This window comes from Neoarius graeffei, chromosome 3 (assembly GCF_027579695.1).
Source record: "Neoarius graeffei isolate fNeoGra1 chromosome 3, fNeoGra1.pri, whole genome shotgun sequence".
Taxonomy (NCBI): Eukaryota; Metazoa; Chordata; class Actinopteri; order Siluriformes; family Ariidae; genus Neoarius; species Neoarius graeffei.
The window spans coordinates 7,508,367-7,786,490 of record NC_083571.1 but is presented as its reverse complement, the minus strand read 5'-3'; the positions used below and the strand labels follow the sequence as shown (position 1 = coordinate 7,786,490).

At 42.7% G+C, this 278,124-nt stretch overlaps 6 protein-coding genes across 12 annotated transcripts; 3 read left to right on the top strand and 3 right to left on the bottom strand.

Annotated features, from left to right (window-relative positions):
- Positions 1–18,667: 18,667 nt before the first annotated feature.
- On the bottom strand, positions 18,668–26,281 carry acot20 (acyl-CoA thioesterase 20). The gene is made up of 3 exons (XM_060916341.1): positions 25,774–26,281; positions 20,589–20,791; positions 18,668–20,508 (listed from the first exon to the last, which is right to left on the bottom strand). Exons 1-3 carry the CDS (start codon positions 26,267–26,269, stop codon positions 19,927–19,929), a joined length of 1,281 nt encoding a protein of 426 aa, XP_060772324.1. The 5' UTR covers positions 26,270–26,281; the 3' UTR covers positions 18,668–19,926.
- A 13,252-nt stretch (positions 26,282–39,533) lies between these two features.
- Positions 39,534–127,840, top strand: susd6 (sushi domain containing 6). Of its 3 annotated transcripts, XM_060916338.1 has the most exons (8): positions 39,534–39,776; positions 53,031–53,169; positions 77,699–77,841; positions 104,417–104,608; positions 115,097–115,288; positions 118,500–118,638; positions 120,478–120,893; positions 124,562–127,840. In XM_060916338.1, the coding sequence occupies exons 3-8, from the start codon at positions 77,814–77,816 to the stop codon at positions 124,585–124,587; spliced, it is 993 nt and encodes a 330-aa protein (XP_060772321.1). In that variant the 5' UTR covers positions 39,534–39,776; positions 53,031–53,169; positions 77,699–77,813; the 3' UTR covers positions 124,588–127,840. The 3 variants fall into 3 exon arrangements, with proteins under 3 accessions (XP_060772321.1, XP_060772319.1, XP_060772320.1); XM_060916336.1 differs by lacking the exon at positions 77,699–77,841; XM_060916337.1 differs by lacking the exons at positions 39,534–39,776; positions 77,699–77,841 and adding an exon at positions 46,333–46,476.
- slc10a1 (solute carrier family 10 member 1) lies at positions 127,207–137,607 on the bottom strand. 2 transcript variants are annotated; one of them, XM_060916340.1, is made up of 6 exons: positions 137,510–137,607; positions 137,195–137,335; positions 136,926–137,029; positions 132,916–133,117; positions 131,620–131,801; positions 127,207–128,543 (listed from the first exon to the last, which is right to left on the bottom strand). In XM_060916340.1, exons 2-6 carry the CDS (start codon positions 137,324–137,326, stop codon positions 128,318–128,320), a joined length of 846 nt encoding a protein of 281 aa, XP_060772323.1. In that variant the 5' UTR covers positions 137,327–137,335; positions 137,510–137,607; the 3' UTR covers positions 127,207–128,317. The 2 variants fall into 2 exon arrangements, with proteins under 2 accessions (XP_060772323.1, XP_060772322.1); XM_060916339.1 differs by having other exon boundaries at positions 136,926–137,335.
- Positions 137,608–154,085: 16,478 nt separating this feature from the next.
- On the top strand, positions 154,086–185,638 carry max (myc associated factor X). 2 transcript variants are annotated; one of them, XM_060915785.1, is made up of 5 exons: positions 154,086–154,259; positions 154,620–154,646; positions 179,703–179,810; positions 182,321–182,444; positions 184,410–185,638. In XM_060915785.1, exons 1-5 carry the CDS (start codon positions 154,224–154,226, stop codon positions 184,595–184,597), a joined length of 483 nt encoding a protein of 160 aa, XP_060771768.1. In that variant the 5' UTR covers positions 154,086–154,223; the 3' UTR covers positions 184,598–185,638. The 2 variants fall into 2 exon arrangements, with proteins under 2 accessions (XP_060771768.1, XP_060771769.1); XM_060915786.1 differs by lacking the exon at positions 154,620–154,646 and having other exon boundaries at positions 154,089–154,259.
- A 233-nt stretch (positions 185,639–185,871) lies between these two features.
- fntb (farnesyltransferase, CAAX box, beta) lies at positions 185,872–216,758 on the bottom strand. Its single transcript, XM_060916332.1, has 12 exons — positions 216,542–216,758; positions 216,188–216,252; positions 212,162–212,234; positions 209,523–209,614; positions 203,523–203,669; positions 203,356–203,439; positions 200,818–200,904; positions 198,596–198,725; positions 197,933–198,065; positions 194,722–194,833; positions 186,611–186,725; positions 185,872–186,211 (listed from the first exon to the last, which is right to left on the bottom strand). The coding sequence occupies exons 1-12, from the start codon at positions 216,626–216,628 to the stop codon at positions 186,089–186,091; spliced, it is 1,248 nt and encodes a 415-aa protein (XP_060772315.1). The 5' UTR covers positions 216,629–216,758; the 3' UTR covers positions 185,872–186,088.
- Positions 194,754–244,107, top strand: rab15 (RAB15, member RAS oncogene family). 3 transcript variants are annotated; one of them, XM_060916335.1, is made up of 7 exons: positions 194,754–194,870; positions 234,749–234,809; positions 234,897–234,957; positions 240,777–240,854; positions 242,819–242,908; positions 242,993–243,058; positions 243,515–244,107. In XM_060916335.1, the coding sequence occupies exons 2-7, from the start codon at positions 234,763–234,765 to the stop codon at positions 243,671–243,673; spliced, it is 501 nt and encodes a 166-aa protein (XP_060772318.1). In that variant the 5' UTR covers positions 194,754–194,870; positions 234,749–234,762; the 3' UTR covers positions 243,674–244,107. The 3 variants fall into 3 exon arrangements, with proteins under 3 accessions (XP_060772318.1, XP_060772317.1, XP_060772316.1); XM_060916334.1 differs by lacking the exon at positions 194,754–194,870 and adding an exon at positions 194,896–194,960; XM_060916333.1 differs by lacking the exon at positions 194,754–194,870 and adding an exon at positions 219,085–219,326.
- Positions 244,108–278,124: the final 34,017 nt, after the last annotated feature.

Genomic DNA, 278,124 nt, shown 5'->3' with positions numbered 1-278,124 from the left:
ACCATGATGCACTTCCACAAACAGGCCTGGAATTTCGTCATTTTAGGAGCGAGGCCAGTTGGCCTTTTGTGCTGTCAATTTTTTGAGGGCACAAAGGCCAAAAGCCAGGGCACCAAGGCCATAAAATAAAACATAAAATGAATTTAATTTAAGGACTAATTACTCTTCTGAGGAAGATTGGAGTCTCAGTCGGAACTATCAAGCAGGTAAAGAAACATCTCCTACACTATTATGTCTGAAGATAAGAAAATATTGAACACATCTAAACTTATCAATCCATCACTCACTTCAAAAATTGTAAAACTTATTAAACCTATATCCTCCCATACTTTTTGTTCAATTGACACCGAATGTGCAAGAGCATCTTCAGACTACGCAGATTTTTGATGAATCAAAATTGAGCCATCAAAATGTTTGACTGTAAATGGAACATATACTAGCATGTATATGAAAATGAATAAAAATAAATGTTAATGTTGTAATGACGCCAAAAACGATGAGATAAAATCTCTCGTGATGGCGATCTCGTCAAGATGGCAGCAGTTACACTTCGGTTAAACAGCAAAAAGAAACATACAATACTAGTAACAAAACAATGCTAACTGGATAGATTAAAAAAGTGGCTATGAACAGACAACAGCACATATCACGCATCATATCACGGCAGGAACATGCAGTAATACCATCCATGACCTTACGCTTAAAGCTCGACAGAGGAAAAACTTGACAGCAAGCTAATTAGCATTTGTTAGCGGCTACAGTCGGTACTCGGCACGTGAAAAGTGGGTCAACGTTGTAACGACATAACGTTACTGTTCAAGCAATGCTTATTTAACGGTAACAAACTTAAGCCCTATATGTTGAAATTCCTATCTTATTCGTTCGTTAATTTATCACACACGTTAATTTACCTCAGTCAACTTCTTCCCTCCTTCTGAGAAAATTCAACGTCTCAGACGCGGACACAAGTGGGCGGGGGATGTGTTTTGATTAAGTCTCCTGGTTGGCTGGTGATAGATTGGTGCCATTATAGCACGTCGGAGCGGTTCATGCCAGGCTTGAGTCCGATCCACCACTGATGAGTTGCCCAATAAGAATCCAGAATGTCATCAAAAGACGTATTTTTCTCTCAGTAGACGCAGGTGATGTTAAAGCCTATTGGCAGTCACGAGGCAGACTACAAAACCGCAAAACCGCAGGGCATCAAGGCCACTGTGGGCTTACGGCAGATATTTTTTTCCAAGGGCACAAGGCCAAATTGAGAGGGCACGAGGGCCATGGCCATCGTGAAATTCCTGCCCTGGTTGTGAAGATCAGACTTTGATAGATCCCTGTTCTTTAAATAAAACAGGGTGCCCACTCACACCAGATTGCCATCCCATTGATTGAAAACACCTGACTCTGATTTCACCTTCAAATTAACTGCTAATCCTCGAGGTTCACATACTTTTGCCACTCACAGATATGTAATATTGGATCATTTTCCTCGATAAATAAATGATCAAGTATAATATTTTTGTCTCATTTGTTTAACTGGGTTCTCTTTATCTACTTTTAGGACTTGTGTGAAAATCTGATGATGTTTTAGGTCATATTTATGCAGAAATATAGAAAATTCTAAAGGGTTCACAAACGTTCAAGCACCACTGTACATAACAAAATTACTTGAAAAAAATAACATACCATTAGATTATGTGAAGTGTCCATTAATGAACACCATTTAACCAATCAGAATCCAGAATTCAACAGAACTAATGTTAAACATCTTGACGTATTGAATTATGCTTAATTGCTGCTGTTTTCATAAACTGATTCAAATGCTGTGATATTTGTGATTTATTGTAGCAGTTAGCTAACACTGGATCAGCGTATCTGACTTGGATTTGGAATTATTTTACAGGTTTTCAATATTTTTGATTTTATTTTTTTTCTGAGAAGTTAAATTTGGGGGCGGCACAGTGGTGTAGTGGTTAGCGCTGTCGCCTCACAGCAAGAAGGTTCGGGTTCGAGCCCAGTGGCTGACAGGGGGCCTTTCTGTGTGGAGTTTGCATGTTCTCCCCGTGTCCGCGTGGGTTTCCTCCGGGTGCTCCGGTTTCCCCCACAGTCCAAAGACATGCAGGTTAGGTTAACTGGTGACTCTAAATTGACCGTAGGTGTGAACGTGAGTGTGAATGGTTGTCTGTGTCTATGTGTCAGCCCTGTGATGACCTGGCGACTTGTCCAGGGTGTACCCCGCCTTTCGCCCGTAGTCAGCTGGGATAGGCTCCCGCTTGCCCGTGACCCTGCATAGGATAAGCGGTTACGGATAATGGATGAATAGAGTTAAATTTGGCCGTTGCGGTTCTTCCAATGGCAACTACAACAAACCTTTACCTTACAGAGCAGTGCCGAGTTTCCCAAACGCATCGCAGCACAGAGATCATTGTTAAATGGTCGAGCGAGCAGCACAATGAGTGCTCTATCGCCGAGTTAAGAGGCTTTTGGGAAGCCCAAAGCAGACCAGTAACATTTGTGTTTTACAATTCTTTGTAATCTTTGTAATCATGTACTGTACATGTATTGAAGCATTTTAATGGCTGTGTATTGAAAGGAATGTTTGGTGGACCAGGGGGTGGATCAGGGGGTAAATATCATAAATGAAAGCTGAAATTCTGATCAGTCATCTCAGATTCATCTTTTGATCTCAAATCCAAATGTCTTCACTGTATAGCAAAAACAAACCCCAAAAAAAAAAAGAGCACAAGAATTGGCCGTGCTGTTCCAATACTTTTGGAGGGGACTGAGAATACCCAGTATATCGCACAAGCACTGGAAGATAAACATAATCAACCAGTAGACTTACATAACAGATACACAAAAAAGCAACTGAGCACATTTCAACCAAAGGGAAACATTATAAAATCCAAAATAGTGGTTTTTTTTTTTTTAATTCTTTGCTTAATATTTCAAACGTACTGACTTGTTGACAAGTTCTTCATGATGTTACATGAGGAGATTTACAAAACACTGCATTAAAAGAAATTCTGAGTTCTGCCACGCCCTCATTTGGGTTCCTCTGACACGAGGTGAACACAGGAGCCAATATTCACCACATCTACAGTATACTGACAAATCAGGAGTTCTGCATTAAAGCACATTAAAATTACTTCACAGTGCTTCCTGTGTGTGCGATGTGGCGTGGTGTGTTGGCGAACAAATGAGCTGTTCCACAATTACGAGAACACACGGATCAATCCTGATGTAGTCCGATGTGCTGATCATGTCACAGGCTTCAGAAATTCCTCAGCGGTTCCCGACATTTCTCACGTGGAAACACACACAGCCTTGGTTCGACCCTCGTGTTCACATCAGGAATCAGTTTGGTGAGAATTGAACATTTTCTTTTCGCAGTGTCGTGTTTTCCAGACGACAGATTCCTGGAAAAGCTGTTTGAGTATGCGCTCTGTAGGATATAATAATAATAAGAAGAAGAAGAATCACAACATACAGTAATAAGCACAGAGCCTTTCCACCTTTGCTGCAAGTGAAATTATTTTGAAATTGAGCAAATTTCTTGATATATTATTATGAGATTATGATAAATCAAATATTTAATAATGCACCCTGTTTTTAGATGCTGTTCCTCATTTTGTAAATAAATTGTTTCATTCTATTTGCCTACTTTTTGCTTAAAATTAATATGTGCCACTAGAACAAGGCTACTTCAAGCAAGAAAAAAATCAGTTAAATTATAATAAAAGAGTAAATACTAGACAGCTTTGGCTATATTCGTTTGTTCATCATTTTTGGCAGTGTTTGAATGGAACGCTCTGTACATGGTGTAATGAAAATGGAGGAGTGAGACATACGTACAGTATAGAAGATGTGGTGTAGGGACAAAAAGTGGCCATTAGCGGGTGAGAAAAGCACCGCAGCTCACATGAAAGGCATGTGGTCCATTAAAAAATGAGGACAACAAGGACAAGGGCTTGAAGGAGGTCACTATGCACTGTCTTATCAAAAAAAAAAAAAAAAGGTAGCAGGGCCAACTGAAAGCAATAAGCCACACGAGGGTGTGTGTTACGTAAGGCATGACATACAATGGACCATGCTGGACCAATAACACACACCAGGGTGGATTATTTTTGCATAACAGCATGGACTGCCCTGTGATGACCTGGCGACTTGTCCAGGGTGTACCCCGCCTTTCGCCCGTAGTCAGCTGGGATAGGCTCCAGCTTGCCTTTCCCCACCTTTAATGTGACCTATAACCTGTACAATTCAATTGAAAAAAACAAACAAATCTGTTAGGGGGAAAAAGTATAAAAAATAAAAATAAAAAACACGTACAATAAGCTGGTTGTGTAAGTGTGCACACCCTTAAACTAATACTTTGTTGAAGCACCTTTTGATTTAATTACAGCATTCAGTCTTTTTGGGTCGGAGTCTATCAGCCTGCCACATCTAGACTTGGCAATATTTGCCCACTCTTCTTTGCAAAAGCGCTTCAAATCTGTCAGATTGCGAGGGCGTGTCTTGTGCACAGCCCTCTTCAGGTCACCCCGCAGATTTTCAATTGGATTTAGGTCTGGGCTCCGGCTGGGCCGTTCCAAAACTGTCTTGGGGTCGTTGTCACGCTGAAAGATGAAATTCCTCTTCACTTTCATCTTTCTAGCAGACACCTGATGGTTTTGGGCCAAAATTGACTGGTATTTAGAACTGTTCGTAATTCCCTCCACCTTGACTAAAGCCCCTGTTCCAGCTGAAGAAAAACAACCCCAAAACATGATGCTGCCACCACCATGCTTCACCGTGGGTATGAGGTTCTTTTGGTGATGCGTAGTGTTGTTTTTGCGCCAAACATACCTTTTGGAATTGTGTCCAAAAAGTTCGCCCTGGGTTTCATCAGATCATAACACATTTTCCCGCATGCTTTTGGGAGAGTCGATGTATTTTTTTGCAAAAAAAATACAGAACTGAACTGAAGAAGCCTTTCGGATGAGAGGTGAAACGTCTTCAAGAATCTTCAAGCAAGTCCAGTTGCTCTCTTTTACCACCCACAACCCTTAGTATCCCTACCAACTTTGATGTCATTTCTGAAAAGATTTGGTCAATTGTCAGGATATAAACTAAATGCCCAAAAAACCCAAATTCTGACTTTCAATTATCTCATCTCATTATCTCTAGCCGCTTTATCCTGTTCTACAGGGTCGTAGGCAAGCTGGAGCCTATCCCAGCTGATTACGGGCGAAAGGCGGGGTACACCCTGGACAAGTCGCCAGGTCATCACAGGGCTGACACATAGACACAGACAACCATTCACACTCACATTCACACCTACGCTCAATTTAGAGTCACCAGTTAACCTAACCTGCATGTCTTTGGACTGTGGGGGAAACCGGAGCACCCGGAGGAAACCCATGCGGACACGGGGAGAACATGCAAACTCCGCACATAAAGGCCCTCGCCAGCCACGGGGCTCGAACCTGGACCTTCTTGCTGTGAGGCGACAGCGCTAACCACTACACCACCGTGCCGCCCGACTTTCAATTATGATCCACCAAATTACCTCCTAGAAAAGTATGATTTGAGGTGTGATAAGAAGTCAATGAAGTATCTAGGGGTTAATCTTACACAGGATATTACAAAATTATTTGAAGCCAATTACATCCCTATAAACTCCAAAATTAAATCAGATATTTTTAGGTGGAATCACCTACCATTCCTTAGTCTATCCTCCAGGATTGAGTCAATCAGGATGGTTGTTTTACCTCGTCTGCTATACCTCTTCCAATCCCTGCCAATTAAAATACCTGAACAGCAATTCATTGAATGGGACAAGTTAATTTCCCAGTATATCTTGATGGGTAAGAAACCAAGAATAAAATATAAAGTTATGCAATTATCAAAAGAGAGTGGAGGTCTAGCGTTGCCAGATTTGAAAAACTACTATTATGCAGCTCAATTAAGGCCCTTGGTGTGCCTTTGTAATTCACAGTTCATGGCAAGGTGGAAGGAAATAGAAACTGGGGAATCTATTGGACCATCAATACAAGTTATGATTGCAGACAGTAAATTGTTGGACACCTTCACAGATTAAAAACAACCCTTGGATAAAAGTAGCTCTTAACGCCTGGCAGAAGGTAGTTAAAAAATATAACCTGAAGGGAGCCGAGAAACTGTTAAGATGGTGTGCATACGGTATGATACTGATTTCATCCCAAACGAAACAGATAGCAGATTTAAAACATGGATGGGTAGAGGACTGACAGCATATTGCTGCTGTATTCATAACAGAACATTAAAAAGCTTCGAGACACTTAAAAAAGACTATGGATTAGAGAATCAAGATTTTTTCAGATATTTACAAATGAGACACCGGGTAAATGAAATTATGGCTGAGGAGTTGGAGAGGGCAGACAATGGTATACTGAATATCTTTGTGTCAATTTACAAATCAGGAAATGGAGGTAAAATAATATCCAGATTATACGAAAGCTTTCAGGACTCCCTTGAGACATGTTAAAAATAAATGGGAAAGAGAGGGAGGAATGGCCATGTCTAAAGTTGAGTGGGGGGATAACTACGGCCCCGTCCACACGAGTACGCGGCCTCACCCAATACGCTGTCGTTTTGAAAAAAATCTCCGTAAACACGGCGTCGTTTCGATTCACTGGAAACGACCCAAAATGCTGTCGTACATATGCCAGGCCTGTATGTGGTGCTGCGACGCCGCCACACCAATACACTAAAACCGGAAGAGAAGCCATGGAGCATGCGTATAAAGGTCATGCGCTGTTTACAAAACAAGCTCATAACACGAGAAGTTTTGTTGCTCCTCGCAGTAATATAAAAGCAGAGGGTTTTGTTGTAGCAGCCGTAATAGACTGAGTTGTTTCTGCAGTACGAGCACAAGCCTGTAGTCCGCCGTTGTTGTTGTTATGACGCGTCTAGCGGCGGCGGCTGAGGTTAAAGGTTAGAGAGGCGGGGCTTATACGTCATCATTTCTGAAAAAATCCGCTTCGCCGTCCAGACGACTCCGGGCTATCCAGCGTTTTAGGATTTTCCCACTCTGGGACCCGTTTTCAAAAAATATCGGTTTCACACTTCGAAAAAGCTAGCCTGGCAAGCCAGACTAAATGTGAATATTTAGTCTGGCCTCGATCCGTAGACATTTCTGAAGCGGGTAGGAGGAACAAACCGCTGTCTTTCAAACTGTCTCTGTGCGTATAGGCCAACGCTCTGACCAATCAGCGCAACAGTGACTGTGACGTAGTCAGAGCGACAGAAAGCAGTGGGGGAGACCTTGAAATAAATAATTTTTCAAAATGCATATTAATTAATAAACAGGTTCTAGATATTAAGAAGTTTGGAGATAATGACCACAAGTTTGGAGTCTGTACCACATACACATTTTTTTCCCCCAAGTGTTTTTCAAGGGTTTGCTTAAACTGTTTTTGAGAGTTTTTATTTAGTGGTGTTTGGTGAAATAATTTCCCTTAAATTTAAAATAACGGGAAAATAAGAAACAAATCAAAAAGTAATGTTTCAAAGCTGTTTATTAATTCTTCGTACTGCACAAACTAGCCCCATCCTTTTGGCTAAGAGCGGAGCCAGCTGGTAGATCAGACTTTTGCCATAGCCGGTCGGCAAAACAGCGAAAACGTCCTTCTTGAAAAGGAATGAGCGGAGAGCCTCTTCCTGCTCATGTTTCAATGAAAACTCCAAGTCTAATTCTTCTAAAACTGATTCCAAAGCGGAGTCAAACGAGCGCTGTTCACTAGCCGTAGCCATCTTTCCTGTTGTGCTTTCTCCAGCGTCGCGCAGCTTTGTCGTCACTCCTGCAAAAGCCCGCCCAAAGAATCCAAACAAAAACCTTGCGTTGTGATTGGCGGGCACGATTTGATGCCCGGGGTGTTTTTGTTTATATGGTGCGAGGCTAGACCCATTCGCTAGGCAAAAAATATGTTTGGCCGCTAGGCGGGTGGGTCTAGTTTACTAGGCTACGAAAAAGCCAGCTCCGTCTGGACGCGAGGCCGAAACAATAAAGTATTTATGCGGATTCGACAAACACGTACTCGTGTGGACGGGGCCTACATCCTCGCACTGTTGGAGGGAATTTGGATGGGAAAATGTCATGAGATTTTTCATTACCCCTGTCCAGAAGAGATATCAAGGTGTTAGAATGAATTGTTGGAGGTTATGTGGAACAGATGTAGGCAATCATTATCATTTATTTCGGGATTGCCCCAAAATTACATCCTACTGGCGGGAAATTCATAAATGTTTGGAAACAGTATTTCAAATCACTATTCCATTTGATGCTCTGACAATGTATATAGGTACTATAGCACTGAATCTTCAGACTAAAGCAGACAAATATCTAATGAGAATATTACTTACTGAAGGGAAAAAAGCTGTGACGAGGAAGTGGTTACAACCAGATGCTCCAATATTTGAAGATTGGATAAAAATTGTTTATGAAATTTACACAATGGAGAGACTAACCTTTTCTGTAAGAATGCAAATATAAAAATTTAGGGGAATGTGGTCAAAGTGGATTGGGTACATCATTTCACAGAGACCTGACCTGCTTTAAGGGAAATTGCCATTTTCAAAGGACTATGAGGAGCAGACTTTTATAGATAAATGAGTATGTGTGACATTGTTTGTTCAATTGTTCACAGTTACGAACAGTAAAATGGAAGGGAGAAAAATAGAAGGGAGACACGCATTATTTTGACTAAGTTTAATGCCATTATTAGGGTTATACCTGTATTATTATGTATTTTTTGTACAACCCCGATTCCAAAAAAGTTGGGACAAAGTACAAATTGTAAATAAAAACGGAATGCAATAATTTACAAATCTCAAAAACTGATATTGTATTCACAATAGAACATAGACAACATATCAAATGTCGAAAGTGAGACATTTTGAAATTTCATGCCAAATATTGGCTCATTTGAAATTTCATGACAGCAACACATCTCAAAAAAGTTGGGACAGGGGCAATAAGAGGCTGGAAAAGTTAAAAGTACAAAAAAGGAACAGCTGGAGGACCAAATTGCAGCTCATTAGGTCAATTGGCAATAGGTCATTAACATGACTGGGTATAAAAGGAGCATCTTGGAGTGGCAGCGGCTCTCAGAAGTAAAGATGGGAAGAGGATCACCAATCCCCCTAATTCTGCGCCAACAAATAGTGGAGCAATATCAGAAAGGAGTTCGACAGTGTAAAATTGCAAAGAGTTTGAACACATCATCATCTACAGTGCATAATATCATCAAAAGATTCAGAGAATCTGGAAGAATCTCTGTGCGTAAGGGTCAAGGCCGGAAAACCATACTGAGTGCCCGTGATCTTCAGGCCCTTAGACGGCACTGCATCACATACAGGCATGCTTCTGTATTGGAAATCACAAAATGGGCTCAGGAATATTTCCAGAGAACATTATCTGTGAACACAATTCACCGTGCCATCCGCCGTTGCCAGCTAAAACTCTATAGTTCAAAGAAGAAGCCGTATCTAAACACGATCCAGAAGCGCAGACGTCTTCTCTGGGCCAAGGCTCATTTAAAATGGACTGTGGCAAAGTGGAAAACTGTTCTGTGGTCAGACGAATCAAAATTTGAAGTTCTTTATGGAAATCAGGGACGCCGTGTCATTCGGACTAAAGAGGAGAAGGACGACCCAAGTTGTTATCGGCGCTCAGTTCAGAAGCCTGCATCTCTGATGGTATGGGGTTGCATTAGTGCGTGTGGCATGGGCAGCTTACACATCTGGAAAGACACCATCAATGCTGAAAGGTATATCCAGGTTCTAGAGCAACATATGCTCCCATCCAGACGACGTCTCTTTCAGGGAAGACCTTGCATTTTCCAACATGACAATGCCAAACCACATACCGCATCAATTACAGCATCATGGCTGCATAGAAGAAGGGTCCGGGTACTGAACTGGCCAGCCTGCAGTCCAGATCTTTCACCCATAGAAAACATTTGGCGCGTCATAAAACGGAAGATACGACAAAAAAGACCTAAGACAGTTGAGCAACTAGAATCCTACATTAGACAAGAATGGGTTAACATTCCTATCCCTAAACTTGAGCAACTTGTCTCCTCAGTCCCCAGACGTTTACAGACTGTTGTAAAGAGAAAAGGGGATGTCTCACAGTGGTAAACATGGCCTTGTCCCAACTTTTTTGAGATGTGGTGTTGTCATGAAATTTAAAATCACCTAATTTTTCTCTTTAAATGATACATTTTCTCAGTTTAAACATTTGATATGCCATCTATGTTCTATTCTGAATAAAATATGGAATCTTGAAACTTCCACATCATTGCATTCCGTTTTATTTACAATTTGTACTTTGTCCCAACTTTTTTGGAATCGGGGTTGTAAATGTGATATGTATTTTTACAAACTTAGACTGTGAATGACCTCCCGAATAAAAATAGAATTACCAAAAAAACCCGACGTTATGTTCTATATGAAGGAAAGGAAACGCAGACCCAAACTAATAAATAAATATTGGCGCTCAGCGAGCACCTCGGTGTGATCAGCTGTTCGTTTAGCGACAGAATGACGGAACTGTCAGTGCACGCTCAAAGGTAAACCTGTAGATGGCAGTAATGCAACACTGTGGATGCCAGCTGCCGGAAAACCCAAAAGAAGAAGGTAAACCTGCGCATGCGCACACAGACTTCCTCTGTCTGCCTGACTGTGCGAAGCGAGAGAATTCATGTGCTTTAATCTCCTCAAGTTAAATAACTTTCCAGCCACAGAATGGCCTGATATTTTATGAGATATTACAAAAATAAACATATATTACAATGACCAAATTTCAAAGGGATCTAAATTTCACCGACTTTGTGAAATCGAAACGCCGTCTCACTTTAAACCTGCTCTGATTTTAGCAACAAATGCATTACTTTATCATCGTATCACTTTGTTTGTTTTGTTCATAAAGTTTTGACTTTCCTTTCATTTCTGCTTGTCCTTAATACCTATGTTTAACCCGATAACTCATTAACTGTCCAGATATTTCAATGAATGCTAAGTAACATAATATTAATAAAAGATCATTTATTATTATTGAAATGAGTAAAATATGAGTTAATCTGTGTTTGGTATTTGTCTTTTCTTTTTGAAGCCTTTTTGTAAAATAGTACATCAATAATCCATGAATAATATTGGATGGTGCACTGAAGACTGCAACTCACACACAGTGCCATTAGACCTAACTACCATGCACCTGTTCCAGATTAGAGTGCAATAACAACATGTGCTTATAAGGACAGATAGATAGATAGATTACATTTTTATTGAGAGATCGCACTTGATATCCTATAGATAATATACACGTAGCTCTCAGTTAACGAAAGAGAAATAAATGACACTAGTGAGAGGAAGAAAAAATCTGTAGTATTGACAAATTGTCCTGACGGCGCTTGTGAATGCCGCAAGAGATTTGCATTGTTTTATTTCCAGAGGAAGTGAGTTTCACAGTTTTGCAGCACTGAACATGAAACTGTTTTATCACCGGAAGAGCTATAGAAATGTGGCAGGATAACGTTCATGTTCGCATGTCGAGTGTTCCTTCCATGGACCTCCGTAAAGTTGGCAAACCTTTTCCTGAGGTATTCCGGAGCGAGACCATTAAAAGCCTTGAACACTAAGGTGCATTTCATGCATTTTACTCGAATATGGAATGGCAAGATATCAAGTGCCTTAAAAAGACTTTTGGATGGATGATCCCATGCCACGTCGATGATGATTCTAGCAGCACGCTTCTGGATCATAAGCATAGCATCTGCATGTTTCTTGAAGGTCTCTCCATAGACGGTTGAACCATAGTCCATGATGGGCTGGATTAGGGTTAGGTTAGAAAAGGTTTTCCTGGCTCTTAACTAGTGCTGTCAAAAATGTCGCGTTATTAACGCGTTAACTTGACTCAATTTTAACGGCGATAATTTTTTTATCACGAGATTAACGCTCTGTGACATGATGTAGGTTTTTCATAAGCTTTTGAAACTGCCAGGAACTTGGAACAGAGACTTTGCTTAGAAAAACGATAGCAGCGAGACTGTAATGCCATGCCCCGCACAGCCAGAGTCCTCTGCCCTCCTTTCCCCCCCACCCCAAGAATCAGCGCGGGCAGGGCGCGCTAGTAGAGATGGGATTTTAGGCTCTTTGATGGGATCCGCATCTTTGTGATCCGTTCTTTGAAAAGAGCCGTTCAAAAGACTGGCTCATTTGGCTCTTTTTAAATATTTATTCAGTTTTAAGAAGACAGCGTCTAAAGAAGCCAGATCCCTCTGAACTGTAAACTCAATGCTATCCCAGAAATCCTTCCTGTAATATGCAAATTTGGCCGCCTCTGATTGGACAGCGCGACGCATCAACAGGCAGAAAGTGTGAAAGTACAAAATGTGTTAAGTGAGCTGAAACAGTAAAGATCAGACTCAATGCAATATTTATCAACGAACAACTTAAAGTTAATATAATAGTGTACTTTATATTATAATCAAGCATGTCAAGCCTACCGTCACTGTGTAACCTGTCTCTCTGATTAGAGTTGTAGACTAACTCAAGCAGTAGATCACTTCACTCATAGTTCTTTTGCTAGCCCCGGTGCTCGGCTTAGGTTTCATTTTGCAGTGGCTGTGTCAAGACGTGTTATGCTTTGCAATTAAAAAAAACATTGGTACAAAACAAGCCCATTCACATTTTTATGCTGATAAGAGAATTACAATGTTTTTTTATGTGACAAAAATGTGCGATTAAATTGCGATTAATCGCAAGTTAACTATGACAGTCGCAACATTAATCGCGATTAAATATTTTAATCGCTTGACAGCACTACTCTTAACGAAATAAATTTCTTGGAATACTTCAAAAGACCTAGCCTTTTTGGACTCTCTACGCACACAGACTTTGCGAAATACCTGTGCTGTACCTTGTGTCTCACTTTACCAAGCCTTTGTTCTTTGTATTGCTTTACTGGTTTTGACTCGCTTTTGACGACGATTTGGATCTGTTTGCCAGCTTGTTTTTAAATCAAACTCTTCCATCGATTACATCCATCTTCCACCTTATACATGACAAGTTCCCACATTTCCTGAAATTAAAAGTAAAGGTTAATGTGTAATATACAGTCAGGATGTAATTAGGAACTGCCTAAAGTCTCCGATGTGGTATACGTTTGATGGCGATGGTGTGATAGAGGTATAACGCTGCTAGTTTTAGTTTCTGCTGGTCTCTGTGGGTTTTGATGTTCATTTGTACTTCATAATTCTTTAATACTTCAACATTGCCAGTGCTGGGATCAGCTGTACATCATGGCTTATTAACTATGTATCAAACTATTAATTTTTAAACAGGAGCTGTTTTATTTATGCCTCTGCTTGATTTGTGTTGGTTTACAGCCTTATTGGGACATACACAATGTGCACTGATGCTTTGGTCGAAAACAAAAAGACCATATATTAAACTACAACAAAGAATGTACGGTATATACAATATAAACACAAATGTCAGTGTTACTCTTGGCAAAGGTTTGTTTTTAAATTAGAATTTTCCTTAATGTAACAAGGTTTATTATCCAAAAATGATCAAATACCTAAAACTTTATGAAAAGATTGATACACCAAGCCTAATTAAAGGTAGACCGTCTTTCAGATTTTTCAAGTTTCGGTCATAAAAAGAATTTTCCCTGAGATCCAGTTATTTTGTTTAGTGGCCCGAAAGCTCCTGAATTCGAATCACAGACTTCCAATTTTATTATTTTTTTAAAAATAGAAAAATTAATGAATTTAAGGCCACATGGCCCTAAATTCTCTGCTATTTTTTCCTGCTTCACCATGACCCAATACAAGATACTACATCATGCATGACATCACATGATGGGCTTTCCACGTTCGCGCAAGGCATTGTGGGATACAAATTTGAAACAGGAGAGAAAAATGGAGGACGTGAGTGTGCGGACGAAACGTGAAAGAGCGAAACAGTAACAGAAAGAAAGCAAGAAGAAAAGGCGTCATGTTATATACGAAGGAAAGGAAATGCAGGACCAAACTAATAAATATCGGCGGTCAGCGAGCACCTCGGTGTGATCAGCTGCTCGTTTAGCGACAGAATGATGGAACCGTCAGTGAACGGTCAAAGGGAAACCTGCGCATGCGCACACACATGGACTTCCTCTGTCTGCTTGACTGCACGAAGCGAGCGAGTTCATGCACATTATTTGCTTTAATCCCATCAAATTAAACAACTTCCCAGCCACAGAACAGAACAGCCTGATATTTTCTGAGATATTACAGAAATAAACATACATCACAATGACCACATTTCAGACGGAACTAAATTTCAGCAATTTTATGAACTCGAAAGGCCGTCTAGCTTTAATACATCCAAGACAGTGCATTTTTACTGGGAGATTTCATTGCAGGTCTGACTGTTGCATTTTTTATTTTAATTTTTTAATAATAATGCGTATTCTAATAGGGCTTAGCAATTATAGAGATGCTAACTACTGTACTTTTCCAGAAGATCTGAACTACACCAAGTGAGCTAGAATAGGAGCAACTCAGAGTGTAGACATACAGTACGAGTCAAAACTTCTAATTCAGTGTTTTTCTTTATTTTTATGAATTAAAAGTCACTTCATGTCTTAAAGTAATTATAGATGTCATTTCTCTTTACTTAGTCAAGCGGTTCTTGATGTAATACTGTATGGATTACTACAGTTGTAGATGGAATACGGCTATTTATTCACTGTATTAGTATTATTATTTACTGTTTGATGATCTCAAACTCATTAAGAAAGAAATAAACTCATCCACTAATTAACTTTTGACGAGGCACACCTGTTCGTTGAAAAGCATTCCAGGTGACGACCTCATGAAGCAGGCTAAGATAATGCCAATAGTGTGCAAAGCGTCATCAAGGTAAATGCTGCAGAATCTAAAATATCAAATATATTTTGTTTTTTAACACTTTTTTTTGTTTTCCATCTATGTCCCAGATGTTATTTAATAGTTTTGATGACTTCAGTCTTGTTCTACAACGTAGAAAATACAAAATACAGAAAAACCTATGAATGAGCAAAGTATGGGTGTACAAACTTTTGTCTGGTACGGTTTATAAAATGGTGTCATCTATAAAACTACACCTGAATTTCCACTTTCAGCTGTCTGAACTGCTCAAAGTGAGGATTTTAAGTGGTCAATACTGTTTAAGTGTTTTTTAAAAAACTCCTGTACTCTCCTCCAAGCATCAACCTGTGCATCTGTGTGATTCTTTCGGTTCTCCTCCAAAAGTGACCACTTGATTCACAGCAGCATGGAACCCAGACGGGTGATGGGGCATGTAGGGGACTTCCAAAAAGTGCCCTGCTGTCGGATAACACACCATGTCGTAGTTTGCTTTTCCGTGTGCTTGGAGTCTGCTGCAAGCTTGCTCTGCAAAAAAGGTGCTGTTCCAGTTCCTGTCATCTCCTGACACTAGGAACAGGAAGTTGCATTTGGCACGCTTGATAGGGATCACGGTGGCACGGTTCTCCTCTGCTGTCACATCTGGAAAGATGTTTAAGGCACTGGCAATGCATGATGGTGTTATCGTAATGTTCTGTTTGTTGAGAATAAGAGGTGGGATCGCCATGTCTTTATAATGGAGAGGGAACATGACATTGGCGTTGCAGGTGTAGTGCTAACCACTACACCACCGTGCCACCCCAAATATACACCATCATATAAAAAATAAAAATATAAACCATCTCATCTCATTATCTGTAGCCGCTTTATCCTGTTCTACAGGGTCGCAGGCAAGCTGGAGCCTATCCCAGCTGACTACGGGCGAAAGGCGGGGTACACCCTGGACAAGTCGCCAGGTCATCACAGGGCTGACACATAGACAACCATTCACACTCACATTCACACCTACGGTCAATTTAGAGTCACCAGTTAACCTAACCTGCATGTCTTTGGACTGTGGGGGAAACCGGAGCACCTGGAGGAAACCCACACGGACAACATGCAAACTCCACACAGAAAGGCCCTCGCCGGCCACGGGGCTCGAACCTGGACCTTCTTGCTGTGAGGCGACAGCGCTACCCACTACACCACCGTGCCGCCCGCATTTTATAATGAATTCAGTCATTTTCTTTAAAAGACTAAAAACCAAAAAAAAAAAACATTTTTTTAAACTAAAAATATTTTTTCACTTCATGGCTTACATTTCCCACTTATTCCACTAGAGGGCGTAAGGCGCACATATACTGTAATACTGTACTGTAATATGAAGGCAGGTATCCTAAATGTAAACACTGGCCACACTGCACTGGCCAGGCTATCAGTTCTACTTCAAAAATACAGCAGAAATTCACAAAACACAAAGTTTTACAAACAAATAAAAGATTCCTAATATCAATAAATGTGATTAGTGCGAAATAAACACTCTGGACTCTCCGTACAAGTTCTATTTCTCTGTTCAAGTGATCGACGACATGCTACGTGTTAGTAGGTCAGGAAAACACTCCAGATCTTACACTACACAGTCGCAGGTTTTCCGTTTCCTGTTGAGAGTACGCTGTTTGCTCTTTGTTTGAATGTTTTGTCCGCCGGTTGTGGTGTAGCTCCGGATCCAGATTGTCTACTCTACTACCAGGATATCAGCTCATATACCATGAGTAGAGAAAAACAAAATGGCGGAGCGTGTTGCTGAACGAAACGAAGATGCAATAAAAACTTTACTCAAAAACAAAACCCAACCCCGAAAAATACAAAAATAAAAGCAATAAAATATGGAATGAAAGTATCTGATGGTAAGAACGTCTCTTTTTTTTATTTTTCAAGAATTATTATTATAGCATTTTTCACAAATTGCTCCTGCCATTTCACCAGTTTGTTAACATTCTAAGCGGAAATGGTTTCGTCGGACGTTTTGTGTAAAGTTTTTTATTGAATTTGCAAAAAATAAAAATGCAGTTTCTCAAAATCCAGTGAATGTGGATAGAATAAAACAGTTATTCCACTCAATCTCGTCGCACATGGATTACAGCCGCGATCAGCTCATGTACGACTCGATTTCGTGGAATAACTGTTAAATATCAGTTACAGTGGTGCTTGAAAGTTTGTGAACCCTTTAGAATTTTCTATATTTCTGCATAAATATGACTTAAAACATTGTCAGATTTTCACACAAGTCCTAAAAGTAGATAAAGAGAACCCAGTTAAACAAATGAGACAAAAATATTATACTTGGTCATTTATTTATTGAGAAAAATGATCCAATATTACATATCTGTGAGTGGCAAAAGTATGTGAACCTCTAGGATTAGCAGTTAATTTGAAGGTGAAATTAGAGTCAGGTGTTTTCAATCAATGGGACGACAATCAGGTGTGAGTGGGCACCCTGTTTTATTTAAAGAACAGGGATCTATCAAAGTCTGATCTTCACAACACATGTTTGTGGAAGTGTATCATGGCACGAACAAAGGAGATTTCTGAGGACCTCAGAAAAAGTGTTGTTGATGCTCGTCAGGCTGGAAAAGGTTACAAAACCATCTCTAAAGAGTTTGGACTCCACCAATCTACAGTCAGACAGATTGTGTACAAATGGAGGAAATTCAAGACCATTGTTACCCTCCCCAGGAGTGGTCGACCAACAAAGATCACTCCAAGAGCAAGGCGTGTAATAGTCGGTGAGGTCACAAAGGACCCCAGGGTAACTTCTAAACAACTGAAGGCCTCTCTCACATTGGCTAATGTTAATGTTCATGAGTCCACCATGAGGAGAACACTGAACAACAATGGTGTGCATAGCAGGGTTGCAAAGGGAAAGCCACTGCTCTCCAAAAAGAACATTGCTGCTCATCTGCAGTTTGCTAAAGCTCACAAGGAAAAGCCAGAAGGCTATTGAAAAAATATTTTGTGGACAGATGAGACTGAAATAGAACTTTTTGGTTTAAATGAGGAGCGTTATGTTTGGAGAAAGGAAAACACTGCATTCCAGCATAAGAACCTTATCCCATCTGTGAAACATGGTGGTGGTAGTATCATGGTTTGGGCCTGTTTTGCTGCATCTGGGCCAGGACGGCTTGCCATCATTGATGGAACAATGAATTCTGAATTATACCAGTGAATTCTAAAGGAAAATGTCAGGACATCTGTCCATGAACTGAATCTCAAGAGAAGGTGGGTCATGCAGCAAGACAATGACCCTAAGCACACAAGTCGTTCTACCAAAGAATGGTTAAAGAAGAATAAAGTTAATGTTTTGGAATGGCCAAGTCAAAGTCCTGACCTTAATCCAATGGAAATGTTGTGGAAGGACCTGAAGCGAGCAGTTCATGTGAGGAAACCCACCAACATCCCAGAGTTGAAGCTGTTCTGTACGGAGGAACGGGCTAAAATTCCTCCAAGCCGGTGTGCAGGACTGATCAACAGTTACCGCAAACGTTTAGTTGCAGTTATTGCTGCACAAGGGGGTCACACCAGATACTGAAAGCAAAGGTTCACATACTTTTGCCACTCACAGATACGTCATATTTGGATCATTTTCCTCAATAAATAAATGACCAAGTATAATATTTTTGTCTCATTTGTTTAACTGGGTTCTCTTTATCTACTTTTAGGACTTGTGTGAAAATCTGATGATGTTTTAGGTCATATTTATGCAGAAATATAGAAAATTCTAAAGGGTTCACAAACTTTCAAGCTCCACTGTATAAATGGAACAAATTTATAACAAAGTTCTAAATTGTTTTGTCTGGCAAAACAAACCTCGCCCGGTAGCACTTAGGATGAATATGAAGGAAGATATCGCGAAAAAACAATTTGGACCTTTTTGATGACCTTGACCTTGTGTGTGAACATACTTGGCCAATAAACATGGTTGTGATTCTGATTTGCACACCGTATTGCTCTCAGCCAACCAGAACACACCATACTGCTCTCAGCCAACCAGAACACACCATACTGCTCTCAGCCAATCAGAACACATCTGAATGAATATGAAGAAAGGTATCGTGAAAAAACGATTTTGACCTTTTTGGTGACCTTGACTGGATGACCCTCAAAATGTTGGAAGTTCTATTTGCCCATCCATCCTGAAAGTTTCATGAAGATTGGTCCAGCCATTTTCCCATAACATCGTTTATACAAAAACAAACAAACAAACAAACAAACCCAATTGAAAACAATACCTCGCCCCCTGGTGGACTCCGTCCCGGGCGAAGTAATAAATGTTAAACTGATTTGTTTTCTTTAACGAAACAAAACACTCAGAAATCCATTTGCTGCACTCAAAGCAAATCAAAATCATTCCTTCTGCATGGTGTCGATGAGATGTTAATGCAGCACTAGATATCCCATAGCCATGAAATCAGTCTTTTAATTGGCTTCAAGTTTGAGATTTATTAGTAGGTATTTTTTCCACAACCTTCGTGGCTGAATTCTCCATTCTGATTGGTCAGAAGGTGTCGATTCATTTTCTAGGATTCTCTAACAGAAGCTCTGACAGTAGTGCAGCTACAAATCACATTATCATTTCTAGAGTAATTAACAAAATAAAGTAATCCTTGACAAACTATTGTTGTATAAGAGGAATAACTGAACATCACTTCAGGACACGTTGTTACTTGGCAAATAATCAACTTCAGGGTGGTTACAGTTGCTTCACTTCATCACACTGATTATTTTTCTATACATACTGAGCTCTTTTTGTTGTAGAGTGTTGGTATTTTTAGCAGCATTTTTCGTGATATCGCTTGAAATTCTCTTTACGTCAAGGTAAAGACGACAATGACTCAAATCAAAATCAAGTCAGGCGGTGCGCGTTCATGCATTTTGGAACAGTGGATACTTTCAAACTCTAACTATAATTCTTGCTGGTTTCTCCAAAGTGACCTCCCCTGCCTTTAAAATGACATTTCAAAAAGTGTTTTCACTTCCACAAGTGTTTTTTAAAAAACTCCTGCACTCTCTGCCAAGCATCAACCTGTGCAGCTGCATGAGCTTTCGGTTCTCCTCCAAAAGTGACCACTTGATTCACAGCAGCATGGAACCCATATGGGTGATGGGGCATGTAGGGGACTTCCAAAAAGTGCCCTGCTGTCGGATAACACACCATGTCGTAGTTTGCTTTTCCGTGTGCTTGGAGTCTGCTGCAAGCTTGCTCTGCAAAAAAGGTGCTGTTCCAGTTCCTGTCATCTCCTGACACTAGGAACAGGAAGTTGCATTTGGCACGCTCGATAGGGATCACGGTGGCACGGTTCTCCTCCTCCTCCATTGGGTCATTCAGGATATCTCGGATATCCAAGATGCCAGATTTTGTTACTCTTATTCTCTCGGAATTGCCGATGAAACCCGGGATCACCATGTCTTTATAATGGAGAGGGAATATGACATTGGCGTTGCAGGTGTTGATGCAGACGGTGGCTGAGATATTGGGAAGGAAGGAGGCCATCGACAAAGCCAGGTCTCCACTTTTTGAAATCGACACTATTCCTATTCCAGTTTTTTTCACCTGCAGAAAAAATAAATCTAACAATCACAAGCTGTACATCACTTAACCAATTCAGTGTTCAGTCTAAAACGTTTACTAACCTTGGGCTGCATCTGCAGAAACGTTACACCTTCCTCAAAGTACTCCAGATCGAGTTTATCCACCATTTTGGGCATGTCCTGGTATCCGTAGAAAGCCAAAGCAAACACCACAAATCCTTTGTTTGCCAGTAGAGCTGCTCGCGGCTCACACACTGTGCCTCCTAAAGTGTACAGGTCTATAATTCCAGGGAACGGACCTTCACCTGGAAAACACATCATCAAGTCTATCATCACATTTCTTGCTTATAAACAAAGGTGTCTGTTGGGGAACTATCACGGATCCTATAATATACAGTATTTGTCGATGATATCATTTTTCTCTAATCTTTTCGACGCATCTGTACCAAGGGTGCCAATAATTCTGGAACTGACTATGATTGGAAAGCTTATTAATCTTTCACAGTTTGGGTCAGACACCTTAGAGACAGAGGTTTTGACGGGGGTACTTTAAATAATTGTTATGGGTCAATTATTAGTGCATAGTTTAGTTTTAGTTGCAAGTGTCTAGCGTCATTGGATCCAAAATGTTATGTATTATTATTTGTATAATTACAGAAAAGCTCTATACTTAAGAGAACATTTCTGGTTTTTGCGACCGTACATATGAACGGCGTCCGTGTATCCACAGGGAACCTGATCATAAGTGCAAGGCACTACATCTCAAACACCTGACCACCGGGACAACAAAATTTGCATAAAATCTTTATTTCCATAAGATAGACGGGTTTTTATCCAGTGCTTATTTTTCATTTGCTTTTTAAAAAAATAACGTGGGATTATTTACTAACACATTTTATGGAAAATATTCACAACAGTTTCATAGAAAATAACACGAGTTAAAACAGTTTTATTAGTCCGCTCGCTTGTTGGACAGTTGACAGTTTGTGCTGTGTAACGATGATAGACGGATGTAATCGCAGGTAGTTTTACTGAAAACATGCAAACCAGAGACAAATGGAGGCACAGTCGAAAACCAGACAGTGGTGGAGTGAGGCACGGACAGGATATCAGAGGAAATACAATACTCACAGTCCAAAAACACAAAACAGGGTCAAAACCAGAAAAGTGACACAAAATACAAGGCTTTTGCAAAGTCTGTGGGTTACGTTACTCAAAATGTCTGCGCTGTGATTGAACTCTAATCAGGAACAGGTCCAAGGCAATGAGTCCTAATGGTGCTGTGTGTGCATGGACGTGAGAGATGAAACCAGACGACTGTTTGACGTATCGAGTGCAATGATTCTGGATGGTAACTCTACAGTACTGATGTAAAGTGAAAGCGCGGGTTCACTGCTGTCCACCAGGCACCCAGCAGAGTCACACCATAAAAAATATCATGGTGTTGTTTCCGTCGCATGGTATGCAGCGTCTAAGAAAGGCATAAATATGTATCGTAACTGCGATGTGCATCTCATTATTGGTCTCACTGGTCACAAGACAACGCAGCGAGTGTCTTATTGAGGTGAAAAACACGACTTCGTTCATGGTGCTGCAAGATGATTATTCTATTCAGGGTGATTTTGTGCCCTTGGGAATATTTTGTTCACAAAGTCATCAAGAGCTCTGATTTTAGACAGTGAATAAATGTCTATTTTTTTCGCGGTCCAAATCCTGTGCTCTGATTGGCTGGCGAGCGGGTCCGTATCCTACGGTACGGACCCTGGTTACGGACCTCTGGCAACTCGCTCGTTCACAACAACAACAAACATAGTAGCATTTTTTGTCAACATTTATCTTTTTTTAATAAGATTTATTTATAAGATTATCAAAAGTCTTATACATTTTTGCCAGCATTTCTCAGGAGAATAGCATTAATTTTACAGCATGGATAGCGATAATGACAGTGTTCACAGCGAAAGTGAGTTTTACTACCCTGAGGAAGAAGAAATAATAGAAGACATTTCAGGAGAAAGCTAAAAACCTGTAACTTGCTAACACCGAGCAAAAACATGGCTGAATCCTGAATGACTCGATTTTGTATAAATAGGGGACGACATAGGCGGCAAAATGTAGTTTTTTTCCTGCCATGGAAGTGCACTTGTATACCGAGGAGGAAGCCATTTGCATTACAGCCGTGAATGAGGATTCAAAATGGCGGCTCGGCTCGGTTTTCCCTTTCGGGCGCTCTCGTTTTCTGTTAGAATTTGGTAAAGAAAAAAAATAAATATATTATTTACCAGCTTAAGGTCGGTCCGTATGATGAAATACCGTGACCTCGGCCTTAAATACTGACCTCGGCCCAGAGGGCCTCGCTCAGTACTTTCAAGACCTCGGTCACGGTATTTCACCATACGGACCTCCCAGCTGGGAAATAACACACTAAAATTTATGCTTTTTTTGGCAACTGCCTATTTTTTATGTGTATTCAGGGGCGCAGATAGGATTTTTGAACTGGGGGGGACTGAGCTGTCAGCAAATGATTCCATTTTGTGTGTGTGTGTGTATATATATATATATATATATATATATATATATATATATATATATATACACACACATACACACACACACACACACACCCCCGTTCAAAAGTTTGGGGTCATTTTGAAATGTCCTTATTTTTGAAAGAAAAGCACTGTTCTTTTCAATGAAGATCACTTTAAACTAATCAGAAATCCACTCTATACATTGCTAATGTGCTAAATGACTATTCTAGCTGCAAATGTCTGGTTTTTGGTGCAATATCTCCATAGGTGTATAGAGGCCCATTTCCAGCAACTCTCACTCCAGTGTTCTAATGGTACAATGTGTTTGCTCATTGCCTCAGAAGGCTAATGGATGATTAGAAAACCCTTGTACAATCATGTTAGCACAGCTGAAAACAGTTGAGCTCTTTAGAGAAGCTATAAAACTGACCTTCCTTTGAGCAGATTGAGTTTCTGGAGCATCACATTTGTGGGGTCGATTAAATGCTCAAAATGGCCAGAAAAATGTCTTGACTATATTTTCTATTCATTTTACAACTTATGGTGGTAAATAAGTGTGTGACTTTTCATGGAAAGTACAAAATTGTCTGGGTGACCCCAAACTTTTGAACGGTAGTGTGTATACATGTTATTTCACCTCCCTCACTGCCATCACCAGGAACTACCTGCAGGCCAGGACAATGATAACATTTTAACGTAGCCTATGGAAATCCAAAGTTTACACATTATCATCATGCACAGAAATTGCAAAACTAGTTTTAAAACCGCTAAGTTCCAACTGTTAAACATAGCGAGAGGCTGGGCTACGCGTGTGTGTGTAAAGTGTAAACCAGTGCATCCTGACTTTCTAACTATGCCTGTGTGTTGCGTGAGCGGCAGTCAGTCAACAACTGTTCGCAAAGTTTCCTTATGAAACAATATGCTCGCTGAAATTATGGCAGGGAACGCCAGATTAAACATTAAAACTGCTTTCTGAGCACTGTATCTACAGGCTACCACCGAAAGAAGGAGGCTACCAGAAAGGCATCTCTACTCCGTACGATTTTACTTTCACTACGACATTACTTTGAACAGACTATCAAAAAATTGCAAGGTGATATGATAAAGTAAGGCACAGTTTACTTACAGTGGTTTTTTTTTTTTTTTGAAAAAACGATGCAATCGTTTTCTGCCTTTTGGCACCCTTCATCATGCTGTGTTGGGGTCCTGAACTAGGAGGAGCTGTCCCCGATATGCCTGTCAAACTTGTTGTGGGTAACCATAGCAACCAAGCTCGAGCTTGCAACCCGTGCAGTCTGCGCAGTTGCAACTATGTATGTACTGCTGTGCACCTCAATAAACCAAATGGTAATTAGTCTTTTGATTTTTCCGTGAGGTTTGCCTTATGCAAAGAAAGACAGCATAGACGTTTTTTCCTTCCTACAAGTGGGGGGGACCGAACGAGGTGAATTTAAATCTGGGTGGGACGAATCCCCCCCCCGTCCCCCCCTCTATCTGCGCCCGTGTGTGTATTCCTATGTATACTACATTTACCACTTGGTAGAATGATGAAGAACAGGTTAAAAAACAAAACAAAAAACAGGTGAGCTGGAGCCAATCACAGCTGGCATTGTATGAGAGGTGGGGTTCACCTTGGGAAGATCGCCAATCAATCATGGGGATAACACAGAGAGACAGACAGACAGACAGACAGACAGACTCACACTTATGGGCAATTTAGAGTAGCCAGTTGGCCTAGGTGGGGTTTACATTAGACCGTATCAGTGGATCATCAGATTAACGTTTTTAAAAACGATTAGCGTGCACACAGCAACGCCAATACACGATTCACGTGCACACAGCAACACCAATACACGGATACGCTAATCACATGACTAATTCGGCACGCAAGTTGAGAAATGTGTCAGTGCGGCTCATCGCTTCCTCCTCAGCGGCTGCGCTCCAAATCACTCCGCCCTGAACAGCGAGTGCCCTCTGGAGGGTGCGCACTCCGGCCCTGCGCAGCTCACAGAGCGCGCGAGTGAAGCGCACGAGCAGTGATTCGGGACTGAGCCGCTGTGCGCAAGTCACTTACCACTTGCAAGTGGAAGGATGGCAAGCCTAAAGACAATCATAACTACACAATGGGCAGTATTTGCATCAGTATTTTCATACTTTTATACTCTTTAATGAAAGGTGATACAAGGCGGAAGTCCGCGCCGTTTTTCAGCAGTCGCGTCACATGACCAACGCCAGCGAATCAGGAAGGTGGATGTCACAGTGACGTTGTCCAATGACGACGCCAGCTAGAGCTCAGCACAGCGTATCCGCGTATTCTCAATGTTTACACAGCACCGGACCAGACACGATCTGGATTGAATACGTGGACCCTGGCGGATTCCCGTTTCCCGGCGTTTTAATGTAAACAGACAGTGCATCCGCGAAGAAAACGAGACAGATACGGTCTAATGTAAACTTGGCCTTGGAGTAGCCAGTTGGCCTAGTCTACATGTTTTTGGACTGTTGGAGAAAACCCCTACAGGCACAAGGAGAACATGTTACTCCATACAGAAAGACCCCTGTCAGCTATGAGGTTCAAACCCAGAACCTTCTGGCTGTGAGGTGATTGTGCTGACCACTACACTGCCTTATTATTATTATTATTGAGAAGAATTAGTTTCTTGCACAAAAAAAAAAGGTGACCCCATATTGCTGAACTTCTGAGGCCTCAGGGACTGAGCTGGCGCTCCTGAGATGCTGGAGATGGACCATGAACTGACCAGGTGGTATGAAGAGAGTTCCCCGTAACCTGCCGTCTCTTACAGGGACTCTCTGAACTCCATCAGCCAGAAAGCGCCTCTCGTTGGTGTCTCCACTGAGGATCTGTCCGTCTCTGAGAGCCTCGATGTGGATGAGGACAGGGCTGGACGCGTCTCTCTTCAGCAGCTTCTTGTGAGGACTTTCTGGCATCATGGACCAGAACAATCCCATGGGCTCTACCCCCGTGTAGGAGCCACCCGTGGACGGCTGGCGGCTCACATCCACGTGTCCTCGCTTGTCTGCCTGGTATGTAGCAGTGGCCTTGAAAACAACCCCTTTGTCATCCTGGTGTTTGGATCGCAGCTCCACGTGTTGTCCAGGAGGCAAACCGTTCAATTTAATCTGCACTGCTTCATCGAAGAAACAGCTGCTGCTCGGCAGGATGTGAAGCTGAACTCCAGAAGCAGCAGAGCTCAGATACCGTGTAAATCCTCTCGCCCTCAAGTACAGCGCCATGTCTAGGGTTTGTAATCGGGTTGCCAGATCCTTCTAAATAAATCCTCCAGCTGCAGGAACAGGTGGGAGGGTTTTACTTCTGATCATGCCATGGACTCATTTGCATATCTTTGCAAACCAGAACAAATTTACATACACAAGGAGGATTTCATTTAAAAACAGAATCAGAATCGAGTTTTATTGCCCAAGTACGTTCTCACATACAAGGAATTTGCTTTGGTGATTGGTGCTTGAACAGCTAAGGCTGCTGGGCCATAGAAGGTTCACGCTGCACACTGCACGCTACACGCGTGTAAAGAAAAGTGGACAAACGTAGCATGACTTGCTCTGGGCAATAGAACGGCGTTCACGTTGCACGCTGCACGCTGCACACTTCACGCGTGAAGCGAGAAATGAACATGCACACTTTTTTCTAGGCGTGAAGATGGAAATTCCAGTCAATGCATGCGGTCACCGCCGCGCCAGCCAATCAGAACGGGTCTAGGGAGATAACTCTATGCTTTCAGGGGAAAACTTCAGAAAAAATATAATTGAATGGTATAATTGAAAAATAGTTCTTCATCGGGATTGTCAAGCAGATTCTAGAATGTTCGGTGAAATTCACCACGGGTTTCTCTCAGAAGGAAGTGTTCTCGGCTCCAAATTCTGTTCCTTTTTCTCTTCCTCTGTCTCAGTAAAAGCAGAATGAGGCAATCGTCGTCATCCGAAGAGTCCATATTGTTGGTTACTCGGTCAAAGTAGAACAGACGCAACACGTGAACATCCAAGCATGAAGTTTAATGGCCCAGGGTCCGGTTCTTCACGTGACCGTGTAGCGTGCAGCATGCAGCGTGAACCTTCTATGGCCCAGCTGCCTAAGATAGAAGAATTTAGCAAAGACAAAAATAGGTACCTTATGGGTACATGTGGCTACTGCTTATAAATAAAATTGTTTTCTGATACCATGTCCATACAGCATATATATATATATATATATATATATATATATATATATATATATATATATTAGTGCTATCAAAAATGCCACGTTATTAACGCGTTAACTTGACTCAATTTTAACGGCAATAATTTTTTTATCGCGAGATTAACGCTCTGTGACATGATGCCACGCCCCGCACAGCCAGAGTCCTCTGCCCTCCCCCGAAGAGCCACGGCGCTCGGCTTAGGTTTCGTTTTCCCATCTGCGGCTCCAGCCCCACTTTGCAGTGGCTGTGACAAGACGTGTTATGCTCTGCAATTAAAAAAAAAAAAACATTGGTACAACCAGTGTTCGAACTATGCCGATATTTTCGGGGGGTTCCTTTTTTTCCCTTGGGGGGGTGCTTGCGCTTGTCTCAGAGCTCGGATCTCCATCGCGCGCTCACTTCGGATATGCAAATGCTTCCCGTTACACACGATTGCTATGTCAATAAACATCATTTTGCCAGTATTTTAGAGACCCCCCAACATTTCCCAAATCATGTTTTCAAGGGATCTCATGTCTGTTTCAGGGGATCTCGGATCCCCCGAGTACCCCCGTAGTTCGAACGGTGAGCAAGCCCATTCACTTTTTTATGCTGATAAGAGAATTACAATGGTTTTTCATGTGACAAAAATGTGCGATTAAATTGCGATTAATCGCGAGTTAACTATGACAGTCGAGACATTAATCGCGATTAAATATTTTAATCGCTTGACAGCACTAATATATATATATATATATATATCCATTATATCCATTATCTCTAGCCGCTTTATCCTGTCCTACAGGGTCACAGGCAGGCTGGAGCCTATCCCAGCTGACTACGGGCGAAAGGCAGGGTACACCCTGGACAAGCCGCCAGGTCATCACAGGGCTGACACAGAGACAAACAACTATTCACACTCACATTCACACCTATGGCGGCACGGTGGTGTAGTGGTTAGCGCTGTCGCCTCACAGCAAGAAGGTCCGGGTTCGAGCCCCGTGGCCGGCGAGGGCCTTTCTGTGCGGAGTTTGCATGTTCTCCCCGTGGGTTTCCTCCGGGTGCTCCGGTTTCCCCCACAATCCAAAGACATGCAGGTTAGGTTAACTGGTGACTCTAAATTGACTGTAGGTGTGAATGGCTGTCTGTGTCTATGTGTCAGCCCTCCAGCTTGCCTGCGGAACAGGATAAAGTGGCTAGAGATAATGAGATGAGATTCACACCTATGGTCAATTTAGAGCCACCTAACCTGCATGTCTTTGGACTGAAACCCATGCAGAGGACATGCAAATCCATACAGAAAGGCCCCTGTTGACTAATGGGCTCGAACACACTCTGTGAGGCAATAGCCACAAAAATGAACAACTTAAAATCGTACTGAAGTCATTTTTAAACTTGCTTTATTTCTTAATTAACGTGTTATTCAATTGCATTTTCGGTTTTAGTAACCTTATATCGTGACTCGTATTGGCAACGATCTCATTATCTCATTATCTCTCTAGCCGCTTTATCTTTCTACAGGGTCGCAGGCAAGCTGGAGCCTATCCCAGCTGACTACGGGCGAAAGGCGGGGTACACCCTGGACAAGTCGCCAGGTCATCACAAGGCTGACACATAGACACAGACAACCATTTACACTCACATTCACACCTACGGTCAATTTAGAGTCACCAGTTAACCTAACCTGCATGTCTTTGGACTGTGGGGGAAACCGGAGCACCCGGAGGAAACCCACGCGGACACGGGGAGAACATGCAAACTCCGCACAGAAAGACCCTCGCCGGCCACGGGGCTCGAACCCGGACCTTCTTGCTGTGAGGCGACAGCGCTAACCACTACACCACCGTGCCGCCGTATTGGCAACTAATTGCAATTAAATATTATACTTATCGGCCTATTCGGTGTTTAGCCGTGTTGAATGTAATTCGTTTGGTCCACGGCAGGCGTCGCTTATCCGCGTGATCTTCACGAGACTTGTGCGAGACTTCGAAACGTGACGTGTCAGCCAGGTGTCAGTGCCGCCATTTTGAAAACTTTTTTTCCGAATGAAATATTGCACAAAAACGAGTTTAAATGACGATTACTGCCGACTTTTTTCAAACTTTCCTGATCGCTATCAAAACAAACAAAACTTCCGACTTGATTACGTCAGCGTTCGAAAGAGGGCGCGCGTGTCTTTTGACAACGCTGGCAGATGTTGGTTGCTTTGATTTGCGCTGTACGTTTTACTTCCGTCCTACGATGTCTCGCACAGGTCTCGACGAATCTCGTTTACGGCCGTTGCTTTGACATACCGTACGGACTGATATACTACAGAGCATATTTCAAACACTCATAACTTGCTATAGCAGCGACAAAATAGCGATCAAAAATGCATTCCGATATTTAATAAAATGAGATAAATAGAATTTTAATAATGAAAAATTTGCCTTCAGTTCTCCTTTAAAAATCACAGAAGTAAACAAGTGTTGCCAGGCAAAACAAACCTTGCCCGGTAGCACTTATGATGAATATGAAGGAAGATATCGCTGAAAAAAATCGGTCCCCTATGGGTCCATGTGGCTACTGCTTATAAATAAAATAGTTTTCTGATCCCATGTCCATACAGTAAATATCGCATATATATTTATTCTATGAGGCAGTAGCCACAAAAATGAAGCGTAATCCAAAAATGAACAATTTAAAAATCACAGAAGTAAAATATACCAAGTGTCTGTACTTTATATTATTCTACTCTTACCTCTTACAGTTTTCGAAACTGAAACCTCCAAACCAAGGCTGACATACACACGCTGTCGCCATGACCCAAACTCTTATTTCCCGGAAATGGCCCGGCGCTAGAGCTCAGTGGAACGCACTTTCCGTCTGTAATAAGCATAAACATGTCTGAAAGTGATTTCTTCAGTCTAGTCCATTTATTTCGAATGGTGAACCGAATTGTATACACTCACTGGCCATTTTAATAGGAACACCTGTGTGCGTATGCGTGATTGTTACACTCATTCTTACATTCTTACAACACGATGACACAGTAGGCATATCAGGTGAAAATTCAAATTCAGTCCAAATTGCTTGAAACTGGTCTCGTTGAATTCAGAATTGAATGCAGAACAGACTTTTTACAGAATTAAAATATGTGTATCCGTTCTTCAGATATTACAAATCGAAGACTGAAGAAACGGCTTACTTTTTAGAAAACTGCCGTAATATTCTGTATAAGGGTCACATGGTCCAAAATGGGCCTCATTAACCAATGAGATCAAATGTTTTTTCTTAATAACTTTTTTCTATTTTTCGAGATATTTACATAGAAATTGGCAGCGCATAGATGGTTGTATACTGAATACAAAATTTGAAAAATTAGTAAAAACCAAGTATGCAAATTAGTATTGTATTAATTATGCTAATTAGGTAAAACCGTTAAATCGGTACACTCTCCTTTAAAGTTTCACCAAATGGCTTTATTTGTGCAATATAAAGTTGATCTTAACTCTCATTTATACATCACAAAGAAGGAGAAATCAATATTAATTATAAAATATACATAAATAAGCACTGAATATGATTCACGTCTATCAAAATAAAATAGGAATAAAAGATTATTTCTAATCCCCTCTTCGTGCTCTGTAGACCTTTTGTATTTTTAAGTAGGGCCTACTAGAGTTTATAAATATGAAAGAATATAAATGATTATTTCGAATAATATTCACAGCTTTCAAGGATAAGGCTTGATTTAAAAAAAAATAAGTAGGTAAAGCTATGAAAACTCACTTCAAAGTCTCTCGTGAATCATAACATCAAAACTAGCAGACGGAAAATTTTACTGAATCCTTCATCAGAAACAGTGAGAGCGAGAGAGCATCCCGATAAAAGTGATCTGATTGATATTGACGAGTAATGCAGTGGGAAAACGATCAGAAAAGAGAGAGAGAGAGAGAGAGAGAGAGCGCTTTCCTGTGACTCAAAAAGAAAAGCACCGGCAGTTTCCTGATGTCCCGTGAGCAGAGTTTTTACTCTGTTGTACCGACTTCAACCTGCCGTTCCTCCCAAAGTACCGAACAGATCTTAACCAGATACATTTCTTCAGAAAGCAGAGATTATAAGCTTTTTAATGATAGTAGTCTGTCCACAATAGAAAATATTCAAGGGTTAAGCAATGACAGGTTTGGAAACTTAGATGAACATCTGCATGGACAATTTTCACAGCATGGCCAGCGAGCGTCTGATACGCCTAGCCGTATACATAGAATAAGAAATAGAACAATCTGAAATATACACATTTGAAAGTATTATGGCTTACTGTATTTTTTAATGTTGAAACATTTCATTTCATTATTTTTAAGCCATTTTTAGTCGACAGCGTTCCTTTACACGTACCGAAGACTTTTGCACGGAACTGTAGGTCTTTTGTCTTTGTTTGAAGACAGACAGTGACTCATTCCACCACCGATTTGCCAGAACAGGGACAGAATCTTAATGTCGTCCTTGTAACTTAGGGGACGGTGGGTTCAGTTGAGCCATTCCGATGCCAGTAAGTCTGAGATGAGTTCAGTACAGGACATGTCTCGAGACCAGACCCAAGTCCAACATGCCTTATGGACAAATACTCCTACAAATACCACATGTTCTGAAAATGATATAAAACGCCACGCATATCTTTGAACAGCAGGTAAATTTGCAGAATATACATTTGAAAACCTCCTTCAGGCCTTTTTTTTAATATTTCATATAAAAGAAAATGAATTGTCCATGTGTAGGAATACCATGAGTAAAGGAAAAGATTAAAGAAAATCACAGCACTGTGATAATTATTTATTTTTAAATTACAGTAACATACATGGGCGGCACGGTGGTGTAGTGGTTAGCGCTGTCGCCTCACAGCAAGAAGGTCCGGGTTCGAGCCCCGTGGCCGACGAGGGCCTTTCTGTGCAGAGTTTGTATGTTGTCCGCGTGGGTTTCCTCCGGGTGCTCCGGTTAGACATGCAGGTTAGGTTAACTGGTGACTCTAAATTGAGCGTAGGTGTGATTGTGAGTGTGAATGGTTGTCTGTGTCTATGTGTCAGCCCTGTGATGACCTGGCGACTTGTCCAGGACTTGTCCTGCCTTTCGCCCGTAGTCAGCTGGGATAGGCTCCAGCTTGCCTGCGACCCTGTAGAACAGGATAAAGCGGCTACAGATAATGAAATGAGATGAGTAACATACATATACTTTCCCGAAAACATCCCTACCCGACTTGTAGTACTCAAGTCTGACTCGTGCCCTAATTTTAAGGACTCGTGACTCGACTTGGACTTGAGCACTGATGACTCGGACTCGTGCATTACACATCTTACACTAATTTCGTGTAAGAGTGCCACACCTGCGCGCCTTGGTGCGTACATCAGATAGACTCTCGGGCGCGCTCTGGACAGCGCATGCACCAAGCGGACTCTCGCGCGCACCGTAAACGATTCATACCTGCACAGGATTGAGACGCAATCATCGCACCGAAATAAAAGCTGTGAAAACACACTTACTTTGTGAAGTATTGAGTTGTGTTGCTGACACATTACCGAGCCTTATTTCCTTGTTTGGTTTCCTGATCCCTGAGTTCCTGTTTCTCGTCTTTGATTCTGCCGAGTCTACGATAGCCTGTTTGTGTCTCGCTCAACCTATCGCCTGTTTCACTGTTTTACGATTTTGCCTGCCGTTCTGGATTGTTTACCGTCTTCAGTTGTATTAATAAACACACCCTCTGCACTTCCATCCGTCTCCCAACCATCTCTGACAGAATACTTCACACTCCCTGATAAAGAGAAGCGCATTCACCTGTTCAGGAACAAACTGATGTTAATGGCACTGAAACAAACAGCCACTGTCAAATGGTGCGGGTGGAGACTTGGACTCGGACTCGATTCGGATCAATAGTGGACTCGACTCGAAATTTTTTTAATGATTTGGACTTGATTCGGACTTGAAGACTGGGGACTCGAGACTGGACTCGGACTTGAGGTTTAGTGACTCGACTATGGCACAACACTCTACAATGACTGTCCATAATTATGGACACTGTGCATGAAAGGGTTAAACGATAATCAAAAGAAAGAAAGAAAGAAAGAAAGAAAGAAAGAAAGAAAGAAAGAAAGAAAGAAAGAAAAAGTTGACCATTGCAATAAAGGTGCACTTGTCTTTTTTCTTCTTTCAAAATTAGGTTTCTAATAAAAGCTTGCAATATTTTCACAAAGCTTAGCTGTTTATGTTGGAGCTTTGACAAAATCTATAAAATGACTGACAGGAGGTGCAGTCAAGGTGACATGGTTGCGTAGTAGTTAACGCTGTCGCTTCACAGCAAGAAGTTTCTGGGTTTGAGCCCAGTGACCGATGGGGTCTTTCTGTGTGGAGTTTGCATGTTCTCCCCATGTCTGCGTGGGTTTCCTCCGGATGCTCCAGTTTCCTCCGACAGTCCAAGAGCATGCAGGTTAGGTTAATTGGCTACTCTAATACCCCTTTTCCACCAAATCAGTTCCAGGGCTGGTTCGGGGCCAGTGCTGGTGCTGGTTCACAACTCGTTCAACTTGCGAGCCAGCTGAGAACCAGTTTGCTTTTCCATAGCTCGCGGTGCTAAGCGGAGCCATGTCATTATGTCGCTGTATACGTCATTACGTCGCTGTATACGTCAGTTATGTCACTGTATACGTCAGTTATGGCGCTACGTTTACATAAACCTTGGCGCGAATATCAAAGCAAAAACAACACGGAAGAAGCAGCAGCAGCAACAACAACAACAACAATAATAATAATAATAATAATGGATGACTTCGCGTTTGTACAGCTGCTGCTTCTCGTCGCTTAAAAATTGCGATCTTTCGCGGTCTTGTTATTGTTGTCGGTCTTAACAACTCCCCCCCCCCCCCCCCCCCCCCCCCGACGTAAGCGGTTCTTTCCTCTGGCCCAGCAGAGAGTTGGTGCTAGCCTGGAACCGGTTTTTCTGGCCCCAGAGCCAGTTCTTTGTCAGTGGAAACAGAAAACCCGGTTCCAAACTAAGCACTGGCCCCGAACCAGCGCTGGAACTGCTTTGGTGGAAAAGGGGCATAAGTTGCCCATAGGTGTGAATGTGTGTGTGAATGGTTGTTTCCTCAGCCCAGAAATGGGAGGGTTGCGGCAGGAAGGGCATCTGGCGTAAAACTATGCTCCAATTAGTATGACGTGGATCAGTAAGGTTCACATGGACCCCAACCTGGCAATAGTGCTGGTCAAGGAAGAAGAAGAAGAAGAGGAAGAAGAAGGAAGCCCAGCCAATTTTGGGGAAGCCATGGCCTAAAGGTTAGAGAAGCAGCTTTGGCACCAAATGTTGCCGATTCGATTCCTTGGACCAGCAGGAAAATGTGTGGGAGAGGGGCGTGAATGAACAGCATGTGAACTCCCTCTACGTCCATGGATGAAGTGTCCTTGAGCAAGGCACTTAACCTCCAACTGCTCCCTGGATGCTGTAGCTCACATCCCCAGATGGGTTAAATACAGTGAAAGAATTTCATTGTGCTCTCATGTACATGTGACAAATAAAGGCTTAAAATTCCGAAACACGAGCAAGTATTCCAGACCAGAAGTCCATTTTCAAAATGTCTGTACATGTCAGTATGAGAGGCTCTCGGATACCCGTCCGACATAATGTTCCACAGGATGATTTTAGTTTAAACTCCCATGCTGCAGGAGGTTTTTTTTTTTAATTTTATACTTTATCTTAGTTTTGTAGAAGTTTTTAATGATGTTCAGTTGTGTCACTGATGTACAGTATTGTCCAAAAGTCTTAGGCGCATGCAAAGAAATGCTGTTGCCCAAAACCAGCTTAAAAAATAATGAAATGAAATGTTTCAACATTAAAAAAATACTATAAACAGTAATCAGTAAGCCATAATAAATTAAACAAAGTCAATATTTGGTGAAAGATGAAATTCCCTTTGCTTTAAAAAAAAAGTCATCTCAGATCCAGTGGTCAGTTTTATCAGGAAATGACCTGTAGGTTTTACTGAGCATCTTCCAGAACCAGCCACAGTTCTTCTGCACACTTTGACTGTCACACTTGCTTCCCACACCAAAATTTTTCCAGTAGCCTTCATTATGTTTTCTTCTTTAATCTGAAAACTAGCAACATTTCCGCTATATCCATTCAAGTACACCTGAAAGAGATTGAAAGAGTGGAGGAATTCAAGTACCTTGGTGTGCTCTTTTCAAGCAACATGTCTTGGTCTGCTCACATTGAAAAATAGATTACCAAAATCAGTAAACGCTAGAGCTCCGGTTTCCCCCACAGTCCAAAGACATGCAGGTTAGGTTAACTGGTGACTCTAAATTGACCGTAGGTGTGAATGTGAGTGTGAATGGTTGTCTATGTGTCAGCCCTGTGATGACCTGGCGACTTGTCCAGGGTGTACCCCGCCTTTCGCCCGTAGTCAGCTGGGATAGGCTCCAGCTTGCCTGCGACCCTGTAGAAGGATAAAGCGGCTAGAGATAATGAATGAATGAATGAGTAAACGCTAGATCGTTGTACTTCGATAGGTTAGTTCTACCTCTCTTTGATTATGGTGATAATGTGCGGGGAGATAAAGACAACATCACGCTGATGCAATCACTTCAAATTCTCCACAACAAAGCTGCCAAGATTATCTTGGATGGTCATCTACAGTCCTCAGCAACTGATGCATGAATCTAAGTGACTCAACTGGAAAGAACTCCCTCAGCGCAGACTCTATCACCGGCGTCTGCACATCTTCAAATGTAAGAACAACTTGTTATCATCAAACCTAAAGTTGACGAAGTTAAATGAGCATGGTTATGACACAAGACATGGAAGTGAGTTTTGTCTACCAACTGCAAAACAAAGGACATCGGATCAAGCCATCAAGAACGGAACAATCTAAGTGACGATATTAAACAGTGCTTGAAGATTTTCAGTCCCTGCCTGAACTGATAATCGCATCATCAGTTTTTCTTTGGCTAATCAAACACAAAGTACGCCACCACACTTGCCAGAGCAGTTGGGGGTTAGGCGCCTTGCTCAAGGGTATTTCAGCCAGTCCTGCTGGTCCAAAGCTGTTTCTTTAACAATTAGGCCATGTCAAAGTCAAGTCAAAGTCCCTCTCACATGGGAATCTGGTCTTCCCAAGCAGTCCCACTACTAACCAACTCTTTGAGGCGCATAGGTGTGGCGCCGATCTCCGTTTCCATAGCCCTCAGTGTCTCACCTATACAGCTAGGGTTACAGTGGGGGGCAGGTCCTCTGGTAACCATGAGAGTTTGATTTCCCCACTCGCATCTGTATTACAGCGTGCCTCGCCAGATGGTAGTAGGTACCATTTTTATGATGGTCTTTGGTATGACCCAACTGCGAGTAGAACTCGCGATCTCCTGGTTGAGAGGTGGACATGCTAATCACTAGGCCAACTCATTCTCATCTCATCTCATTATCTCTAGCCGCTTTATCCTTCTACAGGGTCGCAGGCAAGCTGGAGCCTATCCCAGCTGACTACGGGCGAAAGGCGGGGTACACCCTGGACAAGTCGCCAGGTCATCACAGGGCTGACACATAGACACAGACAACCATTCACACTCACATTCACACCTACGCTCAATTTAGAGTCACCAGTTAACCTAACCTGCATGTCTTTGGACTGTGGGGGAAACTGGAGCACCCGGAGGAAACCCACGCGGACACGGGGAGAACATGCAAACTCCACACAGAAAGGCCCTCGCCGGCCCCGGGGCTCGAACCCAGGACCTTCTTGCTGTGAGGCGACAGCGCTAACCACTACACCACCGTGCCGCCCACTAGGCCAACTCACGGTCCAAATTCTTTTAAAGTCTTTCAATACATACGATTCAAATTTTTAACATTCTTACATTATCTCATCTCATCTCATCTCATTATCTCTAGCCGCTTTATCCTGTTCTACAGGGTCGCAGGCAAGTTGGAGCCTATCCCAGCTGACTACGGGCGAAAGGCGGGGTACACCCTGGACAAGTCGCCAGGTCATCACAGGGCTTCTTACATTATTATAATGTTAATTTTTTTTAATTAATTTGTTTCAATTAGTTTAAATATTTTGTTTTTAAACTTTCTCAATCTTGTAACATGTAGATCAGCGGCTACAATTATCGACAGTCCATAATTATCAACACCTTTTCAGATTTACCAATAAAAACAATTTCCAAAGGTGAATTTCAGTTCCAACAGTGATTATTGGTTAATTAATCAACTGGAAGACCCTCTTCGCCGTTTGATCTTGTCATCTGATGACAGCTCGTTACCTGAGATGGAATTTTTTTCCTCACGATCAGCAATTTTTCGGAAAACCTGGACGTGATCATCGCAGGTAAGCATGGTGGAAAGATCACGGACATGTTTTTACTGATCAAATTCACCGATATTTCATGATCTCCTCGTCCAAACCTACTTTGTTTCTCACTCTTTCATTCGACAGCCGCCATTTTGTATCTAAACGCGCGTTTGAGAAGTCACTCACGTGAGGTGTCGATAATAGTGATCACTTTCCACTAACGGTGTCCACCATTATCGACACCCTGTGGGATTAAGGGACATTTACAAGTGTTATGGATCGATCTTTGTGTAACATTGCTGAAGTAGAACAATGAAGTACTTTAAAAAAATAAAAGTGCTGTGATTTATTATAATTAATTTTTCCTGATTCATAACAGAATGGAATGTTTATAGAGTATTTGGAATCCGATTGCAATAAATAGAATTAGAGCAGAATTAAATTCCAAGCATTTAAAAAATTATATGCTTGAAATATTCAGATTTTTCGATTCCATTCAGAAATGTTTTGTTTGCAGTTTGGTGTAAATCTCTACCACATATTACAATATCAGGAGACATTTTATATTTTGGTTCGAGGAATGACATGCGACCTTTGACCTGGATGTTCATGTAGTTATAATGTCAATTCCCTGTTGACATTTATTGGTAAACGACAAAACTAGAAATTAATACAAACAACAATGAATGATGAGCAAAATGTGATCTACGAAAATACTGAGAAAGTGGAACAAAAAGATTTGATGGAGGTCAAACATTAGAATTACTCCCTCATTTACATAAACACTGACATCCATATATTTATATAAAAGATATTTTGGACTCAATATAAGTCTATGGAAAACAAATTTTAAATAAAAACTATGTTTTGTTAACTTAATACCACATACCGATTATTTTTTAAAATAAATAATCATCTGGATGTTGATAATTGTGGAACGGTGTCGATAACTGTGGACAAAGGTGTCGATAATTGTGGAACGGTGTCACGTGATCTGATACACTAAATAATCGGGAATCGAGTCTATTTTTTTTCCCAGAAGAAGTTTGAGTAATTATTCATGCACAATTTATGTATTGAAAGTCTTTTATACATAACAGCCTAAAGATCGTTAAGGTGTCGATAATTGTAGCCACTGCTCTATTTACTTTTTACAGGACCTTCTTGAAAATCACTTTGGCGAAGAAGCATCCTGTTAAAATATCTCATCTCATTATCTCTAGCCGCTTTATCCTGTTCTACAGGGTCGCAGGCAAGCTGGAGCCTATCCCAGCTGACTACGGGTGAAAGGCGGGGTACACCCTGGACAAGTCGCCAGGTCATCACAGGGCTGACACATAGACACAGACAACCATTCACACTCACATTCACACCTACGCTCAATTTAGAGTCACCAGTTAACCTAACCTGCATGTCTTTGGACTGTGGGGGAAACCGGAGCACCCGGAGGAAACCCACGCGGACACGGGGAGAACATGCAAACTCCGCACAGAAAGGCCCTCGCCAGCCCCGGGGCTCGAACCCAGGACCTTCTTGCTCTGAGGCGACAGCGCTAACCACTACACCACCGTGCCACCCCATAAATAAGTTATCAGACAAAAAAAGTACTGTAATATGCTGCTCATATCCAAACATTTTCTTTTTATTCTGTAACATTTAATTTTGTGCTGGAAAACAACAAACGTTTGGAACTCTAAAATGTTTTTGTACTGACTTGAAGTCATAAAATAGAAATCTATAACAAAGTTTGTATGAAAAAAAAATTAAGGGGACTAAGACTTTTGCACAGCACTGTGCATGCGAGTAAGAAGAAATAAAAGTAAGAAATAATAATTTAAAAAAATAAATAAAACAATTACAGCTTTTGGTTTGCACAGTGAGGTGTTTAAAATCCCAATCTGGCAACTCCGATGTATCAGTCCAGCTGATCGAAACAGAACTGCGACCCGACGCACGGACGTGCTGTGACCCCGCCTACTGTTTCCATGGAGACGGGAAGGGGGTGGGGTTTGAGAGCCGAGCAGTAGGTAGGTAGGCTCTCGCGCTCCTGGTTAGCTCTAGCGCTCGCGCAGTGAGAAGGCTGGCAGGGTGGATATTTATCTGTAAATAACAAACAAAACAAAAAGCAGGATTTACAAGGAGTTTTTTTCTGTGTATCTTTCTTTAACTTATATTTACTGACATTTCGGCTGAATTAATAAAGCTCCATGTCCCGGAAGTGAGCTCGAAGAGGACGGCTTTCACTGACTGGTGAGACTGTGCTTCACAGCCCTGCGCGTGAGACAGTGAGCTAGCCGCTAAGGCTAACAATTGTTATGGTTAGCTAGCGAGCTTAGCTTTAGCTTCGCTTTGAGGTAGTGTGTTTATTTGGAGAACCAAAAGAGAAATAACCTAACACGTTATAAAAGTGCGGTTTTTGTCAGATTCCTGAGTGAAAAATAGTTTGAGGTTGTATTTGCCGTCTTTTGATTTAACTGTCAGATTTAAATTATTGATTTTTTTTAATTATTATTTTAGTCGCGAGCGCTTGGGTGCCTTTCTTACAGCTGACTAGCCTTCATTATTATTATTATTATTATTATTATTATTATTATTAATAAACAGATTCCAGATGCAGCAAATTCACCCTGCAGGGTTTATCTAATCGAAAGTGTGAATGTCGATATAAAACACGGGTCAGGTTTGTAAATAAACTCAGAAAGCTAGTTAGCCACATTTAGTCTCCAGTAATCATTAGTTTGCCTTAAAATAAAAACACACACAAGTTGACTTGGTTAAATATGACGAATAAGGTGCTTCTGTGATTTAAATGTGGTAAGCCATAACGCTTTATAGCGCTGAAGTGAGCTGTGTCCCCATAAGGATAGGAATATCTGTCAGGTCCTCATATACCATGTTATTAGCTGCCTTAATAATAATAATGTAATTAATGTAGATGAAAGGTTCTTATAAAGATAGTCAGACGTGTGTGTGTGTTTAGATCTTGGTAAGAACCAAAGGTCTCCACAGGGATAAGTCACCATGAAGAAAGATCTATCTATCTATCTATCTATCTATCTATCTATCTATCTATCTATCTATTTAATTTTGGTTCCTGAGGTAAGGGTTTGGTTTAGTTGTAACATGTCGTTAATTATCTGCATTAATAATTATGCCAGTATGGCGGATAGAAAGTAAGTGTGTCCCCACAAGGATAGGAATATCTGTCAGGTCCCCATATACCATGTTATTATCTGCCTTAATAATAATAATGTAATTAATGTAGATGAAAGGTTCTTATAAAGATAGTCAGACATGTGTGTGTTTAGATCTTGGTAAGAACCAAAGGTCTCCATAAGGATAAGTCACCATGAAGAAAGATCTATCTATCTATCTATCTATCTATCTATCTATCTATCTATCTATCTATCTATCTATCTATCTATCTAATTTTGGTTCCTGAGGTAAGGGTTTGGTTTAATTGTAACATGTCGTTAATTATCTGCATTAATAATTGTGCCAGTATGGCGGATAGAAAGTAAGTGTGTCCCCACAAGGATAGGAATATCTGTCAGGTCCCCATATACCATGTTATTATCTGCCTTAATAATAATAATGTAATTAATGTAGATGAAAGGTTCTTATAAAGATAGTCAGACATGTGTGTGTGTTTAGATCTTGGTAAGAACCAAAGGTCTCCACAGGGATAAGTCACCATGAAGAAAGATCAATCGATCTATCGATTTTGTATTTGCCGTCTTTTGATTTAACTGTCAGATTTAAATTATTGATTTTTTATATCTATCTATCTATCTATCTATCTATCTATCTATCTATCTATCTATCTTTCTTTCTTTGGTTCCTGAGGTAAGAGTTTGGTTTAGTTGTAACATGTCGTTAATTATCTGCATTAATAATTATGCCAGTATGGCGGATAGAAAGTAAGTGTGTCCCCACAAGGATAGGAATATCTGTCAGGTCCCCATATACCATGTTATTATCTGCCTTAATAATAATAATAATAATAATAAGAAGAAGAAGAAGACGAAGAATGTAATTAATGTAGATGGAAGGTCCTTACAAGGATAGTCAGACGTGTGTTTGTGTGTGTGTGTTTAGAGCTTGCTAAGCACCAAAGGTCTCCACAGGGATAAGTCACCATGAAGAAAGCTGCCTTATTGATTGATTGATTGATTGATTGATTGATTGATTGATTGATTGATTGAATTGTCGTTTTGGTTCCTGAGGTAAGGGTTTGGTTTAGTTGTAACATGTCGTTAATTATCTGCATTAATAATTGTGCCAGTATGACGGATAGAAAGTAAGTGTGTCCCCACAAGGATAGGAATATCTGTCAGGTCCCCATATACCATGTTATTATCTGCCTTAATAACAATAATGTAGACGGAACGTCCTTACAAGGATAGTCAGACGTGTGTGTGTGTGTCTTTAGAGCTTGGTAAAGCCCAGCGCACACCTTCCCGTTTTCATCGGGGCTTCGTGTGTCGGGCGATCGGTTACGAGCATACGGGCCCAATTTGATCAGTTCAAAATTCCCCGCGCACATTTGCGAGACATCGTACATGTTCAGCCCGAATAGATGGTCACGTGTTCATACATACATACATACATACATACATACATACATAGAAGTATTAAATTTTGAATATTAGAATCAAAATGGGATAATAATCCCAACTAGACAAATCAATAATAAGAAATGATTCTAATTTGTTCAGTTGTTCTTAAAATTCAACTTGTTCTGGCATTCCGGACAAGCGATTTCTGTACCACTGACAATGCTATAATACTTTACCAGGCATTTTCAAAGCTGACATGATTACAGCCATAGCCTCGTTCCTCTTTTCCTGTTTGCTGTAATCAGGTGAACTAATGTCATAAAGACAGGTGGACGTTTCCCAAAGCGACACAAGTTGTGCTTCCCAGTCTGCAGTCCACGTGTGATCAATCCTGGCACTCCAATTGGCTGTTTAAAATTATCGTAACCGATGAGATCGTACAACCCCGATTCCAAAAAAGTTGGGACAAAGTACAAATTGTAAATAAAAACGGAATGCAATGATGTGGAAGTTTCAAAATTCCATATTTTATTCAGAATAGAACATAGATGACATATCAAATGTTTAAACTGAGAAAATGTATCATTTAAAGAGAAAAATTAGGTGATTTTAAATTTCATGACAACAACACATCTCAAAAAAGTTGGGACAAGGCCATGTTTCCCACTGTGAGACATCCCCTTTTCTCTTTACAACAGTCTGTAAACGTCTGGGGACTGAGGAGACAAGTTGCTCAAGTTTAGGGATAGGAATGTTAACCCATTCTTGTCTAATGTAGGATTCTAGTTGCTCAACTGTCTTAGGTCTTTTTTGTCGTATCTTCCGTTTTATGATGCGCCAAATGTTTTCTATGGGTGAAAGATCTGGACTGCAGGCTGGCCAGTTCAGTACCCGGACCCTTCTTCTACGCAGCCATGATGCTGTAATTGATGCAGTATGTGGTTTGGCATTGTCATGTTGGAAAATGCAAGGTCTTCCCTGAAAGAGACGTCGTCTGGATGGGAGCATATGTTGCTCTAGAACCTGGATATACCTTTCAGCATTGATGGTGTCTTTCCAGATGTGTAAGCTGCCCATGCCACACGTACTAATGCAACCCCATACCATCAGAGATGCAGGCTTCTGAACTGAGCGCTGATAACAACTCGGGTCGTCCTTCTCCTCTTTAGTCCGAATGACACGGCGTCCCTGATTTCCATAAAGAACTTCAAATTTTGATTCGTCTGACCACAGAACAGTTTTCCACTTTGCCACAGTCCATTTTAAATGAGCCTTGGCCCAGAGAAGACGTCTGCGCTTCTGGATCGTGTTTAGATACGGCTTCTCCTTTGAACTATAGAGTTTTAGCTGGCAACGGCGGATGGCACGGTGAATTGTGTTCACAGATAATGTTCTCTGGAAATATTCCTGAGCCCATTTTGTGATTTCCAATACAGAAGCATGCCTGTATGTGATGCAGTGCCGTCTAAGGGCCCGAAGATCACGGGCACCCAGTATGGTTTTCCGGCCTTGACCCTTACGCACAGAGATTCTTCCAGATTCTCTGAATCTTTTGACGATATTATGCACTGTAGATGATGATGATATGTTCAAACTCTTTGCAATTTTACACTGTCGAACTCCTTTCTGATATGTTGTCTATGTTCTATTGTGAATACAATATCAGTTTTTGAGATTTGTAAATTATTGCATTCCGTTTTTATTTACAATTTGTACTTTGTCCCAACTTTTTTGGAATCAGGGTTGTAGTAACAATGTACACACTACCGATTGTGTTGCATACGGGGAGATCGCGTTCGAAAATATCAAGACAAGTTTGATCTGAACTGAGAACCTACCGGTATGAAATCGGCTACGAGGTGCCCCCGCACACATTTACGATTCGCAAGCGATTTAATCGGCCCGACAAAATCGTAACCGAATCAGGAAGGTGTGCGGTGGGCTTAAGGACCAAAGGTCTCCACAGGGATAAGTCACCATGAAGAAAGATGATCTATCTATCTATCTATCTATCTATCTATCTATCTATCTATCTATCTATCTATCTATCTATCTATCTATCTATCTATCTATGTATCTAATTTTGGTTCCTGAGGTAAGGGTTTGGTTTAGTTGTAACATGTCGTTAATTATCTTCATTAATAATTATGCCATTATGGTGGATAGAAAGTAAGTGTGTCCCCACAAGGATAGGAATATCTGTCAGGTCCTCATATACCATGTTATTATCTGCCTTAATAATAATAATAATAATAATAATAATAATAATGTAATTAATGTAGATGAAAGGTTCTTATAAGGATAGTCAGACGTTTGTGTGTGTTTGGATCTTGGTAAGGACCAAAGGTCTCCACAGGGATAAGTCACCATGAAGAACGATCTATCTATCGATCTATTGATCGATCGTTCCTGAGGTAAGGGTTTGGTTTGGTTGTAACATGTCGTTAATTATCTACATTAATAATTATGCCAGTATGGCGGATAGAAAGAGAGAGATTAAAGTTTTATCTAATCTAATCTAGAAAGTAAGTGTGTCCCCACAAGGATAGGAATATCTGTCAGGTCCCCATATACCATGTTATTATCTGCCTTAATAATAATAATGTAATTAATGTAGATGGAAGGGCCTTACAAGGATAGTCAGACGTGTGTGGGGGGGGGCTTAAAAACAACCCCAGCAAATGATCTAAAGCTCTCTTACGTGACCAAAATTAATTGAATCTACCAGTTTGTCTCAGTCCAGATTAGTTTTAAGGCACTGCAGGGAGAGCAGGGCGATACTCCCAATCAGTATCGATATCGTGATAAATTACGTCACAGTACACTTTTCCGAGATATCTATTTCAAGGTTTTGTAAAGCTGTAATTATTTATTAGAAATTTTGTTGTCATTGTAGATGAAGTTTCGTCCTGCTGTTTTGCTGGCAGCTGCTTATCCAACCGATATAGAGTCGGATATTGTGATGCACATCAAGTATCATAGAAACGTCTTTAAGTATTGCGATAAGCAATTTTTGTAAAAAAACAAACAAACAAAAAAACACCAGACAACCCAACTCTAAGTCGAAGGTTTGTCGGACAAAATGTTTCTTTTCAGTTTTATGCTGCCGTTACAAGGCTAACATTTATTTAAGCAAGTCTGAGTTTAAGCTAATGCTTAAAATGCAAATTTATGCTAATTAAAATAAAAATCAGTTCACGAATGTAGAAAAAAAATCTGCTTGATAAATCCCAACGACTTCTACATCTCACAGAACGTGAACTGTTCGTAGAGCGCTGCTGAATTCTGGATTCTGATTGGTTAGAATAAGAGACACTGATTGGATTCTGCAGGTGTAGAAAGCTAATCATTATGTTTATGTTAATAGTGATATTAATATTAACGAGCTTGTTGTAGTATGTCATCCTTTCAACAGTAACGATTTGACCAGTTTTTTTTTTTTTTAAGTGTCTTATCACTGACATAGTGAAGTTTTCTGTGAGCAGATGTTTATTTGCGATTTATGGAACGAGCCTCGAGTGTCAGCGCTTTGTAGCAGTCTTCAGGACGGAGAAGAACACTAAACGGATAAAAAGTACGGCGTATCGAATAAAGAATGGTACTGGTCGGCAGGTCTCTGTGGTGTAAACACTAACGGAAACAAATTCAGGTTTTCAGGTAGCCGTGATCTATGTGCTTCGTATCGCTTCATATCGCTCACGTTTCATGTAAGAGTTGATACAGTGAGGATCAGGTTTCATGAAGTGGTCTATCCGTTAGAACAGCTTTTCAGAGATCATAGACAGCAGCTTTAACGTGATCTACATGCGCTGCACGCATGAGTGAGTGCGTGATGCAAATATCCGGCGTAAATGGAGCCATCAGGGACGTCACTGCTCTACTTAAACACATCTTTACTTTCGCTTTCCAATTCACAAAAGCGTGACTGATCTGCTCGGGTGATGGCAAGAGTGTGAGGATGTATACGTGTGGTGTGGATCACTGTGAGCCTTAACACCAGGAAATGTGCTACAACGAAAGAGCCTTTCTTCTTCAAGTTATTACTTTTCAGATAACTGATAACACGAATCGTCAAGGAAATATGTAAATTAATGAGAGCTCCAGTATAGTGACAAAGTTGGACTCGAATTCCTAGAATGTAATGCAGCCAAACGTGTTAGAACAACGCCTTGTCCTCGGGTGGTTAGCGATGTACGAGGCGACAAGCGTGATGATGTCGGTGGTTGGTATTAGTGTACAAAATTTCCACTTCAGAAGTTTGAGCAGAGTGCACAGATGAGGAGCGGAAAGGACTAAAGCGCCGCCGCATCGTGCTCTTTAGGTAGAGATGAAGCGAGGGCTGAATACCACTGTCTACTAGCACCACTGTCACGAAGGATTCAAACGGCATTGTGGGTAACGTAGGAACGTGACAACGGAAATTTAATTACAGAGTAAACTTTACATTACACGCATTTAGCAGACAATCAGGTGGGGGTTAGGTGCCTTGCTCAAGGGCATTTCAGCCATTCTTGCTGGTCCAGGGACTCGAACCTGTGACCATTTGGTCCCAAAGCTCCTCTGATCTTTAGGCCATGGCTTCCCCCATATTGTTCCTTTATTATACCTGACGCTGGATTGATCTTCGTTGGTTTTTCCTGTTTCTATACTTCGTATTTATTTCTGAGCTGAAAGGAGAACTCGGTGTTTATCTTTTTCGCTGGCGTAACTGACACGTTCTGTTCTGGCTCTTTTTTTTTTTCCATGAAATGTGGTGAGTCATTGCTAAGCTCTGTCACTCAGATGGAGCTGTTTAACACATGGACAGGATTAAAGTCGTGGGTTTTTTCTTTCTTTCTTTCTTTCTTTCTTTCTTTGCGAATACGAAGAAAGATGTACATAGCCGGCCAGAGTACGCGTGTTGGTGACTTAGTGATGCGCTCGCTATGTGACTTCATTACCTTCGACAAACACTAACGAACAGCTGATTAACTCCTTGTTGTAGCGTCATCTGATCTGAACAAAAGCTATCCGTGTAGGCTCTTCATGACTCATTTGCTTAACTTTTTTTTGGGGGGGGGACAGGGGGATCGTTCCACTCTCTCTCTCAACCGTTTTCACGAGAGTGAATTCTATTGCTTGCAATCTGTTCTATTCCTGTGTGTGTGTGTGTGAGAACGTGACAGCATGCAGTCCTGATAGCGCCAGCGAAATCTGCGTCACGCTTGTCGTGTTTTCTGCGGGCATCCTGCGGCGAGGTGGAGAGCACAGTGGGAGCACCAGACGGGTCTCTTTGCGGGCGATGTTCCCTCATCCTGCCACCTGGGCCTGTACCAACTAGCACAGCACAGCCCAGAAATCACATTTCCACATCCTCAGCAGGTGTACGAAGGTGGAACAACACGCATCCATAAAGAAATGCGTGCACCATGCTGGATAAACCCCGCCCACCAATGATACGCGAAAGAAAAAAATGATGGACGCAGTTCGAACGGATCATAACCGTCTAAGATAAGAGGAGTAGTCATGAGGACTCAAAAATAGCATGCTGTATAAATTTGACCACATTATTTGTTTGTTTGTGGTTTAAAGCTGCAGACATGCTAGAAATATACATATTTCTATGTGCAGAATAATGTAGATGTATAGAATGTCTTTGTATGCTGGAGTGCAGCGTTACAGTTTCCCTTGACTCAACCTAAGAGGACTTTTGACAACAAGTCCAAATGCACAAGGTTGAAAAGATGCAATTGAGAAATGCATGAAATGAAAAGAATTTCTGGTCGATCAGGAAGCGTTATATAAAATTCTCGCACCTGGTTGCACACTACGAAAAAGAATGCTTCCTGCACTGCGATATGAAGCACCACCTCCTTGTCCTCCTGAGGTCCAGGTGTGGTATCGGTTAATGAAGCAAATTCCCTTGTCAAAGTCGACTGACACAAAAAGCCAGCAGGTCTGACGCTTAACATGAAACGAACTGTGTGATTGCACACTGTCATTTGTATAGTATGTTTATCGTTTACAAACCTTATATAGACAAAATGTGTCCTGCTGTACAGCGGATAAGTGTTTCTTCTCTGAAATGTACCACGTAGTCACTTATTTTTGCGACAGGGTCACATATCAAAAGGGGTGTTCACACGGCACATATTTGCATCGATGCTGCACCGATGTATTTTGTTGCGATATATCTTACACCGGGGTAAATTTTGTGGAGCGTTCACACGTCACAAACCTGCTTACTAGAGAGAAGCGTGTTAGCACCGGTGCAGCCCCACTTGCGTTCACATGGCAGTTTTTGCGACCGTGCTATACGATAGTAATAAGGCGGAAATTAAATATGCGCATACGTGAAAATGTACTTCCTTTTCCCGGTTGTCATGGCATCACCAAGCGCCGGGAAAACAACGTGGACGAAGACACCAGTGTTGCCAGATACTGCTGACGTTTTCCAGCCCAAAATATGTTCAAATCCGCCAAAATGCACTTAAAACCGTCCAATCTGGCAACACTGGCAGACACGCAGTTCTGTTGTTGTTGATATTCGCCATTTTGGAAGCGCAAAATACCAGGATGCAAATTATGCAATGCCCGTATGTAATCAACTCTCCTCACGCGTAGCGAGTCTACCCTGTAGCGTTCAGACGGCCCATTTTATATCGGTGCTGCCCCGCAAACTAGCATTTACTCCGGAGTAAATTTCTTAAACCACCTCCCGAGCAGGGTTAGATTTGCACCGGTATAACTTTGTACCATGTGAACGCTCTACCAGGGCAGCCCCGGTGCTACACCGGAGTAAAAGTTGCTGTGTGAACACCCCTAAATGCACTTTCTCATCTTTTTTCTCATGCATCCGAGAGCGAGAAATGAAGAGGAAATGATGGAAAGATAAAGGAGGAAATGAACTGATTGGGTATGACGTGCAGGGGGTTTTTTTGGATAAGGTTTGAGATGTGATAGAGATATCGTATTGAGAAAGACGTTTCTGCGATACGCAGAATACAGGTCTGCGAACAAGCTGCCAGTATAATTGTCGTGCCACATTTAGAGAAAAAAAAAATTATGTAATGTTGAGTAAAATAAATATCAATCACTTTTTTACTGTCATTGTCATAAATAACAGCGAAATTCCGTTGGAGCAACCCAGCCATACATAGTAGGTGTAAAAGTGCATAATGTAAAAAGTGCAAAGTCCCATTATGCCCATTATAAATAGAGTCCAGTGCAGGCACGAAATGTAAACGGTCATAGTCGTAGCAGCAAGAGGTATATCAGAAAACAGATCAAGAACAGGGGGACCAAAAACAGAGAGCATGGCCAGATGTGGAGTTAATGTAATGTTGCAGCAATGCAGAGTCCACGTCACATATACACTACTGTTCAAAAGTTTGGGGTCACCCAGACAATTTTGTGTTTTCCATGAAAAGTCACACTTTTATTTCCCACCATAAGTTGTAAAATGAATAGAAAATCTAGTCGAGACATTTTTCTGGCCATTTTGAGCATTTAATCGACCCCACAAATGTGATGCTCCAGAAACTCAATCTGCTCAAAGGAAGGTCAGTTTTATAGCTTCTCTAAAGAGCTCAACTGTTTTCAGCTGTGCTAACATGATTGTACAAGGGTTTTCTAATCATCCATTAGCCTTCTGAGGCAACGAGCAAACACATTGAGTGCGTTTACATGCACATAGAGAAAATCGAATTTCTGCCGTTGCTCGACTGAAATCGAAGTTCTAAATGCCATGGAAACACCTTAGCTAGGCTGAAATTGAACTGAACTTGATTTCTCGTAATCGAGCTACACGACCTAGATTATGCGATTTTTGCCGAGCTACTTAGTGCATGTAAACCCTATCGAGCTACGTAGTCGAGCTCCTTACTTCAGCACTGCCCCTTCTGGGAGTGACGAGACCACAAGCGGGAAACACGACAGCCTCGGTCGGCATGACAACAGTAGTAGCGAGCAGCAGAAGAGGTCAGGAGGAACAAACGAAGAAGAGAAAATGGCGAGCAGAAACGTGCACTTCTGAAGCAATGAGGAGACAGAGTTCATGCTCATTCAGCTTAAGGAGTTGAATATATTAAAATTCATGGACGGGAGAAAAACGCGCAATGGAGAACACGGAACTGATAACTTTGTTTACACTCTTGAATAGCTCTTCTTCATGACGACAACCGGAAGTGTACCAACACGATGGGGCGTGTAGCGCCACCTGTGGCTCGGGTGCACAATGTACCTCACACAATAGCTCGATTTCCTTGTGTGCATGTAGGACTGGATTTCTCTGGCACCCCTGCTGGGACCCTTTGCTCGATTACCGACAGCAGCTCGATTTGGATGTGCATGTAAACGTACTGAGTGTACCATTAGAACACTGGAGTGAGAGTTGCTGGAAATGGGCCTCTATACACCTATGGAGATATTGCACCAAAAACCAGACATTTGCAGCTAGAATAGTCATTTACCACATTAGCAATGTATAGAGTGGATTTCTGATTAGTTTAAAGTGATCTTCATTGAAAAGAACAGTGCTTTTCTTTCAAAAATAAGGACATTTCAAAATGACCCCAAACTTTTGAACGGTAGTGTATTTACAACTGAGGGTGTTTTCACACTTGGTCCCTTTCAGCCATCTAACCGAACTCAGATCGATGACTCAGCATTTTTTGTGCATATGTGAACACTCCAACCGTACCCAGACCCCTTTAAAGCGAACCGAACTGAGACCACCTCAGGAGGTGGTCTCAGTACGGTTCGCTAAAAATCAACGGTACGGTTCGCCTAATCTGCACATTGTGAACAAAAAGCGCACCGGGTTCACTTCGCCTTTTTCACTGTAGTTTAACCACCTTCGTTTGCTGTAGTTGGTCACGTGACTGTAGCAGGGAAACTCAACTTCCTTTTGGAACTTGCCACAGCCGCTTTACAGTTCTCTGAACTTACTGACCGACGAGTCGGCCACAATAATATAACTATATTTATTTATTTATATATATATATATATATATATATATATATATATATATATATATATATATATATATATATATAAATATAAACATATATATAAATATATTAATATTATATATATATGTGTGTGTGTGTTTATGTTTATATTTATATATATATAAATATAAACACATATATAAATATATATATGTATATATGTTTATATTTATATATATATATTTTATATATATATATAATTTTATATATATATATATATATATATATATATATATATATATATGTTTATATTTATATATATATATATATATATATATATATATATATATAATATAATACATTTATTTTCCTTAATCCGCACTATTTTGATCAAAGAATACAGCAGGGCAAGCATGGCAGCAGACATTTTGATTCAAGAGAAAATTACCCAGAATTCCGTGCACTGGGGGTCTGAGGGCTCTAGAGGACCTGGTGTGAACAGAAAGAGGACTGAAGGCCTCTGCATGCTCTTGCGACAAGACTTTCGCAGATAGCTTTTCGCAGACAGTTGTAATTTATTGTTGAGCAGGGAGTAATAGGCGTGCGCGATGTTATTCACCGGCACAACGCAAGGGGGCACGAAGTCGCTAGGAGTAGTTGGTGGGTGTGGTTAGTGGAGTGTTTATCCTCCGGTTACTTATAATGACTAGAACTTTTTTTTTTTTTTATAATGACTAGAACTGGAGTCGTATAGATGTACGTACTTCCTCGATCAACCGCTCTTCGTGCTGCTCCATCTTCGCTCGTGTTTTTAAAAATGCCGGTCGTGAAAACAAACCAAACCGGGAAAGTAGGGAAGCGGAAGTGCGTGTACAGCGGATGTAGAGTGGACCAATCAGAGCCCTCTTGTCTGCGACGCTGTCTGTGAGGCTTCTGCGGTGGTCACAATTTTGGGGAGGTGCGCGCAGAGCATCTGCGAAGGTGGGGGGGCTACGCAGACACTGTCTGCGACGCTATCTGCGAGGACTGGGTTGTCAGCATAAATTGGCCTTGAGGCCCCATCAAAGCTTAACTGGACCTGAAAGAGAACCCAGTCCTCTTTGTAATAAATTCACAGTGTGAACACAAAAAGAACGGAGTTCTTTTTCTGTTGGTCCACTTTTTGGTCCACTTAAAGAGGACTGAGTCTGGTTCCTTTAAAGGGGACCAGGTGTGAAAACACCCTGAAAAGGCAAAAATTTTTTCAGCTGAATGTTCCATGAACATTGTTTAAGCGTACTAATCCGTACGCTTGCTGTCTCGTAGCGCGCGCATCAGTGCCCCTTTTTCAGATACCAAACACTTCCCAGATCGTCAGACGTGTATTTTATGATCATATGACCACATGACGCAAATATTTGGATTAGTCGAAAAGACAACCCGCTGAAAACTCGCAGTCGGGTTATCTTCTTGAACGTCGTTTGATAAACGCATCGAATCCGAACAGGGTTTTTAATCAAGCGTATGAACAAACATCACAAATACTGAATATTATAAAAGTATAAATTATGAGTTTCCGGTCTCTTTATACAGGATGTCAACATTTCCAGTTACAAAAAATAATCTTTTCCGTATCCACTTGCAATCTTTTCAATTTGCTGTTACAGAATTGGATCAAGTTCATTCTTTCTTTCATTCTTTCACTCAGCTATCCGATCCTTTTTTTTTTTTTTTGTGGCTCAGTATCAGTCCTGAGTATCAGACTCGCTGTCTGGAGGGGGAGTTTTGCGTTTTTGATACCTATCTCACAGGTTTAGTGACGTTTCTGTGCCCATCTCCTTTTGCGATTGCACTTCTATCGATAAATGATTCATCGAGAGCTCGAAATACGGCTGTCGCTTGAATTGTTGATGCCACACACACTTCTGTCGACTAGCCCTGGATAAAACCTCTAGAACCTTCTGCTTTGTGTCTGGCTGCCTGCCAGTTGAGCTTCACATTTAATCTGTGTGTGTGTGTGTGTGTGTGGGGTCAGGTTCAGCCGGAGCGGACTCTAGGCGTGCAGCAGGGCTGAAAGATGTGCGATGGGATGGCCACACGTTCACACGCTCTGGTGATTGTGGTACTGCAGCTGCTCCTCTTCCTCACCGCGCTCCCCGCAGGCCAGGCCTCAGGTAAGAGCACCTCCTCTTCCTCCTTCACGTCTCCAGGCTTTGTTCAAAAAAATTAGGCTAGTTGTCATCAAATGATTTGGAAGCGCACGCATTAGTACGCCAGCATGGTGATCGTAAGACATCTTAAGAACAACGCCAAAGGCATGCGTATGAAGCGAAATGATCCAGTAAGGAATAATACAGCAGGCTTCTGAGTGGAAAAAAAAAACAGAAACGCGAGCTGTGGGAGGAGCATACTCTGTCTCCTGCAACGCTAGCCAGTCGTAGGCATCTCTGAGCTTCTGTATGTTGAAGAGGGCAGATAGCACGCTCCTCTGTCTTATGTGTCTTATGGCTGGATGTGTTAGCTTGTGCTCAGTGACCAAATTAGGAAAAAGATGACGTGATCAGCGTTTTCAAAAACGTGTTTGTTTGTTTTTTTTCCCCTGTCTACACGCAAGACAATATAAACGACGAGTTAAAGCGCACCGCGGTTGTGAAGACGTAAGATAAAAACGGCGACATGACGACAGAGCGCTCGGAGTGCGTGCTCATTATGTTCTGGAACTTGTTACCGTACTGGATGTTCCCATGTGGACACCCTGAAGATGTTCGTGTCCTTGTTCGTGTACGACTTCTGTGGGCTTCGGGAATTAAATCAGTGTTGTCTTGTTTTCTGTCGGGGGATGGTTTCTTTTTGCAGTGTTCAGAGAAAAGTGTGTGTGTTTGATTCCTCCACCTCCAGAACAATCAACTGTGATGTGCCCCTCCCCCCGCCCCCGCCGCTCCACAGCTTTATACAGTCCTGTGAACAGAGACAGATGTCCTTGCAGTACAGCAGATGCTGTGCTCATTCCAGGGGTGTGGCGTGAAGCCTGAATGAGCCAACGTGTGTGTGTGTGTGTGTGACACTTTAAATCGATCTCCTGTTTTTAATGTAGCCATCTTTTAAGTATCACTACTCGTCCTTGTCAAGCACGTACGGCCACAATGTCTCCAGGACGTTTTGTTTTCATGTGAGTCACGAGGAATACTGCATTATGTGAAAGAGGGTTGGGGGAGGGATGAATGGGAAAGGAAGTGAGACACTTTGCTGCGGCAGAGGTGATGTGCGTGTGTGTTTAGACATCTGAACCTTGCCGTAAGTCGATATATAAAAGATCGCGATTTCAAATCCCGTCCGGAGTCAGCAGGTTTGAAACTTGGCGGTCGCACGGTCGCCTAAAAACTGACTATGATTTGAGAAGTATGAAAAAAAAATTAAATAAAATGTTCCTTTCTTTTCTTTGCTGTCCTTTCCTCAACTTTGTGAATTCTAGTAAAAGTTTAGCTCTAAAGTGCAAAACTCAGAGCCGTTCTTGAGTTTTCAGATCACCCTACGATGTCCACTTCTGTGTCCGAATTCACTCACTACTCACTATATAGTGAGTTTGCTATTTTGTAGTGCCGTCCGAATGTATAGCGAGCATTATTGCACCCTATATAGTGGACTCATAGTATCCCACAATGCACTGTGAAAAGTAGTGAATGACCGATGGTTAGGCCAAAAAAAAAAAAAAGTGTGTTTCCGGTAACATGAAATACTAAAATAAGGTCGGTAGGTAGGAAAAAGTTTTTTTTTTTTTTTTTCTTAATTTTTTTTTTATTTTGTTCGAAAAAATTAACACAAGTAAACATCTGACAAAATAGTATTTTGGCACAGAATCCTTTATACCACACATCATAATAAAATAAAAGTGTTTTAAATCTTTAAACGAATAAAATAAATATCGCGAGAGTTCGAGTTATGATCTACGGAAGCGTATTGCTGCCACACTCAAAAAATTGGCTTAGAATCAAGTAATTACGTGAAAAGATATTGTTCACAAAGTTATCACATTTTTACAATATATTTATCATGTAATAACATAACATCACGTAATTTCATGATACGAAATTATCACGTTATTTCATGATATTTTCATGTAATAACGTGAAAACACCTTATCAAGAAATAACGTCCTAGGCTACTTCCATTAACCCTTTGGTGACTGACCCCTTGAAAATGGTTCCTCCAGGAACGATGACATTTCAGTTGTCAAGACAACGGAAAAACTAAAATACAAAAACAGAAAGATACGTCACAATGCTCTTGTGCACAAAACAAAATGCTCTTGTATTTGTATTTTAGTTTTTCCGTTGTCTTGACAACTGAAATGTCATGGTTCCTGGAGGAACCATTTTCAAGGGGTCAGTCACCAAAGGGTTAAAAGCAGACAGCCTAGCCTAGCCTACTGTAGAACTTGGGTCGAGCAAAAACATGGCTGAATCCTGAATGACTCCTATTTAGGGGACTACATAGGTGGCAAAATGTAGTGTTTTTCCCTGCCATGGAAGTGCACTTGTATACTGAAGAGGAAGCAATTTGCATTACAGCCTTGAATGAGGATTCAAAGTGGCGCCTCGGCTCAGTTTTCCCTTCCTCCTTCAGTATACAAGTGCGCTTCCATGTTTATGCAGGAGGGCTGATAGAAGTGGCGAAACATTTTACTTTTTATCGTTTCTTTCACAACTTGAATGTGTCGAAACAAAAAATTATGACAAACTAACGCCGCTTACACTAAAATATCGAGGGAAATTTGTAATAAAAACTTTACGGTTGGCAATTTCGACGTGGAAATTCTCGATCGGTCGGGTTACCGGAAACACACTTTTTTTTTTTTTTTTTGCCTTACTAACCAAGTGCTATACCATCATGCATTGCGGTCGCGCTGATTTCATAAGGACCGTTAGATACAGTAAGCCCTCAGTATTCGTGGGGGTTAGGGACCGAACATGGCCGCGAATAAGCCAAAATCGCGAATACTTGTAACCCCCCTCCCCCCATAAAACTGCTCTTTATGTAGCGCACGGTACTCTCGTTGATGCTGTAGTGACGAGCCACTGCCGCAGAACTCTTCCCTTCCTTTAGCATATCGAGAAGTCCTACCTTCTCCTGCAGCGTCATTACCTTCTTCTGGCGCTTAGGTTCCTTGGCAGGAGCCTTAGAAGATGGAGAGCGTTTAGGAGCCATTGTAGGGCGTAAAAATGATTCAAAAATACCAAGAACACACAACACGTGAACAAGTCTGAACTACGGGAACCGCGAGACTGTACTGTACAATGCGCTCATTCGTATCAGCCAATGAGCAGCAGCCCGCCATTCAAACTTCAGCCAATAGCGAGCGAGCATTCGGCTCCGAGAATGTAGCAGTGTGTAAACTTTCGCAGTGCGTAAACGTTCGATATGTTCGCCGCAAATGACCGCGAATCGCTGAGATTTCCGCGAATGTATAGGAGATATGTTCTATATAAAATCCCGCGAATATGTGAATTCGCGAGTACTGAACCGCGAATAGGCGGGGGTCTACTGTATTTTCGGCTGTGTCTATTAGGGCTGGGTAAAAAAATCGATTTTGGATCGATTTCATGTAAATTTCGCACTATCGATTCACAGGGCATGAGATCGAGTGTTTTTTTTTTTCCACAACACAATCTCGTGTGTTGTGTGATTTTCCTCCCTCAGCCGTCTCGTGCGTGATGACGCAGCTGCGCAGTCGTACGTCGTGACGTTCAAGCACGCACACAAAATGGCTGAGGCAGGGAAAACGCCGCTCGGCAAGCCGTCTCAAATGAAATCCGACGTGTGGAATCATTTCAAATTTAAAACGACAGGACGAAGAGCTTGATAAAACCAAGGTAGTTTGCAAGATATGCCAAGCAGAGCTCAGTTACTGTAGGAATACTACAAACCTCAGAAACCACCTGACAAGGTACCACACTACGCTAACCTTAGCTTCCGACAACAAGCCGCCCGGAGCAAAACAAAAGAAACTGAAGGACCTGCTAGCATTACCGTCAGAGTCTCCGCGGGCCATAAAGATAACAGAGGCCATCGCAACTTTTGTTTGCAGAGATTTACACCCATACTCGGTAGTGGAAAATGAAGGATTCAGGCAGCTCATTCAGGTACTCGAACCATGCTACGTTACGGTGCAACGTAAACATCTGACTGAAACTGTGATACCCATGATGTATACATCTGTGAAAGATGCGATACGAATGAAAATGCAGTCAGCAAACAGAGTCGCTATCACGTGTGACACCTGGACATCGCTGTCAACGCAGTCCTACTTAACGGTGACATCTCACTACATTGACACAGAGTGGTGCCTCAGGTCTCATGTACTACAGACCACCGAGGTTCTCACGAGCCACACCGCATTTACACTTTTTTAATTACAGGAAGATAAGACAGTTTTGTTTACAGTTACGTGTGAACTGTCAAATTTACAAAATAAAAACGTGTATTTTGCAACGTATTGTATGGAGATATTTTCATTATTTAAGAGCAGATTGAATTGATTCAGATCGAATCGAATTGAATCGAATCGAATCGTGATTAATCAATTTAAAACCCTAAGAATCGAAATCGAATCGATCTAGGAAATTGACCGTGATACCCAGCCCTAGTGTCCATAATCGCTCGCTCGTTCACGACTCCCCTGCTCACTGTATCGAGGTTTTTCCACCCACATGACCAAGTCATGTGATGCATCGTTAGGCTGCCATTTTGGACGTCACGGCTCAAATCAGTTTGAATGCGAGGAAGGCGACAAACGAAAAACATAAAAGAAAAAGGAGCGAGATGCAGAAAACACCTTCACTATCCAGCGACGTAGGGCATTTACAGGGCGAGCAGAGGGAGAGGTATTTGCAAAAATCCAGTGTAAATAGCTGCCGGAGCGCGCTCCGGAACCTCGGCCGGAGCACTCCGGGAGCAAGCCGGAGCATGCTGCTTAATTTGACGGGGAGCAAGCCGGAGCGCGCTGCTTAATTTGAGGGGGAGCAAGCCGGAGCGCGCTCCGGAACCTCGGCCGGAGCACTCCGGGAGCAAGCCGGAGCACGCTGCTTAATTTGAGGGGGAGCAAGCCGGAGCGCGCTGCTTAATTTGAGGGGGAGCAAGCCGGAGCGCGCTGCTTAATTTGAGGGGGAGCAAGCCGGAGCGCGCTGCTTAATTTGAGGGGGAGCAAGCCGGAGCGCGCTGCTTAATTTGAGGGGGAGCAAGCCGGAGTGCGCTGCTTAATTTGAGGGGGAGCAAGCTGGAGCGTGCTCCGGCAGCTATTTACACTGGATCCGGTGTAAATAGCTGCTGGATCATAATTACAGTAAACTAGTAAATACAGTAAAGGAAAAACTTGAGACTGAAAGGTTTTAACAGTCATCCAAATGACTGAACGTAAACATTGCTACAGTAACATACTCGCTACTATGTTGTTGACATTAGCTAGCTTGACCTTCAAAATGGCGGACACCGGGGCGTCACGTGACCCTGTGACGTCAGGTGAAATACCTCAATAGGGAATTCCTTTAACAACCTTTCCCGTGATTCAGTAATAAAATACAGCAAGCTAGTTCGCTATCTATGTGCAAAGCTAATGCTAAAAGAAACAAACAGGTATATGATCATCATCAACTAACAATCCTGACAAAAAGTCAATAAATTGCTGAAGAATGTCTGGTCGGGGTGTTTATTTGCACGTCGCGTTCGCAGGAGAGTTAAATCACGACTTTGCGTCAAACGTCTTCAATCGTCCAGGCTTCGTCAGTGTTTTAACGTATCTGCGCGATTTAGCAAGCATTCGTTCAAACCGATTTGTTCGCTGCTCGTAAAACTGTTGTGTCGGTCGATGTGTGTAGTGCAGCAGGCGGTAAGATTACGACGTATCGAAACTGTATGTGTATCAAAATTTAGATGTTATTGCTGTGGCGTAGCGGAAGCCGGGATCTTTCTTCCGCTCCACTGCGTTGACGTTTGTAGCCAACGCTAACTGCTAGGTAGGGAAGATCAAAGATGGTTACGCTGGTCTGATTTTTTTGGTGTGCTCCGGCGATAATACGATCAAAGTGCCACATCAGTCTAGATAGACGACATGAAGTTGTGGCCCGACGTCAGCTACGTTGACATGGTCTAGTGAAAGCGTTGATGGCGAGGAGCGAAGGAAGTACCAAAGCACAGAGGTGTACAATTAACTACACAGTAATACAACTGGGAGAATTATGTGTAAAAGAGAGAGTTTGTTTGCTTAAAGGCTGAGGTTTACTAATAATGTAGTGTTTATATACTGTAAGTCACTTTGGACAAAAGCGTCTGCCAAATACCAGAACCAGAACCATATTAACCATCAGCGCCGAGCTCTAGCCTCATAGAACTCCAGCAGCCCACTGTACCGTAATGTCTCTTGTATAGACTCAAGAACAAAAAGGTCAGTCAGAGACGCATGGGCTAACCGTTTTAACGCAAATGCTGTCAAACTTTGGAAACACGCCATATTTAAATAATTCCTTGTCTAGTGCGTCTTCAACTTCTTAACTCCCCTGATCATTCCAGATATTGGATGGTGTTTGTCGGCTGTTTGCTGTTTACACTCGTACTTCAGCACCGGTCGCTCTTGGATTCTCTCGGCTACCGGCACTGATTGTTAGTCACTTTGAATAAAAACGTCAGCTAAATAAATGAGTAAAGGCCTCTGCATGCTTTTGCGACAAGGCTTTCGCAGATAGCTTTTTGCAGACAGTTGTAATTTATCATTGAGCGGGGAGTAATAGGCGTGCGCGGTTATTCACCACCACAACGCAAGGGGGCGCGAAGTCGCGAAATCGCTAGGAGTAGTTGGTGGGTGTGGTTAGTGGAGTGTTTATCCTCCGGTTACTTATAATGACTAGAACTGGAGTCGTATAGATGTACGTACTTCCTCGATCAACCGCTCTTTGTGCTGCTCCAGCTTCGCTTGTATTTTTAAAAATGGCGGTCGTGAAAACAAACCAAACCGGGAAAGTAGGGAAGCGGAAGTGCGTGTACAGCGGATGTAGAGTGGACCAATCAGAGCCCTCTTGTCTGCGACGCTGGCTTCTGCAGTGGTCACAATTTTTGGGAGGTGCGCGCAGAGCGTCTGCGAAGGTGGGGGGGCGACGTAGACACTGTCTGCGATGCTATCTGCGAGGACTGGGTTGTCAGCATAAATTGGCCTTGAGTATGAATGGTTGTCTGTGTCTATGCGTCAGCCCTGTGATGACCTGGCGACTTGTCCAGGGTGTACCCCGCCTTTCACCCGTAGTCAGCTGGGATAGGCTCCAGCTTGCCTGCGACCCTGTAGAACAGGATAAAGCGGCTACAGATAATGAGATGAGATGAGATGAATTAATGTTGATTAATCCATTTCTGAGGGCATACAGAAATACGGTAAAAATGTTTAAAAAATTTTTTGTGCGTGTTTGTTGGACTAGAGGAAATTTAAAGGCCACTTTTTGTCCTGGGCCACTAAGAATTCAGGGATACCGGCCCGAGTGGCGACCAAATACTAAAGTCAATTTTTAGGCCTGAGTCAGGAGAGCAAACCTGGGCTCGCTGTCAATCACAGGCTTCAAGCAAACTCGTGTATGCGGAAGCGGGCAGATAGCAGCGTTTTCCTCTGAGTGTGTTGCAGGATTTGCAGAAAAGATGCACTCGCTCAGCATAATATCAAATATAACATTTTAGGGTTTTTTTTCCCCCTGTTTGTTTAAATTAATCCTCAGACGCTGACGTTCTTCACGTGTTAGGGCTTTCATTATAAAGCTTAACCAAACCATCTGACCTTAAATCTGTCTGCTCACCATAATGGTGAGACTTTGACCTCCGGCAGTTTTTGAATTGCGTGTGTGCCTCATAAAGCGATTATGTCATAAGTCTGGGAATCCATACAAGGCTCATGAGTGAGCCGAAAGAAGAACACAAGAATCAGATCACGCTGCAAAGAGGCTCTGTGAAAAAACAAAAACCCCCAGAAGCCGTACTGAATACTGCTGGTGCAAGTTTCCAGATGTCATCAAAGACTTGGCTCACAATATGTGTTCGAGACTGCTCCTGAAATCGCGCCTGAAGTCAGGGACTTGTTACATAATGCTCTTCTTTGTATTGTGTTTGTTTGTTTGTTTGTTTGTTTAAACGAAGCTGAAATCATGTCCTCATGTGTTTTATTAATGAATTCTCCCGAACTCAGGTTTCAGTGAACGCGCTAGTTTTTCTAAGCTGTAAGAAACAGCTGCTTTGTGTTTTTTTTTTTTAACATCTTGATAAGTGCGTTTGAGAAGCAGGAAGTGCAGTTAGCTGGAGCAGAACTGTGTGGGTGAATGAATGGAAATGATCTCCCTATGGTTTTAGTTCTCAAAACAACACATCACAATACAATACAACACAACACGCACGGGCTTTACCTTTATCTTCTACATCTTTATTCAAACTAAACGTCATGCGTGGACGGATCCGTTTAGACAACGCTATTGCTCCTGCACGTCTCGGTTCTGTTTGGTCGGGATTGGTTCGAATTTGTCCGAGGATTTTTAATTTCATCTACAGCTGTACCTTTTTAGTTGACCAGTCGACCGATCCCGATCAGTAGTCGCGTTATATTTCAACACACACCGGGTTTGATTCACTTCCTGTTGAGTCGAAACACTTTCTTAGTGAGAGTTCGCTTGGAAGTGGACCGGGATCTCGATCAGGCGTTCTCGGACCTGTGTGTGTGGTGGTATTATGGCCCTTTTCCACTACCCTTTTTCAGCTCACTTCAGCCCGACACGGCTCGCGTTTCGACTACCTCAGAGCAGCACGACTCAGCTCGCTTCAGCCCTACTGAGCACCCAAAACTCGCACGGTTTTGGAGTGGGGCTGAAGCGAGCCAAACCGAGCCGAGTGAGGTTGGGGGCGTGAGCAGACACTCCCCTGTGCACTGATTGGTGAGGAGGAGTGTCCTCACATGCCCACACACGCCCCGTGAGCACACTGGGATCTGTAAACACCGTAAACCCGGAAGAAGAATAATTACGAATTACGAGAATTTCTGAAGCCTTATGCGCCTCGCCTCATCTATACGCTCTTGCCAGTATCTGTTGGCGTTGTCGGTGACAACAAGCCACAGCACCAAGACCAGCAACACTAACGACTCCATGTCCTCCATGTTTATTGTTTACTATCCGGGTCGTGAGACTACCGCTTAAAAGGTCACTGATGTCCCTGTTTGCGCCGCCTAACGACATCACGTGACATCCACCCACTTTCGCTAACTCCACCCAATGTGTCCACCCACTTCCAGCCAGCACGGTTCAGCGCGGTTGTAGTCGAAATGCAACTCCAACAGCCCGACTCAGCCCAACTCAGCACGGCACGGCTCAGCCCGACTCAGCCGCGTTGGTAGTGGAAAAGCGGCATTAGTGAACTAAAGAGCCACGGCGAGGAGGAGAACTCACCAGGGTTCAGGTGTTCACACATACCCCTTTTCCACCAAATCAGTTCCAGTGCTGGTGCTGGTTCACAACTCGTTCAACTTGCGAGCCAGCTGAGAACCAGTTTGCTTTTCCATAGCTCGCGGTGCTAAGGGAAGCCACATCATTATGTCGCTGTATACGTCAGTTACGTCGCTACGTTTGCATAAACCTTGGCGCGAACATCGAAGCAAAAACAACGCGGAAGAAGAAGCAGCAGCAACAACAACAACAATAATAATAATGGATGACTTCGCGTTTGTACAGCTGCTGCTTCTCGTCGCTTAAAAATGGCGATCTTTCGCGGTCTTGTTATTGTTGTTGGTCTTAATAACTCCGCCCCCCCCGCTGACGTAAGTTAAGTGGTTCTTTCCTCTGGCCCAGCAGAGAGTTGGTGCTAGCCTGGAACCGGTTTTTCTGGCCCCAGAGCCAGTTCTTTGTCAGTGGAAACAGAAAACCCGGTTCCAAACTAAGCACTGGCCCCGAACCAGCCCTGGAACTGCTTTGGTGGAAAAGGGGCATCAGAGGTCAAGGCTGGATATATGAAAATGCACAAAAAATACCAGTGCAGCTTTAAAGTTTTACTCTAGAGAGAACCAGGATCAGTATCGAGTGGATACCAGAACAAAATGGTGGATCAGAGGCGGCGAAATAAACAACAAAAAAAATTTGGTCAGATCCTGTAACTTAAAAAACAGAAGAAAAAAAAAGATTGTAATTGGTTTCTGGGAAAAAAAAAGAAGTTATTTTTTGGAATTGGAAGTGTTTACAAATAAAGAAACTTGATTTTATTTTGCATTAGGATTTCATTCATTCTCATTATCTCTAGCCGCTTTATCCTTCTACAGGGTCGCAGGCAAGCTGGAGCCTATCCCAGCTGACTACGGGCGAAAGGCGGGGTACACCCTGGACAAGTCGCCAGGTCATCACAGGGCTGACACATAGACACAGACAACCATTCACACCTACGCTCAATTTAGAGTCACCAGTTAACCTAACCTGCATGTCTTTGGACTGTGGGGGAAACCGGAGCACCCGGAGGAAACCCACGCGGACACGGGGAGAACATGCAAACTCCGCACAGAAAGGCCCTCGCCGGCCACGGGGCTCGAACCCGGACCTTCTTGCTGTGAGGCGACAGCGCTAACCACTACACCACCGTGCCGCCCGCATTAGGATTTATTTAACAAATTTTAAGTGATCTTAAAACATTATTATATTTATTATGTTTTTAATATTTTCCATGTAAGTATTTTTTGCGAAAGAGTTTTACTGAATAAACAAAGCTGCCTTTTTTTAAATTATTATTTTATTTTTATCGGAACTGGAAGTGTTCACAAATAAAGAGACTTGATTTTATTTTGCATTAGGATTGATTTTAAAAAATTCATAATAATAATAGATTATTATATTTGTTAGATTTTTAATATTTCCCATTTAAGTGTTTTTTTTTTTTTTTGAAAGAGTTTTACTGTGTTTGACTGACAGCTCCGCTCAGCCATTCCCTACTCGGATTCTGGCGGACTGTTTGACGAGTGACCGATCCATTGACGGTAAACAAGGATGGAGTGGACTTCAGTGGCGACTATGATATTGAATTAATTCAACAAAGTGTAAATTCAGTATCACAGTCGCCACTGAAGTCCACTCGATCCTTGTTTACCGTCAATGGATCGGTCACTCGTCAAACAGTCCGCCAGAATCCGAGTAGGGAATGGCTGAGCGGAGCTGTCAGTCAAACACAAGTTAGCCAATGGGAATGCATTCCTGGACAGCCCACCCACACGTGAAGTTTGTGCCAAAACTGCAAGCAAAAAGTCAGGGAGCGCAAACGAGAAAGCTGGAATCGCAACCAAAATAAATTACGTCAAACCAAACTGAGAAAGACGCGGAACAAAAATAAAAGGTTTCTGAAGAGTAATAGACTGATATTTTGCACGGTTACACGAATAATTTGTTTGCCAGTCTAAAAGAATTGACTTTTTTTTTGTGTATTTTGATTTGTCGTTTTTGTTTGATATTTCAAAAGTATTGTATGAACATTTTGGCACAAAATTGATTCCATAGGATATCAGCTTATATACCGTGAGGAGAGAAAAACAAAATGGTGGAGCGTGTTGCTGAATCAACCGAGGATGCAATAAAAACGATACTTGGAGACAAAACCCCAAAAAATAAAAAAAGGCAACAAAATATGGAATGAAAATATTTGATGGTTAGAGCGTATCTTTTTTATTTTTCAAGAATTATTATTATTATTATTATTATTATTATTATTGCATTTTTCACAAATTGCTCCTGTCATTTCGCCGGTTTGTTTCCATTCTAAGCGGAAATTATTTTGTTGGACGTTTTGTATGAAGGTTTTACTGATCGAATTTGCAAAAAATAAAAATGCTCCGTTTCTCAAAATCCAGTGAATGTGGATAGAATAAAACAGTTATTCCACTCAATCTGGTCGTACACGGATTATAGCCGCGATCAGCTCATGTACGACTGGATTTTGTGGAATAACTGTTAATTATATGACACGGCACGGTGGTGTAGTGGTTAGCACTGTCGCCTCACAGCAAGAAGGTCCGGGTTCGAACCCCGTGGCCGGCGAGGGCTTTTCTGTGTGGAGTTTGCATGTTCTCCCCGTGTCCGCGTGGGTTTCCTCCGGGTGCTCCGGTTTCCCCCACAGTCCAAAGACATGCAGGTTAGGTTAACTGGTGACTCTAAATCGACCGTGAGTGTGAACGGTTGCGTGTCAGCCCTGCGATGATCTGGCGACTTGTCCAAGGTGAACCCCGCCTCTCGCCCATAGTCAGCTGGGATAGGCTCCAGCCCGCCCGCGACCCTGCACAGGATAAGCGGATACGGATAACGGATGGATACGAGATTCTATTAGGATGAGTGAAATGAAAACCTTCTAAAATAACAATCAAAATTTTGTTTGTCGAGGAATCCAGGCACTCGTTAAGTCCTGGAACACTTTCATTCGACTCCTTTCTCCTCACCTGAGGGGAAAAAGACAGCAGCTGCTTGATGTGGAAACGAATAAAAATCACTGCAGTTATATTTTCGTTTTTAGTTTCTAACGGATGCTTCAGGGAAGTGAACTTTTCGGAAAGCCCTTTCGTTTTTTTTTTTTTTTTGAGCGAGATCTTAAACTGTCTCATCCTTGAACTCAGATGAGCGTATACCAAGACCTCGTTCGCATTTTAGTGTGTTTTGGTCTCGTAATATGGCCTGCATGTCTTTGTGTGAAGCGAACGCGTAAATCTGTGCCGCACGAGTCTCCTGGGATCAGGGCTGGAAATGAAAAAGGCAGTAAGCAGCAGCACTGTCTGACACTGATTGCGCTCCTCCAGTATGCGGTAAATGTTTAAAGAGGTTTCACTTCCCAACAGGAGGTGGATGTGTGTAAAACAAGCCAGATGTGCTTTTACTTCAGCTTCAGTTTCAGCAAGGAACACTCCCCCCCCCCCCCCCCCCCCCCAACACGCTGTGCAGTGGCTAGTCAAGAGATTGATAGAGGAAGGAAAAAAAACCCTTTTCGAACGTATCTTGTAAAAAGAGCTTCATAAGCGGCGCTCCTTCCTATCCTGTCTTTATCAGTCGATTTGCGACCAGAGGTCCAGGCATGGCTGTGACTCGTTTACATTCCACCTCATTTCTCGTGTATAGTCTCATCGCGCTTTGGGACTGGAACCAGCAGCACCAGAGTTTGAGCATCTGCTCCGGTACGTTTAGCAGCGGAGGAGGACGTGCGTCTCAGCCGAGCCTTCGCAGCATTTAATCAACCTGCTTTTTAACGACCTTCCGCAAAAACGGGATCAACAGTTCATGGGCTATTACGCTCAACAGCTTCTCAGCGCCTTAATACCGTTTGTGCTGTGAGCAAGAAATAAGCTCAGGAGAAATGGATGTGGCGTGCTGTAATAGCACTTATGGCTAATGAAGTGTTCGCACAAATTCATGTCAGAAATTCTTGGGTCTTAACGGTTTAAGTGTGATTTCAGGAGAAAGTTGCGAAAATTTATTGAATAGAACAACGAAAATCCAAGTCCCTCCCTTCTTCCCCCGTCCCAGGACCTGGTCTTCCCAGGCAGTCGGGGTGGGTTTCCACTAAGAGCGTCTTAACTTAGAGAGAGAGGGAGCCTTCATTGTGTTGCTCGCTCTACCATTTAACGATGATCTTTGTGCTGCGATGCTTTTGGGAAACTCAGGCGAGGTCCTTAAGACGCACTGGGTGGCGCCGATCTCTGTTTCTACAACCCCGATTCCAAAAAAGTTGGGACAAAGTACAAATTGTAAATAAAAACGGAATGCAATGATGTGGAAGTTTCAAAATTCCATATTTTATTCAGAATAGAACATAGATGACATATCAAATGTTTAAACTGAGAAAATGTATCATTTAAAGAGAAAAATTAGGTGATTTTAAATTTCATGACAACAACACATCTCAAAAAAGTTGGGACAAGGCCATGTTTCCCACTGTGAGACATCCCCTTTTCTCTTTACAACAGTCTGTAAACGTCTGGGGACTGAGGAGACAAGTTGCTCAAGTTTAGGGATAGGAATGTTAACCCATTCTTGTCTGATGTAGGATTCTAGTTGCTCAACTGTCTTAGGTCTTTTTTGTCGTATCTTCCGTTTTATGATGCGCCAAATGTTTTCTATGGGTGAAAGATCTGGACTGCAGGCTGGCCAGTTCAGTACCCGGACCCTTCTTCTACGCAGCCATGATGCTGTAATTGATGCAGTATGTGGTTTGGCATTGTCATGTTGGAAAATGCAAGGTCTTCCCTGAAAGAGACGTCGTCTGGATGGGAGCATATGTTGCTCTAGAACCTGGATATACCTTTCAGCATTGATGGTGTCTTTCCAGATGTGTAAGCTGCCCATGCCACACGCACTAATGCAACCCCATACCATCAGAGATGCAGGCTTCTGAACTGAGCGCTGATAACAACTTGGGTCGTCCTTCTCCTCTTTAGTCCGAATGACACGGCGTCCCTGATTTCCATAAAGAACTTCAAATTTTGATTCGTCTGACCACAGAACAGTTTTCCACTTTGCCACAGTCCATTTTAAATGAGCCTTGGCCCAGAGAAGACGTCTGTGCTTCTGGATCGTGTTTAGATACGGCTTCTTCTTTGAACTATAGAGTTTTAGCTGGCAACGGCGGATGGCACGGTGAATTGTGTTCACAGATAATGTTCTCTGGAAATATTCCTGAGCCCATTTTGTGATTTCCAATACAGAAGCATGCCTGTATGTGATGCAGTGCCGTCTAAGGGCCCGAAGATCACGGGCACCCAGTATGGTTTTCCGGCCTTGACCCTTACGCACAGAGATTCTTCCAGATTCTCTGAATCTTTTGATGATATTATGCACTGTATATGATGATGATATGTTCAAACTCTTTGCAATTTTACACTGTCGAACTCCTTTCTGATATTGCTCCACTATTTGTCGGCACAGAATTAGGGGGATTGGTGATCCTCTTCCCATCTTTACTTCTGAGAGCCGCTGCCACTCCAAGATGCTCTTTTTATACCCAGTCATGTTAATGACCTATTGCCAATTGACCTAATGAGTTGCAATTTGGTCCTCCAGCTGTTCCTTTTTTGTACCTTTAACTTTTCCAGCCTCTTATTGCCCCTGTCCCAACTTTTTTGAGATGTGTTGCTGTCATGAAATTTCAAATGAGCCAATATTTGGCATGAAATTTCAAAATGTCTCACTTTCGACATTTGATATGTTGTCTATGTTCTATTGTGAATACAATATCAGTTTTTGAGATTTGTAAATTATTGCATTCCGTTTTTATTGACAATTTGTACTTTGTCCCAACTTTTTTGGAATCGGGGTTGTATCACCGTCGGTCTTAATGGCGCAAGTATTACTCTGGGTTTTCTGGCAGGGCTTGATAGAACAATCGAAGCCAAATCGTGCTTGCGGCAACAATTTCCTGGTTTTGAACTCGCATCCTTTTTCCGCTTCTTTTGATCGCATTTCCTTCAGAAGTTCTGTCACATGGGATCGGAAACAGCAATATTCAAGTTTCACGTGTTCTCCTTGTGGGTTTTCTCCGGTTTCCTCCCAGCTAAGACAGATTGTCCGTGTGTGTGTGTGTGTGTGTACGAGTGCATGCGATGTCCCATCCGGTACATTCCTGGATTCCTGCCTCATGCACAGTGTTCCCGGGATAGGCCCTGGATCTACGGCAACACTGACGAGGATAAAGTGCTAACCGAATATGAGCGAGTTATATGTACGGTTGATGGTTCCAGCTTTCTTGAGAGCCGTGCATTCAGGCAGGAAATCAAGTTGAGACTTACCATGGTAACACACTGCACTGAAAATTTTTCAATTTTTGAAAACAGTAATTTCTCCATTTCGTAGCACAATGCTAATATTCCTACACGTCAGTGCAAACCGAACATGTTTGGTGATGATATCTTTCATTAATATTCACCACTTAGCATAGATGAGATTGTTCTAGAAACGTAGCTGTGAGCTTCGCCAGTTGAACGTGCTGGAGGGGGCGGGGCTTTGTGTGCTGTTGCGGTAAACGGATATCATGTTTTACTCTGTCCACATTCACTGGATATGACCAATCGCGCTCTCTGATTGATTGGCTACTCTACTACTAGGATATCAGCTCATATACCACGAGGAGAGAAAAACAAAATGGCGGAGCGTGTTGCTGAGTCAACCGAGGACGAAATAAAAACTCGAAAACAAAACCCTAAAAAATACAAAAACAAAGCAACTAAATATGGAATGAAAGTATTTGATGGTAAGAACGTATTTTTTTTTCAAGAATTATTATTATTATTATTTTTATTGCATTTTTCACAAATTGCTCCTGTCATTTCGCCGGTTTGTTTACATTCCAAGCAGAAATTATTTTGTCGGACGTTTTATACAAAGTTTTTATTTATCAAATTTGCAAAAAAAAAAAAGGCTCTGTTTCTTAAAATCAACTCGGTGCTACGCACCTCATCGGCTGTCAGCTCATGTACGACTCGATTTCGTGGAATAACCGTTAAATAGTCTTCAGTATTATAGGTAACTTAAGCAGTTATGCATATCTTTGTTAGTTCTTGAAGCTCAAGCTACAGTGGGTCGTTAACAGAGAGCGCACGATGAGGACTGACCTGGCACGTAAAGCAATACTAGTGGGCGTGGCCACGAGTAAAAATGAGCACACCGTATTCTTGGATTTCAGTCATGTGACTTTTCGTAGCGGAAAGTTTTACTGGAAGTGAAACAGCTGGTGGTCGAGCAAACCAAAACGGCTGCCGTAGCGCAAACAGCTAGCGATAAGTTATCAGAGGACGCTCGTAATCTAGAAGCCACTGCTGGCTTTAGATATATTCAGAAGATCGCTGTGTGCAATGGAATCGACCCCGACAGTCTGGGAAAGAAGGATTTATCATACGATCTGGAAAACGACCCTTCAGTCGAGTTCCCCGACATCTCGAACTATCTGATGTTGCAGACGTCCTTCTACACCGCAAAACAGATGGCTGGGTAAAGGACCTCGCTATCAAGTCGCTGCCCAGTGAATCCTGTATTGTTTTTTGCGTGTGTAAGCTTTTTGTTTGCGTCTTTACAATGAAGCGGAAACAAACAACAGCTGGCTTGATTCTCACTCGTCTTGGCTCTTATCTCTCCGCTAAATCATTCACAAAGATCATCAGAAATCCCTTTAAAGACCTTAGTTAAACAAGACGGAGAAGAAGTGATCACGGCGCGTTGTAACTGTACGGCTGGGGAAGAATTTTGTCGCGACCTTCATGCATATGGACTTTGTGGGGCGTAAACAAAGAAACAGCTGGAGAATCAGCTTTAGCGCTTCGGGACTAAAGAAAAGTAGCGTAAAATAACGATACAAACCTTTCACCAAGTGATCACCGCAAACTCCAGCACGCTTCGACTCGGCTCCCTTCGATTTCACTGAAAAGCCGCGTTTCTCCACGTCTTGTTGTGAAATCCTGTGTTTTATTAGTTCACGGCGAACCCTGAAGAAACTTTTACCAGTTTCACGGTTTGATCGATTCGCTTCAAACAACGCAAGCGTACGGCATTTTTCATGCGAGCAATACACCTTCTCCGTACAAGCGCTTTTGTCAACTGAGCTTTGGTTGACCACCAGGTAAAGTTTTGAATAAATAATGAGGCGGACGTGACGTGAAGTGACGTGACACCCAGGAATTCACAGGCATGCACAGCAACTGGTCAGTTCACTTATGCGAGCACTGAGACATGCACGTTTACTTCCTTCGCGCCTGGCACCGTGAACTCTCTGGAGTCGGGTCAATTATTCGTTTACTGCACTTTTTAAAACGAGCCGTCAAAGAAGCTAAAATTCAGTCGGAGGTTTGAGTAATAAATAAATAAAGTTCCATCGGGGCGCAGATAGGATTTTTGAACTGGGGGGGACTGAGCTGTCAGCAAATGATTCCATTTTGTGTAAATGTGTGTGTATATATATATATGTGTGTGTGTGTGTGTGTGTGTGTGTGTGTGTGTACTGAAGCTTCAATATACATTCGAATTGTGAGTTTTCTAACTGAATGAACATTGGTAGACAAAGGCCTACCTGGTCAACATTGCTCGGTTTTTGAAAAAGCGCTGTAATTGTTTTTTGTTTTTTCATTGTTGACCCCACCAGGGATTGCCTGCAGGCCAGGAGGACAATGTTAACATCTTAAATCTCATAATTTCAGTTAACAGTTGCTGCTTACTAAAATAACATTATACATAAAAATAACAACATTAAAAGATATTCACCTACAGCCGAGAATGCTGTTATTTTACATTTAGCCTACTTCAGGTAAGTCCAAGTTCCTTATTATTATTATCAGACTAGCTACTCAACATTACAAAACAAGTATTTGTCACATCTGGGAAAGGCAACAGGCAGAGGATATTTACATCTTTTGGTTCTTGAAACAAACGCTGTGATTTTTTTTCCCCCTCTTCTCTGGCTTAATGTGGCAGAAAGATCACCAGCTCGGTCATTAGACAGTTGTTTATGATCACTATGGTTACCGCGACAGGCAAAGTCCCCAGCTCCCCTTAGGACCCCGGGGTCGAGATGGTGCGTTACATTTACATTGGAAGTCGGAACTTGGAGCTCCGAGCAACATAACCTCAGAACTGAGCGCTTCCCAGTTTAAAGGATATGGGACATGAAACATAAATGCACGCTATATCAGTTTCTTTCCATTAAAAATATGAATTAATTGCATCAACAAATACAAAATCATCTATTAAATTCAGCAAAATCGTTATATTCGTGATGATGATATGGCATTTCTGCTCGACTTCCGATATGCATTTTTTGCAACCGGAAGAGCCGCTGTCACGTGATCATACGTCACAAAAACTTTCGGGCACAGCACAAGCGGGTAGATGAATGGAGAAGTGGATGACAAGAAAATTGTTTTTAAAGTACATTGGACATCATACATTGGACATCATGGTGTATTGTGCTGCTTATGGTTGCAATAATTCCAATGGGAAATGCCCTGGAGTAAGTTTTTTTGCATTCCCCAAGGACCTGAAGCTGAGGAAAGTGTGGGCTCACCTGCACATGCGCAGTAGGCTTGGTAGGACAACTTTACAGAACACCTGTTGAAAAAAACTTTGCACCTACTGTTTCCCACAAACTGTGTTCGGACCATTTCACTGAGGATTCTTTCAACATTAATACTCAGGTACTGAGCGATATTAATTCATGAAACAGGAAGTATAAGAATGAGAAAAAAAAAACAGTTCAAATCGGGAAGCCGCGCACACCTGCGCCAGGCTGCACAAATGTGCGCAGCTTCCCGACCCAAACCGCCTCTCTCTCATCCTTACACTTCATGCCTCATGCTCCATGAACCAACATCGCTATTTTTTTTAAAAAAATCGGATCTGCGCGATTCAGCCGTGAAAAAGGCGGCATCCGCTGAAAGGCGCGCTGTTTGCATCCCTGCACGGAGGCCAGGGGACAGGGTAGGAATATTTTTGTTGATATGAGTGATCCGGTGTGATTTCGCGACCCCCCTGTTGAAGACCTCTGCGCTAAGCGACTGAAAGCCGAGGTAAGGATTAGTATTATAATTTTGGGTGTATCAATTATTGATTATCATCATTCCGACTCGTTTCGCCATTTTGAATGTTTTCATCTCGGACTCTGGAAGCATTGTATCTCAATCAATCTCGAAAAATATCAGCAAAAAAAAAAAACTAGCTTGCGACGGACTTTAGCTAGATCTATGATGAACTTTCAATGTATGATACAAAAATAATACTTCTTTCAACAGATCATTAGCCTTTGAGCAGAATTGTTTTTAACTTACCAGGAAGTGTTATCAAGCCGACCGCTTTCAGTTTCATGGGGACTGAATGAACTCTCACTCTCAGAATCATCTGACCCATCAGAGTAAAGACAAGATCCACGTTCATGTGAATTTCCAGCTATCGGTTCGAATTGATAGGGTCTAACTTCACATCTCTGTGAAACATTGGGAATGTCACTGTCGATGGTGTCCATTTCGGTAACCTGTTTACATTCGATTCCCAAGCGCTGGCTCCTTGGAAAGTTTTTGTTACGTCACGGGTCACGTGACCACCTAGCTCATTAACGAATCCTTGTTTTACGCTGATGTATAAAAAAAACTTGAATAATGTGATGATTTTCACATTTTTGACGCCCTGCAGTGATTTAGATGGCATTTCTTATGTCCTTTATACATAATTATGCCCAGGTAAAAATCCATGTCCCATATCCTTTAAAAACTGGGACATCATGGAACATGGAATTCGAAAAAAATGGCCAGTTAATGAAATGAAACGAAAACCCCAGCGTTTATGCTGGGAGATGCTGGATTTCAATGCTTTTCCGACTTCAAACTTCCAACTTACGAGTACAACTGAACGCACTGCAGCAGAAACACCGCTGCTATCAAATGGATGAGCTGTGCAGTGTTATTAACCGAGAATTATGTGGAAAATGAACACCTTGCTTTCCCAACTCTGCAAGGATCTGCTCCAGCCTACACCGATTCAAGAAGGGGAAAATGTGGATTGATCACTGACAAGGCTGCTGCTGCTGCTGCCATTTCAACTTTGTGCTGCAGTGTAAGTTAGTTTAACTCACGGAACATTAATCCTCACTTTTTCTACCCATGTGTGGCGCCTTACATAGGGACGGTGGGTGGGGGGGACAGATGGGGGTCACTATAAATCTGAGGGGGGACATGTCCCCCCCCGTCCCCCGTGCTATCTGCGCCCTTGAGTTCCATTGATCTCCATTGCAGAGAATTCTTCATTCTGCTGTACACAGGTTCTGCCTTGACTACTCTGGTGCCTTTGTACCGATCTACCTTTTCGTTATTTATTTATTTAAGCTTTTTTTTTTAATTACAAGAAATAGCTGTTTGCACAGTCAAGTGTTTGGAGAGTGTTTTTAGCCACAGGTCGAGCGAAATCCTCGCCCAGTGGAGCCTCGCGTGGTGGAACAGACCCTGTGAATATAAACGTTCGCTGTTCAGCTGCTCCCCAAGCTGTCGTACGCTTCATAACGGAAAGAACGAGGCTTTCAGCCTTCAGGGTTTATTTTTCCTGGAAGCTTAAACCTGTGATTATTTGAGGTTCTTGTCTGCTCTGCAATCAGTGGACTAGAGTCTGAAATGAGAGGATATGGGTTTGGGAAACGACTTCTTCTAATAAGATTCTAAATATAGCCTCGTGTTTCTGTCGATTCTCCGCTCTGCCTCTCTCTCTCTCTCTCTCTCTCTCTCGCGTCCTGCTCTTTCTCAAGTGTCCCATTTTGCCCCAAAGTCATCAGAAGATAAAAATCGTGCTCGTTCTTTCTTTCTCTCGCTCTCTCTCTGACCTGCACCTTTTCATCATTTCCCTGTAAAGTTCCACTGTTGCTCAAGTCTGCCTCTGCACGTCCTGCTGACGAGAACACGATACACTCTGCCAACACCAAGACTTATCGATGACTCAGAGTGTGAAAGAAATGTTGCGCACACACACGCGCGCACAATCACACCTTGTGCAAACATTGTTTTAAGGAAGTACTTAATGAATGACCCGAAGTGTTCCAGAGAAATAGCTTGAATGACGCGTTTCCTCAATTTATACTTTCACAGGAATTTCATCTCTTCAATCTGAAGAAAATGTCCCAATGCTGATACGAAGCAGCAGGGTCGTTGATGTTGATTGTAGTGTTGTCATATTATCAAAGCAGCTGACATTTTGTTCCATGAGAAAAGTTTCTGGAAACAAATCAAAAGTCCTGAAAGGTTTAAAAGGATGTACTTTCTTTCTGTGAGAGAGAAATTAGTCACGGAGCTACGTTAGCGGTAATGTGTTACGATAAATAACTTGCCGTTATTTAGTCCTGGATCTGACTTGAAACTGCAACCGGTGGCGAGTTTCCAGTCCAAGAGGACTTGAGTATTGGGAAACTGGAGCATAGGTCGCGTTAACCGACAATTGTCCGTCATTGACGGATTTTTTTTTAGCTATGACGGAAAAATCTGAAGGCCGTCGGTCATTTTGACGGATGTTTACCGTTACCATTACCAATAACAATAATAGCCTAATAATAACAATAATAAAGGCGGCACGGTGGTGTAGTGGTTAGCGCTGTCGCCTCACAGCAAGAAGGTCCTGGGTTCGAGCCCCGGGACCGGCGAGGGCCTTTCTGTGCGGAGTTTGCATGTTCTCCCCGTGTCCGCGTGGGTTTCCTCCGGGTGCTCCGGTTTCCCCCACAGTCCAAAGACATGCAGGTTAGGTTAACTGGTGACTCTAAATTGAGCGTAGGTGTGAATGTGAGTGTGAATGGTTGTCTGTGTCTATGCGTCAGCCCTGTGATGACCTGGCGACTTGTCCAGGGTGTACCCCGCCTTTCGCCCGTAGTCAGCTGGGATAGGATCCAGCTTGCCTGCGACCCTGTAGAAGGATAAAGCGGCGAGAGATAATGAGATGAGATGAGATAACAATAATAAAACACACAATTGAAATGATTGGCAAGTCGTGGCAGAGTTTTCGTATACATAGTCTTCACTGCCGTCACTTTCAATCTGAGCCGACGTTGCGGCGAGTCTTGATGTTCAGTGCACAGGCTGCTCATGTAGACACTGTAGCCACTGCGCAAGGCTGTTCCGCCCATCGCGCTCCTGACCGCACTCTGACTTTTCTAACCACTAGCACAGTGAGATGGATTAATGTTTCCCTTCTCTGCAGAAGACACGTCATTTTTGCTATTAAAAAAAGAGATGCATTGGGTTGTTTGTGTCGTTTCCCTGCCTGTACAATAGCGCTCATTTAGGCTAGTTGTTTTCTTGTTTTTAAAATGAAACAAATGCCGATTTATTGTATTCTTCCCCAGCAAGCTTAGGAACATCACTGCTCGAATATCTGCTAAACTATCATTTTAATGAGAGCACGGGTAGACAAACTAACATTTAAACATAACTTCGTTTTATTTAAGACCTTCCGTGTCAGCAGGCTCCGCCGAGCCGAGACGCGGGGTGCAGCTGCACCACTGGTGCAGAAAGACGGCATGCTGCAGGATTTCCTCCCTATGAAGAGAGTACTAGCAGGGTCGGGAAATCCAACTTTCAGAGGCTCTTGTCGGCTTCTGATCACTTCCCTGGGAGAAACGTTTCCCGACTTCAGAACTTTGGCTGAAGTGGCGCTGGTTATTCCAGTCTCCAGTGTCGCAGCAGAGCGCGGGTTCAGCCTTCAGAATAAAATTAAAACGTCAATGAGAAGTCGTCTGTCCGAGGCAAAGACGCAAAATTTAATGACAATTGCCTCAGCAGCAGTCTCCGTTGACGACTTTGATTATGCACAAGCGAGCTCCCAATTTAAATCCATGCGGGCCAGAAGGAAGGTTTGAGCTCACGCAAACAGGTCAAATTAGATTGTCACTTAAATCGTTGTAGTGGACTGTTCATATTTTAACTGCAATTGTCTTGCTACGTTGTAAAATAACATTGTTCATATGCCCGTTAAGGCACAACAGCCGCAATGTTTTTAGCGGAGGGAAAATGGGTTCACAAGTGACCGAACGTCAGAATCTCTGCTCATCTTTTTGCATCATAAATACATAAATAAATGATGAAATAATACAAGCTTGTTCTGTGAATTAATTTTTAAATGAAAATGAGTCCATGAAAACACAAGTTATTAAATATATAGCATTTATAGCCTATATACATTGTCATTTAAAAGTTAAAATAAAATGACAGATAATAATGGACAATGACGGAATTTTTACGACCCTGTCCGTCAAAATGACGGACAATGAAAAAGTCTAACGTAACCACTGAACTGGAGTTACTCTTTAATCACGATTGCTCCCGGGAACGCTCCGTCCCGGAGTGGTAGCACCTGCCTGGGTTCCAGCTATGGGCTAAACAGTACATCAGCAATAAGGTGCTGGCAGCAGGGCGTTTTCCAGTGCAGTGTGGTAGATGAGCCCAACAGGGTCAATGGCGCACCACCAGATGGCATGCGGAAGAGCCACAAAAATGGCCAACGGATGGCATCACTCGGCAAGTCGGTTGTCACTGCGGGGAAACTTCCATACCCGTCAGGTCTGTGGCACTTTTGTGCACCACTTGACATCAGGTCTGGAGCTCCAGAGAGACAACACGATGGCTAAGACGTTTGTCTTGCCTTACTGTGCAAGCCGCTTTGTTAGAAGAAGAGAATAGTATGCAAGAGCTCACGAAGCCAGACATTCCGTGGCAGCTTGGCCAGGCCATTCATGCCGTCGCTCTGGTGTGGGCCTCGCAGCCCATCTGTGTTTCTGTGCATCCTAATGAAGCACTCATCATCGCTAGCAATGGACAGCTGACACACATTACGATAACTGTAACACATCGCGGATTTCTTGTCCTCAAAAAAAAAAAAGTCAAAGTCCCTGCTAGGCCAGGATCTGGTCTTCCCAGCAGAGGTGGACAGTAACGAAGTGTACTCAAAGACACTTTTTGAGTATCTGTCCTTTACTTGAGTTTTTTTTTTTTTTGGAAACTTATGACTTTAACTTCACTACATTTGAAAGACAAATATCGTACTTTTCACTCCACGACATTTCTATCAAGGTCCTCGTTACTATGAAGCAGCTTTGAAATTGAAAGTGGACGTTTTTCTTTTCTTTCCTAAAACATGATTGTTTTTTTTTTGTTTGTTTGTTTGTTTGTTTTTCCTGCAGGTGACACCGAGAGCCGATCAGTAATCACTAGGGTCACGTCACGTCCATAGACTGGATAAAATCAAGATCAGTGATTTCTCAGCAGCGTTATTTAACACGATCAGTTGATGGCAGAATGGAAGGAGGCGGTTCTTCTGCAGAACGTACGCACTCATGGCCCATGAACCCATGTTTCAGTTTTCTGAAAGGAATAAAGATTCGTTTCGTTTTAAATGTTTGCTTTGTTTGCCGAAAACGAACCACATCACCGCCTACAAAAACTCGCCGTCCGACCTGCGGAAGCATATTGAGGTCTGTAAACGTTTTATTCCAAGAGAAAGCTTGCAATGAAGTTGTCTGTGCTTTTAGAGCTAGCGATAACGCTGCAATAGCTATGCAGTCTGGTTAGCCAGGTTGCCTTGTCCACGGCTAACGTTTACACGTAGCTAGTTAACTTGGGCACTGTTAGTTAGCATGTAAAAACAGAGTTACGCTAAAGTGAATAACGTTAACTTATCTGAAGTGCTTTCAGAAATGTGTTTTAGCATAATCTTGCTAAATAAACAGAATGTAGAAATCTTTCTTATCTAGTAGCGTTAGATACACAATATGATTTCGAGTTTGAAAAGAGTTTGCTAGCATGTCAAGTTGAGTCTCACTGACTAGCTAGCTTAACGTTAAACCACCATGATGCACAGCACGTGTTCATTTTGTGAATTCACATTTCTGTCTTTGGCGTTAGGTTTCGTAAGTGCTGTGGCAATAATACAACGATGCGTTGACGGAAAATGTACTTTTAATACTTAAGTACTTTAACTTTAGTAAAAATTTGACTGGACAACTTTCACTTGTATCGGAGTAACATTGAACCAGTGGGATCTGTACTTTGACTTAAGTAATGAAGTTGGGTACTTTGTCCACCTCTGGTTCCCAGGCAGTCTCCAGTCCCAGCACTACCCAGCTCTTTGAGGTGCATGGGTGCGGTGCCGATCTCCGTTTCTAGCGAGCTTGCCTAGTGGTTAGCGTGTCGCCCCCCCCCCTTTCAACTGGGAGATCGCAAGTTCTACTCGCAGTCGGGTCATACCAAAGACCATCATAAAAACGGTACCTACTGCCATCTAGCAAGGCACGCTACAATACAGATGCGAGTGGAGAAGTCAAACTCTCGCCGTTACCAAAGGACTCGCCCCCCCACTGTAACCCTAGCTAAATAATTGGCGAGAAGCTGAGGGCTATTTCATGTCCAAGGTATTTGTTTATTTGTATTTGCCCAGTCGAGAAGCAGATTTAAAAACAGGAATAAAAAATACCCTGCTCTATATTCGATATATCTCTGTATATGTTCAACGGAAACATAAAATTTTATTTATGTAAATGTTACGTGTAAATTTTGATACACGTACAGTTTCGATACGTCGTAATCTTACCGCCTGCTGCACTACACACATCGACCGACACAACAGTTTTACGAGCAGCGAACAAATCGGTTTGAACGAATGCTTGCTGAATCGCGTAAAACATTAACGAAGCCTGGACGATTGAAGACGTTTGGCACAAAGTCGTGATTTAACTCTCCTGCGAACGCGACATGCAAATAAACACCCCGACCAGACATTCTTCAGCAATTTGTTGACTTTTTGTCAGGATTGTTAGTTGATCATATACCTGTTTGTTTCTTTTCGCATTCGCTTTGCACATAGTTGGCGAACTAGCTTGCTGTATTTTATTATAATACTTTAGCTATCACTTTTTAGCCCGGTCAGTTTCCAAGGTAACCAGAAAACAGGCCGGAGACGCCGCTTTTATCCGTCACTTTTCACTTTAGACGTCAAATGTACGCTGTTTCGAAGGTTTTAGTTCTTTCCTTCCTTCGGAGGTGAACGACAGGCGAAGAGAGAGCTCCGTGTGTGTGTTTTGTGTCGTCTGTAGCGAAGGAACAGCTACATATCATGACTGTGGACCTGCACTGCAGCTGCTGGCATGAGATAAGCGAGCAGATGGGTGGAAATTGGACATTTGGCGGGGTTTAAAAAAAAAAAGAACATTTCACATTTACGTAACGTCATGATGGCTGATAGAAACGTTATGCAAACTGCATTCTTCTTTCCCGACAAGACTTTAGTGAAACGTGTTTATTTGATGGACGACTCTACTACCAGTATGATATTGATGTGTTTATTTATTGTGATTATAATTCAGCTTCCTGTGTCACGTTGCTGCTTTTTTTTTTTAATTCTTCCACAGTTCTCGATTCTGATTGGTCAGAAAGTGATTAACTTTCTTTCCCAGCAGCCGTGATGATAGTCCAGCCTCAAATCACTGGCTTATATTTAATACGCTTGCTCTAATACCTTATCGTTTCTATAGCAACAGCTCGTTCACGGAGACTTATTGGACACGACTGACACACCGTCTGTCTAAAAATAAGCAGGTTTTTAAAATGTTGGTTTAACGTTTCTGGAAGAAGTCCCCGGTGTCAGCGCTTTGTAACAGACATTAGGTCATCCTTAAAAAAAAAATCCGTTTCCTGTCTACCGGGTGAGCAAAAAAATTTTCAGTCGGGACGGAGGGATTTTTTTTTTTTAATATATGGATGGATAAGAAATCGCAATGCTGTGTTTGCTTTTTCTTTCAGTACTTTTTTATTACAAAAGCAGACACATTTAATAAAATGACGGTTTAAATCAACTGAAACTTGTACAAAAACTTTAAGTTAGCATTTTAAATGCTGACTGCAACATTCGCAAAACTTTTACAAAGGTACTTAAAATGTCCGACACACGGACTTTTTGTAGTTCTAAATCGAGCGTTAGGCCGAGTTCGGATGAAATTACACTATTAAAATGATCACCGAATGATTTGTTTTTCTGAATCTTTACTATTTTGTTGTTCGCTAGAATACCATTTTGCGATTTCACACTTAAGCAAATGTTTGAAAACTCCGGATCTGCTTCCTTCATGGTGGCGGACATTTTTTTGTGCCGCACGGCGCATGCGCAGAGCTGATTCAGTTCTATATTCTGCGCGGAATGCAGGGCTTTCCACAAGCGCCGGCTGCCGGCCACACAATTAAGTCCAGCCGGCTACTTTAGTGACTATTATTTTTGTAGCCCACAGGCTCTAAATATTAATTTTCGATTTTAATAAAATTAAATGTTTATCTAACGGACTGACAATAATGTCAAACTGAACCGCACTCATTTAAGTTGTGATTCGCGCCGTTTGTACCGATAATAACCACAAATTCCCCGCCGACTTCGTTGATCAAGGGAGAGTAACTCATCCGCGGCCCCGACATGCGGTGTGTGTGCGCGCGCACTCAGCGGAGGCAGTAGTGTGTCGGGGCCGTCGGAGGGAACAGAAGCAGAGATGACGCTTATTTTGTCTCCGGTAAACCAGTTTTCTCTCCTTCAATTACGTGCTGGCATCAAAAGACACCGTTGGTTGTAAATGAAGCCAAACTGAGTGGTTGGAGTGTATTTTCATACACAAATGGAGAAATGTTGGCTGAGTGTGTAATTGTGTCGCCCCACTGCAGACCGTTGTCGTTGTTAATTCATAGCATGCTCAGCTGCGTGAATGTGTCATGCACCGAAAATAAGAGATTTACAAGCCAGGAACGCCTCATGATGCAATACGCAAGAAAAGAAAGATGATTTACTGCCATTTTACTTTGTATTTGAGTAAAGTGAATAAATAAATGGTCTGTGGAAAATACATTTAATCCTGGGAACTGCGTGCACAGGAGTTTATTTTGTGTTTACTCCCCCAACCCCGGCTGGCTACTTATGTGTCATGGCTGGCTAGTATGAGCCTTAGTGGAAAGCCCTGGGAATGCGCAAACGTCAAGTTCAATTTTAGATTTATGAACCGGAAAAAATGTCGAAAAACCGGCGTTAAAAAAAAATTTTCAACTGCGCAAACGGTACTCACCCGGCCGGTGGACCGGAAACAGAACATTTTTTAATAACGGCCTTATACACTCCCCGGCCACTTTATTAGGAACACACATCCATCCATCCATCCATCCATCCATCCATCCATCCATCCAACTGCTGTTTTGATGCAGTTCTCTAATCAGCCAATCCCTCGGCAGCAGCACGATGCATCAAACCATGCAGAGACCAATCAAGAGCTTCAGTTAATTAATGTTCGCGCTACTCAAACGTCAGAATGGGAAAAGTTGTGATCTCAAACCAAGTGCGACTTTCTTTCACTGTGGCATATGGGTGTTGGTTTAAGTATTTTTTTGGTTTGAGAAACTGCCGATCTCTTGGGGTTTCCACACATGGAATGGTGCGCAAAACAAAAAACAGTGAGCTGAGCGAGCGAGCGAGCGGCAGTTCTGTAGGTGGAAGGATACAGTAACTCGTATAATCACTCTTTACAACCGTGGTGAGCAGAAAAGCAACAGCAGAAGAACATCAGGTTCCGCTCCTCCTGCACCCAGAAACACGTTCCTATTCCTATTAAAGTGAGTCACGTGACCAACCGTTCTCGCTGCTGTAACTTGTTTCGTTCTACAGCATTAACTACACGCAACGATAAACGGATAAAAAGTACAATGCGTCAATCATTCTGTAATAAGTAAGTTGTAATCGTGGGCGGATTTGCTGACGTGGAATCAAACTCCTCCCACCACGCTGTCACACACTGATTAGCTTCCTGTAACCGCACACCGCTGAGTGTTTTATCCTTTACTTAAAAGATTGTGAGTGTTTTTCTTTGCGTCGTCGCAATCCTTTTCAGTTCTCGTAGCTTTCAGCGCTCACGTTCGTCCAGTAAGAACCAGACGCGGTTATGCTTGATATTAATCCCGTGTGTGTGTGTGTGTGCGCGCCTTCAGCTGTCTCACCATCTGCCCGTATGATCCGCGCTAGATGACGTCTGCTGCTTGATCACAAGCAGTCGGGTCAGAACTATCTTAGTCAGCTTTAAACACGTGTCCCTGTGGCCCGAGTCGCTAACAGACGTGAGCGTCCAGGGTGTCGACACCTCTGAACGCAGCTGCTGTGGAGTAAAGGCAAACACAGCTCTGTGTGTGGGGTTTAACCTACAAACAATCTCCGCTCTGTCCTCGACAGCAGCTACAGCACATTCCAGGAAGGGGACAAGACACGAGACAGATTGACGGACAGGAGCCGCTACTCTGCTCTTGCTGCCTCTCCACCCCCAGTCTGTGTGTGTAAACCAGGAGGGAGGTATTTCTGCCCCACAGATGTCCCTGCAGGGTGAAAGGGCATCTGACCCACGCCAGTGTCAACTCCCATCTGTCACTTTTTTTTGCGAAACAATAGAGATTTCCCCCAGACTCGTTCCAGATTGAAGGGCACACGTGTGAGATGTTTCTCCTCCCCCTCCTCCCATTCTTTTATTCAAGCGGTGCTGCTGGAGGGCATCAGCTGGCGATCCCGAGCACTGAAAAGACTTAATGAAGAGCATGTGGCGTGTGGTTTAGTGTGTGTGTGTGTGTTGCCTCTCAGAACTGGAGACGTATTTAGAGCAATAATTATTTGTGTCTCCCGCCTTTAGAACAACTCTGTATAAAACATTATAGATGTACAATTGATCATAACTTGATCACGATAAATTGATCCGACATTAAACAAACATATTTGTCTAATGTTAGGTCGTTTTTACTTTGTTAATTTTCTTGAAAAATATTTGATGTTTTCTGCACTTAGTACAGAGGCCCCAACTTGGGAAACTCCAAAGAGGGAGATTCTCCCTGTCTGCAAGTAGCTCGGAGGGAGACGAGTTTGAGTGCCGTAGGCACGAAGGCGGGTGTTTTTATATGTGTGTGTGTGTGTGTGTCACTTCATGGGGACACATGTCGGCCGAAACGAATCTGAGAAAATCGCAAAAGAAGCTTTTTTTTTTTCAAAATTTGTGATTTTCGTTTTTTTCCATCATGTGCAAGTTGAGATCTTGAAGAATGCAATCAGTATTTCAGATAATAGATTGTTTTGTTGGAAAAGCATACATTTTTTTATTGCAAATTGTCTCGTTTTTGTCAGGACTGTAGCCTGCTGGGGGGTGTGGGTAAATTACCATATGGGCCATTCACATGATGATTTAAAGGATATGGGACATGAAACAAAAGCACGCTATATCAGTTTCTTTCCATTAAAAATATGAATTAATTGCATCAACAAATACAAAATCATCTGTTAAATTCAGCAAAATCGTTATATTCGTGATGATTATATGGCATTTCTGCTCGACTTCCGATATGCATTTTTTGCAACCGGAAGAGCCGCTGTCACGTGATCATACGTCACAAAAACTTTCGGGCACAGCACAAGCGGGTAGATGAATGGAGAAGTGGATGACAAGAAAATTGTTTTTATAGTACATTGGACATCATGGTGTATTGTGCTGCTTATGGTTGCAATAATTCCAATGGGAAATGCCCTGGAGTAAGTTTTTTTGCATTCCCCAAGGACCCGAAGCTGAGGAAAGTGTGGGCTCACCTGCGCATGCGCAGTAGGCTTCGCGCATGCGCAGTAGGCTTGGTAGGACAACTTTACAGAACACCTGTTGAAAAAACTTTGCACCTACTGTTTCCCACAAACTGTGTTCGGACCATTTCACTGAGGATTCTTTCAACATTAATACTCAGGTACTGAGCGATATTAATTCATGAAACATGAAACAGGAAGTATAAGGATGAGGAAAAAAAAACAGTTTAAATCGGGAAGCTGCGCACACCTGCGCCAGGCTGCACAAATGTGCGCAGCTTCCCGATTTAAACTGTTTTTTTCTCATCCTTATACTTCATGTTTCATGAATTAATATAGCTATTTTTTTTTAAAAATCGGATCTGCGCGATTCAGCCGTGAAAAAGGCGGCATCCACCGAAAGGCACGCTGTTTGCATCCCTGCACGGAGGCCAGGGGACAGGGCAGGAATATTTTTGTTGATATGAGTGATCCGGTGCGATTTCGCGACCCCCCTGTTGAAGACCTCTGCGCTAAGCGACTGAAAGCCGAGGTAAGGATTAGTATTATAATTTTGGGTTATAATACTATAATACGGCACTGACATAGTAGAACTGCGACCGGAAGCCATAGATTGTTTACAGAATCTATGCCGGAAGCGCTTCATTCACATCACGAACATGGAGCAGCGGCAAGCCTTTGACACAGCGGTAGATGCTGTATTGAAAGCATTCAACAGGAAGTTCTCATTGAAAACGGAGCAAAGAGCAGCCCTGGAGGTATTTATTGAAAGGAAGGACGTTTTCGCCTTGCTCCCGACCGGCTTCGGTAAGAGTTTAATCTACCAGTTAGCCCCGTCGCGTCGCATACGTCAGAGGAAAGAGTGACGTGATTGGTTTAAGCTTCGTCACAGCCTTTTCTGGCTTCGACCAGTAGCAAACTGAGGCATTTCAGGGAGGCGGGTCAACCACGGGCTCTGGGAAACGGTTGGGCTTAATATCTTGGCCAGACCAATAGCTCGTAGAGCTTTGAAGTCGCGTTAGCCAGGCTATTAGCCAGCTGGATTGTTGCTAACAAAAGACAAACGGTCACGTTTTCCTCACAGAGGTTGAAAATGTTGTTCCGAGTTCTGAGTTCTTCCGAGTTGAGTCGAGCGTAACGTTCGCTGTCTGCCTTCATACTTGCACGCAATATGAACATGTCCACTAGGTGGCAGAAAATCCGAGCGTCAATAAAGAGACGACTTCAGACAGTTTTTACGATTTGTTTCCTGAACTTAAATGCTCAAGGCTTTTAACGTAAACTGAGAAACCGGTCTTATTCGAGATTCACTCGGTAGCAGTAAAACGTCGTCGCTGTATGAGCTGCAGTCGGCTCAGTCTTTGCTGTGCGTGAGTGATCCCTCGGATTTAAACGCTGAACGAAACAAATATTTATCTGATAGCATCGCGTACAGGATTAACCGAATAACCTGCACAAACTCGGGCAGCCTGACTCAGTGATGGTGCTGAGTTAAATGTTTTCTGGTTTTGTGTGTGTGTGTGTGTGTGTGTGTGTGTGTGTGTGTGTGTGTGTGTTTGTTTACGTGGTGCTGATCCCAGATCGGTCGTGTGTGTAACCGCGGTGCCTACACAGCGCTGATGTTCTGGGTCGGAGAGCCAAGTGTGTGAGTCAGTAGCGTGGGACTGTGCCAGTGTTTCTGCCAGGGCTCGTTTCTTTCTGACAGCCGTGTGTGTGTGTGTGTGTGTGTGTGTGTGTGTGTGTGTGTGTGTGTGTGTGTGTGCGCGCACAAGTGTGTGTTGAGCTTTAACGGAGATTTGTTGTCCCTTTGGAGATGATGAGTGCATGTGGATACCTGCCTCCTACCCAACATTCCTAGTACAAGCCTTCACTCTGCTTTGTGCTACTCACAGGATAAACAGACGTACGTGTGTGTGTGTGTGTGTGTGTGTGTGTGTGTGTGTGTGTGTGTGTGTGTGTGTGTGTGAGACCTCTGGAGCTCAGATTCGGACTTCCCGACTCTCATCTCTGAAGTGTTTTACGGTTAGCCGTGTGTTTCAGTAGATTACCCCAGGGGTCGTCAAGTAAAATTCCATCCAATGATCCGTTTAACGTAAAATTCCTTCCAGTTCCAGCAAACTGACCCGGCTGTGTCGCGACAGCAGTTACCTCTTAACGCAAAACCGTTTTACAGAAAGCGGCCCGATACCCAGGATCGCAGTGGATTGGATATCGGAGAAGAAAGAAGGAGCCAGATTCATCTGATCCTGTAACAAAAATGGAAAAGATTGTTGGTTTTTTTGTGGAACTGGAAACACTTTCATCGGAAGGGACTTGACTGTGTTTTGTGTTAGGATTGATTAACGCAAATTGTTCTTCTCACTCGGGATCATTATTGTTATTATCGTAACATTCTTTAGGACGCTATTTCTCCCTCAGTTTTCAACCAATCATCACCAAATAATATGTTCAATTTATATAGCGTCTTTCTCAAAACCCAAGGTCGCTTTACAATAATAGGCAGAGAAAAAAAATAGTCCACCAAATAGAGGTCAGGATGTCATTCCAGTGGTGTAGCAGCCACAGTCCCACCAAAAGGCGCACGAAAACAAGTCCCACATCTCCAGCACAGCCACCGTGATGCCGCCAGCAACATCGCTCGAACAACACGGCATGGATCCACAAAGCGAGCACAGAAGCACCGCCACGCAGAGCGCCGGTACGTCCCAAACCGCCTGCACAGCCGCTGCGACGCCACCGAGCAACATCGCTCGGAACATCTCGCCAAGCATTAAAGCGCAGAGCGCTGGACAACCACGATGTTAAAATGAGCAACGAGCTCACTGCAGCTAGGAGCACAGGCATCACCCACGGCGAACCAAGGCCTGGAGGGAACCGACGCCCAAAACTGGGTCCGGAGCTACACCACAACCGGCGGGCTAAAACACTCAAACATCAAACACAGAAAAAAGAAAAAAAATTAGAATAAAAAAAGAGAGAAAATTTCACATGAACACCTCTGGGCTGAATTACATTGCTATGACTTTTGGTGCTGATCTGGATCACTGATCCGGAATGATCCATGAAAAAAAAGGATTTTTTTTTTCCAGTCACTTATAAAGGCCTCTGCATGCTCTTGCGACAAGGCTTTCGCAGATAGCTTTTCGCAGACAGTTGTAATTTATCGTTGAGCGGGGAGTAATAGGCGTGCACGATGTTATTCACCGCTACAACGCAAGGGGGCGCGAAGTCGCGAAATCGCTAGGAGTAGTTGGTGAGTGTGGTTAGTGGAGTGTTTATCCTCCGGTTACTTATAATGACTAGAACTGGAGTCGTATAGATATACTGTATGTACTTCCTCACTTCCTCGATCAAACGCTGTTCGTGCTGCTCCATCTTCGCTCGTGTTTTTAAAAATGGCAGTCGTGAAAACAAAACAAACCGGGAAAGTAGGGAAGCGGAAGTGCGTGTACAGCGGATGTAGAGTGGACCAATCAGAGCCCTCTTGTTTGCGATGCTGTCTGCGAGGCTTCTGCGGTGGTCACAATTTTTGGGAGGTGCGCGCAGAGCGTCTGCGAAGGTGGGGGGGCTACGCAGACGCTATCTGCGACACCGTCTGCGAGGACTGCGTTGTCAGCATAAATTGGCCTTAACTCTGTCAATTTTCACAATTTCTTTCAGTTAGTTTTTATCGTTTATCGATTATGTCGCGGCAAAGTCCGTCCGTCCGTCTCGGAAAGGATTCTCGCCTTCTGAAATCAACTCCTCTAACGATTTTTGGAGGAATTTCATGAAACTTGGCAAAAGGCTTTGTTATAGAACAGTAATACGCATATTGCAATTTCGTTTGCGATATATTGTAGCGGGGGATATTGGGTTCTCAGAGCACTCTTGTTTTATTTTGTTCAGGGCACAACTTTTCCTCGCTAATCGTCATTCTGTATCTCTTACCGTTCCGGATCTATCGGGTTCGGTGACCAGACGTCCCGGTGTGTAACAGCAAGCGCAAATTACTGTGACTTTAATCACAGTCTCCATCTATGCAAGTGATTTTTGTGTGAAAGCTTTGCTTTTGGTCAGGACTTGTTTTGAGCTGTGTTTTGTTCTTGTTTGGTTTTCCCTGGTCTTCAAAGCTTAAAATTTTTTTTAAAAAATATCCCCACTCCAAAGGAGGGGCGAGTGTATTGGTTTACCTCTGTCCATCGGTATCTCCGTCCGTCCGAAACATCCTTTTTCTCAGCAACCACAAATCATAGCCACTCGGAACTTGGTACCGAGCTTCAGCATGGGGTTCTATACCGTGTGTACCGTTTTCAGGTCTGTCGCACGTCGACTTCCTGTATACCGACTGAATGTATTTACGAAACATATAGCGTGGATTTACAAACTTTTCGTAACACTTTTCTCAGCAACTACAAATCACAGCTGCTTGATATTTGGTACTGAATTTCAGCTTGGGGTTCTGTACCGTTGCTACAGATCACTTCCTGCGTGGTGGTGTGTACGCCCCTTTACAAGCACCGCGGCATTTTTTTTGACGAAAATACGATCTTTTCGTTTTGGAGTACCGCATTTCCCTCACCCACATTCAGCTAAGAAGGGTCCGAGCCAATCAGAGGCGGGTCTTCGTAAAATGTGAGTGGGGTGGGAAATAACATTCATTATAGCAAAATGAAGAATATAATTCCAAGTTAAGACCATCCCGCGAACAGTAAACTGACGAATCTAGGCGGGAAGTGATGTATGATATTCGTAAATAAAGAAAAAAAGGAAAAAATTTGCAATCAGTGAAGGAAATACTTAGCCTGGCAAGCCAGACTAAATGTGAATATTTAGTCTGGCCTCGCTCGTAGACATTTCCGAAGCGGGTAGGAGGAACAACCCGCTGTCTTTCAAACTGTCTCTGTGCGTATAGGCCAACGCTCTGACCAATCAGCGCAACAGTGACTGTGACGTAGTCAGAGCGACAGAAAGCAGTGGGGGAGGCCTTGAAATAAATAATTTTTCAAAATGCGTATTAATTAATAAACAGGTTCTAGATATTAAGAAGTTTGGAGATAATGACCACAAGTTTGGAGTCTGTACCACATACACTTTTTTTTTCCAAGTGTTTTTCAAGGGTTTGCTTAAACTGTTTTTGAGAGTTTTTATTTAGTGGTGTTTGGTGAAATAATTTCCCTTAAATTTAAAATAACGGGAAAATAAGAAACAATCAAAAAGTAATGTTTCAAAGCTGTTTATTAATTCTTCGTCCTGCACAAACTAGCCCCATCCTTTTGGCTACGAGCGGAGCCAGCTGGTAGATCAGACTTTTGCCATAGCCGGTCGGCAAAACAGCGAAAACGTCCTTCTTGAAAAGGAATGAGCGGAGAGCCTCTTCCTGCTCATGTTTCAACCAAAACTCCAAGTCTAATTCTTCTAAAACTGATTCCAAAGCGGAGTCAAACGCGCGCTGTTCACTAGCCCGTAGCCATCTTTCCTGCTGTGCTTTCTCCAGCGTCGCGCAGCTTTGTCGTCACTCCTGCAAAAGCCCGCCCAAAGAATCCAAACAAAAACCTTGCGTTGTGATTGGCGGGCACGATTTGATGCCCGGGTGTTTTTGTTGATATGGTGCGAGGCTAGACCCATTTGCTAGGCAAAAAATATTTTTGGCCGCTAGGCGGGTGGGTCTAGTTTACTAGGCTACGAAATACTGTAACACAGAGACAGACTTGATGAATGTTAAGCGGACAGTGAAACTCTTTAGTCGCACTGGGAAGATTTTTGGTCACGTGCATCCAAGGGAGCCGTGTCAGCCTGTTTTTTTCTGAAATTGATAACGTTAAAAAAAAAAAAAGGGCAGCTTATGTTGCCAAGAAACAGGAAGGCGTAAACTCCGAAGTCGTGAAGGTGTTGGAAAACGTTTACAAAGCACCGACACTGGAGACTCCTTCCATCAGTGCACGTGGATATTTTGTATTTGAAGTATTTTTAATTGTTAAATAGCGACGTGAGTAAAGGCGAATTAATTATTGCTCATTCAGAAACGATAACGTGTTTAAACGAGCGCGTTAACAGGCGTCGTCATAACCTGTGATCGATTTGCGTTTCCGTGCTGCCGTTAGCGAGACTCCCTCAATCCAGAATCCAGTAAAGCACAGAGTACAAGTTTACTCCTGAGAGAAGAGCGAGTCATCGTGTTAGTCGTAAATTAATAACGGAAATTAATCTGAAATCTGCTGCTTTGTCAACAAACAAAATGGATTCAACAGGAACGACTTCCTTCCTAAAAAACAGAATGAGTTTCTCAGCAGCCATGATGTTTACCCAGAACTCAGACACGCCTGCACACTTTTCCCTTCTCACACACACACACACACACACACACACACACACACACACACGTCTGACAGTCCTTGTGAGGACCTTCCATTAGCATTAACACAGCGTTAGCCATCAGTCGAACACTTGCGTCGTTAACGTAAAACTTTTTAAATGCAAAAAAGCTGCAGTTTTATTTTAAAAATTACTTTCCTTCTATCGATATCAGGATGTTTGTTTCGTTACACACTCTTGCACGCACACACACGCACATGTTGCGACTCAGCCGGCCCGGCCCCTCTGGGAGAAACGTTGTGTGCATGCGTGTGTGTGTTAAAGGGTGCTAGAACTTCAGACATATCGCAAAAGAACATCGCGGCCTTGTCTTTTCCTCTTTCACCCGAACAGGAAACCAGATACTGTTATTTTTCTCTCTGCCAGCAGTTTGAGACGTGTCGTGGTTAGGTGCACGAGGCGTGTTTGCACTTCCTGAGCACAGAAACATATTTACACCCTAAATCTCTATCAGCAGGGAGCTCGAGCAGCCAACATCCTTTTGTTTGGGAACGTCTGTGAATTGAACAGACTGTGTGTGTGTGTGTGTGTGTGTGTGTGTGTGTGTGTGTGTGTGTGTTATTGGTGTAGGGGGAAGAAGAAAAAACAGGCTTTAATTTCTGTAAGATGGATATTCTCTGTCTTCCTGTCCTCTGGGATTAGGCTCAAAGGACTGGCCCAGAAAAAAAACGCACAGGTACAAAACAAACCAGGGCTCGGTTTACAAACCTGAACTGGTCAGGTCCTCGTCCAGGGATACGGAGCAGCGTTTCACTTCGCTAAGCTCCTCCGGATTGAAACCATTCTGGTTTCTTCAAAAAAAAAAAATCCCTGTATTTCAGACACCCTTTCTCCAGAAGTTCCCCAGAACGTGAAGAAATTGCCGACTCCATTCACACATACACAGTAGGCTCCGAGACGTAAACATGAAACACAATTCCGATTCTTTTATCACTTTCCTTCTGTCTGTATCAGGATGGTGTAGTGTTGCTCAGTCTGTCTCGTGCCTTTCTATGCAGCACTGTCAGAAAGAGACGAGTACTAAACTGTACTTTCGCTTCTCAGGATACTTACTGACGGAGCTTTAAAGCTTTACTCGAAAATCGAATTACGCTCCATTTACGGACTCTATATGTGAAACACGGGTACTCAAGGTGCTAAAGATGCAGGCGCCACGTCACGTGACGAGGAAAGGGACCGTTTAGTGTTGTTTTTTCACTGTCTTTAAGTGAGGCCATTACGAAGCGCATGCTACAGACGTATTGTATTGTAAATCTCATCTCATCTCATTATCTCTAGCCGCTTTATCCTGTCCTACAGGGTCGCAGGCAAGCTGGAGCCTATCCCAGCTGACTACGGGCGAAAGGCGGGGTACACCCTGGACAAGTCGCCAGGTCATCACAGGGCTGACACATATGGCCCTTTTCCACTACCCTTTTTCAGCTCACTTCAGCTCACTTCAGCCCGACACGGCTCGCGTTTCGACTACCAAAAACCAGCACGACTCAGCTCGTTTCAGCCCTGCTTAGCCCCTAAAACTCGCACCGTTTTGGAGTGGGGCTGAAGCGAGCCAAGCCGTGCCGACTGAGGCTGGGGGCGTGAGCAGACACTCCCCTGTGCACTGATTGGTGGGGAGGAGTGTCCTCACATGCCCACACACGCCCCGCGAGCGCGCTGGGATCTGTAAACACCGCAAACCCGGAAGGAGAAGAATTACGAATTACGAGAATTTCTGAAGCCTTATGCGCCTCGCCTCATCTATACGCTCTTGCCAGTATCTGTTGGCGTTGTCGGTGACAACAAGCCACAGCACCAAGACCAGCAACACTAACGACTCCATGTCCTCCATGTTTATTGTTTACTATTCGGGTCGTGAGACTACCGCTTAAAAGATCACTGATGTCACTGTTTGCGCTGCTTAACGACATCACGTGACGTCCACCCACTTTCGCTAACTCCACCCAATGTGTCCACCCACTTCCAGCCAGCACGGTTCAGCGCGGTTGTAGTCGAAATGCAACTCCAACAGCCCCGCTCAGCCCGACTCAGCATGGCACGGCTCAGCCCGACTCAGCCGCGTTTGTAGTGGAAAAGCGGCAATAGGGCGTATTCACACCTACGTTGTTTGGTCCGGACCAAACGACTAAATGAACCAAATTTCCCTCGGTCCGGACCTTCTGGGTTGGTCTGAATACAAACCACCGAACTCTGGTCCGGACCAAACAAGCGGACCGAGACCGAGCTGCAAGGTCGGACTCGGTCCGGACCAAAGGAACCCTGGTGCGGATCTTTTGGAGGTGTGAAAGCAGACCGGACCTAATCCGACAGTTTTGCTTTTTTGTACCTCGGGAGCTTCCGTCGTTTGTCGAGCATTATGGGAAACAGAGTCTTGACACTCCACCGCAAAGTGCAAACACTGTTTCGGCTGTCAAGGGAACCTTACAACAGTCGTTCAGTCATTCAGACCAGTGGTAGGCTAGACTACAGAGTACAAAAAATGAGTAGGGGGCAAACGTGGGCCGAGGAAGAAACGCGTACCCTTGTGGATATATGGGCAGGTGTCCACATATCTGAGCTTTTGGAGAGAACACACAAAAATGCCGACGTGTTTGCTGTATTCAGTGAGAAAATGAAGGAGAAGGGGTTCACGCGCTCCCCAGAACAATGTCGGCTAAAAGTGAAGAAACTCCGTCAGACCTACATTAAAATCAGGGACATTCTTTCAAAAAGTGGCGGTACTAGCGACGCAAAAAAGAAATTCATCTATTACGATGGATAAGGCGAATATCCCGACACATACCTCCTCCGTCTTGCATGAAGAGCCAGAACCATCACAACATGATGTGCGCTCATCAGCGCTATCCTCCGTAGCCGCCTTGCCCTTTGAAGTCGTCGTTGATAAATTACTTGTACAACAGCATAGTAATCGCACAATTGTGAAAACAGTAAAAACTGGAAAAAACATATAGCTTTGATGACATTAAAAAGAATAACAGCACGGAAAGCCTCCATGACTACTTTTGAACTTAACGCTTTGTGCGCGTGTCGTCTCTGACCAATAGCTGAACGACCTCAGGGCGCGTGGCTTTGTTGACAGATTTTGGTCCGCTTACTAAAATGTACAGTGTGAAAGCGAACCGCACCAAAATGAAAAAATAAAAAAAACATTTGGTTCGGACCAAAGCAAGTGAACTATCGAACTATCCTGGTCTGAATACACCCTTAGACACAGACAACCATTCACACGCACATTCACACCTACGGTCAATTTAGAGTCACCAGTTAACCTAACCTGCATGTCTTTGGACTGTGGGGGAAACCGGAGCACCCGGAGGAAACCCACGCGGACATGAGGAGAACATGCAAACTCCGCACAGAAAGGCCCTCGCTGGCCACGGGGCTCGAACCCAGGACCTTCTTGCTGTGAGGCGACAGCGCTAACCACTGCACCACCGTCAAAAGAAAAACGACAAGAACAAGAGAACGGGCGCGTTGATCCAAAAGCTGTATACAAGCACACTACACCACTTCAGGCCAGACGTCTCAGAGTTGGAACGGTGTCTATCTCGAACGCCCTAGGAGGAGGAGGAGTGGATCCAAAAAATGTGTCAGAATAAGTAAACTTAAGAAGAACAGTCGTGCCGCACACTAATTACAATTGCGTAACTTGGAAGTAGGAACTCGGAATTACGCCATTTTCAATCACCGTGCATTTGAGCTACAAAGCTGCGAAAGCATAGACGCATTACATTCGTTTTTTGTTTGCAACAAGCTAGCAACTTGTAACAGTTCATTTCCAGAACGTGAACTAGCCTGAACATTAGCTACATAGCTTGTTCAATAACAAGAAACAAGCAGCTTTCATGGAGTCATCCTTGTCCCGTCCCCCCCAAATTTGTGGCTTGAATACACAGAAGTCGAATTAATTTTGGTTAATTTGAACGCAGAATTAAACAACGGTTCATGATTAACTTACAAAATGTGGTCTTGTGCTTTGGTCTCGCAAAGCCGGAATCACTTCCAGGCCTCCTGGGGGTCAACCGACATGCATTCTAGGCCCTTCCATGGGAATACGTGAGAGCCAGGGAGCTACCTTGACAACCAGAAGGGTGTGGTTTCCATCCCCGGGAAGTGTTGAAAAATGCCGTGGGTCAAACGCTGGATGAATTCATCCATCGCAACTGTTGAGGCTTACGTAGGGTAGAGCCCTGCAATCCCGCGGGAGTCCCGCGGGACTCGCGGGACCCGCCGCAAAGCAGTGCGGCGCGGGACAAATTTTGAAAGCTCAGTGTGGGTGGGACCAGAAGTGCACATATGCGCGCGCGGGAACGGGAGTGCACATATGCGGCGCGGGTGGGAGCGGTGATAAGCTGCAGTCCCGTTAACTAAATACGTGCTTGAAAGAAAATTTATAAATTACTAATTTATGTCTATCATGTATAATTTATGCTGGATATTTTATTTGGCATTAATAAAAACATTTTAAGATGCCTAAATTTGCAGAGAAACTCAGATTACCAGATTGAGTGAGGAATGGCATCTTAAACTTGCCATTGATCACCCTAAGGGGAAATCCTTTGATCACTCTAATGACTCGCAGTTCACACCCAACTAGCAAGAGAACCATGAGTGAATTGATTTACTTGTTGCGTTAGTCTACAACTTTAATCTGAGAGACAGGTTACACAGTGACGGTAGGCTTGACTCAATGCTATCCCAGAAATCCTTCCTGTAATATGCAAATTTGGCTGTCCAATCAGAGGCGGCCAAATTTGCATATTACAGGAAGGATTTCTGGAATAGCATTGAGTCAAGCCTACCGTCACTGTGTAACATGTCTCTCTGATTAAAGTTGTAGACTAACGCAAGCAGTAAATAAATTCATTTCTTTTACTAGCTCTGCTTTGCAGTAAAAAAAACATTGGTACAAAGCAAGCCCATTCACTTTTTTATGCTGATCAGAGAATTACAATGTTTTTTCATGTGATAAAAATGTGTGATTTGCATTTAAATATTTTAATCGTTTGACAGCACTTATTATTATTATTAGAGATACTACATGCTGAATTCGTAAACAAGGTAAACAATAACAAACGTGAACTGTAGATATTTATGCTCAAATCCATTCAAAGTAGGGGGTGGGGCACCATCACGCTGCGTCAAGACAAGAACTTTCCTGAGAAATAACGCGAACGTCTGCATCATGCGGGATTTGCGGGCGGGAGCGGGACTGAAAATCATAATTCTTTGCGGGCACGGGCGGGAGTGGGACTGCACAATGCGGGCGCGGGCGGGATCGGGACTGAAAAATCCGACCCGCGCAGACCTCTAACGTAGGGCCATCCTTAAAAAAATCCGTTTCCTGTCCACCGGGTGAGCAAAAAAATTTTCAGTCAGGAGGGAGGGATTTTTATATATATATATGGATGGATAAGAAATCGCAATGCTGTGTTTGCTTTTTCTTTCAGTACTTTTTTATTACAAAAGCAGACACATTTAATAAAATATGACGGTTTAATCAACTGAAACTTGTACAAAAACTTTAAGTTAGCATTTTAAATGCTGACTGCAACATTTTGCAAAACTTTTACAAAGGTACTTAAAATGTCCGACACACGGACTTTTTGTAGTTCTAAATCGAGCGTTAGGCCTAGTTCGGATGAAATTACACTATTAAAATGATCACCGAATGATTTGTTTTTCTGAATCTTTACTATTTTGTTGTTCGCTAGAATACCATTTTGCGATTTCACACTTAAGCAAATGTTTGAAAACTCCGGATCTGCTTCCTTCATGGTGGCGGACATTTTTTTGTGCCGCACGGCGCATGCGCAGAGCTGATTCAGCTCTATATTCTGCGCGGAATGCAGGGCTTTCCACAAGCGCCGGCTGCCGGCCACACAATTAAGTCCAGCCGGCTACTTTAATGACTATTATTTTTGTAGCCCACAGGCTCTAAATATTAATTTTCGATTTTAATAAAATTAAATGTTTATCTAACGGACTGACAATAATGTCAAACTGAACCGCACTCATTTAAGTTGTGATTCGCGCCGTTTGTACCGATAATAACCACAAATTCCCTGCCGACTTCGTTGATCAAGGGAGAGTAACTCATCCGCGGCCCCGACATGCGGTGTGTGTGTGCGCGCACTCGGCGGAGGCAGTAGTGTGTCGGAGGGAACAGAAGCAGAGATAACGCTTATTTTGTCTCCGGTAAACCAGTCTTCTCTCGTTCAATTACGTGCTGGCATCAAAAGACACCGTTGGTTGTAAATGAAGCCAAACTGAGTGGTTGGAGTGTATTTTCATACACAAATGGAGAAATGTTGGCTGAGTGTGTAATTGTGTCGCCCCACTGCAGACCGTTGTCGTTGTTAATTCATAGCATGCTCAGCTGCGTGAATGTGTCATGCACCGAAAATAAGAGATTTACAAGCCAGGAACGCCTCATGATGCAATACGCAAGAAAAGAGAGAAGATTTACTGCCATTTTACTTTGTATTTGAGTAAAGTGAATAAATAAATGGTCTGTGGAAAATACATTTAATCCTGGGAACTGCGTGCACAGGAGTTTATTTTGTGTTTACTCCCCCAACCCCGGCAGCTACTTATTTGTCATGGCTGGCTAGTATGAGCCTTAGTGGAAAGCCCTGGGAATGCGGAAATGTCAAGTTCGATTTTAGATTTACGAACCGGAAAAAAATGTCGAAAAACCGGCGTTAAAAAAAAAAATTTCAACCGCGCAAACGGTACTCACCCGGCCGGTGGACCGGAAACAGAACATTTTTTAATAATGGCCTAGGGTAACTATCAAGCTCAAAATGTTCAAAAAAGTTTGCCAAGGGGCCACGAAAACTGTACACGCTGCCGTCATTGCTGTAAGACCATGCAATTGGTTTTACCGGCGTCTTCCATCACTGTCCTTACAGCTACCGTGGCTTCATTTGCGTATTTACTCCGCCCAAATTTATGCAACGGATAAAATCTGGCGGAATGTCCATGGTAGGCCCAGCCACGGTTCTCACGGCTCAACCGGCTCTGTGTGACCTTAGCGTTAGTGTACTTCTGACTAAACTCTGGTGCTGTTTGATTACACAGAGAAAATGATTCAGGCATTACGTTAAGGAAAAAATTTTAATCTTGTCAAAGCTTCAACTGATTTTTGGACTTGAGTTAGTGAACAGACCTGTGCGTAAATAAATTACGATGACCGTATCGATCACTTTCTGTGTCAAGTGAGGGTTTTTTTGGTTGATTATAAACAAAACTAAATATTTCTGTCGCCTTAATAGCGATGGCTGTTCAGGTCGAACTGGTTTTGTGCTTGAGATTTGTGAAATACCAGTACTACGATCACATGCCGCCTTTTAACCTCTCTATCTTCGCTTGCCGTGTCAGTTCTCCCGTCCCGTGTAATAAGCGTACCATTGTGTCGTTGAGAGGCGGTGAGGTTTCTGTCTGCCCTGTCCGGACATGTTCAGCAGCTAGCTGGCTGAAATCTGTGCCCTTCCGCAGTTCTGCAATTCTTCTCATCATGTGTTTCATTTCGGTTTGAGTGACTCATGGAATGTTGGAATGAACTTAACAGGGGAAGAGCTTCACATTCCAGTTTTCCAAACTCTCTCTCTCTGTCTCTCTCTTTCTCTCTCTCTCACACACACACATTAGTGTTTTGGCGTTTTTGTTTGTTTGTTAGTTACAGCATTAATTATGACGCATTAATTCAACACTGTGATCTTGGACACTGCTCAGATCCCTGATGAGGGCAGTAAAATGCAGATAAATCCACGTGGAGGTATGAAGAGTGCTGGTTTTATTAAGCATTATGAGCTGGGTGTGACCGAGAAAGGCACAAAAGCCTTTTGGTAGAGGCTGAGGCTCAGAGGACGACACACTCCACTGCTCTCGTCTCGGTTTCTGGGCGTGATGAGACCGGAGATTAAGGATCTCGCGTGTGGAGTCTTAAGGCTTCGGCGTAATTAATGCGGAGATGATGTGTGAAAGACCAAAAAAAAAACATTTTTGTGTCTTGCGTGTTCATATAGAGATCTTGCAGTCACGTGACCGGAAAGTACACAGCCGCCATCTTGTCGGTAAAAAACACCGCTGAATACTGCTGCACTCGTGTACAGAATGGATCAATTTCAACCGACGGACTACACGGCTCATTTTTCTAATGAACAGATAACTAGATATATGTCTAAAATAAACGATCTACAGATTAGTGACCCTTATGGCTTACTGGACGGAGTTTTCACGACCGTGTCAGTGGATGTTGAACTGCCAGCGGAATACCCGGACGTGTATAATTACCTCATTAACTTTCCCTCGCTGTTCAGTGGTGAAGCACTGCGTGCTTATAAATCTCTGGACAGCTATCTTTACAGAAATTCAGGATTTGTCAGCCGCGGCATCTTGTAAACAAGAAAATAATCCTCATTGGACGGGTAAGTCACTTAAGTATTGAGTATAGCACCGACCAGCCGATTATAGAATAGAATAAGGTAATTCCAGCTGTAATTCCAAATCGTCCATCTTGTTTACCATGGATCTGGCGTTGGAGAGGTAGAGCCTTAGCAGTGGAGATTTGAGTGGCTGTTTTCTGAGCTTAGTCAACAGACCGGCTCTGCCTGCAGCCTCGCTTTTGCTTCCGCTCCCGGCGCCGCCTCCTTCGCCTGCCAGACCCGATAACAATCCACGGAGACCCCGCTGGTCTCGCTATCTCGTCCGGAATGTTGTGCATGCGATGGAAATCGCTACAAACCGTCATTTTCTGCTGGAAACCAATGTCCAGTAAGTCCATACGGTTGTAGTGGATATTGAAGTCCGGTACAGACGAACAACACGCAAAAATACACACAAAAAACATAAAAAACGTGCACAGGTAGGGAGAGCTTGTAGCCGCAGCCGTTGTAGTAGAATTGTATATAGTAGGTTTTTCCAGAAGAAAAGGCAGAAGTAGAAGGCGGAAAATGGCGTTTGACCAACAAGATGGCGTCTATCACAATCTGGATCGGCTGTGACGTCACATGCGAGTGCTCCTGTACTGCAGGGGGCGCTGGTGAAATTTCATGACGACATGAAGATAGATGGCTAGATCTCTGCAGTGTGTTGATGGAATAAACTGTCACTGCCTATAAATCCTGTGTGAGCGCACTTGAACGCCACCACGATGATGAAAAAATAACTAATAAAAACAAAATCCGTTCATCACGCTGTCCGTTTTCCCACCAAACTTCAACACGCTCACAAGGAGGAGGATGGTTTTGTTCTCGGTTTAGAAGCGTGTGCGATCGGTGATGTTTTTGTGTATGAGGAAACGTTTGCTTAACATTAGAAGGAGTCTCCAGCGTCAGCGCTTTGGAACAGCGAGTAAAAGCTTTGTCTTCAGGATATTGAATGTAACGATACACGGATAAAAAGTATTTGTAGTTGGTTAAATAAAAAAAAAAAAAGCGAATTACTGTGGTTATAAGGAGAATAAAGCGTTTCAGGATGTGGTGTAGAAGATTAATCAACGTCAGGGCGGTAACCGTGTCGCCGCTTCGTCATACTGCCCCGTTGTTGATTGATTATTTTCCTAAAACAGCACCTTGCTTACATAATTGTATTAAATGTTTTGTCATGTAGGCTTCATGTCGTGTTTAATTGATATGATACGATATCATGGTTTTCCCCAAAGCGTTTTAGCGTGTCGGGCCCGATCCGCTTGCTCTGCCTGCCGATACGCTTAGATTTACACCTACCAATACGTTAAATTTCCTACCCACAAGTAGGTAGATGCATAGGAGAGCAAATAACACATCCATTTACATATCGATTGATATTTGTGTTAAACAAGCGCTCTTTTTTTCCAATGTTTGTGTTGATTCTGTCAAAGTAATATGTCCGCATGGTATGATGTAAACAAACTAATCTGTTGGCTATGTCAAGATCACGTGTTCAAACCGTCCAATAAAAATATCGAAAGAAAACATCAGACATCCCGGAATTTTCCGATTCATTATAAGCGATCTCATTGGCTGCCGATGTCGTCCCCGACCAGACGGACAAAGCCGACTGATTTTAACCACAAAAGTTTGACCTAGTCTATTATCGTTATGGCTTCGATCAAAGATTGGTTGACTAAACGTCGACAAACCCACCTGAACGATGGCGGACAAAACCAGACGACTGTCACGACAACGAAAACGTCGTCAATTTTGATCACAGCGACTGGCTCAAAAAGCACTCGCTGGACAATAGGATGACAGCGAGATGGACTACGAGAGCGTCGCCCAACATTGGGTCAAGCAAAAGCCGAGGAGAATTAATCTGCTTTAAAGGAGTAGAAAACTTAATTCATTAGTTTGGGTTTGCAGAAAGATTACCGTATTTTCTGGACTATAGAGCGCACCTGTATATAAGCCGCATCCGCTCTATCTCATCTCATCTCATTATCTCTAGCCGCTTTATCCTTCTACAGGGTCGCAGGCAAGCTGGAGCCTATCCCAGCTGACTACGGGCGAAAGGCGGGGTACACCCTGGACAAGTCGCCAGGTCATCACAGGGCTGACACATAGACACAGACAACCATTCACACTCACATTCACACCTACGCTCAATTTAGAGTCACCAGTTAACCTAACCTGCATGTCTTTGGACTGTGGGGGAAACCGGAGCACCCGGAGGAAACCCACGCGGACACGGGGAGAACATGCAAACTCCACACAGAAAGGCCCTCGCCGGCCACGGGGCTCGAACCCGGACCTTCTTGCTGTGAGGCGACAGCGCTAACCACTACACCACCGTGCCGCCCGCATCCGCTCTATTTTAATAAAAAAAAGATATACAAGCCGCACCGGGCTATAAGCCGCAGATATCTATGTTGAAAAATTAGATATTTACTGCATGTACAGAACGATTTTGTACTGTAAATGTACATGTATGTACCTGAACAGATTCTTTCCGAACAGTGCCTTTTAACACGGCAGCAACTTTGCTGATTAAAACGGAACAGAACCAAGAGAAAATAACCGGTATTTATTTACCTTCATTTCTCCTGTGTTTGAAACCACAAGTCACTTTAATCATCTTCGCTGGATTTGAAAATAATTACCAGTTAGTAATTTGTCGTGCGTGTTCTATCTGCTAAAGATCTGCTAATTCTTCTTTGCACTGATTTTTCGTCTATCTTATTTTTTATTCTACTTCCGGTTAGAGCGCCCCTAGCGGTGGAAGAAAAATCCACAGAATAGCCGCACCTTTGTATAAGCCGCATGGTTCAAAACCTAGGAAAAAAGTAGCGGCTTATAGTCCAGAAAATACGGTATGTACAAATAAACACTCTCACCAAGTGAAGCTGTCCAAATCTGTCAAATAAATACAGCATCATTTCAAATAATAATCATAAGCATTTTTGGCAGTGTGATCCAAAATCACAGGAATCCATTTAACAAAAGGCGACTCCGGATTATTCTTTTATTAAAGGCTCACCGCGACATCGCACTGCCAAATGCGCTTATCGTTATTATTCGAAATTATGCTGCATTTGACACTTAACAAATTCTCTTCATGAATGTGTTTATAAGTACATAATCTTTCTGCAAACTTAAATGTATGAATTAAGTTTTCCTTTAAATATGTTTTTTAATCTTAATCTAGTCCATTTAATAAAGTGCCAAAATGGAAACTTTATAATATGCAGTTGCCTTACTTTTCTTTTCAGTGCATCTTAGTTCTACATATATATTACGGTAATTGCATCAGAAACATTCTAAATCATTACAGTTACAACCCCGATTCCAAAAAAGTTGGGACAAAGTACAAATTGTAAATAAAAACGGAATGCAATGATGTGGAAGTTTCAAAATTCCATATTTTATTCAGAATAGAACATAGATGACATATCAAATGTTTAAACTGAGAAAATGTATCATTTAAAGAGAAAAATTAGGTGATTTTAAATTTCATGACAACAACACATCTCAAAAAAGTTGGGACAAGGCCATGTTTCCCACTGTGAGACATCCCCTTTTCTCTTTACAACAGTCTGTAAACGTCTGGGGACTGAGGAGACAAGTTGCTCAAGTTTAGGGATAGGAATGTTAACCCATTCTTGTCTAATGTAGGATTCTAGTTGCTCAACTGTCTTAGGTCTTTTTTGTCGTATCTTCCGTTTTATGATGCGCCAAATGTTTTCTATGGGTGAAAGATCTGGACTGCAGGCTGGCCAGTTCAGTACCCGGACCCTTCTTCTACGCAGCCATGATGCTGTAATTGATGCAGTATGTGGTTTGGCATTGTCATGTTGGAAAATGCAAGGTCTTCCCTGCAAGAGACGTCGTCTGGATGGGAGCATATGTTGCTCTAGAACCTGGATATACCTTTCAGTATTGATGGTGTTTTTCCAGATGTGTAAGCTGCCCATGCCACACGCACTAATGCAACCCCATACCATCAGAGATGCAGGCTTCTGAACTGAGCGCCGATAACAACTCGGGTCGTCCTTCTCCTCTTTAGTCCGAATGACACGGCGTCCCTGATTTCCATAAAGAACTTCAAATTTTGATTCGTCTGACCACAGAACAGTTTTCCATTTTGCCACAGTCCATTTTAAATGAGCCTTGGCCCAGAGAAGACGTCTGCGCTTCTGGATCGTGTTTAGATACGGCTTCTTCTTTGAACTATAGAGTTTTAGCTGGCAACGGCGGATGGCACGGTGAATTGTGTTCACAGATAATGTTCTCTGGAAATATTCCTGAGCCCATTTTGTGATTTCCAATACAGAAGCATGCCTGTATGTGATGCAGTGCCGTCTAAGGGCCCGAAGATCACGGGCACCCAGTATGGTTTTCCGGCCTTGACTCTTACGCACAGAGATTCTTCCAGATTCTCTGAATCTTTTGATGATATTATGCACTGTAGATGATGATATGTTCAAACTCTGCAATTTTACACTGTCGAACTCCTTTCTGATATTGCTCCACTATTTGTCGGCGCAGAATTAGGGGGATTGGTGATCCTCTTCCCATCTTTACTTCTGAGAGCCGCTGCCACTCCAAGATGCTCTTTTTATACCCAGTCATGTTAATGACCTATTGCCAATTGACCTAATGAGTTGCAATTTGGTCCTCCAGCCGTTCCTTTTTTGTACCTTTAACTTTTCCAGCCTCTTATTGCCCCTGTCCCAACTTTTTTGAGATGTGTTGCTGTCATGAAATTTCAAATGAGCCAGTATTTGGCATGAAATTTCAAAATGTCTCACTTTCGACATTTGATATGTTGTCTATGTTCTATTGTGAAGATTTGTAAATTATTGCATTCCGTTTTTATTTACAATTTGTACTTTTGTCCCAACTTTTTTGGAATCGGGGTTGTATAGTAATACAGCAACTTATTTTAAGGTGGCAGTTCTGAGGTTCAGATCCCTTTGTGATCAGCAGGAGGTCATGATGATCGATTCTCTTCATTGGATTGCATAAGACGGAGCAAACCACTGGTCATATTTTCATGCGCATTTTTGTTACAGCACTACTTGATCATAGATAATTAAGGGATCCCCGTAGAGTTTCAGTCGATCATAGACCTCAGTCGAACTTTTAAGGTGAAATTTCTAATGTGTATGCGTTAATACTATTTAGGTCAGAAATCATTGAAACGCTGGTAAAATCTGTCCTATAATCATCATGCATCTAAAACCTCTCAGAGACCCTGAAAATGCGCCTGAGAGCATCGATGCTCCCCCCCGGACCCCCCTAGTTTCGCTTCGTGCCGTTGGCGCTCAATGTCTGTGTATTATCATGCCAGAATTTAGGGCTTTAATTTCTTTCTGGGGAAAACACTGGATAGGATATCAGAGGTTAATATTGTGATCTACAATATTGATAAATCTGTTTCCTGTGCGTGTGCCATCTTGTATGTGGTCATAACTCATTCCCTATTCTCCTCGTCGGTCCTGCAGGTTGCTCCAGGCCCTCAGCAGTGCTGCATGGCCGAGGAAACCTCACGGAGACCAACCGCGGCTCCTTCCCTGTGGGCACAGTGCTGCAGTACAGCTGCGATTCGGGATACACGCTGAGCGGCGAGAGCGTCATAACGTGCACCGCACCGGGACGCTGGTCCTCCGTCACACCACGCTGCCTCAAAAACGGTGGTGAGTTTTTTTACACACACACCAGTGAGGTTTGGATATAGATATATATATATATAATTTAAAAAATTTTCTTTTCTTTTCAGTGATACTATTCCCTACTTTATTTGATTTGTTATTAATATTTTCTCTGAATCCCTTACTATTGCTTTTATTTTTGTTTCAATAATTATTTGCAAAAAATATTTATTTCATTCTGTTCTCCTGTTAGTTTAAAAAAAATTGTATTTTAATTTTTTAAATATTTTGTTTTCTTTGATTGTGATTCTTGGAATGATTTATTCTAAGGATTTAAAAAAACATATCGATGATATGATGTGTGTGTGTGTATAGTAGTGGAGAAGTGCAAAGAAATGCTGTAGAGCAAAGACGCCTTAAATACATTCGATTTAAAGCGTTTCGATTTCAGAAAATCAGTGAAATTTAGTTCCGTGTGAAATGTGGTCAGTGTGATATCTGTTTATTTCTGTAATATCTCACAAACTATCAGGCCATTCTGTTCTGTGGCCGAGAAGTGATTTCATGTGAGGGGATTAAAGCAAATAATGTGCATGAAATGGCGCAGTCAGGCAGACAGAGGAAGTCCGTGCGTGTGCGCATGCGCAGGTTTACCTGACAGTTCCATCATTCTGTCGCTAAACGAACAGCTCGCTGAGCGCCGATATTTATTAGTTTGGTCCTGCGTTTCCTTTGTATATAACATAACATCTTTTTTTTTTTTTTGTGGTCCAGTTTCCATCAAATCCTGCGCTCTGATTGGCTGGCGAGCGGGTCTGTATCCTACAATACGGACCCCGGTTACGGACCTCTGGCGACTCGCTTGTTCACAACAGCAACAACAAACAGTAGCAATTTTCGTCAACATTTATTTTCGCATTTCTCAGGAGAATCGCATTAATTTTACAGCATGGATAGCGATAACGACAGTGTTCACAGCGAAAGCGAGTTTTACTACCCTGAGGAAGAAGAAATAAAAGAAAACATTTCAGGAGAAAGCTAAAAACCTCTAACTGTTGCTAACGCCGAGCAAAAACATGGCTGAATCCTGAATGACTCAATATTGTATAAATAGGGGACGACATAGGCGGCAAAATGTAGTTTTTTCCTGCCATGGAAGTGCACTTGTATACCGAGGAGGAAGCAATTTGCATTACAGCCGTGAATGAGGATTCAAAATGGCGGCTCGGCTCGGTTTTCCCTTTCGGGCGCTCTCGTTTTCTGTTAGAATTTGGTAAAGAAAAAAATAAATATATTATTTACCAGCTTAAGGTCGGTCCGTATGGTGAAATACTGTGACCTCGGCCTCGAATACTGACCTCCGCCCAGAGGGCCTCGCTCAGTACTTTCAAGACCTCGGTCACGGTATTTCACCATACGGACCTCCCAGCTGGGAAATAACATATATTTCTTCTCGCTTTCCGTTACTGTAGTCGGTCTTTCACGTTTCATTCGCATCCTCCATTTTTCTCTCCTGTTTCAAATTTGTATCCCACAATGCCTTGTGCGAACGGGGAAAGCCCACCACGTGATGTCATGCATGACGTAGTATCTTGTATTGGTTCATGGTGAAGCAGGAAAAAATAGCGGAGAATTTAGGGCCATGTGGCCCTAAATACATTAATCGTTCTGTTTTTTAAAAATAAATGTAAGAGACCCTACGTGTGGGTGGAGCACAGAGGACGGCAGAACAGAGATCAGGTTTTATAAAGGGCTTTATTGCCACACTTTTCAGTATAACAATGACAGACACACAACCGGCGTCTGGTTCAGGGCTGAGCTCCTTCTGCTCTCGCTCTCCCTCCTGATATAGGGCGCAGTCACTGGGAAGACACACAAACAGGTTAATTGCTCTCAGGTGGCGTGATTCTGCCACTTACCTTCCCTGACTCCGCCCTCCTGTCACAGACCGGCGCTTGACCACGCCCCCGCTGCCACATACCCCCACCGCCCGACTCAGGCCGGGCGGCCGTCCGGCCTGCAGCCGACTCCCCCCCCCCTTGACGGGAGAGGAAGTCCGCCACGACCATCTGCGCCCCCGGCCTGTGGACCACCTTGAAATTAAAGGGTTGGAGCGCCAGATACCAACGGGTGATCCGCGCGTTGGCATCTTTCATGCGGTGGAGCCACTGGAGGGGCGCGTGGTCCGAACAGAGGGTGAAAGGGCGCCCCAGCAGGTAGTACCGGAGGGCAAGAACCGCCCACTTGATGGCCAGACACTCTTTCTCTATGGTGCTGTAGCGCCCCTCACGCACCGACAGCTTCCTGCTGATATACAGGACAGGGCGGTCCTCCCCCTCCACCTCCTGGGACAAAACCGCCCCCAGCCCTCTGTCCGACGCATCGGTCTGCAACATAAAAGGGAGAGAAAAGTCAGGGGAGTGTAGAAGTGGCCCCCCACACAGTGCAGCCTTTACCTCTGAGAAAGCCCGCTGGCACTGCTCCGTCCACTGGACCGGATCTGGTGCCCCCTTTTTAGTGAGATCAGTCAGCGGGCTGGTGACGTCCGAATAATTAGGTATAAACCTGCGATAATAGCCAGCCAGCCCCAGGAACTGTCTCACCCCCTTTTTGGTCTTGGGCCTCGGGCAGGCCGCAATTGCTGCCGTCTTATTAATTTGGGGACGCACCTGCCCGTTGCCCAAGTGGAAGCCCAGATACCGTACTTCCACCCGCCCAATCGCACACTTCTTTGGGTTGGCTGTGAGCCCCGCTCGCCTCAGCGACCTAAGGACGGCCCTCAGATGTTCGAGGTGCCGCTGCCAGTCATTGCTATAGATGATTATGTCATCTAAATATGCTGCCGCAAATGTGGCGTGAGGGCGGAGGACTCTGTCCATCAGCCGCTGAAACGTTGCGGGGGCCCCAAACAGCCCAAACGGAAGGGTGACGAATTGGTGTAAACCAAACGGTGTGGAAAAGGCCGTTTTTTCTCGGGATAGTGGAGTCAAGGGGATCTGCCAATATCCCTTCGTCAAATCCAGTGTCGAATAAAAGCGAGCAGTGCCGAGTCGATCGAGCAACTCATCAATACGAGGCATTGGGTACGCGTCGAATTTAGACACCGCGTTGACTTTTCTATAGTCCACACAGAACCGGACCGACCCGTCGGCCTTGGGTACCAAGACCACCGGGCTGCTCCAGTCACTGTAGGACTCCTCGACGATGCCCATTTCGAGCATGGTCTGAAGTTCTTCCCGAACCACCTTTTTTTTGTGTTCAGGTAGCCTGTAAGGGCGGCTACGCACTACCACCCCCGGGGGCGTCTCTATGTGGTGCTCTATGAGGTTAGTGCGACCGGGCAGGGGCGAGAACACATCCGAAAACTCGGTCTGCAACTGGGCGACCTCCGTGAGTTGGGTCGGGGAGAGGTGGTCTCCACAGGGGACCGGAGAGGTACGTGATGCCAATGTCCCCTTTTGAACCTCCGGCCCCAGCTCCGCCTTCTCTGGAACTACCGACACCAACGCCACGGGGACCTCCTCGTTCCAGAGTTTAAGCAGGTTGAGGTGGTAAATCTGTAGCGCCCCACCCCTGTCCGTTCGCCTCACCTCATAGTCGACGTCCCCGACTCGCCGTGTGACCTCAAAGGGTCCTTGCCACTTGGCGATCAATTTGGAGCTCGACGTGGGCAACAGTACGAGTACCTTATCTCCCGGAGTGAACTCTCTAAGGCGCGTACCCTTGTTGTACAGGCGGGCTTGCCGTTCCTGGGCCTGCCGCAAATTCTCCTGAGTTAGGTGGGTGAGCGTGTGGAGTTTTGCGCGCAGGTCCATAACGTACTGAATTTCGTTCTTACTTTGTGAAGGTCCCTCCTCCCAATTTTCCCGCAGCACGTCCAGGATGCCGCGCGGCTTACGCCCATATAATAATTCAAACGGGGAGAACCCCGTGGAGGCTTGGGGGACCTCTCGCACTGAGAACAGCAAGGGTTCGAGCCACTTATCCCAGTTACGTGCGTCCTCACTTACGAATTTTTTAATAATATTTTTGAGGGTGCAGTTGAATCGTTCCACTAAACCGTCCGTTTGTGGGTGATACACGCTGGTGCGGATCGGCTTAATCCCCAATAACCCATACAGTTCGCGCAGTGTTCGTGACATAAACGTAGTGCCTTGATCAGTCAGAATCTCTTTCGGGATTCCAACTCGGGAGATGACGCGGAAGAGTGCCTCTGCAATACTGCGTGCTGAGATATTGCGCAGAGGCACTGCTTCCGGGTATCGTGTTGCATAGTCCACCAGAACTAATATAAAGCGGTACCCTCGTGTTGACCGATCTAATGGCCCGACGAGATCCATCCCAATTCTCTCAAACGGGGTCTCGATTAACGGTAGAGGGCGCAAAGGCGCTTTTGGAATGGCCGCTGGGTTTACTAACTGGCATTCGCGGCATGCCGTACACCACCTACGGACATCGCCGCGAATCCCCGGCCAATAGAAACGGGCCATTATTCGGGCTAGTGTCTTATCCTGCCCTAAGTGTCCAGCCATGGGATTAAAGTGAGCCGCCTGGAATACCAATTCCCGGCGGCTCTTTGGAATCAAAAGCTGCGTGACTCGCTCTTTCGTTTGAGTGTCCTGCGTCACTCGGTATAATCTATCCTTCATAATCGCGAAGTAGGGGAAGGACGGGGTGGCGTTCGGCTGGAGCGTTTGACCATCGATTACTCTCACTTGGTCAAACGCATGCCGCAGAGTCTCGTCTCGCGACTGCTCTAATGGGAAATCCGCGAGGGATTCCCCAATAGAGAGAGGAGGAGCCGGCGGCTCCTCACTCTGACGCGGAGATGACGTAGACGGCTCTGTGACAGCTGCTCCCGCCAAAGCGACACCGGGACCTCCCCCTGTCAAATGGCAGGACCCACTCTCGACTAGGCGTGTCATTAAACCCCGAAATCCCGGCCAATCAGTCCCCAAAATTAGAGAGTGGGTAAGGCGAGGATTAACCGCCGCCTTTACTATGAATTTTTCCCCTCTGAAAATAATGTGGACCGACACCAAAGGGTAGCTGTGAACATCCCCGTGCACACATAACACCTTCACCCCTTGTGCTCCCCCCAATGCCTCGTTTTGAACCAGGCTTTGGCGAATTGAGGTCTGATTACAACCAGAATCCACCAACGCCTGATATGTAGCCCCTTGGATACTCACCGGTATGCGATACGCTCCGGCCCGATCGAGGGCGGCCTCTGGCGCGTCGGGGATCCGAACCACCGCGCCCACTTCCATTGCCGTGCACTGCTGTTGAAGGTGGTCCGGTTCCCCGCAGCGCCAGCAAACCGGCCCGGGCTTTCCCTCTGCACCGGTGATCTGGGGTTCACTCACCTGAGGTGGGGGAGAGACAGACACAGAAGGGAGAAACGGGAGGGCACCGCGGGTGCGGCGGGCCGGCTGGGGGGGTGCCGGCCCCCGCCTCCGCGGAGGGGGAATGGGGCGAGGACAGGACACAGGAGGAGGGGGAGAGAGAGAGAGAGAAGAGGAGAGAAGAGATGCCATCTGCTGTCCTGCCGCCGGGACAGCCGCCAGATGATCCTCCGCCAGCTCGACTGCCTGATCCAGCGACGCCGGGCGGTGGCACTGGACCCACTCCGCGGTTCCGGCTGGTAAGCGGGCGATGAACTGTTCCAGTACCACCTGGTCGACGATTCCCTCGGCGTCGCGATCGTTGGCCCTCAGCCACCGCCAGCAGGCGTCCCGGAGCTGCTGGCCGAACGCGAACGGCCGGCCGACTTCCTCCAGTCGCAGCGCGCGGAAGCGCTGGCGCTGTTGCTCCGGTGTGCGCCCCACGCGCTGGAGGACGGCCCGGCGGAGGTCCGCGAAGGCCAGCCGGCGGTCGGCGGGGAGCTGTAGCGCGGCCAGCTGTGCCTCTCCCGTGAGCAGGGGGAGGAGGCGCGCCGCGCGCTGCTCCATCGGCCACCCCGAGGCTTCGGCGACCTGTTCAAACAACGTGATGAACGCCTCGGGGTCGTCCTGCGGGCCCATCTTGGTGACAATGAGGGGAGACGGGCCCGCGGCCGGAGCGCTGGTGGACCCCGCCGACGCGAGGAGATGCCGGAACGCCTCGCGATCTTCCTGCTGGGCCAGCACCAGGGCTTCGAAGCGCTGCTCCTGCTCCTTTCGGAGCGTAACGAGTGCCTGGTGCTGGCTTTGCTGAGCCGTGGCGAGGGCGTGGACCAGATCGGCGAACGGGGAGGATTCCATGGGGCTGCTGGTTTGGTGCTCCACTGTCCCGGGTTTCGGCACCACTGTAAGAGACCCTACGTGTGGGTGGAGCACAGAGGACGGCAGAACAGAGATCAGGTTTTATAAAGGGCTTTATTGCCACACTTTTCAGTATAACAATGACAGACACACAACCGGCGTCTGGTTCAGGGCTGAGCTCCTTCTGCTCTCGCTCTCCCTCCTGATATAGGGCGCAGTCACTGGGAAGACACACAAACAGGTTAATTGCTCTCAGGTGGCGTGATTCTGCCACTTACCTTCCCTGACTCCGCCCTCCTGTCACAGACCGGCGCTTGACCACGCCCCCGCTGCCACAATAAATAAATAAAATTGAAAGTCTTTGAAGTGATTCGATTTCAGGAGCTTTCAGGCCACTAAACAAAAATAATTAGGTATCAGGGAAAATTCTTCTTTTTACGACCTACACTTGAAAAATCTGAAAGGCAGTCGGGCTTTAAATGTTTCTATATTAAAAACACTACTGTGAAGAGGAGCAGTAAACAGGAATAAATAAAACAAATTCATTATTTGGTGTGACCGTACTTTCCTTTAAAAAATGATTAATACAGTAGTATCGGGTTCAGTTTTTTTTTTTAAAGATTTTTTTGGGGGGCTTTTTCCACCTTTATTGGATAGGACAGTGCAGAGACAGGAAATGACTGGGAGAGAGACAGGGAGGGATCAGGAAATGACCTCGGGTATGAATCGAACCCGGTTTTATGGTATGGCGCCTTATCCACCTGAGCCACGACACCCCCAGTGTGTTCAGTTTTATAAGGAAATGAGCTGGAGGTTCTCGTGAACATCTTACAGAACCAGACATAGTTCTAATGGACACTTTGACACTTGCTTCTTATTTTGGAAACGAAGCAGCCTTCAGCATGTTGGTTTTTTTTGTCTGAAAAGTGGCCACTTATGTAAAATAGATGATCTCCATAATGTGGATGAGAATGATCCATCTGTCTACGGATGCATGAAGATATGAAGTTTATCTTCGAGTGATGAACGTATATATTTTTCAACATGAGAAGATAAACGTTATATCTTCACACCACCGTGTAATGTTCTTTATATTATATGGACACATCCGCAAAAAAAAAAAAAGCAAGTTGATCAAAAGAATTTTAATTTTGAACCAGTTTGCCATTTTGACAACGTGCATCTAGTCAGCAGGAAAATGCTAGGAGTGATGTCATCGGAGTGAAATATCGGGAATTATTATACATACAGAACACTTTTTTTTCATGGAATAAAAACACGATTGCATACCTGCCAACCTGTACGCATCTTGTGTAGCCGCTACGAATTTTTACCTCATTGTATGACTGTACGTTTTCACATTAAAAAGTACGCATATCGTCCGAACTCGCATTTCAGTCAAGTTCTCGCTGAAGTTGATACCGCTGATCTGTGAGAAAACTCAAAGCCAGAATGGAACGCTTTGCCCAATCCCCCCGCCCCTCTTCCAGAGCGTGTGGCTCCGCCCTCTTCACCCGCTCCCCTTCCTCCTTCGCGTCTCTGACTTGAGTGCAGCGGTGCAGCCAGGTGGCTAGAGCGAGTCACGGATTGAAACGCCGGTTAGAGACGTCGTTTTTATATTTGTAACAGAAACGGTTGTGTTTCACGTGTACTCGAGCTTCCTCGCCGTTATTTTGTGCATTTACAACACCAGCAGTACAGGCTAGTTCTTCATTTAACTTTGAAGCCGTCACTCGAGGTTGCATATTCGATGCGGTAACCAACGAAACCTGATTACAATTCCTCTCGCGCTCTCATTGAATCACTATGATAAGTACTAGGGCTGTAACGATATGCGTATCGAAATCGTGATACGCAGAGCCACGATCCGTATCGCGATACAAGAAGGCAGAATCGCGGTACACCCTTTCAAACTTCTCCTCAGCCCAAAAACAGAGGCGCTTCCAAACTTCAATTTATGAATACTTTACTTTTTATTTAAATTACATTTTAAACTTACTTAAATTACTTTTATTTTTTTATATCTATTAGTAAGTCGTTTTTTCGCCGACCTGCGACAATCTTCTGGGGTACTCATAAAAATTTTTCAAGGTTGGCAGGTATGCGATTGATAGCATGCAGTATTGTTAGCATATCGCTTATGGGTCAGTCCATGAAATGGGGTTACCAAAATGTGACATAGAGGGAGTCACTTAAAACAATTTACAACTGAAAACAACTTTTATTTCCATGAAGCATTGACCATCTAAGAAAATATAACATAGTTGTTAAGATAACTCCTGCTCTACAATGTATGATAAAATCCATAAATATTTACCCGGTTGCTAATGTAACAAGGACACGAACAAGCCTTTAAAAATAAAGGAAAAATATTGATAAAATCAATGTTTTGCTTTTATTTGCTTACTTTAAACATTAACACTGAATAAGAATTCATTAGAAATATTAGTTCAACATCATAAACACTGAAAATATGGAATACCAGTATTTCACAAACTTCATAAAATCTCTTTAAGATTTGAACAATAACAACAGTCATTAACAGGAAACAGTTTCATCCTATATGGGGTAAATGAGATTATTGAATTCATTACTTTACTTAGTCACACTTATATCTGCACTTCTCTAGAGCACGTGTTGTGGTGTGTGAGATCCCGCGAGAAGTTATCTCGCATAAGGTCAGCTGACCTAGATTGAGTAAATAGGTCTCGCAGGTTGTGAACGAACCAGGAAGTGAGTGGACGCCAAGTTAGGATGTGAGAAAAAACATCGATAATTTCTTTTATTGCCGTTTGTTTAAATTTCTTTCTACCTACATGGTTTTATAGTATATTCTTCTTTATATTAAAAACATCAATCATGATTTCAACTCGTTTTATCATTTTTTATAAGCCTGGTTTCTAACGTGACACGGTAGGACACCACAATGTTACGTTCACAACCTATTTTTAGTGGATGAATTCGAAGCTAAATAGTTTATAGTTTTATATCTTAACTTTATTATGAGTGTAAAACTAAATTGCAAGTCCCATGAAACTAATTTTATTGAAATTCTCAGAAAGTAATGAAGGTTTATTTAAGCTCAAAGTCAGCAAATATTCCATGTCACAAAAAACGTGTCATCCGTGTCCAGTCGCAGGGGAAGAAAATGTTTCACATTTCTTTATTTCAAAAGAAAACTTCATTTTTTTATTTATTTTATTTCTTCAAACAATATTTATGGATAATCTGCTAAATATTTCTTTAAATCATGGAAATTAAAGATGAAATGATTATGTAAACCCGGACCAATGAAAAGTAACATCATTTCATGGACTGACCCTTATCCTCCGTGTATTGCGTCACTCTACCCAATTGAGAATGAGTGTTGAATATGGTTTACGATATTGCATGGTTGTCAAGACAACACGACGTCACACATCGGAGACGTAAAACTTCTGCGCTAGCGAGTGACACTGACAATTCATAAACAAACATGGCCGCCAGGTTCGCGCTGTTAAATACGGAAGATTTTGAGAGAATTTTGAAAGAGAAAGACGTGTTGAACACCCAGAAGGATAATAATAATAATGATGATGATGGCTGGCTTTTTTCGTGGTCTATCAGATATATTCCATTCAGCTACTCGTCTTCGAGTCGTTCAGTATCGTACTCGCTGAATGGAATATAACGGCTATATCTTTACACGACAAGATAAACTTCACGTCTTCAAGCCAACGTGTGGTTTTTCTTTTTATGATATCGACACATTCACAAACAAAACGTCCCCAAGTTTATCAGTTTCCTCACGAGTGACATGTCGAGATTTATGCCATGGTTTTTGTTCTCCGTGTCTCGGCTGGAGCTCGGATGAAAAATACAAGTGGTGTACAGTATTTTTCCCAGTAAAACACTCGTGTCTGTGTAATAGTGGAACAACTTTTTACGTTTGGACAATGAGCAGCTGCACACTTTACTATTTTCACTTTTCAGTGAATATTATGCAGAACACATAAACACGCACGGGCGGAGGTGGCACAACTCACTGAAAGACACGTTAATAGACAGCAGTAATTAGAGAGTCACATGGTACCTGCTGGTTCAACCTGCCTCCTCGTAATTCACAGCTGACACTTGACCACGCCCCCACTGCCACAAATATACATGGTTATGGATGTGTGTGTGTTTAGCATGAGATTTTGGAACGCATCTCCTGTGGATATGGTGGTCCCACTGAGTGTGTGTGTGTACCTTTATTCATTATAATGATTAATGTATTGTGTGTGTGTGTGTTATTGTGTGTGTTGTCCAGTGTGCCGTCCCCCCAGTGAGCCGGAGAATGGGGGCTACATGTGCCACCCCTCACCCTGCCCCATGCTGACTGAAGGCACAGTGATAGAGTATTTCTGTGATGAAGGTTACACTCTGAAAGGATACAGGTACCACACATGCAGGAACGGAGACTGGGACTCAGCAGCACCCATCATCTGTCACCTGGGACAAGGTAAAGAGTCCTGCACAACTCTCTCTCTCTCTCTCTCTCTCTCTCTTTCACTGTCTCTCTCTCGCCCCTTTTCCACCAAAGCAGTTCCAGGGCTGGTTCGGGGCCAGTGCTTAGTTTGGAACCGGGTTTTCTGTTTCCACTGACAAAGAACTGGCTCTGGGGCCAGAAAAACCGGTTCCAGGCTAGCACCAACTCTCTGCTGGGCCAGAGGAAAGAACCGCTTACGTCAGCAGGGGGGCGGAGTTGTTAAGACCAACAACAATAACAAGACCGCGAAAGATCGCCATTTTTAAGCGACGAGAAGCAGCAGCTGTACAAACGCGAAGTCAGCCATTATTATGCCGCTTTTCCACTACCAACGCGGCTGAGCCGTGCCGAGCTGAGTTGGGCTGAGTCGAGCTGAGCGGGGCTGTTGGAGTTGCATTTCGACTACAACCGCGCTGAACTGTGCTGGCTGGAAGTGGGTGGACACATTGGGTGGAGTTAGCGAAAGTGGGTGGACGTCACGTGATGTCGTTAAGCAGCGCAAACAGTGACATCAGTGATCTTTTAAGCGGTAGTCTCACGACCCGAATAGTAAACAATAAACATGGAGGACATGGAGTCGTTAGTGTTGCTGGTCTTGGTGCTGTGGCTTGTTGTCACCGACAACGCCAACAGATACTGGCAAGAGCGTATAGATGAGGCGAGGCGCATAAGGCTTCAGAAATTCTCGTAATTCGTAATTCTTCTTCTTCCGGGTTTGCGGTGTTTACAGATCCCAGCGTGCTCGCGGGGTGTGTGTGGGCATGTGAGGACACTCCTCCTCACCAATCAGTGCACAGGGGAGTGTCTGCTCACGCCCCCAGCCTCACTCGGCTCGCTTTGGCTCGCTTCAGCCCCACTCCAAAACCGTGCGAGTTTTAGGGGCTAAGCAGGGCTGAAGCGAGCCGAGTCGTGCTGTTTTTTGGTAGTCGAAATGCGAGCCATGTCGGGCTGAAGTGAGCTGAAAAAGGGTAGTGGGAAAGGGCCATTACTGTTGTTGTTGCTGTTGCTGCTGCTGCTGTTTCTTCCGTGTTGTTTTTGCTTCGATATTTGCGCCAAGGTTTATGCAAACGTAGCGACGTAACTGACGTATACAGCGACGTAACTGACGTATACAGCGACATAATGACGTGGCTTCCCTTAGCACCGTGAGCTATGGAAAAGCAAACTGGTTCTCAGCTGGCTCGCAAGTTGAACGAGTTGTGAACCAGCACCAGCACTGGAACTGATTTGGTGGAAAAGGGGTATCTGTCTCTCTCTCTTTCACTGTCTCTCTTTCTCTCTCTCTCTCTGTCTTTCTCTTTCTGTCTCTCTTTCTGTCTCTCACTCTTCCTGTCTCTCTCTGTCTCTCTCTCTTTCTGTCTCTCTCTTTCCTCTCTCTCTCTGTCTTGCTATTTCTCTCTCTTTGTCTCGTTCTCTCTCTCTCTCTCCCACACATGCACAATTGATTATACGTGAACACCATTTTAAATTTCAAACATTCGATCACATATCTTTAAAGCTCATAAGCAACGGTTTTAATTTTATGCACATTTGAAACTTTATATGTTAAAAAAACCCTCTGTGATTTTCTTCTGGTCCCAAGAAGTATTGTTAATAAGTAATAATTAAAACAAGTTAGCGCGGATCGCGGCGAATTTCTGTTCGGCTATTTTCGTGATCACTCGGCGCATGACGTCATTTAAGACAAACAAACCGCTTGAGTTGAGTCCACTTCCGGTTACTTTCATTGCCGTTCGGCTCGAGTGCAGACGTGCGTTCAGGAATTTCCAAAGAAACCCCATGCCTTATTGTTGTGCAGTGAACTGTAACAACGGGACCGGTTCAGGAAGAAGTTTTTACCTTTTTTCGAGAGAGAAGAAGAGGCGGAGCGAGAGAATTGGCTTTTTCCGAAAAAGGAGAAGAGGTGGAGCGAGTGGGTTGGCTTTTTCCAAAAGAGGAGAAGAGGCGGAGCAAGAGGGTTGGCTTTTTCCAAAAAAGGAGAAGAAGCGGAGCAAGAGGGTTGGCTTTTTCCGTAAGAGGTGAAGAGGCGGAGACAGTGGATCGGCTTTTTCCGGAAGAGGAGACGAGGCGGAGAGAGTGGATTGTGCGCGTGAAACAAAATCAAGCAGTCAAAGAAAAAACGGAGCAGCAACGCTCAAGCAAAAAGGAGAAGATTGGAGGGAAACATTTTTACTTTTGCTTGCAATTGACAAGTGAAGAATCCTGAGGGATCCTGTACAATCACTGTGGAAATGAGACAAAGGGATATTTCCTCGCTTAGAGTCGGCTATAAATAGTATAATGCCGCGGATGGCAGGCTAATGTGGCCTACCGGCGCGCTGTCCAGTAATCGTTCCCTATATCCACTAGGGAGGCGGTTTAATTATTCTTCAAAAGGGCTCTTATTTAGTATTACGACGAAAGTAGGAATTTATCATAACTAGCAGGATAAATCGTTTGGGCGCGAGTCTTGTTGAGGTCCGGGGTCGCCGCGATCAGAGTCGTCCGAGTCGCTGTCCGATTCCGAGGCTGCACGGTCAAACCAGTGAGCCACGTTCACCGATTGCTTCGCAACGGCCATAGGGTCATACATATACGGTTTCACCTCTCGATATTCAGTTTGGAGAGTTCCTACTTCAAAATCGCTATCGCTTTCAGACATTTTACACAACCTCTCACGACCAAAGTCCGTATACGTGTGCTCGGTTCACAGGTAAACACAGAACTGCTCCCGGTCTGTTTGGCTTAAATGACATCACGACGACGCCCCCTGGCGGTGAAAGTGCGCATAAGTGAGACGTAAACAAACCTTCGGAAATTGGGCAAAACAGTATATTTTAACCGTTTTATTCAATTTTAGGCTGCAAATTAGACACCAGGAAGATTGAATTCGCTTTTTGGGTCGTTCTTCTAGACAGTAAACTGATATTCTACGTTTCACCTCCGACCCTTGCCTATGGCCTTTAAGTGTGAAATTTATTTCCAGCTGGTGTGGTGTGTATTTGTTTTTAAATGAGTGTCAGAATGCACGATTCTAATGCTGTTTTGTCCCCTACAGCAAGTGACCGAAGGTTATTTGCTGAAAAGTTGAGTTGGGATCATCAACATGCAAATTTCCGAAACTTTTGAATATGTAAATGTGATGAAAATGTGCTGTTTGGTCAGACAGGACTAATTGTGTGTGTGTGTGTGTTCCTGCTCACAGGGAAGGACGAGCGCTCTCCTCTGGGTATGCCAGCTCTGTCCATCGTGGCCTCTACTGCCAGCTCTGTGGCCCTCATCCTCCTGCTCGTCGTCCTCTTCGTCCTGCTGCAACCCAAACTCAAATCCTTCCATCACAGCAGGTCTGACCCTGACCTCCTCGAACACGTTACACAACTTTACGTCACCATGGCAACACTGATGAGGCCAGAAATTTACTGAACGATCAGCGAGGAGTTGAGATGATGTCTAGCACCACCTGGTGGCCATTAAAATCATCTTCGCCACCGTTTCAGCTCGGTTGCTCCTCTCGCTCCTTTACTTTTTTAATTAAACATAGTTAGTTAGTCTGGATATTTTATTTATTAAGCACATTTAAGACTGACTAACCAAATGGCTGTATATAAAAAAAAGACACTGCATTTCAGCACACTCGAGTAAAACAGTACTTGAAGGAAAATCTTCTTCATGACTCGCACGAGCACGTGGTTTAAAGACAGCAATGCAGCAGCGCGTTAGTTTTCACTTCACAATTTAGTCTTATTTTTAAGCGCAAATAGCAAAGCCTGACCTTATTTTGGAGAGCACTTTTTTTCTTTTATTAACAATAACGCTACGTTCACACTGCAAGGCTTAATGCTCAATTCCGATTTTTTTGTGAAATCCGATTTTTTTGTGAGGTCGTTCACATTAACAAATATATGCGACTTGTATGTGATCCTCAGTATGAACGAAAAGCGACCTAAAAGTGTTCCGCATGCGCATTGCAGGATACGACGACGTCACACGCAGTGAGCATGGCCAGTGTTTACGGAAGTAAAACCGCCCGGTTGCGGTATGGCCCATCCAATCTAGCTTGAATAGCTGCATCCCCCCAAATGGAAATCAGCTCCCTAACCTCTGCGTCCTTCCATTGAGAAGATTCAGAACCTTCACAGCCCGAAGCGTCCCTCGCATTGATGTCATGCGCAGGGGCGCAGATACGTTTTTGGAACTGGGGGGGACAAAGCTGCCAGCAAACCAACCCCAACCCCGATATGCCTGTCAAACTTGTTGTGGGTTACTATAGCAACCAAGCTCGAGCTCGCAACCTGTGCAGTCTGCGCAGCTCAACCAACCGGATATCAGTCTTTGTTTTATGTGAGTTGTTGCAACTATGTATGTACTGCTGTGCACCTCAATAAACCGAATGGTAATTAGTCTTTTGATTTTTCCGTGAGGTTTGCCTTATGCAAAGAAAGACAGCATAGACGGTTTTTCCTCCCTATAAGTGGGGGGGACCGAACGAGGTGAATTTAAATCTGGGTGGGACGAGTCCCACCCTCTATCTGCGCCCGTGATTATGCGCCATGTTGTTGTAACTTTTTTTGAGAGACCCGCCGCCTACTTCAGTGCAGATTTTTTTTTTTTATAGATAGGACAGTGTAGAGAGACAGGAAATGAGCGGGAGAGAGAGACGGGGAGGGATCGGGAAATGACCTCGGGTCGGAATCGAACCCGGGTCCCCGGATTTATGGTATGGTGCCTTAGCCATCTGAGCCACGACGCCCCCCACTTCAGTGCAGAATAGTGACGTTTGTGGCTTGTTGATGACGTGTAAGTCGGATGAATGCGACCTGGCGGTTCAGACTGAAGTCGCATATGAAAAGAGCAGATAGGAATCGGAATTAGCACCACATATCCAAACGGCCTGGGTCGGATTTGAAAAAATCGGATCTGTGTCGTTCATATTGTCAATAAAAGATCGGATACAGGTCACATATGGGCGAAAAGATCAGATTTGAGTCACTTCAGCCTGCAGTGTGAACGTAGCATAAAAGTCTCCCTCAGTGACGTCAGTATGACACACAACTGCTAATCTTTCACAGAAATATATTATACAGTACTGGACAAAAGTCTTAAGCGTCCTTTTTTTTTTTTTTTAAATCCTCCGTGCACTACTTTTCACACTCCTCCTTTATTCCTCTGTGTCTTGCTTGTAGACGTGATCAGGGTGTATGTGGCCAGGCTGCCTCCATCGTCGTAGAGGGAGTCCAAGTCTCTCTGCCTTCCTACGAGGAGGCGGTTTACGGCAGCGGCGGAGCGGCAGCTCCTCCCCCGGCGTCCCGCGTAAACATTGTGCTCTCTGAGGGGCCGCAACCGGAGCCTCCCGCTTCAGAGCTCAGCCAGTCCCGACCCGGGCACAGCCTCCCCTCCACCTCCGCACGCTCCTGTCACTCCGAGACCGTGCTCGTTCACCAGGACCCCTCATCCTCTTCTCCGTCCTCCTCTTCCTCCTCCACCACCTGGGTGTCGGAGCAGCACGGGGCGGCGGCGGCGGCAGCACGTAGGCCGAGCAGCACGAGTAGTGACCAGCACAGCCTGCTCTCACTCACGTCTGTAGAGGAATACGGAGACGGTATGCTCTGAACATGAACACTCACTCAACACCTCTGACTCACTCTTTTTTTTTTTTTAAACATGTTCTAAGCATGTAACGATATATCGTGCGACAATAAATCACGGTATACGATTTGAATCGATGAACTGAAAAACGAGTCGTGATTATTATTCCTGCGTGTAATTGCGTCGTTTAGAGATACAACAAGCAGGAACGCACGTGACTTCTTCACCGTAAGCAGAAGTAACACAGCTCTACTGCTGCGAAAACACAAAGAAACGATCTAAAATGTCAAAGAGCTGCTTGTGTACAAATCGATTAGCAAGAACTCAGAGCTCTTTTCATACAGACTGCTGAAAGATAAAGAAAAGAGAAGCAAATGGAGGCAGGACAAATGTTCGTGAACGTTTTTCAAGAAAAGGCCTGCTTATTATTGTTTTTCCTTTTAAATAAAAGGAGTATTTTAGTTAATAGGATATTATGTTTTACTCCAACCTTTCCAATGTCGGAAAATAATTATTGTTAGTTATGAAGAAAATGAAACAAAACCGAACAGATTCCCTTTGTGATTAAGTAGCACCTCTTTGCACTAAATTGCTTTATTGTCAAAATAGCATCTCGTGTTATTTTCTGATCTGACCTTTATAGACAAAACCGTGCACGATTTATCTGTTCTCGTCACTTAAAAGACAAAATTCTTTAGGGGTGTTCACACGGCAACTTTTACTCCGGTGTAGCACCAGGGCTGCCCTGGTAGAGCGTTCACATGGTACAAAGTTATACCGGTGTAGCCCCTGAAAGCTGCTTAAACCGGTGCAAATCTAACCCTGCTCGGGAGGTGGTTTAAGAAATTTACTCCGGAGTAAACGCTAGTTTGCGGGGCAGCACCGATATAAAATGGGCCGTCTGAACGCTACAGGGGTAGACTCGCTACGCGTGACGAGAGTTGATTACATACGGGCATTGCATAATTTGCATCCTGGTATTTTGCGCTTCCAAAATGGCGAATATCAACAACAACAGAACTGCGTGTCTGCCAGTGTTGCCAGATTGGGCGGTTTTAAGTGCATTTTGGCGGATTTGAACATATTTTCAGCTGCAAAACGTCAGCAGTATCTGGCAACACTGGTGTCTTCATCCACGTTGTTTTCCCGGCGCTTGGTGATGCCATGACAACCGGGAAAAGGAAGTACATTTTCACGTATGCGCATATTTCATTTCCGCATTATTACTATCGTATAGCACGGTCGCAAAAACTGCCGTGTGAACGCAAGTGGGGCTGCACCGGTGCTAACACGCTTCTCTCTAGTAAGCAGGTTTGTGACGTGTGAACGCTCCACAAAATTTACACCGGTGTAAGATATATCGCAACAAAATACATCGGTGCAGCATCGATGCAAATATGTGCCGTGTGAACACCGCTTTTGTCTGTAATCTTTAAGCAGCTTCTGATTTTGACTGTGTGGCTGTAGAATTAGGGGTGGGTTTAAAAAAAAAAAAAAAAGGAAGAGGACATTTATTTAACTTTTAAGGGAATGAGTGTGCAGTGTCAGTGCTTTATAAGAGTCAGAGGTACAGCTGTAACTTTCAGACGTCTTCAGGACAGAGGAGTTTACGCCGCTTTGCGGTTTCTGTGTTTCTCCTTCACGTTAAAAAGTCAGGCTGGTGAGGGAACGGCAGGTTATAGTTTCTATAACAAACAGCTTGTTTCACAGATATGCTTGATTAATTTGCGATAACAGCCGAACACTACTGTGTGTTTTAATTTATTTTTCGAAGAATCTGCTTCTGCTGACAAGGGACCAAGAAGTATGAACATATAACCCGCCGGTCCTGCATGAACTACATCGGTTCCCTCAATTCAAGATCTTATCGCTAGCTTTCAAGTGCGTCCCCGGCATCGCTCCCACTTACCTTAAGCCTCGGTCACAACCGGCCATACGTGCAAAAAACGCAAGAAACGCATGGAGGGCGTGCGTGTGAGGTGCTGATTTTCGAGCCGTAGACCGGCCGCAGAGGTTCTTTGTCATGTCAGACAAACTCTACGGGCACTTATGTTTTTTTCAGGTTGCAAGACAAACTTACGGCCAACGTGCGTTTTTCTCCATGAACAAAAAAAAAACGCAGCGATTTGGGAAACGCCAAAAAATCGTACGTCCGGTTGTGACCTAGGCTTTATGGAACTTATTTGCAAGGGCTGTAACAAGGGGACTAGAGCTGACGACAAGAACTACCTCAAAGCTCCGAATGTAAACAGGACGACGTTTGGTGGTCAGAGTTTTAGTTACTCGTCGCCGACACTGTGGAATGAACGACCAGATGCGCTTCGTTTTGAAACTGACTTGTTAGAATTATTCGTTAGCAATAACAATATTGTACGTGTCTTTCTGGATTTTTTTTTTTTTAATAATATGTAGCTTTCCCCCCCCACAGATATCATTGGCAACAACTTTCTGAAAGGTTTTTTTTTTTGTCTATGTTTTCAGAATTTTGTAGAACAAATTTTTTTTTCAAAGAACATTTTTAAGATGTGTGTGTGTATATGTACGTCATGTACGACCAGATTGAGTGGAATAACTATTTTATTCTATCCACATTCACTGGATTTTGAGTTAAGCCTAGGTCACAACCGGCCGTACGTGCTCCTACGGCCGGTCTACGTGCAAAAAACGCACAGAGGGCGCGCGTGTGACGTGCTGATTTTCGAGCCGTAGACCGGCCGCAGAGGTTCTTTGTCATGTCAAACAAACTCTACGGGCGCTTACGTACGTTTTTTTCAGGTTGCAAGACAAACTTACGGCCAACGTGCGTCTTTTTCCACGAACAAAAAAAACGCAGCGATTTGGGAATCGCACGGCCAAAAAATCGTACGTCAGGTTGTGACCTAGGCTAAATTGAGTTGTTTTTTTTTTGAAAATTCGATATAGTAAAACTTTATGCAAAACGTCCGACGATCATTTCTGCTTAGAATGTAAACAAACTAGAGAAATGACCGGAACAATTTGTGAAAAATGTGATAATAATAGTCAAATCAATCAAAGTCCTTCCCATGCCATGTGGCGCGTAGGGCGGCGCCGATCTCCGTTTCCATAGCCCTCGGACTCTCACCTATTCCATAGCTAGGGTTACAGCGGGGGGGCGTGTCCTCTGGTAACCGCAAGAGTTTGACTCCTCACTCGCATCTGTATTGCAGCGTGCCTTGCCAGACAGCAGTAGGTACCGTTTTTATGATGGTCTTTGGTATGACCCGACCGTGAGTAGAACTCGCGATCTCCTGATCGAGAGGCGGACACACTAACCACTAGGCCAACTCACGGTTGATGATGAAAATAATAATAATTCTTGAAAAAAAAAAAAGCTTTGTTCTTGCCATCGAATACTTTTTATTCTATATTTTCTTGCCTTTTTTTGGAGGGGGTTTGTTTTCAAGTAGTTTTTATTTCGTCCTCGGTTGGTTCAGCAACACGCGCCGCCATTTTGTTTTTCTCTACTCACGGTAGGTATATGAGCTGATATCGTAGTAGTAGACTAGCCAATCAGAGCGCGCGATTGCACGAACATGAATAGAATACTGAATATTGAGTATTTTCTGATATTCAACACCATGGTGTTTTATTCCTGACTTTTCTTTTTCTAAGAATCTGCCACTCTGACGTCGTGACAGTTTCCTGTTTCCTGTTTCACAGATATTCCTCTGCTGAAGGAGGCCTGAGAGAGAGAGAGAGAGAGAGAGTACCCGCAGCGTCCTCCTGTCTGTGGATGATGACCAGGACTGTGGCTCCTTCAGCTTTGTACCAAACCCTTCCCCCATTGCTGCCGTACAGAAAGCAGGAGTAACCAAATTCCCCTTCAGCCCTCGACGCACACTCAGAGCTGCACCGTGTAATCGCTCCTCCTCGCCTCACTGTAAAACCCCGCCCTCACGCTCCACACGCTCACACCACCTCCCTCAAACGAAGAACATGCTATAAAATATACAGGATGATGTATAACGCGCACCTACGGGCTCGATCTCATGTTTATAAACGGCACCTCCCCCCCAGCGGTGTACTAACAAGCAGTTGCACTCATAAAGCCTTCATCGTCTCATAGCTGTTGCGAATTACGAATGCATTCAATCAGTTTGTATGTAAACGGCGAACCTTGGGTCGATCAGTGACTGTGACCTCTCGCCATCGAGGTTTACTCAAATCAGGTTTTTTTTTTTTTTTAAATGCTGCATGATCTGTGCATCTCAATCCTTCATTAACTAGTGCACACACACACACACACACACACACGAGAACACGCATGCTGCACAGGACGGACGGACGGACGAGCGAGACAAGGACGGACTAGTTTACATAGTACTGTATTCAAAGACATGCTTGCCTTTCTGTTCGCTGCAAACTGTGTGTGTGTGTGTGTTTTGATTTACACACTTGACTGAATGAATGAAGAGGGCTCAATTGTGTCAATTTTTTTATGTTAACTCGGCGTAAGATTGTTATTTTTATTTTACCTCCCATTTTTCAATCGAGAGATTATCTTATCACGTTATAGAACATATCTCCGGTTTGATTTTAAATGTCTTTGTCGCGTTTGTCCAGCTGTGTGTACGAGTTGTACGAAATCAAAAACAAGACTACGCCGGCGTATTTTTGAACCGTAAATCATGACCGTAGCGTACCCCGAAATGAAAACGCAGAGCTTGCCTTCCATAAAAGAAAACATTTTAACATAAATATGTACACGTGTGTGTGTGTGTGTGTGTGTGTGTTTTTAAAAAGTGCTTCAATCGGACCATGTATTTCTCGATGATGCAAAGCAACTTGATGCTACTCTTTTCCGAATCTCGCCACCCGCTGCACTACGCACCAAAAAAAAAAAAAAAGAGCTATTAGGCATGAGAATTATCTTGAAGTGTTGCGTAGTTAAGTGAAAATGAAACTAGCTACGTTATTTAATGTCTTTATATTATATAGACACGAGTGTTTTACTGGGAAGTACGCCACTCGTATTTTTCATACGAGCTCCATCCAGGACATCAATCTCTATCTGTGACTCGTGATGAAATCGATGATAAATTTGGAGACTTTTTGTGATTGAATGTGTCGATTATAATACAAGGAAAATCGCACGCCGGCTTGAAGATATGAAGTTTATCGTCTCGTGTTGAAAAACCTCGCATCTTTCGGACAAAATGCATCGCGGATTTGAGGGACGCAGTTAACAGTTATTCCCCGTAATCCAGTCGTACATGAGCTGATAGTTGTCTGTAAGCCGTGTACGACCAGATTGAGTGGAGTAACTGTTTTATTCTATCCGCATTCACTGGATTTTCAGAAGCAGAACATACAAAACGTCCGACAAAATAATTTTCGCTTAGCAAACCAGCGAAATGACCGGAGCAATTTGTGAAAAGTGCAATAATAATAATAATTCTTGAAAAATTTTAAAAAAAGATACGTTCTTATCATCAAATACTTTAATTCCATATTTTGTCGCACTTGTTTTTTGTTTTCGTGTAGTTTTTATTTCATCATCAGTTGGTTCAGCAAAATGCTCCACCATTTTCTTTTCTTCTTTTTTTGGCGGTTGGGAAACCAACTTAAAGGTGCGTTACCGCCACCAATTGGGCTGGAGTGTAGAACAGGCAATCTTGGGGAGGATTTCTGTTTCTTTTAAAAACTTGTGAAGTTTTTTATATATATATATATATATATATATATCTGACTTGATTTTTGTTTTTCTCTACTCACGGTATATGAGCTGATATCCTAGTAACAGAGTAGCAAATCAGAGCACGCGATTTCTCATATCCAGTGAATGTGGATAGAATAATTCCCAATATTTCACGTCGATGATGTCACTCCTAATGGCGAACCGGTTCAAAATTCAAACTCTTAACGTCCGTTTTTTGTTTTTTTTGTTTTTTGGTGGATGTGTCCATATAATATAAAGAACATTACACACTGGTGCGAAGATATGAAGTTTATCGTCTCATGTTGAAAACTATATAATACATTCACCACTCGAAGATGAGCTTCATATCTTCGCACCACTGTGTAATATCCTCTTTTTACGTGCAATGTTGGAAGACTACGCCGTAAATGTTAGCCCGAGACATGATCAGGAGATAATGGAAGACTAAAGCTATATAAAATTGCTTATTTTCCACCACCTGTATTAACGCACATAATTATATTTATCGTCACACGCTTGATTTAAATTACACCTGATTTTATGCGCTGGCGTTGCGAATCCAAGCAAATCCCACTAAAAGTAAGCCACACACACACACACACACACACACCTCCCCAACCAGCTAAAAGCAGTTCTCAGTCATGTATGTGCATTCTTGCATGCATGTTTAATTGCACAGTAACAAATTACTGATCGTTGGACAAGTTGATGATAACGAACAAATCCGTCGTGACCTGTCCAAATCTTTTGGGGTCGGGTTTGTGTGCTCAGACATCCTTTGGAGGGTTTTTTTTTTTTTTCCTTTTCTGCAAAACTGCTCACAGAAGACAAAACAGAGCTTTCGCCTTAATAGACTTGCACATTTTCGTTATTTTTGTAATCATGTTTCTTCCATCATGGTGTCGATTCATCTTCAGTTTTCCTTTCTGTTTAATTTCCTATGCATTAACAGTCTTACGGCTTTTTCAGACGGTGTTGGGTTCTGTTTTTCCTTTCCCAAAGCTTTTTTTTTTTCCCCATCAGTGATTTTGATATCTGAAGTTCGCTGCAGGTCTAAAGTTGTACTTTCTGTTCTTTAAAAAAAAAAAAACACAGAAATCCTTGACACCATTGTATAGTGTTCTCCATCTCATCTTAACCATTTTAAATTGTTTTTTTTTCCTCTGTACATTGCAGTGGGTGTGAAGATAGTATTTTAATATTTGTATAAAGTTTAATTTAATTCTACAATTTGTGTGTGTATATATAACTATTTCTAATTAAAGCTTTCTTTTAAAGTGCACCTTTTGACTAGGATTGCTTTCAGGACTCTGGATAGACGTTGTCACAAAACAGCTTTTTTTTTTTTTTAAATCCCGAATGAACAAATCAGAGGTGACGGTGACGTTGAAAAAATCCTGGAGATGACGTGAAGAAGGAACCTTGATTCAAGAACCTTCTTTTAGGTGGCAACAGGTAGTGTGATGATAATTCATTTGTGAAGACAAACAATACTGATGGAAAACATAATGGAATATTCAGTATGAACAGGAGTCATGGGATGTGATGTTTTACCTGCCCTACACACTCGCCTCCATAAGTATTGGAACATCAAGGCGAATTCTTTTGTTTTTTTTTGCTATACACTGAAAGCATTTGGGTTTGAGATCGAAATATGAACATGACCCGATGATGACATAGAATTACATTCATCAAGACATTGGATGTTGGTTTACGGTACAGTTCTTTGTCCTCGTCCCAGGTTTCTTTCAAAATACTCAGAGGTTCTGACCATTCAGCACCGGTTCTTCTGAAGATTTCTGTCTGGTGTAAATTCGGAAGAGGGCGATAAAAATCAACGCCTCAGGAACTTGGAAGAAAAAGTAGAGAAGAGGGAAAAGGAAATACGGCCCAATGAACTCCGGGTCAAAGGCGACTTTTAGGATCGTATAGCCGAGAGCGATGTTCTGGCAACCGGTCTCTATAGCAACGGTCCTCCTGCACCTGAGGGTGGAGAGAGAGAAGTTGAACATCACGAAAAATTCTTTGTGACAAAGAATTTAGGACATTTCTTAAGATGAATTAGAACACTTTATAAGAATCTTCCTGAATTCAATTCTCACAAAGCTGAAATAAGTGTGAATGAAAATCTTAGGCTTTTCCCAAAGGCCCATCAATGCCTACTTAGGAGTTTAAACATTTTTATCATCAATAATAATCATCATAATATTATACAACCCCATTTCCAGAAAAGTCGGGATGTTTTCCAAAATACAACTTGAAAAAAATCTGAGATTTGTTAATTCGCGTGAACCTTCATTTAACTGACACAAGCACAAAGAAAAGATTTTCAATAGTTTTACTGACCAACTTAACTGTATTTTGTAAATAGAAATGAAGTTACAATTTGATGCCTGCAACACACTCAAAAAAGTTGAGACCGAGGCATTGTTACTATCGTATTTCCTTTAATAACACTTTTTTAAAATTGTCTAGGATCTGAGGATACGAATTGTTGCAGTTTTGCAATTGGAATTTTTGTCCATTTTTGTTTGATACACGACTTCAGCTGCTCAACAGTCCGTGGTCACATTCCCCTCTTCACGATGCGCCAGACATTCTCAATAGGAGACGGATCTGGATTGGCAGCAGGCCAGTTGAGCACACGCACTCTATGTCTGAAGCCACACTGTTGTAGCCTGTTCAGAATGAGGCCTGGCACTGTCCTGCTCAAATAAGCCTGGACTTCCCGAGAAGAGACATCGCCTTGATGAATCTGTCTCTCTAAAATGCCAGTATATCAATGCACATGCGACTCACCCATGCCGTGGGCACTGATACCCCCCAGCCGGCTTTTGCACCTTTCTCTGATAACAAACTGGATAGTCATGTTCACCTTTGGCACTTTGAGAACTTGACATCCCAAAAACAATCTGAAATGTGGACTCATCTGACCACAGCACACATTTCCACTGTCTTTGGGTCCATCTGAGATGAGTTCCGGTCCAGAGAAATCAGCGATGTTTCTGCATAGAATTCATCAGTGGTTTCCTCCTTGTGCAATACAGTTTCAGGTTGCATTTCTGGATGCAGTGGCGGACTGTGTTAAGTGATAACAGTGTTCCGAAGTCCTCCCGAGCCCATGTGGCTATATTTGTCACATTAGCATGACGGTTTCTCAGGCAGTGCTACCTGAAGGCTCAAAGGTCACGTACATTCAACGGTGGTTTCCGACCTCGCCCTTTACGTACTGAGATGTCTCCGAATTCCCTGAATCTTTTCACAATATTATGTTCTGTAGATTCTGAAAGACCTAAAATCTTGCGTTGAGAAATGTTCTTTTTGAATTGACAAACAATTCTGTCACGAATTTTGGCACAAAATGGTAAGCCATGACCCATCCTTGCTTGCAAAGACTGAGCCTTTGGTGCTGCTCCTTTTACACCAAATCATGTTCCCAATTAACCTGCTTATTGTGGAATCTTCCAGAATGGTGCTACTTGAACATCCGATAAACTTTTCAGTCTTATTTTGCCTCCGTTCCAACTTTTTTTTTGAGTGTGTTGCAGTCATCAGATTCTAACTTCGATTATATTTACAAAATACAATTAAGTTGGTCAGTAAAACTGTTAATCTTTTATTTGTACTTTTGTAAGTTAAATAAAGGTTCACACGAATTAACAAATGACATTTTTGTTTTTATTGCATTTTGGAAAATATCCCAACTTTTCTGGAAATAAGGTTTGTATTATAATAAGTAACTTGCACTTATAAAACTTGGCATGCAGTGCCTTAAAAAAGTGAAACGTGAAATATTTTAATAGCTTTTATTTCCAAATTTCAAATGTAGTGGAAACGTTACGCATTCAATTCCTAAATCGGGGCATTAACAAATTTTATCAAGTCTGCGTTATTCTTTTACAGGAAGCAAAGAAAAAGAACATCAATCTGTTCTATAATAATAATAATAAAATAAACCAGGGATATTTTTTCCTCTTCAAGGTCAAATTGAACTCGTATTGAATTGCATAAACATTGTTTTTAATAACTGCTGCACATCTGTGTTGCATCGAGTCAACCACCTTCTGGCACCACGTATTTCAGCCCAGGATGAACGAACTCGAACTCCATTCCATGGTTCCTGAGAATTTTGGGGGTTTGCTTCAGAAACTGCATTTTTAATGGCACCCCACAGGTTTTCAGTGGAGTTGAGGTCAAGGGATTGAGCTGCCACTCCATTACCTCAATCCTTTCGGTCTGGAACCGAGACATTCTCGCTTACTCATGTGTTTGGGGTCGTTGTCTTGTTTCTTCTTCGGCGTACGTCAGCATCATCTCTTCAAATGTTGTGATGTGATGTATTCAGACCAATCCATGATCCCTGGGGTACGATAAACCGGCCCAACACTGTAGTATGAAAAACATCTCCAGACCATGATTTTAGCGCCACCATGCTTCACAGTCTTCAGCGTAGTGTGGCTTGGATTCAGAACCCGGGGGTCGTTTGACGTACTGACGATGACCAGAGCCGAAAAGAACAATTTTACTCTCGTCAGTCCACACAATGTGACGCCATTTCACGTCCCCAACAATGGTGCTTTACGGGGACTTCTTGCTGAGGGCTTTGATCAAACATCTTCTGACTGGAACAGTACTTACAGGTGATTTTAGATCATCTTTGATCTTTCTGGAGGTGATGACTGATTGGCTGAATCGTTGCCATTCTGACTATTCTACGATCCGTTTCAACAGGAGTTGCTCGTTTTCTTTTGCGTGTTTTAGGATTTTGCTGCCATTTTAAATATTTGAGATCATTTGCTGCACTTGTTTATACGTTTTCCCCTCTCCGAATTTAATCAGAACAGTGTTTGGAACGGCCAATTCAGAGCGAAATATATTTTATAACAGTGTGTGTGAAACATTTGCTTCCGTTCTTCCTTAATAAAGGACAATTAATGCCATTTTGTTTTCCACAGAATGAATTCTGTAATTAAACTCCACACTGCTATTATTTTGGACACACCCCTTTCAACGAATGAGTTAATTACTCCGAACAAACAGCGTGCATTCCTTTACTTACGGTCTGTCAGATCTGAAGAAGAAGAGCGACAGCACGTAGCCGAGTCCGTATCCAATCAGTGGCAGCAGGGCTGCTATGGCAACAAGTCGAGGTGATCCAACTGTCAGGATTGCCTCGCCAAGTAAAATCGCAACCAGGACAGCAAACACAATCAAAGCGACCAGCATTAAAATCAGCCCAACCTGTGAGAAAAGAAGAAACACTGACTGAATGAACTGCACTTCCTGCTCTTCGGCTTTTTCTCATGTCAGCTACAAGCATCTCGTATGGAGCACTTGCATGTGACGTCACAGCCGATCCAGATTGTGACAGACGCCATCTTGTCGGTCAAACGCCATATTCCGCCTTCTACTTCTACTTTTACTTCTACCTTTTCTTCTGGAAAACCCTACTATATACAATTCTACTACAACGGCTGCGACTACAAGCTCTCCCTACCTGTGCACGTTTTTTATGTTTTTTGTGTGTATTTTTGCGTGTTGTTCGTCTGTACCGGACTTCAATATCCACTACAACCGTATGGACTTATTGGACATTGGTTTCCAGCAGAAAATGACGGTTTGTAGCGATTTCCATCGCATGCACAACATTCCGGACGAGAAAAAAAAAAACATTCCGGACGAGATAGCGAGACCAGCGGGGTCTCCGTGGATTGTTATCGGAAGCAAAGCAAAGGAGGTGGTGCCGGGAGCGGAAGCAAAAGCGAGGCTGCAGGCAGAGCCGGCCTGTTGACTAAGCTCAGAAAACAGCCACTCAAACCTCCACTGCCAAGCCTCTACCTCTCCAACGCCAGATCCATGTAAACAAGACGGACGATTTGGAATTACCTTATTCTATTCTATAATCGGTTGGTCAGTGCTATACTCAATACTTAAGTGACTTACCCGTCCAATGAGGATTCTTGTTTACAAGATGCCACATCTGAGTCGCTGACAAATCCTGAATTTCTGTAAAGATAACTGCCCAGAGATTTATAGGCACGCAGTGCTTCACCACTGAACAGCGAGGGAAAGTTAATGAGGTAATTATACACGTCCGGGTATTCCGCTGGCAGTTCAAAATCCGGTCGTGAAAACTCCGTCCGGTAAGCCATAAGGGTCACTAATCTGTAGATCGTTTATTTTAGACATATATCTAGTTATCTGTTCATTAGAAAAATGAGCCGTGTAGTCCGTCGGTTGAAATTGATCCATTCTGTACACGAGCGCAGCAGTATTCAGCGGTGTTTTTGACCGACAAGATGGCGGTTGTGTACTTTCCGGTCACATGACTGCAAGATCTCTATTGTCGTCCTACCCTGGTGACAAGTTTGGAGTACTGTGGTACACGATGGTTAATATAGATGCCAAAAGCGCAGGGCAGCACGGTTAAGAACAGAGCCAGGATGATGTTCCCGTAGGGCAGAACACTCAGGTTGGAGAAGCCGTGGCAGTAAATGAAGAGCAGAAGTGGCATCATTCCCAACGCTGCCAGTGTCGAGCAAGTCGTCATCACGATGCTGAAATAGAAGATCGGTCAGAAAAATCCCGTGCCAAAAACTCACCATCAGTGATTAGCAATAATGGAAATGTCCCTGATTTACCTGGACAACATTGCTAGCTTTGTAGGAATTTCTGACTGAGGAAAAAATTTTGGATTTAGAATAGCACCTTCGGATTTAGATCACAGTTTTAGAATTTTTTTTTTTTTTTTAAATTAAGAATCGCTCGTAAGAACTTTTTAAAGTACAGTTTTAGAACATTAAGGATTTCGAATAGCTCCATAGAAATACAGAATTTAGTTTGAAATTTTTTTTAGGATTTAAAATAGCACCTTAGAATGCAGTTTTAGAATTTTTTTCCTAATACAGTGGTGCTTGAAAGTTTGTGAACCCTTTAGAATTTTCTATATTTCTGCATAAATGACCTAAAACATCATCAGATTTTCACACAAGTCCTAAAAGTAGATAAAGAGAACCCAGTTAAACAAATGAGACAAAAATATTATACTTGGTCACTTATTTATTGAGGAAAATGATCCAATATTACATATCTGTGAGTGGCAAAAGTATGTGAACCTTTGCTTTCAGTATCTGGTGTGACCCCCTTGTGCAGCAATAACTGCAACTAAACGTTTGCGGTAACTGTTGATCAGTCCTGCACACCGGCTTGGAGGAATTTTAGCCCGTTCCTCCGTACAGAACAGCTTCAACTCTGGGATGTTGGTGGGTTTCCTCACATGAACTGCTCGCTTCAGGTCCTTCCACAACATTTCGATTGGATTAAGGTCAGGACTTTGACTTGGCCATTCCAAAACATTAACTTTATTCTTCTTTAACCATTCTTTGGTAGAACGACTTGTGTGCTTAGGGTCGTTGTCTTGCTGCATGACCCACCTTCTCTTGAGATTCAGTTCATGGACAGATGTCCTGACATTTTCCTTTAGAATTCACTGGTATAATTCAGAATTCATTGTTCCATCAATGATGGCAAGCCGTCCTGGCCCAGATGCAGCAAAACAGGCCCAAACCATGATACCACCACCACCATGTTTCACAGATGGGATAAGGTTCTTATGCTGGAATACAGTGTTTTCCTTTCTCCAAACATAATGCTTCTCATTTCAACCAAAAAGTTCTATTTTGGTCTCATCCGTCCACAAAACATTTTTCCAATAGCCTTCTGGCTTGTCCACGTGATCTTTAGCAAACTGTGGACGAGCAACAATGTTCTTTTTGGAGAGCAGTGGCTTTCTCCTTGCAACCCTGCCATGCACACCATTGTTGTTCAGTGTTCTCCTGATGGTGGACTCATGAACATTAACATTAGCCAATGTGAGAGAGGCCTTCAGTTGCTTAGAAGTTACCCTGGGGTCCTTTGTGACCTCGCCGACTATTACACGCCTTGCTCTTGGAGTGATCTTTGTTGGTCAACCACTCCTGGGGAGGGTAACAATGACCTTGAATTTCCTCCATTTATGCACAATCTGTCTGACTGTGGATTGGTGGAGTCCAAACTCTTTAGAGATGGTTTTGTAACCTTTTCCAGCCTGATGAGCATCAACGACGCTTTTTCTGAGGTCCTCAGAAATCTCCTTTGTTCGTGCTATGATACACTTCCACAAACATGTTGTGAAGATCAGACTTTGATAGATCCCTGTTCTTTAAATAAAACAGGGTGCCCACTCACACCTGATTGTCATCCCATTGATTGAAAACACCTGACTCTAATTTCACCTTCAAATTAACTGCTAATCCTAGAGGTTCACATACTTTTGCCACTCACAGATATGTAATATTGGATCATTTTCCTCAATAAATAAATGACCAAGTATAATATTTTTGTCTCATTTGTTTACTTTTAGGACTTGTGTGAAAATCTGATGTTTTAGGTCATATTTATGTAGAAATATCGAAAATTCAAAAGGGTTCACAAACTTTCAAGCTCCACTGTAACTCCAAAGAATTTTAAATTACAGTTTTAGAACATGTGTGATTTAGAATAGCACTGTAGAAGGCACTGGGTTTAGATATTTTTAGGATTTAGAATAGCGCGCATATATATATATATATATATCCACATTCATTGGATATAAGCAATCGTGCACTCTGATTGGCTACTCTACAACTAGGATATCAGCTCATATACCTACCATGATTTGAGAAAAACAAAATGGTGGAGCGTGTTGCTGAACCAAGCAAGGATGAAATAACTCAAAAACAAAAACAACTCGAAAACAAAACCTCAAAAAAATTCTCAAATATTTAAAAGAAAGGGCAGCACGGTGGTGTAGTGGTTAGCGCTGTCGCCTCACAGCAAGAAGGTCCGGGTTCGAGCCCTGTGGCCGGCGAGGGCCTTTCTGTGCGGAGTTTGCATGTTCTCCCCGTGTCCGCGTGGGTTTCCTCCGGGTGCTCCGGTTTCCCCCACAGTCCAAAGACATGCAGGTTAGGTTAACTGGTGACTCTAAATTGACCGTAGGTGTGAATGTGAGTGTGAATGGTTGTCTGTGTCTATGTGTCAGCCCTGTGATGACCTGGCGACTTGTCCAGGGTGTACCCCGCCTTTCGCCCGTAGTCAGCTGGGATAGGCTCCAGCTTGCCTGCGACTCTGTAGAACAGGATAAAGCGGCTAGAGATAATGAGATGAGATGAGATTTAAAAGAAAAAGAAATAGCTAAAAGAATATAGTCGTCACCCACCAAATATCTCCTACACTCCAGCCCAGTCGGTGGCAGTAACGCACCTTTAAGTTGGTTTGCCAACCACAAAAGAAACCCTAAAGAAGAAGAAGAAAGCCAAAAAAAGTAACAAAATATGGAATAAAAGTATTTGATGGTACAATGGATCTTTTTTTTATTTTTCAAGAATTATTATTATTATTGCATTTTTCTCAAATTGCTCAACGGTTTGTTTACATTCTAAGTGGAAGTGATTTTGTCGGATGTTTTGTTAAAAGTTTTTATTTATTGAATTTGCAAAAAATAAAAGAGAAAAATTCTCTCTTTCTCAGAATCCAGTGAATGTGGATAGAATAAAAGTTATTCCACTCAATCTCGTCGTACATGGATTATAGGCAACTCGGTGCTACGCACCTCGTCGGCTATCAGCTCATGTACGACTCGATTTAATGGAATAACTGTTAAAGATAGATAGATAGACAGACAGACAGACAGACAGACTACACTGTGGCAAAAGTTTCAGGCACCCTGGGTGTTTTTTTCCATACAAATTTTGTTATAGATTTCTATTTTATGACTTCTACATTATCGAGTCAGCAACACAAAAACATTTTAGAGTTCCAAACATTCAGGAGGTTTTTTCCAACACGAAATTAAATGTTACAGAAAAAAAAAAGTTTGTATCTGAGATCTGAGCAGCATATTCCATCCATAAGAGAGCACTTTCTTTTTAGATGAAAAAAGAAAACGTAATGACGGCTACTGGAAAATTTTTGTTGCAAAATAAATGAAGACGCGAGTATGACTGTCAAAGTGTCCATAAGAATTGTGGCTGGTTCTGGAAGATGCTCAGTAAAACCTACAGCTTTAAAACATTTCCTTATAAAACTGCACTCACTGGACCTGAGACGATGACTTTTTTTTAACGCAAAGGGAATTTCATCTCGCACCAAATATCGACTTTGTTTAATTTATTATGGCTTACTGATTACTGTTTATAGTATTTTTTATATTGAATCATTTAATTTCATTATTTTTAAGCCATTTTTGGTCGACAGCATTTCTTTACATGTGCCTAAGACTTTTGTACAGCCCTGTGTATCTATATGTTCAAGATGCACTAGTGTATTTCATCTAGCACCTAAACGTACCTGAGATTCATGTCCCCCTTGAAGGCGTATGACATTACATTGGAAAGCACCCCTCCTGGAGAGCAGCCACAAACCAGCACTGCCACAGCCTCACTGGTACCAATCTGGAACAGTTTAGCCAGAGAGAAGGCTGTGAGGGGCATCACCCCGAACTGAGCCAGTATGGCGACCACCACCCCTTTGGGCTTCACGATGTGGGCTTTTATCTTGGAGATGTTCATCGTGCAGCCGAGAGCAACCATAGTGTCACAAAGGATAAAAATGCTCACCAAGTTAGCCGCCTTATTCAGATTTACAGAAATTGCAGAGCTGTTTGAGAAGGTGACGTTGGCGAAATTATTTTGGCTCCATCGATCCACATCAGGAGAAAAACCATCAGTTTGGTTGAAGCTGAGCTCCATTTTCAAAGCCTGTATAGAAAGTGTAGATGCCGTAAAAACAAATCTAACACACGGACAATGCTTTCCTTAGGACACTGTAACTTTTCTTTGCTAATTAGAAAAATTGCACAGGTTTGTAGAAAATAAAACACAAAGTACTGACCCTTTCTTTCTGGGTTGTTTTAGGCAGATTTAAGGGCTTACCTCAGTGATTCGCTCCCAGTTTGACCAGTCTGAGTCCAGATGAGCTTGGAAAATTTGTTCATCTTTGGAGAAGTACCTCGCAGAATTCTACTCGCACCACCTCTACACCCTCTCTTTATCTTGTATTTTTTGGCTAACGGGTATTCATTTGGATTTAACAAATTAGACACAAAACCTGATGAACAAAGATGACGTATCATGGTGGATATCTGGCATTCAGAGGTGTTGTTGCTGGCTTACATCTTCTTCAGGGTTCCTGAGCTCAAGTGTTCTCCCCATGTTCACACTTCAGGGTCTCCAGTTTCCTTCGACCTCCCAAAAACATCTCTTTACATAGACCGGCTGTGTTGAATTAAATACATGGTTGCTTGAGTCCCATTTCAGCTATTCCTGCTTGTCTAGGGAATCAAACCTGCAACCTTTTGGTTCCCAAGCTGCTTCTTTAACCATTAGGCCATGGCTTCCTGTAGTTCCTGGTTACTGAATGAATGACTACATGAACTGGTGATAGATAATCCGTCATATTATTTTTTATATTATGTTTTCTTTATACAACCCCGATTCCAAAAAAGTTGGGACAAAGTACAAATTGTAAATAAAAACGCAATGCAATAATTTACAAATCTTCACAATAGAACATAGACAACATATCAAATGTCGAAAGTGAGACATTTTGAAATTTCATGCCAAATATTGGCTCATTTGAAATTTCATGACAGCAACACATCTCAAAAAAGTTGGGACAGGGGCAATAAGAGGCTGGAAAAGTTAAAGGTACAAAAAAGGAACAGCTGGAGGACCAAATTGCAACTCATTAGGTCAATTGGCAATAGGTCATTAACATGACTGGGTATAAAAAGAGCATCTTGGAGTGGCAGCGGCTCTCAGAAGTAAAGATGGGAAGAGGATCACCAATCCCCCTAATTCTGCGCCGACAAATAGTGGAGCAATATCAGAAAGGAGTTCGACAGTGTAAAATTGCAAAGAGTTTGAACATATCATCATCTACAGTGCATAATATCATCAAAAGATTCAGAGAATCTGGAAGAATCTCTGTGCGTAAGGGTCAAGGCCGGAAAACCATACTGGGTGCCCGTGATCTTCGGGCCCTTAGACGCCACTGCATCACATACAGGCATGCTTCTGTATTGGAAATCACAAAATGGGCTCAGGAATATTTCCAGAGAACATTATCTGTGAACACAATTCACCGTGCCATCCGCCGTCGCCAGCTAAAACTCTATAGTTCAAAGAAGAAGCCGTATCTAAACATGATCCAGAAGCGCAGACGTCTTCTCTGGGCCAAGGCTCATTTAAAATGGACTGTGGCAAAGTGGAAAACTGTTCTGTGGTCAGACGAATCAAAATTTGAAGTTCCTTATGGAAATCAGGGACGCCGTGTCATTCGGACTAAAGAGGAGAAGGACGACCCGAGTTGTTATCGGCGCTCAGTTCAGAAGCCTGCATCTCTGATGGTATGGGGTTGCATTAGTGCGTGTGGCATGGGCAGCTTACACATCTGGAAAGACACCATCAATGCTGAAAGGTATATCCAGGTTCTAGAGCAACATATGCTCCCATCCAGACGACGTCTCTTTCAGGGAAAACCTTGTATTTTCCCAACATGACAATGCCAAACCACATACTGCATCAATTACAGCATCATGGCTGCGTAGAAGAAGGGTCCGGGTACTGAACTGGCCAGCCTGCAGTCCAGATCTTTCACCCATAGAAAACATTTGGCGCATCATAAAACGGAAGATACGACAAAAAAGACCTAAGACAGTTGAGCAACTAGAATCCTACATTAGACAAGAATGGGTTAACATTCCTATCCCTAAACTTGAGCAACTTGTCTCCTCAGTCCCCAGACGTTTACAGACTGTTGTAAAGAGAAAAGGGGATGTCTCACAGTGGCAAACATGGCCTTGTCCCAACTTTTTTGAGATGTGTTGTTGTCATGAAATTTAAAATCGCCTAATTTTTCTCTTTAAATGATACATTTTCTCAGTTTAAACATTTGATATGTCATCTATGTTCTATTCTGAATAAAATATGGAATTTTGAAACTTCCACATCATTGCATTCCGTTTTTATTTACAATTTGTACTTTGTCCCAACTTTTTTGGAATCGCAATGCTCAAAAGTATTGGAAAGGACCATCTTGCTGCAGGCTTTTGACAGTCTTTCCCAGTAGACTGTTTGCAAATCATGCAAATATGTTGAAGCAAATCTGAATGTCTGGGAGCCTTGTGTTAGAGAACACATTCCAACATGTATGTCGTCGTCTGGGACGTGTTTGAACCCAAACTTTCCAAGTACATACTGGAGTACGTGGTGATCTAAAGAGTCAAGTAGTAGGTGGAGAAAGGAGAAAAGGATTTCTTTTGATTCTCTTCGAACTTACCTTGAAGATTCCTTCCCAAGTTTGAATTTGTAGAGTTTGGAGTTGTACGATTTGGTTTGGATTTTGAGCAGTAGATGACAGAATTCCAGCCACTGTGCCTCTTTGTGTTGAGGTCCCTGAGAACACTTTTGCATATCGGGGACGATATGCTTTCTTTTCATGCCGACACGCTACTTTGTTTTTGCTCTGAAAAATCACGTCAGATTCCTACCTTGCAATGTTTGGGGCGTATTTTGAAGGAAAATCAGTGTTTTGGGCTGGTTTACTGCCATGATGCGCTCAGGCAGACCAGAAATACCCCTTGGAAATCCCCGATCACAACAAACGCCCTCAGTCATTTCACTGCTGCACTGGTACCATGACGCTTCAGTGCGCGGGCGAGATTGTGGTTTATGGTTTTTGTGTGGTGGGTATACATCTCCATGTTTCAATCATGCCTAAAAGAGGCGCGAATGGCACTCAGCACCCCATATATTCATATTTTCGACAGCTAAATGAGAGGACAGAAGAGTCAGAAAGAGAAGAGGAAAGAAGTGAAACGGAAGATGTTGTTGATGCAGTCGATTGTTAAGGTGCTTAAAGGCGTTTGAAATATTACGTAGGCCTAAGTATAAAGATGCTACTCAAGATTGTGGTATTTGTGCAGTAAATGCAATCTGCAGAGGGTATTATTATCTCATCTCATTATCTCTAGCCGCTTTATCCTTCTACAGGGTCGCAGGCAAGCTGGAGCCTATCCCAGCTGACTATGGGCGAAAGGCGGGGTACACCCTGGACAAGTCGCCAGGTCATCACAGGGCTGACACATAGACACAGACAACCATTCACACTCACATTCACACCTACGCTCAATTTAGAGTCACCAGTTAACCTAACCTGCATGTCTTTGGACTGTGGGGGAAACCGGAGCACCCGGAGGAAACCCACGCGGACACGGGGAGAACATGCAAACTCCGCACAGAAAGGCCCTCGCCGGCCACGGGGCTCAAACCCAGGACCTTCTTGCTGTGAGGCGACAGCGCTAACCACTACACCACCGTGCCGCCCCGGTATTATTATTATTATTATTTACTTTAGGGCGGTACGGTGGTGTAGTAGTTAGCGCTGTCGCCTCACAGCAAGAAGGTCCTGGGTTCGAGCCCCGGGGCCGGCGAGGGCCTTTCTGTGCGGAGTTTGCATGTTGTCCGCGTGGGTTTCCTCCGGGTGCTCCGGTTTCCCCCACAGTCCAAAGACATGCAGGTTAGGTTAACTGGTGACTCTAAATTGAGCGTAGGTGTGAATGTGAGTGTGAATGGTTGTCTGTGTCTATGTGTCAGCCCTGTGATGACCTGGCGACTTGTCCAGGGTGTACCCCGCCTTTCACCCGTAGTCAGCTGGGATAGGCTCCAGCTTGCCTGCGACCCTGTAGAACAGGATAAAGCGGCTAGAGATAATGAGATGAGATTATTTATTTTAATTTTTTTTTTTAACTGCAACAGAACTCATTTAAACTTTTGGTTCGAGCCGTGCAAGGTGGCCTACAGCCACCCAAAAGTTAGGGCTTTATTTTAATCCTGGGGAGAACACTGAGATGGTAGCATTTCCGAAAACCATCATCCTTGAACTTGTGTACCATTTAGAGCAAAACCAATTATTGTTTGTGCACGTGTGTGTGTGTGTGTGTGTGTGTGTGTGTGTGTGTGTGTGTGTTTGTTTCCTCCCTCCAGTTGGTAGAGTATGAGTTCTGTTTCATTTGATCATCTGTTTTTTTGTTATTTTTATTTTATTTGATGTTTTCCAACCTCTGTTTTTTGGAAGGAAGCCATGGCTTAATGGTTAGAGAAGCAGCTTTAGGCTCAAAAGGTTGTTGGTTCAATTTCCTGGACCAGTAGGAATGACTAGAGTGCCCTTGAGCAAGGCACTTAACCCCTAACTTCTCCCCAGGCTGCTCTGGGTATGCTGTACATCGCTCTGGATAAAAGTCTCTGCTAAATGCCTGTAGCGTAATAATGAATAAATAACGTAACCTGAAATGTACTGTTCGTTTGTTTCATTTTGAACCTGCCTCAATGCATGAGTGTTTGAGTTTCTATTCAAATAAATGCCAACGAACAACAGCGTACTAGCTACTGGTTTTATTTACATGAGAAATCCGTTCATCTAATGTTAGCAAGCTAAGATTGCTAGTTACAAATCGCAGTGTAGGGTTTACATTCTATAATCTAACTAGTTAGCTTGATAAAATTAGTGCAGAGCTGAATTTAATGAGCTTGTTGTTGACTTGGCAAATATTGCTAAGCTATTATCATTACGCTCACCGGCCTCTTTATTAGGAACACTCATATCATACACCCATCCACCTGCTGTTCTGTTTGATTCGTAGAGCAGGTTAAGCAAACCATCGTGCACTTTGTGATATAAGCATGAAATTTGGCATGATTGTTGCTTATAGGTCACTTTTTCAGAAAAAAGTGTGAGCCACGAAAAAAATTCAATATGGCGGCCATTTTTCAAGATGACCGCCAGACGCATCCTCGTTTCATGTTTTTGTTAAGAAAATACAGAGCAAATTGTTATATAAACATGAAATTTGGCAATAATGTTCTGTGTAGGTCATGTTATCGGTTAAAAGTGCTAGCCCTCCAGAAAATTCAATATGGCGGCCATTTTTCAAGATGGCCGCCAGACGCGTACCCATTTTGTGGCTTTGTTAAAAAGCCACAGTGCATATTGTCATATGAACCTGAAATTTGGCAATAATGTTCTGTGTAGGTCATGTTTTCAGTTGAAAGTGCTAACAGACCAAAACATTCAATATGGCAGCCATTTTTCAAGATGGCTGCCAGACGCACATCCCTGTGGTGTGGTTGTGCTCATGTGTGCCCCTAAAATGGACTGCTATTGCCGGGATGGCAATGAGCTCTCATTGCTTACAAAATATCCCAAATGGCTTGCGAACCACACAGCCTCTGGCAGTCAAGTGTCCACCCTAGCCTTCCAGAGCCGGCAGGGGTGATTTTGCAGATAGAGGTGGTGCGAAAGGCGGGTATCTGGCGCCTCAAAACCAGTTGCTCTTGGCAGAAGAAACTGAGTACTGGCACTAACTGGAAGGGGATGAGGAGGACGAGTAATGGCACTTACTGGAACAGGACTATGAGGACGCCGAGTAATGGCACATCTTCTGGCAGTTCATAGGGCGTAAGAAGAGAGTGTATGTCGCTCACTACCAGGGCACACTGGTGACAGACACTGCTATGAAACTCAGCATGGGGTTCAATGTCAGCTAAACATTGAGTTAGTATCCCAAATGCAAGTGCTCGAAGGCTGGAATAGGGTGTACTCCACTGTACAGTTGCCCTTGTGAGATTTTTAAGCAAGGAACAGTGACTGAACTTTGGGCCTAGCCATGCTGGCGATGGCAAAGTAATCCAAATTCAAATGGTCTACCAAACTTCACTTTGGACAGTGGTACATATCCATTCATAAATCAGAGCTGGCAAACCATTTTTATGGTAGGGGGCATTGTCTACCTAAAACTGTGTAATTGGGTGCTGGGGGAGGGGGGGTAGCAATTCAGGGATAAAAGATAGATCTCAGCAATGGATATTTTTGTCGATGTCATAGATTTGACCAAGTTATTTTTCACTGTTGAGCATTAGCACTTTTTTCGTTCACTTGTTTTTCTCTGAAAGGCCTATGAGCATCCTGGAAAATCATGTGACCAATTCATTTGGGACTATTTGATGGAAGGATCAATCAGCAAGAAACAACTCTTGGAGCTTAGGAAAGATATGGGAATTTTCCCCAAAAAAGCATTGGAATGTAAGAGTTTCACAAGATTATCCACTGTGAAAAATAGGCTTTTCATCATGCCAGATTGGCTAATTGTGCAATCATTCTGTTTTTCCTGCATGTAATTCAGTATTATAATGGCAACAAATCAAAAATGTTTCACTGAATTCATCTTTTGTACTTTGACACCAGAGCAAGACCATTAACGGGGGATTTTTTGGTGGCCATCTTGAAAAAATGGCCGCCATATTGAATTTTTTTCGTGGCTAGCACTTTTTTCTGAAAAAGTGACCTATCAGCAACAATCGTGCCAAGTTTCATGCTTATATCACAAAGTGCACGATTTGGAGCAAAATCTAGCCTTAACCTGCTCTCTAATGCAGTTCTCTAATCAGCCGATCCCTTGATGCATCAAGTCATTCAGATACAAGTCAAGAGCTTCGGTTAATGTTCACAATTACTGTGGCCTCACAGTGAAGTGTGACTTACTTTCACTGTCGCATGGGTGTTTGGTTTGAGTATTTCAGAAACAGCTGATCTCCTGGGGTTTTCACACACAGCAGTCTCTAGAGTTTACACAGATAGAATGGTGCAAAAAAACAACGAGTGAGTTGAGTGAGCGACAGTTCTGTGGGTGGAAACAAACACCTTGTTGATAAGAGAGGTCAGAAATCAGAAAATGGACAGATTGGTTCGAGATTTTTTTTTTTGCCAGGAAGGATATAGTAACAACTCTTTACAACCGTGGTGAGCAGAAAAGCATCTCAGCAGAAGAACACATCGGGTTCCAGTCCTGCAGCCAAGAACAGGGATCTTAGAATCAAGAGCAAGTTCTTATTAAAGTGGCCAGTGAGTGTATCTCACATGCTCTGCTTTGTCTCCCATTGGTTCGCCTTACAAGCCAGAGCTTTAGCTTTCTTTGCTAGAGGTTCTGGAGTGTTTCAGGAAAAAAAACAAGGCCGAGAAACCTTTACATATGGAAATCTGTGGACCTTTTTCTGAGTTGATCTTGCTTCGAAATGGTTGTGTAGCAGAGGTCAAAAAACTTTGTTTTCCAACCATCCATTGAACAGTATGAAGGTTGTGAGCCAATCAGAGTGCAACCTTCGAGATTCTACAGGTTCTGAGCAGCAAGAAGAATCAGATCGCAGCCTTCCAAAACTCCGATGTGCGAGAAAACAACACCACTGTACAAAGCTTGCTGAAGGCTTCTTACAGTTTCCACTTGCAAATCATGCCCCAGAACCCTGGCAGACTTTATGGAAATGAGGGCATGCGTGATGAGTAGCAAAACTGGCTTCTTTTGTTTGTGTTTTTTTTCCACTTGTCTTTCTTAATTTGCATAGTGGGATGGTGCTGGTTCTCCGTTTTTAGTGAGATGTATCAGGAGTTTTAAAAATAATTCGATATGACCCAGTGCTGTAGTCGAGCAACTAAACCTCGAGTCCAAGCCATCTCGAGTCCCCAGTGTTCAAGTCATTAAAGAAAATTTACGGTATAGTCGAGTCCGAAAACAAGACTCCACCCGCACCATTTGACGGTGGCTGTTGCTGCCTTTACGTGAAAAGCCATCTCTGCTGCTGTGTTGGATTAACGTTCCTGCTCGACTGCCCCGTTTTAGTTAACAGGCTACAGATAAAAAGCTTGTTCATTGCTCAGCAAGCCCCGCCCACTATCAACAGGGCAAATAACGAGAGAGGGTTAACACTAGCTAGTTCATCGCTCAGCAAGCAAGCCCCGCCCACTATCAACAGGGCAATGAACGTAGCGTGTCATTTCCTTCTCTGGGTGGAGTCTCACCAAATGACGATTGAAGTTCGAGGTCGTCCCCGTCGTCTCCTCGATAGTTCTTCTACATATGGAACACATCGCAGTGCATTTTTTTCCCACTGCACGAGAAGTCTGTATAAGCAAAGCGGACAATCCTAGGCGCGTTCTCTCCAGGCGTTTTAGCGCCGTTAACGTTAGTTTGTTCCTGAACATGGCGTATGAACAGGTGAATGTGCATTCTCTTGCGCGAAATTAGTATAATGTAGATATAAATATGCCAAATTATTATGGCATGTGACAAAAAATAAAGAAAAAATCAGAGTCCTCGTCTCCAATTTATGAGTCCGAATGCAGTTAATGCACGAGTCCAAGTCAAGTCACGAGTCCTTAAAATTAGGGCATGAGTCGGACTTCTGGATTCAAGTACTACAAGCCTGATATGAGCTTAGACTGGAAACTACCAACCAGATCCTCAGAAACTTAGACAGGTCCCAGTTAATTTTGTCTTATGAATCTGGGTACACATTTGTCCATGATCCAAATGGAAGCCTAGGTACCGTAATTCCACCTGCCCAGTTGTGCACTTGAACCAAAAATGGAAGGGATACTGGCGTCAGGGAGAAGCCATGGCCTAATGGTTAGAGAAGCAACTTTGGGACCAAAAGGTTGCTGGTTCAATTCCCTGATCCAGCAGGAATGGCTGAAGCGCCCTTGAGCAAGGTACTGAACCCCCAACAGCTCCCCAGTCTGCTCTGGATAAGAGTGTCTGCCAAAGGCTTGTAACATAATGCTTGTGGTTGGTAGAAGAGAGCAACTGGACTTGCTTGAAAAGTCTTGAAGACGTTTCGCCTCTCGTCCGAAAGGCATCATCAGTTCTGTCTGTCTAATAGGGAGTATCAAGTATTTATCCTCTCATGGATCATAATAGAATCCAAATCAGAATGCTGATGGCTGCATTGAAGGTGGCTGATAGATGTCATAGACACCCACCTCTGTTCAGTGATGGTCGTTCCAGGCTGACAAAATTGAACGATCCTCTCTGGCTAAGATGTCTGCCAGTTTTCTGGAAGTCCTCTCATACTCCCGCACTAGTCGAAGGGAACTCATCCCAAAGTGTGTAGAAACATATCTGTGAAGATACTCAGTCGTCCAGGTACATAGTACACTATGTACCTGGACGACTGAGTATCTTCACAGATATGTAACATAATGCTTGTAGTTGTTACTGAAATCCAACATTTAAAGAACAAATACTAAGTCATCTTTGGTGCTGGACAAGCATCAAATATAGACCTTGCGTTAACTATTCTAAGGGCTGCCAAAAGACAGTACTGTCAGAACTGATGATTGCAGAGGGTCTGATGAAATCTCCAGACCACCAGAGGGCACTCTCAGTCACACTTTTTTTTTTAAATTCTTCCTTTGTTGTCTGTCTCATTTCTTGTGTTTGTGCATATCTGTTTCCTAAATTAGTTACCCTGTTTGTTTTTGTTTGTGTGTTTTCCCTTCTTAGTTGCCAAGCATTATATGTTGTAGCGTAACTGTTACGGTGTTGTATTTGCAGCCTGAGTAGCTTTTGTGAGCTTGAGTTTGCCTTGCCTTGCCCGGCTTTACCTTGTCTTAGGGATGTGGCGAACCAGGCTTTTGAAACAGTGATGCTTCAACAGCCAAAATGGTTTGGTGCTTCGAAGCTTTTAACACTTTGCTCCACTACAACATCTGGTGGTTAAAAAAATTCCTACACCAACTGTGTCATCCTGAAGTTTCAGACGTAAGCATTTGCTCAACTTCACAGGGTTATCAGGGTTTACCAAACCTGAGGATCTTAAGTCAGGGGCCGTAAATCAATGTCGCCAATGCTAACACTCGGATTGTCTTGACATTGTAACTTCTTTTGCTGGTATACTACTGCAGAGCCATTCCTAAGGACTCGGCAGATTGGTTTGTTGCGAGACCTGTTTTTTTTTTTTGTTTTTGGTGACTTTGTACTGAATCATTCTTACAATGGGAATAATCTTTGTTGCTGACACCCTGTTCTCCTCAGAGAGCTCTGTTGTGGCATATTTAAATGGTGCTAACACTTCAAGGCTTTGTTGGATGATATCAAATTCGGCATGATGTCACTAGACAGACTGGCCAAGGCAGCACCAATGGGCTCTTCAGCATGTCGTGGGTGGTATTCCATCTGGTGTTAATTTCCTGCACAAGCTTCAGAGGCTGCCTACCCATCCTTTCTTGCGCAAGGATTAGTTTCTCATTGGCCTTTGGATTGGTTCCGAAGAATGACACCAATCTCCTTGATCTGGTACGAATGTTCCTCAACTCCTTTCTTGACGGTGAGGTTGAGGGTATGCGCAAAGCAAGGCAGATGGCATAGCCCCGGCTTTTGGATGTCTGACACCAGGTTTGTAGTCCTCAAGTCCGACTCGTACCCTAATTTTAAGGACTCGTGACTTGACTTGGACTTGAGCACTGATGACTCGGACTTGTAAATTGGAGACGAGGACTCTTTTATTTTTTCTTTATTTTTGTAACATGCCGTAATAATTTTGCATAAGATATGAAGAAGAAACCTTTATTTGTCACATGCACACTTCAACCACAGTGAGATTCATCCTCTGCATTTAACCCATCTGAAGCAGTGAACACACGCACACACACCCAGAGCATTGGGCAGCCATACTACAGCGCCCGGGGAGCAGTTAGGGGTTAGGTACAGTGGTGCTTGAAAGTTTGTGAACCCTTTAGAATTTTCTATATTTCTGCATAAATATGACCTAAAACAACATCAGATTTTCACACAAGTCCTAAAAGTAGATAAAGAGAACCCAGTTAAACAAATGAGACAAAAATATTATACTTGGTCATTTATTTATTGAGGAAAATGATCCAGTATTACATATCTGTGAGTGGCAAAACTATGTGAACCTCTAGGATTAGCAGTTAATTTGAAGGTGAAATTAGAGTCAGGTGTTTTCAATCAATGGGATGACAATCAGGTGTGAGTGGGCACCCCGTTTTATTTAAAAAACAGGGATCTATCAAAGTCTGATCTCCACAACACATGTTTCTGGAAGTGTATCATGGCACGAACAAAGGAGATTTCTGAGGACCTCAGAAAAAGCGTTGTTGATGCTCATCAGGCTGGAAAAGGTTACAAAACCATCTCTAAAGAGTTTGGACTCCACCAATCCACAGACAGACTGTGTACAAATGGAGGAAATTCAAGACCGTTGTTACCCTCCCCAGGAGTGGTCGACCAACAAAGATCACTCCAAGAGCAAGGCGTGTAATAGTCGGTGAGGTCATAAAGGACCCCAGGGTAACTTCTAAGCAACTAAAGGCCTCTCTCACATTGGCTAATGTTAATGTTCATGAGTCCACCATCAGGAGAACACTGAACAACAATGGTGTGCATGGCAGGGCTGCAAGGAGAAAGCCACTGCTCTCCAAAAAGAACATTGCTGCTCGTCTGCAGTTTGCTAAAGATCATGTGGACAAGCCAGAAGGTTATTGGAAAAATGTTTTGTGGACGGATGAGACCAAAATAGAACTTTTTGGTTGAAATGAAAAGCGTTATGTTTGGAGAAAGGAAAACACTGCATTCCAGCATAAGAACCTTATCCCATCTGTGAAACATGGTGGTGGTAGTATCATGGTTTGGGCCTGTTTTGCCGCATCTGGGCCAGGACGGCTTGCCATCATTGATGGAACAATGAATTCTGAATTATACCAGTGAATACTAAAGGAAAATGTCAGGACATCTGTCCATGAACTGAATCTCAAGAGAAGGTGGGTCATGCAGCAAGACAACGACCCTAAGCACACAAGTCGTTCTACCAAAGAATGGTTAAAGAAGAATAAAGTGAATGTTTTGGAATGGCCAAGTCAAAGTCCTGACCTTAATCTAATGGAAATGTTGTGGAAGGACCTGAAGCGAGCAGTTCATGTCAGGAAACCCACCAAGATCCCAGAGTTGAAGCTGTTCTGTACGGAGGAACGGGCTAAAATTCCTCCAAGCCGGTGTGCAGGACTGATCAACAGTTACCGGGAATGTTTAGTTGCAGTTATTGCTGCACAAGGGGGTCACACCAGATACTGAAAGCAAAGGTTCACATACTTTTGCCACTCACAGATATGTAATATTGGATCATTTTCCTCAATAAATAAATGACCGAGTATAATATTTTTGTCTCATTTGTTTAACTGGGTTCTCTTTATCTACTTTTAGGACTTGTGTGAAAATCTGATGATGTTTTCGGCCATATTTATGCAGAAATATAGAAAATTCTAAAGGGTTCACAAACTTTCAAGCACCACTGTACCTTGCTCAAGGGCACTTCAGCCCAAGGTTAACCTAACTGCATGTCTTTGGACTGTGGGGGAAACTGGAGCACCCGGAGGAAACCCACGCGGACACGGGGAGAACATGCAAACTCCACACAGAAAGGCCCTCGCCGGCTGCTGGGCTCGAACCCGGACCTTCTTGCTATGAGGCGACAGCGCTAACCACTACATAACTGTGCCGCCCGCCACTGTGCCAGTTATATCTACATTAATTTGTATACTAATTTCGCACAAGAGAATGCACGTTCACCTGTTCATACGTCATGTTCAGGAACAAACTAACATTAATGGCGCTAAAATGCCTGGAGAGAACACCCCTAGGACTGTCCACGTCGCTTCTCCAGACTTCTCGTGCAGTGGGAAAAAATGCACTGCTATGGTATGTGTTCCATGTGTAGAAGAACTATCAAGGAGACAACGGGGACAACCTTGAACTTCAATCATCATTTGGCAAGACTCCACCCAGAGAAGGAAATGACAAGCTATGTTCATTGCCCTGTTGATAGCAGGGCTTGCTTGCTGAGCGATGAACTAGCTAGTGTTAAACCTCTCTCATATTATTTGCCCTGTTGATAGTGGGTGGGGCTTGTGTCGGACTCAACTCGGATCAATAGCGGACTCGACTCGAAATTTCCTTTAATGACTTGGGGGGACTCGGACTCGAGGTTTGGTGACTCGACTCCAACACTGCCTGACACCATATTGGCAGCATTATCAGGAACCAGAGTAGTCACCAATCCAGTGAGCCCCCAGTTAGATATGAGGTGTGACAACGCCTTGTTGATGTGGTTTTTTTTGGTTAAACTTTGCTACTTCCAGAAGAACCGAGTCCAGGTTTGTATTGCCATCTGTATAACGACTGGTGACTCCCAAACAGGACTCCATAGTCACAGATGTCCACATGTCAGCACTGAGGCAGACAGCTGGGACGTTCTGTAACTGTGCCACAGCCTTTTTTTTCTCCTCTGCATAATTTCTCAGTCACCCTTGTCTTCAGAGATTTCCTGGTTGAAAGAATTTGGGTGCGGTCCAGCTTCCTCACAAGCTCTGAAACCATCATCTTTCATGATTGTGAAAGATTTTCAGCCTTTCTCCATCATACCGAGGAAGGTCTTGTCAAGCTCTTTCTTCCTTCCTATAGATATACAATACAATTACCATTAACCCACATTATCAGAACCCACCACACCCAACAAGCTTAACCACCCCATGGAGTTCAGATGGGAATAATACAGTGTAGATGTATAGAGACAATTCGAAAGTGTTTTTGTTGATGATCTACAACTTTTTAAATTTAATTTTTTCCACATAGATCGTGACAGGGGAAGGGCAAAGCCCCAATTGATTTTCAACCCCTTTGCTTTGGCATAGTTTTTTTTTTAAACACCAGATGGCCTTCCTGACACAACCCTCTCCAATCTTTCTGGGCTGGGGACCAGCACTAAATATCAACTGGCTTGTGCAACCCCTAATCTGCATGTCTTTGAACTGTGGGGGAAACTGGAGCACCCAGAGGAAACCCACACACACATGGGGAGAACATGCAAACTCCCCACAGAAAGGCCCCAGTCAGCTGTGGGGTTCAAACCTGGAACCTTTTTGCTGTGATGTGACAGTGCTAACCACTACACCACCTACATACCGTACAGACATTTTGGTTTGACATTCACAAATGGATCAAACCAAAAATGTCATCATTTTCAGATTCTATTTTGAGAGACATTTGGTATGATCTTGCAAAACAAAAACGATGAACTCTCTACTAATGTACTTTGTCTGGCTAAGTTTTTTTTTTATGCACAAGAATAGAATCCTAAAATCATCACCTTAAATGTAAATTATACTTAAGATCCTTAAAATTTGTAAAAGGAGCCAAAGCAGAAAGATTGTATGATATTTTAAAACATTTCCCCAATGAATTAGATCTTCTTCGTCTTTTGGCTGCTCCCGATTAGGGGTCGCCACAGCGGATCTTTCGTCTCCATTGCTACCTGTCTTCCGCATCCTCCTCTACCACACCTGCCACTTTCATGTCCTCTCTCACCACGTCCATGTATCTCCTCTTTGGCCTCCTCATTTTCGTTTGCCTGGCAGCTCCATCCTCAACATTCTGCTTCCCACATGCTCTGCATCTCTTCTCAGGATGTGCCCATACCATCTGTCTCATCTCTCTTAGCTTAATTCCCAAGCTCTCCACATGTGCTGTCCCTCTGATGTGCTCGTTCCTTATCCTGACCAACCTCCCATCGCAAACTGTAACATCCTCAACTCCGCCACCTCCAACTTTGCCTCCTGTCTCTTCGTTAAGGGTACGGTCTCCAATCCGTACATCACAGCTGCTCTCACTACTGTCTTATACATCTTACCTTTCACTTTTGCTGGGACTTTCCGATCACAAATGACTCCCGAAATCCTTCTCCAACTGCTCCACCCTGCCTGCACTCTCTTTCTCACCTCACTATCTCAGCCCCCATTTTCCTGCACAGTTGACCCCAGGTACTTGAATTCACCAACTTTCTTTACATCTACTCTTAGATGACTGAGATAAAACCGTTTCCCCTTGTATGTGTTTTAATTTGTTGTTATTATAGCCCTTTTTTAATATCCAATTAACTACAGCACTTCCTACATAATTTATTTTCAATGTTGTATTCTATGTTATCTATACTAGATATTTTTTATCAGATTGTTCTCTTTGATAATTTCTTTCTCATCTCATTATCTGTAGCCGCTTTATCCTGTTCTCCAGGGTCGCAGGCAAGCTGGAGCCTATCCCAGCTGACTACGGGCGAAAGGCGGGGTTCACCCTGGACAAGTCGCCAGGTCATCACAGGGCTGACACATAGACACAGACAACCATTCACACTCACATTCACACCTACGCTCAATTTAGAGTCACCAGTTAACCTAACCTGCATGTCTTTGGACTGCGGGGGAAACCGGAGCACCCGGAGGAAACCCACGCGGACACGGGGAGAACATGCAAACTCCACACAGAAAGGCCCTCGCCGGTCATGGAGCTCGAACCCGGACCTTCTTGCTGTGAGGCGACAGCGCTAACCACTACACCACCGTGCCGCCCTGATAATTTCTTTGTTCATCCCAATATTTAATAGGATGATAACATGATGTTGCCATATTGGTTTTGTACATTTGTACTTTTTTTCAATAAAGTGTAATTTAAAAAATAAAACAATATATCATAATATAATAATATATTATTTTATTTTTTAAATAACACTTTTTATTGAAAAATATTTATTTATTATTTTACGTAGAGATCAGTGGTACCAAACGCAGTGACGTCACATCCGTTTAGGAAGCGAATTAATTGTTTTTCAGGCTTTTTCTTTCTAAACAACAAAAAATACAATAAAATTTGAAAAATACAATTTAAAAAAAACTACAGCACTTCCTACATAATTTATTTTTAATTTTGTATTATAAGTTGTTCCCTATATTTTAATAATAGGATGATAACATGATGTTGCCATATTGGTTTTGTACTTTTTTCAATAAAGTGTTATTTAAAAAATAAAATTATATATATATCATAATATAATTATATTATTTTATTTTTTAAATAACACTTTATTTAAAAATAAATAAATATTTATTTATTATTTAACGCAGTAACGTCACATCCGTTCAGGAAGCGAATTAATTGTTTTTCAGGCTTTTTCTTTCTTTCTTTCTTTCTTTCTAAACAACAAAAAAATACAATAAAATTTTAAAAATACAATTAAAAAAAAACTACAGCACTTCCTACATAATTTATTTTTAATTTTGTATGATAAGTTGTTACCTATATTTTAATAATAGGATGATAACATGATGTTGCTATATTGGTTTTGTACTTTTTAATAAAGTGTTAAATATATATATTTTTTCAAAAAGCAAGAAAGAGAAGAAATTCAATGACTACTTCCCCATCGCTAATCCGTGCACTCTGATTGGCCCAAATATCCGCAAAGGATTTTGGGTAGGTTGGATCTCGCTTGCGAATCCGGAAGTGGTGTTTGGAATAGATGGCGCTATTGAGCAGCATTTTGAAGGCTGGAAGGGTTCAAGCGTCACAGCGCATTACGTGAACGAGTATGATTTTTTTTTTTTTAACTTTCGTGACACTTTTGTACTGAAACAATCCTGTGAGATGGGAGTTGTAGTTTTTTAACTGTATGGCAGTCTATTTAAGGCGATGTAGGTGTACCGAGTAAAGAAACTACAACTCCCATGCGCCCGTGCGTGTACTGGACGCGTCACGCCACAGCAAATGTCCGCGTGTAGGAGGTGAAGAGTCACGTGCGGTGCAGCTCGCGCATCGCCTGCCTGTTGACTGTTGATGTGATTGAGTCGCCTCTCTCTCTCTCTCTCTCTCTCTCTGCGCTTCATGGTTTCCCGATAAAACTCGACCGAAGAATGAGCGATAACGACGATATCGAGGTTGACAGTGACGTGAGTGATGTTATTATTTTAAATTATTACTGTTTATTAGCTGTTATTGTGATTAGTCTGACTGTAGGACTTGTAGTAGTGTCGCGCGAGCGGCTTTGGGGAGCGCAGAGAAAGCGCGAGCTGGGTTTGGGGTATTTTTCCTCCCTTTAGCCGCTATGCTAACAGGAAATATAAACCGTAATCTCACACTTCTTCAGTACAAACAAAATAGAAATAAATAATAGGTATGAGAATAAGATAATCCTGACTCTGAGATATTAGTGGTCACGCTACGTTGCTAGCTTGTGGCTAAATCCTCACAGCACAGCAGCAGCAAGTGTAATTCTCCTCTTTTTTCTTTTATTTCTTTTCTTTTCACAGGAAGAATCGCCGAGATTTCATTGTGTGGTGCGTAATAATCGGAGGATTTAATCACCTTTAGCCTTTAATAACATATTTAATGTTTGTTTTGAGCTTAGCTTAGCTCCATTTTCTAAAGTGAGGTAAAAACAAAAAAAGACAGACAGGCTGTAGAGAGGTTTATTTTTATTTTAACAAGCTTGCAAGAGTTTCCATTTCAGCCTCCTTTAAATTGTATTAGTAAATGTAATAAACATATATAAATAAAGAGATGTATCTAGTAAAGGTTAAGGGGAGTACACAGTTTCCATGGCAACAGCTCCTTTTGGCTCTGTTCACACTGTAGCAGGGAGAAGTGGTTTAGAAAAATCTGATTATTTTATTTTTTTTCCGGATCTGATCCAGGACACTTGTTTGGAAAATTCGCTCGCCTGGTATATAGTGAGCGAATCAATAATTTTTTTTTTTGGGGGGGGGTTAGTTTCATTCAGTTTGTATAGGAGCGTTCGCCAAACTAGAGCATGACGTAATATTGCGCGTGCGCATAAAATTGGTTGGCAAGAACCATTCATAATAGCCAACAAAGTTGCATCATCTAGTTTTCGTAGCGATTTATCGCAGTATGCGAGTTCGTTGCCAACTGATGCTAAGCAACGATATGCAGCAAAGCTTCTGTACAACAGTGGCGCCAAAGTTTTGCCTGATCCTTACGCAGTTACCGACAAATGGGATCCAAATCCAAGCACCTGGCCTGACCTGACCTGACCTTCGGCGATATCTACCCGTCTGTGATTGACACGCCTTCAATATACACAAAACAATCAATGAAAGCCTACAAGTCTCTTAATGCATACAAGTGTTAATTATTCAGTTGTTTTACTGAAATACTCGTTTATATTTGCCTAATAATAAAAAAGACAAAGATTAAATAGGTACAATATAATCTCTGAAACATAAGTTAATGTTGTTGCTTCACACGCACACGCCAAAGATGTACAGTACAGTACTAAACTTCAGCAAGTTCTCCATTTCGAACGCACAAGCAGTGTTTTAAATCCAGGCTTTGCTATTTATCTTCAAATACACATCATGAAAAGTTCGACCAATTTTCTGACGTCAAATATTTATACTGCAAAAAGTACATAAATTTGCCGTGAGCGCGTTTGTGGAAATCGTACTCGTGTACTGCATACAAATCAGCCGCTCGTGCGTTTTTACTCCTCTTTCGGTTGATATCTAAGCAGCGTCAGAGCACAGCAAATTATTTCTGATGAGGAAACTTTATCTAATATCATAAAATTAAACGGCAAAACAAAATAATAAAAAAAAAATCACGTGTCTTATCAGATATAAAGTGTCGAAAGCAAACACGGTCGTTGTCGGTAGGTTCCCACTTGTCACGCTTAATTGCTGCGATCCAAAGCTTTCAGCGAGCTTCAGGTTTCTTTGGTATACAGTAAAAGCATTTGATCATTCTTATCAAATCTGTATGTACAGCCGATAACACGACATGACACTACCGTGATTAATTAATGACCTGAAAACTCCGATCGGCCATTTATAAATGGCTTCTTGCCAACCGAAACATCACGTGACGTCACGGCGAACGCTCCCATTACAGGAGCTCTTCTGTTGGATTGGACCGTATGGGCAAGCCTTCGTGTAATGAGATAATCAGTGTTACTCACTCCTTCACCTGTCAGTGGTTTTAATGTTATGGCTATGTGTACAGAAGTCACATGAGTTGTAAAAGTTTATTTTATTATTTCAGCGTTGTGAACAGTTGACAACGTGTACTTATGATAATGACAAATATAAGGCGCATAATTACGTATCGGTGTAACATCTGCGTAGGGTCTGAAATGTATCCACACACGCACACACCTTCATACAGAAGTAGGAGCCGTTCTGTCCCGAAAAGCCATTATCAGAAATTTTATCATCTGCTCACAAACTCCACCGCACATCCGACATCAAGCGCAAGCCTCTGTGTTTACTCCGGTACGATGGCGTCAGTGTGTGCGGGGCGTCTCTGTTATTGTTCTTTTGCGTACGCCGGTCAGTTCACACTGGAATCTAATGCTAACACTGAGCCATGTTTTAAAAATATGACATTCAGATCTGAGAAATGAATCCGAATTGAGCGTGAAGGTTTGTCGCTGAGGTTTCCATAGCAATAAGGATCCCCCCGTCCCGAAACATACGACAGTTGATTGTTTACTACATCTTTAACGTCCACTGCAGTTATTCCTAGTTCTTATTTTAGAAATATACTGAGATCATTCATACTTGATTGTTTACCAAGTCTGTGATTTATTACTACTTCCTTTTCCTGGTTTGCACCAAAAAAAAAAATGTAGTAAAGAATAACAGAACACCACACGGTATTCAACACTAACTCTAGATCGTGCATTTCTGTGAATTTTTAGCCTTTAAATGAAGTGTCTTGTGTTTTTGTTTTTCCTCAGAAAATAATTTAGCTTTTAATGATGATAATGATTGTCTGCTTTTTTTTTTTCCTTCTCCTCTTTAAGGCTATCTATGACACTAATGTGTTCATACTTTCCCATCTTTTATACGGTGATAAAGAAACAAGTTAACGATAGGTTCTGAAGCCGTGCTTTTTTTTATTATTATTATTATTCTCGATCTTCGTTTGCAGTGGCGATCCTAGAGTGATTTACTCCCGGGCGAAACCCCCTGCTGCGCCGCCCCCCCCCCCCCCCCCCCCCCCCCCGGCGCCGCCCCCCCCCCCCCCCCCCCCCCCCCCCAAGTCTTGTTTTTTTGGGAGGGACCTTTTTTTTTTGACCGTTTTTTTTTTTCGCGCCCGCGCTCACCCCCCCCCCCCCCCCCCCCCCCCCCCCCCCGCGTTGGGCTCTGTATTAGCCAACAGAATGTTAACAGCTTTACATGGTCGTTTAAACATTTCTTGTCGTGTGTTGTACGTTGCGGACACAGCCCGTTATAAATTTGCTGTTACCAGAATGCCAATGATCAAGTCGTAATGTATTACTTAAGACTCTGTGTAATGTCATAGTAGTGTAGTACTATGGTAGTAAAGTCTTTTTGATGACCAGTACAACGTTCCGCTGGCGGGATTGTGCATATTATGGGGCTACGACAAGTTAGGCACACACACACACACTGATGACGTCACCTGCGCAAATTTGGTATTGGGCTTCCCCATCCATCCAAAATGTTCACACACACCCCGCCCGTCTTGTTTTTTTTTTCGGGGGGTTTTTTGGGGGGACCTTTTTTTTTTTTTTTGGAACGGTTTTTTTTTTCACGCTCGTGCCGCCCCCAGGACCGCCCCTGTTTGTTTATTTGTTAATCCGCACCTCTAAACCCCGTAAGTGTTAAACAAACAGACAAAAAAAAAGTTGCTTTTTTTTTAAATGACGCGCATCACACGAATGTTAACTGAAATAAAATGAAGACAGGTTTGATTTTGGCGAGCTGTTGATTGCTGATTATCTTTACAGGCAGACGTAGATAAACAACTTCAGGTGACATCGTAAGTCACGCAATAATGTTTGCTGAGTAAAGATTGATGAGTGAGTGCAAACTGGAATACTGTGAAAAGAAAAAGGGTTGTGTGATAAATGCTCAAGTGGTGATAATGTACTTCTGAGGCTTGTAGGGAAAAACCTACGAAAAAAAAAGCCTCGGATTAGTACGACTGAGTACGAGTGAAATGTTGCAGGGGAAATAATTTTTTTTTTTTTTAAAGTTAGTATTGAACAGATTTTTGGTGCCTAATTCGGAATTTCTGACTATGGAAGAAATAACCAAAGAAAACTCCGACTCAGAAACTCAAGAAGGTCTCATCAACCCTTGAGTTCGGGAAGTGACATCAAATCTAATTATTATTCAAATTATTTTTACGCCGTTTTGATTGACTGGGCGAACTGCAAATGACTGCCTATAAATAACAGTTTGCTCGTGCGCAGTTACGTCACACTTTTGTCTGCATGGCTCAGTTTCTTTATCGTTTGACTGGACAAAAGGAAAAAATAATAATAATTTGAACGATAAAGCAATTATTTAACTCTGTTTTCACAAAATATGATTTGTAAAGGTGTGACCAATTCAGTTTTTTCATGATTTTGACCTTCTGATTTGATTTGAATCACGATTCATGGTTGGTTTGTTTTCTTGTCCTGTATTTTATAACTGATGCAAATAGTCAATATTCTGTTAACTGTAGGGCTGCTCGATATTGGAAAAAATCAATATCACGATTTTTTCAGTAAATATCGATATCGCGATTTTTAAAACGATATTTATACACCTTTTTTTAAAGCCCTGATCATCAACACCTGAGGCACCGGGCCACATTTTTATAGTACAGGCCTCATAGGCTACCTGTCAACCCTTCCCGTTGTACCCTGAAATGCCTTTTACTTAAACTATTTACTGTGCAAGCGCGTACTTTGCATAGGTCCTATAGCCTGCACAAAGCTCACGTTCTCCTCACTCAACATTTCCGATCACAGAGTTTGGAGCCAGCGCTGGTATTACCAGTGATTACTGCGTAACGTCCACACTGGCTCGTAGCCAGCCAAGGATAAAATCTCTCTCTCACACACACTACAACGTAAGCTTGTGTGTTGTTAAGACACCAACATTAAACACGCACACACACGGACTGGCCATTGGGAGTAGCGGGAGTTTGTGGGCCGGCGGAGAAAAAAAAAAAAAGTTGCGCGCTGGCCTTTAATATGATAAGCAATGTTAACAGTTTCTTTAAGAAACTGTTAACATTGCTTATCATATTAAAGGCCAGCGCGCAACTTTTTTTTTTCTCCGCCGGTACACGTCTTTAGTACTTAAAGAAACTGTTAACATTGCTTATCATATTAAAGGCCAGCGCGCAACTGTTTTGTTTTTTTCTCCGCCGGCCCACGCTGAACCACCGGGAAAACTCCCGCTACTCCCGATGGCCAGTCCGTGTGTGAACACGCACAATATAGAGACAAGTCCTTAAGAATTAACATACATGAAAATAGCTCAGCGGCATGTAAACATTCCCTGAAAGTGTAGGTGGCACTGCGGCTAGATGCTACGTGAAATGGCACAAGGCAAACACCATGCTTCGCTCAGTCAACAGACAAAATCCACGAACCCAGTAGTCCTCCTACTACTGTGGGTTAGTGTTCTGTGGCCAAAAACACCCTATGCACAGTCATTCCAAAACATCCCCACTAGTTGCAGGTTATGTCTCAAATACAGATATGCGTTGTGGATTAAGCGATCTATTTTCAAGCATCAGGCTTCTCTTCCTTCATCTTCCAAATGTGGACTCCGCTATCTTTTTGGCATGTCAGCATTGAAATACCATTTGCAGAGATATTTCACTCGAAAAGTAAAAGCAACACATGATTAGGGCTACATGATTAGCAGGGGGACACCGTTTTAAGCGCACGGAATTTTAAAAACAATGTAATTACATCTGAGTCCGTCTACATCGCGCAATAAACCCGTCCTTAGCAGAACCTACTTCAAAGCATGATGCTAGCTGCAGATGCACAAGTCAAAATCAAATGAACCCAAGTAAACATGCCGCGGCGGGCAACATTAATAACCAAATTGCCTTACCTTAAAATGCTGCCTTGACCGCAGGACGACTCGCAATTATTCCACTTAAATCCACACGGTTTAACACATCTAACACAGCTAGCAAGCTGGATATGTGCTAATATTGTTGTGCTTGTTTTCTTCCGTAGATGCCATTTTTACATTACCCAGTCCCACATCCAAAAATATGACGTAAATATATGTTAATTGTATTATTATAACTATTAGCAAGCAAATCAAACAACATATTAACAAATCAATATATCAAATCACCCGACACGTATGAAAACAGAAGAATTGATTTTTTACTGTTGCGGAGATATCGCGGGAGTAGAATGGATGACGTATGCAAGGCTACGGTGTGCCTTAGGGGACAGAAGGGTTCGTTTTACCTTACTGTCACGTCAATGTTATTGTTGTTTTATTGCCATTGTAGAAATATTGTGCACGTCCCTTTCGACAAATGACAAAAAATCGTTTCATATCGATATTATGAATTTTGATATCGTTTGACACCAATATCGATATCGCGATAAAAATACGATATATTGCACAGCTCTAGTTAACTGTCCACCTAGAAATGTAGCGCAGTTAAAAAAAAAAAAAACTAGTGTTGCCTTTGGAGTCTTTATTCAGATTCCAGTCACTCCACTGACTTTGAACGTATCACGGTTCAGTCGTTTTTGGCGCGTTTTTAATTTTCAAAACGCCAAGAAACAAAAAAAGCAACATGACTTTGGTCTCAGTCTTTTAAAAAGACAGAAATACAGTCTCTTGTGTTAGTGAACCCCACCTCTTGAGACACAACATTCGTTGTCCAGAGAGTACAGAAGGCACTGAGATTGTAAGATTGTAAGAAATGCCGCCAAACTGGGCTTTTAAAAGCCGGCGGCTTCAGGAATTCCGAGTTGCTATAGCAACCACAAACACGGCTGCGTCCACGTAGAGTTCCGGATATCGAATCGAATTTCTAATATCAGTTTTAATTTATGCATCTAGGGTTATCGGGATGAAATTAGGCATCGTTAGTGAATCATGAGTCATTAAATTGTAATTGATTTTTGAATCGCGGATTGAAATGGATCGATTAATCGTCACACCTCTGATAATTTGTTTGTGTCTCTGCCTTCTGCATCGGTAAATAATTAATTGCTCATTACTAACGAATCACGATATTTTGTTCAGCCTCATCCAGTAAATGCTGAATATCTGCTCACGGTATCAACACTGTGTGTGCTGATATTGAACAATTATTCACCAAAGGTGACGTGAATATCGTCTCGGTTATTACTCACTGAGCCTGAAGCGGATAATTGTTTGAGTAGAAATACACACGTGATTATTAAAAAAAAATTGTCTTAAAAAAATTTTCAACCTGTAAGTGGAAAAACGGCGCGGTGCGGACCTGTCGCGTAAAATCCTTTGTTCTGAAATCGATAGACTAAATCCCAACTCCACCTTACCTTTGAATAGTTTTAGACCAAACTTCGGAGCATCTTTGGTGCTTTTTATTTTAGGAACAGCGTTTTCTTTCATCGTTTGTAATCCTTCCTCACTTGCGGTGAAAGCGATCAGCCGCCATTTTGCCGAGTCACTCGAGGTGATTATCGAGAAATAATTCGAACTTCTCAACCAATCAAAGCGCACAATTTTCTATAATCACCTATGTATTTGTACTAGGATGCATGTATTAATCAAAGTACAGACACGTGCTCTTGGTTACGTCGATAAAGCTGACTCTGTGGTTCATTATTCTGAGATAAATATGCTGTACGTCGCTCATCAGTTAACTGACTGGATGGTTGCTAATGGAAAAAAAAAAAGACTAACATGGAGGCGGATATGTTTGGGGTTTTTTTCTGCTTTGTATCAGAGAACAAAACGTGACGCAATTCTGAGTTCCTAGTTGAGTTAAACACAGCATTGACTACAACAGGTTTTCCTACGAATGCTAGCTCCTAGCATTAGGACGAGCCTCATGATGTGATCTTGGTTTACAAAGGTCAAGGTTTTTTTTTTTTTAAGCATCACCTTCATGAAACTGAGCATGTTCCCAAATCTATCTCTCTCTCTTGCTCTATAATTTTGTACGTAAACGCGACTTCCTGATGCTGCGTAGCTTGACGCCTGTGTAGCTAAAAGTGTTTAAAAAAAAAAGATAAAGACGCAGCAGTGGCAAAAGTGATCACATGATCAGACCTGAGGTATTTAGAGGCTGTTGGGTTTGTCACGTCAGTTAATTATTTTTCCGACAGACTGCAGAGAAGTAGATAATTTAAATTCCACACGGTGTCATGTGACCATCATGAAGCAGCCAGTCAGCTGACTCTCGGCTGGTGTTGAGGGGATCATCCACAGACCGTCACTTTCAGGAGACGATCCAAAAACTGTGGCTTAGAGCAGGTGTAAGACGTAAATGTTCGTTTATGAGGACCATTTATAGACAAAAGGGCTATAAAGTGTTACTAAAAAAAAATGGTTATAATGTACCCTGGAGTTTTGTCCTGTGTGTGTGTGTGTCTCTTGTTTGTTTTTGCCTGAGCTGAAAATATGATGAATATTTCATATGTTGCTCTATCATCCTTTTTGTCACATCAGGTCTGTTTGTTCGAGTAGCGGATTTCCTTTGTAGAATCATCACACACGTGTTTTAAATGCTAAAACGTCGGCGTAAACTGTGCACGTCTTTTATTCAGAGAAGCAAAAAGTAAACACTTGTGTTCATTTGAACTCGAAACTACAAAATCATGAACGTTTTACACGGTCGCATGAAGATGTGATGTTTATGTTCGAGCAGTGAAAACTGTTTTCAACACGAAGATAAACTTCATGTCTTTGCGCTACAGTTTAATGTTCTTTATTTATATTACATGGACACGTCCACAAAAAAAAAAAAAGTTAATGAAAAGAATTTTAATTTTGAGCCAGTTTGCCATTTTGACAATGTGGCAGGAAAGCACTCTGGGAGTGAAATATCGGGAATTATTATACATACAGGACACTTTTTTTTTTTTCCATGGAATAAAAACGTATTTGTAGTTTCCTTTCCAGCAAGTTTAGTTTATTTGGTTCAGTAGTATGCAATATTGTTAGCATATCGCTTATCCTACGTGTATTGTGTCACTCTACCCAATGGAGAATGAGCATTGAATATGGTTTACGATGTTGCACGGTTGTCAAGACAACATGTCACACGTCGGAGACGTAAAACGTCTGCACTCACTAGCGAGTGAGTAACTGGGACAATTTGCAAACAAACATGGCCGCCAGGTTTGCTTCGTTACAAAAGATGGAAGATTTTGAAAGAGAAAGCAGGGCTCGACATTAGCACTTGCCCGATGGCCCGGCGGTGTTTTTTTACGTCTTTCGGGCCAGTTCGGGCCACTAAATTTGGCCAAACAGTGGTCCGGGCGGGTCAGTACGTTTTCGATACAAATTAACAAATTTTATTACTCATATTTTACCCAGAATTGTGAAGAAATTGTTCGTAAAATGCACCTTTTTGATACGAGGTCCGCCATCTTTGTTTTCGTCACGCTCCGCTCCGTGGCAGGAGTGTGCCCTCTTCGTGCATCTTCGGAGATGTTCGGCGCTGTTCGGAAGCGACATTTTGGCGGGAAAATCGCATCTTGTAGATGAAGACGGTTGCAGCAAGGAGACTATCAGAACGGTGAAATTCAAATAGAAATATGTTCAAACTCCATGCTCCCCAACCTGGCCAAAGGCCAGGTAAACAGTTTAAATAAGATCGTGCATAAATTAACTATCGGGTGTTAACGAACGGCTTCATTTTGAACTCGGCAGCCAATCAGAGCGCGCGACGTCACTCTCGGTTTACAACTTGCCAAATCGTAAAACAGCATTTCAACACGCGCGCTTTAGCTTCAGATGGTGTACAATCGTTCAGACTTTGTATATTAATATCAAAATTTCAGGATACACTGCCAAGAAATATGGCTACACGTGTATCAACTTTTAGTGATTAAAGAATGAAGTATAAATGTTGGTTGCTATGACTGAAATAGAAGAACAGATAAAATAATGTGGTAAATTAGATCTGATCCCATATATTATATTATTCAAATATCCAAAGATGATGAAATCTATCAAAATAGCCAAACTCGGTCTACATTAGTTCATTACAACAAAAAGAACTATTCTGACCCTCTCTGGTACAGCCAGACCATGCTAAACCCAGTATACCCCCAGTTGCTAGGCTATCTGCTGTTGCCATGGCAACGGTTTATGCAAATGAGCTGAATTTGCAAAAATTTACTACTAGTTCCCCCAAGGACATATCCTGAAAATTTGGTGTGTATATCTTATTAAAAAAATACAACATTTCACCCCTTTGTGGCTCACCTGAGCATACCTGTTAACGAGCTAATTAACAGGTAATTAGGGTTATACCGTAAATCACCCCCGAGCAGGTAAGACTTGGCAAAAATCTCATTAGATTATTCCCCAAAGTCCACCCTTTCAGGAAATGTATGGTTTGTCAATGATTCTCATGATATTTTATTAATTAAGAAATAAAACTTCTTCATGGGCAATAAAAATGCCCATTTAAATCCAGCATGATAAGGGTTAGTGTGCCACCCTCACCTTTCATCCACACTTGGGACTGGCCTGTGTGTGTCTTGTGGCTATTATATAAAGGTGTATTTAAAAAGTTAATTGTACCTCTATTTCTATTAGAATATCTACAGTGGTGAGAATTCAATATCTACAATGTTGAGAATATATGAGCCAAAGTTGAAACCATGACAAAAAAGGGAAATATGTCTACATCACACAGGGTGGGTTACAGGCAAAGCTTATTCTATAAACAAGTTAGTTGCATGGTGAGGCAAAACTTGGCTTATTCTAAAACTTATACAAACAAAAATGTAAAACAGTAATCAAAACGAACAGAGAACAAGAACAAAGGAAATTTTTAAATGTAACTAAGAAATTGATAGAACAAGAAATGCAAACAATAAAATATCAATGTGAACAAACAATAAAGATATAATAATGTTAGCAAAATATGAATAATCTTATTTTCATTAATTTCACCTTAAAATGCACCAGAATGCATGAATATGAATTGAAAAATCAAAATTTTCCAGGGGAGGGCCCCAGGACCCCCCTCTTTGTGCAAGTACCTGCGGTGCTTGCAGCGGCTGCCTGTGGCAGCCGTGGTTCGGGTACCGCGTGCATTCGGGCCACCACATTTTCCATTTGGGCCAGTAACTTTTCAATTCCACTGGCCCAATGGGCCACCAGTGGTAAATGCTTAATGTCTAGGCCTGGAAAGGCATGAACACCTGAAAGGAATGTGTATGTATAATAATGATAATGATGGCTGGCTTTTTTTCTTGATCTATCAGATATATTCCATTCAGCTACTCGTCTTCAATTCGTTCAGGATCATGCTCGCTGAATGGAATACATTATGGAATCAATTTTGTGCCAAAATGTTCATACAATACTTTTGAAATATCAAACAAAAACGACAAATCAAAATACAAAAAAAGTCAATTTTTTTAGACTGGCAAACAAATGATTCGTGTAATCGTGCAAAATGTCAGTCTATTACTCTTCAGAAACCTTTTATTTTTGTTCCACGTCTTTCTCAGTTTTGTTTGACGTAATTTATTTTAGTTGCGATTCCAGCTTTCTCGTTTGCGCTCCCTGTCTTTTTGCTTGCAGTTTTGGCACAAACTTCACGTGTGGGCGGGCTGTCCAGGAATGCATTCCCATTGGGTAACTTGTGTTTGACTGACAGCTCCGCTCAGCCATTCCCTACTCGGATTCTGGCGGACTGTTTGACGAGTGATCGATCCATTGACGGTAAACAAGGATCGAGTGGACTTCAGTGGCGACTATGATATTGAATTTACACTTTGTTGAATTAATTCAATATCATAGTCGCCACTGAAGTCCACTCCATCCTTGTTTACCGTCAATGGATCGCTCACTCGTCAAACAGTCCGCCAGAATCCGAGTAGGGAATGGCTGAGCGTAGCTGTCAGTCAAACACAAGTTAGCCAATGGGAATGCATTCCTGGACAGCCCGCCCACACGTGAAGTTTGTGCCAAAACTGCAAGCAAAAAGTCAGGGAGCGCAAACGAGAAAGCTGGAATCGCAACCAAAATAAATTACGTCAAACAAAACCGAGAAAGACGCGGAACAAAAATAAAAGGTTTCTGAAGAGTAATAGACTGATATTTTGCACGATTACACGAATAATTTGTTTGACAGTCTAAAAAAATTGACTTTTTGTTTTTTTGTATTTTGATTTGTCGTTTTTGTTTGACATTTCAAAAGTATTGTATGAACATTTTGGCACGAAATTGATTCCATAATATATCGGCTATATCTTTACACGACAAGATAAACTTCATATCTTCAAGCCAGGGCGGCACGGTGGTGTAGTGGTTAGCGCTGTCGCCTCACAGCAAGAAGGTCCTGGGTTCGAGCCCCGGGGCCGGCGAGGGCCTTTCTGTGTGGAGTTTGCATGTTCTCCCCGTGTCCGCGTGGGTTTCCTCCGGGTGCTCCGGTTTCCCCCACAGTCCAAAGACATGCAGGTTAGGTTAAGTGGTGACTCTAAATTGACCGTAGGTGTGAATGTGAGTGTGAATGGTTGTCTGTGTCTGTGTGTCAGCCCTGTGATGACCTGGCGACTTGTCCAGGGTGTACCCCGCCTTTCGCCTGTAGTCAGCTGGGATAGGATCCAGCTTGCCTGCGACCCTGTAGAAGGATAAAGCGGCTAGAGATAATGAGATGAGATCTTCAAGCCAGCGTGTGATTTTTTTTTTTTTTTTTTTTTCTTTTTATGATATCGACACATTCACAAACAAAACGTCCCCAAGTTTATCAAAACAAATTTATTATCGATTTCCTCACAAGTGACATGTAGAGATTTATGTCATGGTTTTAGTTCTCCATCTTACGGTCAGGTTCCCTGTGGTGGTACACAAACGTCTTTCATACGTACAATCGCAAAAGCCAGAAAAAAATCAGGTCACCGGAGCTCTGCTATAAAATCACTTTCGATTCATTATACACTACAATATCATGCGACGTTTCATTGTCTAGAAATAAAGGAGTGCATTGTTTGTTTATTTGTTGAATGAACAAACGGCCGAATGCATCGCCCTGTGTAATGCTTACGCGGTCTTTTACGAATTTATTTGTAAATCATTTAGCGAACTCGACCGATTTCTCCCCACTTCGGTGTTATCATGCTAGTTTTGTTGAGAAAGTGTCGTATTAAAACGCGTCCCTTGTACATTGTGTCGTATTTAATTGCCTTTTTTTTTTTTTAAATCACTTTTGGACGCATGTTTTAAAAAATAATTATCACAGATGTGACCCAGTGAATCGAATCCCGTCCAAATAGGGCTAGTGAGCGAAATATTTTTAAATATCGTTACCCTAAACACGTAAGGTCGATATGATACCGTACGGTTAGCCACCGTGTTTGATCACACCAGTACAGTTTCCAAAATACCGACTAAAATACGTTTATCTGTTACCATTCTTTCTTTTTTTTACATGATCAGCTGCTTTACTTTTAAGGCTTCATGCTTTTCGCAAAACTCCTCAAATCTGGCTCCGTGTTTTCAGCGTGGGATTCAGGGTTCGGGTCGCAACCACACCAAGGTTGTTTAATGTGTAACCGTTGCAAATGATGCTTCTGATATACATGACAGAACGTATCACAACTACAATTGAAGCCTTTCCTGGCTCACTGAAGCGCAATAAACATAGAAACAACTACTTTAGTGGTCAAAACAAGACGGGCGACATGTTGTTTTGTGTGCAAGACTTCTTCCGGCTCAGTTTGAGAATTCGCACTTCACCGTTCCTGCGGCTGTTCTTGGGGAGGGGGTGTATTTGTGCTTGTACTTGGTACATACTGAGGACCGGAACACTTTTTTTTAACCAACAGATAACAGTTAGGACATTTTTGGGAAGTGAGGACACTTCAGCTGGTCCTCACTACTTCTGTTTTGAGGGTGACGACTTTTTTCAGTTTTAGGGTTCAGGTGGAGGTTAGGGGTGGGGTAGGGGGTAGGTATTTAACTGTGAGGATTAAATTTGGGTAAGGGCTAAGAGGGAATGCGTTATGTCAGTGAGTGTCCCCATAATGATAATACAAGAACATGTGTGGTTTAACAAGATCATCTCTTGTGTAACACTAATGACTTCCCAGTTTGAGACTTGAGCGGACCGCACTCGATGCCAATACACAGGCCAGGCATGAAGTGTTAACCTGTTTGGTCAGGAGACACCCAGGCATTGTGCACACTTCCTTGTGTATCATAAAAAGCCCTACTTTACATTCCCAACCTTTGTATACGCAGTACAGGACGAGCCTAACTGGCAGCATGTCCTGAACCAAAACCAAAAGTCGAAGTGTGCGAGCCTTCGTGTCGCTTTGTCTCGTTGCTGTATTGGAGTCGAGATTGGAGCCGAGATGTCTGTGATCTCCCCAAAGCCCTTTTATCTTTTGTGCTGAGAGGAAGAACTTTGTTTCTATCAAGATTTTAAGCAAATGTATATCATGAAAACATTACAGCTGTCTGTGTTCGGCTTACGAGCTCACAGAGAGCGAGCTGGTCTCGGGATACGTTAATACCTGTAGTCTATACACTTCGATTAGTTCCGGTAATAACATAGGGCTGGGCGATATGGAGAAAAAAATATCTCGATATATTTTTGCTATATCTCGATATACGATATATATCTCAATATCTATGCAGGAAAAACAACCCCCAAAAAACAGACACACCAAATTCAGCAAGGTGTACCTGTAAATGGTTGAACAGGTTCGTGTTGCTCGACGCTTTGGTTGCCACCAATTTCTTGCATTCCCGGCAGTAGACCTCTTTCTGTTGTTCGTCCGACGGTTTAAAACCAAAATATCTCCATATAATGGAGCCATTTGTCCTTTTTTTTGGTACGAGTTCTGCCGCCTGTGGGCGCCGCCATGTTGAATGAGTTAACACGCCACCTACACGCGAGGGGAGGGGGTACAAACGCAAGAAGGAGGCGGGGCGGGCAGCACCATAGCACAGTGAAGGAAATTAAGCACAGTGGCGAAATCGTATTAATTTAGAGCATTATCTCGATATATACGATATGCCAAAATCTTTTTTGTGTTCATAAAACATATCGATATATCGCAAATCTCGATATATCGCCCACCCCTAGTATAACATAAAGACAACACGTACTGAAGAACAAAACTTACCTGAGACGCCTTGTAGGACTTTTTTTTTTTTTCCCCAAACATGTTCAATGCTACGCCCTCACTTGGAGCACACTACTTGTGTGTCATCAACAAAACTGATAAACGAAACGGTAAATTCAAGCATAGCAGGGTATTTTATTAACTCGGCGTTAGTCACCGTGAACGATATTTCAGCAGAGAAGATAATTGAATAATTTGAATTCAATAAGGCTGAGCTGTTGCCGTGGCGTTACATAGCGTACGGTCCACAATTCAGTTAAATCGTATCTCCTCCATCAGTTGTCCATGGATTTCCATCGCGATCGTTTGTTTGAAAGAACTCATCACTCCGCACAAAACTTGGTGGTTTTGTCAGGTTTTTTTTTTTTTTTTTGGCTAACGAGTTACTAATCAGGCCAAATTAACAAATTTTCCAGGCCTCTCGCAAGAATTGTATCTCCTCTCGGATTTCTCATCCGTTTCCAGTTCTGATCGATGTTTTGGGTTGAGCTTCCCTCGAGGAACAAAACTTGGCCATTTGTTTGCTGATTTTCCTCTTATCCAGAATTTGTTTACAACTTTGTTTATTTTCAGTTAAATCGTACCTCGTCTCTCCTTCAGTTCTCAACGGGTTTCAGTTCTGATTGTTTTGTTTGAAAGAACTCGACCTTCTGCACAACACTTGGTCACTGCATTGTCAAATTTTTGCGAACGAACTGCTAATTAGGTCACCTTAACGAATTTTGGGACTTCTTATTAGAATTGTATTTCCTCTCTGATTTCATTTCTCATCCGATTTCAGTTCTGATCGATGTTTTGGGTAGATCTTTGCTCAGGGAGCAAAACTTTGGTCGTTTGTTGACTTTCCTGTTGTAAACAATTTATTTTCATTTAAGTCATATCTCCTCCCTCAGTTCTCAATGGATTTCGGTTCTGATTGTTTTATTTGAAAGAACTCGACCTTCTGCACACACTTGGTCGTTGTACTGTCTTTTTTTTTTTTTTTTTTTTCTTGGCTCACAAATTAGTAATTAGGCCAGCGTAACACATTTTCTTCTGACTAGAATTGTATCTCCTCTCGTTTATCATGCGGATTCAGTTCTGATCGATGTTTTGGGTCGATCTTCTCTTGGGGAACAAAATTTAGTCCTTTGTTGATGTTCCTGTTGTAAACAGTTAGTCGTGGAGGTTGGTCCTCTCTCTCACAGTCACGTTTCAGTTCTGTTTTGATGTTTTGGTCATCATGGATGTTTTGATGGCAGGCCAGATGAGCTGTTGCGTCCTCGACATTCTGGTTTGTCAGAATCACGATGTTTGTTACTCACACACCCATGTTTCCTCTAAGTCACAGAGTTCTTGGCAAGAACGTTAAGCTTGTTGAAATCATTCTCGTCCAGGTGACTCAGAGCAGGATCATTGAGAAACTCTCGAGTCAGTAACTCCAACTAAACCTCTCTACACCTTTGTATTGTTATTGTATTTAATTAACTTGCTAGTCAAGTTAACACTGTGGTTCTGCAACACTTGAATTTCACATGACCGTGCAGTTTGTTGCTGTGGTATTCTGGTGCAACATGTGTGTGTGCACGCGCACGTCATGAAAACCCTTTTGGTTTGAACAGTCATTGGAAATGAAACGAAAATGAAAGCAGCAAGAGCGAGTTAATAAAGCAGGCAAACGTACATGGAAATAATGGAGGTGCTTGACTCGTGCCAGAAGATGGCTACGTATCCGACCTGCATTTGTCAAGCTCGAGATCTCCAAGAGCAACATTTTTACAACACCAACAGAGTTTTGTCCACAACCCAAGGATCCACAAGTCAGAAACAGCCAAGTTTGGGTTTTCCAGACCTCTACTAAAAATCAGTCCAAATAAAAACCAAGGTTCGAGGATCTTGTATATGGTGTAGATCTTCTCACAAAGTGGCATCTGGTTGGTTAATTTTTGCGGTTAAATTAAACGTGTATATACATTCTGACCTTTTAAACTGTGGTTCCTGTAGTTTCATTTTTTCCCCCCCTTTAATGAGTCACTGGATCTGAAACCGGTTTCTGTTTGTTTTTAACAGTTTGTCATAAACCAGTTGATCCAGCAGCCATATTGTTTCCATCCCAGTATTGACCCAGTTCATTAAAAACAGAGTTAGAGTGAAAACCAATCTTGTATAACAGTGTAGGATTCATACAGCTTAACGAGACCGTTGATCAGGTGTATCGTGTACACTACAGTTTAATATTTTATATTAGAATATGAAAATGCGTCCTGTTAAATATCAGTACCTGGACAAAACTCCGACTCTTCTTAATGAGTCTGTAGCACTTTGCATGCAAACAAAACTGTGGTGAAAAACTTGCTGTGCGTACATGGCAAAATACTTTTTTCTAAATTCACAATTTAATCTTAATAACGTTAAATAGACACTGCTTAATTTGTTTTAAAAAGAAAGTGAATTATTGACCACACGAGACAGCGAGGCCTTTTTAATGGCGACAGTTGAAGCAGAGGGTGTCAAAAGTTTAATTCTCCATGAACGCTGTGACATTGACGCTGCTGTAAAGTAATGTATTTTGATCAGGTGTCTTGTTTAATGCATACGTTCTACAGCATCATCACGTTATAACCTACGGAGTGGACACGTATCGTGAACAGGAAGCCATTTTCAGTTTGACGAAGTTAACTCGGGGGTTTTTCTAGAAAAATGTAGTATGAGGGCGCTCACCATGGCGAGGGAGCGCCGCCGTGCAAAGCCTTTGAAAAATCGAGGCTACAATGGGGCATTCTGAGGCTATCTGAGAGGGAAATTGTAACAAATTGTTTGTCTGTCAACATTTAAAAAGAAAATAAAACTTTGTCACAAACAACACTTAATTCAAATTCTAATACCTCATAATTCAAATTACACATAATACTAATTCCTCATGATTCAAATTGAAATTTATAATTCAAACTCAAATGAATCAAACTTACAAAGTATTAAACATTCACCAGAGAAATCTGTCGTTTTCTTATACTAGAATAAGGTAGGGTTAGTTGTTCAAAATGGGGAAAAAAAAAATTCCAGAGCAAAATTCTTTAAAAGGAAACTAAAAAAGCAAACGTTGTAAAGTTGGAATCCAACCCAAATCACAAAGGTTGAAACCATGCAAAAAATGTAAGCGCGCTTTAAAAAAATAAATAAATAATTTCCTGGAACTCGGTCTTTTTCTCATTTTGCTTTTCCACTGAACACTCGGCGCTTCATCAGAGCAAGACATCTGGTCTTCGTTCATCACAGGTTCCGCGACGCCGCTGTCACAGCGCTCAGTTGGCGCGTGCTTCAGTGAGCGCTACAACTTTAATGAGCTTCAATCGGCGGCATGGACCGATCCCTCGATTGTCGCGATCTCGCCATCGGAAACATCTTTATCCGCTTTGTGACAGAAAAAAGAAGTAATCATCTTCTGTCCCAGACAGTCTTTGGCTTTCTTCTGTTTCGTGACGTGGGATGACATCTTTAAATGCCCGAGTGTCAACAAAAACAACTCGCAAACAACTTCTGTCAAAAGCTCCCGCGCCGGTGGGTGAAGGGTCATTCAGTCTCGAGAAATCTCGCTATAGACCCTTTTCAGTCACATGACCTTCGTAAACGTGACCACCATTTTGGACATGTAGCGGACTTCGGCTCGAATTGGTTTGAATGCGAGGAAGGCGACAAACGGAGAACATACAAGAAAAAGGAGCGAGATGCAGAAAACACCTTCGCTATCCAGCGACGTAGGGCATTTACAGGGCGAGCAGAGGGAGAAATAACAACAGTAACGACACATTAGCAACGCCGTACAGAAATAACGGTTTATGGCACAGACCCTTTCGGTTCTCGCTCATCTAGCTGCTACAATGACTGCTTAGACTGCAACAATAATACCTAACACACATTTAAGTATCCGTCGTAAAGACGTGAAACTCGTCGAGTGACGAGTGTGTTCATTGATAAGCTAACACAATCTAAAAGTAGACATACCATCACACTGCCCTGGCGCTGTGTACAGTTTACCTTCTATGGTTTGTGCACTCACTATTTGCCATTACTTTCTCCAACCGTTGTTACAGATTACAGGGAACGGCCTGGATTTAAGAGACAAATACATGTTCCTCTTATTTTGAACACTTATTTGTAGGCAGTGCTTAATTTGTAAAGTGGGAGGTCCCGGAGCGCAGAGGATGAGCGGCTCCGGTGCGGAAAAAAAGAGGGGGGAGGGGGGTGCGGCGCGGCGCTTCTGGGCATGTTTTGTAATAACACTGCAAATTAAGTTCATCTGCAGATATTTTGTGGATGTCGTTTCATGAGAGAAATCACCAACAAGGCAGATATCAAAATCAGACATTAACATTAAATAAACTTGCATTTTTTTATTTAATTATTTGTTTGGGTTTTTTTTTTTGTTACATAGTCAAAAGAGGTGTCGGATCACCGGATCCAGTGTAAATAGCTGCCGGAGCCAACGCCCGAGGTTCCGGAGCGCGCTCCAGCTTGCTCCCCCTCAAATTAAGCGCTGTTTGTAGGACACTGCCAATGATCTGTCCTACAGTCTACCAACAGTAAAGGAACACAACGCTAGCTAATGTCGTTAGCTAATAGCTACTACAGAAGAACAAAGAGGTTACAATGGGTTATTTTAGCCTATTTGGTTACACACTCGCCGCCACAGAATGTTAACAGCAATGTAATGCCTTTTCTGGCTAATTTTATTCGTCTTACCTCCAACAAAGTGGTCACTGCACGAGCGCTGCCAATCTGTTAATGGCCGCTATCCATCTTCTCCGTCGGGATCTGATAAAATGATAAACCTTGCCTTGTTTGTTGATGGTTACTACATCCAGGTGCACAACAATATAGTGGCATGATGGAAGTCTTGCTGAAAGTAAACACTTTCTTTGCTGCCGTTCCTCAATGCTGGCTGTGGTAAACTACTGGTAGTACATGTCCAAAATGGCGGCTGCGTTTGTCGTGACGTCACGTGAAAAGGGTCCATACAAGTCAGCTGACCTTGTATGTAACCCATGTCAAATCTCGCGAGAGCAGCTGCAACAAGTAAACAACTAAACAACATGACGCCTTAGTCTGGAAAACGCTAATTCGGATCGTTTTTGCACTGTCTGGCGGTGTATCTACTATGATTGGAATATTTTTGGAGTAATTATAATGTATTTGATGATCAGACACATTGTCACGTGGTGTTGCTGGGATGTTTTCACGGAGAAAAGATCGTTTTGAGAAAGATTGCATGTTGTGCAGTAGCATATAAGTGCATGGCCTAAGTGTGACTTGGGATTCAATTGGCATTTCGGTAAGAGGGCGCAGCGCCCCTGTTCCCCGGTTTAGACGAAAGCTTGTTAACTTGTCATGGCGATACTGGAATTACAATGATTCAACTGAACTCAACAGTCAAAATTATACACGCGGAAAGTTCTGCAGTGTCTTAACTTGCTAAAGCCGAGGCCTCTTAACTTCCTGTTAGTGATTTGACTACAGCTCGTAGCTTCTCTGTGCACAACATAAGGGTTTGTTTGACACTCAGCTTATTGGATTGGCCAACACACAGTACAGTGGAAAAGTCCAAGGAACTCCGTGCGGATCTGAGAAAGAGGATCGTAGATTTACACACTCGGGAATGTCTCCTGGAGCCGTTTCTAAACGATTACAAGATCGGTTCAAACAGTTGTATCCAAGTACGCAAGATCTTGGGAGGTGAAGCCACTTTACTGGAAGAACATCCAAACTTTCACCCCGAGCTGAGAGGGAATTGGTTCAGGAACCACCAAGAAACAGTCCTGCCATGAACTGGAAGCTGCTGGAACACTGTCTACAGCTAAGTGAGATTTACATCACCACGGACTGAAAGGCTGCCATCCAAGAAAGAAGTTCCTGCTCCAAAATCAGCACCTTCAAGCTCGAATAAAGTTTCCAGCTGACCACATGGATAAAGAAAAAGCCTTCTGGAAGATATTTTTGTGGTCAGATGAGACGGAGTTGTTTGGCCACAGTGACCGGAGGTACAGAGGAACCCTGGACTAACTGTGAAGCACGGTGGTGGTAGCAGCAGCATCATACTCTGGGGCTGTTTGACTGCCAGTGGAACTAGTGCATTGATGACTTTCACATACCCATAATGCTTTGCGTCTTGGGGGGTAACCAGGTGCTATATTTGTTTACTAATTCAGATAACCTCAATCATAACTTCGAATTCACATGGGGTTAAAAAAAACAATACTTTTTTCCTGATTTAAAGTTGTGTAGAATACCTAAAGAAGCTAAGCGTCAAAGCGTGGTTAGACACTGTCAGAATTTTACACCGACCGACAACACGCGACTGTGTTCTGCACACTTCGGTGTTGGAGTAAAGTCTGATGATCCCAGTCACGAAGCCGACAACCCGTCTGTCTTTGGGTTTAGTCGTAAAAAATGTGAAAAACAAGGACAAGTCAAAGAACTGAAAAGGACGACTTTATTGAAGGATCAACTCCCAAAACAAAGCACAAACAATGCAGTGTCAGTAAACTGACATGTCCTTCCCCTTTTCGTGTTTCTGTAGGTCGATCGAATGGGGTGTTTGACCCTGTCGTCCGAACAGCTTCTTCTAACAGCCCAAAGATTGTTATAATCCAGTAGCACGAGTTCAAATCTGTGAAGATCAAAATCAACTTAAAAAATAAATCTGACAGTTCTGTTGTGTTTACAGTATTTACTCGACTGAGTGGATTCCATGCTTATGTTCCCGTGGACGAAGCGTTTTGTATTTTCTTACGGCTTTTTCATCGTAACCAGCACCCAGCAAAAACCACTTCACTGTGGATTCTTCTATCATCAGTGTCGATCTTTCTTTCTCAGCTCTTCTGCCGATCTTTTAAGTTGCACAGGTCAGTAATTGTTGGAACACCAGTGCTGACAGACGGAGAAGGCTGCTGACTCGCTGTCGCCCGAAGCAGAGATGTTCAAAGCGCCCGATACGATATTTACAGGCGCTTTTTTACCGATTGATTTCTCGAAGTCCACAGAAAAGGCTCTGCAAATTTCTGTAAGCTTTGGTTTAGTTAGTTTTGACACTTCTTTGAAGGTTTGAGGGAGATTTAAATTTGCTGTCCATGTGCAACGCTGTGCTGTTTTAGCTTGTTTATATTTTGGTGTCGTGTGTCCCCCCCCCCCCCCCCCCCCCCCCGCGTAAAGCATTATGGGTAATGTGAAAGTAGTCAATTGAACAAAGTGGATGGAGTAATGAATAACCTCATAATTCTTCAGCATAACCTCAAATAGAGCCCTGCACTCCCGTGGGAGTCCCGTGGGACCCGATGCAAAGCAGTGCGGCGCGGGACAAATTTTGAAAGCTCATTGCGGGCGGGAGGGGGAGTGCACAATGCGGGAGCAGGCGGGAGAGGTGATAAGCTGCAGTCCCGCTAACTAAAAGCGTGTTTAAAATAAAATTTATAAATTATTAATTTATGTCTATCATATATAAATTGTGCTGGATTTTATTTAGCATTAATAAAAACATTTTAAGATGCCTAAATTTGCGGATGTGGTCTAATCTCGCGTACGTTTCCGATTCCTTTCCGCTCTTCCGTGTTTGAGATCTCTGATCATGGCAGAAGAGCAGAGCTCCTCTAGTGAAGCTCACAGTGCTTCAGAAGTAAGTGCTGCTTTAAAAAGAGGTACATTGCTTGAAACGCACCCCTGAACGTGAGCTGTAGATATTTATGCTCAAATCCACTCAAAGTAGGGGGCGGGGCACCATCACGCTGTGTCTTTAAATTATATTAATTTCTTATAGGCCTACTTGTATTTCCTAGAATGTAAATGTGAGGAGTGACATATAAGCTATGTGCAATGTATAATATTCTTAATATCCACTGTAGATGTTGGTAGGTGTGTTGGGTATCTCTGTAAAGCCTCAGCTGCGCATGCCGCCTGGCAACGCGCACCCTCGCCAAGTGCGCTAGGTGAAGGATCGGTCAGTGAAGAGCCCAGCTAAGCTCAGCATGTTTAATTCCCCAAGCCAATGACAAGAACTTCCGTGAGAAATAACGCGAACGTCTGCATCATGCGGGATTTGTGGGCGGGAGCGGGACAAAATATGGCAGGCGGGAGCGGGACTGAAAATCATAATTCTTTGCGGGAGCGGGACTGTACAATGCAGGACTGAAAATTCTGTCCCGCACAGACCTCTAACCTCAAACCATCAGAAACTTCAACACAACTGAGTGTTCCAACCCGACCATGACCCCAAACACACATCAGAGCTGGTTGTGGAGGGTAAAGGAAGATAACATTCAGCTTAAAACAAGTCCTGACTTCAACCCAATCATAAATATATGGACTGTGTTTAAAAGTCAGGTCTGTTCCAGGAAAAATGCACATTTAAATGAGCTTTATAAATTCTGACCGAAGCTTGTTGATGGTGAACTTGCTAAGGGACATTTAACCAAATATTTGGTGTGCTGTATGTACAGTTCTGGTCAGAAGTTTACATACAGTGACATGAATGTCATGGCAATATTTGGGCTTTCAGTAATTTTCTTTGAACTGTTCTTTTTCTGTGGCAGAATGATTGTACAGCATACAGCTTTAATAAAAAAAAACACTACAATTTGGTGCACAAGTTTTAATTTTCTTTGGGTTTTCTGAAATCAACACAGGGTCAAAATTATACATGCAGCACACCTAATATTTGGGTAAAATGTCTTTTCGCAAGATTCACCTTGACCAAACATTTTTTGTTTACCATGAGCAAGCTTCTGGCAGAATTCTGGTTGGATATTTCACAACTCTTCATGGTAGAATTGGTAGAGTTCAGTTTGTTTGTTTTTTTCTTGGCATGGACTCAACTTATAAGCCCGGTCCATATATTTTCAATAGGGTTGAAGTCAGGACGTGTTTTAAGCTTGATGTTCACCTGCTTTATCCTCCACAACCAGCTCTGACGCGTGTTCGGGTTCATTGTCCTGTTGTAACTCCCAAGTCGTGTTGAATTTTCTGATGGTTTATGCTGAAGAATTCTAAGGTCATCCTCCTCCTCCATTATTCCATCCACTTTGTGCAATGAACCAGTTCCACTGGCAGCAAAACAGCCCCAGAGCATGATGATCCTACCACCACCACCAGCTGGTACAGTGTCTGTACACGGTGGTCATTGTGGCCAAACAACTCAATCTTTGACCATACAGCTTTCGTCTAGAAGGCTTTTTTTTTCTTTGTCCGTGTGGTCAGCTTCAAACTTCAGTTAAGCTTGAAGGTGTCAATTTTGGAGCAGGGGGTTATTTCTTGGATAGCAGCCTCTTGGTCCATGGTGATCTGAACTGTAGACAGTGATCCATCAGCTTCCAGTTCATGGCAGGGCTGTGCCATGGTGGTTCCCAGGTTGTTCCTGACCGTCCGAACCAATTTCCTTTCAGCTGAGGGTGACAGTTTGGGTTTTCTTGAAGCAAAGTGGCTTGGCAAAGTAACTACACCTCACAATAACTTGCATACAATTGTTTGAACTGATCTTGGAATTTGCAGTTGTTTAGAAATGGCTCTAAGAGACATTCTGGAGTTGTGTACATCTGCGATCCTCTTTCTCAGATCTGCACTGAGCTCCTTGGACCTTCCCATTTTACTGTGCTGGTCAATCCAATGAGTGCTGTAAACAAACCCTTTTTATGAAGGCACAGAGAAGCTACCAGCTGGAGTCAATCATGATCACTAACAGGAAGTGAAGAGACCTCGGCCTTGGCAAGATAAGAGACATTTTGGAAGTTTCAGCACCTCTGAATTAATAATCTAAGTGAGCATATGTAAATTTTTGACCCTGTGTTGATTTCAGAAAACCCAAAGAAAATTAAAACTTGTGCACCAAATTCTAGTGTGTGTTTTTTTTTTTTTTTTTTTAATTAAAGATACATGCTGTACAATCATTCTGCCACAGAAAAAGAACAGTTCAAAGAAATGACTGAAAGCCCAAGTATTGCCATGACATTCAGATCCAAGATGACATTCATGTTACTGTATGTAAACTTCTGACCACAACTGTATAATTTTGACCGTGTATTAATTTCAGAAAACGCAAAGTAAATGAGAACTTGTGCACCAAATTTTCTTTTTTTCTGTTAATGGTGAATGTTGTACAATCGTTCTGAGAGAGAAAAAGAACAGTTCAGAGAAAAATCACTAAACCCGATACTGCCATGATGTTCGTGTTCGTGTCTATATACAGACTTGTGACCTCCAGCTGTATATACGAATACGAACGTAGCATCTGACGAAACCTCTGAATGTGTCTTTGCAGGCAGACAAACGAGCTCATCACAATGCGCTGGAGCGCAAACGCAGGGACCACATCAAAGACAGCTTTCACGGCCTCCGAGACTCGGTGCCTGCCTTACAGGGCGAAAAGGTCAGTACACACCACGACTGTCACTTCCTCCTCCGCTGAGTCATTTGAATACGAACACGAGATCGTTATCATGACGTTCTCTACAAACAAAAAAAACAATGTTTTTAATTAATAAAAACACAATGCTGATCAAATATCGTTTAATCCTGTTTTAGGTACTTGATTTAATAATTACTTGACTAATTAGCAACAGGGTAATTTTGATAGCTTTAGTATTTAAAGGAATGTTATTGTGATTCATGTGTTTAATAGGTGTGTAACAATTTGGTCAATTCACGATATTGAGTTCACGATACTGTTTTCCCTGATGTGGTGTGGTTTTTTTTTTTTTTAATTTGAGGGGAAAAAATCCCTCTGGGCGGCACGGTGGTGTAGTGGTTAGCGCTGTCGCCTCACAGCAAGACGGTCCTGGGTTCGAGCCCCGGGGCCGGCGAGGGCCTTTCTGTGTGGAGTTTGCATGTTCTCCCCGTGTCCGCGTGGGTTTCCTCCGGGTGCTCCGGTTTCCCCCACAGTCCAAAGACATGCAGGTTAGGTTAACTGGTGACTCTAAATTGAGCGTAGGTGTGAATGTGAGTGTGAATGGTTGTCTGTGTCTATGTGTCAGCCCTGTGATGACCTGGCGACTTGTCCAGGGTGTACCCCGCCTTTCGCCCGTAGTCAGCTGGGATAGGCTCCAGCTTGCCTGCGACCCTGTAGAAGGATAAAGCGGCTACAGATAATGAGATGAGATGAGATGAAAATCCCTCTGTTGGCTGAACAGTGCAATTACAGCGAGAGGAAAAACTAAGATCACACGTCCCACCTGATGATGATCACGATTGTTTTTTTTTTTTTTATTTGATTTGAATCGTCATAAATGTGTATCGTGATTTATCATCACGTGATGCATCATTCCATACCTAGTGTTTAATATATGAGCTTGACTCTAATGAAAGCCCCCTTTATGCTGTTTTTTTGCAAATCGGTGTTATGAAAGTGTTCCATTTTTCTTCATAATTTTCAAGCGTTCAGCGAGAGTCTGGATTCTTCTGGAAAATCACGTCATGCTTTTTAAGCTTTTCATTTGACTTGTATAATGTAGACACGGCATCGTACCACTTTTTTGTCTTTTCTGATGACGATCCCGGAACCTTGAGGATCACTCGATATATTGATGCACATCGAGCTTGATGTTTTGTTTTTTTCTTTAAAACTTATGTTTATGGGGGCGTCATAGCTCAGCTGGCTAAGGCGCCATACCATAAATCCAGGGACCCGGGTTCGATTCTGACCCGAGGTCATTTCCCGATCCCTCCCCGTCTCTCTCTCCCGCTCACTTCCTGTCTCTACACTGTCCTATCCAATAAAGGTGAAAAAAGGCCAAGAAAATATCTTTAAAAAAAAACAAACTTTTATGTTTATTTGTAATTTTTTTAGCACTTCACTTGAAAAAAATACTCTGTAAAAATACATCTTAAAATATAGCTTTTTTTTTTAAATCACTTTTTTGCTTGCATAAAAAAAAGCATAAATGTAATTAAATGGAGATTAAAAAAGTCATGTATATTTTATATGTAAACATTTACAGTTCCAGAAACACATCTGTTCCAAATCCAGCTCCAGTCTTGATGATCGTTTGTTGTTAGAGTTGAAATTGTTGGTTTTTTCATCCAATATCTGGTTCACCTTTCCCCCCTCCTGGCTTCTGTATTAAAATGATGATTTGGTTTGTAAATTGTCCGTATTATTGTGATTTCAGTATTAGGAACAAAATTAAGATTATTATTGGAGCCTTTAAAGGTGCATTAGGTAAGATCAGGTTTTTTTTGTTTGTTTGTTTGTTTGTTTGTTTGTTTTTATCATCTAGATTTAGGTTTCAAAGGTTAAATCGGTTTGACGTTTGAATCATCACCACCTGTGATCATTCAAACTCAAAGCTCTGCCCCCTAAGATCTACTGTGGCGTGGCTTGCCTTGCCTCGCCTCGCCCTGCCCTTTTCCACCAAAGCGGTTCCTTGCGTTTTAACTGAAAAAAAGATTGAAAAGCTGGAACAAGAGTTCCACCACAGAATTGCCAGGCCCAAAGTTGCAACCACTGACATGAGTGGCTGTGGGAAGGGCTACTGCAAGAAATTCGCTGCTATGGTGATAAGAAGCTTCTTGAAAGCATTGAAGAGTGGAGCGTTCCTCAATAAACTGCTCTGTGTGCGTTTCGCCTTTTTCCTCCAGGGGACGGTTTCAGCTCGGCTCCACCGAGTGTCTTTTTCTCAGAATTGTATGATGGTTACTGTTATTTAAAAAATAAAATTATAATATATTGCACCTTTAATGTGCAGCTCTACAGTGAGCACTTTCTCTGTGGTGAGTGAGTGAACGGATGACACTAGGATTTGTGTATGAAATGTATTTAAGAGCCAAAAATGTTCTGCTGCTTTCAGGGAAGAGTTGTTGCTGGTTATTTATTTATTTATTTATTTATTTATTTATAAAGTAGCTCATAAGGACATGTTTGTTTTTGTCTGTATGAACCAGGCCTCCCGAGCTCAGATCCTAGACAAAGCCACAGAGTACATCCAGTACATGAGACGGAAAAACCACACGCACCAGCAGGACATCGACGACCTGAAGAAACAGAACGCTCTGCTGGAACAGCAAGGTGAGGAGCTCCACCAGCATGTACACCACACAGGTACACGTCACCTGCTCAGAGTGCACCGTGCCAGAACTCAGCGCTCTGCTCACACCCTGAACCTGCTGCTGTATTTACAGGCAGAAATGTCCCCCCTCTCTCTCTCTCTCTCTCTCTGTGTATTAGACTGAGTTTTCCTTTTAATATGACGCATGGAAATACTGTGTTCGGTTCAGAAATTCTCATCATATAAAACACATGGATTATTCCTCTTTATTTTGAATGTAGACACTACAGCTGGGGGAATATGATAAACACGATATTCATCATATCAAACCGCCAGCAGGACAGGAGTGTTTTTTCATTCTTTTTGTTCACTCATTTCTTACATTTAAAGTTGCAGTGGTCAGTTTCCTTATTCCTTACTTTTATATAAAATAACTTGGAACATCTGTAGAGCTTAGACTGCCGGTCTGGGATCTAGAAGGCTTGTTTGGATCTGCTTCCTGTCAGCCATTTTATAGATACTGTAATCTACGGGCCACTGAAGATCCTCGGGGTGGAGTTTAGTGAATCTGGGTGGGAATTATTCAAATATCAGACAAGCCTAACCTTTAGTGACCTTACGTTTCTGTAGACATTTATCTTATGTAGTTTTAAAGCAGTTTAACAAATAAGAGAAAATCTAAACGTGTTTAAACTGTAAAATGATGGTTTGAAATTTTAATGCAACGTCAGCGTATTCGACGACTACGTGATTTTTAATATGAAATCCGATATCCACACAATCACAAATAGGTCATCATATTGCCCAGCCCTAGGAGACTAGTCTGGTTAACACCAGACTGTATCACAAGTGAAATATGGTCTGGAATCCGCCGATTGAATTTCTCATGGGGAGGTGTGGTTTACGATTGTCAACGGCCGTTTATTGGACGTTGCGAATGTCTATCATTTGGCGTATACGTAGCCCATGGTCAATCATGGCAGTTGTACCCGGTGACGTAGTTAGAGCGACAAAGAAAGACTGAAACACTGTTTTTTTTTTTTTTTTTTAAAACAAACTTTCGTTCTAAACTATTCAGAACAGTGTCTAAAGCTTGATCGAAAGTTTGGTTCGTATCGCTCGCCGCCATGTTAATTAAATGTGATCCGTAAACAGTCCCAAATAAACTACAAGCTTCCGTTTGTCGAGTAGTACGCGTCACCGTCTTTCCACCCCTCCCCACTCTCTGATTGGCTCCCTAACTCAGGCAAGCCTTTAGACCAGGGGTGTCAAACCTGATCCATAAAGGGCCGTGTGGCTGCAGGTTTTCATTCCAGCCATGCAGCAGCACCCTGATTTGGCTTATTCAATCAACTGACACACCCACCCTTTAATCAAGGGTGGGTGTGGCTGCAAGTATTTGACTGTGTGAAGACAGTTCAGTTGATTGAATGAGCCGAGTCAGGTGTGCTGCTGCATGGCTGGAATGAAAACCTGCAGCCACAAGGCCTTTTATGGATCAGGTTTGACACCCCTGCTTTAGACCATAGTTTCCATGCTGTCTTTTCAGATCAGAATGATTGTGCAAAGCAGCATGGGATTTCCCAGGCTACTAGGAGACAGTTCAAACTGCTAATTTATCAATAATAAAGTTTTCTGAAATACAAAGCGATGAAAATAGTGATTGAGAGACAAAGGGGGAGAGGGAGAGAAAAAGATGGGGATGGACTGGTTATCTATCATTGCTGTAACACCAGTGTGAAAAGGAACTAACTCATCTCTCTACATCATTAACTTGCTAAAATGTGCCATGTGTCATTTTATTAATGAACACTCCAGACCTTTCAGAAAACACGCTATACTTCACACTGTGCTGCATCTCACCCCCCGCTGTAGAGTCTCCTGGAAGCACACACACACACAGGCCCTCGTGTTACTCGTACAAACATGTTCTTTCAGAGCACCGTGATGTTTCTCACTGAGTGAACGTGTGTGTTTTGTGGCAGTTCGAGCACTGGAGAAGGTGAAGGGGACCACACAGCTGCAGGGTGGCTACTCCTCCTCAGACAGCAGCCTGTACACAAACCCTAAAGGCAGTGCCGTGTCAGCCTTCGATGGAGGTTCCGACTCGAGCTCTGAGTCCGAACCCGAGGAGCCGCCCACGAGGAAGAAGCTCCGCCAGGAGGCCAGCTAAGAGCAGCACCTCCTCTTCCACTGCACACCAATCAGAGACTCCAACTTCCAGTTTCGTTTCTTTACAGGCTTCCTGGATGCTAGCCCACACCCACGGAGCTAGGAGAGGAGGACTCGTAGCACACGTCTCTCTCCCTCTCCTCCGTCCGGCTCAGCAGTAACAAACAGCATCTCAAACCCACAACAAGGCAGCTTCGTGATGTACAGACTCCGCGAAAGAAGCACACTGCTCAGTCTCCTTTTTGTTTGTAGATGTTTTAAAAAAAAAAAATCATAATCTGAGTACTTACCCTTAGTAAGACTGTTCCAAAGGAGCGGTTCATCTTTCTAAATATTTGTACTTTTCCACAAAAGAACATGAGCGTATGTGGAAGCAGATAACACAGACCCATCGGATCAAATTGCTGATAAATTTGGTTTAAAAAGGAAATGTTCTTAGAGTTGTTAGTGAGCGAGTTTAAATAGCTGAAAGGTTTTTTTTTTTTAAAGGAATACATTACATTAATTTATATTCTACCTACTATGTTGTACATGTACTGGGTTTTGTACGTTTCATGCAATTTTGGGGAAATTAAAATTTAATAAACTTTTTTTTTTTCCACCACAGTTAAGTGTTACGCCTCTTCAGGGAAAACTACTGATTTTAGACAACTCCCATCCACTCCTTTTAAATTTGACATGTTTATACGTTGCACGTGTGTAGATTTTATCCATTTCTCCTCTGAGCACATACTTAATTTGATTCCGTTCCATGGAAATATCCAGCATGCTATACACACCGTCTTATAGCCTGAGGCCTACATTTAACTAGCAGATGAGAAAATTATCCTTGTTCCTGATTAATTTTTGTGTATTAGATGACATCATTCAGGTTTCTTGTGCCAGGGTTGAACAATACAATTTAAAGAGTGCGTTTATTTGTTGCTATTCAAACAACTCGGCTGTATTTTTAAAAAATATTGTTTGTGGGCATGGCCTGTCCATTTAATCCCCCCTTTAGCTACTAGAGCTAACTCATTAAAAAGCACTAATCAGTGTAAAAGCTAGTTGTTTGATTTACATGTTTTGTATGAGCTTCCTTCTCAGATTTATGTAGCTACACAGGCTTGGAGATGCCAGTGATCTCTGCTACTTCCTTCTACACTAATTTTTCTTCATAACTTTGACAGGATGTGAGGAAGAGGTGAAGTGAAGGACATTGAGATGTTGCAAGTATTTAAATTTGTAAGTTACATAACCACGTTAAATACTTTACAAACTAACAGACCAAAGTGAAACTGCTGAAGCTTTTATTTTTCACAGTACCTTAAAACAAGGACAGCAAGAAGTTCTCAGGTTCTCACCACAGCAATGATGGAGAGATACCAAAGACTCCTCTACCTCAGGTTTTAGTCATACTGGTGCAATTTAAGAAGTAGTTGTTTACACCTCAGGTTCCTTTTTACAGCCCAGATACACCTCTCCCAAAGAAAATTAAATAAAAGCCCTCCCTCTACAGGTGATGGTGTGCACTCTCTGAAGCTCCTCTTGGTGCTGGTGCAGGCAGCTTGTGGAAATACTGGATGGCTTGGGCCACTTTCTCAGGGCAGATGTTGTACACAGGGTGAGTCGGTGCCTGGATACAGGAGAGAGGATAGAAAAGGAAGGAGTACGTCTCTGATTTACACCATGAGCCAAGTTCGCTAGCGAACAAGCAAGTGCAGAGCTCAAGGTACTGTGTTTACAAAGTGTATTCTTCAAACAAAAACTGCCACCGGGCTTTATAATGATGGTTTTTGTTTTTTCCCCCCGAAACCTCCACATAAAAGCTTTAAAGTAGAATTACATCATGTACAAAATCCATCTTAGCTGATCATCAAATGTCTGTTAGGTTATTTTCTGAAATGTACTCAGTGCAGGATTCTTCATAACACACATGAGCAGAACTAAAACAGTCAAGACGACACTTATGGAAGTGTCGTCTTGACTTAACGAGCTGATTAATGATCAGGTTTCAGTGTTCTGAGAGTCTCACCAGTCTGTTCTCATCCTGGCCGAGGACCAGCTCGTTGTGGAGATCTTTGTTGCCGAAGTGCTGTGCTATCGAAAGACCACTCAAGCAGTAGCACGTGTGGTAAAAGTCCCGGGACCTCAAAAAAAAAAAAGGGCATCATTGAACACATTGAAGAGGAATAAGGGACCACCACTAGTCCCGGTCAAGCCTTTATTCATCAGAGCTGCACGCGTCATTTGGTTTAAAACCATCAAGAAAATTTGTAATACTAGTGAGTTTTGACTGACTCAGCTAACGTTAACTAAAAATCACACGCTTCACACTCTGAATTTTAAACATTCAGATACTACAGTATAGTAGTGTGCTGATTTACAAAGTAAGGAATAACTAGATAGAACTCGACACCAACGGCATCGATGGGGATGCCTCCGCCTGGTAGACTACATGCCTTATTACAGCAAGTTGTGACTTGGGGATGGACATTTGACCTCACAATAATCTTGTGACCTTTTAACCTCAATCTAATCAAATCATGTTTGTCCCCAAATGCACAAATGGTGAAAGTTTGGTGAAATTCCTTTCATTAGCCTTTGAGATATTGTGTTCACAAGGTTTCGGGACGGACAACCTGAAAACATAATGCCTCCCGCACCTTAAAGGAACAGTCCACCGTACTTCCAAAATGAAATGTTCTTCTCTGAAAGTTCAGTTACACAAATTGAAACGTGGCGATTTTCTATGCTATGAAAAGTCCGCACTATAATGACAGGCGTACTAACACCTTCTGCGCGCTTCGGCACCTTCACTCGGAGTTGTACCACTTTTTTTTTTTTTTTTTTTTTTTAGACAGGGCAGACAGACCAGAGCATTCGCCCGCCTGGCCGTGCCCAACGAGGAGCGCTCTCGGCCGGCTTGGGAGGCAGACGGCAGCCCCTCCTGGAAGTGTGGTTTTACCATGGGCCTCATGCGGAAAAATGACAAAGTCCCAATTTTACCATGGGGCTCAAGTTGTACCTTTTTTTTTTTTTTTTTTTTTTTTTTAGACAGGGCGGACGGACCAGGGCATTCGCCCGCCTGGCCGTGCCCGAAGAGGAGTGCAGGTATCAATGCGCTGTCGAAGCGCGCAGAAGGCGTTAGTACGCCTGTCATTATAGTGCAGACTTTCCATAGCATAGAAAATCGCCACGTTTCAACTTGTGTAACTGAGCTTGTTTCATATCACTGGTCATATAAACAGGAAAAACACGGAAGAGTTTGGTCGCATCTAACTACAGCCCCAAAAAATACCATTGGCCATACTGAGCCTAGCTACATTGCTAACAGGAGTAACAGCGCGTCTGACTGACTGGGAGGTCGCACAAAGCTCGGAGAGGTACGGAGCAGCTCGTCTCAATTCAGAGAAGAGCATATTTCATCATGGAAGTACGGTGGACTGTTCCTTTAAGGTGGCGAAGGCATAAAAAACACTTTGGGTGATGCTGCTGATTACAGGAAAAGAAATCCATCACAGCGTGGCATGACGAGGTTATAGTGCAATTGATTTAACCACAACACATCCTGAAGCAGTTTATTCCTTTTATACTGCAGCCACCAATTACATTTTAGCTCGTCCGGCTGTAGGCTATGGCTACAGAGGGGTCATATACAATTTCACGAAAAATCGCTTGCGGTGTGTCAACGAAGCATGCAATAAACACAGTCGTTCCCTCTCTTGCCTTGCTTTATTCTCTCCAGAAATTACCAAGACCAAACCACAGCATACTGAGAAACCGTAAAGAAGTGTAAACTCGTCTGTCATACAATTAATGTTTAATAAACTTCACCAGACCAACGAGTTTTAGCCATAACTAGATATAGAAATGAGAACGTGTGGTAAAGCTGTGGTTTTTCAGCTGCACTGCTATCAGATCTGACCAATCAATCAATCAGAATTCAACAGCACTGGAGAACAACAATCATAACCACCAGATTTGGAACAGTATTGGAGGTGGTGTAGACACTTAGATGCCAACCACTCTTCACATCTGGTCATGCCCAAAAATCCAAATATTTGGGGAAAATGTGTGTCAGATTTTGGGATATGAAATTCCTAATAGTAGTCTTGTAATTTTTTTTTTTTTTTAAAAACACAAAAGAACTGGTATAAAGTCGAGTCCCCAAGCCTCAATCAGTGGATGGACGGCGTTAAAGAAATCTATGCGAGGGAGTTGACGACGTTCCACCTGAGGTCCAGAAGAGCGATCTTCCCCAGAAAAATGGACTGCATATATCAAAGGGGTAGAGGACGCAACCTTAACATCAGATACAATGGACAATTAAGGACACTGGTCATGATGCATCACAATACAAATTGAGATTCCCCCACACTGTCAATCACTCGGTTATTGTTCGTTTGTTCCAATTTATGCTGAAAATACTTTAAAAAAAAAATAAAAAAAAAAACACACTAGTGCTTCAAAATTACAGACAAAATAAACTGATGCCAATGGGAAGAAAAGTAGGTAACGCATTTGAGTATTGCCCAGAACACAAGTGTGGTGGTATTATTTATATTTAAAACTAAATAAATAAAGCAAAGCAGTTTCCATATATTGCCACAGTATATTGGGGAGGGATAAATAAAGGGATTAAAAAGTGAGTGGACTTTTTTTTTTTAATTATTTTTAAAGATGGCGGCACGGTGGTGTAGTGGTTAGCACTGTTGCCTCACAGCAAGAAGGTCCGGGTTCGAGCCCCGTGGGCCTTTCTGTGCAGAGTTTGCATGTTCTCCCCGTGGGTTTCCTCCGGGTGCTCCGGTTTCCCCCACAGTCCAAAGACATGCAGGTTAGGTTAACTGGTGACTCTAAATTGACCGTAGGTGTGAATGTGAGTGTGAATGGTTGTCTGTGTCTATGTGTCAGCCCTGTGATGACCTGGCGACTTGTCCAGGGTGAACCCCGCCTTTCGCCCGTAGTCAGCTGGGATAGGCTCCAGCTTGCCTGCGACCCTGTAGAACAGGATAAAGCGGCTAGAGATAATGAGATGGGATTTTTAAAGATTTTTTGGGGCTTTTTCCACCTTTATTGGATAGGACAGTGTAGAGACAGGAAATGAGCAGGAGAGATCGGGAAAGGACCTCGGATCAGAATCGAACCCGGGTCCCCGGATTTATGGTATGGCGCCTTATCCACCTGAGCCACGACACCCCGACCATCACTTTCAAGTGTCCAAGTTTGAATAAAAAAAAAAAAGTTTCTGCATTAAGCAGATCAAGCTGAATTAATCACAGGGGGAACCCACCTCCTCCTGGCTGTTCCCATAAGGGGTCACCATAGTGGACCATCATGATCCCTGTATTTGAGTTGGCGTAGTATTAATTTATATTTTAAAAAAAAAACCACACCAGATGCCCTTCCCAACACAACCCTCCCCAAAAGATGCCCTCAGACTCCAGATCATGTGATCTGAAATGGGTAAAGCCAAATCCAAAATGGCGGTCATTAATAGCTCTATTAGTATGGCCAGTGATGCAATTTGCCCCCCCCCAAAAAAAAAAAAAAAGTCTCCATGATTATTGCAAATCATCTTTCAAAGTGGGCTTCATTGCTACAGCACAACCAGCTCGCGTGGCCACACCATGAGAAACCAGACCTGTTTATAATTAGCCAAGTTGTTCATAAAAACCAATTAGAACAATTTGATCTTCCAAACAAATCAAAATCCATTGAAAACTCAGGGAGGAGTAGCAATTTTTGTGAACTGTGGACAAATGAATGACAGATGCTGCATGATGGCGATAGCTCATCAGCTACAGTGATGCAAATTCGTTTGTAAATTTAAAGCTAGATGGCCTTTTAATTTCACAAAGTCAGTGAAATTTCGTTCCCTCTGAAATTTGGTCATTGTGATGCATGTTTATTCATGCAAATGCGCATGAAATCACTCGCTTCACGCAGACAGAGGAAGCCCGTGTGCAGGTTTACCTTCTTTTGGGTTTTACAGCAGCTGGCATCCACAGTGATCTGAAGTGCCATCTACAGGTTTGCCTTTGACCGTTCCATCATTCTGTCGCTAAACAAACAGCTGATCACACCGAGGTGCTCGCTGACCACCGATATTTATTAGTTTGGTCCTGCATTTCCTTTCCTTCGTATAGAACATAACGTCTTTTCTTCTCGCTTTCTTTCCGTTAATGTAGTCGCTCTTTCACGTTTCATTCGCATCCTCCATTTTTCTCTCCTGTTTAAAATTTGTATCCCGCAATGCCTTGTGCAAACAGGGAAAGCCCACCACGTGATGCACGATATAGCATAACTGGGTCATGTTGAAGCAGGAAAAATAAATAAATAATTTAGAACCACGTGGCCCTAAATTGCTCCATTTATAAATTTTTTTTTTGGGAGGGGGGATTACAATTGGAAATCTGCAATTCAAATTCAGTAGCTTTTGGTCCACCAAACAAAAATAATTGGTGTCAGGAAAATTCTGATGACAATCTGAAAGGCAGTCTACATTTAATAACTTATCAGTTGAATTGTTATTGCAGCCATAAGCTGTGCGATAATGCACTGTTTTGAGCCATGTCTCAGACTTTGTGGTTCATGAATACAAAGAATGCATACAAACAAGGCATGTCGGAGTTTGTTTACCCATTTTAAACCATGCGAGCACAGCACTGCAACGGAGCCGAGGAGGTCCGGCTATTTATCCAAGCTTGGGACTGGCGCCAAGTATGCACTGGCTTGTACAACTCCAATAGCTAGGTATTTTACCAAACCTGCATGTCTTTGGACTGTGGGGGAAACCCACGCGGACACGGGGAGAACATGCAAACTCCGCACAGAAAGGCCCTGCATCAGCTGTGAGGTTCGAACCCGGAACCTTCTTGCTGTGAGGCGACAGCGCTAACCAACCATAATTTATCCATTTAGTTAACACCTGGTCATTACGATTGTGTATCTTGACATGAAACTGAAGTTTCTGAATGGCCTTTCTCCACCGTACCTTGAAGAACATGATGAAGAGGCCCCTAAAGAGAACTAGAGCAGACAATAATAATGATTTGGTGGTTCTGAGTGTCAAGTAGTTCATTTGGTGGAAGAACACGAGTACGCAGGTCCCAAGTGATGGAATTCCTTGCAGACACCGCGTCAGTCATGTGGAAACATTCATTTCGAGAAACAACCGAAAACCTTCCTATTTAAAAATCAGCTTATACTTCTTAGATTCTGACTTGTTTATTGAATTTGATTTTATTCTGTAGTGATTTTAGACTTGAAGTATAATTATTGCTTGCATTTTTTGAATCGGAAAGCGCCACAGAGTGAACATGTATAGCACTATATAGTAGGGTGCATCAGTTGCCCTCACTTTCATAAAATCTGATGTGTTTTTGTTTGGGTGTTCCTTTTCACCAATAAAGACATCCTGTAAAATGTTTTGACCGTATTCAAAAGTCTAATGGTGGCACCATGAGGTTCATTTTTTTGCCAAAAAATGCTTATTTTATGTTTTCGCGTAAGGTTTGAATCACAATGTTGGACTCCATTTATTGATTTCTTGTGAGCCAGAGATCATGTTAAGAACCTTTGCAAGGGATTGAGAAGCATTAATGTGATTCATAATACATTTGTATTGTTTAAAAGTAGCTGAACAATGATTCAATGAACAGCTAAAACTCAAACTGTGCTTGATAATATATTTAGTAGTGCTGTCAAAGTTAACGCGATCTCAATTTATTGCGATTAAAAAAAAAAAAAAAAGTGCCGTTAACGCAAATTCTAATTTGGCCATGCGAGTCACCCGTAGTTCCTGTTGAGGCTTGTCGTGCGCTGCTTCAATAAGAGTATGTGTGAGTGATGGAGAAAGGCATAGACATATAAACATCCTCGCCGCCACATTGGATGTGGCAAAGTGGAGATTCTTCAACCGTCTCTGGTATAGCGTCTAGACAGTAGCCGAGAATAAAGATGCCTCATTCATGTGCTGCGTTTAACTGTACCAACAGGTTTACCGTCCAAACGAGATCACATGGGATTACCTTTCACAGGTGAGACTGGAAAAATACTTTTCAATACTGTTCCTTCAGTCTTCAGTTTCCAGCTCATCTCCACCCGGGGGGGTGTAGAGTTATAAGCAGTGAGAATTAGAGAATACAGTGCCACACTATGATGAACGTTTTTGAACGCATGATGAATGTTTTTATTTTTATCAGTTTTTTTCTTCTTTTATGGCAAATACTTCCCTTCAAAAGAAACTAATGAAGAGTAAAATAAAACATTTTCACAGTGATATGCACTTTATTTTTCATCCCTTGGTTTTCTAATCTAATATGGAAGTTATGGATGTCAGTGGCTGTGACAAGACGTGTTAGGCTCTACAATTAAAAAAAATAAAAATTTGGTACAAAGCAAGCCCATTCACTTTATGCTGATAAGAGAATTACAATGGTTTTTCATGTGACAAAAATGTGCGATTAATCACGAGTTAACTATGACAGTCGCGACATTAATCGCGGTTAAATATTTTAATCGCTTGACAGCACTAATATTTAGAATATGTACTAAAAATGTGTATCTAAGATATTTGGTATACTCTATTGCCGCTTTTCCACTACAAACGCGGCTGAGCCGTGCCGTGCCGAGTCGAGCTGAGCGGGGCTGTTGGAGTTGCATTTCGACTACAACCGCGCTGAACCGTGCTGGCTGGAAGTGGGTGGACACATTGGGTGGAGTTAGCGAAAGTGGGTGGACGTCACGTGATGTCGTTAAGCAGCGCAAACAGTGACATCAGTGACAGTGGCGGAACAAGTCAGAGCCGGGCCGGGGGCGGGGCAAATGACCGGGCCCTTTATTAAAGCTTATCATAACATCATTTTAGGCTACAAAATGTCCGCAACTGCGGTGTTTACCAATTTCAACACTACCGGGTGCAACTATGTTATTTAGTACATCAAGTCCTTCAAATGAACATGTAACTCAGAAACAAAAAACATTAGGATACTGTACATGGCTCATAATAAAACATCAATAGCCTATACTGCGCACATTATTTGAAGGGCATACGAATGAGCGCTCAGAGGTTGCAACGGTGACAGGAAGAGTCAGAAATAAAAGGAGGGCGGTGCAAACCTCACTGAATGCACTGTGTTTACCAATTTCAACACTACGGGGTGCAACTATGTTATTTTGTACATTAAGTCCTTCAAACGAACATGTAACTCAGAAACAAAAAAAACAGGTGACATACTGTACATGGCTCATAATAAAACATCAATAGCCTACTGCGCGCATTATTTGAAGGGCATACGACGAGCCTTGCGCTCCGCGAACTCGTCCACGATGCTCTGTATGTCACTGATTCAGTGAGCTTTTAAGCGGTAGTCTCACGACCCGAATAGTAAACAATAAACATGGAGGACATGGAGTCGTTAGTGTTGCTGGTCTTGGTGCTGTGGCTTGTTGTCACCGACAACGCCAACAGATACTGGCAAGAGCGTATAGATGAGGCGAGGCGCATAAGGCTTCATAATTCTCGTAATTCGTAATTCTCCTTCTTCCGGGTTTGCGGTGTTTACAGATCCCAGCGCGCTCGCGGGGCGTGTGTGGGCATGTGAGGACACTCCTCCTCACCAATCAGTGCACAGGGGAGTGTCTGCTCACGCCCCCAACCTCACTCGGCACGGCTTGGCTCGCTTCAGCCCCACTCCAAAACCGTGCAAGTTTTAGGGGCTAAGCAGGGCTGAAGCGAGCTGAGTCGTGCTGTTCTTTGGTAGTCGAAACGCGAGCCGTGTCGGGCTGAAGTGAGCTGAAGCGAGCTGAAGTGAGCTGAAAAAGGGTAGTGGAAAAGGGCCATACAAGGTGCCATAATGTTTCATGAAAAGTGATCGAAATTGTCATAAAAGTCATAAAATAGCAGCTTTTTCCATAACTTTGAGCTCCTGGTGCCGCCATTAAACTTTTGAATTTTGTCAAACTATTTCACCCAGTGTGTTTTCTTACCAAAAGGAACAAAAATGCATTATGATCGGAGGAACTTGTCATTTTTAGTAGGCAACCCTACTATATAGATGTAATATATAGACGACGACATCAGTGCTGTAAAAACAGATGAACCACACCTTATACATTTTAAGAAGTGTGTGTTGTACTGACTTGCCCGGTTTGTCCAGCAGGCCTCCTCCAGGGTTCTGGCAGCAGAGCAGGATGTACTCCTGTAGCGCTTGCTGCTCAAACATCCAACTGTTAACACTCAGCGTCTCGTCTCCTACAAACAGCAACACAGCATGAGCACGCTCACACAGGTACCTGCTCACCATCACGACTACACACACACCATTTATACACTCATCTCTGATCACACGACCAGTTCTCATTACTACTGAGAGTCCCAGGTAAGCAAATTTACCACAAAACACGAATACAAAGAACAACTTGTGCAAAGACTTCAGTCTGCGAGTACAAAATGGAACTTTTTTTGTACTATACAGTACATATGTAAAAGAAACTAAATATTATTTAAAAAAAAAAAAAGCTTCAGTTGGAGTTACAAATAAAAATGTTTACATTTATTCCCCTGACAAAATTTAACCAGGAACTTTTTTTTTTTTTTGGGAGGTTCCATCACCAACTGAGCTACATTTTGAATTGATAGATACACGTTCATGATGGTGTATAAATTTACAATCTCAACCCCTAAAAAAAAAAAAAAAAAACCCACCTTACATGCTTCAGATAGGAGCACCAATAATTCTGACACATTTTGTTTAAAACTAAATTTTATTTTTCATCTGAGACTTGATCCTTATAACCAGTGGATTTTTGAACCGAGTCACATGTTTAAAAGCCCCAGATTTGTCATCCCTATCGACTCCGTTTGCCTCGAGTTCTGCTTGTTTATTTTACTATAAAAAAAAAAAAATTAACATTTATTTACTGACTAGACTTGTTAGATTTCATGTCTTAGACCCCGTCCACACGTAGCCGGGTATCTGCTAAATCGAAGATATTTTTCTACGTTTTGGCCTGTCATCCACATGAAAACACATCAAAAACGAATATTTAAAAAAAAAAAACACTCCGGGCAAAGTGAAGATTTTTGAAAACTCCGTGCATGCCTTTTCGTGTAGACAGAGATAACCGGAGTTTTGCGTTTTAGAACGTCACAATCTGCGCCAAAAAAATAACAAATCTGCCCTGACGTCAAATGTGCGACCTTTGTTTACTGCAGAAGCCAGATTAAGCATGGACAAAGAGTAATGGATCGGAGTAGTGCCTTGAAAGCGTTAATTATTGTGCAGGTGCTATTCTGATGTGATTAGGGGGTAGGATTTGGGGAAATAATGCCATCTACAGGTTTGGAACGCTTATGAACGTGATTGAAAACGCAGATGTTCGGTTACGTGTGGAAGGGATTTTTTTCGAAGACGAGGTGGTGTGGATAAAACATTTTTATAAACGGGGGGGATGTTCGGTTTTAAAAATACCCGGCTACGTGTGTACACGGCCTTAGTCCCCCTATTTATTTATTTTTAATACAAACTTTGTTATAGATTTCTATTTTATGACTTTGACATTGAGTCAAAACATTTTAGGAGTTCTAACCGTTTCCCCCAGCACAAAATTACACAGAGGGAAAATAAATAAATAAATATCCGAGATCTGAGCGGCATATTCCATAAGACAGCACTTTCTTTTTAAACTAAAGGGAAAAAAAAAAAAAAAAAAAAAGGCTGCTGGGTTTTGGTGCAAAATAAATGAAGTGAGTGTGACAGTCAAAGTGTCCAGAAGAACTGTGGCTGGTTCTGGAAGATGCTCAGTAAAACCTACAGCTCATTTCTTTATTAAACTGCACTCATTGGACCGGAAACGGCTTTTTTTTTTTTTTTTTAAAGCAAAGGGTCGTCTCACCAACTGTTTATCTTTTTTTTTTTTTTTTTTAAATGTTGAAACATTTCCTTTCCTCAAGTTATTTTTGGTCGACAGCATTTCTTGATGTGTGCTGAAGACTTTTGCACAGCACTGTATACATACGAGGGCAAGTCACAAAGCTCTAAGACAGAGGTTATAATTTCAAAATGAATTCAAAAGAAGGAATTCTCCGATGGAAACAGAAGTGTTTAGACTTAAAAACGGAGGATAGGTAGAGAAACAGCTTTGTTATTTTCATAAATAAAGATTTCTCTTCAATTTGTCTTAGAACTTTTTGACTTACCCTCGTACAGGGCGGCACGGTGGTGTAGTGGTTAGCACTGTCACCTCACAGCAAGAGGGTTCTGGGTTTGAGCCCAGCAGCTGACGGGACTCTTCTCTGTAGAGTTTGCATGTTCTCCCCGTGGGTTTCCTCCGGGTGCTCCGGTTTCCCCCACAGTCCAAAGACATGCAGGTTAGGTTAACTGGTGACTCTAAATTGAGCGTAGGTGTGAATGTGAGTGTGAATGGTTGTCTGTGTCTATGTGTCAGCCCTGTGATGACCTGGCGACTTGTCCAGGGTGTACCCCGCCTTTCGCCCGTAGTCAGCTGGGATAGGATCCAGCTAGAGGTCTGCGCGGGACAGAATTTTCAGTCCCGTTCCCACCCGCAAATCCCGCATGATGCAGACATTCACGTTATTTCTCACGAAAGTTCTTGTCAATGGCTTGGGGAATTAAACATGCTGAGCTTAGCTGGGCTCTCCACTGACCGATCCTTCACCTAGCGCACGTAGCGAGGGTGCGCGTTGCCAGGCAGCATGCGCAGCTGAGGCTTTACAGAGATACCCAACACACCTACCAACATCTACAGTGGATATTAAGAATATTGTACATTGCACATAGCTTATATGTCACTCCTCACATTTACATTCTAGGAAATACAAGTAGGTCTATAAGAAATTAATATAATTTAAAGACACAGCGTGATGGTGCCCCGCCCCCTACTTCTGAAGCACTGTGAGCTTCACTAGAGGAGCTCTGCTCTTCTGCCATGATTGGAGATCTCAAACAAACACGGAAGAGCGGAAAGGAATCGGAAACGTACGCGAGATTAGACCACATCCGCAAATTTAGGCATCTTAAAATGTTTTTATTAATGCTAAATAAAATATCCAGCACAATTTATATAGGATAGACATAAATTAATAAGTTTTATTTTAAACACGTTTTTAGTTAGCGGGACTGCAGCTTATCACCTCTCCCGCCCGCATTGTGCACTCCCCCTCCCGCCCGCCCACAATGAGCTTTCAAAATTTGTCCCGCGCCGCACTGCTTTGCGTCGGGTCCCGCGGGAGTGCAGGGCTCTAGCTCCAGCTCACCAATAATTCTGGAGTTAATTGTTACACCTCCCAACAACCTTAAAAATACTGAATGCTGTGTGGGCGCGGTCTTACCGTCTTTAAGGAGCGCTCTGTGGAGCAGCGGTAGCAGGCCAGCCTGCCAGAACGAGTAACAGCCGTCCACCAGTTTGTTACAGCGGCCCTGAAATCCGCCCTCGTAACGCATCTGCCTGCAGGTGACCCAGCGCTGGAGGAGATCACACACACACACACACACCTGGTCATTTCACAAAGATCATCGATATGGTCAGGTTTACTGTAAGGAAACATCGCATTGTGGTTTCTCACCAACATGACATGCTGCCTGATTAACTTCAACACACGAAGTGTTCATCCAAGAGAAACTCTAAAGACTTGTTTTTTTTTTTTTAAAGTGAGGATTCCAGTGTTCCCTATTAAAAAAAAAAAAAAACCCACACCAAGACACTTCCTGTAGGCTGTGGTTATTAAGCCCAGAAGCTGATGTCACACCCCTCTCTCCTGCATCCTTCCTGAAATGCTATAAACAGTGTGAGCCATGACATGGACTGGCTTTTCGCCCAGTAAGTCGTCAGGGCGTCATTCTGACGAGGGTGTCGGTCTACAGCGTGATCAGGATTCTAATTTATCATCGTCACTACAAGGTCTTCAAGACTGAAATCTTCGGTTTCAGATATGTTTATATGGAGAGACAACAAGAACAAGGCATCATGGGTAATATGAGAGAGAGAGACTCACTAATAAGGCCTTGAGATCCAGCATGTGTTCCTTTCCCAGGATGACCAGAGCTGCCATGCCACAGAAGGTGTAGCCACCATGAGCCTCCAGACCAGGCATCCCTCCCAAACCACCTTCCCAATTCTGACAGCTGAAGAAAAAAAAAAAGTTTATCAAAGCTTTGTGGGTTCACATCACTCTGGACATTCCTACCCGACAGTCAAATGTGTTTTTTTTTTTTTAAACCATCACTTGCCACTTTCGCCTTCTCCAAAGTGAGAAAACTGGCTATAAAACATCAAAACCAAAGAATGTTCACATCAGTGAGGAGAACGCCTCGTCCTGTCTCCATTAGTCATTATAAAACATCCTTTTTCCACGTCTGATGCGTTTCGTCTGCGTCCAGTCCGACTTTGCTACTTTTTCTGTTGGAATTTGTTCTGCTTCGTCTGGGTCCGTTAAGTTTTTTTTCCCTGTTCGAGTCTGATAAAGTTTGTCTGATTTGCTTTGTTTCAGGAATACATTTCATCCAATCTTGCGACGCTGTTCTTGTTGAAGTCTTGTTTCGTCCGAGTTTGATACATTTTGTCTGATGCGCTTTGTTGCAGTAATTTTTCTTAAGCCAGATGTGTTTTAATTGTACGTTTTGTCCGAGTTTGCTACATTTCTGTTAAAGTCTCAGGTTGTCTCAGTCGATTACATTTTTCTGTTTCAGTCATACATTTGTCCGAGTCAGATACATTTGTGTTTGAGTGACGCGTTTTGTCTGACTGATGCGCTTTGTTTCAGTAATCTGTTCCGTCCGAGTCTGATGTTTTCAGTAACATTTTGTCCGAATCTGATGCGCCTTGTTTCAGTAATACGTTTTGTCTGACTGGGATACATTTTGTTTTAGAGAGGATTTGTTTTGTCCGATTTTGCTGCATTTCTGTTGAAGTCTTGTTTAGTCCGAGCGTTACATTTTTTTCTGTTTGAGTGATGCACTTTGAGACCGATACATTTTGTCCAATATGCTTTTCTCAGTAATACATTTGGTTTTCGTGATGGTTTTGTCCGAGTCGGATTTTGCTACTTTTTTTTTTTACTGTGAGAATTTGTTCTGCTTCATCTGGGTCTGTGAAGTTTTTTCCTGTTTGACTTTGATCTGCTTTGTTTCAGTCATACATTTCGTCTGACCGATACATTTTGTCTAATTTTGTGACGTTGTTCCTGTTGAAGTCTCGTTTCATCAGAGTCGGATACGTTTTGTCTGATGTGCTTCGTTTCAGTAATTTCTCAAGTCTGATACGTTTTAATTGTTTTGTCTGAGTTTACTACATTTCTTCTGTTCCAGTGACGTGCTTTGTTTTACAAATACGTTTTGTCTGAGTCCAGTGTATTTTGTCTGACCAATACGCTTTGTTTTAGTAATACATTTTGTCTGACTTGGACAACTTGTTTCAGTAACATGTTCCATCGGAGTCTGATACGTTTTGTATTAGCGATTTGTTTGATACCAGAGTTACTTTTGTTTTTGCTCCCCTCCCGTTCGAGTGATGGGTTTTGTCCGAGTCTGATGCACTTTCAGTGATGCATTTTGTTTTAGTGATGCGTTTTGTCCAATTTTGCTACGAGTTGAAGTCTTGTTTTGAGTCCGTTACTTTTTTCCTGTTCGAATGATGTTTTGTTTGAGTCCGATACACTTTCAGTAATTTCTCTCAAGTCTGATGCGTTTTGTCCAAGTTTGCTACACTTTCTGTTGAAGTCTTACGCTTTTGTCTGAATTGATTACACTTCTTCTGTTTCAGTGATGCATTTTGTCCGAGTCGGACACGCATTGTTTCAGGAATATATTTCGTCTGAGTCTTTTACATTTTATTTGTTTGGGGAATAAGTTTTATCCGAGTCTGATAAATTTATCCAATCCATTTTCGCTGTTGAGTCGTTTTATTTATTTATTTGCCTCGTGTTTGAGTGAGATTTCGTCTGTTGATATGTTTACCTGAGTCTGTTAGCTACAAGTTATACATCACATCATGTACTTGTGAAAGGCCCAAAATTAGACATGTTCTTATTGCTAGTTACTCTAACGTAGGAACATGAACATTGATCCACGTTTCATTAACCTCCTCATACTGTGCGTGCTCACTAACGAGACTCGGTTTTGTGCCACTTTGTCCTCCATGTGTGTTGTCCCCTGTAACTTTTGTCTCCACTAATACCACACCATCGTCATTTTGTTGTAAAAGTAACTCAAGAGGTACCTGAGGATCCAGTTGTGTGTTCCATCAAACAGTTTTGGGGTCATGATATTGGTGAGCGAGGCCACGGACGCCGCACAGTACGCGCTCCTGGAGAACAAAAGCATTCTATTACATTCATATCACAGAGATGCCTACCCCAAATTTTGAATTTCAGTATTCCCGAAAAACATTTTTCAGTATTTTGGAATGACTTTCAGTAACATTAATTTATGCACATTTCCATTATAAAGAGGTGTATATACCAATATGTTTAACATTTAAATTATTAAAAAGTACTGTTTTGTGTGAATTGAATAAACAAAACACGAGCAGCCATCTCAATTGAATTTCCACTCAACAAATTTCTAGAGTATACAATATATCACATTTTTATAAATACAATAGTGTTTCCTGTTTGCAGACATTACGGTTGACGACCAATCATTGGTATTGAATGCAACTCCTCAAAAGTATTATATTATATTACCTGGCAAAATGTTCTACCTGTTAACGGATTCTAATAAAATTTTTTAAAAAATGTCTTATTTCATGCCAAAGAGAGTCCGACATTATCTTAGACTACGTTCAGACTGCACCCTGAAACGACCCATATCTGATTTTTGCTGCCCATATGTGACCTGTATCCGATTTGTTCTTGACAATCTGAACGACACCGATCCGATTTTTTCACATGCGACCCAGGCCGCTTGGATATGTGGTCCTAATTCCAATCCATATCCAATATTTTCACATGCGACTGCAGTCTGACCGGACAGGTTGCATTCATGCGACCTACACGTCAACAAGAGACAAACGTCACTATTCTGCGTTGGCTAATCCCGCCTCTTTGGTGGAAAACAGCAGCATTTGTACAGTTTTCAGAATTTAAATAGACCTTTATAGAATTGATCAAGCTAATGGTGGATTTGGTAGGGACCTGGATGTTGATCTGTTAGCCTGATTAAATAAAACAGTTTCTATAACTGATTTATAACTTAAACCATCCTGTATTACAATATTATAAGATTGTTCTGGAAATTTCCAGTAATTCGACACCTTCGGTCTCATTAGTCTGCTGCCCACATTAATCAGATTATTGTGTGAGTTCCGCCGCCGCCACAAAAACCACATCGCCAGGTCTCGCCTCATCTCCATGCTTTACTTGCAAACTTGAAGAGTGCGCTTTTTTTTTGGTTTACGTATTACGTAGATGTGCTTATTACGTGTCAATTTGCGCATGCGGGACACTTTTGGGTCGTTTTCCGTTCATATTGGAGATCGCATACAAGTCTCATATAATTGGTAATGTGAACGGCCTAACAAAAAAAAAAAAAAAATCGGATTTCACAACAAATTGGATATGGGTCGTTTCAGGTTGCAGTCTGAACGTAGTGTAAATGTCCCAATATATAAATACTTCAGCATAATGCTTCAGAAGAGACGCTGAATAAAATGGCATTTATAATTGTATTTAAAACAGTGGAATGATCAATTTTTTTGCCACAATCCCAACAACACTAATCATAAAATTCTGTTTTTGATCATACTACATGTACATTTGCACTTGCAACACTGAAAAGACTTTGAATTAAAGAAGTACAGCCAGTGTTTGATATTTCAGTGAATAAAAATCAGACGTGTAAAAAGAAACTGAATAAGTTTAACTCACATTTCATGGCACTAACTGGCAAGTTCAACTCCAAGCACAGGTCAACCATCACCGCTTCAGCGCGTCACGTTCCGTGTCTTTTCATCCACAGATTTCGTAAAAAACTGCTGGATACCCCCAGATTTATTTTCCGCCTGACTCGCCATTTCAGCATACTCCATATGTTGTTTTTTTTTGGAGTTGACATGCCGCGTGCAGTCATCGCGACCACCATGAGTGATGTTAATGTCAGTTCTACACAGTTTGCAATGCGCGTATCCATTGCCCTTTTGACTGGGTGTAATGCACGGCCATTCTACCGTATATCGTGGGAGGAACACCTGAGACCTGTGCTTCACTTGTCCCGATACTGAGTGTTTCATTTCCACTACTGAGAAGCAGCACCATGAGTGTGTGATGTCGAGTGAAAATAGTGTGAACAAATGTGCGGTATCTGCGCATGTCACGCACAGCATGTGCGGTTGTCGTAAAAATAAATAGCCTAGCTGTGAATCGCGCATGAATTGAAAAAGTCGCTTGGAGATTTAAAAACAACTCACTGGAATTTAAGACTTTATAATAATTCCGTACAGAATAACACTGTTTGCTGTAACATCGTATTTACGTAACTTTTCCGTACAAAATACGGCCAATCCGTACTAGTAGGCATCTCTGATATCAGGTCTTAAATGAGAAGACTTTCATCCAGAATCACTCTCTCCCTTATCCCCCCCCCCCCCCAACAGTTGATGAGAATACCCGTGTTGTATACGGTATGGAAATGATAAAACATCACGAGGACGGCCTGCTGTTTGCATAGAGTTGTGGTTAATCCGTGTTTGAATCAGGCCCTGGGGAATAATCCATCGTCATGCCAACGTAACCATTGAAACCATGGCAATGAAGCTCACCTGACGTCCACCTCCCCACCCACGTGCATCACAAAGGAGCCATCTGGCTGTTTCACCGAGAACAGGAAGTCCAAGAGCTTCTCTCTGGTGGGGGGAAGGAGAGCAGCATTATACCACGGCTGTGAGCGAGAGCAGTGTTTTTAAAGCGCCGGTGTGACAGTACAGACCGGTTTATGACGCTATAGGCCTCCTCCGTGCCCAGGATGCAGAGGGCATTTACAGCAGCGTAGGTAGGGGCCAGGTGAGCATGCTGCCCCGGCCCTCCAGCGAAACCCCCAGTCGGACTCTGGCACCGTGCCAGGAACTGGCACACGCTACGAGACAAGCGTCCCCAAGTTATTACACATCATATCAAATGCAAAGTCTACAAACTGCATACATAAGGAGTTCCCAAACACCACACCAATGTGTTTCTAGTTTCAAATTCAAAAGGCTTTGGTTTCAACATCTGATCGGTTGTCTTTATTCTATTTTCAGTAAAAATACAGCGTTTGCATGATTTGCAAATCACAGCGTTTTGAATTAGTGATTAAAAACCAAAAGAATATTCCTAACGCAATGAATATCAGTCTAGTAGGAAGTGTTGCATCGTTACAAAGCAGAAGGGTGTGGTTTATATTTCATACATGAATTTGCATAAACAAGTCAGTACAGTGGTGCTTGAAAGTTTGTGAACCCTTTAGAATTTTCTATATTTCTGCACAAATATGACCTAAAACATCATCAGATTTCCACACAAGTCCTAAACGTAGATAAAGAGAACCCAGTTAAACAAAATATTATACTTGGTCATTTATTTATTGAGGAAAATGATCCAATATTACATATCTGTGAGTGGCAAAAGTATGTGAACCTCTAGGATTAGCAGTTAATTTGAAGGTGAAATTAGAGTCAGGTGTTTTCAATCAATGGGATGGCAATCTGGTGTGAGTGGGCACCCTGTTTTATTTAAAGAACAGGGATCTATCAAAGTCTGAGCTTCACAACACGTTTGTGGATGCCTTGATGCCGTCAAGGCGCTCTAGAGAGTCCCCTAGTTTTCAATATATACATGGACTGTTATGCGATGCGCAAACTATGAAATACTAAGACAGTTCCCAGACACGGGCGTACTGGTAAAGTTCCAAATTCCAACTGAGGTGTCACCACGCGAATACCGACAGAGAGCTGCAACAACAGGAGAAGAGTAACAGAACTGCTATATGCAGATGACTGATATTCTCGAAGAGTATTGATGAACTTAATAAAATCCTGACTGACTATCTATGATTCAGCCTTCTCCAGATTTGGACTACAAATGTCATAAAAAAATAAATAAATAAATAAATTTAAAAAAAAAAAAAAGAGACCATGGCATTCAATGTGGATGAATCCATCAAATCCCGAAAATCCCTACTGTCTGTTAACAATATCGATATCAAAAACGTAAGGGAATTTAGGTACCTTGGTCATCTAATTACTAATACCGAGAAGTCAGCTGCTGCTCTACATTCTCAAATAGCATCTGCGTTTCAAAAATGGGACGAGCTGAAACAGTTTCTGACCGATAAAGAAATCTGCATAAGTACTCGTATGAAAATTCTTCAGGCGTGCGTTAGGTCACGGCTTCTCTATGGTATCCAAACCCACGAGCTATCTTCAACTGAACTTCAAAAGATCGACACTATCTGGAATGGCTTCTTAAGGAAAATGGTCACGGGGGATATTCCAGAAAAAACGCACCTGCCCGCTCTAAGCGAAAAAAAAGGGATAGATCCAGCAACCCAAGTCGATGGAGAACTTGACTGGTCGTTTCGAATCTCGAATGAGCAACTATGGAAAATTACCAAATCTTGCTCAATAAGGGACTTTTACCTTGCTCAATATCTCAAATACATGGGACATGTTTGCAGGATGGAAAACAGTTCACTACAAAAACGGGTGCCGTTTGATCTCAATACATCCAAGAAGACCTGGACTAATGTGGAGAAGATATTAGGCACAGATGTCTCCCAGGCACGGAGAACACTAATGAGCAAATCGGAGCTGAACCGACTCCTAAATATAAGACTCAACCTACAGTCGGTGCCCTAAGGCCAAGCTTGGCCAATAGGGAAAACGTGATGTGGAAGTGTATCATGGCACGAACAAAGGAGATTTCTGAGGACCTCAGAAAAAGCGTTGTTGATGCTCATCAGGCTGGAAAAGGTTACAAAACCATCTCTAAAGAGTTTGGACTCCACCAATCCACAGTCAGACAGATTGTGTATAAATGGAGAAAATTCAAGACCATTGTTACCAGTGATGGGAATAACGGCGTTAGAAATAAACGGCGTTACTTTTTTTTAGTAACGAGTAATCTAACTAATTACTTTTTACATCGTTATAACGCCGTTCCCGTTACTTACAATAAAATACTATGCGTTACTTTATTAAAGCTGTTTTCATCTGGCATGCTGCTCGTTCAGCCTTTCTTTACTCTGCTTTCGTGTGGGGCGGGGAGACGCGAGACAACGGCATAGTCAGCCAATCAATCAGAGTAGATTTGGACAACATACGTAGGTAGGCTCCGCCTACTGCACTACTGCGCACACTTTCAATCAGAAGACACAGCGATGGCGAGCGGTCAGCCCAACACTGCGCTTTCACACTGGAAATACAGCCATTACTTTTCATTACTTGAAATAAAAGGCAAAAATGTCTACGTGCAATGCACATTATGTCGAGGAACAAAGCGTTTGTCCTCGTCAGTGGCCAGTAATTAGTAACAATTTTAACTACAAAAATATATTAAATTTGATAGATGTCTTCTCACATTGTCCCACAAAAATATTAATATAGTGTAGATAATGTTACTGATTGGTTCTGTCAAGTGTCCATTTCGGTCATTAAACACATTTAACATTCACTTTTATTATGATTACACTAATTGAATTTGTTTTTTTGTTCTTGTTTTTTTTTTTTTTTTTTTGGGGGGGGGGGGGGGAGACACAAAATGTATGACAAAGTAACTCCGTTACTTTTTCGGAAAAGTAACTAGTAACTATAATTACTTTTTGAAAGTAACGTGCCCAACACCGATTGTTACCCTCCCCAGGAGTGGTCGACCAACAAAGATCACTCCAAGAGCAAGGCGTGTAATAGTCGGCGAGGTCACAAAGGACCCCAGGGTAACTTCTAAGCAACTGAAGGCCTCTCTCACATTGGCTAATGTTCATGAGTCCACCATCAGGAGAACACTGAACCAGGGTTCGTACACATTTTAACCAACAAATTTCCATGACTTTTCCATGAGTTGGCCACAAGTTTCCATGACTACGCATAACCTCTAAAATGTCAATGTATTAATTCTGCCTTCCGTAGAAGTCATGCATTATGTTCATTGTGACTCAGTTATTTGTACAGTAAATACTGCCACATTGTGGACCAACATGCAACTGCAAGGTCTGCATAAGCCACGATTTCAAGCACTGGAAATTTTCAACACTGGAGCCTGGGACATAATTTGTCTTTTTACAGCAAAAGAATTATAAAGAATAAATATGCATGCAAATGTGCCATCATTCAACTGTTAGCTAGCTGTCTAGTTTTGCAAGGGCAGCATAGTATGTATGAAATTCATTAAACTACACGTAAAAATTATCACCGTGAAATGACATAAGAATACGCATAATGACAAATTGTAGGATTATACAAAACAAACATTTATTTAAACCACCACCGACATAATGATTCAAACTTTCGTCGAACAACATAACTTTGCTCCGAGAGGTGGCTTAACGTCAGACCCTTAAAATAGGGAGCTAGTCCAAATGTGCAGAGATATGCACACTTGCGTTCACCGCACGCAAATCTTGTGGCTACCTGACTATCGGGAAACATGGCCTGGAACAGCTGGGCTGTGTCCTCACACGACTTGAAGGAGTAGTGAGCTTTGATTACCTTTAGCGCCCAGAATATCTCCACAGTAAGCGAGTCGTTTCTAGTCACAGCACTTGAAAGTGTTCCTTGTCTCAAAGACGAAGTGGCAGTAATGCAGGTAGATGTCGGCGTATGAGGTTGAAAAAACTGGCGATTGAGTTTGCTTGGCGGGCAGCGACTACAGCTTGGAGCTTAGCCCCTTTGGCATGGCTAGTAAGAGCTGCTTCTCCCATGTTAGCTATGTCGAATATATTTTACTGCACAAGACACATTTGGCTCTTCCAGGGTCCTCTACCCTCTCCAACCACGATTTGTATTTTTCGGCATGAAGCCAGACATTATTAAATGTACATTTCCCTGGCATTGTGTACTTTGTCTCTTGGCATAGTACGAGCCACACGATCTGATCTAAAAAGCCTGAGGGAAGTTTACATTGCATTTAGGCAGCACGCGTCAACACGTGATATGAACAGTGGCCGGAGAGGGGGAAAAAGAGGATCAGTAATGATCTCCGCACTGGCCGGTTAATCAAATCAACAGGCACGATTTTCTTATAATAAAGTTGTTTACAATATACAATAACCAATTTTAAATCACATTGTCTGTTCACAAAGGAAGGCGGATAAATTCCATAACTTTTCCAGGGTGCTTGTGTTTCCAGAAGTATTCCAGTCCTGGAAAACGACAGAAATCACATTCCATAACTTTTCCAGGTTTTCCATGACCATGCAAACCCTGCTGAACAACAAATGGTGTGCATGGCAGGGTTGCAATGAGAAAGCCACTGCTCTCCAAAAAGAACAAACTGCAGACGAGCAGCAATGCTAAAGATCATGTGGACAAGCCAGAAGGCTATTGGAAAAATGTTTTGTGGATGGATGAGACCAAGATAGAACTTTTTGGTTGAAATGAGGAGCGTTATATTTGGAGAAAGGAAAGCACTGCATTCCAGCATAAGAACCTTATCCCATCTGTGAAACATGGTGGTGGTAGTATCATGGTTTGGGCCTGTTTTGCTGCATCTGGGCCAGGACGGCTTGTCATCATTGATGGAACAATGAATTCTGAATTATACCAGCGAATTCTAAAGGAAAACGTCAGGACATCTGTCCATGAACTGAATCTCAAGAGAAGGTGGGTCATACAGCAAGACAACGACCCTAAGCACACAAGTCGTTCTACCAAAGAATGGTTAAAGAAGAATAAAGTTAATGTTTTGGAATGGCCAAGTCAAAGTCCTGACCTTAATCCAATCAAAATGTTGTGGAAGGACCTGAAGCGAGCAGTTCATGTGAGGAAACCCACCAACATCCCAGAGTTGAAGCTGTTCTGTACGGAGGAACGGGCTAAAATTCCTCCAAGCCGGTGTGCAGGACTGATCAACAGTTACCGCAAACGTTTAGTTGCAGTTATTGCTGCACAAGGGGGTCACACCAGATACTGAAAGCAAAGGTTCACATACTTTTGCCACTCACAGGTATGTAATATTGGATCATTTTCCTCAATAAATAAATGACCAAGTATAATATTTTTGTCTCATTTGTTTAACTGGGTTCTCTTTATCTACTTTTAGGACTTGTGTGAAAATCTGATGATGCTTTAGGTCATATTTATTTATGCAGAAATATAGAAAATTCTAAAGGGTTCACAAACTTTCAAGCACCACTGTATCCAGTGTGAGACGACCCTTTGCGTTTAAAAAAAAAAAAAAAAAAAGCCCACACTCAGTACAATAAGCTGTAGGTTTTACAGAACCAGCCACAGTTCTTCTGGACACTGTCACACTTGTTTCTTAAATTCTGCACCAAAACCCAGTTGCCTTCATTGCGTGCTTTCTTTAATCTGAAAAGTACGCGCTTATGGAATACACCACTCAGATCTCAGAGATGACATCTTTTTTCTGCAACATTTAATTTTGTGCTGGGGGAAAAAAAAATAAAAATAAACCCCAACATTTGGAACTCAAATGTTTTAGCACAGACGCGATGTCAGTCACGAAAGAGAACGAAGTTCTTTAACGAAGAACTATAACGAACTATATAACGAAGTTTGTACTTAAAGAGAGACAAGAATAAAGAATTTACATCGTCTTCTATTCATTACAACAACCAACAGAACTTCTGGACGAAAGGAGTTTCTGTGGCAGAGAAGAACATGTGGCCGAGCTTTAAACACCATTTCATCATTTTCTGTGTACTGTTTCTCTGAACTATGGGAAAAGGTCAGGGTCAGCGCAACCATCAGGGGATGGGTGATGTTCTACTCACTCTGATGCCACAAAAGCAGGCACGGGTTCCTCCAGAAGTTCCAGACTGTGCAGGATCCAGTAACACAACCAAGGACGACTGGCATCCAAACACTGAGGGCAGCAGACAACAGAGTGAGCCAGTAGTCTTTACGACAGTACATGGAGTTTAACGTCTATAAGCCCAAAGGGGGGCAATATTTTTAACTAATCTGACCACGAGGCCAATGAACCATTGCCATGGTGTGGTGTCAGTCGTCCACAATTCGGTTAAATTGCATCTCGTCCATCAGTTCTCCACAGATTTCAGTCCCGATTGTTTTGATTAAAAGAACTCGTCACTCTGCACAAAACTTGGTTCTTGTTTTGTCAAATTTTTTGCTAACGAGTTAATAATTAGGCCAAATTTTCCAGGCCTCTCAATAGAATTGTATCTCCTTTCTCATCCGATTTCAGTTCTGACTGACGTTATGGTCGTTATGACGGCAGGCCAGATGAGCTACTGCGTCCTTGATGTTCTGGTTTGCTCACCTCGAAAAGCTGAACAGAAACTCAAATTACTCAAAAGAATTTTCATTAAGACCCAACTGATTACGCTAATCGGGAAGCGTGGTTAACGTTAGTGAACATTTCACCACCTCAACGTTGAACAGCATGTCCTTATTCCGCTAATACCACAACAATTTGCAGATTTTTCTTCATTATTAAGGAATCGTACAGCTTAACCATTTAAAAAGTTAAGAAACATTCATGAAATAAGGTATTTTTCCTGTTCACACTTTTGTTGCAGCAGTACTTTGTCACCGATTCCTCCATCCTGAAGAAGACCACAGATGCTTACAAAAATCTGACGCTGGAGACTCCTTCCATAAAGGTTTCCTTTATGAATATTAAAGTCAACGTAAATCACGATTTTAGTTGGAATCGGAACCAGTATTGTTCAGCTCTAACTGATCAACAAACCGCAATGAAATTTAACAGAATTTTAAATTATAGTTATAATACAGAGAAAAGCTGAAAAAAAAAAAAAAAAAGTTAAAGCAGCTCAAGTGTTTTAGGTTTGTCAGGACGAGCTGATACACTACGGTTAAAGTGCTGATGACACGAACATGACTCTATGCAATTTCTTAAATAAACTATACAACACGGCAAACATGTTAGATTTCTGTTATAATTACGTGAAAAGAAGCTGTTATGCAAATATCCAACTTTTAATTGCACAGCGCAAGAAAACTGGGTCCGTGGCTCGCGGCAACATTGTGACGTCAGCGGGAGAACACGCTGCGGTTCACTGGCTGTTCTACTCTGGTTCTACTCAATGGAAATGGCGCATGAAAACGCCGGTGAACTCTCTAGTGCTAGCTCTTCCTCTTCTGGGAGTCTAGAATTGTGTTGATCTCTTCCGAATAGAATCTATGATAGCCTACCCTCTTTACCCTTTGCCTCTCGTTGCTAGGCGGCAGTTACATGAAAGCCGCAAGCTTTCACAAGCAAATACATGACTGATATCACGCCGACTTTATGATTACATTTATGATCATGTAGAATCTATAGCTCTACGTACCTTTATCTTATGTCATTTCACAACACATGTTCTGACAGGAGGACTGTCTTTGGATCCGGCATAGCTACTAGTAGACCCCCTCCGGAATACTGGCAGTGTTGCCAGATTGGGAGGAATCCCGCCCAGTTGAGCGGTTTCAAGTGCATTTTGAACATATTTTGGGCTGGAAAACTTCAGCAGTATCTGGCAACAGATACTGCTGACGTTTTCCAGCCCAAAATGTTCAAAACCAACCAAAATGCACTTGAAACCGCTCAACTGAGCGGGAAACCTCCCAATCTGGCAACACTGTGTAGGCACTGCTGATGGTAGTAACACACGTTTGTGCTGAACTGCACACCCATGAGATTCTTTTAAGCTGGGAAGGGTGTCAAAACAATCCAAATCGAAGTATTCAGAGCACAGGACGGATGTTGGTGAGGACTCCCACTTGTCACGAGTGCGCCTGACTTGCTTCACCCACTTCGCATGCAGCTCGGGATCTCTGGGAAACTTGAATAAACTTACCCCATCCTTGTAGGTTTTGGAGCAAAAGCCGGCAACACAACGCGAAGGCATAATAACTAATATATAATAATACTAAATAATGATAAACTGAACACCTGTCGCATCAACAACAAACTGGTAAGTTAGGAGGAAGGTTCTTTCGCTGACGTCATATAGCTCCTCCTCCTCTTTCGTCTCCTGGGTGCTGCAGCCCCGTCAAATTTGCCCAAATAGCCGCGTTTATCATAACTTGTAAAATAGGCGCCTTCGTGAATTAATATATGGATCATCGGGAATTACTTTTTATGTTAAAACATGGCCAAAGATGTCAAAAACGTGTCATCAGCACTTCAAGTCTGATCACGCAACAGAACATGACCTGATCAAGAGTTGGTGTAGCGGAAGCCAAGCCAAGCAGACAATACTGAAAAACAACAGTACAGGACTAAAGAGAGGAATAAAAAAAAACAAACTGAGTATTAATAATTCATTTTCCCTTTGGGAAAGCACTGGGGAGAAAAGAAAAAGAGAAGAAAAAAAAACAACATCTGTCCATTGAAAGTCTTTATCCATGTCAAAACCCGCTCCCCACCCAAAAGGCCAGTGCTTACTTCGTAGGCGTCCGAGAGATGGCGTAAACCTTTCTTCAGATATTGGTAGTGTTGGTCTCGGAGTAATGTTGGCCTAAAAACCAGAGCAGAACAGATCACACACCAGTTTACTCACAAAACACTAAATAAAAACTGTTTATACTGAACGAAAAGTCTGAACTGATCCATTTCAGAGTCAATGCTTGTTTGTTCACATTAAAGTTAATTTCAGTTCAAAGATTTACCTCTGAAAACATTATGCAAATGAACCAAGAGCCAACGTCCGAAATCTGATCTGACGTCTGATCTAGAGACTGGTCTCGTATCTAAAGACCAGTCTGAAGACGAATCCAAGTTTCCACAAAAGCATCACAGCACAAAGATCATTAAATGGCAGAGCAAGCAGCACAATGAACACACGCTCTCCTCGTTAAAAGGTTCCATGGCATGAAATTTTCACTTTCTGAGGTTTTTTAACGTTAAAATGAGTTCCTCTGACCTTCTTAAGTCACCCCAGTGGCTAGAAATTTCATAATGTGTAAACCAAACCATACCCAACATTTGAGAATGGCGCATCAAAACGGCACGTTGATAAGCTCTTCCCTTTACTACGTCAGCAAGGGAGATGATCCCCACGCCCCCCCTCTGGATTCCCACCCACTGTATGGATTGCCCGCCCAGCTCAAAAGTTGCCACCAAACATGGAAATTGCGCTGTACATGGATGTGACAACACAGAAAAGAGTCCGTTTTTCCTGCCGACGGGAGAGCCCCTGAAGACGCAGTGGCTTAATTTTATTTACTCCAATAATACGCCGTCGAGTCTACCTAAGACGGTGTATGTTTGTCGGAAGCATTTTCCTGATGAATGTTTCCACAACTTGGGACAGTACAGGGCAGGTTTTGCACATCAACTGTCACTGAAGCCTGGGTCCGTACCAAGCATCCCTGCCGCATCAGCCACAAACACCGAACAAGTAAGTGTATAACTGTTAAGTCGTTTTGCCGTGTTTTAAAATCGGTGCGTTAGCCTTGCAATGGCTACATTAGCTGTGCAGCTAACCGCTTCCTGCAGTTAGCCAGGTACTCTGCGCTACAAAACCAAAAAGCATGCAGCATGCTCTGTTATAATAGCCAATCAAAACAGTTTTTACAAAGACACCCACATTCTTTTTAAGTCACTCGTTCATTTTATTTGTTTAAGTAAAAACCCAAACATTTGTTGAATTTATTTTATTTTCTCGCGTCGCACCTTAATGACGTCAGCGCGTGGTATTTTTCCCTTCGCGGTTTGTTCCTTCTCTCTCGCCATAGTAAGACACCCACATCCGCTTGTTCTGACCCGCTGGAGGTAGCGGCACAGTGCTGTTAGCCAATCAGAGGTAACACGTTTACATGTCATGAATATTAATGATAAGACCCTCCCCCACCCTCTACCCTTCCCCGCCTCCTGCTTCTCATTAGCAAAACGACGCACTGGGAAAAGCGCTGAAATGGGGCTTTCTCCCAGGAGGCTATATCTGCATGCCGAGGGTTCATTTCGAGAAAGGCTGCGGATATAACATCCGGAAACCTCCACGAGCCCGTTTAAAGCATCAACAAACCACCATGCCATGGGTCCTTTAAGATGCTCTTAGCATTAAGAGGCTTTTGGGAAACCTACCCCTGAAGTCTGATCTGGTTTCAAATCTGGTCTAAAGGCTGATCTGAAGCCTGACGGCTGGGGTAAAGACTAGTCCAAAGTCTGAGTTCTGATCTCGAGACTGGTCTGGGGGTCTGGTTTCAAAGATAAAGTCGGTTTTGAAGTCTGATCTGAAGGCTGTCCTTATCTATAGGTCAGAAGTTTAAAGCGAATTTATTTCCACTACCTTGTTAAGGAAGTAGTAGCAGGTTCCAAACCTCACACTCAGCCTGGAGAAGCTCAAATCCACAGCTTCCCGCTGAGCCATGACAAACACACATTACAACTGAGGACCAGGCAGCTTTACACCACGCAGGGGTATGAACAGCCCCGATACCCCACCTGCTCACCGCTATAGACCTCAAATCTGCACAACACACTCCGATTCTCACTTCAAACCGTAGATCCATGGATAAAAATTCTTTCCTCAGGAGAACATGCAGAAGATGAAAACGTGCATTTTTACATGTGAAGGGACCCCCAAGTCTCATTTCATCATCTCTAGCCGCTTTATCCTTCTACAGGGTCGCAGGCAAGCTGGAGCCCATCCCAGCTGACCACGGGTGAGAGGCGGGGCACACCCTGGACAAGTCGCCAGGTCATCACAGGGCCGACACAGACAACCATTCACACCTACGGTCAATTTAGAGTCACCAGTTAACCTAACCTGCATGTCTTTGGATTGTGGGGGAAACCGGAGCACCCGGAGGAAACCCACGCGGACACGGGGAGAACATGCAAACTCCACACAGAAAGGCCCTCGTCAGCCACGGGGCTCAAACCCAGGACCTTCTTGCTGTGAGGCGACAGCGCTAACCACTACACCACCATGCCGCCCCGGGCCCCAAGTCCTGCTCAAAAAAGGACTTGTGCTAAAATGACCAGCTACCTTGGAGAACACACCTGAGACCAGGTGCTCTGGACTTGGCGTGTCTAATGAGAGGACTGGGTTTGTGCATCACACTAGCCTGGCAAGCCAGACTAAATGTGAATATTTAGTCTGGCCTCGATCCGTAGACATTTCCGACGGGTGGGGGTGGAACAAACCGCTGTCTTTCAAACTGTCTCTGTGCGTATAGGCCAACGCTCTGACCAATCAGCGCAACATTGACTGTGACATAGTCAGAGCGACAGAAAGCAGTGGGGGAGGCCTTGAAATAAATAATTTTTCAAAATGCGTATTAATTAATAAACAGGTTCTAGATATTAAGAAGTTTGGAGATAATGACCACAAGTTTGGAGTCTGTACCACATACTTAAAAAAAAAAAAAAAAAAGTGTATTTTAAGTGTTTTTCAAGGGTTTGCTTAAACTGTTTTTGAGAGTTTTTATTTAGTGGTGTTTGGTGAAATCAAAAAGTAATGTTTCAAAGCTGTTTATTAATTCTTCGTCCTGCACAAACTAGCCCCATCCTTTTGGCTATGAGTGGAGCCAGCTGGTAGATCAGACTTTTGCCATAGCCGGTCGGCAAAACAGCGAAACCGTCCTTCTTGAAAAGGAATGAGCGGAGAGCCTCTTCCTGCTCATGTTTCAACCAAAACTCCAAGTCTAATTCTTCTGAAACTGATTCCAAAGCGGAGTCAAACGCGCGCTGTTCACTAGCCGTAGCCATCTTTCCTGTTGCGCTTTCTCCAGCGTCGCGCAGCTTTGTCGTCACTCCTGCAAAAGCCCACCCAAAGAATCCAAACAAAAACCTTGCGTTGTGATTGGCGGGCACGATTTGATGCCCGAGGTGTTTTTGTTGATATGGTGCGAGGCTAGACCCACTCGCAGGCAAAAATATTTTTGGCCGCTAGGCGGGTGGGTCTAGTTTACTAGGCTAGCATCACACTGCAGTGCGTCAAATTCAGGAGATATCATCGACACCTATAAGGTGCTTTCAGACCAAACGGTTCTTGGGACCTTGTGAGAGGAACTACCCACTGAGGATAGATCCAGAGCAGCTTCCAGACGCAGCCCACATCTGTCCACATGGGGCCGTCCTCCACAGGAGCAATGCGATGAGACTCCAACCAGACACAGGGCACCAGGATGGATCCAGCAGATCAGCATCTCGATCCCAGGACCGACATGTACCGAACCCCTGACTGCTCCCTGGGCGCTGTAGTGTGGCTGCCCACTGCTCTGTGTGTGTGTGTGTGTGTGTGTGTTCACTGCTTCAGATGGGTTAAATGCAGGAGGATGAATCTCACTATGCTTGAAGTGTGCATGTGACAAATAAATGATCTACTGTTACACCTTTAACACAGCAGAGTTATTCTCAAGCTGTGATAGGAAGCTTTTTACCACCTTTTGTTTTTGTAAAATAGTAGATTTCACACTCAGTGTAGTTGTGAATGTAAATGAGAGAAGGCTGAACATTACTCACTGGAGTGAAGTGTGGATTTGCTGGTAAACACTGAGCACCTCTTTAATGCTGCGTTCAACTTTTCTCTGGATAAAGAGAGATTAAAAACAAGCCACAGGAAAGCAGATGCCTTATTTCAGATCAGTAAACACTTATCTCTAGCAGTCTGTGTTAGTTCAGTTATAAACAATTTAAACTCAAAAAATTAATAAACAAACTAGTTATCTAAACGTGTTAGCCCACCGGAAGTGACGTAAACATGCAGCGCTGAGTGTTACAACACAAAGCACGATAAATGTCTAACTAACGCTACTCACACTGTTGCTAATGGCAACCGCTAGCCATCAGCTAACAGCGCGAGCGCGCGTCTCTGACCTGCTCTGCAGAAGTCACGGTCTGCAAACCGTCATCTTTAAACTCCTCCACACGCTGGGACTCGCCGAAACACCGCAAAGCCTCCATTTTCACTTCACAATCAATTACAAACCACTCCGCTTGCTAGCTGTCAAGCTAGCAAAGTTTTTACGATTACTGTCGTCAAGCTTTTCTTTCTTCTTTCTTCCTCTCGCTCAGCTCAGATCTTAACACCATACACAGCACTCACTTCCGGGATGTAATACGTTGAAGATCTGCGAATTGGACGTGCGTAGCCCTACGTCACTCCAAAACGCCCACAAATTACACTAGGTTTTATATTTCCCCGCCCACCCCGCTATACCGAGCTCTTATTGGCTAGACATAAATGCTTGTTACACTGTTAACCAATTACCTCGTAGGATGTCAGGATATTAACCAATCACAATGCAGAATACGAACTTTGTCATAATGCGTGTGGGAAAGAAATAATACAATTAGAGGATTTGAGCCAAGTGAATGTTTAGCGGCTACGGAAAGCTAGAAAGGACAAAAAGTAAAAAAAAAAAAAACGCACATTTCCAGTGTAGGAAACAGATTCTTTCATTTTTCAGACTGTATTGAAATGAAATAAAAAAAATCAACATGTTTTTCAGCCTAAAAACAGCAAAATTTCAAATTATTATTATTATTATTATTTATAAGATGTAAATATCTCAATCTTAATTTTTTTAATCAAACCAAAAAATCTACTTTTTTAGAATTTACAATGAAGCACGTAAACACCAATACTCATCCATAGCTGCTTATCCTGTCCAGATCATCACAGAGACAAACAACCATTCACACCTACGGTCAATTTAGAGTCACCAGTTAACCTAACCTTTGGACTGTGGGGGAAACCGGAGCACCCGGAGGAAACCCACACGGACACGGGGAGAACATGCAAACTCCGCACAGAAAGGCCCTCGCCGGCCACGGGGCTCGAACCCAGACCTTCTTGCTGTGAGGCGACAGCGCTAACCACTACACCACCGTGCCGCCCATAAACACCAATATAAAAGAGAAAATTCACAATAAATTTCACGTCCTTTCTCGTCGAAGGACAAAAAGCTATTTTGACTAACATTAATTTTAAAAACAAGAACAATGAGGTAATAGATGTATCTTTAATCTGCAAAGGTGCATGTGTAGTAACTTTATTTAGCTTTCAAAGTCAACCTTTAAAGCTACGTCTGTGGTACTTAAAGTGTCTGGTTCACTCTTCCCACAATCCACTTCCTGTCGTTGTTTTTGTTTACATACGGGTCATTGTGTTTTGAAAGCACGTGACCGCGACTCTGTTCGCTCTCTGTGCAGCAAAACCTCAACAAAATCATCATTAGTGATCCCTTCGAAACCCATCTCAAACTTTCTCTTCATCCACATGTCATACGTGGAACCTTTGAACAAAACACGCCTTATCTTTTCTTTCCTTCGCGGCCAGTCCAGGTCCGTTACGACAGAATAAGTAACCGGAATGGATCGGGTATAAGAGTTTAAAATATCTTCAGTTTCATGTTACAGTTTAAGAACTATGGTTTAGGATGCCTCTGAATTGTTGTGAGTGTTTTTGGAATATTGATATCATCGAAAATGGTGTCCGGCCCACTTAAGGTATAAAATACACTCACCAGCCACTTTAATAGGAACTTGTTCTTGATTCTAAGATCCCTGTTCTTGGCTGCAGGAGTGGAACCCGATGTGTTCTTCTGCTGTTACTTTTCTGCTGAGATGCTTTTCTGCTCATGACGGCTGTAAAGAGTGATTATATGAGTTACTGTATCCTTCCTGGCAAAAAAGCTCAACCCAATCTGTCCTTTTTCTGATCTCTGAGCTGTCTTATCAACCAGGTGTTTGTTTCCACCAACAGAACTGTCACTCACTCATTCGATGTTTTTTGTTTTCCGCACCATTCTGCCTGTGTAAACTCTAGAGACTGTTGTGTGTGAAAACCCCAGGAAGGAGATCAGCCGTTTCTGAAACACTCAAACCTGAGTATTCCATCTGGCTCAAACCAACACCCATGCCACAGTGAAAGAAAGAAAGTCACACTTCGCTGTGAGATCACAATTTTTCCCGTTCTGATGTTTGAACATTGTGGACGTTAACTGAAGCTCTTGATTTGTATCTGAATGATTTGATTGGTTGTGCTGCTGTCAGGGGATCGGCTGATTAGAGAACCGCATAAAACAGCAGGTGGTAAAGTGTAAATAATCCAAAAATAATACTTAAAGTACAGAAAATAAACAGTGTTCCTGCTGCTGCTCCAAAGCTGTGTACTACAGCACTGAACAGGATGGAGCGTGGTCACCATGGCAACCTGTGACATGGACATACTACAGTAGGGTAGGGTAGGGTGTGTGTGTTTGTGTGTGTGTGTGTGTGTGTGTGTGTAGGCCCTGCCCCTTTCTGGAGGTGAACGGATCTATCTCTCACTGCCCCCTCCCTCCCTCCCTCCCTCCCTCCTCTGTGAATGATCCGTGCAGACCCGTGCTGTGGATGGACAGAGGCGGAAGGGAAGCTCAGGATGCGGGTTCATGGTGCGGGGTGTGTGTCTGTGCTGGGAATCTGTCACTGAGCTAACCGAGCGCTCTCCTCCTCCTCCTCCTCTTCCTCCTCCTCCTCCTCCTCTCCGACATCATGGCCAAGCAGTACGATGTGCTGTTCAGACTGCTGCTACTCGGAGACTCGGGAGTTGGGAAGACCTGTCTGTTATGCAGATTCACCGACAACGCGTTTCATCCCGCACACATTTCCACCATCGGTAAGATCACACACACAGCCGTGCAGGGGCGGGGCGGGGAAGGGGTGGGGTGGGGGGTAAATATACGGGATGGAAGGGGGGTGTAGGTGTAGGAGGGCGAACATAATGTTGTCACTGCCCCTGTTGTGTTGAGCTGAAATCATATTTGGATATTCGCACAATATTGTGTATTATTATTATTATTATTATTATTATTATTATTATTATTATTATGTCACATGGGTCTCTTATTTTGGGGCCAGCAAACATAGATACATGTTTTACATTGGTATCTATTGTTTAAAAATATTAAGTAAATATTAAAAAAAAAAAATTTCAGCAATAACAGTGCCAACTATTATTGTTAGTCTTAGTGTTGTTATTGTTGTCAGGCATGAAGACTGTCAAGAATGAAGGATGAAAATCTATATAAAAATCAATTAATACGAAAAAAACAGAATTATTATTATTATTATTATTATTATTATTATTATTGTCAGGTGTCTTATGTGTAAAAGGCTGATTATTTATCATAAGCCAGCAAAAATGATCAGAGTCATACTTTATATCGGTATCCATTGTTTAAAAATATTAAGTAAATATTTTTTTAAATAATCATAATTTTTTTAATACAAAACAAATTGTATATCAGGCAAGAATGGGACAACATTTCTCTTTCAGAATGACAGCGATTGGTCTCCTCAGTTCCCAAACGTTTACAGAGCGTTGTTAAATGTAGAGGTGATGCAACACAGTGGGAAACACGCCCCCGTCCCAACTTTTTTGAAACGTGTTACTGATATCAAATTCAAAACGAGCATATATTTTTTTAAACAACAATAACATTTCTCAGTTTCAGCATTCATAATAATAATAATAATTTCAGCAACAACAGTGGCAACTATTATTGTTGTCGTCAGGTACGGAGAATGTCAGGAATAAAGGATGGAAATTATTATTATTATTATTATTATTATTGGGAAAATAACGCTTAACTGTAACTGACTTAAATGTGTAAAATCGTTTAAACAGCTGTCGCGAGAGAGAAAGTTGCTTTTGTGACTAGATTATATTTTAAAACGTATTTGTGTTAAGAACAAAACTAATCCCATTGCCTTATGAAATATTAAACACACATCAGTCTCCTGAAGGGCGGCGTGGTGGTGTAGTGGTTAGCGCTGTCGCCTCACAGCAAGAAGGTCCTGGGTTCGAGCCCCGGGGCCGGCGAGGGCCTTTCTGTGTGGAGTTTGCATGTTCTCCCCGTGTCCGCGTGGGTTTCCTCCGGGTGCTCTGGTTTCCCCCACAGTCCAAAGACATGCAGGTTAGGTTAACTGGTGACTCTAAATTGACCATAGGTGTGAATGGTTGTTTGTCTCTGTGATGATCTGGCGACTTGTCCAGGGTGTAGCCCGCCTCTCACCCGTAGTCAGCTGGGATAGGCTTCAGCTTGCCTGCGACCCTGTTGGACAGGATAAGCGGCTACAGATAATGGATGGATGGATGGATGGATGGACAGTCTCCTGAACAATCAGCTTTAAGAACCTGATTGTCCTGTTTGTAGCCTGTAATAAGACTTAATTAAACCTGTTTATAGAGCAGTGGTGATCACCGTCTCCTCACGGTTAGAAGATTCTGGGTTTGAACCTCGTGAGCGACTGGGGTCGTTCTCTATGGACTACTCGTGCCTGTGTGGGTTTCCTCAGGGTTCTCCGGTTTCCTCCAACAGTCCAGAGACGTGTTTTAGATCATCTGGCTGCTCTAAATCCCCCCCAGGTGTGTGTGAGTGTGATGGCTGTTGGTCTGTGTGTGTAAAGCCCTGTGATAGATTGGTGCCCTGCCCAGGGTGAACCCCGCCTCTCACTCAAAGTCAGCTGGGATTGGCTCCAGCTTCTGACATGACCCTGACGGATAAGTGGCGTAGATAACAGATGGATATAGAGGCTTGGAACATTTACACTGTCTTGCAAAAGTATTCATCCTCCTTGGTGTTTGTCCTGCTTTGTCGCATTACAAGCTGGAATTAAAATGGAATTTTGGGTCGTTAGCACCATTTGATTTACACAACATGCCTATAGCTTTAAAGGTGAAAATTGTTTTATTGTGACACAAACAATAATTAAGATGAAAAAACAGAAATCTGGAGTGTGCATAGGTATTCACCCCCCCAGTCAGTACTTTGTAGAGCCACCTTTTACTGTAATTACAGCTGCAAGTCTCTTGAGGTATGTCTCTATTAGCTTAGCACATCTAGCCACTGGGATTTTCGCCCGTTCCTCAAGGCAAAACTGCTCCACCTCCTTCAAATTAAATGGGCTGCGTTGGTGTACAGCAATCTTCAAGTTATGCCACAGATTCTCAATTGGATTGAGGTCTGGGCTTTGAATCAGCCATTCCAAGACATTTAAATGTTTCCCTTTAAACCACTCCAGTGTAGCTTTAGCAGTATGTTTAGGGTCATTGTCCTGCTGGAACGTGAACCTTCGTCCCAGTCTTAAACCTCTGGCTGACTCAAACAGGTTTTCCTCCAGAATTGTCCTGTATTTAGTGCCATCTATCTTTCCTTCAGTCCTGACCAGCTTTCCTGTCCCTGCAGATGAAAAACATCCCCACAGGATGATGCTGCCACCACCATGCTTCACTGTAGGAATGGTGTTCTCAGGGTGTTGGGTTTGCGCCACACATGACGTTTCCCATGGTGGCCAAAAAGATAAATTTTAGTCTCATTTGACCAGAGAATCTTCTTCCATGTGTTTAGGGAGTCTGCCACATGCTGTTGGGCAAACTCTAAATGCGTTTTCTTAGGCTGCTGGGCCATAGAAGGTTCACGCTGCACGCTGCATGCTGCACGCTACACGCTACACGTTCACGTGAAGAACCGGACCCTGGGCCATTAAACTTCATGCTTGGATGTTCACGTGTTGCGTCTGTTCTACTTTGACCGAGTAACCAACAATATGGACTCTTCGGATGACGACGATTGCCTCATTCTGCTTTTACTGAGACAGAGGAAGAGAAAAAGGAACAGAATTTGGAGCCGAGAACACTTCCTTCTGAGAGAAACCCGTGGTGAATTTCACCGAACATTCTATAATCTGCTTGACAATCCCGATGAAGAACTATTTTTCAATTATACCATTCAATTATATTTTTTCTGAAGTTTTCCCCTGAAAGCATAGAGTTATCTCCCTAGACCCGTTCTGATTGGCTGGCGCGGCGGTGACCGCATGCATTGACTGGAATTTCCATCTTCACGCCTAGAAAAAAGTGTGCATGTTCATTTCTCGCTTCACGCGTGAAGTGTGCAGCGTGCAGCGTGCAACGTGAACGCCGTTCTATGGCCCAGAGCAAGTCATGCTACGTTTGTCCACTTTTCTTTACACGCGTGTAGCGTGTAGTGTGCAGCATGCAGCGTGCAGCGTGAACCTTCTATGGCCCAGCTGCCTTAAGCAATGTCTTTTTTCTGGCCACTCTTCCATAAAGCTCCACCCACTCTGTGGAGTGTATGGCTTAAAGTGATCCTATGGACAGATCCTCCCATCTCCGCTGTGGATTTTTGCAGCTCCTTCAGGCGACAGGGTCATGGGTGTCGAAGGATCATTGATTCGCATGGGGCACGAAGGCTAGCCCATATGGTCCAATCCCACAGAAGAGCTCCTGTAGCACAAACTACTGAAAAAGTTCATGCTGACACCTTTCTGTTTCAGCCAGCATTAACTTTTTCAGCAGTTTGGGTTACAGTAGCTCTTCTGTGGGATCGGGGGATCCTTACACTTGCCCATTTACCTTACTTCCGACACACTAGCTTCAAAAACTGACTGTTCTCTTTCTTGCTGGCTAATATATCCCATCCCTTGACAGGTGACACTGTAATGAGATAATCAATGTTATTCACTTCTTCACCTGTCAGTGGTTTTAATGTTATGGCTGATCCGTGTGTATATATACTGTTACATATCCGTAAGTGCAATACACCACCAGCAGAGCATAAGCGTATTTAAAAAGATATTTGGAAGTAATACACTTTCGAGTATTAATTTGTTTTTTGTTATTGACATTGTCGCACTTCTCTAATCAGGCTTGTAGTACTCAAGTCCGACTCGTGCCCTACAGTTAGGTCCATAAATATTTGGACAGAGGCAACATTTTTCTAATTTTGGTTCTGTACATTACCACAATGAATTGTGAACAAAACAATTCAGATGCAGTTGAAGTTCAGACTTTCAGCTTTAATTCAGTGGGTTGAACAAAATGATTGCATAAAAATGTGAGGAACTAAAGCATTTTTTAAACACAATCCCTTCATTTCAGGGGTTCAAAAATAATTGGACAACTTAAATAATTGTAAATAAAATGTTCATTTCTAATACTTGGTTGAAAACCCTTTGTTGGCAATGACTGCCTGAAGTCTTGAACTCATGGACATCACCAGACGCTGTGTTTCCTCCTTTTTAATGCTCTGCCAGGCCTTTACTGCAGCGGTTTTCAGTTGCTGTTTGTTTGTGGGCCTTTCTGTCTGAAGTTTAGTCTTTAACAAGTGAAGTGCTGCTCAATTGGGTTGAGATCAGGTGACTGACTTGGCCATTCAAGAATATTCCACTTCTTTGCTTTAATAAACTCCTGGGTTGCTTTGGCTTTATGTTTTGGGTCATTGTCCATCTGTATTATGAAACGCCGACCAATCAGTTTGGCTGGATTTGAGCACACAGTATGTCTCTGAATACCTCAGAATTCATCCGGCTGCTTCTGTCCTGTGTCACATCATCAATAAACACTAGTGACCCAGTGCCACTGGCAGCCATGCATGCCCAAGCCATCACACTGCCTCCGCCGTGTTTTACAGATGATGTGGTATGCTTTGGATCATGAGCTGTACCACGCCTTCACCATACTTTTTTCTTTCCATCATTCTGGTAGAGGTTGATCTTGGTTTCATCTGTCCAAAGAATGTTCTTCCAGAACTGTGCTGGCTTTTTTAGATGTTTTTTTAGCAAAGTCCAATCTAGCCTTTTTATTCTTGAGGCTTATGAGTGGCTTGCACTGTGCAGTGAACCCTCTGTATTTACTTTCATGCAGTCTTCTCTTTATGGTAGATTTGGATATTGATACGCCTACCTCCTGGAGAGTGTCGTTCACTTGGTTGGCTGTTGTGAAGGGGTTTCTCTTCACCATGGAAATTATTCTGCGATCATCCACCACTGTTGTCTTCTGTGGGCGTCCAGGTCTTTTTGCATTGATGAGTTCACCAGTGCTTGCTTTCTTTCTCAGGATGTACCAAACTGTAGATTTTGCCACTCCTAATATTGTAACAATTTCTCGGATGGGTTTTTTCTGTTTTCGCAGCTTAAGGATGGCTTGTTTCACCTGCATGGAGAGCTCCTTTGACCACATGTTTTCTTCACAGCAAAATCTTCCAAATGCAAGCACCACACCTCAAATCAACTCCAGGCCTTTTATCTGCTTAATTGAGAATGACATAATGAAGGAATTGCCCACACCTGCCCATGAAATAGCCTTTGAGTCAATTATCCAATTACTTTTGGTCCCGTTAAAAACAGGGTGGCACATGTTAAGGAGCTGAAACTCCTAAACCCTTCATCCAATTTTAATGTGGATACCCTCAAATGAAAGCTGAAAGTCTGGACTTTATGTCCATGTCCATTATATAACTATAACTTGAATATGTTTCAGTAAACAGGTAAAAAAAAACAAAATTTATGTCAGTGTCCAAATATACCGTATATGGACCTAACTGTAATTTTAAGGACTTGTGACTCAACTTGGACTTGATCACTGATGACTCAGACTCGTGTCACACCTGCACACCTTGGCGCGTGCATCAGATAGACTCTTGGGTGTGCTCCGGACAGCGCGCGCACCAAGCGGACTCTCGTGCACGCCATAAACGACTCGCACCTGTACAGGATTAAGACGCAATCAGTGCGCCTATATAAAAACTGTGAAAACACACTTGCTTTGCGAAGTATTGAGTTGCGTTGCTGAGCCTTAATTCCTTGTTTGGTTTCCTGATCCCTGATTTCCTGTTTCTCGTCTTTGATTCTGTGGAGTCTACGATAGCCTGTTTGTGCCCGTTTTACGATTTTGCCTGCCGTTCTGGATTGTTTACCGTCTTCACTTGTATTAATAAACACACCTTCTGCACTTCCATCCGTCTCCCAACCATCTCTGACAGAATACTTCACACTCCCTGATAAAGAGAAGCGCATTCACCTGTTCAGGAACAAACTGATGTTAATGGCGCTGAAACAGACACCGTCACATGGTGCGGGTGGAGTCTTGGACTCGATTCAGATCAATAGTGGACTCGACTCCAAATTTTTTTAATGACTCGGACTTGAACACTGGGGACTCGAGACTGGACTCGGACTCGAGGTTTAGTGACTCGACTACAACAGTGTCTCTAATATACTCAGCTTAGTTTCCCAAAACCATGTTACAGATGAGATCATCTTAACCAGGAGAGAGAGAGAGAGAGAGAGAGAGAGAGTGTGCAATTTGATGCTCGCTTTAAAATGTAATAATGAACTTTGTGCTGCAGTGCTTTTTAACTTAGTCCCGGCAAATACTGTCTATAAACCAGCAGCTCTTACGGTCCATGACTGAGCCATGAACAGAGTTTAATATTATTTACTTATCTATTTATTTATTTTTGCTATATCTGAGTGACTGATGTTTATCATTACCAGCGTGCTTGAAGGAAATGAAAGTCAGACAGATTTATATCTGTTATTTTTTATGGCTATGTTCCTGTTACCAGGTTGAAGCATCACAAATCCTATTTTTCAAAATTAGACCTGAGCCACCTTCGTGATCAGATACGGTATACGGTCGTGATGTCTCCTATGTGGACATAGGGACATGAATGAAAATGGACAAGTCTTTTCCTAAGGCGTGTATCATTGTTATGGTTATCATCATCCAGTGTCTGCATCAGGGACTAGAATTATTATTTTTCATTTTGGTTCTTCTTTCTTAAAGATATTTTTGGGGGCTTTTTTCACCTTTATTGGATAGGACAGCATAGAGACAGGACAGGAAATGAGTGGGAGAGAGAGACAGGGAGGGATCAGGAAATGACCTTGGGTTGGAATCGAACCCAGGTCCCCGGATTTATGGTATGGCACCTTAGCCACCTGAGCCACGACGCCCCTTAGTTCTTCTTTCTGAACAGAGACCATATTCATACATACAATGATCTCACCTCTTTAGCCGGAAACCATTTAGAATGCAATAAAAGAAGGGTCAATAGCATATGGTCGAGAGTCGTTTTACCGTCAGCTGCCCTCTTAGCGTTAACGTTCGTCAATGATTCATTTTTGCAGCCTTTCTCGTCAAGCAAAGTGAAGGACGTTTTCTTTGAATATGACGCCAGCTTTTACTTTCGATCACCCTTTTACTTTGCGATGTGATTTGTTTCTTGGAAAATTGTCGGACAAAATATTTTTACATGGATTTTATTCGCCACGTCCTCCTGACGAACAGGAAGTGAGAAATTCTGGAAAGGAATTTCGTCCCGTGGGGAATTGTTTAGGTTTTCAGTGGACCTGAAAGTGTCGTGTACTTTCTTGAAATCACACTGGAAAGGAAAATTACAACCCCGGTTCCAAAATAGTTGGGACGCTGTGTAAAGTGTAAATCAAAACAGAATGCGATAATTTGCAAATCAATCGTGCGCGGAAACCCTGTATTTCATTGAAAATAGTACAACCCCGATTCCAAAAAAGTTGGGACAAAGTACAGATTGTAAATAAAAACGGAATGCAATAATTTACAAATCTCAGAAACTGATATTGTATTCACAATAGAACATAGACAACATATCAAATGTCGAAAGTGAGACATTTTGAAATTTCATGCCAAATATTGGCTCATTTGAAATTTCATGACAGCAGTACATCTCAAAAAAGTTGGGACAGGGGCAATAAGAGGCTGGAAAAGTTAAAGGTACAAAAAAGGAACAGCTGGAGGACCAAATTGCAACTCATTAGGTCAATTGGCAATAGGTCATTAACATGACTGGGTATAAAAAGAGCATCTTGGAGTGGCAGCGGCTCTCAGAAGTAAAGATGGGAAGAGGATCACCAATCCCCCTAATTCTGCGCCGACAAATAGTGGAGCAATATCAGAAAGGAGTTCGACAGTGTAAAATTGCAAAGAGTTTGAACATATCATCATCTACAGTGCATAATCTCATCAAAAGATTCAGAGAATCTGGAAGAATCTCTGTGCGTAAGGGTCAAGGCCGGAAAACCATACTGGGTGCCCGTGATCTTCGGGCCCTTAGACGGCACTGCATCACATACAGGCATGCTTCTGTATTGGAAATCATAAAATGGGCTCAGGAATATTTCCAGAGAACATTATCTGTGAACACAATTCACCGTGCCATCCGCCGTCGCCAGCTAAAACTCTATAGTTCAAAGAAGAAGCCGTATCTAAACACGATCCAGAAGCGCAGACGTCTTCTCTGGGCCAAGGCTCATTTAAAATGGACTGTGGCAAAGTGGAAAACTGTTCTGTGGTCAGACGAATCAAAATTTGAAGTTCTTTATGGAAATCAGGGACGCCGTGTCATTCGGACTAAAGAGGAGAAGGACGACCCAAGTTGTTATCGGCGCTCAGTTCAGAAGCCTGCATCTCTGATGGTATGGGGTTGCATTAGTGCGTGTGGCATGGGCAGCTTACACATCTGGAAAGACACCATCAATGCTGAAAGGTATATCCAGGTTCTAGAGCAACATATGCTCCCATCCAGACGACGTCTCTTTCAGGGAAGACCTTGCATTTTCCAACACGACAATGCCAAACCACATACTGCATCAATTACAGCATCATGGCTGCGTAGAAGAAGGGTCCGGGTACTGAACTGGCCAGCCTGCAGTCCAGATCTTTCACCCATAGAAAACATTTGGCGCATCATAAAACGGAAGATACGACAAAAAAGACCTAAGACAGTTGAGCAACTAGAATCCTACATTAGACAAGAATGGGTTAACATTCCTATCCCTAAACTTGAGCAACTTGTCTCCTCAGTCCCCAGACGTTTACAGACTGTTGTAAAGAGAAAAGGGGATGTCTCACAGTGGGAAACATGGCCTTGTCCCAACTTTTTTGAGATGTGTTGTTGTCATGAAATTTAAAATCACCTAATTTTTCTCTTTAAATGATACATTTTCTCAGTTTAAACATTTGATATGTCATCTATGTTCTATTCTGAATAAAATATGGAATTTTGAAACTTCCACATCATTGCATTCCGTTTTTATTTACAATTTGTACTTTGTCCCAACTTTTTTGGAATCGGGGTTGTACAAAGACAACATATCGGATGCTCATTTTGAATTTGATGTCAGTAACATGTTTCAGGAAAGTTGGAACGGAGAAACAAAAGACTGAAAAAGTTGTGTGACGCTAAAAAATTATTTGGTTAATTGGTAACATTGGAATTGGGGTTGTATGATCATAATGACTTTTTTTTTTGCAAAAAATTTTTTTCGCTGCAACACTTCAGTGGTTTTGTTGACGTTTTCGATGATGTTCAATGAATAATTGTGTTTGTTTTTGACTCCCTGGAACATTTCTAAGGACAGAGACAGCAGTGACTCAGTGGACAAATTGGTGATTTACGCGATATTTAGCGAATGGATTCAAGCACAGCTCGCTGTAGCAGACTTTTCTGAAGACGAGACGCTTCTACCGACCATCGAGTACATTTTGTCCAAAGCCTTTTTCATACGCACTATTAATTATTTTATATTTCAGGTATTTGTTCGTTCAATAAAACAAGGAATTCTCAATGGAATTTGACCGAAGCAGCTTCGACAACTAAGGGACGTAACCACATCAGCCCGTGCCACTTACTGACCCTGGGATGAGTTTAACTCCCTTGTCGTTACAGGCTGCTCACTTGCATGTCTGTGTTTCTGGCTGGATCATGTTAAATCTTCAGGCGCGGAGCAGCGCTCTCGCGGGGCTTTCGTTCACGAACACCAGAATACCTGAAAATATAAAATAATTGAGTGCATATAAAAAAGGCTTTGGACGAAACGTCTTAACTATTGGACGAAGTGTCCTGATCCCCTCGTCTCCTCTCCGTACTAAGCCTCAGAGTTTCCTGCGATGATAACGTCCAGGTTTTCTGAAAAATTGCTGATCGTGCGAAAAAAATTCCATCTCAGGTAACGAGCTGTGTCATCAGACGACAAGATCAAAGTATGAGGCGGGTCTTCCGGTTGATTAATTAACCAATAATAACTGTTGGAACTGAAACTCACCTCTGTAAAATTTTTTTATTGGTAAATCTGAAAAGGTGTCGATAATCATGGACTGTCGATAATTGTCGCCGCCGCTCTAGTAAAACAGGCATTCAAAAAGGAAAATGATCAGAGACTGAACTGGAAAAGGAAAAAACGATAACAGTGAAGCAGAGCGCTATAAAGATATGTAAGGAATGTAGGTAAGGTTGAGAAAATAAGACGATGTAATGAAAGGGAAAAAAGTCAGGAGATGCTTTTCTTGGGGCAAATTTGATCAGATACGACGCTATCTTACCACTCACAAATCTCAAAGATGGCGGCCAGATGGCTTCACTGTTCATTCTAACGAGCCGATGATCTCGCCAGATTTTATATCGAGCTCAGTGAGTGAATCACAAATGAGAACTCTACACACTGCCCTCTACTGGTGACTCGAGGGACTGGGTTGTGAATTTTTTAAATCCATGATCATCGTTACTTATTGTTGTATTTTTACTTTGCTGACTATATAATTTTTAACCCCACTTGTTATTGTATACTCTATGTTGATCATGTAACTCCTTTTGGAACACAACGGAAATAAGTGTTTGCACTATATTGTGTGAGACATTTATAATGATGTTCTTGTATCATTTTAATAACGAATAAATCAATTTAAAAAAAAGTCCTGAAAATGTCGGAAAACTTCCTGACTGTTACAGAGCGCCGACGCTGTCGACTCCTTCCAGAAACGTTAAATAAACAGTGTCCACTGTGAAGGAGCTGTTGCCATAGAAACGATAAACTGTTAGACCTGTGATTTGCAGCTGCACTAATGTTAGAGCTGCCGTTCGAGAAAACTAATCAACACCTCACCTTCAGACCAATCAGAATCTAGAATTCAGCAGGCATTCAAAAAGGAAAATGATGGTGTAGTGGTTAGCGCTGTCGCCTCACAGCAAGAAGGTCCAGGTTCGAGCCCCGTGTCCGGCGAGGGCCTTTCTGTGCGGAGTTTGCATGTTCTCCCCGTGTCCGCGTGGGTTTCCTCCGGGTGCTCTGGTTTCCCCCACAGTCCAAAGACATGCAGGTTAGGTTAACTGGTGACTCTAAATTGAGCGTAGGTGTGAATGGTTGTCTGTGTCTATGTGTCAGCCCTGTGATGACCTGGCGACTTGTCCAGGGTGTACCCCGCCTTTTGCCCGTAGTCAGCTGGGATAGGCTCCAGCTTGCCTGCGACCCTGTAGAACAGGATAAAGCGGCTAGAGATAATGAGATGAGATGAAATCAGAGACTGAACTGGAAAAGGAAAAAACGATAACAGTGAAGCAGAGCGCTATAAAGATATGTAAGGAATGTAGGTTGAGAAAATAAGAGGAAGTAATGAAAGGGAAAAAAATCAGGAGATACTTTTCTTGGGGCAAATTTGATCAGATACGACGCTATCTTAGACCTGTGATTTGCAGCTGCACTAATGTTAGAGCTGCCGTTCGAGAAAACTAATCACCTCACCTTCAGACCAATCAGAATCTAGAATTCAACAGTGATATCATTAATTTTTTTTTAAATTATTATTATTATTTTTGTTGACCTGGAATTGCAGAGTGGCGTATGTTAGTTTTCGTTTCTTGATTTATATGTTAAATTATGCCCTGTTTTGTTCAAAAATCCTCATGCCTGGATGCCAGGTCAGTCTTTTCCATTTGCTACAGCAACTCAACCAACCACATGGCCATCTGCGGTAATAAACAAGCTGGCTTTGTTTTCAGAGTCGGTGTATTTTACCAGCAATCAAACAAACAACAACAAAAAAATCAATAAGGAACCTTTCTAGTGAGGCGCTCATTCATGCTGGAAGGATGGGAACTGTCTGGATTGCACTATTTGGATAAAACAGTAACCTTAAAGCGAGTCGATAAAGTCCTGGACCGGAGAGTGAATCTGCTCCAGCGGCTCTGAGAGACGGCCCGGAATGGGCTCTGCCCTAGATCTCGCTTCAGTAGGCTTTAAGACAGCGTGACATATATTACAGGAATAAAACTGTCCCAGGCCTGAGTGCCATAACCACAGGATATGAACGAGCTCTTTAATAATGATTAATATCTCTTTTAATGTGAGTGTGAAATTAATTTCTTGTCACAGCAAAACAAGAAGTTATACACCCTCACCGGCCATTTTTTTTCTCTCCGTGCTTCCACGGAAGGCGGTCGCATTTTCTGCTCTCCCTCTCCCTCCTTTTTTTTCCCTGCTTGTGCTTCTGTGTCTTGTCTCGTCTGCTGTACTTTTTGAAGAGACTCTTCCTGCATTACTTTCTAAACTAAAAAAAGCATGGAATTGATAAACTGGTCTCCTAACGAAATTGACACAGTTTTGGGTTCGGGGGAACCCATCTGTCCTGCCGGAACGTTCACGGCTGGTTACACGATGGACGCGTGGGAGCAGTGGCAGGTCGTGTGCCTGGCAATTCTTTCTGTGGAGGACATTGAAGATATCTACCTATTCGGAACCATGATTACAGGACTTTTGCTGATTGGATTAGGCATTGCCCTGGTATATCGAGGAAACCAGACAACGGTGACAGCTGTTCAAAGCCCCACAAAGCTGCCCGATATGATTGGAGTGGTGGGCAAAGCTGTTGGCACTCGGACTGTGGACATTCAGAACTTTAACCACAAAATGGTTGTTATCTTGGAGCAGCTTTCAGCTTTGCAAGGAATACGTTTTTTGGAGATCAATTTGAATAGAATGGACGGAATGGACAGATATGGACGAGTGGTGTGGACGTGCAAAGACTGCATCTGGAAAGACCAAACAATTCATATCTTATCGACATTCGGCTCCCTGAGACAGCACCGGCCTTGGTTAAAGTGCCATTCCACCATTGGATGTATTCTTTGGCATAAAATACAATATATTTTATGACAACATGACTAGACAGAGAAATCTTTTAGCTTCAAAATGATATATCAAACATCATTTTTTGACAACGACAAGTATATTAATTTTGCGACCAAAGTCACCTACCCTTTTAATTTCCGCGCGTGATGTCATCGGCAGGTTCCCCTTCTTGTGTACCACGTGTCAGTCTATTTTTAGACCAGGAAACCCCCAAAGTGAGAGAGTCATTTCTCCTCGTATATGGGGGCCAAAAAAATTGCGAAAAATTTTGAGTTAATCTTTCAGTTAGCTAGATTTATTGGTATTAGCTAGATTTATTGGTATTATTTTTATCGCGTTCTATCCGCCATTGCTGATAATATGTGCCATGTCACACGTCATGTGGTACACAAGAAGGGGAACCTGCCGATGACATCACGCACGGAAATTAAAAGGGTAGGTGACTTTGGTCGCAAAATTAATATACTTGTCGTTGTCAAAAAATTATGTTTGATATATCATTTTGAAGCTAAAAGATTTCTCTGTCTAGTGATACCATTTATATATGTTGTCAAAATATATTGTATTTTATGCCAAAGAATACATCCAGTGGTGGAATGGCACTTTAAGGCCGTTGTTGAGACAACATTTCCCCCTGAAGGTCACTGCCGGGAGACACTCTCGCCCTCGCATTCCTTCTCTAACTCTCCGCGGTCGCCATTTTTACCCCCAGTGTGACAAGCGGGTGCGTGACCAGCGCCTTCATGGCTGCAGGAGCGGACGGCTGCTTGCTTGCGCTGGATTACCTCCTCCCCTCCCCCCCTTACCCCCTACCCCTGATTCCCCCACTCAAGTCCCGTGTTTAAAGTGTACTTGTGTTGTTGTGTGCTTTGTGCAAAGGTTTTTTTTAAATGTTCCCACACTGTACTCCTGACAGGAGCATAGTGGGGGGGGGGGGGGGGGGGGGGGGGGGTTCTTTTTTTCCTTATGTTGTGTTTCCTTTTTATCTTCATCCCTGTCTTCCTGTCCTGTCTACCCTATGTCAATTGTATGTTGTATATGTTCGGACAGGTTGACGGCTAATTTCGCTGGTACATGAGACTAGTGACAATAAAGGGCATCATCGTCGTCATCATCATCATCAACTCGTTCTTGATTCTAAGACTCCTGTTCTTGGAACCCAGTGTGCTCTTCCCTCTCTGTTGCGTTTCTGCTGAGATGCTTTTCTGCGCACCACGGTTGTAAAGAGTGATTATATGAGTTACTATATCCTTCCTGGCAAAAAAAAAATCTCGAACCAATCTGGCCATTTTCTGATCTCTGAGCTCTCTTATCAACAAGGTGTTTGTTTCCGCCTACAGAACTGTTGCTCACTCGCTCAACTCAATTCATTGTTTTTTGTTTTTCGCACCATTCGCTCCAAACGCGACAAATTCAAACTTGGGAAGGAATCTTCAAGGTGAGTTCGAAGAGGGTCAAAGGAAATCCTTTTCTCCTTTTTCCACCTACAACTCGACTCTTTAGATTACCACATACTCCAAAAATAGCGTGTCGGCAAATTTAAAGCATATCGGCCCTGACACGCCAAAGCGCTCGGGGGAGAACGATGCATTTGCCTTTTCTTTCTTTTTCTTTGTCATCATGGCAACTTTATTTCCATGAACTTTGACCTGTCAATTCACAAGCCTCCATCTTGTCAGGGAACAGAAACTTGTCTATCAGCTAAAAGTGATTTTACGAATTAAATTTGCATTTCTTCTTAGCTTGTTATCTGACCATAAGGCCGATGAGCTGTTGTCATGGCGTGACGTCTGTCATTCTGTCATCCATCCATCGTCCACAACTCAGTTAAATCGTATCTCCTCTGTCAGTTCTCCATGGATTTCCGTTCCAATTGTTTTGTTTGAAAGAACTCATCAGTCCGTGTAAAACTCGATCGTTGTTTTGTCAAATTTTTTGCTAACGAGGCCAAATTAAACAAATTTTCCAGGCCTCTCACAAGAATTGTATCTCCTCTCAGATTTCTCATCCGATTCCAGTTCTGATCGAGTTTTTGGGTCGATCTTCCCTCAAGGAACAAAATTTAGTCCTTTGTTGATTTTCCTGTTGTAAACAGTTAGTCGTGGAGGTTGCTCCTCTCTCACATTTCAGTTCTGTTTGACGTTTTGGTCGTCATGGTTGTTTTGATGGCAGGTCAGATGAGCGACTACGTCCTTGACGTTCTGGTCTTTTTTTTTTTTTTTTAGTTTACTGCTGCAGTTTAATTGTATAAGAAGTATCTCGTGTCAATCTGCTGTTTCTCTATTTGTCCATCAGGAGTGGATTTTAAAATGAAGACGTTAGAGATCGATGGAATCAAAGTGAGAATACAGATATGGTGAGTAAGTGAGAGGTTGGATATGAGCTCTACACTGTGATGGTGATGGTGTTGGTGCTGACTCTGCTGTATGCCTGACTCTTATAGGGACACGGCAGGACAGGAGCGATATCAGACCATCACTAAACAGTACTACAGACGGGCACAGGTGAGCTCATCCATCACACAGGAATAAGACTCCGGGCACGTGTCACATTTTGGAAAGGTACATCACAAGTAAAGTGAATGAAACACTCCAATAATGGGCTTTGAAGCCCATTTGTAGATCAGACTTGTAAATCAGCCTACTTTTAGTGTGAGATGGAGAAAATTCCACGCCTGTAATAATAATCTCATCTCATCTCATTATCTCTAGCCGCTTTATCCTTCTACAGGGTCGCAGGCAAGCTGGAGCCTATCCCAGCTGACTACGGGCGAAAGGCGGGGTACACCCTGGACAAGTCGCCAGGTCATCACAGGGCTGACACATAGACACAGACAACCATTCACACTCACATTCACACCTACGCTCAATTTAGAGTCACCAGTTAACCTAACCTGCATGTCTTTGGACTGTGGGGGAAACCGGAGCACCCGGAGGAAACCCACGCGGACACGGGGAGAACATGCAAACTCCGCACAGAAAGGCCCTCGCCGGCCACGGGGCTCGAACCCGGACCTTCTTGCTGTGAGGCGACAGCGCTAACCACTAAACCACCGTGCCACCCGCTGTAATAATAATAATAATAATAATAATTCTGAATTAAAGGTTCAGTGCAGTCAGAATGAAGAAATAACAAGCCAATAAATTGATGTCGACGCTGACACCTCATGGAAAATGACACTTTCAAGCCCATGTTCTTTTCTCTGATTCGAGCCACGCCCTTAAATGCAGCTTAGAGTTGGACGTGAACGCATTTCAGCATGGCACGAGTGCAGTGCGCTGATGAACGTGAAATGCAGTGCAACAGGACGTTACATTGACAGTACTTCTGACTGGAAATAAGAACAATCCCCTTGCGTGTTCTTTTTTCACTGAAGAGATAAAGCAATGCAGTGAAGGTTTTGCTTTTCAGTGTACCGCGTCGTTGTCATGTCACAAATGAAAAAAAAAACAATACTATCTGACTGGGGGCGGCACGGTGGTGTAGTGGTTAGCACTGTCGCCTCACAGCAAGAAGGTCCTGGGTTTGAGCCCCGTGGCCGGCGAGGGCCTTTCTGTGCGGAGTTTGCACGTTCTCCCCGTGTCTGCGTGGGTTTCCTCCGGGTGCTCCGGTTTCCCCCACAGTCCAAAGACATGCAGGTTAGGTTAACTGGTGACTCTAAATTGAGCGTAGGTGTGAATGTGAGTGTGAATGGTTGTCTGTGTCTATGTGTCAGCCCTGTGATGACCTGGCGACTTGTCCAGGGTGTACCCCGCCTTTTGCCCGTAGTCAGCTGGGATAGGATCCAGCTTGCCTGCGACCCTGTAGAACAGGATAAAGCGGCTACAGATAATGAGATGAGAGATGAGACTATCTGACTGTATACAGGGTGATCGCTTTTCTGTCTGGCACAAAATCGTCACAAATCCAAAACAGTGGGAAGAATTCTTGGGTTTCACGTGACGTCACATCCACCTCATTAGTTATTCAAAACTTTAGCTGGTGGTCGACCAAAGCTCAGCTGACAAAACGTTTGTACGGAGAAGGTGCATTGCTCGCATGAAAAATCCCGTACGCTCGCGTTGAAGCGACTCGATCAAACCATGAAACTGATAAAAGTTTCTTCAGGGTTCAGTGTGAACTAATAAAGGCTGAACGAACACAGGATTTCACAAAAAGACGTGGAGAAAGGCGGCTTTTCAGTGAACCTCGGACTGAAATCGAAGGGAGCCGAGTCGAAGCGTGCTGGAGTTTGCGGTGATCACTTGGTGAAAGGTTTGTATTTCCGTCTCAGCTTTAGTGTTTTCCAAGTACTTTTCTTGCTATGTGTCGTTATTTTACGCTACTTTTTTTTTGTCCCGAAGCGCTAAAGCTGATTCTCCAGCTGTTTCTTTGTTTCCTCCTCACAAAGCCCAGCCGTACAGTTACAACGCGCCGTGATCACTTCTTCTCCGTCTTGTTTAACTAAGATCCAGGTCTTTAAAGGGGTTTCTGATGATCTTTGTGAATGATTTAGCGGAGAGATAAGAGCCAAGACGAGTGAGAATCAAGCCAACTGTTGTTTGTTTGTGCTTCGTTGTAAAGACGCAAACAAAAAGCTTACACACGCAAAAACAATACAGGATTCATTGGGCAGCGACTTGATAGTGAGGTCCTTTACCCAGCCACGTACAAAAAAAAAAAGTTGTAAGCCTCCGTACTCTTCCACGCTTTCATCTGTTTTGCGGTGTAGAAGGACGTCTGCAACACCAGATAGTTCGAGATGTTGGGGAACTCGACTGAAGGGTCGTTTTCCAGATCGTATGATAAATCCTTCTTTCCCAGACTGTCGGGGTCGATTCCATTGCACATCGCGATCTTCTGAATATATCTAAAGCCAGCAGTGGCTTCTAGATTACGAGCGTACTCTGGTAACTTATCGCTAGTTGTTTGCGCTACGGCAGCCATTTTGGTTTGCTTGACCACCAGCTGTTTTACCGGAAGTGAAATCGCTAAGAAAAGTCCCGTGACTGAAACCCAAGAATAGTGATGGTTACCGTGGCAGTTGGGGTGTGGCCAAGGAAGGTGATTGGCAAAACGATCACACCTGTGTTTAATTGATGTAGTCATGGCTGAAAAGCTAGTTATAAATAAAAGAGGGACTTTACCACCACTACTTCACCTGTGCTTCAGTGCTCTGCCCACTCCCAGGGGCATTAACACTGGTGCCAAAACCTGGGAGAACTCTCTCCTCTCAGCTCGCTGCCTCCTTATCGGCCCTCAATCATCACTGCAAAACACACACACACACAGCATCATTAAACACAGGTGTGATCGTTTTGCCACTCACCTTCCTTGGCCTCACCCTCTATTCATAATCCGGCGCTTGGCCACGCCCCCACTGCTACAGTTACAATTGGGGGGTGCACTCAGCTGTAAATGAATGGGTGAATAGATATACTGTATGTCTGATTCGATGGATAAATAGGTAGATGGGTGAATACGTGGATGATCAATTCAAATAGATTTTTTTTAACTGACATAATTTTTTTTTTGCCTTCTATCCAAAAATGTGTGTCTTGCTGCCTTTAAAATCATCTTGCTGTCTCACTCACACGGTGAACGGTTGGTGTTGAGACACAGTGAGCAACCCAAAGGGGGCGGGAGAAGACGCAGGGGTGCCAATACTTTAATCTTAACGCCAAGAAAGAATTTTACGTGCAAATTTTGTCAGACGTTAAACAGGCAGGCTGAATCTCAGATGCCCTTTATATTATCAGGGGTCTTGCGCTCCAGTACCACGATGTTGTTATATCCTATGTCAGGGCTATTCAACTTTAGTACCAAGAGGGCCGATTGGAAATATCACTGAGTTTTCGGGGGCCGCATACAAAAAGACACCGCAAAATAATTGCATCCAACTGCATTTAATGTCAAAGCAAAATTTTATCCAGTGCAAAAGCAATTACTCAAATTTGTAAACAAAAAACATTCTAACATCTTTTTTTTAAATAGTTTTTGATTTAGCTATTTCAATTTGATTTTATGCTGACATAACACACTTGTCCATAACACACATAACACTATCCATCCAAAACATTCTTCCTTCTGACAGATAACCAAGTTGCCACACAAGCTATGTATAATAGGCCTACATCACAGCATTAAAAACACAGCATAACAAAACAACTTATCTATAGGACAGGTTCATTGCACACAAACTATGTATCACATCATATCAGTTCACATCACATCAAACTGTTTTTTTTTTCCAAACAGTTTCTGATTTGGCTATTTCAATTTATGCTGACATAACACACTATCCATGACACACATAACACACAAATCATCCAAAACAAACAATTTTCTGACAGGTAGCCTATGTTGCCACACATGCCTACATCACAGCATAGTTTTTGAATGTAGCCAATCAGTGTGAAAAATTGCACTGTCTTGATTTGGCTATTTCAAGATAATTAGGCTCATAAGTGGTAAGAGCAATCCTGAGGCATTCATGCAACTTCTCATTGGTCAAAGAACAACGTGACTTTGTTTTGATGGCATTCAAATGAGAAAAGCTAGACTCGCAGGTATAAGTGGACCCAAACATTGTCAGTATTTGCAAAGCCACTTTCCTTATTGTGGGGTACTGTTGCTTGCTAACATGTTTAGACCAAAAGTTGTCTGCACCCTCAGACTGCAAGTACGTTTTTAAAGCAAAGGAAGACTGCAAATCCACTAATTCCATCTGAAACATGCTTTCATTAACACAACATACCTCTTGCGCTTTTAAACTCACTTCTCCATCGGGAGCAAGACAGAAAGGGTCACGGGCAAACAACAGCATTTCTTTGGGGATGGTGAACTTTTGGAATCTTTGCGTAAAGTTCTCAGTCAGTTTTGCCATGAAAGTCTGTCATTACGTGTGTAATGTGACGTCCGGGTGCAGTGGTCATAAATTCACGGAGGTGTGGAAAGTGCATTCATTTTGAGTCACTCAAGTCTTTTGTTAAGATTGTCAACTTGGCTTCAGGCACATAGCCTGTCCACTAAATCCGCAATCGACTTTTCACAGCCCTGTAGTTCCTGATTCAAAGTATTCAGGCAGACACGGACTGGCCATCGGGAGTAGCGGGAGTTTTCCCGGTGGGCCGGTGGTTCAGTGTGGGCCGGCGGAGAAAAAAAAAAAAAACAGTTGCGCGCTGGCCTTTAATATGATAAGCAATGTTAACAGTTTCTTAAAGAAACTGTTAACATTGCTTATTACAGTTGCGCGCTGGCCTTTAATATGATAAACAATGTTAACAGTTTCTTAAAGAAACTGTTAACATTGCTTATCATATTAAAGGCCAGCGCGCAACTGTTTTTTTTTTTTTTCCGCCGGCCCACACTGAACCACCGGCCCACCGGGAAAACTCCCGCTGGCCAGTCCGTGCAGCAGACCTATCAGTGGCATTTATTTTTATTTTAATTCAACGCTAATTTTCTCGCAAATATTCAATCAGGAAAGGTCAGGTTGAGCAGTTTCATGTGTTGTGCTTGTGTGAAAACTCAAGAATTAGTATGACCATTGGGGGCAGCGTTGCGCTACTTGCAAATCATAGGCCTATGCTCGACAATCACAGCAAGTATGATTCAGCAAGATCACGAGGAGTCCATTCTCATGGCGGGCCGCACAAAATTTTCATCGGGCCGCATCTGGCCCGCGGGCCGCTAGTTGAATAGGCCTGCCCTATGTAGTGAATAAGAAGCCGTTATTATAAGATGGCTGATTTTACATGGGTCGTGGCTAATAAGTGTCAAATATTAAACAACTAAAAAATATTACTGTGGGTAAAAATAAAAATGAACGAGACCGTGTGATAAAATTGTGAAGTTGCTCCATGAAGCTTCGAGAAAAAAGATTCGAAAAGAAAAATTAGCGTCTTTGTCCGACAGTCGCTACGCCGCTGAAGATCACTGTGAGGATCGTAGTGTCGAGTTAAAAAAAAATAATCCAATTGAGATATTATCAGGAGGACTATTCTCATTCTGTGATTCGACCAATTAGTGATCTGCATTATTCTAGCTCCGCCCACATCCTTCTGATTGGTTCTCAGAAAGGAAACGTGAACCAAACTGATCAGAGGTACGTACCGTAGTTACAGTACGACTCACTCAGCAGTGGAAATAACACCAGAATGTAGGATCATGGATTCGGTACTGGGTTTGGTACCGTACCACACCGTTCAGTGGAAAGGTGCTGTTAGTTAAATCACTGTACTGTGACGGATGAACCTGGACACTTGGTACAAATAAAAATCAACAGCACTGAATTAAAACTGTTTAACATATTAAATGACTCGTTGCTGTTTTTCTTCACCAGGGAATCTTTCTGGTGTATGACATCACGAGTGAGCGCTCCTTTCAGCACATCATGAAATGGGCCAGTGATGTGGACGAGGTGGGAGTCACATCATCATCATCATCATCATCATCAGAAGAAGAAGAATAAGAAAAATAATAAGAAGAAATGTATTTGACATCTAAAATGCACTAAGCAGGATTTCTGATCCCGATAAAAACAAAAATGTAAACCAAAAACAACTAATTATTACATCAGACGATGTTTAAAGTCAAAGTATATTTTCTAAAATATAATAGAGTTACAATATAGTTTTACTGATAGAATAGACATACAGCAGCTATAATAAGAGAAAATACAATACAATAGAATAGTATTGATTTCAACAGAATTGAGTAGAATGGAGTTATGCAGACCTGAATAAAACGGGACAGAATTCTCATGAATTCAAATAGAAATCCACTTTTAATATGGAATATACACTCACTGACTGAAATAGAACTTGAATAAAATGCTATAAGGTACAAGAGAATTGCATATACTGGACAAGAATTATATACGTTATATTATATTTATTACATTGCATTCTATAATGTTTATGATGAAATGTGACCTCTCAGGCCTTTTTTGTCTTTTATTCTGGTTTGCTATTTTTGTGACTTTTATCCAATAATACGGAGGTAAATGGGGTGAAAACTTTTGCACTGAGCTGTAAATGAACAGATTGATGTATGACTAGATGGATAAATGGTTGGATGAATGGATGGATAGATAAATAGGTGGATGGATGAATAAATGAATTGATGGATGAATGTATACGTAGGTGGATGGACAAAGAGTCGGATGAATGGATGGATGGATGGATGGATGGATGGTTATATTGGTAGCTGGATGGATGAATAGAAGGATGGATGGATGGATGGATGGATGGACAGATAAATAGTTGCATGGATGAATGGATGGATAAATGAATGGATGGATGATGTATATGTAGGTGGATGGAGAAAGAGTTGGATGAATAGATGGATGGATGGATGGATGGATGGATGGATGGATGGATGGATGGATGGATGGATGGAGGAATATATGGTTATATTGGTAGATGGATGGATGAATAGAAGGATGGATGGATAAATAGTTGCATGGATGAATAGATAGATGAATGAATGGAGAGATGGATGGATGAACAGACAGTTATATTAGTGGAGGGATGAATGGATGATGTACACAAAGGTGGATGAACGAATAGATGGATTAATCGTTGGTTGGATGAATGGATGTATACACGGACGGATGGAGAGATGGTTGGATGAATAGATGGATGGACAAATAGTTGCATGGATGAATGGGTGTATACATAGGTGGATGGATACAAGATGGATGAATAGATGGTTGGATGAATAGGTGGATAGATGAAGAGATGACTGGAGGAATAGATGGTTATACTGGTGTAGGGATGAATGAATCGTTGGTTGGATGGATGGATAGATGGTTATATTGGTGGATGGATGAATAGATGGGTGGAGAAATAAATGTTTATATTGGTGGGTACGGTAGTGTAGTGGTTAGCACTGTCGTCTCACAGCAAGAAGGTTCTGGGTTCGAGCCCAGCGGCCAGCGAGGGCCTTTCTGTGTGGAGTTTGCATGTTCTCCCCATGGGTTTCCTCTGGGTGCTCTGGTTTCCCCCACAGTCCAAAGGTTAGGTTAACAGCCCTTGGGCAAGGCACCAAACCCCCAACTGCTCCCTGGGCGCTGTAGCATCGCTGCCCACTGCTCTGGGTATATGTGTGTGTGTGTTCACTGCTTCAAATGGGTTAAATGCAGAGGAGGAATTTCACTGTGTGCTTCAGCCTGTGCTTGAGTGTACATCTGACAAATAAAGGCTTCTTGGCTTCTAGATGGACGGCTCGATGGTTGGAGGAATAGATAGTTATATTGGTAGATGGATGAATAACACACAAAGCAATAAAACGTGTATCTGTCGCATCGGCTGTCTCTGTCTGTGTCTCAGGACGACTGCTTTGTGAATCTTTACACTCTCTTTTGTTTCTCCGTCTCTTCAGTACGCTCCTGACAAAGTCCAGAAGGTGCTGATTGGAAACAAATCTGATGAGGAACTCAAAAGACAAGTGGCTACAGAGCAGGGAAACAAGGTGTGTGTGTGTGGGTGGGTGTTCATTTTTTAAAAACTGTAAGGTTACTGTACAAACAGACGTGTGTTTATTTCCCAACTGCAGCTTGCTAAAGCTTATGGAATGGACTTTTTTGAGACAAGTGCCTTTACCAATCGCAACATTACAGAGGTACGTTCATTCTCCATCACCTGAAACTAGAACGTGATGAGAAAAGAGTAGAACAGAAGCGAAACGGTACGAACAGGGTTGACGTGACTGTCAAAATAGAATAGAATAGAATAAAACAGAATAGTGAATAGTTCAGAAATGGTAAGAATAGCATGGAATACAATAAAGGCTTGAGAATTATATGGAAGTCAATAGAAAAGCAGTGAGGTGGAAATTGAATGGCCTTATTGTCGCTGTACAGTAGGATTAACACTCTGATACATAAAATACTGAATATAATGCAGAAGCTTGCACAACATTAGGACGCGGTGAGGAAATTCATCACTCGCTGTTTCATCCAGAGGGTATTTTTTTAATGCTGCATGTACCAGAGAGATAGAGATAGATTTTGCTTCTTTAGCTGTAAATCTGCTGCACCTCATTTATTTCTGTCCCGGGTTTTTTTTTTTTTTTCAGTCCTTTACACGTTTAGCTGAGCTGGTGTTACAGACTAATAAAAAAGACCTCGATCTCCTGCGGGTGTCCATCAATGACCAGCTGGATCTAGCAGCCCTGGAGGAAGAGACGGGAGTGTGTGACGGCAGCAGTGGCGCCCAAAAGACCTGCTGGTGCTGAGGACAGGAAGTGGCATCAACACATTTTCTTTTCTGATCCAGTCACTTTGGCGGAATTTATTTTTTCTTCTCAGTTTGGTGCCTTGCAGTCTTTTAATTGATTAATTAATAAGCAATTCAATCAATTAACGGATTGATTATTCAATCAATCAATGAGGTCCTCTTTAAATTCAGGAAGTCTACCCTAAATGACGAGCTAGCAACCTTGTGACAAATTAGTAGCAAGAGAAGTTAACCAGCTATTGTTAGTGTCATCCATTTTATCATTTCAAGCCTACATTTCGGTTCACGAGTGTGTGAAATAAATTCATACAGCAGTTACGACGGTGAAGAAACGGGCAGGCTCGTCGTAGGGCTGTTCGGAAAACAAATTTACTACTCGGACACCTTTCTGGCATGTCTGTGTTTACTAATAAACTAATTCAGAAAGCATTATATTTAACGACGTTCCCAACTCTGTGTGCTTCATTTCTTCATGATCTTTCACTGTAATTGGATCATCAACAGCCGTGTAATCAGATCTGTGTGCAGAATTAAAATTTTAAATTTTCGAGCACCAACATCCAGATAATCTAAGGAAGCGTATCTACTTTGGTTTGTTCGTCTTAGGGATCTCTTGAAGGTTCGGTGTGAAACCTGATAACAAAATGACAGAACGTTCCAAGAAAAATGACTCAACTATCCAAAGAACCCTTTTTGTGGGCGTGGCTTTGAAGGACACTGAAAGAAAAGGTTGTTTTTGCAAATCGCTCGCTTCAGCAGAATTCAACCAAAATTGCTGATTGTACCTTTAATGTAATGAAGCGAAAGAGACATGAGAGATGAGTTCAGCGCATGTACCTGCATTTATATTTGTTTGCCACTAGATGGCACTGTGAGATTAGTTTACATTTGCTCAGCGTGCGTAAATGAACCCTTTTCACATTTCCATTTCTTTCCTACTGGAAGTAGCCTGGGCTACAAGGACAACAATATCTGAGGCAAACAGTTGATGAAAAGTTTTACAGGAAAACTTCTTTCAAAATTGCAGCGGAATTAAAAAAAAGCAGTTTGAAATATCAGCACCTGAGTAGAATTGAAGGGTAAATAATCTGAAACCACAATGAGTAGAAATGTTTTGCGAGGTCATCAAAGCTCATCTGACAGACTCTCCGCCAACTAGTGGAGTTCAAATGTTTTGCTAGGTCCACAAAGCTAATTTGACAGACTCTGTCAGCCAACTAGCAGAGTTCAAATGCTTTTCTAGGTCCACAAAGCTAATCTGACAGACTCTCAGCCAACTAGCGGAGTTAAAATGTTTTGCTAGGTCAACAAAGTTAATCTGACAGACTCTCCACCAACTAGCAGAGTTCAAATGTTTTGCTAGGTCAGCAAAGCTAATCTGACAGACTCTCAGCCAACTAGTGGAATAGAAATGTTTTGCTAGGTCATCAAAGCTAATCTGACAGACTCTCAGCCAACTAGCGGAGTTAAAATGTTTTGCTAGGTCCACAAAGCTAATCTGACAGACTCTCAGCCAACTAGCAGAGTTCAAATGTTTTGCTAGGTCAGCAAAGCTAATCTGACAGACTCTCAGCCAACTAGCGGAGTTAAAATGTTTTGCTAGGTCCACAAAGCTAATCTGATAGACTCTCAGCCAACTAGCAGAGTTAAAATGTTTTGCTAGGTCAACAAAGTTAATCTGACAGACTCTCCACCAACTAGCAGAGTTCAAATGTTTTGCTAGGTCAGCAAAGCTAATCTGACAGACTCTCAGCCAACTAGTGGAATAGAAATGTTTTGCTAGGTCATCAAAGCTAATCTGACAGACTCTCAGCCAACTAGCGGAGTTAAAATGTTTTGCTAGGTCCACAAAGCTAATCTGACAGACTCTCAGCCAACTAGCAGAGTTCAAATGTTTTGCTAGGTCAGCAAAGCTAATCTGACAGACTCTCAGCCAACTAGTGGAATAGAAATGTTTTGCTAGGTCATCAAAGCTAATCTGACAGACTCTCAGCCAACTAGTGGAGTTAAAATGTTTTGCTAGGTCAACAAAGTTAATCTGACAGACTCTCCACCAACTAGCAGAGTTCAAATGTTTTGCTAGGTCAGCAAAGCTAATCTGACAGACTCTCAGCCAACTAGTGGAATAGAAATGTTTTGCTGGGTCATCAAAGCTAATCTGACAGACTCTCAGCCAACTAGCGGAGTTAAAATGTTTTGCTAGGTCCACAAAGCTAATCTGACAGACTCTCAGCCAACTAGCAGAGTTCAAATGTTTTGCTAGGTCAGCAAAGCTAATCTGACAGACTCTCAGCCAACTAGCGGAGTTAAAATGTTTTGCTAGGTCCACAAAGCTAATCTGATAGACTCTCAGCCAACTAGCAGAGTTAAAATGTTTTGCTAGGTCCACAAAGCTAATCTGACAGACTCTCAGCCAACTAGCGGAGTTAAAATGTTTGCGAGGTCAACAAAGCTAATCTGACAGACTCTCAGCCAACTAGTGGAGTTAAAATGTTTTGCTAGGTCCACAAAGCTAATTTGACAGACTCTGTCAGCCAACTAGCAGAGTTCAAATGCTTTTCTAGGTCCACAAAGCTAATCTGACAGACTCTCAGCCAACTAGCGGAGTTAAAATGTTTTGCTAGGTCAACAAAGTTAATCTGACAGACTCTCCGCCAACTAGCAGAGTTCAAATGTTTTGCTAGGTCAGCAAAGCTAATCTGACAGACTCTCAGCCAACTAGTGGAATAGAAATGTTTTGCTAGGTCATCAAAGCTAATCTGACAGACTCTCAGCCAACTAGCGGAGTTAAAATGTTTTGCTAGGTCCACAAAGCTAATCTGACAGACTCTCAGCCAACTAGCAGAGTTCAAATGTTTTGCTAGGTCAGCAAAGCTAATCTGACAGACTCTCAGCCAACTAGCAGAGTTAAAATGTTTTGCTAGGTCCACAAAGCTAATCTGATAGACTCTCAGCCAACTAGCAGAGTTAAAATGTTTGCGAGGTTAACAAAGCTAATTTGACAGACTCTGTCAGCCAACTAGCAGAGTTCAAATGCTTTTCTAGGTCCACAAAGCTAATCTGACAGACTCTCAGCCAACTAGCGGAGTTAAAATGTCTTGCTAGGTCAACAAAGTTAATCTGACAGACTCTCCGCCAACTAGCAGAGTTCAAATGTTTTGCTAGGTCAGCAAAGCTAATCTGACAGACTCTCAGCCAACTAGCGGAATAGAAATGTTTTGCTAGGTCATCAAAGCTAATCTGACAGACTCTCAGCCAACTAGCAGAGTTCAAATGTTTTGCTAGGTACACAAAGCTAATCTGACAGACTCTCAGCCAACTAGCAGAGTTAAAATGTTTTGCTAGGTCAACAAAGTTAATGTGACAGACTCTCAGCCAACTAGCAGAGTTCAAATGTTTTGCTAGGTCCACAAAGCTAATCTGACAGACTCTCAGCCAACTAGCGGAGTTAAAATGCTTTTCTAGGTCAACAAAGTTAATCTGACAGACTCTCAGCCAACTAGCAGAGTTAAAATGTTTTGCTAGGTCAACAAAGTTAATCTGGGGCGGCACGGTGGTGTAGTGGTTAGCGCTGTCGCCTCACAGCAAGAAGGTCCTGGGTTCGAGCCCCGTGGCCGGCGAGGGCCTTTCTGTGTGGAGTTTGCATGTTCTCCCCGTGTCCGCGTGGGTTTCCTCCGGGTGCTCCGGTTTCCCCCACAGTCCAAAGACATGCAGGTTAGGTTAACTGGCGACTCTAAATTGACCGTAGGTGTGAATGTGAGTGTGAATGGTTGTCTGTGTCTGTGTGTCAGCCCTGTGATGACCTGGCGACTTGTCCAGGGTGTACCCCGCCTTTCGCCCGTAGTCAGCTGGGATAGGCTCCAGCTTGCCTGCGACCCTGTAGAAGGATAAAGCGGCTACAGATAATGAGAATGAGACAAAGTTAATCTGACAGACTCTCAGCCAACTAGTGGAATAGAAATGTTTTGCTAGGTCATCAAAGCTAATCTGACAGACTCTCAGCCAACTAGCAGAGTTCAAATGTTTTGCTAGGTCAACAAAGCTAATCTGACAGACTCTCAGCCAACTAGCGAAGTTAAAATGTTTGCAAGGTCAACAAAGTTAATCTGACAGACTCTCAGCCAACTAGCAGAGTTGAAATGTTTTGCTAGGTCAACAAAGCTAATCTGACAGACTCTCAGCCAACTAGCGGAGTTAAAATGTTTTGCTAGGTCAACAAAGCTAATCTGACAGACTCTCAGCCAACTAGCGGAATAGAAATGTTTTGCTAGGTCATCAAAGCTAATCTGACAGTTTCTCAGCCAACTAGCAGAGTTCAAATGTTTTGCTAGGTCAACAAAGCTAATCTGACAGACTCTCAGCCAACTAGCGGAGTTAAAATGCTTTTCTAGGTCAACAAAGTTAATCTGACAGACTCTCAGCCAACTAGCAGAGTTCAAATGTTTTGCTAGGTCAACAAAGCTAATCTGACAGACTCTCAGCCAACTAGCGGAATAGAAATGTTTTGCTAGGTCATCAAAGCTAATCTGACAGACTCTCAGCCAGCTAGCAGAGTTAAAATGTTTGCGAGGTCAACAAAGCTAATCTGACAGACTCTCAGCCAACTAGCAGAGTTAAAATGTTTGCAAGGTCAACAAAGCTAATCTGACAGACTCTCAGCCAACTAGCGGAGTTAAAATGTTTGCTAGGTCAACAAAGCTAATCTGACAGACTCTGTTACCCCTTTTCCACCAAATCAGTTCCAGGGCTGGTTCGGGACCAGTGCTGGTGCTGGTTCACAACTCGTTCAACTTGCGAGCCAGCTGAGAACCAGTTTGCTTTTCCATAGCTCTGGGTGCTAAGGGGAGCCACGTCATTACGTCGCTGTATACGTCAGTTACATCACTGCGTTTGTATAAACCTTGGCGCGAACATCGAAGCAACAACATCATGGAAAAGAGAAGCAACAACAACAATAATGGATGACTTCGCATTTGTACAGCTGCTGCTTCTCGTCGCTTAAAAATGTCGACCTTTCACGGTCTTGCTATTGTTGTCGGTCTTAACAATTCTGCTGACGTAAGCGGTTCTTTCCTCTGGCCCAGCAGAGAGTTGGTGCTAGCCTGGAACCAGTTTTTCTGGCCCCAGAGCCAGTTCTTTGTCAGTGGAAACAGAAAACCCTGTTCCAAACTAAGCACTGGCCCCGAACCAGCCCTGGAACTGCTTTGGTGGAAAAGGGGCATCAGCCAACTAGCAGAGTTAAAATGCTTTTCTAGGTCAACAAAGCTAATCTGACAGACTCTCAGCCAACTAGCGGAGTTAAAATGTTTTGCTAGGTCAACAAAGCTAATCTGACAGACTCTCAGCCAACTAGCAGAGTTCAAATGTTTTGCTAGGTCAACAAAGCTAATCTGACAGACTCTCAGCCAACTAGCGGAATAGAAATGTTTTGCTAGGTCATCAAAGCTAATCTGACAGACTCTCAGCCAACTAGCAGAGTTAAAATGTTTGCGAGGTCCACAAAGCTAATCTGATAGACTCTCAGCCAACTAGCAGAGTTAAAATGTTTGCGAGGTCAACAAAGCTAATTTGACAGACTCTGTCAGCCAACTAGCAGAGTTCAAATGCTTTTCTAGGTCCACAAAGCTAATCTGACAGACTCTCAGCCAACTAGCGGAGTTAAAATGTCTTGCTAGGTCAACAAAGTTAATCTGACAGACTCTCCGCCAACTAGCAGAGTTCAAATGTTTTGCTAGGTCAGCAAAGCTAATCTGACAGACTCTCAGCCAACTAGCGGAATAGAAATGTTTTGCTAGGTCATCAAAGCTAATCTGACAGACTCTCAGCCAACTAGCAGAGTTCAAATGTTTTGCTAGGTCCACAAAGCTAATCTGACAGACTCTCAGCCAACTAGCAGAGTTAAAATGTTTTGCTAGGTCAACAAAGTTAATGTGACAGACTCTCAGCCAACTAGCAGAGTTCAAATGTTTTGCTAGGTCCACAAAGCTAATCTGACAGACTCTCAGCCAACTAGCGGAGTTAAAATGCTTTTCTAGGTCAACAAAGTTAATCTGACAGACTCTCAGCCAACTAGCAGAGTTAAAATGTTTTGCTAGGTCAACAAAGTTAATCTGGGGCGGCACGGTGGTGTAGTGGTTAGCGCTGTCGCCTCACAGCAAGAAGGTCCTGGGTTCGAGCCCCGTGGCCGGCGAGGGCCTTTCTGTGTGGAGTTTGCATGTTCTCCCCGTGTCCGCGTGGGTTTCCTCCGGGTGCTCCGGTTTCCCCCACAGTCCAAAGACATGCAGGTTAGGTTAACTGGCGACTCTAAATTGACCGTAGGTGTGAATGTGAGTGTGAATGGTTGTCTGTGTCTGTGTGTCAGCCCTGTGATGACCTGGCGACTTGTCCAGGGTGTACCCCGCCTTTCGCCCGTAGTCAGCTGGGATAGGCTCCAGCTTGCCTGCGACCCTGTAGAAGGATAAAGCGGCTACAGATAATGAGAATGAGACAAAGTTAATCTGACAGACTCTCAGCCAACTAGTGGAATAGAAATGTTTTGCTAGGTCATCAAAGCTAATCTGACAGACTCTCAGCCAACTAGCAGAGTTCAAATGTTTTGCTAGGTCAACAAAGCTAATCTGACAGACTCTCAGCCAACTAGCGAAGTTAAAATGTTTGCAAGGTCAACAAAGTTAATCTGACAGACTCTCAGCCAACTAGCAGAGTTGAAATGTTTTGCTAGGTCAACAAAGCTAATCTGACAGACTCTCAGCCAACTAGCGGAGTTAAAATGTTTTGCTAGGTCAACAAAGCTAATCTGACAGACTCTCAGCCAACTAGCGGAATAGAAATGTTTTGCTAGGTCATCAAAGCTAATCTGACAGTTTCTCAGCCAACTAGCAGAGTTCAAATGTTTTGCTAGGTCAACAAAGCTAATCTGACAGACTCTCAGCCAACTAGCGGAGTTAAAATGCTTTTCTAGGTCAACAAAGTTAATCTGACAGACTCTCAGCCAACTAGCAGAGTTCAAATGTTTTGCTAGGTCAACAAAGCTAATCTGACAGACTCTCAGCCAACTAGCGGAATAGAAATGTTTTGCTAGGTCATCAAAGCTAATCTGACAGACTCTCAGCCAGCTAGCAGAGTTAAAATGTTTGCGAGGTCAACAAAGCTAATCTGACAGACTCTCAGCCAACTAGCAGAGTTAAAATGTTTGCAAGGTCAACAAAGCTAATCTGACAGACTCTCAGCCAACTAGCGGAGTTAAAATGTTTGCTAGGTCAACAAAGCTAATCTGACAGACTCTGTTACCCCTTTTCCACCAAATCAGTTCCAGGGCTGGTTCGGGACCAGTGCTGGTGCTGGTTCACAACTCGTTCAACTTGCGAGCCAGCTGAGAACCAGTTTGCTTTTCCATAGCTCTGGGTGCTAAGGGGAGCCACGTCATTACGTCGCTGTATACGTCAGTTACATCACTGCGTTTGTATAAACCTTGGCGCGAACATCGAAGCAACAACATCATGGAAAAGAGAAGCAACAACAACAATAATGGATGACTTCGCATTTGTACAGCTGCTGCTTCTCGTCGCTTAAAAATGTCGACCTTTCACGGTCTTGCTATTGTTGTCGGTCTTAACAATTCTGCTGACGTAAGCGGTTCTTTCCTCTGGCCCAGCAGAGAGTTGGTGCTAGCCTGGAACCAGTTTTTCTGGCCCCAGAGCCAGTTCTTTGTCAGTGGAAACAGAAAACCCTGTTCCAAACTAAGCACTGGCCCCGAACCAGCCCTGGAACTGCTTTGGTGGAAAAGGGGCATCAGCCAACTAGCAGAGTTAAAATGCTTTTCTAGGTCAACAAAGCTAATCTGACAGACTCTCAGCCAACTAGCGGAGTTAAAATGTTTTGCTAGGTCAACAAAGCTAATCTGACAGACTCTCAGCCAACTAGCAGAGTTCAAATGTTTTGCTAGGTCAACAAAGCTAATCTGACAGACTCTCAGCCAACTAGCGGAATAGAAATGTTTTGCTAGGTCATCAAAGCTAATCTGACAGACTCTCAGCCAACTAGCAGAGTTAAAATGTTTGCGAGGTCCACAAAGCTAATCTGATAGACTCTCAGCCAACTAGCAGAGTTAAAATGTTTGCGAGGTCAACAAAGCTAATTTGACAGACTCTGTCAGCCAACTAGCAGAGTTCAAATGCTTTTCTAGGTCCACAAAGCTAATCTGACAGACTCTCAGCCAACTAGCGGAGTTAAAATGTCTTGCTAGGTCAACAAAGTTAATCTGACAGACTCTCCGCCAACTAGCAGAGTTCAAATGTTTTGCTAGGTCAGCAAAGCTAATCTGACAGACTCTCAGCCAACTAGCGGAATAGAAATGTTTTGCTAGGTCATCAAAGCTAATCTGACAGACTCTCAGCCAACTAGCAGAGTTCAAATGTTTTGCTAGGTCCACAAAGCTAATCTGACAGACTCTCAGCCAACTAGCAGAGTTAAAATGTTTTGCTAGGTCAACAAAGTTAATGTGACAGACTCTCAGCCAACTAGCAGAGTTCAAATGTTTTGCTAGGTCCACAAAGCTAATCTGACAGACTCTCAGCCAACTAGCGGAGTTAAAATGCTTTTCTAGGTCAACAAAGTTAATCTGACAGACTCTCAGCCAACTAGCAGAGTTAAAATGTTTTGCTAGGTCAACAAAGTTAATCTGGGGCGGCACGGTGGTGTAGTGGTTAGCGCTGTCGCCTCACAGCAAGAAGGTCCTGGGTTCGAGCCCCGTGGCCGGCGAGGGCCTTTCTGTGTGGAGTTTGCATGTTCTCCCCGTGTCCGCGTGGGTTTCCTCCGGGTGCTCCGGTTTCCCCCACAGTCCAAAGACATGCAGGTTAGGTTAACTGGCGACTCTAAATTGACCGTAGGTGTGAATGTGAGTGTGAATGGTTGTCTGTGTCTGTGTGTCAGCCCTGTGATGACCTGGCGACTTGTCCAGGGTGTACCCCGCCTTTCACCCGTAGTCAGCTGGGATAGGCTCCAGCTTGCCTGCGACCCTGTAGAAGGATAAAGCGGCTACAGATAATGAGAATGAGACAAAGTTAATCTGACAGACTCTCAGCCAACTAGTGGAATAGAAATGTTTTGCTAGGTCATCAAAGCTAATCTGACAGACTCTCAGCCAACTAGCAGAGTTCAAATGTTTTGCTAGGTCAACAAAGCTAATCTGACAGACTCTCAGCCAACTAGCGAAGTTAAAATGTTTGCAAGGTCAACAAAGTTAATCTGACAGACTCTCAGCCAACTAGCAGAGTTGAAATGTTTTGCTAGGTCAACAAAGCTAATCTGACAGACTCTCAGCCAACTAGCGGAGTTAAAATGTTTTGCTAGGTCAACAAAGCTAATCTGACAGACTCTCAGCCAACTAGCAGAGTTCAAATGTTTTGCTAGGTCAACAAAGCTAATCTGACAGACTCTCAGCCAACTAGCGGAATAGAAATGTTTTGCTAGGTCATCAAAGCTAATCTGACAGTTTCTCAGCCAACTAGCAGAGTTCAAATGTTTTGCTAGGTCAACAAAGCTAATCTGACAGACTCTCAGCCAACTAGCGGAGTTAAAATGCTTTTCTAGGTCAACAAAGTTAATCTGACAGACTCTCAGCCAACTAGCAGAGTTCAAATGTTTTGCTAGGTCAGCAAAGCTAATCTGACAGACTCTCAGCCAACTAGCGGAATAGAAATGTTTTGCTAGGTCATCAAAGCTAATCTGACAGACTCTCAGCCAGCTAGCGGAGTTAAAATGTTTGCGAGGTCAACAAAGCTAATCTGACAGACTCTCAGCCAACTAGCAGAGTTAAAATGTTTGCGAGGTCAACAAAGCTAATCTGACAGACTCTCAGCCAACTAGCGGAGTTAAAATGTTTGCAAGGTCAACAAAGCTAATCTGACAGACTCTCAGCCAACTAGCGGAGTTAAAATGTTTTGCTAGGTCAACAAAGTTAATCTGACAGACTCTCCGCCAACTAGCAGAGTTCAAATGTTTTGCTAGGTCAGCAAAGCTAATCTGACAGACTCTCAGCCAACTAGCGGAATAGAAATGTTTTGCTAGGTCATCAAAGCTAAACTGACAGACTCTCAGCCAACTTGCGGAGTTAAAATGTTTTGCTAGATCAACAAAGCTAATCTGACAGTCTCTCAGCCAACTAGCGGAGTTAAAATGTTTTGCTAGGTCCACAAAGCTAATCTGACAGACTCTCAGCCAACTTGCGGAGTTGAAATGTTTTGCTAGATCAACAAAGCTAATCTGACAGTCTCTCAGCCAACTAGCAGAGTTCAAATGTTTTGCTTGGTCCACAAAGCTAATTTGACAGACTCTCAGCCAACTAGCAGAGTTAAAATGCTTTTCTAGGTCAACAAAGCTAATCTGACAGACTCTCAGCCAACTAGCGGAGTTAAAATGTTTTGCTAGGTCAACAAAGTTAATCTGACAGACTCTCAGCCAACTAGTGGAATAGAAATGTTTTGCTAGGTCATCAAAGCTAATCTGACAGTTTCTCAGCCAACTAGCAGAGTTCAAATGTTTTGCTAGGTCCACAAAGCTAATCTGACAGACTCTCAGCCAACTAGCGGAGTTAAAATGCTTTTCTAGGTCAACAAAGTTAATCTGACAGACTCTCAGCCAACTAGCAGAGTTAAAATGTTTTGCTAGGTCAACAAAGTTAATCTGGGGCGGCACGGTGGTGTAGTGGTTAGCGCTGTCGCCTCACAGCAAGAAGGTCCTGGGTTCGAGCCCCGTGGCCGGCGAGGGCCTTTCTGTGTGGAGTTTGCATGTTCTCCCCGTGTCCGCGTGGGTTTCCTCCGGGTGCTCCGGTTTCCCCCACAGTCCAAAGACATGCAGGTTAGGTTAACTGGCGACTCTAAATTGACCGTAGGTGTGAATGTGAGTGTGAATGGTTGTCTGTGTCTGTGTGTCAGCCCTGTGATGACCTGGCGACTTGTCCAGGGTGTACCCCGCCTTTCGCCCGTAGTCAGCTGGGATAGGCTCCAGCTTGCCTGCGACCCTGTAGAAGGATAAAGCGGCTACAGATAATGAGAATGAGACAAAGTTAATCTGACAGACTCTCAGCCAACTAGTGGAATAGAAATGTTTTGCTAGGTCATCAAAGCTAATCTGACAGACTCTCAGCCAACTAGCAGAGTTCAAATGTTTTGCTAGGTCAACAAAGCTAATCTGACAGACTCTCAGCCAACTAGCGAAGTTAAAATGTTTGCAAGGTCAACAAAGTTAATCTGACAGACTCTCAGCCAACTAGCAGAGTTGAAATGTTTTGCTAGGTCAACAAAGCTAATCTGACAGACTCTCAGCCAACTAGCGGAGTTAAAATGTTTTGCTAGGTCAACAAAGCTAATCTGACAGACTCTCAGCCAACTAGCAGAGTTCAAATGTTTTGCTAGGTCAACAAAGCTAATCTGACAGACTCTCAGCCAACTAGCGGAATAGAAATGTTTTGCTAGGTCATCAAAGCTAATCTGACAGTTTCTCAGCCAACTAGCAGAGTTCAAATGTTTTGCTAGGTCAACAAAGCTAATCTGACAGACTCTCAGCCAACTAGCGGAGTTAAAATGCTTTTCTAGGTCAACAAAGTTAATCTGACAGACTCTCAGCCAACTAGCAGAGTTCAAATGTTTTGCTAGGTCAACAAAGCTAATCTGACAGACTCTCAGCCAACTAGCGGAATAGAAATGTTTTGCTAGGTCATCAAAGCTAATCTGACAGACTCTCAGCCAGCTAGCAGAGTTAAAATGTTTGCGAGGTCAACAAAGCTAATCTGACAGACTCTCAGCCAACTAGCAGAGTTAAAATGTTTGCGAGGTCAACAAAGCTAATCTGACAGACTCTCAGCCAACTAGCGGAGTTAAAATGTTTGCAAGGTCAACAAAGCTAATCTGACAGACTCTCAGCCAACTAGCGGAGTTAAAATGTTTTGCTAGGTCAACAAAGTTAATCTGACAGACTCTCCGCCAACTAGCAGAGTTCAAATGTTTTGCTAGGTCAGCAAAGCTAATCTGACAGACTCTCAGCCAACTAGCGGAATAGAAATGTTTTGCTAGGTCATCAAAGCTAAACTGACAGACTCTCAGCCAACTTGCGGAGTTAAAATGTTTTGCTAGATCAACAAAGCTAATCTGACAGTCTCTCAGCCAACTAGCGGAGTTAAAATGTTTTGCTAGGTCCACAAAGCTAATCTGACAGACTCTCAGCCAACTTGCGGAGTTAAAATGTTTTGCTAGATCAACAAAGCTAATCTGACAGTCTCTCAGCCAACTAGCAGAGTTCAAATGTTTTGCTAGGTCCACAAAGCTAATTTGACAGACTCTCAGCCAACTAGCAGAGTTAAAATGCTTTTCTAGGTCAACAAAGCTAATCTGACAGACTCTCAGCCAACTAGCGGAGTTAAAATGTTTTGCTAGGTCAACAAAGTTAATCTGACAGACTCTCAGCCAACTAGTGGAATAGAAATGTTTTGCTAGGTCATCAAAGCTAATCTGACAGTTTCTCAGCCAACTAGCAGAGTTCAAATGTTTTGCTAGGTCAACAAAACTAATCTGACAGACTCTCAGGCAACTAGCGGAGTTAAACTGTTTTGCTAGGTCAACAAAGTTAATCTGACAGACTCTCAGCCAACTAGTGGAATAGAAATGTTTTGCTAGGTCATCAAAGCTAATCTGACAGACTCTCAGCCAACTAGCAGAGTTCAAATGTTTTGCTAGGTCATCAAAGCTAATCTGACAGACTCTCCGCCAACTAGCAGAGTTCAAATGTTTTGCTAGGTCATCAAAGCTAATCTGACAGACTCTCAGCCAACTAGCAGAGTTCAAATGTTTTGCTAGGTCAACAAAGCTAATCTGACAGACTCTGTTACCCCTTTTCCACCAAATCAGTTCCAGGGCTGGTTCGGGACCAGTGCTGGTGCTGGTTCACAACTCGTTCAACTTGCGAGCCAGCTGAGAACCAGTTTGCTTTTCCATAGCTCTGGGTGCTAAGGGGAGCCACGTCATTACGTCGCTGTATACGTCAGTTACATCACTGCGTTTGTATAAACCTTGGCGCGAACATCGAAGCAACAACATCATGGAAAAGAGAAGCAACAACAACAATAATGGATGACTTCGCATTTGTACAGCTGCTGCTTCTCGTCGCTTAAAAATGTCGACCTTTCACGGTCTTGCTATTGTTGTCGGTCTTAACAATTCTGCTGACGTAAGCGGTTCTTTCCTCTGGCCCAGCAGAGAGTTGGTGCTAGCCTGGAACCAGTTTTTCTGGCCCCAGAGCCAGTTCTTTGTCAGTGGAAACAGAAAACCCTGTTCCAAACTAAGCACTGGCCCCGAACCAGCCCTGGAACTGCTTTGGTGGAAAAGGGGCATCAGCCAACTAGCAGAGTTAAAATGCTTTTCTAGGTCAACAAAGCTAATCTGACAGACTCTCAGCCAACTAGCGGAGTTAAAATGTTTTGCTAGGTCAACAAAGCTAATCTGACAGACTCTCAGCCAACTAGCAGAGTTCAAATGTTTTGCTAGGTCAACAAAGCTAATCTGACAGACTCTCAGCCAACTAGCGGAATAGAAATGTTTTGCTAGGTCATCAAAGCTAATCTGACAGACTCTCAGCCAACTAGCAGAGTTAAAATGTTTGCGAGGTCAACAAAGCTAATCTGACAGACTCTCAGCCAACTAGCGGAGTTAAAATGCTTTTCTAGGTCAACAAAGTTAATCTGACAGACTCTCAGCCAACTAGCGGAGTTCAAATGTTTTGCTAGGTCAACAAAGCTAATCTGACAGACTCTCAGCCAACTAGCGGAATAGAAATGTGTTGCTAGGTCATCAAAGCTAATCTGACAGACTCTCAGCCAACTAGCAGAGTTAAAATGTTTGCGAGGTCAACAAAGCTAATCTGACAGACTCTCAGCCAACTAGTGGAGTTCAAATGTTTTGCTAGGTCAACAAAGCTAATCTGACAGACTCTCAGCCAACTAGCAGAGTTAAAATGTTTGCGAGGTCAACAAAGCTAATCTGACAGACTCTCAGCCAACTAGCGGAGTTAAAATGTTTGCAAGGTCAACAAAGCTAATCTGACAGACTCTCAGCCAACTAGCAGAGTTCAAATGTTTTGCTAGGTCAACAAAGCTAATCTGACAGACTCTCAGCCAACTAGAGGAGTTCAAATGTTTTGCTAGATCAACAAAGCTAATCTGACAGACTCTGTTACCCGTTTTCCACCAAATCAGTTCCAGGGCTGGTTCGGGGCCAGTGCTGGTGCTGGTTCACAACTCATTCAACTTGCGAGCCAGCTGAGAACCAGTTTGCTTTTCCATAGCTCGTGGTGCTAAGGGGAGCCAAGTCATTACGTCGCTGTATACGTCAGTTACGTCGCTGCATTTGTATAAACCTTGGCGCGAACATCGAACCAACAACAACATGGAGAAGAGAAGCAGCAACAACAACAATAATAGATGACTTCGCATTTGTACAGCTGCTGCTTCTCGTCGCTTAAAAATGGAGACCTTTTGCGGTCTTGCTATTGTTGTCAGTCTTAACAACTCCGCTGACGTAAGCAGTTCTTTCCTCTGGCCCAGCGGAGAGTTGGTGCTAGCCTGGAACCAGTTTTTCTGGCCCCAGAGCCAGTTCTTTGTCAGTGGAAACAGAAAACCCGGTTCCAAACTAAGCACTGGCCCCGAACCAGCCCTGGAACTGCTTTGGTGGAAAAGGGGCATCAGCCAACTAGCTGAGTTAAAACGCTTTTCTAGGTCAACAAAGCTAATCTGACAGACTCTCAGCCAACTAGCGGCGTTAAACCCTCAAGTTTTTGTGGTTCACAGTTCCTCCTCTGATTAAAAACAAAGTTTTACCAACCTTTTCACCTGTCCAGTTTTAGCATTTTTATACAGCACTTCATGGAAATGACCTGAAATACCTATGCGATATGATTTAAAGGTGACCTATTATGCCCTTTTTCCACAAGTTAACACAGTTCCCTGAGGTGTTAATGAAATGTCTGTGACATGCTTGGGTCAAAATATTACAACGATAAAACACCACAGCTCCCTTCTCACGCTCTCAAAACGGCCCATTTGAGGAACGGCCTGTTCCTTTAAATGATAATGAGCCACTGTTCACCCCACCCCTTTTTTTGCTTCTCAATCAGGTAGCACTTTTGTCATGAATATTCATTCGCAAAAACCCTGAATGGAGATATTCAGATCATTCTAATGACACAGAAAGATGAGCAAAATCTGAATAGCGTGTTGAATCACATGTTTTCTGAAATAAGCAGAACTAAAGAAATTGACTGTGCGTCTTATTTCAGAGTGTGTGGGTTGGTAGACACTCCAGATACCGAAATGTATACGCACAAGCACTGAAAAAGTGAGTTTTCCATAATATGTCCCCTTTAACGATACACCTAGCTAATCATCATCAATGCTAACATCAGTTTACGTTATTGCTCCCTGGAAGCTTTGAATAAATTCCTCTAAGATGATTTTAACCTTTACTTCAAGTTCTCAAACATTTCTGAACATAGATTAACAAGTGAATAATATTTCCATAATTTATTAATTATTAATATTATCATTTTTATATATATGCATCATTTTAATTTTAATATTTTTTCAAGTCACTGTTTCCTGTAATTTTATTGTAGATAGTTTCGACAGAATATTCAATAGAAGAAGAGCCACCTAGTGGAATTTATTGAATAAAGCCATTATTATTATTATTATTATTATTATTATTATTATTATTATTATTATTTCCATCCCCCATTATTTCCATTCCAGGAACTGGACATATTTTGGCGGTGACCACTCCTGAGACATGACCTGTGGTCTTAAAGGAACGATTTGCAATTTTTTAGCGCCCTCTGATGCATGTGAAGTGATCTGCAAATGGAAAAAAATATTCACAAGCCTTCAACCTTTTGTTGAAACTGTATATAGTCGCATAAATTGCCTTTTATGAAAAAAAAAAGTTTCAGCTGTACTTTGGTTGGGGGTGGAGCTAATTATAGGGCTGGAAAATTTTAAACTGAAGCATGAAATGGGAAAAAAAACTAATTAGAAGATCTACTATATGGCAATATTGTAAATCACAGTATTTCTGAGGACATTATAGGATTGTTTCAGGCCCAGAAACACCTGTGAATATTGCATACTGCACCTTTAATCACGGTTTCACGGATTCGTTGTTATTATGCGCGTTTGGTAAAGTGAGGATGTCTTTGAGGTGTAGATACACAGGTATGGTAAGACTGTCATTTGTGAAATCCTCCCAAATGAAAGCAAATGTTAAAAGACATTGTTATGAATCGAGTCATCTACACTATTCCAATGAAATGTTTAATATTCATGAACTGATTTTCATATTCATTAAAATTCATTCGTTATTCACATTAGGAAATCATTCAAAGGAAACGTGTTTATTTTCAGATAATTTGAAAGTTTTCCATTAAAAAATTTCACATTTTCCCTGGAATTAATTTTTATTTGAATCTAATTTGAAGTGCATCTCCTGAACCTGACTGACTGTAAATTCTCTTATTTGAGTTTGTGTGAAAGTGGTGTTATGGTATGATGCATTGGATGAAATGTCCTGCAGTAGAACACTATGATCCATGTCTGTGCTGTATGAAAAAATGTCTTATAATGAAAATAATGTTGATATCTGAACCAATGAGTCAAAAATGTTTATGAATAAACAGACACGTTAGATAGTCTGATCATTCTGGTGACATGAGCTGGGGGTGCAGTACTGTGTTTATCCACCAGGAGGCAGATATGAGACTTCTCATTCTCATCTCATTATCTCTAGCCGCTTTATCCTGTTCTACAGGGTCGCAGGCAAGCTGGAGCCTATCCCAGCTGACTACGGGTGAAAGGCGGGGTACACCCTGGACAAGTCGCCAGGTCATCACAGGGCTGACACATAGACACAGACAACCATTCACACTCACATTCACACCTACGCTCAATTTAGAGTCACCAGTTAACCTAACCTGCATGTCTTTGGACTGTGGGGGAAACCGGAGCACCCGGAGGAAACCCACGCAGACACGGGGAGAACATGCAAACTCCACACAGAAAGGCCCTCGCCGGCTCCGGGGCTCGAACCCAGGACCTTCTTGCTGTGAGGCGACAGCGCTAACCACTACACCACCGTGCCGCCCAATAAATTGTATGAATTACGTCATATTGATCTTATAGGAAGCCAGCGTTTCCATAGTGAAGTCTTTATTTGAAGTTACATGTAGTGAAGGAAAAACTCCAGTAAGGATACTTGGATACTGAATATCGAACCTTCAGCTTCCAGGATTTGTTAATACTCATCCCCCAATTAGTCACGAGGATCAACTGGGAGCTGTGATTAGTTTTGGGGAGCAATGGCGATCTGTAATTAGTGCTTGGGAGTAGTGGTAATCAGTGATTAGTCAATGGAAGCAATTGTGTTGTGGATAGTTTTTGAGAGCAATTGTGATCACTGATTGGTTATTGAAGAAATTAGACATGTGATTAGTCGAGATCAATTATGAGCTGGGATTGGTTGTTTGAGCAGTTGTGATACATGATTAGTCACTCAAAGTAATTGTGATCTGTATTTGGTGTTTGGGAGTAATTGTGATTAGTGATTAGTCAGTGGAATCAGTTGTGTGCTTTGGTTAGTTTTTGAGAGCAATCGTGAGCCGTGGTTAGATATTCGTGGAAAAACATGACATGTGATTAGTCATTGGGATCAATTGTGAACTGTGAATAGTTATTCGTAGCAATTGTGCTCTGTGATTAGTCATTGGGAATAATGGTGATCTGTGATTGGTGTTTGGGAATAATGGTGATCAGTGATTAGGTGTCATGAACACCAGTGAGCTATGATTATTCACTGGAAGTAATTGTGAGCTGTGGTTAGTTTTTGAGCACAGTGGTGATCTGTGATTAGTTGTAGGGAACAGTGGTGATCTGTGATTGGTGTTTGGGAGAAATTGTGAACTGTAATTAGTTGCTGGGAACAATGGTGATCAATGATTAGTTGTCAGGAACAATGGTGATCTTTGGTGTTTGGGAGCAATTGTGAACTGTGACTGTTTTGGGGAGCAGTTGGGAGTTGTAATTATTTTGGGGAACAATGGTGATCAGTAATTAGTTGTTGGTATCAATGTTTATCTGTGATTGGTGTTTGGGAGCAATGGTGATCAGTGCTTAGTTGTTGGGGAAAATGGTGATCTTGATTGGTGTTTGGAAACAATGGTGAACTATGATTAATTGCTGGGAGCAGTTATGATATGTGATTAGTCATCGGGAGTAATCATGATCTGTGATTGTTGCTTGGGATTAATGGTGATCTGTGATTGGTGTTTGGGAGCAATTGTGAACTGTAATTAGTTGCTGGGAGCAATGGTGATCAGTGATTAGTTACCGGGAACAGTTGTGAACTGTGATTAATTTTTGAGAGCAATTGGGGGCTGTAATTGTTTTTTTGGGAACAATGGTGATCAGTAATTAGTTGTTGGTGTCAATGTTTATCTGTGATTGGTGTTTGGAAGCAATGGTGAACTATGATTAGTTGCTGGGAGCAATTGTGATCTCTGATTAGTCATAGGGAGCAGTCGTGATCTGTGATTGAGAGTAATGGTGATCAGTGATGAGCTGTCAGGAACAATTGTGGTCTGTGATTTGTCACTGGATGTAATTGTGAGCTGTGATTAGTTTTTAGGAGCAATTATAATATGTGATTAGTTGCCAGAAGCAATGGCGATTTGTGGTTAGTTGTTTGCAGCAACGGTGATCTGTGATTGGTGTTTGGGAGCAACGGTGTTCAGTGATTTGTTGTCGGGAACAATGGTAATTGGTGATTAGTTACTGACTGCCAAATCTAGCAGCAAAGTCACTAAGCTGGCAACACTGTGATTAACATTTGGCATTGATTTTTTTTTAAGTTTCTCTTTTTTTTTCACCAAATATAATCGATGAGTTAAATCTTTTAGACACGAGCATCCGTAGACGTTCATCTGTCCAGACATGACCTGATTCCTCTGTTTTGTAGACCTCTGTAGTTGACTTTTGTCATAAAGTCAAAGGTAAAATGTGCTTCCGTTGACTGATTCACCCAGATCGTGTTTGTTCCAGTACGGCTGCACAGCGGGTCTCCGTGTAGGCTGTTACTTTACAGTCCATGAGCGGTTCTGTCACACAGATGCATCTCTGTTTGTTTCCAGATCTTGATTCGACTTCAGCAGACCTCTGTATCTTCTTAGTGACATTTCAGACCGTGCACATTCCATGCAGGACGTGTTGAGGTCTTGGTTTATACAGCATCCACCTTTTCCAAACCTCAGTCTTGGTTGTTGAGTTTAAACACAATTACCTGTAAGGTTTGAAAGGTCAAAGGTTAATTCTGGACGAGTGGAGTACATTATTAGACCTTTAAAATAAGACGTAAGAGGTGACAGGAAGGGAACGCAAGCTTTTAAAACCCATTCAGAAAAAAGAGCGGTGCTTTAACCTTCTATAGTACGATGTGAAGTCGAGAAAATAAACAAAATATGATTTTGATTTTGACTAGAGTGGCAAAACTCTATGCATTCAAACTTCTGTATAGCTTCTTGTTGTCATGGTGTCTCCTATCGGAGCTGTGCATTACGATGTCCACTGAGCTGATGTGCTGCACGGAGAGCACTGAGAGCCCACTGCACTGTCAGAGATGTAAATGTATAACTCTTTAATTAGAGCGGCTGTGTGGAGGGACCACGCTCCACTCTTGCACTTGGCTCACGCCTTTCTTCCAGGCGCTCAGCGAGGAGTCGGCACAGGCCAGACTGAGACGACAAAAATAGCGCTGGCTAGAATCGGCTGTGACTCTGACCCAGCTGTTCGAACTTACACACTGGTGGATTAGACACAGTGGCTGTAACTGGTGACAAAGTGGTTAATTAAACACAAGATTTTCAAATTAATTGTGGGAGGGGTGTTATTGAGCTGCTTTATAATCACTTTATTAATCTGCATACTGCGCCACCACTGTTATATAAGGAATAAAACACTCCACGTCATGCTGTTCTTGGAAAATAATCAACAGCAGGTTGGTTGATATGACGAAGTCAAGTTACGGTTGATTATTTGAAAAGAACGCCAAGGTCACACAAGGTCATACTTTTTATCCGCTTACAGTTAATGTCGTCGAACAGAACCAGTTAGTTCCTGTTCTTGCTTGCATTATAGATTTTATCAGCCGACAGGATGCACTATTGCACATGCCAGGCGTGTAGTGCTCGAATCCAGGACTCGTGCCCTAATTTTAAGGACTCGTGAGTCGACTTGGACTTGAGCACTGATGACTCTGACTCGTGCATTAACTGCATTCGGACTCGTAAATTGGAGACGAGGACTCTGATTTTTTTATTTTTTGTAACATGCCATAATAATTTGTCATAATATATTTACGGTATATCTACATTAATTGTACTAATTTCGTGCAAGAGTGTCACACCTGCACGCCTTGGCGCGTGGATCAGATAGACTCTCGGGTGCGCTCCGGACAGCGTGCTCGCCAAGCGGACTCTCGCACGCGCACTGTAAACGACTCGCACCTGCACAGGATCAAGGTGTAATCAGTGCGCCGATATAAAAACTGTGAAAACACACTTACTTTGCGAAGTATTGAGTTGCGTTGCTGAGCCTTAATTCCTTGTTTGGTTTCCTGATCCCTGATTTCCTGTTTCTCGTCTTTGATTCTGCCAAGTCTACGATAGCCTGTTTGTGTCTCGCTCGATCTATCGCCTGTTTCACCGTTTTACGATTTTGCCTGCCCACCTTCTGCTCTTACGTACATCCATCTCTGACAGAATACTTCACACCCTCTGATAAAGAGAAGCACGTTCACCTGTTCAGGAACAAACTGATGTTAATGGCGCTGAAACAGACACCGTCACATGGTGCGGTCGGAGTCTTGGACTCGGACTCGACTCTAAATTTTCTTTAATGACTCGGACTCGAGTTTTAGTGACTCGACTACAACGCTGGCACATGCCTTTGTGTTCCTTCCAAAGCATGAAATCCAGTTAATGAATATTTCTTAGTGCATTAAATTTAGCAAGAATATCAGTTCTTAGTTGTATTTTCAGTGCCAGTTAGGAAACCAGCTCGTATGTGATTTGACCAGGGGTGCACAAACTTTTGCACTCAACTACACTGTGTGTGCACACAGTAGATCAGAAGATATATAGTGTTCGTATTGAAGATGCAGGAACGTAAGAGGAGCAGGATGTACAGCCTGAGATGTATAAAGATCCATATTTTTATGAGTAGTAGTCATGTTAAAACAAAGCAGGGAGAACAATAAGACGAATCACAATCTCATTTTTCAGTCGCAGCATCCTGGGGTTTCAATGCTGCTTCAAGCTGGGCTTAATTTAAATCGAAAGAGGAGTGAGAGAGAGAGAGAGTGATGCTTCTGAGGGCAGACTTTGGCTCGTATCTCTGTCTTTAACTTCAAAATCTTCTCACAACGTCGACAAATATGGCAACCACAGCCTTGGCTTGGTTCTCACTGTCATCCGTTTATTTGCTTAACTGCAGAGTTCTTGGACAGAGAGAGAACATATAAAAAGGACCGTTCCTTTGGGAGAGAGAGAGAAAGATGGAAAAGAGAACTGAAAGACATGCTTGGCCATTATTTTTGTGCTCTTGTGCGCACGTGGCGGGGGCGTTCGATGTGGGTGGGGCTTTAGGGCACTTCTGCCAATCGTTGTGATGTCACATCCGCCCACACTGCCGCTTTGCGCTTTCACACCAGAATGAGTCATATTAGCGCTGGAGGAGGACACTGAGGAATGCTAAGCACCCCAAAAAAAGACAGAACTTTGCTGCATGCTTGAGATCTGCATTTCTCTCTCTCTCTCTCTCTCTCTCTCTGATGATGAACAATAGATCTATCTGTCACCTGCACTGCGTGTCCTACTAACTGTGCCCTGTATGGTCAAAAAGTGCAACCAGGAAATTCATTACGGTTTTAACATGAAGTCTATGTTGTTGACGTTATCAGCTGTTCACTGATGGAGAACTGAGTGCAAAACTGTACATAACAACTGCAGTCCTAAAGTTATCATAGTGATTACAGTCCGAAGCCATCTTCATGGTTTCGAAGTGTAATCAGGTTGCTTGTGATGCCGGTACCGTTCGCGTCACCTTAACGAACCGTGTGATGTTAAACGAGAACATCACTCACTCCAGTCCCATCTAGTCCAGAAGGAACGATCTAAAGTGGGCCACCTTCCTTGCGCAATAAATGTTGCAAGCTATATACAGTACACCCTAGGAATACCTACTTATTTGCCAGAAAGAATCCAAACTGGCGAGGAATTGACCGAGAAGAAGCGATTTTTGTTGCTCGTTAAGGCTTAATTAGTCCGTAACTTCATTAATAATTGTAATCAAGTGAATCTGGGTAGAAGTTATATGCATCCTAGGTTCCCCTACCTTCATGCCAGAAAGAATCAAAATCGGTGAAGAATTGAGGGAGAAGAAGCGATTTGTGTTGAAACTGCTCGTTAGGGATTGATTGATTAATTACTCCATATCTTCATTATTAATTGCAATTATGCAAATTAGAATAGATGCTACAGTACATGCAGCCCAACCTACCTTCCTGCCAAAAAGAATAAAAATCGGTGAAGAATTGAGACAGAAGAAGCGATTTTCGTGAAATGTGGAAGGATGGACGACATGGCATAAACTCATCACCTGTCGGCCGGAGGAGCTAATAACAACCGTGACGTAACCAAATCACTTCAATGTGAGGAACTAGAGAGGAACGGCATTGCCATCTCAAAGGTTCAGAGTCCCTCATTTCGGTGGTTTCACATGTCTGTGTGGGTTTCACCAGGGTTCTCCAGTTTCCTCCTACCTTCCAAAAACATATGTGGACTGGAAACTGCTCAGTTTTCTGGAACAGACTTCAAGTCTGCCACCCTGACCAGGATAAAGTAGTACTGAAGATCAATGAATGAAGCTCGTACAGTCATAACGTAACATGGTCCAATTTGCCCAAAAGAACAAATCAGAAATACGTAAACTCTGTGAGTTCTGCCTAATCCTGGCTGAGAAGGTGCCAAAACTTTTGCCCATGCTTGTTAAATTCAGCAGATAAGTAGTAATTGTACAATCGCGCTAACAAGTCATGTTTTAGGTCTTTGAGGCTTATTTTAGACGACAAAAATCAACAAAATGTCTCGTTTGACCAGAAGTGCCAAAAATTATGCACACAGCTTGAACGTAATTCTTGCCTTCTAGCATAATAACAGAGCAAATCTAAAGTCTAATCTAATTAAATGTGGTGTGGTGTGATGTGATGGTATCATCCCAGAGCCAGTGCCTTCAGAAACCCTGTAGCTTTCAACTTGTGAAAAGAAGCTCAAAGGTTTCGCGATGTGATCCGTGATCACAGATCTCATGATCCGGAATTCATTTAAACGCTTTCAGGTCAAGGTTTTAATTCCTAGCACCAAAAGTGGAGACTGAATGCGTGCTGCGAGACATCAGAACGCCTGCATTTGACTTGGTCACACGACAGGTTTAATTTGCGAATAAATACTTGGCGATGTAGCCTAGTAAACTAGACCCACCCGCCTAGCGGCCAAAAATATTTTTGCCTACGAGTGGGTCTAGCCTCGGACCATATCAAAAACACACCCCGGGCATCAAATCGTGCCCACCAATCACAACGCAAGGTTTTTGTTTGGATTCTTTGGGCGGGCTTTTGCAAGAGTGACGACAAGGCTGCGCGACGCTGGAGAAAGCACAACAGGAAAGATGGCTACGGCTATTGAACAGCGCGCATTTGACTCCGCTTTGGAATCAGTTTTAGAAGAATTAGACTTGGAGTTTTCGTTGAAACATGAGCAGGAAGAGGCTCTCCGCTCATTCCTTTTCAAGAAGGACATTTTCGCTGTTTTGCCGACCGGCTATGGCAAAAGTCTGATCTACCAGCTGCCTCCCCCACTGCTTTCTGTCGCTCTGACTACGTCACAGTCACTGTTGCGCTGATTGGTCAGAGCGTTGGCCTATACACACAGAGACAGTTTGAAAGACAACGGGTTGTTCCTACCCACACCCTTCGGAAATGTCTACGACCGAGACCAGACTAAATATTCACATTTAGTCTGGCTTGCCAGGCTATTGGCGATGAAAAATCGGTCGCATCACTACCAATCGTGCAATGCACGGCGAATTTTCTCCGAGCTTCAGCGAGCTGTTTTTTGGTGCAAAAAATTTCAATGCATCCATTCAAATTTGGCAAACGAAGCAGTGAATTCTCACAGATGGGTTTGGGGATACTTCCCAAACCTCGGGGAACCTTCGCCAAGCCTCTTGAGATGTATTTGTCTCAAATCCGTATCCCTGATGCTTGTGGGAGCCTCGGTGACACAGCAGCGAGGTAGCGCCTAATCTTCACCAAGACTTAAAAAGTCCATTTACATTGGGTGACCCTTCACCGAGGTTTGTGATCGGTTGGGCGAAGGGTTCATGAATATTTGGCAAATGTTTGGCGATGCATTTGTGATCATCGCTGATGGTTGGTGCGGATGTCACGCATTGTTGAAATCTACTGAGCGAAGCACCTGCGATCGTTCTCCTCCCAGACACTGATACGTACAAAACCCTCAAGCATGCCTCTGAGGGAAAACGCCAGGTAAAGCTCATTAAACGAACATCATCAAGTGTTTGCCTGCTGTGTGAAATAACTTTTAGCTTCTGCTCCTCGGACCTGCCTGATCCATCCTGGTGCCCTGTGTCTGGTTGGAGTCTCATCGCATCGCTCCTGTAGAGGACGGCCCCATGTGGACAGCTGAAAGTTACACCTGGAAGACGCTCTGGACTCTTACAGTAATGCTTTTATGGCTGAGGACTACAGTTGACTTGCTAACTTTAGAACTGCAGTTGTCATGAACAGTTTTGCACTCAAGTTTCCATCAATGAAGAGTTTATAACATCAACGAAACTGACTTCATGTTAAAACTGTTAATGTTATAGTCATGCTGTCTGTTGTTGCCCAAATGAGGATGGGTTCCCTTCTGAGTCTGGTTCCTCTCGAGGTTTCTTCCTCATGTCGTCTGAGGGAGTTTTTCCTTGCCACCGTCGCCACAGGCTTCATCATTGGGGATAGATTAGGGATAAAATTGGCTCATGTTTTAAGTCATTCAAATTCTGTAAAGCTGCTTTGCGACAATGTTTATTGTTAAAAGCGCTATACAAATAAACTTGACTTGACTCGCCTGTACGAAATACACGTCGTCGTGCATCACGACCAGGGCTTAATTTGAGCCGGAACATGACGGAACAAGATCCGGAACCTCCGTCGTCGGATCCGGCAGCTATTTTCATTTCATTCGGAGTTCTGGCAGCTATTTAAATGGATCAGATCACCTCCGTGACCATCACAAAGGGAAAAAAAATCAAACAATAAATTAAATAAATAAGTAAATAAAAATTTGTTTAGTGTTCGGTTTTGATTTTGATATCTGTTGGTGATTTCTCTCCTATGACATCCACAAAATCTATGCGAAAGGGGAAGGGGGGGGACATGGGGTGTATACTTCCGCTCAATAGAACACCGGGTTTTTTGTAGCCGTTAGCTTCCGCTGTGGAAAAAAATGGCAAAAAAACAAGAAAGCTTACTAAAATTTTTCAAAGTCCCAGGACAGCCGGATCCTAAACGACCTAAAATGGACGACGTTGGACACAGTGACACTGCACCAGCACCTGCTGCAAGTGTACCAGACTCATACATAAAAATGCATTTTAGTTGTATTCAGCGTCACTTTTTATGTATGGCTGTCACGAAAATGTATTTGAAAATATGTGGCTTTCATGGCTCTCTCAGCCAAAAAGGTTCCCGACCCCTGCCTTAGCGTATGTGTGGAGAGCGAGAGTGAACTTGAGTGCCTGTTTGGAGAACATTCTGAGCGTTGTCCATTGTTGTCCAGGATTTGATAACTGGTGCTGTTGCAATGCATGTCATGCAATAGGCGTGTGTGCGTAAAGTTATAGTAAACCGCCCCCTGCCTTTTTTTTTTTTGAGTCGCCGGACCCACCCACCTCCTGCGTTCTGGCCCGGGACCTCCCACTTCACAAATTAAGCACTGATCGCGACCATTTTCATCCATAACCCATCGCAAAGCATCACGACCTGTCATGAGACTGTAGCTGAAAGGTCTTAACTTGTAATTTCCCAACAGGAAAAATACCCTCTACTCAGGAACTCAGGATGGCAAATGATGTCAAATCAACATGGCTGCTCACCGCATCAAAATAGCATTGGATCAATCAACACATAGACATATTCACTTGTTAAATCTGTAGCAATGACGATACATTTTACTGTTTTGTGGAGGTAAATATACCGAGTTAACTACAACCCCGATTCCAAAAAAGTTGGGACAAAGTACAAATTGTAAATAAAAACGGAATGCAATAATTTACAAATCTCAAAAACTGATATTGTATTCACAATAGAACATAGACAACATATCAAATGTCGAAAGTGAGACATTTTGAAATTTCATGCCAAATATTGGCTCATTTGAAATTTCATGACAGCAACACATCTCAAAAAAGTTGGGACAGGGGCAATAAGAGGCTGGAAAAGTTAAAGGTACAAAAAAGGAACAGCTGGAGGACCAAATTGCAACTCATTAGGTCAATTGGCAATAGGTCATTAACATGACTGGGTATAAAAAGAGCATCTTGGAGTGGCAGCGGCTCTCAGAAGTAAAGATGGGAAGAGGATCACCAATCCCCCTAATTCTGCGCCGACAAATAGTGGAGCAATATCAGAAAGGAGTTCGACAGTGTAAAATTGCAAAGAGTTTGAACATATCATCATCTACAGTGCATAATATCATCAAAAGATTCAGAGAATCTGGAAGAATCTCTGTGCGTAAGGGTCAAGGCCGGAAAACCATACTGGGTGCCCGTGATCTTCGGGCCCTTAGACGGCACTGCATCACATACAGGCATGCTTCTGTATTGGAAATCACAAAATGGGCTCAGGAATATTTCCAGAGAACATTATCTGTGAACACAATTCACCGTGCCATCCGCCGTTGCCAGCTAAAACTCTATAGTTCAAAGAAGAAGCCGTATCTAAACACGATCCAGAAGCGCAGACGTCTTCTCTGGGCCAAGGCTCATTTAAAATGGACTGTGGCAAAGTGGAAAACTGTTCTGTGGTCAGACGAATCAAAATTTGAAGTTCTTTATGGAAATCAGGGACGCTGTGTCATTCGGACTAAAGAGGAGAAGGACGACCCGAGTTGTTATCGGCGCTCAGTTCAGAAGCCTGCATCTCTGATGGTATGGGGTTGCATTAGTGCGTGTGGCATGGGCAGCTTACACATCTGGAAAGACACCATCAATGCTGAAAGGTATATCCAGGTTCTAGAGCAACATATGCTCCCATCCAGACGACGTCTCTTTCAGGGAAGACCTTGCATTTTCCAACATGACAATGCCAAACCACATACTGCATCAATTACAGCATCATGGCTGCATAGAAGAAGGGTCCGGGTACTGAACTGGCCAGCCTGCAGTCCAGGTCTTTCACCCATAGAAAACATTTGGCGCATCATAAAACGGAAGATACGACAAAAAAAGACCTAAGACAGTTGAGCAACTAGAATCCTACATTAGACAAGAATGGGTTAACATTCCTATCCCTAAACTTGAGCAACTTGTCTCCTCAGTCCCCAGACGTTTACAGACTGTTGTAAAGAGAAAAGGGGATGTCTCACAGTGGGAAACATGGCCTTGTCCCAACTTTTTTGAGATGTGTTGTTGTCATGAAATTTAAAATCACCTAATTTTTCTCTTTAAATGATACATTTTCTCAGTTTAAACATTTGATATGTCATCTATGTTCTATTCTGAATAAAATATGGAATTTTGAAACTTCCACATCATTGCATTCCGTTTTTATTTACAATTTGTACTTTGTCCCAACTTTTTTGGAATCGGGGTTGTAATAGCAACCATGCTAAGTTCGGAACTGCGTATACCATCCATGATTTGTTTATTTATTACTTGTTTGCTGATGTGTTTACACTTGTCTTATTTTTTCCTTACAGGCATGAACATTGGATAAAAGGGTAGAAATAGTGCTTCTTGCACATCAGTCCGCACATTTAGCTGGTAATTTGCTGGGAAAAAAAAAGAAAATGGAGGCATCCATGTTTTCTTTTACCAAATTATGTAAGTCGAACACATAGGGATCGAAAATTATGTCGCTCCAAGCTCTGACTTCTGAGAAAAATCGAAAGTAGCATTACTATCTAAGAAACAACATATGGAATGAGAATTATAAGCTATTAATGATGGATTGTTGGGTATTCAAGTCAAGATGTCAAAACATGTTGATCAGATAATAAGATAACGCAAAGGAACGAGATATTTAGTAGAAATTATTCTATCCACATTCACTGGATATGAGCAATCGCGCGCTCTGATTAGCTACTCTACTACTAGGATATCAGCTCATATACCATGAGGAGAGAAAAACAAAATGGCGGAGCATGTCGCTGAACCAACCGAGGACGAAATAAAAACTCTACTCGAAAACAAAACCTCAAAAAATACAAAATGGAATGAAAGGATTTGATAGTAAAAACATATCTTTTTTCCCTCAAGAATTGTTATTATTATTACTGTATTTTTCACAAATTGCTTCTGTCATTTTGCTGGTTTGTTTACATTCTTCATTTTTAAGCATTAAAATTTGTTGAAATTTTTTTTGAGACTGGTTCAAAAGCTCAAAGAAGTTTGAAAATTACAGAACTGAAATGTCCAAGGACAAAACGTCGAAAGCTATTCTATACCTCGGCACGACAGCAAGCAAGACGGCACTTTCTACAAAAAAACCCACTAAAGTCAATTTGTACAGCCATCAGTAGGTTTTTAAGAAGTCCGCTTAAGCGTAAATAATTTCGTCGGACGTTTTGCATAAGGTTTTTATTTATCGAATTTGCAAAAAAAAAAAGCTCCGTTTTTCAAAATCCAGTGAATGTGGATCGAATAAAACAGTTATTCCACTCAATCTGGTCGTACACGGCTTATCAGCTCATGTATGACTCGAGTTCTTGGAATAACTGTTAAATATTTAGTGATTATCACTGTCGTCTCACAGCGAGAAGGTTCTGGGTTCGAGCCCAGTGACTGATGGGGGTCTTTCCGTGTGGAGTTTGCATGTTCTCCCTGTGTCCTTGTGGGTTTCCTCCAGGTGCTCCGGTTTCCCCGACGGTCCAAAGACGTGGGTTAAGTTAATTAGTGGCTCTAAATTGACTGTAGGTGTGAATGTGTGTGTGAGTGAGTGTGCTGAAAGGAACTGGCCACCATACTGCGGCAATTCTGGGTAAGTCAACCAAACATGGTTCGCCTCAAACCTGGATCAGGTTTGGCAGTGACGACGATGAAATAAATAAAAAATAAGTAGATATTAAGTTGAAATCATGCAATATTCCTATCTTTAAATAAGGTGTGTGTACAGTGGGGAAAATAATTATTTGATCTCCTGCTGATTTTGTAAGTTTGCCCGGTTACAAAGAAATGAGCGGTCTATAATTTTTATGGTACTTTTATTTTAGCGGATAGAGACAGAATATCAACAAAAAAGTCCAGAAAAAAGACATTATGTAAAGGTTATAAATTCATTTGTCTTTGATCAAGTTAAATAAGTATTTGATCCGTAAGCAAAACATGACTTAGTACTTGGTGGAGAAACCCTTGCTGACAAGCACAGAAGTCAGACGTTTCTTGTAGTTGGTCACCAGGTTTGGACACATCTCAGGAGGGATTTTGGTCCACTCCTCTTTCCAGATCCTCTCCAAATTCTGAAGGTTTCGAACATTTGGCAACTCAAAGTTTCAGCTCCCTCCAGAAATTTTCTAAAGGATTAAGGTCTGGAGACTGGCGAGGCCACTCCATGACCTTAATGTGCTTCTTCTTGAGCCACTCCTTTGTTGTCTTGGCCATATGTTCTGGGTCATTGTCATGCTGGAAGACCCATCCACAACCCACCCACAACCCATCTTCAGTGCTCTGACTGAGGGAAGGAAGTTTTCTTCCAAGGTCTTACGGTACATGGCCCTGTCCATCGGCCCCTCAATGCAGTGAAGTTGTCCTGTAACCTTAGCAGAGAAACCGCCCCAAAGCATAATGTTTCCACCTCCGTGCTTGACGGTGTGGATAGTGTTCTTGGGATTGTATTCAGCATGTCTCTCCCTCCAAACACGACGAGTTGAGTTGATGCCAAAGAGTTCAATTTTGGTCCCACATCACCTTCTCCCAAGCCTTCTCTGAATCATTACGGTGCTCACTGGCAAACTTCAGACATGTCCCTTCTTGAGCAGAGGGACCTTGCGGGCACTGCAGGATTTCAATCCATTATGGCGTAGTATATTACCAATGGTTTTCTTGGTTCCTGTGGTCCCAGCTGCCTTGAGATCATTAACAAGCTCCTCCCATGTAGTTCTGAGCTGATCCCTCACCCTTCTCATGATCATCCTTACCCCACGAGGCATGGAGCTTCAGACTGAGGGTGATTGATGGTTATTTTGTATTTCTTCCATTTTCTAATAATTGCACCAACAGTTGTCTCCTTCTCACCAAGGTTCTTGCTGATGGTCTCGTAGCCCATTCCAGCCTTGTGCAGGTCTACAATCTTGTCCCTGGTGCCTTTTGAAAGTTCTTTGGTCTTGCCCATAGTGGTAGAGAGGTTGGAAGAGGTTGATTCTGTTGAACGGTGTCTTTTAAAACCATAACGAGTAGAAATTTGGAGTACTTTCTTAAAGTGACAGACTAATCTGTGTGCCTCATGGGCACATACAGTAACCGGACTGTGGGAGCCAGAATTCTTGCTGGTTTGTAGGGGATCGAATACTTATTTCATTTGATCAAATGCAAATGAATTTATAACCTTTATATAATGTGTTTTCTGGACTTTTTTGTTGATATTCTGTCTCTATCTGCTAAAATAAAAGTACCATAAAAATTATAGACCGCTCATTTCTTTGTAGTTGGGCAAACTTACAAAATCAGCAGGAGATCAAATCATTATTTTCCCCACCGTGTGTGTGTGTGTATATTATATATATATATATATATATATATATATATATATATATATATATATATATATATATATACACACATACACATAGCGCTTTAACTTTTTACCATAACTTGATACAGTGCTTTTTTGTATTCACTGATTGTTTGCACTGAGCTGGACGACATTTCAATATAATTAAAAGGGAAAAAAAACAACCAAACAAACGAACAAAAAAAAATCCCCATGTCATTGTCTGTGCGTTCGTGTTTCACTGTGCCTGAGAGAACCTGATGAATGGAGTCTTTCTTCTCATCTCACCCTTCAGCCAGGGGTCCGAATGCCACACATTCTTTACTGCCCTGTACGTGCTCCAGGGGGCGTCTGCTGTTACACAACTACTTCAGCCAGGCCACTAAACTCAGAAACCCAGGTCTCATTTTCTGCAGAGTTTTACATCCGACAGCACCGGATCTGCAATTTTACCTGGTGAAAAACACATTTCAATGGGTTTTTTAAATTTTATTTATACCTTCGGGCGGCACGGTGGTGTAGTGGTTAGTGTTGTCGCCTCACAGCAAGAAGGTCTGGGTTCGAGCCCCGTGGCCGGCGAAGGCCTTTCTGTGTGGAGTTTGCATGTTCTCCCCGTGTCCGCGTGGGTTTCCTCCGGGTGCTCCGGTTTCCCCCACAGTCCAAAGACATGCAGGTTAGGTTAACTGGTGACTCTAAATTGAGCGTAGGTGTGAATGTGAGTGTGAATGGTTGTCTGTGTCTATGTGTCAGCCCTGTGATGACCTGGCGACTTGTCCAGGGTGTACCCCGCCTTTCGCCCGTAGTCAGCTGGGATAGGCTCCAGCTCGCCTGCGACCCTGTAGAACAGGATAAAGCGGCTAGAGATAATGAGCTGAGATGAGACCTTCTCATTTCCAAGACAGACCTGTTACGGGGATAAAATCGACAAACACGGACAGAAAAAATCATACACAAAACAGGATTATGTAAATAAATAAAAAAACAAACCAAAGCCTTACATTACAAAGATAATGGATTTTAAATTATTTATAATTATTCAACACAAATTTGGAACGAAATGTTCTCCTTGAAGATGAACACTGGATGTCACTGTATTTGAAGAAGATACGAGTCAGTAGTAGGAGTTAGAGCAGAGCGGCGCTCCATACTTAAGAGAATATGGTAAAGCATCAACCTGATTTCTATTGGCTTTTGCGACTGTACGTACAAACAGCGTCCGTGTGCCACCACAGAGAACCTGATCGTAAGTGCAAGGCAACGTAGCTCATAAACACTTGACCACCAGACAACAAAATTTATATCTTTATTTCCATAAGATAGATGGGTTTTTATCCAGAGCTTATTTTTCATTTGCTTTTTAAAAAATATACACTAAATTATGATATGGCACAAGCTACCATGATTTTACATGGTGAAATCGTGTGCTCTTAATTGACAGGCAGTATTCTCCCGTAATGCCCGTAATTAAGATGGAAAAAAAACCCAGAAATCTGGAGTGTGCGTAGGTATTCACCCCCTTTCATATTCACCCCTAAATAAGAGCTGGTCCAACCAATTCACTTCATAAGTCACATAATTAGTTGATTAAAGGTCCCCTTGCATCGTTTTTTCATTAATTGTGCGGTGGTCTCTAGTATGAATGAAGGAATGTCCTGTGAGCCGGTTTTGGTGAAAAAAATGCTGTGGTTCTCTTGTTTCAGGCTGTTCTAGTTTGGCGGAAGAGTGGGTGGCGGGAGAACGACAAGATTTCAGCTCTTACTTATTAATATTCATGACATGTAAACGTCATTGGCTCTGATTGGCTAACAGCACTGTGACGCTACCTCCAATGGGTCAGAACAAGCGGATGTGGGTGTCTTTGTAAAAACTGTTTCGATTGGCTATTATGGTCTCGACATCAATGTTTTGACGAATAACAATGTAGATGTGGCAGCGGAGGCGTGGCTGAGCATCGGTCTGTGAATGGAGGGCGGAGTCAGGGAAGGTAAGTGGCAGAATCACTGCACCTGACGGGAATTAACGTGTGTTTGTGTGTCTTCCCTAGTGACCGCGCCCTAGAAGAGGAGAGGGAGAGCGGAGGAAGGGAGCTCTCTCCCCAACCAGAACACTTGTGTGTGTGTGACTGGGAGGAATTCATTCATTCATTCATTCATTTATTTATTTATTTAATTGAATACTCCCTGCGGCAGCGGCTCTCATCAAGGCACGGAGCGGAGCTCGCCTCGGGGTGTGTGGGGGGAATAATGTCCCCTGGCTGGGAGCTGACGGGCCCTGGCAGCGCTGGTTCATTCGGGAGAGGGCAGGGGTTACTGGCTGCCAAGTCTGAGGAGGCTGGGCCTTAGGGTTAGGGTTAGGTGAATTACGTCCCAAGGCGTGGAGCTAGCCTGCCCTGGGAGCACTCTTTCATTAGGGAGAGGGCAGAGGCCGCTGGCTGCCAAGTCTGGGGAGGCTGGGACCTCCCCTGCCCGAGTTACGAGCATACAAAGTCGGGCTGGAGCTGCCGTTGAAACGAAACTGATGCGGAGCACCGCGCCGCACCTCGGGGCGAATTATGTTCCGTGGCACAGAGCTAGCTCGCCCTGGCAGCGCTGGTTCCTTCAGGAGGGGGCAGAGGTTGCTGGCTGCCAAGCCTGAGGAGGCTGGGACCTCCCCTGCCCAAGTTACAAGCATCCAAACTTGGGCTGGAGCCGCCGTTAGAAACGAAACTGATGCGGAGCACCGCGCCGCGCCTCGGGGTGAATTACGTCTCTCTCCTCGCGCTTTCTTCCCATGGGCGGTCACAAGCCAAGGTGGGCGAGGCCATGAATACTAATTTTCGAAGTGATGTAACTTCGTATGGCTTTTTCTGATCCGCTCATTTTTCCTACTATTTTCTTTCATAAGCTACAATATTGGATCATTTTCCTCAATAAATAAATGACCAAGTATAATATTTTTGTCTCATTTGTGTAACTGGGTTCTCTTTATCTACTTTTAGGACTTGTGTGAAAATCTGATGATGTTTTAGGTCATATTTATGCAGAAATATAGAAAATTCTAAAGGGTTCACAAACTTTCAAGCACCACTGTATATATTTCATAGTCGGCAAATTATCTTTGCATTGTCTATTTTTTTTTTAAACCTGAACAATTTCTTACTCCATACACTTGCGTAAACATAATTATTGACAGTTCAATAGCAATTCTGATCATCTTTTCTTAGTGTTCGATAATCTAAACCTCCCACGGATCGATATCGATATTGATTCGTTCTTGTGTTTTATGTAAGAAATAAAACCCAAACAAACCTGAAGTGTTTTATTCCTCTTCTTCCTCT

Coding starts and splice junctions, on each gene's coding strand:
- acot20 (XM_060916341.1), bottom strand. CDS start 26,269: ATGGCGCTGTACTTGAGGGCGAGAGGATTTACACGGTATCTGAGCTCT. Junction 20,792..25,773: donor AACTCTCTTCATACCACCTG/GTCAGTTCATGG, acceptor TGTGTTTTCCAG/GTGAAGGTCCGTTCCCTGGA. Junction 20,509..20,588: donor TTCTGCAGATGCAGCCCAAG/GTTAGTAAACGT, acceptor TTTTTTCTGCAG/GTGAAAAAAACTGGAATAGG.
- susd6 (XM_060916336.1), top strand. CDS start 53,073: ATGTGCGATGGGATGGCCACACGTTCACACGCTCTGGTGATTGTGGTA. Junction 104,609..115,096: donor ACGCTGCCTCAAAAACGGTG/GTGAGTTTTTTT, acceptor TGTGTTGTCCAG/TGTGCCGTCCCCCCAGTGAG. Junction 115,289..118,499: donor CATCTGTCACCTGGGACAAG/GTAAAGAGTCCT, acceptor TCCTGCTCACAG/GGAAGGACGAGCGCTCTCCT.
- slc10a1 (XM_060916339.1), bottom strand. CDS start 137,326: ATGGAGCTCAGCTTCAACCAAACTGATGGTTTTTCTCCTGATGTGGAT. Junction 131,802..132,915: donor ACTCCAAACTTGTCACCAGG/GTAGGACGACAA, acceptor CTTTTCTCACAG/GTTGGGCTGATTTTAATGCT. Junction 128,544..131,619: donor TTCTTCAGATCTGACAGACC/GTAAGTAAAGGA, acceptor CTCCACCCTCAG/GTGCAGGAGGACCGTTGCTA.
- max (XM_060915785.1), top strand. CDS start 154,224: ATGAGCGATAACGACGATATCGAGGTTGACAGTGAC. Junction 154,647..179,702: donor CGCCGAGATTTCATTGTGTG/GTGCGTAATAAT, acceptor GTGTCTTTGCAG/GCAGACAAACGAGCTCATCA. Junction 179,811..182,320: donor CTGCCTTACAGGGCGAAAAG/GTCAGTACACAC, acceptor TGTATGAACCAG/GCCTCCCGAGCTCAGATCCT.
- fntb (XM_060916332.1), bottom strand. CDS start 216,628: ATGGAGGCTTTGCGGTGTTTCGGCGAGTCCCAGCGTGTGGAGGAGTTT. Junction 209,615..212,161: donor ATCTCTCGGACGCCTACGAA/GTAAGCACTGGC, acceptor TGCTGCCCTCAG/TGTTTGGATGCCAGTCGTCC. Junction 203,670..209,522: donor CCTGCTTTTGTGGCATCAGA/GTGAGTAGAACA, acceptor CTTGTCTCGTAG/CGTGTGCCAGTTCCTGGCAC.
- rab15 (XM_060916333.1), top strand. CDS start 219,203: ATGGCCAAGCAGTACGATGTGCTGTTCAGACTGCTGCTACTCGGAGAC. Junction 219,327..234,748: donor CGCACACATTTCCACCATCG/GTAAGATCACAC, acceptor TTTGTCCATCAG/GAGTGGATTTTAAAATGAAG. Junction 234,958..240,776: donor AGTACTACAGACGGGCACAG/GTGAGCTCATCC, acceptor TTTCTTCACCAG/GGAATCTTTCTGGTGTATGA.